This window comes from Dreissena polymorpha, chromosome 8, assembly GCF_020536995.1.
Source record: "Dreissena polymorpha isolate Duluth1 chromosome 8, UMN_Dpol_1.0, whole genome shotgun sequence".
NCBI lineage: Eukaryota > Metazoa > Mollusca > Bivalvia > Myida > Dreissenidae > Dreissena > Dreissena polymorpha.
Genome location: NC_068362.1, coordinates 47460164 through 47748521, shown reverse-complemented (window position 1 = coordinate 47748521; position 288358 = coordinate 47460164). Strand labels below are relative to the sequence as shown.

Sequence of the window (288358 nt, the reverse complement as noted above, 5' to 3'; positions counted from 1 at the left end):
GTTAAACAAACATCAATCAAAATGTAAACTCGCTGGTTTTTAAATGTGTTTCTTTACCACAGCCAATATGCACGTTTTGTACAGTAACATGTACTTACGTTTGATGACAATCCTTTTTTGCGATTTGAGTTACTGTAAAATGACAGTATAATAAATAATATACGTACAATTAATACCGTGCACATACATTAGAAGTATCTTTGAAAAAACAACAACAGAAAACTGAAAAAATGGTCCTCTACTAAATGCATATTTTCTTTATAACCCGCCAGGAGTTGTCTATTTGTTAACATGTTGTCGATTGAGTACATATATTGTAAATGTTTCGTAAAATGGCGTTACGAGCGGTGACGCCATTTGTCAATTTGATGCGAAGTTATAAAAATTATCTTCTGAAGACTCTCTATATTAAACATGCAATTTCTTCAGAATCTCTATTTACCGGCCTCGTTAAATAATGAAGCGTATGACATATCCGAACTGGGAAGCCAAATATTCGCCTTGTGTTACTTTGTTGAGCTTCATTTGAAAAGCGACATTTTATTTCAAGTAAAATAAGTAATCCCTTAAAGTTCCTTATTTGTCCATACGACACTTTTGCACCACATATAATGAGAGGCAAATGGGTTAACTTCCTTTAGGCAATTCATAGCGATTGTCTTCTCATATATACATAATGTGATGTCGATAACGCTAGTCTCTATCATGCCACTTGCATCGATATTAATGGATTTATAACCGACAGTGATACGAATGTGGCGATTACTTGCATTCACGAATTTAGCGATCACACTGATTTTTTAATTGAATTTTAATCACATATGTACATCGGATACAAGGGGACACAGCAATTAATGAAATCGTAGCTTAAAAATGTTAAGAAAAATATATAGGCCGTGCTCTGCGCAAAAGGTGTTTAATGCAAGTGCGTAAAGTGTTACACAGGCTTAGCAGGGACGACACTTTCCGCTTTTAAGATATTTTTCATTTCAAGAAAGACTCGTATTAGCAACAAAATCAAGTTAGAGCGGAAAGTGTCGTCCCTGATAATCCTATGCGGACTGCACAGGCTTATCTTGGACGACACTTAACTCACACGCATTTAACCTCTTTTTCACAGAGCACGGCATATATATATGTGTCGTCTAAAATATATTTAACTGCCAGTAACGCCTCTAGACCGCATTGAATGTTTATATGATTCATGTTGTGAGTCATATATTTGCTTGCACAAACTATGCGGATTCATCGATATACGGTTTTTAGTGGCCGTCTGATCCTTACCTTTTGTTCTGGCAATTAAATATAAATTGTTCCATAGTATTATCGTTGCATTTTGTGACACATCCACAACATACGTCCGACCAAAATAGATTTGCAAAACTTAAATATTACATTCTGATCTACACAGTTTTTTAACTACGGATTTCTATGCAATTTGCATTTAGCTTACTATTAAGAAGGATGAAAATAATTCGCTTATTTAAGAAAAAAAATGAGAACATGTACATAGGAAATCCAAAATAAAGTATGAGCAAGCAAATCAAAACATTATTAAATTTCCACTTTCAAATGGACTATTTGTGCAAGACAGCATAGTTAATTAAACGTCCCAATGATAACCAGTGGTGTTGTTATCATACAAATGGTAATTAACGTTAACAAACTTATATACAATATCTACATGTGTATTGAGTTCGTAGCACGACGATTCATAAATATGAAGCTGACATATTGTTAGTTTCTGAAATAGAGATAGACGCACGCTTTTTCCATATATAATAAAACCATTATTATTTGAATACGGTAATTTATGTATTTAATGCGTAATCGTTACTTTTTATTGAAATCGTTAATTATGAATATTAATTGTGCACTAATGAACTTATTTTCTTTCGATTTACCACTTTTCAAAACTTTTCTTGAACATTGATGTGAATCGCCTGTGGGTACATTAAACGTTCGCTTCTTATTGTTTTTAGTCGATGTAGAACTTAAACAAATAATCCTGAAATTGGCACTGTAATGAAACATACTTTAAAAATAGGCTATATTAAGTTGTGTAACATCATAATAACAACATTAAAATAAACATCATTACCGTTCTCTGCATTTTGCATCACAATACTTATTGCCAACAAGAAGCAAATCGGACGAAACCAAATACGATTTATCAAAATGTGTGCTTTAATTCAGTTATGTATCAATTTATTTTATGTTTTTAGAATAATGGATAATTGTAAATATGTCTCTCTGTTTACAATCCCGGTCAAACAAACGGCTTTAATGTTTTACTTATAATAACGCAATTAAGGCACGCTTTGTCAGCTATGAGGAATTATGGATAACTCTCAAATGTAGCTATTTAAAATTAAAGTATCACACATGGCATACATAGTTTTGTGTTTTTTTCATTCCATACCACAATGATGCAATACACTGTGATTCACGAACGTAAACATTTCCAAAGGGCAGTCCGCATAACATTTTACAAGCCAGCGGTGTAAAAAAAATTGTATTATTTTACGCACTTTGTACTAAACAAAACACGCCCAATCAGAGACATCACAAAAAATCGCATGTGAAGACAAACAAAGTGAGAAGAAAGCCAATTGTTGTACTTTATTTGACCATTATTGCATTTACGTGCATTTCTACAACACTAAATTCGCACACTCCAGCTTTTTGTGTTGTCGACAACTCCTCTTGAGTATTACTATCGGCTTTTTTTGTCACAAGCCAATAAATCATTAATTCAAATAATGCGTTGTAGTTTTTATGAAGTGAAGCAAAATGTGATGAAGCTTGATAACTGCTCCGTTAATTGGTTTTATGAGCGGTAATGATATTAGACAAATGGATTTACAAAACTGGGAATTCTCATTTGAAAACTTTGTACCCAAAGCGATAACATTTTTCTCAATATGAACGGTTTACTCATCTAGGCCCAAGGATGTGTTTTGTTTTCTTTAGCATGGTCAACGATATGAAGCATGCATGTAAACGTAACATGTTTCTTTGTTTTATTATAATATTCGCCGCTTTATTAAGAATATAATATGTCTCGATCTATTTTTGCCCACATTGTATGATACTGGACCCTATGAAATATAGGAAGAGTGTTGCTCGTGCATTCGTGTATTGTGATGAGAAAAAATAGCGTTCGCTAATTGACCAGAAAAAAATTCGTGATTTTATAGCAGACAGCAAATCAATTGTTGATGAATGCGCAGTCTGTTCTCGTGCTTCGCTGGTCCCATGTGTCATGAAACTAATTATCGCACAGCGTATGTCATTAAACAGTATTTTAAAAGTTTTGTTTTTGCTAATTTTTAAGTATTTGTTTTGTAAAATTACATCAGTAATTACCGGTAGATACTTTTTTCAAACTTGTCGAGCTTAAATGTAAGAATGTATACTAGTAAAATAATGAAACCACTAATATTGCTCATTTGCCCATAATTAGTTCTGCACTAAAGGTGATGAGGAAAAAAACTGTTTCGGATAAGATATTATAACGAATAAATGTGAATATTGAATTGTGACAAAACAAAACTATATGTTATCGATTTGCCAGATCTTAAGTCTACAGCTACTTGACATTCTCCTGTTTTCTTACTAATTATTGTCATGTTATCAGATCAAACATTGACATTTACGCATCTAGCCTGAGTTATATGTGTATGACTGCTGTTAGGAATCACGTCTTAGCTTGACAAACAATTAAGGCTTAATGAACTTTTTCTTTCATAAGTACTTGCCGTGTCATCCTTTCCTTATTGTTCGAGCAGTACTATACAAATGTTTCCATATATTTCCGTTGCGAACAAGCGACATATACGCATCATACGTTTGACTATAATAGATATGAAGACAATGTTCAAGTTGTATTGCACCAATGACCACCATAATTGTTATATTTCAGAAACCATTTTGACAAGTTAAAATAGTTCACTCTCAAAAAGTAAATATAAGCAGGTATTTACGGAATCAAACACGTCAAAACAATGTAAAACATAATTAAATTAACAGTTTCATTAAGGGATTTTAGCCGAGCTTTGTGAAAAGGGGATTGGTGCATGCGCGAAAAGTGTCATCCCAAATTAGCCTGTGCATTCCGAACTGGATAATCAGGGAAAACACTTTCCGCCCAAACTAGATTTTTGCTAAGAAGAGACTTTCTTTAAACGAAACATATCATACAGGCGGAAAGTATTTCAATTTCCACAAAGTTTCATTTCGCTTCTGTATACAAATTATATCTTCATTTCTTTTTAATTTGTGAGAAAGAAAATAAATTATAAATATAAGTATCCGTTAACATACCCGTTTAAAGCAGACAAACATTTAACGTGTTTCATATTTTGCTTATAGGCTGGCAAATCACCATTAAATACTACAGCTACGATCAATAAAAGATTGCTTTCAAGACTTAACGCTCTTTCGTACACATCTTGTTTATGACATTGGACTGCAAACTATTAAAATTTGAAAATGTACCTTACATTTATCACATAGTTTTCAGTTGAGTTATCGTTCCATGACGTAATAAGTTTATTATGTACGAGTCACAGAGTCGCACGTCATATTTCTAAAACCGCAGTCCAATAATCATCGTTAATTAAACAGTATTTCTGGTGAAATGTAAACTTTGATGACGCATAATTAAATGCAAATGTATCATATGTTCAGACAATATAAGGTCCACCTGACCTCTTCATTTATTGAAATGATTTAAGACATAAACTGCGCACGTTTCTTCTAGCTTTCAATGCTGTCGTCTATTCTTATTTTAAATTACTGTTAGATATTTTGGACCAGAATCCGAAATGTGACGATGGTTGCAATCATGAGTGCGTCGTATTGAGGCTATGAATGGTGACTTAATAAGACACATTGATGTAAAATACTAGAAATTTAGTTGTGATGACTTTATATTTGCAATCCATGCAACCACTGAATCAATTAAACATGAATACTTATATAATGTTTGCTCATCTAGGCTAAACCATGTTATTTTATATGCTTCACCACTTAAATACGAATATAGAATACCATGCATAAATAACCATGATCTCTATTTTCCCGCAAAGTTATCTTTTGCCATATCCGAACATCACCATATATGCCTCTGAATTCTTATATTCTGATAAGAAGTCATAGTTTCCGCTTGTGAAACTAGAAAATCATGCGTGATGGTATATCTTAACCTCTGGCAGAATGATCGAGTTTTTCTTGAGCTTCTTGCTGTCTATGGTATCATACAATAATCGCACATCGAACTCACTTAACAATCTGTTTTTTCTTCTTTAAGTTACTTTAGCAAAAAGACCATAATTATTAACAGGGTCATGTGTAAAAAGTATGCTAAGGTTAAATGTAAAAAATAGCATAATATTCCAAGTTAAACTATTTAACCGTTGAATGTCCGTATTTTACCTATACATGACTACTACTCTAAACGAAATGAGAACCAATTGATGGATCTTCCTGAAAGCAGTTAATGGCAATTATTATCTAATAAATATCTAATGTGACGTGAGAAAGAAAATAATAGTGTTGTAAATTACATTAACGTTGTAGGATTTAAAATGGACAGCAATAAGATTGTGGTAATTACTTTCATTCGCGAAATAAATTTTAGTCCCGATAGTCAAACATAATCCCCCTAAGCGGATGAATCTTCCTAAAGGCAGTTAATGGCAATTATTATCTAATAAATATCTAATGGGACGTAAGAAAGAAAATAATAGTGTTGTAAATTACATAAACGTTGTAGGATTTAAAATAGACAGCAATAAGATTGTGGTAATTACTTTCATTCGCAAAATAAATTTTAGTCCCGAGAGTCAAACATAATCCCCCTAAGCGGTATTAATAAAATGTGTAGCTTATCCTTAAAATAAGCGGTAAATGACCAATCGTCGACAAAAAGGTACCGGTATTTCGATATAGATAAAAATCACACGGATCATGATAGTTCATTTGTCATCACATATTATACATTTAATTCATTCTACGAAACAGTTATCGAAATCGTATCTTGAAAATGTGTATGATAAAAAAAATAGGAATCATGAAATGCCAAACACAACAACTGTCGAGAAATTAATATCCTATTGTCCGTTATTTAAATAAATTGACTGATTGATTCACTATCGTTTACTTTGAGTATACAGTTTGATGAAATGATTTTTCGTTTCAAACCTAGATAAATGAAATAACTGTTGTACATTCTGGCAATGAGAACAAAGGAAACTTTCTTTATATTAAATCAGCAAATATATATATTATATACAATGCGAGTACTTTCAATACTTCATACTAGTGTAAGTTGGAAAATCTCGCGTTTAGCATTTTTCGATATTCCACTATATTTGTATAATGAGTACAAACTGGCTAATATTCAAAATTCAAACAACTACAATGTAGTGATATAATGCGTATTACCTTTTTTACAAACATGACAAAGCTCATATAACTCGTTTGTAAAGTATATGTGGTTGTTATATAATATATATTTTGTAATAGTAATATACATAAATCGTGTTGATTTAGATATATACACCAAACTTTAAAAGCAAAATTGAGGTTCATAATGTAAATGATTGTCTATGGGTTTTTTTCGTTGTTAAACTTTTCAAATGAGTAGTGTGTTAAAAAAGCATGTTCAATGTTAGCCATAATGAATAAGCAATCAGTTGAAATGATAACATTGTTAATATTGGCGTTAATGTACATTTACATTCAGAATTGCATGGTTTCCAAAAGTGCTTGAAAGATTGTTATACTGTATTTTATTTTTAAGATAAATGATAATATGCTTGGTATTGTCTTACTCTAAAGAACAGACTTATTAAATGCAGATAATACGTGCTGCTTACCTTTAAAAAACGTGTAGTTCAATTACAAACGCGGATGATAGATATACAATCATTATTTCCATTTGCAGCTATAATTGAAATCTTACAGTAGACATGACATACCGTCATATGTGTCTGCATATTCATTTGCACAGTTGACAGTTACAGTAGCTTATGGAAAACTAAACTAAATAATTTATATTTTCCTGATAAAAAATTCATTACATCACATCAACATTCAAAAGACGTAAACATAAATAAAAAAATCGTGACAAACGATCGTGATGTATTATGGCGATAAGTTCACAGTAAACCGATCGTTTATCTAATTTGATGTAGATAAAAGAATTAGACCTTGAAATTGCAGCTGTTTAAGGCTTTTAAGGTTGTAGTTGTAAATGCCCTTAATCCGGTTTAAACTCATATGCTGCTCATTGGCGTTCCAAAGCGGTAACCACAGCTGTAATCATTATTTTGTGAATTGTTATAGTGTGTGAACAATGTCCTCGTGTATTTCGCCTTAATTGAACAGATAATAATACATGTTATGTATCTGAGGGTTTCACTATATTTTGTAGGCGTTGACAATTCTCTTTATATGAGAAATCATTATGCACGTCACACGAAGAGTAAACCATTATGTTATTTATTTGTAGTGTTGCTAGTTGTATTTATATTCTTCTCGCAAGATTATGATGCTATAACTTAATGCAGGAGTTTACATCTCATCTTAAACGTTATGCACAGATAAGATTTGAGGACACAATCATGAATAACACACCATTTGGAAATCCCCAGTTCTTATATAAGTTTCTACTTCAACTTGCACGACCGGTAAAAAGCTTTAATGTGAACATGTTATGGACTGTAAGAAATTAATTTACATAGAAACATTTGTGCTGATTTTGTAGGTAATATTAAACCTTTAGTAAAAACCACATGTAGTTTATTTAATGTAACTATAATAGTAGTACTTTTTTAATACCAATCACATAAATTGTATAAATACCCTATTGTGTGAGCATTGTTCTATATTAAGCAGAACAAAATTGTTACATTTTTAAACAATACTTGAATTGTTACATTTGTTACAGTGGTGATATATCAGTTTGTGATGAGATGTGATGTGATGTTAGTACGGATCTTAACTTTTGTTGTAATCGTTCGGAAGTTGATCCTTCAAATTGTAAACAACCGAGTTCGCGTTGAGTAATATTGTGATTGTCAACTATTCATATAGAGTGTTGGATTTTCTGATAATGTTTTTTCTTTGGCACTAAGTTTATTGAACATGTTAGTTGTCAAACAAATGATATTTGATGCTTAAACTAAACTTATATTGTGGAATTTAATGTCTAAGAAAAAACAAGGCTTGACGCTGTAGTGTGCAATAGATTTACCTTTTGAAGACGTTGTCATTTTGTATTGACGCCGTTTACATATTTTTTAAGAGATTACCATAACATTATTATACGTAGACTGTGTTGAATACCGCTTATTTGTCTTATACATACAATCACCACATCGATAACGGGGTTTGCTTTCTCTGGCTCTTCTGGGAAGCTTCAGCTTGTCGTAAGATTTCAACTGAACTAATGAAACAGATTATGATGTTCTTTTTAATAAGGTGTGTACGCATCGAAACTATTTCTTTCTTTCGTCATAACCAAATTATCTTTTTTTTTTTCAAAATGATATTTCTCATGTTTATGCTGTTATATACAAATGTGAAACAATATAAAGGAGTGAAACGCCAGTGTGTGATACAAACATGTAAAGTAACACTCATAATTAAGATTTATTTTACAGTTATGTTTATGGATAATCGAAACAGAATAAATGTTTAGTCAATTTAGAAATACGAGATTATGGGTATAAACACACAATTAATTTAGAAGATGCTTTCTTGTGCACCAATCATTAAAAATCGGTTGCAACAGTTTTATTTATAAACGTCTGATAAAGTCTTATAAAGACCCAACGTAAATCAAAAGAAATTACTCAAACTTTTAATGAAAGATTTGTTGCGGAAGTAATAAAGCTAAAAATAAAATGAAATAGTGTAGACTTTGCTGCAATAATATTGGCATCATTACACGTTTTTAAGAACAATTTCCTTTAAATTCTATCAAGAATGTTAATTAAAGTTTTAAAGTATAGCCAATTAAATATTATCTTGAAACTCTTACACGTTCATGTTACATGAACGAATTATCTTTCCAACTCAGGGAAATTTTGTTTATTTTTCGATTACAGATACCATTCTGTTTGTTTTGAAATATATGTAAATTAAACGAGACTTTATTAGATTGCAAAATAATAAACACGCTATTACTGAATATTCTTGCAGACTTTCTATAGAATCCTGACATTCATTGATTCGCAATCTCTAATTCCTATCTTTAACTGGAAAGATGTTCCATTGAGTTCACAAATTGCCGGATAATTATGTGTTTTACTAAGTTTCTTTTTTATGCGAACTATCGTTTGAGCTTTTGGTTTTTCAATCTATTTTGCTGATCCGCTTTCGAGATACGTACTTAATGTTATGTGCAAAATTAGAACCTTGCAGAGGGAGTAAATGGCTGTGTTGGAAAATTCATCAACAGGATAATAGGATTTAAAATCGAGTAACATCAACAAGCCCTACATCAATACAATTGTATGCATTGAGTCTAAACAGTTCGTAGTGAAACAATATTTTATTAAAAATAATCTGCAGTTGCATCGGCAGGACAGAAACAAACCTTATAAAATATCAATTTAGTTAATATAAATGAAAACGAGCTTATTGATAACAATATATTTATGAGATTGATGTGATAACTTAAATCAAATAACGGTTAGTACACAATAAGGAACAAGTTTGGACCGTTTAATATTGTTTAAGGCCATACCCGTTATTACTTTATTTCGTAGTTTGTGTCATGTTATAATTTCTGTCGTCTGAAAAAAGCCATTACCAGTATTTATTTATTTGTAAAAGGTCTTAAGTAAAACTATATAACTGTGAACATTCCGAATACTTGCACAGTAAGCCGATAAATCGAGGAATACGCGACAAGAACAGTTCGTACTCGCATTTAATATATACAAAGTCAGGCCTTTAAACGGGAACATTTTCAGGCACAGCGTCGAAATAGAGGGCTTGTGCGCAAGGGGGCGAAACTTTTAGAGGGTCGATTATTTGTATAAATTTTATATATGTACTGTAACAAAATCCACACTACTTTAGAGCTTTTAAACAAAACCACTATCTTTTCTTATGTGTATTTTTCTCTGTTTTGTTTACCATACAGTTCACATACATAGCATCCATTACATCTGCAGTATCGACGGATCAGGACTTACTTGTGTTGTCGCAAAACACTCTAAGTTTTGTTTAATCAGATAGAGCATTATTCCATTTTAAACTTGCAAATGCATATAAAACAATTGTCCATCCGAAACGCAGTGCCGAATTTTCCATTTCAAGTAATATTAAAGAATTATCGCTACAAATAAACAGTTTTATGTATATCGTGTACATCCTTTGTTTTGATTAAAAGCGTGCCAAAATGATATTGCAATATAAATTTCGCAACCTCCAAGTAGGAAGCATATATTTTGAATTAATTATTTATATTGTTTTGCTGAAATCCATTACTATTTATTTTATACTATTTAAAACAAAAAACAACATAATTGGTACAAGGCAATAAGGCCATCATTCTCAAAACTCGCTGTGAATTTCGGAAAAGATTTGTTAAGCCATGTAAAACTAGTATAAACTCATTTTATACAACAAAATCGAAAATGTAAAGCCAAAACCAAATGCTTTTCTTTAAAATGCTCTTTGCTATTGTAAAATGTATTGACTCCGCAAGTGTACGTTATGCTCCTCACGGGTGTGATATAATCACAAATATTGAACGTTTATGTCAAATTATTGCTAGAACATAAGATCAAATGTTGGAGTTGAATCGCTTTTCTAATAAACTTACCGACACAGACACTTTAGGCTAGAGGCGTATATTCTATTTTAATCCATTTTTATACCGACATTGATGGTATAACACCTCATTGAATAAACATGCCTGTATCCCACCTTGTTGAATTTACTGTCGCGTGCATGTACTATTTTTTATTCTACCACTGAATGATTTTTCTTAACACATCTCTACAGTCGAGAAAACCTTAGCTTTAAAATTATACGACCTTTAATCTTTAGATCTAGTCAAGGGACATAATTTATCGCCATCCGTATAATGAATCAGCTGATTGATGGCGTCATAAAATGACATACTTATTGCGTCATTTTCCAAAAATATGTGATGTTATCTTTTGGTGTACACGAAACTAGTATGCGATGTCTGAGAATTAAACATTGAAGCCGCGAATTTTTTCGTGTTGATGTTTCCTGGATGTAATTATGATATAGTTCATATTATATGGACTACTTAACTCGGGTGGAATCGGTGAGACGAAGGATTTATATCTAAATATAGATCTAGCTTATTCGTCTTATTGATGTTCTGAATGTGCGTGCCTATTTGGATGTGAAATTGTGTGTGTAGAACATATTGATGGGTGTGTATTTTGGTTCAGTAGTCTACTCTGTCAACACGGAATTACGAAAATCCGGAATAATCCACTCCATGTTCGCTGAAACGAAACCATTCCAATGATTAGAAAGATTTGATTTTTCGTTTCGACCATTTTCACGTTTAGCAAGCATGCACGACACCGATATTAAAAGATTTTCTCATTTTTACAAAACAATAACAACCAATTTTAAGGACATTCAGACAAGTTGTTAAACACCGTCGCGTTTGAATAGAGATGAATTTTAAAAGGTTAACAAAACGACAGAATGCTGTATAATCAAATTATCCCAATCCCACAGGACGCCACATCCTCAACAATTCCCTCAGTTTCCTCGAATGTAATATGTAATAATACAGAGAACATATTTGACAAAAACAAACTCACTGGATACATACACAGTACATAAACCGTTTGCCTTTTTGATATTCGACATTCTCGTGTATGTCTTATTGTTTTCGCAATGAATTGGGTATTGTAAATAATGTGCGCCTCCTTAAAATTAATTGGCATTGTGTAAATATTTGTTGAATTGAAAAACGGAAACAATAAAATAATACAAATATTAAGTATATAATTACACTTATTCCTTAACAGTTTGCCAATTCAAATAACCTAATAAAAGTACTACAATAAACAATTAATACATCACAATCAACTAGACATATTGTTTTACGATGTATTGAATTAATAAAAGTATGCCGTTACGAAATAAACAGAAATAATATTCAAGTACATCAAAATAATTTTCTTTACCTTTTACTTAAATGACATCAATACGCAACAAATGTCTTTTACACGATTTTAATATTAATATATATTATTTTTCATAGTCAACAACTGAAGCAGTAAATCAGCGTCTACGCATTATGGTCAGGAGCAAACATCAGAGCATGAAACATTGCTTAAGAGCGGAGAGAGTAGCTCATGATAAAACTTAGTTTCGCAAGATGTTGCTCAGTTGATCTTTGCATCAAACAGGTTCAACAGACCGCTTAATCAGTATATATATATATAGGCTGCCGATGATATATACATCTCATATGACTGGTTTGCATCTTTGCAGTCAAACTCAGAGCCCGTAAAACTTCGTATGTGTTTCGTAATTAAGATGCGGATATTTAATATTGAATTGAGACAAAACACAACTCTTTGATGCCAATGTAACAAGTCTTTAGATTCCCCTGTTCCCTGAGGGCATCATTCTTGTTTTCAAAAAAGATGTAACATTTGCATTACCACATTTAGCCAGATGTATCCGTGTATATGATTGCTGTATGGAATTTCTAGTACGCGTTGACTTGCATATGAAATGCGAGTTGGATGATTTATTCTTAATATTTAGTTTTAATCTTATTCTTTCCTCATTGGTCCTTATTTTGACATTGGAGTTACAGTTCTACGAAAGTCAGCAATTATTGTTTCCCGCCCCCCCCCCCCCCAGTAATGATTTGAACAAGCTGATTTAAGACAAAGTAATACTGTTTCCAGCAATCAAGTTTATTACGCTGCAATAACTAACAGTGCCTCAGGAAGAACGTGTCAAGAGCGGAAATCGGAATAGAAAATACGACTCTAACGAACAATATCAGATGGCTTGATTCTTCCCAGCGGAAGTAGGCTGCGAACTCTCTCTGACATGCATTAAGAAATTCTTGGAGTGACCGGGTACGGGAGACAACAATTCAATATAAACCTTTACATGAGAAACAGAGTCAGTCTCATTTTAAATCTTTAGGATCAATAAAAGTTATTCTATATTAACTTGTGCATGTGGAATTTTGGGACAATTTACCTACACCAAACTTTGAATTCAAAAAATATAAGACTTATATATTAATACGACTTTTAGACGAAGAATAAACTATGTATCAATTGTGTATAAACTATGTATCAACTTTGTACAATTAAAATACGACACTAAACGCACATGCATTAAACTCCCTTTTTACAGATCGATGCTAACTTTCATTTTATGGATAAATGATGCACAAGGAATGGTAAAACAAACGACTTTTTTGCAAGTTTGTTTCCCAAATTATTTATACACAATAAATATGCTCATACTTGAATACCTACTGATATTAATTTATTGTAGCCTACGGAATACTCGTTTTTACTGGCGCCGCTAGGTCACATGCTGACTGTATATTTTTCCATATTATTTGAGAAGCTTTTTATATTAGATACATAACTTAAAATGATGTAAATTAACAAGAAAACGTTATTCAAAACAGCGAAGCGAACTTCTCCTACTGTTTACTTGAGGGTAGACAATGAAGGGTACCCAGTGAGACAAGGCTTCTGACTACATGTATTTGGCTCAAGCTTTCTCTCGCCAAATATATCGCTGTATCAAACCGTAATGGGACAGTCACAAGCTGTCTAACTAATAATATTGTCTTGATCAGACAAATCTGCAAACTGACCAAACGAAACACATTTTAACTATAAAACTGTTATGTGTTCCGTTAAACAAACATCAACCAAAATGTAAACACGCTGGTTTGTAAATGTGTTTCTTTACGACAGCCAATATGCACGTATTTGTTTAACCTATCCTTACGTTTGATGACAATCCTGTTTTGCGATTTGAGTTACTGTAAAATGACAACATAATACATAATATACGTACAATAACCGTGCACATACATTAAAATTATCTTTGAAAAAACAACAACAACAGAAAACTGAACAAATTGGTCTTCTACTAATTGCATATTTACTTTATAACCCGTCAGGAGTCGCCTATTTGTTAACATGTTGTTGAATTTAAGTACAGATATTGTAAATATTTCGTAAATTGGTGTTACGAGCGGTAACACCATTTGTCTATTGGATGCTAAGTAATAAAAATTATATTCTGAAAACTCTCTATATTAAACTTGCAATTTCTTCAGAATCTTTATTTACACGCATAGTAAAATAATGGAAAGTATGGCATATGCGAACTGGGAAGCCAAATATATGCCTTGTGTATCTTGGTTGAGCTTCATATAAAAAGCGACATTTTATTTCAATTAAAATAATTAATCCCTTGAAGCTTCTTATTTGTCCAAACGACACTTCTGCACCACATGTAATGAAAGGCAAATGGGTAAACTTCCTTTAGGCAGTTCATCTCGATTGTCTTCTTATATATACATAATGTGATGTCGATACAATTCCACTGGCATCGATAATAATAGATTTATAATCGACAGTGATAAGAATGTGGCGATTACTTGCATTCGCAAATTTTGCATTCACACTGATTTTAAAGCGAATTTTATCACATTGATTCCAGGGGACACAACAATTAATGAAATCGTATCTTAAACATGTTTTGGAAAAAAATATGAGCCGTGCTCTGCACAAAAGGTGTTAAATACAACTGCGTTTTGTTACACACGCTGATAAGGGACGACACTTTCCACTTTTAAGATATTTTTCATTTCAAGAAAGTCTTTTATTATGCCACGACAGCGCATTTACGTTGGAGACGCTGACATGATATTTTAAAGTGTTATCGGATACCCATCCGATAACAGATTTAAGCTCCGCCCATCAATATCCGTTTTAAAACTCCGCCCATATATGGTTTAGTCAATACAATTTTTTAGCGTTCCATGTTTTAGCCCCGCCCATTCTGAGAACTACTTTTTGTAGGCGTGGTATGTCGCTTATTTGGTTTAAATTGAAACACACAGCGATTCATATTTTATTCAGAAGTAAGAACACAATTAAACAAGAAGTAGTTTTTTTAAACAAAACTAACATTTTGTTAAGTATATATCTATAGGGAAATATGAATTAAATGAGCATTAATCAATGGAAAAAAAATAAACAAATACAAATGTGCACCGCTACCATGCATTGGCTGCAGATGAACCCAATTTAAAACAGTAATGATAAACATTTAACGTAACACAAATATACTCAACACGTTTTAAATAAAAAAAATGACAGATTTGATCAATTTAAAGAAGAATTTATGACAAATATTCACTAAACATCTCGTCTAAGATTATATAAAAAAATAACTAATACTTTACAAATGCTTTCCTTTTTTGTGTCGTTCTTATAAAAAGCAAGGCAAACAGGTGAATAGCATACACAGTGAATTAACATTGACAAAGTAAAATAATTGATACTTGATTGAGATGCTTTGCTAATACCTGCCATGCCTTATAATACATGACAATTTTAATTTTTAAGTGTCTGAAATCAAACTTTCACAAAAAAATGGTTCTATCTCCACAACCAAACAGGAAATTCGTGTAGTCAACCTGAAAATAAAATAAAGAATCCTTTAGAAAAAAAAAATCATAAAACACTCATTGCACAACTGCTTTAATAATAAAAATCCAGATATATAATTTCTATTAAAATTTAAACTTTATAAATATAGTGGCATATAGATTTATAACATGTTCAGATAATACAATAACATAAATACTTTCAAAAATAAATTTGTCGACAAAAAAGTATTACCTTTCCGACAAATTAATTAGGTGGGTTGATGTGAAGCTGTGCCGAGATGCAGTTGGGGGCGGATATCTTGAGTTGGTTGAGAGGCAGAGAAAGAGACCAGTGCAACTGACGAGGGTAGAACTGTGCCGCCAAGAATTTTGGTTGATATCATCACCCATGGAATGTGTGGTCGCAACTTTCTGCCATTTAAAGAAAAACATTTCATATTATAATAAAATAAAACAAATCCAACAGTAGATAACATTTCAAAATAGAGTGTATTAATAACATTTGTATGGCACAACTTGAACAAATTACAACTTTAATAGACACAATATTATTAATACAAAATGAAAATGTATAAACTCCACTTTATATAAAAATAATTAAGAATTTCTTTTAACTTAAAATATTTTTATTATGGACTCGGGGCTTTTATTGCTTATTAAGGGAATAGGTGTTTTCCTAATTTGAGAAATTTGCGACTCAAATTTTCACAATTTAAAGAAGTTCGCGACTCAAATTTTCACAACTTAAAAAAAGTTTGCAACTCATTTTTTCACAATGTTGATCTGTGGGCGACACAATTTTGAACAGTTTTCGACACATGTTTTTAAAAAAGTTGCACAGCGCGCAACTCATTTGTTCACAATTTTCAACAGTGAATTTTTTTATAAACAGTGCGGGACACAATTTGTTCACAATTTTGAACAGTGTGCAACTCATTTTTAAAAATTGTGCACAGTGCGCGACTCATTTTTTCCACCATGTTGAATGAACAGTGCGCGACTCATTTTTTACAAATTTTGAACAGTGCGCGACTCATTTTTACAAATTTTGAACAGTGCGCAACTCATGTGTTTTCACAATTTGAAGAGTTTGTAATTTTGAATGAACAGTGCCCCACTTATTTGTCCCCAATTTTTGAACAGTGCGCAAATGATTGTTCCAAATTTTGTACGGCGCGTGACATGATTTTTTCACAATTTTGAACAGTGCGCAATTCATTTTTCCACAATTTTGAATGAACAGTGCATGACTTATTTTTTTTCCAAAAATTTGAACAGTGAGCAACTCATTTTACAAATTGTGTACAGCGCGTGACCCATTTTTTCAAAATTTAATTTATGAAAAGCGTGGCACTCATTTTTCCACAATTTTGAAACAGAATGAACAGTGGGCAACTTATGTTTCCCACAATTTTGAACAGTGCGCGACTCATTTTTTTAAATTTTGGTACAGTGCGTGTCTCATTTTTCACAATTTCGAACAGTGCGCAACTCATTTTTTCACAATTTTGAATAAACAGTTCGCGACAGTAGAACAACTGGCACTGATCATAGGTTCATCAGCATGAGAATGGGTGTAAAAAATGGCACAACTAATGAAACATATGTGTTTAAGCATGTATACATAAGAATGAAACTTACCAACCATTCGGCCAGGAAACATATGGTGCAGAAGCTGCGGGATTCAGCATGCTCTCCCACTGATATTATGCAGATCAGTGGTCAGACTGGTAGTCATCTTATGTTGGGATTTCCCAATTGTGAAGATATTAACCTCACCAATCTCCAATCACAAACATATGTTCATTTATTGTCAGTCAAACAGCAATTAATCCATCATGTAACCCAGACAGTCTCAAAACACGATGCAAAACCAAAGCATTTTCGTTTCGTCTAACACACATCTGGTAACGTCGCTGAATATTGCACAAAAGCAGCTTCATTATGAAGTTCCAGCGACTCGAAATACACAAGTAGTCGCGTTCCCCACCCACTTTGACTTCGCACGTGAAGGCCTGTTTTGGGGGGAAACTGTTAACATCTCACAACTAAACGTATACTACGGAGATGGACATGTTGAAAAATAAATCACTCTTATCACTTCCAAATTACGCACTACGTTAAAATCCCGTTCCGTTTGATTATTGTCTTTATTGTTTGAAATTTTCACTCGACACATTCGCTATGAAAATAACGGTTGGTGTGTACTCTTGGAAGTACATGTCGAATGTGTTATTGTAAAAACTATTGGCATTGTGTTTTTAGTGCAGAAATTGTTCTTGTAAGTATCGATTTCTCGATTCAATTTTTGTAAAAAAAAAAATCAAATTATGTTTTTTGATTACTTGCGAACTATTTTTTTATTTGTAAAATATATGCATAGACGCTAGCGGATGTAATCAGGTTGCTACTAATTTGCATATTTACTACCGTATCTACATCAATGAAATTTAGCGGTTGTTTGTTTTGTTTGTTTTGTAAATATTTTCTTCTTTACTTTAAAATGTGGCATAATAAATAGAATATATGGTTGGTTACTTTTGATATCATGTGATATAAGACTCGTCCGATATGGCGTGTGAAAAGGCTCGGCAAGCCTGCCTTTTCCTACGCCATATCAGACTCGTCGTATATCACATGATATCAAAAGTCACCAACCATATATTCTCTATTTATTAGCAAAAAATCAAGTTAGAGCGGAAAGTGTCGTCCCTGATTAGCCTGCGCGAACTGCACATGCTAATTTGAGACGACACTTTACTCACATGCATTTAACCCCCTTTTCACAGAGCACGGCATATATATATATATATATATATATATATATATATATATACATGTATATATATATGCCGTGCTCTGTGAAAAGGGGGGTAAATGCATGTGAGTAAAGTGTCGTCTCAGATTATATATTCCCAATATTGAAATAAGACTAAACACAATCATTTATTAACAATGTACCAGGTCTTTAGTAGTTAGCTACTTGACATCCTACTGTTTCCTATGTATATCGTGTCGTCTATAAGATATTTAAATACCAGTAACGCCTCTAGACTGGATTGTCTGTTTATATGATTTATGTTGTGAATCATATATTTGTTTGAACAAACAGTACGGGTTTATCGATATGCGGTATTTATTGGCCGTCTGATCCCTAAATTTTGTTCTGGCGATAAAATATCATTTGTTCTATTGTATTATCGTTGCATTTTGTGACACATACACAACATACGTCCGACCAAAATAGATTTGCTTAACTTTAATATTACATTCTGATCAACACAGTTTTTAAACCACGGATTGCTATGCAATTTTGCATGTCGCTCACTATTTAGATTGATTAAAATAATTCACTTTATTAAGAAAAAACATGAGAACATGTACATACGAAATCTAAAAGAAAGTATGACCAAGCAAATGAAAACATAAATAAATTTCCACTTGCAAAGAGATTATTTGTTCAACACAGAATAGTTAAATACACGTCCCCATGTTTACCAGTGTTGTTTTATCGTACAAATGGTAATTAACGTTAACAAGCGTATATACATTATCTACTTGTGTATTGAGTTATAGCACACCGATTCATAAATATAAAGATCTGAAATATAGCTAGAAACACACTTTTTCGATATATAAAACAACCATTATTATTTTAATACGGTAATAACTGTTTTTTAATGCGTAATAGTTACTTTTAATTTTAATCTTGCTCTGTGAAAAGGGGGTTAAATGCATGTGAGTAAAGTGTCGTCTCAGATTAGCAGGTGCAGTTCGCACAGGTTTATCAGGAACGACACTTGATTTTTTGCTTATAAAAGTCTTTCTTGAAATACAAAATATCTTAACAGTGGAAAGTGTCGTCCCTTATCAGCGTGTGTAACAAAACGCAGTTGTATTTAACACCTTTTGTACAGAGCACGGCTCATATTTGTTTCCAAAACATGTTTAAGATACGATTTCATTAATTGTTGTGTCCCCTGGGATCAAATGTACACATGTGATTAAAATTCAATTAAAAATCAGTGGGATGCAAATTTCGCGAATGCAAGTAATCGCCATATTCTTATCGCTGTCGATTATAAATTGCTTTTTTTTCTCAACGTTACTTTAGCAAATCGACTGAAATTATTTTCAGGTTCATGTGTAAAAAGTAGGCTAAGGTTAAGTGTAAAAGATAGCATAACATTTCACGTTAAACCATTTAACCGTTGATTGTCCGTATATTGCCTATACATGACTACTATACTTAACGAAATGAGTAGCAAATGATGAATCTCCCTTATGGCAGTTAATGACAATTGTTATCTAATACATATCTAATATGATGTGAGAAAGAAAATAATAGTTTTGTAAATTTTATTAACTTTGTAGGATTTAAAATGGATAGCAATAAGATTGTTGTAATTACTTTCATTCGCGACATTAATTTTAGTCCTTAGAGTCAATCATAAGCCCCCTATGCGGTATTTATAGAATTGGTACAATATCCTTAAGTTAAACGGTAAATGACAATTGTTCGACAAAACATTACCGGTATTTCTGTATAGACGAATACCACACAGATCATGGTAGTTGATTTTTCATCACATATTATACAGTTCATACAATGTACAAAACAAGTACCGAGATCGTATCTTTAAAATGTGTATGATATGAATATAGGAATCATGAAATTCAAAAAAATATCAACGGTTGAAAGTGTCCGATAGCCTTTTGCTTAGGAAATCGACAGATATTATATATCGTAATAACTCTAAGTTTTTGGACACTTACAAATATTTATTGTGTTCGTGTCCGAAAAATTCGATACATTGCTATTTAATAGTATTCATGTTTTTTACCGAATTATACGAATATGATGGTCCAATGAATCTGCAAGGTTTTATGACCTTAATCCCGTTGTAATAATCCATGATCAAAGTGTCACAAGAAAAGCGTAAATAGGGCCGGAGACGATAAAAAGCGGTGTAAAATATACTGTCCGAAAATTAAGTGACATTAATTATGGACACAAACCCGTATGTCCGAAAATTTTGAGTAACAAATAATATTTTTTTGCTAAAAAAAAGGATGTCCGAAAACTTTAAGTGTCCAAAAAAGTTAAAGTGATTACGGTAATTTTTAGACAAAATACAAACGACAAATACTCCCACATTGTCCTTGAAATACAAAAACCGAAATATTACTGTAAGAGTTAAACAAAACAAAAACTCAGAATAGTTGACTACAAACAATCAAAATACAAAGACATTAAGTGTTAACTTTCTTTTTAAAGACTATTTCAATACAATTGTTGTTTTGTTTAAAACTACTGTTCGATATTTTAATTTGTGAATTTGTATTGTTAGAATATATATACAAAAGTTATACTCAACTGGGCTCGGGTCACATACCCTTGGAGTAAAAGTCTAATAATTAAACCACTCGGCCATCCGTGCTCATACAGTGATTAGTGTATTTTATACTTTATATAAGCAATCCTCGTAATGTAACAAACTACGACAGCAAATAAACTCTCCAAATTATTTAAGCGTTTCACGTTTGCAACTTTTTATAATTTCCAGGTTTTTAAATCGTCAAAAGATGTATGTTATGATTATTTAAGAGCTTGGTAAATGTTCACTATTACTGTTACCTTGCACATATCAAAACTATTTAGTCCTGCTTGTCGGTTGGTAAAATGTTTAGCTATTGTTTTGTTGTTAAAGGTATTATTAATTATTCGGAACAGAAAATGCACGAGACAACAGTTAAGCCCACGCGTAATTACTCCTAGGTCGCACTTAACTTTGATTTGATCTGTGTAGCAATTACGTTTCCTGTCATAATTTTCGAGATATATTTCAGACAAATGTTAAAATTTAAATCAATTTAAATGGCTATAACCCTAACAAACTGGACGCAATAAAAAGTGTATACGCACTTTACATCCCCTAATAATATATGACTGCATATCTAATTTTAAATTGATACCCCTGAAGTTAACGTACACGTTTTGGACAATATTAAAGTATAAGAATTTACAAGGATAAATTACTCCAAACATGGAACCAATAGTGATAAATCATGTGCACTGCATCTGCCCCAAATTAAATCTACCGCAAATTATATTTAAAATAGATAGCTCTTCAATATCCAGAGAATAGACAAAATACAAAGTATAAACAAAACAGAAAAATACAAACAGGCAGGCAGACAGTTACAGACAAACAGACATACCTCTATACGGGTAGACAAATGCACCGACGAAAGCAGCCAAATTCCCAAATTTGTGTAACCATCTTTGTAATTTTGCATTCACAACACATCAAGACGTGTCGTAAGGTCTACCAAACGACCAAATGTAGAGGAAACTTGTACTGTTTTGTAGTGGATATTTGCACTACGCTTTAGGAGGAAAATTTATTTCAAAGTTGTCATCATGCCATCATGGTATAAACGAACTTACATGTATATACGGTAGACAAATTATTACAATATCGGTTTGATATGTGACAACTCCAGCGTATGTACCAATCCTGTTTTGAATAATAAATTGTATTTTGATATAGGGTCCATTATGTATTGCGGGCGTTTTTGCTAATGCTTTAAGGTCACTTTAAACCATTATCTACTTTTGAACGGCTCATGTTTCCAACGGCAATGGCTTTTGTCGCGATTTATTACCGTTACTATTACACAATATAAGCAAGAAATGGAGTTCGATCGCTTGGTTATTTCGTATGTGACCATTCCGTGACTTGCATTAATCAGACGTTAACAATATGAAAATATACAAATGCCCGCATGCCGCTGCTAAACTACAAGTGTTGTATAAGTTACGATGATTTGAGTAATGAATTCCGAGGCTATCCGCAAATAAAGATATATTGGGACAAGATGATCCTATTGTGGTACCCATATGGGACCCATATAGCTCCTATATGAGTCATATGCGGGTTTCATCTTGGTCCTTTTTGGTCAAATAAATGTTGCATGTGGCTTCCACATGGGACACACATAGTGGTTGCCAATCTTCTTTCTTGCTTAACCAATGTGGCAAAAACAATATATACAGCATATGTTACTGAAAATACCAGAAATACCTTTTTGTTTAGATGTACATTTATTGAAAAAAGTTGGCTGCACTTTCACATTAAGATTTGAAACATGAAAAACTGCTTTCATTGAGTGGTAAATAATGCTTGACTTAATGGAAGCTTATATATATTAAGTAATATTGTTCAAAATGGATTAAAAAATGGCAAATTTTGGAAAATATTACTTTTTACACATATCTAGCTTAATTAACTTTCAGCAACAGTGCATGCGGAATAACCAATTTTATACAAGTAAACAATTTATACAGAGCTATCACATCATTCCAGCTTCTAAAGCGATCGAATTTACAAGAATTTGAATGACATTGCTATTTATGGCAACATTATGAAAGGGCCACACGATGGTATAACTATATTGATTTAACGGCAATTGTCGAGGAACAAACAATATGTAAATGCGCCTTACTTGATTATCGTATCAGCTTATGACCATGCTCTAGTTAAAGAAAATTTCAACATTATATGTTTAAGAGACAAAGTTTTGTTGTTTTTCATTCACAAGTAATATCAAGTTGATGTAGTAATTAAATTAATATCAGACAATGTTTACATATGTGTAATGTTAATGCATATATGAATTCGAATAATGTACCTGTGCTTAGTATAAAGTCACCATTAAGCAATACAATAATTCCATACGTTTTGAAAATACCGTTGTCTCATTATTCACGAACATGTCTATAGTTTATGTAATCGTTATACTATACTTTAATCAAATAGCATATTCCTTACGAAATTCTTTGTCTCAGAGAGTCCACATAAATAACTGAACATGATTTATTAATGTAACTGTAAAATAACTGTAAAATAACTGGCAACTATTACACTCTTAACCATATAAAATGTATTTGCTTAACACAATATTAATTGACACTGCATTAATATAAGAGTTGAAAATGTAGGTTCCAAATATATAAGTCAGTACTTCTGTTTGCCGTTAACACTGCTTGACTTGGATAAAATACGCATGACTCTCAAAATGTGTACCAAAGCCCTATTAGTGATGCGAAATGTCATGGAATAAGGAACCTCAAAACACAAATGTGACTTTATTAGTGTAAATATTAGATAATAGATCGCTATGATTTTAATGTTGTCTAGCAATTGTTCTGTCTGAGTCCTGAGTATATATTTGAATGCTTTAACAGTTTGCGTGCTGGTAGTGCCTTAGGATTACTCGTATTATAGTAAGAGAATGCTAACGACTTTTGGACCATAGAGGCAAAGCTTTCAAAAACTGTTTTATCAATATGTGGCGTTATTGTACATCGGGTTGAGGTAAGAACTCATATCAAAGCTATACTCAGGAGATTCAAAAATGGCTTAGACATTTAAGATCGCCCCTAATTTCCATAGGAAATACGTTACATTATACATAATGTATTTGTTGTGTACGTAATAAGTATTCATACATATACGGTGTCAAGAGAAAGAAATCCTAAACCTTTATTTATGCGGTCCAGATTAGGGTTTACGATTAATTACAGAAGCTTGCAAATATTCCGCAAAAGGAGCTATTCTTGGCGAAATGGACACATCTACGATATGGATTTGCATAGGTATTTGAATAAAATATACATTACAATGTATCAAAGAATATTTAACTATTATTGATTTACTAAACATGTTGACATTGATAAAAGGTCATGTAAGGTAAGTGCCAAATGCGGATAAATTTATTTGGTTGGCATGGAAAGATAAAAAATATCGTAAATAATGTCGGTTTTTTCTTGTTAATCTTGCTTAATAAACGTATTGTAGTCACCACTTAGTTTTGGTAGGTTGCTAGATCTATTTAACTACCAAACTTCAAAATCTTTAGATGACATGATCATGAATACAAGTCCGTTGTGCTCGACGGTTTTAAATTTTTAATGGCTCTTTAAATCAAAATCAAATTCTTTTTTGTAACATTACAAATATGCAATACATGACAAAATATGGGCAACAATTGGAGAAATTGTTGAAAATTAAGTCTATCTCTACATACATGTATAACGCTGCTTAACATTTGATTTGATACCATTTAACATATTATGAATATCAACAAGTGATGTGTTGTTTTGGGAAACGTATATATATATATATATATATATATATATATATATATATATATATATATATATATATATATATATATATATATATATATAATTATACAGTTTTTTTGGTCAGAATTTCTTAACTGAATACTCCTTTTATTCAAAGCAGCTGTATTTGCATAGTCGTTTCCGCTCCGCAGATATATTTCATCCATACTTCCCCTTGTGGGTCTCGTGCTATCAACAAACTTATGTTACCAGGTTGTTTGTTCAACTTCATATAGTGGAATACGAAAAGGTATGATCAACAGAAAAACAGGTTACTTCGCTTTCGTTTTGTAACATATCTGGATGTTTCTCGGCAATCCTCTCCGTTCTTGTATTAAAAACATCGCCAGCTACATTACATAAAGATTCGGCATTTACCTGTTATTATCTATAATATATCATAGAGAACCAATAATATATTAGTATGTTGCATTGCGGTGTTTCCTCTTTTCCGAAAACAAGCATTATCAAGTATCAGTATACTAAAAATGTTGCATTTCGTGCCTTACGCAGCTAAAATAGTAATAAAAATAGAGAGGGATCATTTTAAATATATATGGGAATTATAAATAAGATACAAAAGCGAACGGTCGTGTCCTATAATATGATGTGTCTATAATGTGTCTAATACGTGCTTAACGGTCGAAGTTTGAGCGAAACTATAAGTGAAATGCAAGTTCGTAGGATTAAAGCAGACAATGTAGTCGAAGACAATTATATTTCATACGCGGTTTCTACAGTTTCCTTACAAATATTATAATAAGCCATTCTTGGTAACAGTCGTCATTTCGGTTGAAATCATTAATGTGTCCTTTTTAACATCGAGTATAAATTAGATCTATCGTCTATAGCATATATTAAAGAAACCAGTAATGCTTAATAGATTTGTATGTGTTAATATGCGTGGAAACAAAATGGAACCAGTTAAGACTTTCTAAAGAGAACTTTCTTCTGGAAATGCTCATGTACCACAATAAACAATCTATCTCAAATAATATATTATAGTTTGCTTCATTTATTCATTCATTTGTTCCATTTTAACTAATTGATAATCCATTCTTGTCCTACGTTCGTCTATTCAAATGCAGTGTATACTTATTTGTAATGGTGAATAATTTAAATATTTTGCTGATAGCAATATCAGTAAAGAACAAGACACAATTCACGTTTTAAAGATATAAACAATGGGTATCTGATTTTACTCATCTTCAGCATAAAACACGCGGACAGGGTAAATGATTGTATTTGTAAGTGAAAATGAAATTATATAAAGATAATTCAGCAAGATATTAGCAAATAAATTAATAACATAAGCCCATCTCATTTGTACTGTCGAAAACAGTGTGTGTTGTTATCTTAGCGTATAATATTAAAAAAGAGCATGTACGTCGGATATGTTTTGTATGCAATAGCTGTCGAAGCCTCTGCATTAAATCTGTTAACAGTCCGGTTCGATGATTAACATGGAAAAAGGCATGCATTACATTTCGGCATATAAGAATGGTTACTGGAATAAACTTTATTTACCGTAATTATAATTCTCGCCAATGTATGGCGTATACTCTTGATTGGCTTGAAGTAGCATTAACAATAAAAGTCACTGTCGAGCAAGAAATGCTCCCGCTTGTCAATTTTGTGTTGTTTTTTGATATGCCAGAGACAACAATTAAGCACACGCATTACAAAACGGCAATAACTGAAAATATGTAGGAACTTGTCAATACTCTAAGGTTGCATTTATCTTCGATGCGATCTATCTATGAAGTTTTAAGTTATTCTTTTCTAGATATACTCCGAACAAATGTTTAAATTAAAAAATAAACAGATTGCTTAATCAATATATATTGCCTACTGACAGACAGACAGACAGACAGACAGACAGACAGACAGACAGACAGAGAGACAGACAGACAGACAGACAGACAGACAGACAGACAGACAGACAGACAGACAGACAGACAGACAGACAGACTGATATAAGGACAGAAATATATACGGACAGACAGACTCCACCGAAATCCCCAACTGTGTATAACCGTTTGTATAATTGTTAATTCAAAACACACCAGGACGTGTCGTACAGTCTTACATCTGTAGAGCGAGTAGTTGTACTGATTTGTAGTGGGTAATTTTTGTGAACGTATTTTCCCAATCTGCACAATTCTTGAGCAGGAATAGTCATTTCAAATTTGTTCTATAGCCTTTTATGGAATAAACTAATGGTTGACCTAAATCCATTGTTACATATTTATTTAATGTTGATTTATGTGATGACGTTATTAAATGTACCGAGCTTGTATTGAATTATGAATTGTGTTTTGATATAAGGCCGGCTATGTATTGCGGGCGTATTGGCTAATGCTATTGAGTCACCATAAACCATTGTCTGCTTTGTACGGCTCATTTGCTGATATGCGTGGCTTTTCTCGTTATTTATGACCGTAAATATCAAGGTTAACTTACATGAACAGATGCCAAAAATTGTATAAGAACTGATGCTAAAGTGCAAGTGCTATCGAGAATGATGCACAGCGAAATAACACTTCGTCTGTGCATTAAACTATACCTTGCAATTACTTAGTATTTGTCACTGTGTAAATTACTCGAAATAGCTATCATGATTTTATATCTGCACAAAATGTATGTACGTTTTGTAAACAAGGTAAGCAAAATTATAAAGCCGCAAAGATGAAGCATATATTCAAAGTATAATTATTGGCGAAAGAAAATGTGGAAGAAAAGGGGAAAAATGACATAAATACGTTTTAATTAAAAAAAAAACAGAAAATACATGGAACTTTTTCAACAATTAAAACACATGTCTTTTCTTTTTATAAGACGAGATTCCTTTGCAAAAACGCGTACGTATTTATATACAATAAATCTATACTCTTGATAACATGACCGTTCAACATAAATATATTAAAATAAGACTTTGCATTTTTCTTGGACTTGCCAATATATAGCCCGTATGGGGCATAAATAAGTTGCATATGGACAAGTCCATATGGGACCCGTATGCACTTGCTTGATTGGCTGCAGGTTTAGGAACCGGCTGACAGAAGCACGGATTATTCAATAGGTATGATGGCAAGTTGTCGTTTAAATAATATTTGAATTTGTTATAATGATACTTTTAATAATTAGTGTTATAATAATACTAATACTATGTTTTATTTTTATTTTTATTTTTATTTTTATTTTTTATTATTATTATTATCATTAGTAGTAGTAGTAGTAGTAGTAGTAGTAGTAGTAGTAGTAGTAGTAGTAGTAGTAGTAGTAGTAGTAGTAGAAGTAGTAGTAGTAGAACTAGTAGTAGTAGTAGTAGTAGTTGTAGTAGTAGTAGTAGTAGTATGAACAGTATTGATAAAAATGATGTGTTGCGGCAATAGTTGTTATTACAGTTTACAGCACGATATTTGCCGAATGCAGTATATGTCCGCACGGCATTCGTGCATACATTTTTTGAAACTAGAATGGTATTGCGCATTCCATTTTAGTTTTACAATTGTGTAAAATTATCCAAAGGCTACAGTAAATGGCTTGCAATTTCGCAATTGAAATGTTATAAAACGTACATGCAAATGTGAAGGAGCAAACGTTAAAATTCAAAGCAGCTCTAAGCACAACTACATGTATTAGATCAGCCATTCGCTTTAATTGAAACGGATTATCCTACTTCAAACACATCAACAGACAACTCTAATTGGTGATTAACAGGACTTCATACCAAAATAGGATTTTGATGTTGCGTTAGGTGAAACAGACATTCCTTTGATTCATTTAAAATGATAATACATAATAAAGATACAGCAATAAATAACTTTTCCATATAACGCGCATCGTTGGTCCAAATGTGTTGCAAAAGTGACGTGTATATATCAAATCGTCGTTTGTTTCAACACACAATGACAGCTGAAAGCGATGGTACAGCGATGGTTGGTGAAAGTGCCGATACTAATGTATTGTAGAATTGCAGATTTTCACTTGTTTACGTTTTTTGCGTCCGTATAAAGGGCGTTTCCCATTATCCGGTATGTTTATTATAGGTATGCTTAAAATGGCCATCATATCAAACCGGCGTAACAAAAGAAAAAATAAATTAAGTAAGATCATAATTTTTGATAAGATATCTTGAGTTATTCTTTGAATTTCCCACCAACTACAATACTTAAAAGTTTGTGTTACATAGTACCAAGATGCAGAGGAGTAAATAAACTTGTAGATGTGGTGCACCGCGAAATCAAATGCACATACTTAATGGTGGAATACACACTGCTCTAAATGCGACAATTATTTCAAATGTGGATGCAGGAAACGAGCATATAATAGCGAAGAGGAACGAAATTAAAACTCAGTGATAGCGGAAAGCACGCAAATCGTGAGAGTGAAAGACGTACTGAGCTTGTAAATCGTAGACATAACTGAAAAGATTCTTGGAGACACTTTAGTTGACAACAGCTGAATCACACACTACAAAAACTATATAAACTTTGACAGATGGTTAGCCTTTTTGTGTATCCATATCTATCGAAGTTATCAATCAATAGTAGAATTTGTTTCCAATTAACGAGTGTGGTCGAATACCAGTTTCGATACACACAATAACAAAACAGGTACGACATATGTATCGTGTAAAACATTATTATTGATAAATACGAAAAGCACACCGTATGGATGGGATTGTCAGGTCGACCACTTTTCAAAAAGGAGACTTCTCTAATGTAATTGCCGATAGGGTTAAACGAATTGTGTTTTTATATGGCTAATTTGGACCGGGATAATCCATCGCGAATGTATTTAAGGTAGCGCACCTCTAATGGGCACATATCCAAATATAATCTAAGTAATTATTTTCTTAATCAGCATCATTTCACTGAACTATATGCAAATTTGTAGGTAGGCTTTCCATGCTTTTTAAAAAAAATATACCGATTTTTTCAAAAGCACCCCCACGCTCGGCTTTTGTCCAGTTTATTTTCACCCCTGGGGTATATAAAAGTTCCATAATTCATTCAAATTTTCAAATATGGGCATGCAGTTGGTGTGTACAGATGCTGTAAAGGTGTTTAAAGTTTAAACAAGATGAAATAAGTATTCTTTAACAGACATTTATTTTTTGCAAATTTTTATCTATGGAAGAGCGCCATGAAATGTAAGTGATTTCAGCCAAGTAAAAATTGGGTCGGTTAAAAACAAAGTGTTATAAAATTCAAAATAGTATCATTGAAGTCATATTTTAAACTTAGTTTTTATAGAAACACTATATACAGCAAAAATACCAAGAAATATACAGATTTACCGTTTACTTTTTGAAATAAAAATAAAAATGCAACATGCATGGTTCGTATTTTCAACAGTAAATCACCCAATTTCGCCATAACGTTGTTTTAATTTTAATAATTGAAGAATTTGCATAAAAATTGCAACATATTTAACAATAAATATAGCTAATATGCCATATTAAATCAAATTACGTTAGAAAATAAATAAAACGCGTCGCAAAAAAGTATACGTCGTCGGCAGGATTCGAACCTGCGCGGGAATATCCCAAAAGATTTCTAGTCTATCGCCTTAACCACTAGGCTACGGCACCTAATAGTAGGCTCTGCAACCTTCGAATTAATCGCGGGAAATCATTAGAGGTGCGCTACCTTAAATCAAGCGATGAACTGTCAGTACTACCCCGATTAACATTTTATAAACATGCGCCTTTTCATCAGTGCTGAGCCAGTTATGTTAAGTATATGGCTGAACGCAGCTACGGTTAGCATAATACTGATAAAATATAACCAATCGACAAGTTAAAGAAAGACCCTCTCATCCAAACCCCCATCCAGTTTGTATTGCATCTTTGGCATAGTTGTTAATCGCTTGAACAAATGTATAGGTATATACCTTTAGTGTCTAAAATTAAGCTAAACTCCTGGTCTTATTTTATACGAAATAACTATGTTTGATTCAATCAGCAGACGTGTATTGTCGAAATTAACTCCGATGCATAAACAAAGCTTTATTTCAGTATCGCCGGAAGAACACTGTCACGCGTAGATTAATGACGTCGTTTTGTTTAGTTGCATAACGTTATTTGATTATTATCGTGTGTTTTGTTCTTGCGAATTCTGCCAGAATAATTTCGTTTTATGTTTGTCTGTGAGTTTCTTTTCAAGATAAAGCCGTTCGTTTTCCGGATATGATGGGATTATAATACCAGAGAATACTTGGTACGTGCCGACGGCATATGCGTTCATTTGGTCAGAATGAAAATGCGCGGTATGGTGTTGTTTGGTCCTGCTAAGTTAACTTATTTGCAGTCAACAATAACCTAGACTTTTTTTAAAGACACACTATCAGTTTTAATTAATGTTTGATCCGCACAAAATTTGATAATAGTGTTTGGTACTTTGCGAAAGCAAATTATGAATCTTGCTTTAGGCAGTTCATAGCAACTTTTATCTAATACATATATAATATGATGTGGGACAACAATTACAGTCGTGCAAATTTCATCTACTTTATAGGATTTACAGTGGACAGCAATTCGAGTGTGGCAATTACTCAATTACTTTCATTCGCGGACTTTATTTTAGTCCCAGGAGTCAGACAGAATTCACTTAATAAAGTGAATTGATAAAACGGTATTGATAATCACAGAACACACATCTACAAATGCAATTTATCGCACCAAATTATCATTGGCTACATGTTCAGTCTCTTTTTCTCTGAGTGTAAAGATCTTTTAAAACAAAATTCTCACATAAATAAAAACACTTACTATAAGTTATGTAACATATAATCACACATAAACATGCTCTTTATATATGTTTATTTATTTATTTATTTAATGTTTTAAACTAGAATAAGTCGGAAATGATCGCATATAGCATGTGTCGGCATTGCCACAAATGAGTGACATACTGGCAGATAATTAATTTTCCAACAAATATATTGCAGTACATTAAATGAAAGGAAGTTATGATAAGTCAATATATTTTTATGGAATGGAGTCCGGTAGGATTGTACCTTTTGTCAACTGGGTTTTCCATTTACCAAAATGACATGCAAATTTTAAATTATGATACACATACATTTATTAAACGAGGTTATACTAGTTAAGTCGTTTGAAACAAACAAAACGTATTTTTTTGTCGTAAAGACAGCTTACAATATCATGACACTTTATTATTATTTTTGATGCGATAATGTATAATAATAAGACTGGCATGAATAAATTATCTCCTATTAAATTAATCTATGAGCTTTCAACTCTAAACACATTACTAAAACAATGCTTTTTAAGCGTTTTGCAAATAATGCAAAACTCGTATAACATAGTGGAAATATATTTCTTTGTCATATTTATCGTATGTAAGGATCATGAAGGTTAAGATACAGAAACACAATTTTAAAAAGGACATTCGAGGTATTCAATAATTTAAATTATTTCTCATGTTTTCTTGGTGTATCTTTTTAACTTCTAGCGAGTATGGTGTTAAACACTAGCATATTTGCCGAATTGAATAACATTCAGATAAAATGCCCATCAAATTAAAATTCAAAATATTGTCGCAATTGTACAATACATACGTAATATTACGATAGTCAATTGTTCCATGTGTTTGTATCAGAGTAGTGGCTTGTGTGATGATGTATGGCACGAGTGGCGGAGCCTCGAGTGTGAGACGAAATAGCCCAAGCCACGAGACTGATACAAACGCCTGTTACAATTTATTTACTTGCGTAATATTCCTTTTATTATATACAACTTTGAATCATTTAAGTTAAAAAATGAGTTTAAGCATTCATAATTAACTAAGAATGCTCTTATAATATTTTGCATTCAAAGTAGTCCGGCTAGTATGGTAATACGGAATTGGAAAATTAGCGAGTATCACAACACGGGATTTATTCATGTGCAGTTGTATTGTACCGATTGATACAACTTGTTTTCTTGTTTTTTATTTGTGGGGGGGATATAAAGAAGGTATATAATAAAATTTAATATTAATTCTATCCAAAAGTGTTTAAAAAACTAATAAAGTGTATTTAATTTGATAGGAAATTTGTATATTATAGTTTTTATTCATATTCTTAGGCGTGTTATGTTCATTATCTGTTATTATTTATTCATTATAATAAAAGTGGATGATGGCCCAGGTTGAAGTTCGGTGGACAAAGGAAGAGACAAGACAAGCAGCAGGCGTTGGAATGAACAAACAGGCCAGTTGGTTCAAATGTGAAGGGGTTCAACCAAGAAATGTGTTTTGGAGAGTCATGTGAAAATGGACCACCATACAATTGGATTTCTTCTACGCTCTGTTTTCGACGTTTTGCCTAAACCAACCAACCTTCGAACATGGAACTCACTACTGACCCAACCTGCAAGTTATGTGGCAGGCCAGCAAACTTAGAGAGCATCTTATATTCTTGCAGAACAGCACTAACGAGCAGGAGATTCCGATGGCGGCACGACAAAATCTTCAGCGATATTGCAGCAAACCTAGATGTTGCACGAACGAAGAAGCCACTAATGCAGACAATGCAAACCTTCATAAATTACGTTAAAGAGGGAGAACAATCGCAAAGCAACAACAAGTCTACAAATTCTACAAATTCAGGCAGCCTAGCTTCAGCGAGCGACTGGTAACGTATGGTAGATCTGAAAAAGTAGCTGAAATTCCTACCAGACGTCGCCCCAACCTGTCTCCGTCCTGACGCGTTGTTGCTGTCAAGAGCAACGAAAAAGCTAGTGTTTTGGAACTGACAGTGCACTGGGAATAGCAAATGGAGGAAGCAAACGAGCGAAAGAAGGCAAAATACAAGCCGCTACTTGATGAGTGCCGACGACAAGGGTGAAAGGCCTGGAACCTCCCTGTCGATGTTGGCATTCGGAAATTTGTCGGGAAGTCACTCTGGAATTCCTACGATGTACTTTTCAACACTGGAATGGCAAGGAGACGGGCAATAGCAAGCATAATAAGCCTCAAAATGGTTATGGCAGATGAGAGAGCAGCAGGGGACAGCTAATCAGTCTCTGGCCGAGGTTTGATCACCTTCGTCCGCTGCACCTCGTGGATAGGACCAAAACATCTAATGACGGAGGACTTCACCTGAAGAGTAGACTGATGCATTAACATTTCAATTGTTTATAGGTTTATCATATTATAATGCCATTAATGCTTGTATATTTACTATGTAACAAAACGCATTATTAAAATATGAACAAGAACACTCATAATTAAGAATTTGTAAACAGTGTTGTTAAGGAATAATCATAAATCAGAATGAATTAAATTATTTATTATTAATTTATTCGGAGAGATTGTATCGGTCATTTGTAATATACGCTTTGCGCTTTTACATGTAGGTATGTTTTATTTGTATTTACGCTGAAACATTTTTTGAAAACATATGGGAAAATTAGAAGGTTTTGTTCCTAAAAAACATTTAATGATCGATGCAGTCTGTCACACTTTTCATTTAAAATCGGTTACACTAGTTTTAAGTCTAAATCTCTTTCTTCATCGTTTGTTAAATTTCCGTCATATTATGTCTATATATGTTTAATTGTAACGGTTATTCACACACACTAACTAGTAAATGACTAATTCATTCAAGACAATACTCTGAGAGAGGTTCAGTGCATGATTTTATGTGAGATATTTATTAAAAAAAAACATCCATATGATTTTAATTTATTTTCAAACATGTAATAACTTTATTGTCAAACCTTACAAGAGGTAAATGATATTTACCATTGTGTATTATATATTATTTTTAATTGATGTATTGGGTTTGTTAACTGGTTAGTCCATTGCTCTGTGTTTATGTCAATGTATTGTTGTTGTTTTTCTTGAAATATGTTCTTGTAATATCTATGATAATATAGTTGCGCATAACAATGATAAATTTAAATTACTATTATCAGTCATGACTCCTCTTGTACGTGTTTTCGTAAGTTGGGTGCTTTGAAAGCAGCCTGTCGTGAAAACATTGTCCCCGGACGTGTTTTAAGTATGAAATACTGTTTATGACATTACTGCTCAACGACAGAGCAAAGAAGTATTTATATATCCGGAAATAAACCGCAGTGTTCGAGTTAATAACGTCGTCGCAGTAACAGTTTTGGTCGCTGCAATTAAAACAGCTGCGGTTTTGCCCTGTATGTTGTGATGGTGGTGGTTTAGAGACGAAATTCGAGAATGAATACTGGATCATATGTTTTATTATTTAAGAACGGAAAATAAATAAACATAAACACGAGTAACATACTTTATTTTGTCACACGAATGCTAACACATTGAAATGTGTGGGCCTTTATTTTGTAAGTGCCTTTGACGTACGATGATTATCCCTTGACGCCATTTGGAAGGCTCGTCACACACGCTGAAATATCAAGACAAGTAGTGTTGTAATGCAATATTTTTGCGGAAAGCATCGATGAAAAAAGTACCGACCTAAACACAGTTTGTAATGTTATCAAATGCATGGTGATTTTGTGAAAGTCGGAATAGCTTCATAATGTTGTTGCTATTCTCCAACGATATTGTATAATTTTATATGTAATTATAATGTTTTATGTTGAAACCGTACGTATAATTGTAACCATACTTCGCGCCATTTGTTTAATATGCAACAATATACCGAATGTGTGTTTCTATAAATACTACATAATATCGAATCTTCGACATGTCAAGCCTTCAATAATTATAACAAAATAAAGGCACTGACGATTGTTCGTATGTGGGACACGTAGAATGCCGGTCAGTCGCAGACCAAACACGTACATTAGGGACATTTCAATAATGTTCAACACGGCCGGTGGCGGGAACCGGTCACGTATCAGGATATTGATACACGGATCAGCGCACTTATTAGCAATCACCGAGGGCTTTGTGCAGCCCCATACGATGAAGTACGCATTGGAATCGAACCCGGTCATTACAGCCTCTCCAGTCAAAACATCACCCGGTCGCAGAAGTATCGCGTTTTGTTAAGGATGGAAGTATGTATTGGAAATAAATGTATTGCAATATTCTAAATACTCTAGGTTTCAATATTCAATTTATTTTGTATTCGTTAATTGTTTTTATTTGACATTTTGTTTAATGTTTTTTCAACGGTTTAAATTTAAACAATAAATCGTTAAAATACATGTATACGTTTTAGGAAATAACATATTTTCATTTTATTGTCAAAACACACGAACAAGAGCGCATATTAAATACTTTGTTGTTTTGTTTAACACATTTATGCCTAGCGTCTAGAAAAAAGGCCTTGGCAAACAGCGTAGACCCAGATGAGACGCCGCATGATGCCGCGTCTCATCAGGGTCTTCGCTGTTTGCTTAAAGGAATTTCTGTAAGAACTATTATAAATATATAAATAAATATACTATACATCCTTAATTTTGGAAATAAATTGATTCAATTTAGAAGGATGGGAGAGTCCACTAGGCATAAATGGGTTAATCACATTCATCTCACATTTAAATTGAAAACGTGTGCCTTACCAATTGGATCTTTAAGGATGAACGTTCCATGGCCAGTGTTAGAAGAGACCATTGTAAAGGGAACATCTGTACATGTCCCGTACATTCTGTGAATCAGAATAACTTGTAATGCAATTACGTGCACTTCAAACATACTAGCATACGCTTAAATATACTGTCAACTACGAATGACGAAAATATAAGTTCTGAAATACCGTATTTATTTACAATTATTTGTTTATATTGATTAAAATATCACGACTGGTATATTACATTATAGGGATAATACACGTTTTCGAGGGCATGATCATCTGCGGGCGCTCGAAAAATCCGTTCCTGCCCGAGTGCGCAGCATGAGGTTAGGAACGGATTTTGAGATCGCCCGCAGAAGATCATGTCTGAGAAAATGTGTTTTTCCGCTATTATTGCATAAACAAATCACACATACCAAAATGAATTAAAATAACATTGAAAACAATATGTTTTGTTCATTTGACATCGACAAAATAATTCGATTATTTCATATGATGTAATACAGTTCAAGGTTGTGTTTTACATATGCCTCAATCTAACATTATCAGAAATGACGAGGCAGTTTTCGATTTAAAATGTGTTTAAACAGTGGATTAATGCAAATTTAAAATGCAGCCGCGCAAAGTAAGATATGAGGAATTATTTTGACATTTACTGGTCGTGACGGATAAATATTTCGTCAGAATAAGTCATTGTTTTCATAGATGTTTCTTTCGTACAGGTCTATCTTAATTATTCTTATTTCGTTCCAACTAAATTTTGTAGAAATTAATACTGCCAACATATTGTCACTGGAGTATTTCAAGCATACAGCAGGAACGTTGAAGGTACATAAACATTTACATTTACAGCATTGTCTTTTGAAAAAGTTGAGTAAATTAACCGTAACTTCATTGACGTTGACAATAAAATAAAGCTGTTGTAAAGAGAGTGCAGATGGTATAATTTTATAAGTAGATTGAAATGTGCATTGTCTTTTATCCCTGCATGCATGAGGAAACTGGTGCTTATTCAGTTCCACATTTATGCTTGGAAAGTCGTCGAAGTCTGGAGTTATTAACAAAGTTCATAATAACTTCATTGAATTCACTAAGAAGAACTCAAAGAAGACTAAGGGAAGTAACTGCGCTTGGACCAGTTTATAGAAATGAAAAACTCCCTCCTTTTGCCAAGTTTCTGCACCCCGCTAGAGGGCATTATAGAAAGAGTTTATGCAATAATACTTGACAAAAGTTTATATTTTCAGTATATTCGGTAATAAAATTTCGCGATGTGAAATCGAAAGTACATCGCGAAAATAGAAGACATAACGATATACACACTATAAATAACGCAAGTAGATTGATCATTTTATATATAAAATATATATACAATTCACTACGCATGCACAATTTGATTCCCTGGGTTTACCACGTGACGATGATGGTCAATCTACTGGCGTTCACTGGTAGTTACCTGATACCGGTACCCAGTAAAATTTATTACCGAATATATGAAAACTTAACAACTTTTTTTCAAGTAATGTAATATACCAGTCGTGATATTGTAATCCATATAACCTAATAATTGTTAAAAAATACGGTATTTTACAACTTTTTTTTTCTTTGTCGTCGTGGTTGACGGTACCTTTAAAAGCATATGTCATGTTACGAAATGTAAAATTGAGCAATGATTCATAGTCAATTCATTATATGACTTAAAGGGACTGTCCAACAGATTAAAGCGTCGTTCGACGCGAATCAATATTTTGGGAAACTACGAGGATTGCTTATATAGCTAAAAGATACCTCCACATTTGACGTGAGTGTGGATGGTCGAGTGGTAAAGTCGGGAGGCATTTTACTCCAAACCTCCATGACTCTAGGGGTCAGTGGTTCGAGCCCTGTGGAGGTTAACGTTTTTTCTTCTTTTTTTAAATTGTATTCTTATTTTTTACTGGAGATTTTTAGTTCAAATGTTTAAATTTAGCAATATAAAGTATTTAAAGCAGTTAATGACAAGCTTTAATACATGCCAAAATCTGTTGGACGTCCCCTTTAACCACATACGGCAACTGGTGGAAAGGTGCGTTTTTTTGTTTTGTTTTGTATTTGATTGTTTTTAAGTTTATCTTTCAGAATAATTTCTAGAACTCTTACTTAACCAGTATGTTTCAATCAAAAGGCATGAGACTTAGATACCAGGATGCAGGAGCACGTGACTTTGTTGGGTTCCCAATTAAACGTTAATGGATGTAAACACATCGGTGAGGGGTGATTTTTTCACAAATTGTTTTAAAACATTTTGTTTGAATTGTCAACTAGTGCATAAAAAAACAGATAATTATGCTGCTCGTGGCAATGCGAAATACATCAGAAGAACTGTATCTAATAAGAATGTGTTCTTGTTCAAAAATTATATTTTTACTGCTTTCATGTATACGGTTATGCTGCACGCAACGTGAAATTGTGTCATCGATTTCAGATGTATTTCAGGATGTATTCTAATACCTTAAGATATCGGCGCAAACTGCAAGAAAAACCGTCTTTAATGCATTTAAGATTTTTGCAAATGTATTTCAATACATTGAGATGTTTGTAAAAAATAAAGTTCTTAACGGTGTGATTCCATTTTGTCCAGCCCGTGTGTAAGCCCCTGGAAACCCCATTGATTCTGCACCCTGGATTCTGTTCAATAAAGAGACAAATATAATTATATTGTTTGCGATTCCATGCTAGCTTAGATATTTGATGTAAGTATTCAATTATACCTACACAAATGCGTATATGCTACAAATTTGTAAAAGCCCGTCGATAGTTTTTTACGTTGATTATGATTTATTTGATTACCATAAAGTTGTGTAAAAGTACTTGTTGAAGGCTTTAATGGTATGGTCTTATCGCATTAGGAAACATAGCCACGGTTTTTACTTATTATATATGAACTGTTAAAACAAAAATATATTTTAATATAGGTAATAATATTTTTGGCAACGTAATGCTTAAGTTTAAATCTCGAACATACTGATATTTGAAATTCTTGAGTTTTTACAAAAACTCTCTGCAATTAGAGTAACATACACATGTAGCGGACAGGCCACTTTCAATGCTAAATTGTGTAAATCGTAATTACATATGACTCATGTTACCAAACCATAAAACCTTTATTACCATCACGCAGTATTTTATGAAGTTTTAAGTATAGGGATGATTTTAAAAACCACCAAAATAAAACAAAACTTTTCACTTGCATTACCTAAAAATGTTAAATGCAGATTCTTGCACTTTTCTCAGATGTATTCCAATACATGTTAAACATCAATATTTATTTACCAGTGTTAAAATCAATAACCTCATGTCACTATCACACATTTCAACGACGTACATGGTATGTACATGAGACAATACCTACAGCCTACCTCCATTGGTCGTCCGAGATCAAGACAGACAGACAGACAGACAGAGTGCAGGGTTGTGGGCCGGGGTAAATGTTGTGCCGCCAGTCAGTGAACTCTGCGGACCCTTGCCAACTGCAGGGAACCACGTGCGAATGTGTAAACCACACCCCGTGCATCTGAACGCAAGTTAACGTTATTAGTATTTGTTCCGTGGACAACTTCAACTTGTAGCCATACATACTACACAGTTATATAAACTAGCGAATAGTAGAACTAGAGAGTACATATTTATTTAATGCTTCAATTCGTAAAACAATACTCGTATAAATATACTTGTACGATACATAATACAGAAATAATACCTCATTTAAATTTTCAAAAGTATAATCATATTTCGCCATGCTTTATTCGGTCTTTGTTTAAAATTACATTGAATAATAAATTTAGATATTTTGATATGCAAGATAAATTCACATCCTCGCGTGCTATATTAAAACAATAATTAATGGTATTTACCACTGCAGGGTCCACACCGGGAATGGGAAGAGGGCGAACTTTTAAGCGTGATGACGGTGAAGTCGCTTCTACCATCAGCCAACTCAGCATAACGTCAGACTTAATGAACATCTGCATATGACGTTCGGCACTGGTGAATTTATTTTAGCTTGTTTTCAAATGTACTTTATGAGAAATCGCAAAAGGTAAATTTATTTATTAGTTTTCCTTATTTTTAGGTTAAATGTCGTTTTCTAAAAGATATGGTATGCAAAATAATATTTCCAGATAAAGTATTATTTGTTTAATTTGTCAGTGTTTAGTAGACCACTGCTTACAAAAAAACTAAATGCAAAGACGTTTCTAACAACTAAAGGTGTATCGTATATCCATTGCTAGTGCTAGTTCATGGCTAGTGATATGTTGTTAATGGCTGTTGATGATTAAAAGGAGACACTAAGTAACATCAAGTAAAATTACAAACCACCTTTGTCCAAAAATATGTGTACTGCAGTTTGCAAAACGCCAACCACGTAGTCTGCATTTGATGCAAAACCAACATATTTGCTATACAATGGTGGAATGCCAACCTATGTGCTATGCAATTGTTCGAATGCCAACCTATGTGCTCTGAAATTGGTGAAATGCAAACGTACGTTCTCTGCAATGGCTTGAATGCCAAATTTTAGTGCATTATATACTAAATATTTTCCTAATACTATTATAATGTAATGTACAATTAGATTCAACATTTTGCAAATAGAGAGCCCATAACCATATCTTTTCTTAAATGGCATTCTAAGCTGAATATCGATTTTAGCAAGAAGAAGTATATGTCGTCTTCATACTAAGACAGAACTTGAAACAACTCAAAATCCTCTGCTTTTGCACTCTCTTTTTTCCGGCCGTGTTCTATTGGAATGTAACCTTTTTCAGTGCAAATTTTCATTTAAATCTCCAACTGTATCGTATTTCGGGGTTCAAGTAGTGAACCCTTAATTTTACCCGAACAATATCTCCAACAAATTGAACGAGAGTACATCCCTAAATGGCTCGATTGTTATGTATAATTTAACATATAAGAATACGTTTATTGTTAAATTCGCAAATAAAAACACTTCTTTTATAATGACGCCTGATAAGCCATATTGCTTTTGCTGTCGGTGTTTTGATTGATTAGGGGGCGTTTAAGAGTAAACAAATATGCTTGCGTCCGCATGACGCCGATCTTCATTAAAAGTCAAAGCCAAAACTTTGTCATATCGACACACAGCCAACGGAAGGTCAGCATTTATTGGGTAAATTCCGTGTGATAACTCCAATAGCTGACCGTTTGTTTGCTTTAACTATGTCACTTCAGTACATTAACTCTTGTATGTGCGAAAGGAGCCTTATAAGCTGCATACCTACTAATTAGAAATAACGCATACTACGCTAAAATAAATTCTATGTACGTCCTGCTGACACCCACCCTAATTAAATGCCCCATCCGTAATTATGGTGTCGTTAAGTTGCATATCCACTCAATGAAATTAAGACATGCTACCAAATATAGGCTTATGTAGGTCCACTCGACGCATGCCATAATTAAAAGAACTGGCAGGTTAGCTTTCACTAGATCGCTTCAGGACGTCGCTTCTAGCATGTGCGAAAAGGGCCCTTAAAGGTGCTTGCCCACCCAGTGGACACTACGCTAAATAGGGTGTATGTGCGACTTCTTGACGCCAACCCATTTCAAAGTCTCGGCCGAAACTAGGTCAGACCGAAAGGCAGTTGACGGGAGGTCAACATGCACTAGGTCGCATCCGTGAGATAGCTCTTGTTTGTCCGCAAGGGGCTCTAAACGTTGAATAGCGACATGTTGTAAGCAATGCATAATAAGCTAAATGTGTATATTTACGTCCATATGACGACGACCTCAATTGAAAGTCTTGGCTGAAACTAGGTCAGCCTTACAGGCAGCCGAAGGAAGGTCAAAGTGCAATAGGTCGCTTTCAGGGTATAACTCTTGTTAGTCTAGAAAGGAACTTTAAAGGTGCATACACACAGGATTTAACTATACTACGCTATATAGGCTGTACTTCCGTCTGACACTGACCCAATTTTAAAAAAATCGGGCCTCAAATTGGTCAGCCTGAGGGTCAGCGTACACTAAGTCGCATTCGTTTGATAACGATTGTTTGCCCGAAAGGGGTCTTTAAGCGTACATACCCACTCACTGGAAATAAAACAGACTCACCTCCTGCATGTACGCCCCTTCCTTACGCCCACCCAACTTAAAAGACCCGGTCGAAGCTATGTCAGCCTGATATGCATCCGGCGGGAGGAAAGTGTGCATTATGTAACTTCCTGGGTGATAACTTTTGTTTTTCCTAACATGCCCTTAGAGGTGCATAACTACTCACAGTTAATAACACCCACGGCTGGAAAATATACAATTAAAAAGCTCAACAGGCTGATTAAATAGGTTGCAAAAAAGGCAAAACAAAAGATGTTTGTTTAAGCCTATTCAATTTACGTTTTTAAGCCGATGTACTTAACTTGCATACGAGGCTAAATAGACTGTCAAATAAGTAAAATATGATGTATATTGCAGCCTATGTACTCGAATTGCTAAATAGGCTACATTGGTTAAATAGGCTACATATTATAACTTCACGCAGGTCAGATGTGGTTAAAACATGATACCGACGAGTTTATTATCTTTGTTGTTGATCCAAACATTCTGTCGATGCGAAAAATAACCTTACAAAGTGCATTTAAATTTAATATGAATGACGCTTTGAGTGTCCAAAAATGATATGGTTTAGCATAAACTACAATTGTGTCGAAGTTCCGGTAACAGTTCTTCTCGACTGGTATTCGTGTGTGTAATTCATCAACGTTTAAATTGCCTGTAACATTAAAACAGTAATACGTAGTACGTAATGTGTTGGTTTAAATTATAGAACTGTCGCTTAAATAAAAGGGATCTTGAATAATGCTATTTTAGCATTCTCTATTTAAAATGTATTCACAAGGTTCTCAGCAAAACGGAGACATTACATACGGTTTATCCCAACATGTCATTCAAAGGACATAAAAACACTTCAAATGTTCATACGTCTTTAAAGTTTATAAACAATAAATCGGAACGTTCGACCGACAGGTAATCAGTGTTACAAAACGTAAACTTCACACGGAAGTCAGGAAAAGCATAAAAAACACGTTAAAGAACATGCTAAGTAAATCGAAACGACTTACACAAATTTGAGGTTTCAAAACGTGAGCTTAAATTGCTTAAAACTAAATAAAGCCAAGTATTATTCGATCATTAATCTAGCGTTAATATGTAAATAACTATGTTTTCGTTTCGATTTATTCCTATGATGTATCTATGAAGGTGCCCGTAAATTAGCATGTTGCTAATAAAGGTTTGCGATAATGGTTATGTCATCATACACAATTAATGAGTATTGAGTTTTTATGTTTAACATGTTTAGAGCATGCCCGAGTAAGGTTTGATCCTATACACAGATGTTTGCCTCCAAGCAGTTCACTTGTTTAATTGTTATCAGTTACAATGAACTTGCTATATATTTGCCTGTGTCATTTCTAGAGCGCAATCTTGTGAGCTACTATGGAAGCAATAAGGTGTGTTGTATTGCGAATAACGAATAATATAATTTATTTTAATATTTCTTTCAACGTTTACTCTTTTAATTTAATTCATTTATTTCACATTTATGTTAAATGTACGGAAGGATAAAGGCACTATTGTTCGATCATGGTAGATGCATGTAATAGTACTACAACTACTTCTTCTACTACTTCATCTACTACTATTACTTCTACTACTACTACTTCTACTACTACTACTACTACTACTGCTACTGCTGCTGCTACTTCTACTACTACGTATAATACTACTACTGCTACGACTACTACTACTACTTTTACTACAACTACTACTACTACTTCTACTACTACTACTACAACTACTACTACTACTACTATTACTACTACTACTTCTACTACTACTACTACTACTACTGCTACTACTACTACTACTACTACTACTACTACTACTACTACTACTACTACTACTTCTACTACTACTACTACTACTACTACTACTACTACTACTACTACTACTTCTACTACTACTACTACTACTACTACTACTACTACTACTACTACTACTACTACTACTACTACTACTACTACGTCTACTACTTCTGCTACTACTTCTGCTACTGCTTATGTCTATTATTATTATTATTATTATTATTATTATTATTATTATTATTATTATTATTATTATTATTATTATTATTATAATTATTATTATTATTATTATAAAACACTTGAAAACACTAGCTATTTAATTGTATTGAAAAGCATTCATGAATGCTTCGGATACGTTTGGAACTAATAACAATATATAGTATAATAATATCAGAAGCAAATCACCAGTTTCTAGTTGTTATTTTATTTAGGTGTTTTATTTCAGAATAAGACGTCCACAATTCATCATGAAATCAACACTTATATGTTTGGCGGTTATTTCTGTAGGCGTGTCTGTGGCGATAATGGAAGAAGGTAAGTGTGACATTATTTTCTAAATATTTTCTATGATCACGATTGAATTATAATCGATATTCCACCGAATCCAAAAAAAAAAAATTATATATGTTTTTTTCACAGTTTATATACATTTTTAAAGAGTTTAACTGAAGAATTTCGCTAGGATAATGACGTCATTTCGTCAAAAAAATGACGTAATTTCACAGTAAACAGTGACAATTATCGATAATTTTTGCTGATAATTTTCACTGTTTGAAACAGTCAAATTAGCAGTTTTAATTCACTGATAGTTCTCTATAAACCACCGGAAAGCATAAAATAAATGAGCATGTCTCAATTTATTATGAACAACTAAGACATTTATATAAATCGTTATGACATGGTCCGAGTTGCCAAATCTCTGCCTGTGCATATTATGATATGGTGATTGTCACCTTTTGTAATTTAAGGGATAATGTCGTATCAATAAAGCCATATAACGCAATTAATATTACGTTGTTCACAAAAGTTGAGACTGGTAAAGTTAATTATCCATTTAATTATCCACATAAATTAAGGAATCAATAAAGCGTATTACAGAAGAACTTCTAAATTTATCGATTTGTTTCCAGTATACTTTTTAATGAAATGATGTGAAATGTGCACATGTAAAATCAATGATATTCAGCTATCAACGAGAGCAAATGTAAGAATAAGTGTTGCTAATAATAAAGTCGATTATACTGATATTGCGTATGTATACCACGGTTAATTGTGTTCAGGTTCATGTATGGGCAACGGGCAAGAATTAACCAAAACTGCTACGTTCCGTTACGTCGTCTGTAACTGTTGCCACTGGTTTCATTAGTTGCACACGACCGGGGGTGGGGTGAGTGATCGGGGGGGGGGGGGGGGGTCGATTCGATTACTAAGCCAAAAACTCAGGAACAATATTCTTCTGCTTATAGAAGCTTATTAGTTAAATGTATGCTTCGATTTAATAGATACGTTACGCAAAGGCGATCGGTAGATAAAATCTCACATCCTTTTTGAGTGAAAGGCATGACAAAATAAACAATAATGTTTGGAAAAAATACTTTGAAACGCTTTGAAGCGAACAAATGGAGTAGTAGAAAATCATACTACAGCATTCATCAATAACTTCGGGTCGAATCCAAAAGTAAACGGGAACGTCCAACTTAATGCATCTTGTCAACAAAACTAATTCTTAATCAATTATAGCCAATTCACGTTTATTAACGATAAACAATTGTGAACATTCGATGTCTTAGTTGAAATTCTAAGATTTTCGAAAATGTATAATACACAAAAAGAACATAAGCAATACAATCAATCAGCCAACTTTAATCTGCGTGCTGACAACAAGATTGTTTCGCGATAACAAGTTTACATGTGTGTAAGTTGAAAATATAAGTACCACCTACAGTTCCGCTAAAAACTTTTTAAACTGAAGTGCAATAATTTAGATACAATGCTCGTTTTTCAACAATCTATTCCGTAATTCATCGTGGCAATGACATTTTAAGAGTTATACTGCCTTTTTGAAGAGGAACCGAGTTTAAACGTTTGCACTTTCTCGGTTATATTGACAAGTATATGCATTGTACTACCTTTTTTCGCAGGTTTTGACAGAGCTCTATAAAAGAGGCGTTTTTCCAAAGCAAACTTTCTTAATCGTTACCAAAATCCTATGTTGTGACTGCTGCTTAAAATCGTCTGGATTATATGATTTTATGGAGCACTTAAAAATAAGATTTAAGAAACAATGTTCTTGTGAAGACCCTTGTACTCCCCTTATCTTGACCCCTGTTTTGAGTAAAGTCGGTGTAGGTTTAGACTGCGAATTTACTTTTTCTTTGTTTATAACAAGTGTTCGAGCTACGGAATTAATATGTTAATTGTTTCATGGAAAGAGTTTTTGTGAAAACAAGTAAAATTCAAATACAGACTTGTGACACTCAAATTACCTTCTTATTTAAAAAAAAATGATTCTAATATTATCCGTTGTAGTTTCAAGTTTTAGTCTGTTACTCATTATTTGTTCCGATATAATTCGTTTTGGTAAAGCGACGTGGTATATTTTTTGAAGTATTCGAATCGAAATATTTTAGTTATCACATATAGCGTTATGAAATAATATGATAAAAAACTTATCTTAAGTTTTTCAAAATACTTTCGTTGGTTGTAATTGCCTTTAAGCTTGAGTATCGACAAGAAGCGTTTTATTTGCTGTTCAAATGCGTTGTATTTTCATTCGCGTATGTTCTTGGGTTTTAATCGATCACTAGTATGAAACTGCTCAAATAATGCAAAATAGGATCAGTATCATAGAGAAGCACTTGAGGTTCATGATGCGCATGTTGGTAATAATGTGTACACTGCTGTACTCATAATTATGTTTTGTGTTTACGTGGAGTACTGTACTATATAATTCATTTGGTCACACATGTGCTATAAAAGACCGTAGATATTTATACGCTTTGCTTTCAACGTTATGCGTCGAGAATTTTTTTCATTTTCAGTTTGTATTACCAACGATACTCTTCGTATCCTTCGCATGTTTTGTGTTTTTTATTAGTGTAACGAATGTCATATGTTATTGATTTTAAATAAAGGAGTTGCGGGTCGTTTCTTCCGTTTCTATGTCTATATCATGAGACATGTAGCCTTCTGCGTTGTATCAGTAATTTTGGGAGTGTATGCATTTCATAGAATGGATACAAGAGTGATGCTTCATTCGGTTCTCTTGAGATGATGTCATATTGTTCTATTATAACCACTAGCTTATTTGAAACGTTACATATACATGAGTATGGACACTTTAAACAGATTTAATAGAAATACTAGTTACTGCCAGCCAATGTTTATTTTAGGTCAAGAAACACAAATCAGTATTAACATAAACACGTCACGTATTCGCATCAATGCACGTCTTTGAGAAATGAAAAACATATTAAAAGCAATCCAAACAATGAACCAAGCCAAGATTTAATCACTGTTTGCCTGCTTCAGAGTGCGAGATCAAAGGCAAAACCTACTCCGGCCTTAAAGACTTTCGGAGCGGTATATGCGGCTTTTGTGCTTGCCTGGGCGACGAGAGCAACGGCGGAGAGTTTTTAGTTTAAACCTATTTATTTTAGCTCGATTGCATCAAAAGCCTAAGGCTTATATAAACGCTCTCGAGTCCGTTTCCTGGGCCTAGAACCAGTACTTGGTGTCTTTGGGGGAGATCTAAAGAACGCTCCCACGGTGGGGATCGAACCCGTGACCTCCCGGTCGCTAGGCGGACACCATATCCATTACACCACGGCGACCTAGAATAGAGGATTTTTGACATGCATAAGCTCAGACGACCCAATGTGCATATGCTAGCTCCAAATTATAGCCCCAGATGGGAAGGTCGGGACGTGTGCGGCAAGGAACTTGCAACTAAACTTCTTTCAGAAATTCAGGAATAACTATATGACTCTACCATCAATATGTATCGTCTGAAATACACTGAGAAGCAAGATACATGTTGGTTATTTATTGTTTTCTACATATTAACTGAAATATATGGTGTGTGACGACGTATTGTAGTCTTCGAAAATGGCATTGGTCATCTACGTTCTATACGAATATTACGTCGAATTTAAATTAAATTTTAAGAAGTCGAGTTACGAGATTAATTTAAAATACAAAGGACGGAAGAAATGTAGTAGAAAAATAGTTTCAAGATATGATTATACTAGAAAATAACCTTCACATAGAGTGACAAATATAATGCAATTAGTATTTGACAAACAATAAAATAATGCGTGAGCAAGCAAGGTTATAAAAATATAAGTATGTCTCTTTATAAAGTTCCCTCTAAGAATGTGCTCAGTAAAATGATTCAAAGATTTACGAGTGTCTGATATTTCTGTTTTAATTTTGAGTTTAACGACTCGGTTTTCTAAGAAAGGAACTATATGAGCGTAACGATTGGTAATTGTTTCATGAGTGACAATCAGTCGGGTTGCTCCGGTTTGGTTTTATTCCTTGACTGGTGGAGCCGACCAATGCCATACTCATAAGATTGTTAAAGTTGATCTTTTGAACATAAGTATCAGCCGTATACTAATATTGTAAATCTATATTGTTTGTATTATTCTGATGATTCAACGTGGATAAGAAATGGAAACATTCTGCAACGTACTGCATTTGAAATGGAATCACAATAAAAGTAACACAAATAAAACGATGTAAAAGGTACTTAAACAGCAGACGTTGTTCACTTATACGAGTACTTGTCGTCACTTTTTAATAAGATAATTAAGAACAATTAGCACAAACGTTTAATCATATATAAACAAGAGGGTCAATACGAACACAGATCTTTCACCCGTGTAATGTTTGTGAGAATTGTGTTCAAAGTTGTTTTGCGTACAAGCACGTTATTGACCACGTGTTTCGATAGTGTTTTTTACCGGAAAGTAATGACTTTTACACAATGCATACACAAATCTAAGACCTTTGAAACTTAAGCTTTTAAACTTATAAAAAGTTTCTCTCTGACAGGAGTTTCTTGTTGAATTTATTTTTTTGGCAGTCACATAAACATCCAAGCTATGTATTATGGATCTTTGACACCCATCATTGCTGCTTCTTCCTGTATTTGCACGATGATGATCTGAAATATTAAATATATGATGCTATATTCTTAAATCTTTTTCCAAAAGGAAGGGATGTAGTTGACACTTGCTTGTAATTTTATTAAATCGTTCCTCAAAAAATTGTAACTCTGTGGCTCTGGTCGCCTTCCTACCATTGAGTAAGTAAATGGTAATTTAATTGAATGCGTTTTCATTCTCGTTTGTTATTGTTTAATTTGAGTTGCAATGCTATTAGGTTAAAGTGATATTATGGGCATCTTACAGTGTATATGTGTCTATCGCAATCGTTGTTGTTGTTTTTTTTGGTGTTTTCACTTTATATACACTTATATTTGTTAATGCATCATCAAAATACTAAAATAATATCCCGGAAAAAGAAATATAATTCATTTGAATATCAACCGTACTTTTGTTTGACGACTGATCATGCATGTACGATGTGAACCTAAATTTAGTTTTAGTGCAGATTCGTTCATACGACACAAAGACACAATTTTGTTTTACGGATCATTTTGGCTTAGAGGACTGGGTGAGTCACGTAAGATATCGAATATATAAATTTATTTTTATAAACAACTGGTAGCAAGATGAGTTGCAGATAATTGGTCAGTAACAACATTTTGACTTACTCTTTCGACCTGTTAATTGTTTTCAGCTCTAGTCAACAGTGAAAAATGCCCATAATATCACTTTAAATTTTAATTACACTTATATTTATCATGAACATTGCTGTGCCAAAGGTGAGGTTGAGCGCTCTTAAACCAGCTTAAACCCCCAATGCTTTGCATTGACCGTTCCAAGGCGGTGACCCCAGCTTTATTCTTCTATGTGTGTATGTTTGTACGTCTTGCCTTAAATAAAGGACCCTCTAATTGTATATAATTAGAATGCAATACTGCTTGAGCAGCTGCAGTTTCACTCCTTTATATTGAACAATCACAGATAGCATCTTTGCAAAGATATGTTATAATGCACACATCATAAAACTGCTAAGTCTATGTCGTCTGTGTTTATAACACTAGCATAATTTGGTTAATACCAATCAGCTAGGCACTCGGAATTATGTCTTTGCAGCTGTTTGTTTTGTTTTTTCATAAATAATGTAAACAAGTACAATAAATGGGAGGCTAAATTTCAACCAACGCCATAACTTTACCACTTATGGTTCAGGCCCACTATCAGATGTTACTTAATCAATAAGAAATGCTCTGCATATAAATGACGAGTCCAAATGTTGCGATCAATTTGAATAAGGGCACATGTTTTAAATATAAAAAAGTTAAACTCCTGCTTCCCCAGCAGTATTGCTGGCAAGTGACCACTTGCCAAATCAGTACGGCACAAAATGAAACAACATACACGCACAGTAGAATAAAGCTGGTGTAACAGCCTTGAAACGGTAAATGCAAAGCACTGGGGGTTTAACCCGGTTTAAGAGCGCTCAACCTCACACTTGGCCCAGCAATATTCATGATACAAAATAAAAGTTTATATCATAGCATTGCAAAACAATTTAAACAAAAATAACAGGGAAACATAAACTCAAGTTAAACTTTAACCTAAGTTATAGATGGCCACAATACGATATACCAAACCAAGTATTAAACCTCTAAGTTTTGAGGAATCGTAGCAGAAGAGTGTTGAAAATCTCTTTTCTTAAATCTAGTTTAGCTTCGACGACATACACTAGCAATAACGGAATAACGGAATCAACTTTGCAAAGGCTTCTTAAAGGTTCGTTCATGTGATGTTAAATGACAATCTATCAACAGTTTAGAAGGAAATGTCGTTTTTATGAAACAGATACCCAGGACGCATATCGCTCGACTCACGACTCAAGACGCACGACGCAAGACTTTCTACGCACGACTCACGACATACGACTTACGACTCACGATGCACGTCAATCGAAAAGATATTCGAACAGCTCATGTGCAATATGCATGGAATAACTCAACAATTGCAATAAATGTCATCATATGGATTTAAATATGTAGCCATGTCTTATATCTGTTATGTTATATAATAATATATGTACGTTACCCATGATAACCTATTGTCAAATCACCTGAGCAAAATTATAATATTCTGGAGTTTCAAACTTTACGGTATTTGTATAATGAACGTGCGCCGTAAATGATAATAATCAAATTTAATTCACACGCCCAGCATTACAATAACTTCGCAGTAAAGGAGTGTGAAGTTACAGGCCTAACATATTGCATTAATAAACATCGGGCATTGTTATTTAGATTTTATTTGGGATGACAATGACAAGCGATTCGAACCGCCAAGCCGTTTGACTACCATGAACATCTGGTGCAGCATTTCATCAAACTGGAAAAGATTATAACTATTTTAAATACAACATTATACTTTAGTGTTCCTCTTGTAATGCAACCATAACAAGTTTATGTATTTATTGTAAACATTTGCATGATTCAGTTGTTAACTTTCCCAACACATCATCAACAGCGATCACAAAATCATCAGGACGAATCTGACTAGGAAAATTCGAGCGTACGTGAATGCTATTATTGATTTAAATTTAATCATTCATGTGTATTATTGATTTATATTAAATAATTAATGTCTATGTCAATTATTACTTATATATATATATATATATATATATATTAATTGTACCGATTATGTACACGCACTAATTATTTTATGACTTATCCAAAAAAGACTTTGAGAGAGGTTCAGTGCATGCTTTAATGTGAGATATTTTCAAAGTCATCCATATCATTTTAATTTATTACCAAACATGTGATCACTTGTCTGTGAAACCTTAAAAGAGGTGAATGATGTTTTCCATTTTGTATAAAAATATAATATCCTTTATATTTATGGTTTTGTAACTGGTCAGTGAATTGTTCTATGTTAATGTACATGTATTTTATTAAATAATTTCCTTCTTATATGTTCTTGTAATATCTATGATAATATAGTTGTGTATTACAATGAACAAAAGTATAATTAAAAATGTGTTTCCTTATAATATGTTCGTGTAATATCTATGATAATATATTTGTGTATTAGAATGACAAATTAAAATTTTAAGTATCATGGTAAAGTGTTTGTTATAAAATGTTTTTGTTCATGTTTCAGACCGTTATTTATATGTTTGAAATCAATTGTTTTGAGATAACACCAATTGCATTATAAAAACGGAACATACAATAATCATTTTTGCATATGGCTTTGTTTTCTTTATGAGGCATTGTTAAACAGAAACATATGCAAACACGTTGAATATAATGTTCACTATTATAATATAGATTTAATACAAAATACATTAAAGGGATCTTTTCACGCTTTGGTAAATTGACAAAATTGAAAAAAGTTGTTTCAGATTCGCAAATTTTCGTTTTAGTTATGATATTTGTGAGGAAACAGTAATACTGATCATTTACCATGTTCTAATATAGCCATTATATGCATCTTTTGACGATTATAAAACCTAAAAATTATAAAGCGTTGCAACGCGAAACGATTGAATAATTTGGAGAGTTCTGTTTTTGTCGTTAAATTTTGTGAAACTACGAAGATTGCTTATATAGGGTATAAAATACGTCCAGTATGTGTACTCGGCGGAATGGCTCAGTAGGTTAAAGCGTTTTTACTTCAGGACTCTGGCAGGACTCCAGGGGTCACTGGTTCGCAACCTGCTCCGGGCAATGTTCTTTTCCTTTTTTTAATTTTATTCTTGATTTTTTACTGGAGCTTTTACGATCCAATGTTTACATTTATCAATATAAAGCATTTAATGAATAAGTTAAAAAATGCCAGAATCTGTGAAAAGGCCCCTTTAAGGTAATCAGTTGCAAAGTTCATTTTACATTACAGAACATATTTAACTCATTTAAAAGAGTCGCTTACTAATGAATCAAACTCATAAATATTCATTAACGAAGATTATTTGTTTATACAGTGCTATTATTTCGTATTAGTGCTACAAATTCAAAGTGTGTTTCTCCATCCAAATATGTTTTAAGAGATAGTAACATAATCTTATATAATTAAGAGTTCATCTAAAATAAATCGAACATGGAAATTCGATATACCTCAATGAAAAATACGTTTTACAAAATGAAATTGTTCAAAACACTGACGTGAAATAAACTATGAAGTAAATAGCCATTCCCTTGCAGTTTGATTTTTCGTATATTGTATTTCAATTTATCTATATACGATTTCGTCCTGATATTTCTTTATTTAAATATTTATAGCTAGATACACTTTCATAATATTTTGCGAGTAACTGTATTGCAAGACAAATTCATATCGATATCAGATAGGATTCGGACAATTAAATATTCTTTGCATCCGTAAAGGTCAAATGTAAGTACTATACCAAATTGTTAATGACATAATAAATAATGTGGAAAATGTGTGTCTTCTTATTTAAACATTAAGAAAGATCCGATGGCGGAAATCGTAAATCGTCAGTTCGCATTGTTTTCGTGTCAGAACGTTATTCCCAACAATATAGTAGTTCTTCGTTAACGACAATTTTTATTGCGAGAACAGACAAATGTCAAGTGGTTTTGGATTAAAGATCTGTTAAATCAAAAGCAAAGAGTTGTGTTTTATTTCCATTCAATATTCAATATATATGTTTTTCAAAGTTAGTTTTAAGGGTTCTGACAAGCTTGTGATACGCCAGTCTTATCAAACATACGTGTCTTCGTGTAAACGTGTCTAAAAGAACAGAATATCGTCTCTTGCGAAGGTACTTTATTGTCAATTATTCAATTATGTTTTTTAATTTATGGAGCGCCAGATTCCTTGCTATAAAGTTTGAAAACATGGTTTACATGTACACTTGGAGACTTTTCTCACGCATCACTTAATCATATCAATATAGCTCCCTTATTTTTGAACGACTTGTGTTGAAATTTGGACCAAGAATAATTCAATACATATCTGATAATGCCTGAAAATTTAATGAAATTGAAAAACAACAAAATATAAAACTTAAAAAATTAAAAACGTCACTTTAAAAGTCAAATTTGCAAACTGGTACAACGTTAAATAATAACAATGTGAAATTAAAACGCTTTCTTTCTTTAATTAATATTATGTTTTTCTTGTGTAAAAACTTACCTAGAATTAAGAAATTGATATTCCATTGGAATAATATGTATATCGCCTTTTACTACACTTTGCGATTTTTATAACGCAACACTTTAAAAACTTACGTATCTCAGTAATGAGTAAATATTTTTATTTAAAATTGCACATGTGATCATTTGACTAAAATATGTGCAAGCTAACGATAAAATCATTCATCCGTGACGATCGAACGCTTAAGCAAGTGGGAAAGGTAGCCTGTAAAATGCAAAGTGTGCGATTGCGTTCCTGAATATTCATACAAGCTATAATATTTTGTAAATTAATTTTATGTTTTCCTTGTGTAAGAACCCACCTAAAATAATTAAATTGAAATAAAACTAGAATTAAATCGCGTTTCAATATTTCTACGTGCACAAATTTGGAACCACACCTACCCCAAGTGCTCAAGCATCTTATCGTCACGGATGAATGATTCTATCGTGAGCTTGCCTAGAATGTAGTCAAATGATCGTGTGTACAATTTTAAATTAATATCTTTACTCATAACTGAGATATTCAAGTTTGAAAAGTGATGCGTTAGAAAAGTCCCCAAGTGTATATATCGTTTTACTACACTTCTATTATATCGCATGAAAATTGAGAAATACTAACAAGCACCGTTGACGTTTCATTGTTGAACAAATATAAATGCAGTTTAAAGCAGTTAACTGGTATTTCCTTTGGTGCTTTTCTTACTCAAAATTCACAACTTTCATTTGCTTTCAACCATTAAGCATATAGAAAAATACCTGTAATCTAGTGTTTATCCATAGAACAAATTATTACTGAAACTTTGTTTATAATAATCAAGTCAAGTCAAGTCAATTTTATTGGCAAATACATGTGTACATAGCCAAAAAAAACAAGGATGTACATGTAATGACGGTGTAGAAAAAAAGACATAAATACTACATTTGTTGAGATAAAAAGTATGGTATATAATAGTTATGAATTAATACTAGAACGAAAAGACAGGAAACAATCAGATAATAACTTTTTATTTCTTTTCTAACTTTAAACGATGCGTCAAAGAAACCACTGCTAACATGTTTGCATTGAAAATACATGTGGAGAAAAATATAGCAAAAGGCAAAAAGAGAATGTGGGAAAAAAAGAAACAAAAACAACTTTGACGTCTGTTGGTTTCAAATCTATGCATCCTACCGTTAGTGATTATGTGAAAAAAATTACCTTGTATTAATATTTCAAAACGGTCATACCGTGTTGACGATGATTTTTTTGTGGATGTACTTTATTCACGAGATTTGGCTGCACTTTTTTACGAAAGCTCGAAAAATGAAATACTACTTTGCTGACGGGGTCAATTACAATTGACTTTATGAAAGATTATTCTTTGATACATTCGACGAATATTTGTTTCAAAATGGGTTGAACAAAGTCAATTTATGAAAATATAACTTATAACACATGTCTACCTAATATCAATAAAAGTGGATTCTGAATTATACTTTTTAAGTCCAACACACTATTCCACTTCTGACGCAATCGAAGTAACGATCATTCAAATAAGACTGCCATTTCTGTCAGCATATTGAAAGGGCCACATGGTGGTAAAACTAAATCGATTTAATGGAAATTGTCGTTTCTCAAAATATCAACCGAGTTTGTGTAAATGCTCCTTACTTGATTGTCGAATCAGCTTATCAGACTATGTGCTATTAATAGAAAATTAAAACAATGCACGTGATAGAGACATTTTTGTATTCACATGTTATTTACAGTTGATATAAACAATTATAATATCACATAATTTGTGCATTTTTGTAATATTAATGCATGTATTCATTTGAACAATGAACCAGTACATAATACAAACAAAAAATCATTCAAATAACCCCATCTGTTTTCAAAATACATTTGCATCAGCACTCACAAACATGTATTAAACCTTAAAGCAAGTATAGTGTATGTAATCAGTATACAATACTTCAACTAAATGCCTTATTCCCTTAGATTTTCTTTTGTCTCAGAGATAACGGCTACACAGCTTAAAATAAAAACTATCGATGCAATTGTAAATAACTGGTAAATATAACACTCTAAACCATATTCCTTGCTTAACAAATTTACAATAAGTAACACTGCACCAATGGTAGAGTTGAAATGTTTATGTTTTAATATTGGTTCAAAAGATATTTGACAAAACATATGTATTCTGTTAATATTGCTTTACTTGCAAATAATAGACATTACTTCCAAAATGTGTATTAATGCTGTGTTATTGATGCGGAATATCGTAAATTTAGGAACATACCTATACAAATGAGTGCAATTACTAGTTAAGAGATATCTAAGGTTATTTTTTGCCAAGCAATGTTTATATCTGAGAACTTAATGCATCTCAGAATGCGTAAACAGTGTGCTTGCTGGCTATGCCTAAGGATTACTCATATTCAAATGCAAAAATGCTTACGTGTGTTGCCTATTGAGACAAAGCCCTATAATACTGTTTTTATCGCTGTTTTGCATTATTGTTTATCTGTTTACTAAATCCTACACATGCTATACTCTTGCGGCTCGGAACATGGCTTAGACATTCAAGATCGCCCGTCATTCACGTTGGAAATTCATAACATGATACATAATGTATTTGTTGTATACGTTATAAGTATTAAAACATATGGTGTGAAGAGAACAAAATTCTTAACCTTTATTTGTTTGGTCCAGATTTGGGGTATGAAATTCTTCCCAGGAGTTCGCACATAATCCGCAAATACAGCTCTTCGTGGCGAAATGAGCACATCAACGATATGGATTAGCATAGGTATTTAAATCAAAACACATTACATTATCAAAGAATTTTGAAGACTCTGTCAATTGCTTGTTGATTAAACATGTCGCAATTGATAATAGATAATACTAGGTTAATGTCAAATGTGGATTAGTTTATTTGTTCGGCACGAAAATATGAAGGATCGCCAAGAATCGTCTTGTTTTTTTAGTCTTGCCAAAGAAACGTATTTGTTATTAACACTTACCCAATAGTCTTTTTACGGACTTACTAGCAGGTTGTTTTTACACGCATAATATTTAATTAGTAGATCGGTAGTTTTCTATACTTATTTTTTGCTGACATAAAATGGAATATAATTTTATTGTCCTCGATGCTTGTGTTCTAATGGATCTTAAACAACAAAGCTATTTAAATGTTTGGGTAACCAAACAAATATGCCAATAATGACAACATTGAGCAGCAAAAAGTACAAGCTGTTAAAATGTATATCTACATACATTTATAACGACTATTTACATTAAATATCATACCATATAATATATATCATGGATATGAACAATTGATATTTTGTTTTGGGAAATTTTGTGTTTCAATTATAACACATTTGCTCGAAACTTGAAAGCTGCACACCTTCTTGCGAGAATCGTGTTCCCAAGATAATTTACTCACATTAACACTAACATCTGTATCTGTATGTAATTTCCTTATGCTATCACTCTCAGCCATATTTTATCCAACTTCAGAAAAATTTACGAAACTTTAGTTACACAAAAGGCTCTTACAAATGTTATTTTCATATATGAATATCTATTTGAAGTTGAGAGTTCCTCGAATCCCCAAATAATCAATAAACCATTACAAATTATATATCAACCACCTACAGTAAATAGCTAATCGACTCAATCCCATATATTTTGTGGGGTAAATTCATAGACCTTGAAATGATAACTCGATTGTATTATGTTTGACTTTTTTGTGCCTATCATTTACCTATAATCTTCCTATTTAGGTTTTTGACTGTTCTGTCTTTAGCTGACGTGGACGGTTCTGATTTTTTCCTAAATGTTGAGATATAAAATAAATAATTTGCTTTTTTCATATTTACACTAATTGCTTACTATTTCTGGTATATGTGTGCGTGTCAAACAAAAATAACATTTAAATAATTAACATAGTTAATTTTAATAAATTATATTCGTCAAAAGAAATTCTGGAATAGGTAAATGGTCAATTAGCATAACTTACAGTCTATCGGATGTTAAAGGTATTTTTTTTTAATTTAAATTTCATAATAACAAGTGAATAAAAAACGCATTGAAGGCTCATAAAAGGAGACGATCCGTAATTATTACCGATTGTTCAATATTTTTTGCATATTTCATGTATAAAGGTTATCAAAAAAACAATATATATCCTATTTGACATTACCATAAAAGATAAGCAATACAACTTGTTTTAGCTCAAAATACAGTGTCCTCCAAGTCAATTGTGTTTACAAACAATCAGTTTATTTACATAGCTGTTAACTTGTGTGTAGAAATACCGTAATCCCGAAATACCGAAATCCCCGTAATTACCGAAATCCCACGAAATCCACCGAAATCCCCTTTAATATTAAGAACGCTTGTCGAACCTTGGCATCGCTTAAATTTTAATGTGCAAATAATTCTGTAAGTATTAATTATTAAGAACTCTTGACAGTATACGTTGCTTCTTAGCGGGGATTACGGTAATTCTACACAAGAACATAAACGCGCGCCGGTACCGAAATCCCCGCTGTTCAAACCTTCAAGTGTTAAAAATTTCCCCTCATTCATACAATGATTATAATTATATATAAGTGCATTAAACATGTTGACCATTATAGGGTGTGTACATTTATGGAATATGACATTTAAAAGTAAAAAGAGTTAAGTACAATGTGATAACAAGGCTGTGTGTATTGCTTTAAATGCAAGAAAAGCAAAGTGTAAATTTATGTAAACTTTTGAGAGAAATTGTATTTTTTGCAGCTTTAAATGAATTTGAAATTAAGGCAGTACATATATCTGTATGGTGTTGATAACAGGATAGCAGGTCATTTGTCTAGGTTGCATTTAAATTAAAGTCATACAAGGACATATGAAGAAATTAAAAAGAAGTTACTTTGTATAATCGTTTTGTATAAGAAAACGATTTTACATTTATTAATCCTTGGTAGTGTATCATGTTGTTCGAGACAGACAGATGTCTCAACTTGGTGAGGACTTTGGAGCATCGAAGAGACGTGCTTAGGCTGAAGGATTCAGGATAAATTTGAAGATCGAGTTGGAATCTTTTCTTTTGTTTTGCTTTCATTTCGGGTTAGTTTGTCTTCATGCATCAACCCTTACTTTACAATTATATGTACAGTTGCTGAGTAGATCCTGTAAATCAGTTGATCTTATTCTTATTTATGTAGGTGGAGTTCCTACCATGCACCAAATCCTTGGGTTTTAATTTTGATAAAGTAAACCATTAGATATTGAATCTAAGCTTTAAAGGAGTTTCTAGAATGCTTTGTCATTAAGTTAATAAAGCTTTACCAATATGTCCAGAACTTTTGCTAAAAATGTTTCCGGTATTAGATTTTTCTGACAGAAACTCTTCGGTTTTCTGGTGTTTATTTGTGTTAGCTTTTTTTCAATTAGCTAGAAAATCTAATTTGGTTCCAACAACGTAACAAGACTTAAAAGATCCTAAATTCTTATTTAGAGGTGATGTTACGTTTGAACAGCATAAGTTATTGGTGAAAATGAAATGGACGAAAACTATACAATTTGGACAACGTGTATTAAGCAGTCCATTAGTAGTTGTTAAAAATTCACCATTGTGTCCCATGGCAGCGTTTAAGGATATGATAAGTAAATTTCATGCTTGACCTGGTTCTCCACTTATTGTCTTGAAGTCAGGAAAACCAGTCACATATAACATTTACTTAAAAAGCTGCGTAAAATTTTATCCAAATGTGATGTAGATCGAACGTCTTATTCTACTCACACTTTAAGAAGGGTCTTTGCTTCCTTTGCATTCAGATTAAATGTATCAGCTGATAAAATTCAGCTTTTAGGTGACTGGTCTTCAGCAGCTTTAAAGAAATATTTGCAAATGTCTTTTGAAGACAAAGTTGAGATTACTAATTTCATATCAGATCATGTATAATAACATGTTGAATAGTGTATATATGTAAATAATAATTATTATTTTCCCACATATATATGATATAAAGGCAGTAGGTAAGAAAATGCATGTTGTCACTGTGTTTATTTATGATCATTTCTTTATAGTGTCTGTCATTGTTGCTTTAGTTTGCACGCTTTATCTTATTTTAGTAAATTAAAAGACACGCTTGTCATGTAGATATTGCTTGATCTTGATTGTGTTGCTTTTCTTGTATTATTTGTTAGTGTGTGTTTGGTATTATGCTGGCTTTTGCATGAATATTTTGCGAATTATTACATGTGACTTATAATTGTCATAAATAAAATTGTATGTATGATCAAATTATATAATTGATGAACATAACTTCCTGTCTGAATTGAAAATTCAATAATGATATTACAATGACACTTAAACAAATTATGTTGTTATTTAAGGCAGATTTAATGTACGCCTGTATTATGACAGAGCATATATTTAATCACTTTAAGTATAGTTAAATGTTGCACGATAAATATTCCAAGTGGCAACGCAGATGAACAACATTGAGTTCTGATCGACAAAAAATGATGCATACACCTATGTTAAATACACAAGTCACAATATACAACAAAAGCATTAGTAACTAAAAAGGTGACATACACGCTTTAAATAATAGACAGGAAAAAAAACTAAAATTCAAAGACCATGACAGTTAATGTCGTTGTTTTGAGCATCTACGACCATCAATCAACCGGTCTATATACAGGCAACTGCTGCTGTAAAACGTTAAAACTAGCTTATGTAAACTTGTAAATATCCTTATTCTGCTAGATATGTTTTCGAAAGCAATTCGATTTATTTACACAAAATCCAAAGTTTCTGTTGTTAGAAGTGTGAAACGATGTTGGCGTGCGCCGGTTTAAATTTACACATTTGTTGGAAATCTAAATTCTCTGCTTTCATCGAAAATATTTTGTCGCAGATACTCTAGAGATTTTTATATTTATTAAACCGCCTCATTTGTAGTGTATGTATATTTATCTAAATTACACAGTAGGTATTGTCTATGATATGATGTGAAAGCCTTCTTATTGTTTCTGTTCTTTTTGTAGTTTGTCTATAAATTCAAATAAAGCTAGTATACAGCCATACAATGTCAACTGATAAAAGTTTTCGAAACAATTAAACATTGCACACCTATACTGTAAATTGATTAGTAGCGATAAAGCAATTTTCGAGATGAAGATTACACAGTTCGAGTAAAGAGTCGGTAAAGTGAATAGCTTTCTTGCAATTTACATTATATTGGCTTTACAAAATGCTGACAGACCGAAATTAGAATAGGTTCATAATATATATCCACGTAGTTGCTTTACCGTTCATATAAGTACGTGTACAATCACTATGAACGATATGAAAATAAAAAATCACAGTTTTTACCATGACAACGTTTGCATATGCCATGTAAAGCTTCTAGTTGGGTGTAAAAGAATGGCCATAATTGAACCCTCAGTCATCGGGTTTTCTGCTCTTTGCACTTAAAATACGTACTCAACGCGATATATTATGGTTTAACAAGTTCTAAGAACGTTACTAGTTATTGTTTGAAAAATCCGTTTTAACGGGTAAATGGGGATCTCAATAAACATATGTTAAGTATTTTGTATTACAGTGCTATGGTTTTGCGTGTTGTTTAATTCGTACACAAAATCAGATATTTTTTCCGAATTTTAACGTGCGTTATCATTGATTGAAAATATGTCAAAATGAATAATCCAATTAAAATCTCGAAGTTTAAGGAGCTATTTAATGTGACATTTGCGATATAATACAAGATATGTCATTCGCTTAAATATTCACGAATAATTAATGTTTTCGTATAAATCTCGAATGTTTGTGTAAGTTGGCAATGACACTATATGTTTAAAAGTCTTTCTCAAACGGACTCATTTCTGATCAGTATATGCAATAACTTAATCTAGCGTGGCAAATTGTGTATTACTTCAGTTTATCATTATTCAATATTATTGGTATACAGGAAATTAAATAATTGTAAAACATGAAACATTGAATAAACACACGATTTATAAATTGAAGTTTTGTAATATGCTTACAATTAAAAGATTAATATGTTTGTAAAACGTTGCTACAATATCTATCGAATATGTGTAGCACGTTAATCTACAGAATATTTAACCCATTGATGCCTAGTGGACTCTCCCATCCTTCTAAATTGGATCAAGTTATTTCCATTTATTTCTATTTTTAGAATATTTCTTACAGAAACTCCTTCAAGCAAACAGCGCAGACCCAGATGAGACGGCGCATTATGCGGCGTCTCATCTGGGTCTACGCTGTTTGCAATGTCCTTTTTTCAGGACGCTAGGCATAAATGGGTAAATATTCAGACAATAGTCTCAAGCGGACTAATAAATGCAACGATCATGTGTAGGGACTTGTTCATAGATTGTCATGTGTTTCAAATATAAAACCACTGAGTAAAGCAAGCTTTAGTATTTGGTAGTGAAACATATATTATATGTAATTACTCAATTTATTTTCAAAATGATCCCGGAAACGCGCTACAAACGGTTTTGTTTGAAAATAAATAATACTATAGTAACAAATTGTAATTGTTGATCATCCATTAAAGGGGCCTTTTCACGTTTTGGTAAATAAACAGAATTTAAAAAAATTGTTTCAGATTCGCAAATTTTCGTTTTAGTTGTGATATTTGTGAGGAAACAGTAATACTGAACATTTACCATGCTCTTAAATCGCCATTGTATGCATCTATTTACGATTTAAAAACATGAACATTATTAAAGAGTTGCAATGCCAAACGATTGAATAATTTAGAGAATTTATGTTGTTGCCGTTAGGTTATGTAAAACTTCGAGCATTGCTGATATAATTATAAAATACATCGTTCATTGCATGAGCAAGGATGGCCGAGTGGTCTAAATGGTAGACTTTTATTCCAGGACCCCAGGGTCAGTGGTTCAAGCCCTGTTGAGGGTTACTCTTTTTTTCTTTTATTCTTGATTTGTTACTTGAGTTTGTTAGATCCAAGTTTTATATTTATCAACATAAAGCATTTGCTGACAAAATCCAATACATGCCAAAATCTTTGAAAATGCCCCTCTCATGAACCAACAGTTTAAACTTATTTTTCTGAATCATTTTCTTGTGTGAACATAATGTTAACTTTTTTTTTTTATAATATGAACATTTTTTTAACTCGTCAATTCAACAAAGTCCTTGAAAATGTGCGTACGTTTGTTTTTTAATAAACGTGTTTACAAAGTGAGAATCGAAATACAATACGTAATAAGCCACAACGCATAGCGATATATTTTTACGAATATTAACTTCTGAATATTGGCTCTCAAGACAAACGTTAAGCTCAGATTTTATAGGAATTATTACAAATGATTGACAGTCCAATTAATTTTTACAGCGAGTATATCGGAATCGCCTAAACATATATTTCCGACATCACAATTTATAAATGTATAGCATTTTAAGTCTAAAACGTAAATTATGCTGTGAATATTATTCCGAGTTATCAGTAGGGTTAATTATCTTAAACTAGTTCAGGTTTATTTTCCCTCAAGTAGATTTATTCGAAGTGTATATGGGCTCATTTATATATAATGCAATTTACCGTATTATTATTCAGTACAATGGTAATACACTATCTTTCTCAGGCTATTCGTGTCATCAACCAATTTGTTGAAAATATATAAGCAACTTATTTTTGTCTCTAGCGTCTTACAATGCCAAGTATTCTCAAAATAATTAAATACTCTGCGACGAACAAATACATCACACGACACCTTAATATTTATCTTATTCGGGCAAATTTTCAATGACAGGAAGAACATTATTGGCATCTTGCTGACATTTGTTCGTGTCTTTTTATTCGGATAGACAGTTGCAATCAATTTACTATCGCGTGTATTCAATATATGGAGAGATTGAAGACGACATTCACAATGAAGAATAGGATTATCCATGCTATCTTTATATATTGTGTCCAATGTTAAGTTCATTTGTTATTCTCAAACTTTACTTCTTGTTACCGGGCCCTTGTAGTCTTGCCCCAGAGGTTTACATCTTAATTTTCGAGTTGTAAGAGAATGTATGATGAATCTCTATAGACATGATCAGGCGAGAAATTCATGTAAACCTCCGACAGTCTTCAATTTGAGCAGACTTACCAATAAAGAACAAAACATTAACTACAAAATTAAAACAAAGATTAACAGTATGTCTTGCCGCCTTGAAAGGACTTATGCAAAGAAAGCACGTAACACGAACACAGATGTGTGGACATTTACATGCACGGTTTGAGCGAAACTCTATGAGTGAAATACAAGCTCGCAAGATTTAAAAAATAAATGGAGTCGACGACAGTTGCATTACATTTCCAGTTCTAAAGTGTTTTTTACAAAGAGTCAAATCAGCAATTCCTCTTTATATTATCATTTAGGACTAAACCGTTAAAAGCCTTTCTTTTACCGCGAGTAATAAATAACACTACAATGTATAACTATAGTACACAAGCCAGTAGTTCTTAATAGATATGTAAGTGTACATATCCATGGCAACATAATATAATAAAATGAAACTTACATCTGAGTACTTTTTAAAGAAATGCCACTTAACCGAAATGAAGTATGAAATATTTGTGTGATATATTCATTTAATTATTTGTTTGTTATTTCGTTCTTTCTTTGTAAATTGATTATTTAATTGTTTCGAACGTCCGTCTATTCAAGAGCATTGTATACTTATTATAAAATGTTTTATGCTGAATTTACTGAATATTTTACTGATAGCAATAACAGTAAAGAACAAGACAAGGTTTATATATAAAACATAATATTATAAACAATATATGTATCTTATTTAGTCATTTGAAGCATTTTATAAGCACCAACAGTAAAAGGTTGTATTTATAAATTGAATAAAATGAAATGATATCTTGAAATGTATTCCAACATTTATGATTTCGTTATTGTCCGTGTAAGCTCTGGCTTAATAATACGTTAAAAAACACAGTATAGATCGTTCATGGCAACTCACTTATCCACCAAAGCGTTGTTAACAATTATTTGCATTTTTCAGTATTACTGGCTCATTAATGAGGTGTAGTACATTGGACCCGAATCTTCCGATAACTGGGATATAAGTCGTCCGTTAAAACTCGGCGCGGTATAACCACGGCACATTGTCTAATTCCCCTCACTGGTAAGAAAAAACACATTGGCTGAGAAAAGAAAGAGTGTGGTATTCATTTAATACTCAGAAAACAATCCAATGTTTATAGCGGGATTCAAGCCAGCGACCTTCTGATTTTTAGACAAAATACACAACCATTAGAACTTTGTTACCACAAATATCTTCTACCAACTGTAATAATTATAAAACGTTAATCTTCGACGGGTTGTTTACGCAATGAATGCATCTTCGATAGATGGTAAGAAGATGCAACAGTTTTTCGCTTCATCATTCAAACTTGTCTCAAAACGGTTTCAACTGGATGTTCTCGATGCATTCATGCGGTCAATAACACAAAATAAACATTTGAAACAATTTCACAACAAATATGTCAGTACATTTTAAACAAAGACTAGTATTCAGAACCACATTTTGGTAAGTGAGCTGTATGAGTTGTGTACGTGATTATGTAATGATGTTCATTGTAAATTGTATCTGTTTTATGCATTTCTGTGTAGTGTAATTGCATGCTGCATGTTCTGTAATGTTCATATTTATAGAAGATGCATTTTATGTGAAATTGTATTTTTCCATATCTGCTATGTTAATGTAAATATGGCCACTAGATTGAACTAGCATTCATGTTTTATCGTGTATTATTCATTCTATTAAATAATGCATTATCATTATTTTCAGATTGCGTAATCTCTTCATTCAAGATATAATTTAGTATCGGTGTAAAACTAGCATATGCTATTTATGGTGAACTTATTAAATATTAAAAATGTATATAGTTTTAATCTTCCCCCTGAACTCTGGGTTACATTTGGGTGGTGCGGTGGTCGAGTGGTAACACTCTGGTCTACCATTCCAGAGGTCCCCGGTTCAAATCCCGGCCGGGGTACTGGAAATTTCAGGAATGCTTCAAGTGTTTCCCACCCAACTAGAGATGTACTGGTATGAAACCCAGGTAATTCTCGCGTGTATCGGTGCTATACACTGAGCACGTAAAAGAACCAAGGTATCTATTCGCAAAGAGCTAGGGTATCGCACCCGGATTCCTTGTATCCCAATACTGTCTCTTCTGCTTGCTGTCTCATCAGCAAAACCAAACAACCCCATTGGAAATAAGTGCTTGCACTTTTATGGGTTATCCTTGACCGCAAGGTCAAAATAAATGAATACATACCTTTAGTCGCCGACAATGAAAATGCTCAATCATTACTGTTTTTTTTAATCCCTATATATAATTCTTAATGTGATTCGTAATTACTCTGTCTATTCCTTGTTCAATATGCGGAACAGAAGGTCCATCGACTTCTAAAATTGCTTTATATAAACTTAAATTGCGATGTGTCTTTGTGACTTTCCTGTAGAACGTTGAGCCAAAAAACCGACAAATAGCGAGCAAAGCTCGCATTACGGTAATACGTGTATTTGACTGTAGATCTACAGGTTGTTGTTTTGAAAAGTTTGGTATCTGCGCGCGCAATAACCGGATATCCGCAATATCCGAAACCGGAACTGGAAATTTTCGAAGAAAATAACCAGCGTCTCCTGATTGATCATAATGATAAAATAGATAAAAATGATCAATTTTACGGAATTTAAATATTCTAAAATTCTTCTCTGTATTTATTGTTACTAGAGCGCTATATTTCGAATAAAGCAGCAGCATTCTTCGTGTAAAGTATTTGTTTTCATTCAGGGACTTCCCCGTTCGATGACGTCATCACCAAATTTATCCAAGTAACAAATGACGTCACCGTTGTGTGTGTACATATCAGTGTCAACAACGACGGCTACTCGCATTTTTTATTTACAATGATGACAAACCAAGTAAGTGCTATTATGTCTTGGACGATTGCCATTTAGGAACAAACACACGATTGGTTCGGCATGTACTCAGGTACCAATTTTTTCAAAACAACAACCTGCACAGTCATATACTCGATTTCATAATCATTTCATATAGTGTATTTATTTTTCTTTCGTTGTCTAAATCATGCATTACATTTAAATTTGGTGGTAAATCACATTTAAGTATCATTTCAACATGACTAAACTTTATTATCCCATCAAAAATATATATCAGTGGTTATATTCTAGATATCTATTCTCTTCTATTGAAAACAATACAAGAATTTAGCTTAATTTTTATGCCTCATAAAATGGCATGATTCAAACAAATATTGCTTCTATTGACAATATCTCATAGTGAGGGAGATAGTGTCCTTATTGATAACTGAGCTAACCTTTCTGGTAAGAAAATTCTAAATTAATTATTTGATAATTACTACAAATAGTGCAATATTTATAGATAATATACACTGTGATTGATTCAAGCAATTAAAAGGTGTTATCATTTGTGATTAATCGTATTTAAAACATAAATTCAAATATTTAAGGTATAAATGACTTTGAGGTGGGTGACGTGACAGTCGCTACCTTTAGTACGGTGGCTGACTTGACAGTCTCTGCCTTAAGTACGGTGGGTGACGTGATAGTCCCTACCTTGAGTACGGTGGGTGACGTGACAGTCGCTTACCAAAAAGACTTTTAAACAGTAGTTAGGAATATACAAATCAATTTAATCCTAGTATTTTGGTACTTAAAAAATATATACTTACAAGTGTAAAATTATTAAAGTGTTATATCAATGGTATTAAATAACATGTTTTGATGGGTGACATAATTATCGCTGACCTACATTGCATTTATTCCTCAATTATGGTAATTTGAAATTACTTTGACTTTAAATGCTCAAAAAGGAAAATAAAACAAATATGCTGCCTGGCCCTTGTGAAATCTTAGTACAGTATGCAACAAAGAGAAATCATTGCTGATTCCAGTGACGATGATGTGCACCTGAAAATTCTAATTGAGAAGGTAGCAACAGTTGGATGTTCTAAATTTTAAGATTGTATGTTTAAGTTGATTGTTTAGTGCTTTAAGGAGGGAATGTTAATGACATACATACTTGGTGATTATATGTCCTTGGTATATACCAATCTTTGTGTGCTGCACAATTTGTTGATAGTTTCGTGTGTTACGCAACTTTCACCTTCGATCTATCTTCTCTTCAGGCATACATAATTGTTAGTATTTAGGTCGCTTTATGGTTTAGATAATTACTTATAAAAATAGTATAGTTATTTAGTTACAAGGACGTTTCTGTTGCTCTTATCCGCAGATGGTATTCGAACCATATATATTTTACCAGATTTGTGCAAAATAAGGTGATTTTATCTAAACTATACACAGTCGGAAAATAAGCACCATTTTTACAAACAGAAGCTTTTGTGGGCTTTTCAAACATAACCTCATGTAAGCTTTTGAACTGACAACATACTGTTCTAAATCATAACAAAATATCAATAAAATGTTATTCTTTGTAAACATTTCTTAGCAAGGTAATCATGCTATTATACAGCATTGCAGTTTACCTATATATTTTTCAAAAGGTCAGATAGCTTAATTGGTAGAGCAACCCAGGCCAATATCATATTATCATTATCATCAGATGGCTCATGGGTGGATTCGGGTTAGAATCCCGATCTTACCTTCGTAGGTAAACCTGTGTTTGCAAGGCTGGCAACTGATAGTGTGACAATCTCTTTTTGGCGGGGTTTTTGGCTAAAAGTTATGTTCATCAGGTCACATGAAACCCTTTAATATGGTCCGTTTGTTGTTTAATTGCTGATTAACATAATAATTAAAAGTAAATTTTCTTATTTTTTTATACCAGTGCCTATATTATTACCAGTCTTTAAGAACTCCACGTACGTTCTTCTGTTAGGAAGTACCTATAAAAATGTTATTTAAATATCATCTTTATTAAAGTTTTTTGTTATTTTCTTCTATTAAACATTAATCGAGCTCGCCTTGAGGCTTTGTCTAATTTCACAATATTTATAATATCAGTCCATCTGATAGTTACTTTTAAAACAATTTGTAAAAATATTGTATCGTTATTTTAGAGTATAATATTAACAGAGATGCAGTATCATCGGTTCGTTATTACCATTTGTGTTTCATATATGTTGCGTGTAATAACTGCCGAAGCCTCTGGATTAAATATATACACAGAGTCCGTTTCGTATTTGTTTTCGATTATACACATGATAAAAAGCGTACACTAAGTTTTGTCAAATAAGAATGGTTAATGTAATAAACGCCTTTTCCTTTAATTTTAATTCTTGCTCACCTATGGCATATTATGTCTTATTTAAAATAAACAAGAAATGTTAATACCGAGTCAGAACTTTTTACTCTTGACGGGGTTTGAAAAACGTTAAGAAAAAGTTCTGTTTTAGAGCGCCAAATGCTTGCGTGAACCTCAGACAGCAATTAAGTACATGGATTACCAAACGGTAAAAGCTCGGAAAATATGGAGAAAGTATGAAACACTATTAGGCTCTGCACTTATATTCAATGCGATCTATCTAACAATGAATTGTCAAGTTATAGTTTTCGACATGTATTCAGGACAAATGTTAAAATAAAAGAATTACTGAGGGCTATAACTAAAGCAATATGGAAGCAAGTGTTAAAGGGTTTTCTCAGTCATTATACTCTTAATAATATCAGCTCACATATAAAGTTACAAACGTGAACAGTCGTTTAAGCAGATCCGATTATTATTACGAACTTATTGATTGATGGGGATGACATCTTAAGAGCCAATTTTCCGAGAATGATTTTCAAAGAAATCATTTTCTTCGTTAGATCCTGTATGTAAAACAAATAATATCAGACAGGCATACAGAAAAGAAAACAAAATTACTGTCAGCCAGTCAAACAGACAGACAGACACACATCAATATACGGACAGATAGACGAGCTTTAATGATTTATTCAGTACATAAAAACGTGTAGTACGATCTACCCTTTCTAGAGGAAAGTTGTACCGTGTTTAGGGGATGAATGTTGAAAATGCTTGTTGAACATTCTGCATAGTTTTTACTGCGAACTAAATTTCATTTCAAAATAGTGCCATAATATAATCTAAGTGATATTCGGACCTTTAGGCCTAATCCAATGTTATAAATTATGAAAAATATGGATGTATGTGATGCCTTTGTGCAAATCCTGTATTGAAGGTTTTGATATTGGGCCTGTTATGTATTTCGGGCGCTATGGCTTAATGCTTTTGGGACACTAGAAACAATTGTCTGTATTTTGCGGCTAATTAGGTAATGGAAATCGTGTTTATTGTCGCGATATATGACCGTATATTTCATGGTTTAGTACGTCTTACATGTTCAGATGCCGAAAATTATAAACCGACTGATGCTAAATTGCATGTTATCTTTAGAATGGAATGATACTTTGCGGAATAAAGCTATTTCGGTTTAAAAAAAAACAATACTTAGCAATATATAAGTATCTGTCAATGTGTTGATTATTTGGAATAGTTATCATGATTTAAAACAGTTACCATTGTATATGTTATGCAAACAGTGTCAGTAAAATGATAACCCTCCAAGATGAAAGTATATATTGAAAGTATAAGCATAGGCCAAACAAATTGTGTAAGAGAAGGGGTAAAAAATGGCAAAATGATTTTACTCGAAAACAACCAGAAAACTCAAGACACTTTAATGAAGTTGACACACATTTTCTTCATTGTGTTATAAGATGATTTTCCTGTGCAAAACCGCGTCTGCACTTATATTCAATTGATCTTAAATCCATAGAACTAAACTGTTCAACCGACATGCAGATATTGAAATAGAACGTTTCATCTTACATCTAGACAAACCCGAATAGTGTTTGTAGTGCTGTATACATGTAAATCTAAAATTATAAGACTGGATAGTCTAAACAAAGTTTACGTGTCTGATATGCATTACTTATTTGAAAATAATATCCTTTAAATGTAAATTGCGAATCATATGCCAATATTTTCAATTAGTCCACAGAAAAATAATCACACAATAAACGCGAATACTTGTTTTCGATGTATTGGGTGTTTAACGAGAAAATTGTGCGGAAATTGTGTGATACTTATTTATCCGACGATACAAGTCCAGAAATATACACCTGTCCGCATGCAGCTGATAAGCTGAATGTGTTTACTAAATTTCTACGTAGGTCCTATATAAGTCAAATATGGGCTGCATCTTTTTCTTCTGTGGGTTTCGTTTGAAAAACATGTCCGTTTAGACTTGGCTAATTAATTAATTAATTAATGGCGTTATTCATACGTATGTCTGCCCCTCGCCGTCTTGAGATCGTTTGAATAGGGCTTTATTCTTGTCCCTGTCCCTTTTAATTTACCGATACCAGTTGGTATATAATACAACACAACAAGCACGTGGCTTGTATATATAAGCAGTGCGTTACATGTCGACCTCGCCCCGACAGGATAGTTTAACATTGTGTGATAAATTTTGTAATATTTAAATTAACAACAACGTCTTATATATAAAAACATGCAATCTAACACTTATTTTTATGTTTTTAAAGACAGTTTATAGTTGATGGATATTCATTTATCGAAATAAATTATATTATGAAACCATTTGGAACAGTTAAATCGTTAAGTATCTTATTTTCACTCAAACGTTTTTAATAAAAAAATATCATAACTCATTGACGACAAGATTTCTCTTTCTGTCTCAAGTATTGTCTCAAGTCTCATTTACATGTATGCTAAACGCATATTCTTGCTTTCTAAAACTGAGATATATGAATGCAAATGCAGTTCCATATATCATATTTTTTGTTTAAAACGCTCTTGAGTTAAAAAACGAGACTTTCTTGGATTGCAAAATAATAAAAACGTAATTACTAAACATTTCTTGCGGAACCGTCTCGACATGCCTTGCTATCATTGCAATCCTATCGTTTGCAGAAAAGCAATTTCATTGACTTCAAAATTTGCTAGGTAATTAAGATTATTGCTGTGTCTCTTAATAACAAGAACTATAATGTAATGTTTTGGTCTTCCAGTGTTTTATGCAGATCAGCTTTTGTAGATATGTACTTAATGTCGTGTTTGAAACTAGTACGTTGAAGAGAAATAAAAAATTTGCCATGCATATTATCAACATGATATAGAGAATAATAGGTTAGTGTTGATTATAGATCAGGTTTATCATGCGAGGCTTACAAAACGAGAAGCACGAGCCTTGGCGAGTGCTTTTTCGTTTTCGTTGCGAGCATGATAAACCTGATTTATAATCAGCACCAAACTATTATTCTATTGATCCCACTTTTTTATTCAGTAATCCCTTTTATTTTAACAAAATTAGTTTCATGGGTGTTTGTCGTACTTAGATAATGACTGTAGTGTAACCAAGGTCAGTGTATAACTCCGCATTCCAAAAATAACCGCTTATCGAATGATCATTTTTATAAATCAGAATATCGCTCTGTAACAAAGAGTCATGCGTTATTAATTACAATTTTATTCATATTGAATTGCAAATCTAAACGTTTTATAACATAAATATAACATATAGTTGTTATATACAAGAAACTACATTTGTAGCCTAACACCACACACAATTCACTTTCGAAATTCAAACTAATAACTCGATCACGAGGTTCCAATAATTTGCTTCTTTGTTAAAATATGTGATTATTTCGTGACGAAATTACAATGTTAACTTGGATTTAAGATAAGTATATACATTAAAATTTTGAATGTGGAAAGTGGCACCAAAGAATTGTGAGGCAAAGTTGTTCGAACGAGAGAAATACATTTGCTGGTGAAGTGACTGGGTGGGGCGAACATCAATATCAACTTGTTCGAATGTAGACAGTGGTTGTCTAGGCTGTATTTCGACCAAAGTTTCAGTGCATGAAGGCGAACAAGAGGAAGCTGTTATGTTGTTACATTTACTGGACTGAGAAAGAATGTTGGAACACTTTTGCTGCTGTTTAACAGATATGGTGGACTAATTGGTTATGGACTCGACATTTTTGTGCCCTATTATGGCCATGATTTCATTGGGTGGAATGTTTGCATTTCGAAGTTTTTGGACCAGGAATTTACAAACTGAGTGGTTCGTTATTCTCTTGTGCTCGGGAAAGTCGAAGTCTTTTGCCATGGCTTTCAGAATCTGACCTATCTTGTTGACACCCAATTGTTGACGCAAGAACCACTGGGATGCAGTGTCAATTGTGCGTACTGCCAGGTAGAAGGGGTGCTGATCTGAAGAAAAATCAGATGGACGCATATTCGAGCACAGCTTGTAAATTAACACAAGATTTATTCAAGGTCCAGAAGTGCCGAACATCTTGGGAGACACTTTTCTAATGTCAGCGATGTTCTCTCCTGTGCGGGTTTTCGTTTGACGCTCTTTTAACTTGAGATACTCCACACCATTCGAGTCCACAAGTAGGCGAACGTCGACCCACCTAACAAGATACAAGATACACGAATCTTTATTTTATGTCGGATATGAACAACAATAACAGACAGCATTTAAGTTGAAGCGGATGTACTTTGTGAATTGGGGTGCAAAATAATGAGAAAGCTTGATACATATTTTGTGTGTTTGTGTGTTAAAAATGTTTCTTACCGCATATTGTATTGTTCTGTGGTTCTTCGCAAGCCGAAATGAAGGCAGTTGTTCAACCAGATTTTATTTAACAAGGCATTCTGAGACTCGATGCCAATGATTCCCTTCTCCCAGAGCAGATCGATGTCGCTATCACTCAGCGGATGGGCCTACCTAGGACGGTTTCCCTGACCCTAAATTGGTGATGTATATTTCTTATATTGTTTCATTGAACTTTTCGACTATATTTATTAATTCAATTTATTTTTTTTAGTATTCTATCTTTTGTAGGCTTACATTATAACTGTTTAATGTGACTATTCGACTTTTATTTATTAATTGCAAATTTATGTCGCCAGCGTAATTGTTTGGATTTTTTTCCCAATTTTATCATAAATGATACATTTTCTGTTCAATATCTGCTATTGTGACAACTTTTATAGTTATAACCGTTCATCTTAATTTAACCTGTTTCTTAAGACGTTTTTCTTTGCATTGTAGGTGTCCCTTGTGAGTGCAAATTGGGCTCCAGTCCCTGTCATGACTGAATATCCATAACGATGTCGTTTCAGGTACCTGTCAAAACTAGCGATGATGCCACGGAGGGAGCTTGGTTCGAAATCTGTGTCATTTTACTTCTTAAGGGACAACAGGAAAGTAACCAAATACTCATCAAGAAGAATTGGTTCTATGTGGTGGATTTCTTTTGTTTCAGCTTTTGACATTAGAAACCTTTTTAATTTGTTTATATCAGACAAGGTCTTCGCTAAAGTATTTTATTTTCATTTTGGACAATGAAATTACATCAGTGAGGTTAACATCTAAGAATTCTATATTGTCAGGCATATCTGGAATATGATTTAAAGTTGGTGGAATGGTATTGCTACTGGATGGTACATCAGAACCAAAGTTAGTACTGGGGCTGGTTTCATTCTCAGTTGTCAATTCAATCTCCATTGTAAACTTAATAGATGGATCAACCCCATATTGTTCCTGGAACTGGCTTAGTGTTAATTTCATTGTTTCAGTTGCTTGTTGCTCATTTTCGTCATTTAATTCATCCCAATTTATGAGATTGGCTTTGTTAAATTCGTCAGACATTTTGTGGTGTTACAATTTAGAAGACGATTATTGTCTACGGTCAGAGGGAAGCAATTGTTGAATTTACCTAAAACTAGATGTTTAATGACAATTAATGACAACAAACACGTTTTTACTACTTTTATTTGTTTTAAGTTCATTAAAATTGACAAACAGTTGAGATGTTTTTTATTATTAATGCACTTGGCAAATACATATGACAATGGGCGTGGGAAAAAAGTAGTCCCGATTCGGCAGTTGATGGCGTCATTTCGTGCCGTTGATTATAGCCGAAATTTAATAAACAGTGCTTTAATCAACCGAACTCGCTGCAAAAGTGGGATAAAATATGATTGATAATGAACAGTAACGACAAAGCAGTAATTATCTTGATTCCCGTATTAACTTTAAGTCTAGTGAGATAAATGCCCTACATCGGGCGGTATCAATACAATGTGTATCATAACCATAACTTTAAAAAGGCTTAAAGGGGTATTGATAACATTTTGAACTTAACGAACACATGCACCGTTACCCAATAAATCAAGGAATAAACTGACTGAATCAATTCTTTTACGCATTAAATATATGGGGGCGCCCATTTTAGAGTGTCGATTAGACTATAAACTTTATACATGCACTAAATATGAAATCTACACTTCTCGAGAGCTTTGAATCCTCACTACTTTATTTTCTTATATTTATTTTCATTTTCATTTTCTATAATTCAACTACACTACATATCCATGGCAAAATTGGCCGCAGTGCCAAATGATAACGACCTTCCTTCCTTCCTTATTTGTTGTATCAAATGTTATATTCATATCTCTAATATTGTTCTATCTAAGAAGACATTATTTCTTTTTACATTTTGCAAATTCGTGCGATCGTTGTTGTCATCAAAACGCAGTACTGTTCGTGGGATGTTTAGGAATTCTAACTACATATTTGTCAAATGTTGTCATGTGTACAGTGTAAATCGTTTGTTGTGAGTAAGTGCGTAAATTGTATTGTATTAACAATGTCGCATCATTCTCGTGGAAATAGTATGTATATAATGTATTTATTTTTATTTTTTTTAATTAATTAATTTATTTATTTATTTATTTATATATTTATTTGTCTAATATTATTTTTTTTCAACAAATATATATATTTTCTCCACGGAACAAAGTGACAAGAAACATGTTAAAATGTATAATTATACTTTTTTAAGAATAGTAATATATTTTTAAGACGTAATTCAAAAACTCGTTGTGAATTAATGGATAGTTTTTAACGAAATAAAAAAGAAACACTCTTTATCAATCAATCAAAAAAATCATTAATTAAAAACATCGAGGATTTGTTAATATACTGGTTTTAACTTATTTTCATACTAGAAAATGAAAATTCTTAATCCAAAACAAATGCTGGTTCTTACCATACTCCAATCTATTTTAGTATTCATTGAATCCGGAAAGGTCTAATGTAAGTACAAAACAGGATGTTCTGACATTATAAATAATTTGGAAACTGTGCGTCTTATTGTTAGAGCATTAGAAAAGAGCAGATGGCGGAAATCGAAAATCGTCCAGCTCGCATTGTTTTTGCGAGTCACAACCTTATAAGCAACAACTCATATACAATGACGTAACAGGCTTGAGGCTTACATGTTGTTGTTTTTTGTATTTTTTCAAAGACAATATTATATTTATAATAGGGACAGGCGAATGTCGAATAGCTTGAGACTCGTAAATTAACAACACATGGTTGTGTTTTATAACCTCTCAATATTAAACATCCGTTTCTATACACAAAACAAGCAGTTTTTTATGGAATTCTTATAATAACACTTATGTTACAAACCAGTCAAATAAAACGTATATGTTATAAACGAATATGTTTATGTTGTAATTCCGTTGATTTAGAAGACGTATACCATTTAATATGTATAATCCGCTGTAACACAGATTTAAGAAATATATAGCCGTACAATATATATTGACACATCTGTACATAAATTCAAAAAGTTATAAGTTTCAAGTTATTGATAAGCAATTACAAATGTATGTACATATAGCAAATAAGCTTGAGTTATAAGATATAGGTCTGTCTGTCTGTCTGTCTGTCTGTCTGTCTGTCTGTCTGTCTGTCTGTCTGTCTGTCTGTCTGTCTGTCTGTCTGTCTGTCTGTCTGTCTGTCTGTCTGTCTGTCTGTCTGTCTGTCTGTCTGTCTGTCTGTCTGTCTGTCTGTCTGTCTGTCTGTCTGTCTGTCTGTCTGTCTGTCTGTCCGTCCGTCCGTCCGTCCGTCCGTCCGTCCGTCCGTCTATCTGTCTGTCTGTCTGTCTGTCTGTATGTCTGTCTCCCTGTATGTCTGTCTGTTTGTTTGTATGTCTGTATGTCTGTCCTATCTGTACTATAGATTACGCCATAATCCTTTTTATGGATAACATTGGTAAAAGGGGTTTGTGTCATTTATTTATATGCAAATGCAAAAAAACAACTTTATATAGAACATTAGCTATATATAACGGCTATTTCGGAATGTTAAATACGCTATCAAACGGTTGCGCGCTTACCGAAATCTAATTTGTTATTATGTGTAATTTTTTCCACCTGTATTTGAATCGAAATAGCGCTTATTAACTGGGTTTTCGGTTATGTTTTACACGCTTTCTGACGCCGAACGGGTACCGAAATCCCCGATGTACTTACGTATGAAAGTGCTATTAATAATATTAAACATTGCTTATAATACATTTATCAATAATTATAATTGAAAGTGTAACCCAACAAAATCAGATCATTTTCTGATATAAATGAACGTTATATGAAGGGGATTTCGGTCAGACTACTTAATAAAGCTACTAGTATCACGCTCTCGAAAGTACCGACTTGCCCCAAGTTCCCATTGTATTAGGGATAGCAGTACTAAATAAATGTAACTCGTTTACGATGAAGTTTATCGATTCGTTTCTATTAACATAGAATTGTTTTCACTTGTTTCTGACACTAAACAAGCGATTTATAGCGGGGATTTCGTTAAGTTACGTAAAGTGGGTACCAATATTAACTATTATTTTACATATACGCGTGATATACTTTATACTTAATATTGTTAGTATAACATTTTATTTTATTTTTATAATTTGATGTTTTATTGGGGTGATTTCGGTAATTGTACATATTGAAGCTTCCACTTGCACTTTTCTAGACCTCATTTCCGCGTTGGAAATGGTATAAATTTAATTCATCTAACTTATCTCTCTGGATACCAACTGTCCGAGTAGCATTAACCCTATTTACACCGTTTTATTAAATTTATATTTAATTTCCGTTTTCTCTGGAAATTGGCGGACAGGTAACGCAAACGGCGCCCACGATTTATCGATCGCTGATTTGTCAATGGATATTCAGATAAGAATCTGATTGACAGTTGGCGAAATATCAATTTGAGTCATCACGAATGATTGACTTAGGGGAAGATAAATAATTGTCCCAAAACAAATGTAAGAAATTAATAAACGAGGTGCTGTCGTTCCAAAAAATATTTTAAATAAGTACATTTGTGTAATAGAAATATTCAAATGTGTGTTGTTGATAAATTCGATAGCTATATTGAGATCTTAAGATTGCTGTCACTGTGTGGTTCGAACCCGTGACCTCCAGGTCGCTAGGCGGACACCATATCCTCTACGCCTCGGCGTCCTGTTATTAGTTTGGTATTCAACCAATTACCAAACAAGTAATCAAATCTAAATATCGGCTTTAATAAGAGTTGTTACAAATTATTGACAGTCCATTTATATTTTACACAAATCATGTTGGAATCACTAAAGCATAAAACTCTGACAGCACAATTTCTATATTAATAGCAAATCAATTCCTGAACGTAAATCTGCTGTAAATGATACTGCGAATTCTCAGTAGGGTAAATCAACTAAAACGAGTTCAAGGTAATTTTGCTTAAGTAGTTTAAATCGAAGCCTATATGGTCCAATGTATGTAATTCAATTTAATGTATTTTATTTTAGTAAAATGGAAATAACACTTTTTTCTCTGACAAATGGTGCTATCGACAAATTTCCAGGAGATATAAGCCACTACTGTTTGTCTATCGCTAACCAAAATGCCACTAATTAAATATTTTGCGACGAACACATACATCACACGACACCTCAATAATTCTAAATTTCGTGCAAATGTGCGGTGACAAGAATAACGTTATTGGCATCTTGCTGACGTTTGAAAGTGTCTATTTATTTGGAAAGATAGTTGCAATTAATTAACTATTGCGTTTATTCAATTTCATGGTGGAATTGAAGACGGCATTCCCCTTGAAGAATAGGTTCGTCCATGACATCTGCATACGTTGTGTCGCATAGAGTTCATTTATTATGCGCAAACTTTGCTACTGGCTACCGAGTCTTTTTTAGTCTTGCTCCTGATGATTACATCTCAACTTTCACGTTGTTAGAGAATGTATTATTAATCCATAGAGGCATGATCAGGCGAGAAATTATTGTTAACCTCCGGCAGTCGTTGATTTTAGCAGACTCAATAATAAAGGGAAATACATACACCACAAACATAAAACAAAGATAAACATTGTGGCAAGTACATTGAAACGGCTAATGCAAAGAAAGTACATAACAAGAACACAGATTTTTCGACTCTTTACAGACACGGTTTGAACGAAACTCTAAACGGTAACATAAATATATTTATTTATAAAAAAAAAAAGCGTGGGGCTAATTATAACGCTTGAACCAAATGCTAGTCATCAGACATATTTAACACGTGTCCCAGGTCAGGAAATCACGCCATATTCACAACTTACGCTAGAGGGCCATGAACGTCAAGATAACTATTCGAAAGTGACCTTTGATCAATCTGGTGTTGAACAAAAGTTGTCTATGCTTTAACGGTAAGGTAATTAAAGTAAGGACCGCCCCTTGATCAGCTAACCAATGAATACAGTCGTGCGCTTATTATTAAGATTGTATTACGAGCATTGTAAATCGTTGCACTACAGTGGTATGATTTTGTTAAATTTACTGCATTAAGTAGTTGTTATTATCAATATATACGTTGTTACACTGTATAGTTTGCAAACATTCATGTATTACAACACTCATATAAGCAACTTGATTGCTTTCAACATACATTGATAGACCATGGATAATGTCTCAATGTAATTCAATAAGTAAAACATTAACTTATTTTTAGTTTGTTTAATCCTTTCTGAGTAGTGCAAAAACAGGTTTTTTATATATGACTTCTTGCTTTGCAAATACGTTCATTTGTAGTCGTGTCTAGCATTTTTCAGGCGAATCTACTTCAAACGTACAAACTTAATATACAATCACATTTTAACAAAAAATGCAATAAATTTAAAATTAATTCATTTTGACAATGTCTAGACTGGTCCTTTACTTTTTGTAGGTTTCAAAATATAAACTGATATTTTACACCAACAAATTTGTTTTAATATTGTCAAACTTTAAATAAAATAATACACACTAATAAATTCTAATTTAAGTAAAGTAAAAAAAGGTAAAAAAGGTTCCAGGAAGTATGATATTAATTCAAATTGTGTAATGATTGTAATAGTATAGTGAAAACACATAACATATGGTAAATAAAGTGTATGAATGTACATTCCCCTGTAAAATGTGTGCATATACATATATTATGAAGTGAATAACGCCATTTTAATAGGGGGAAAACACTAAATGAATTTGTATTAATTGATATATTCAGCTGACAGAAAATGTATCATCCCAAATCATCATTCCCTAAGACTACATTTCAAGATATTCAATGCTACATAGCCTACTGACTTTGTAGATGACAAAACAGTTACAGAAATTCAATAATAAATAGAGCCAACTAATATGCATTTGACAACTACAGTTCAAAAATTGAAATGCTATTTAGCCGACCAACTTTTTAGTTGACAACTAGAGTACCAGAAATGCAATGATATGTAACCGATTGACTATGTACTTGGCAACTACAGTTCCAGAATGTAATGTTATGTAGCCGACTAACTATGAAGTATGTAGTTGACAATTAAAGTTGCTGAAATTTCAAAGTTATATAACTTACTGACTATGTAGTTGACAACTACAGTTCAAGAAATTCTGTTATATATAACCGACTGACTATGTAATTGACAACTACAGTTCCAGAATGTAATGTTATGTAGCCGACTGACTATATAGTTGAAAAATACAGGTCCTAAAAGTCAATGCTATATAGCCGACAGATTATGTAGTTGATAACTACAGTTCATGAAAGTCAAAGTTATGTAACTGACTGACTATGTAGTTATCAAATACAGTTGCTGAAATTCAATGTTATATAATCGACTGACTATGTAGTTGACAACTGCAGTTGCTGAAATTACAATGCTATATATCTTGCTGACTATGTGGTTGACAAGTACAGTTCCAGAAATTCAATCTGATATAACCGAATGACGATGTTGTCACAACTACAGTTCCAGACAACTACAGTTCCAGAAATCCAATGCTATACAGACGAGCGACGACGTCAGACGCAACACGAATGAAACGTGTGTCTGCAGGGTCAATGCTCGGATTCCGGTACTGTGGCAACGCATCGTCATCTATCTGAATCTGAAATTATGTCATCCCAAATATTGACAGATTTGCTTTTAAGGAAAGGCAAATTTAAGTGACAGATGTAGTTAATAATTTGAATCAACATGTTTGAAGACAAATTTTGAATCAATTACACATGACGATCAAGGGGTGGAATAAATGTATTATATAATATTGCCAAGCGCATCATATCGTTCAATGATGCCAAGATCCTCATAAACTTTAATTTTCTTAAATAGTGGTTTCTCTGATCTTCAAAGTTAAAATACAAAAAGGGAAAATAACCGACGCAAAATCGTCATTTTATCCAAAATAAGAAATCCAAAATAAGTATTCACGAAAAAAGTCAATTGTTTACACCAAGTTTTATGCCAACATATGTAAATGATTGCACAGTATTTAAAGCGGGAATCATTACATCGTAAACTTGGAAAAGGAGGCAAGTCTTTTTCGTTTGTTTTTCTTGTTAATTTAAATGACTAACCCCTTTCTTTATTAGACTGAAGGCCCTTTGACCGTTATATCGGAAGAACGATTATACCCGTCCGGTCCAGCTCTTCCGTATACAAAACATATCATCCATTGTATTCCTTCCTCAAAAATAATGACTGAACTAGCTTTCCGTATTGTTGATTGACTAGATTAGGCATATATAACCTCTGTCGTATGACATATTTTCTATGACTAAACACATACGTTTTTGGGTCAACAATTCGGACGTGGTTGTGTTTCTAACTTTAAAACAATTTTTTAAAGCATTGAACGTATGCAAAACATTTGTTCTAAATAAATTCAGAGTAGCAAGGGAAATAAATGTTTGGTAATTCATGTCGGATTCAAAAGAGACGCTTACACATGCTTATTACATTTCGTTGCTTAAGATTAAAACAAATTTGCGTCACGAGCGGACCGTTATTTGTATCCGGCGGGCAAAATTAAAATATTTGCTCCGGGCCGATTTTTTCATGTTTTAAACAAATCGGATCGCGCGGATTTACATACATGTACAAAAATGATGACCATATTATGTCTTAGCCACCGGTGATTACAACTAAACCACACGTCAACGTAAACAAGCAAAAACAATAATAAATTAAACTAACCACACTATTAAAAAATGTGATCCTCGGTTGCAACAAAAACTGTATATAAGTTATATTACTATTATAGCTTCAGAATGAAATAGCAGGCGAATTCAACGAAAAAAACGCTTATCTCAATTACAAATATAAGCCCAAGCTCATAGCAGTACCAATCAACAATATGAACATATACGTTCTTTTCTTCCGTCCAGTAAGCTAAATTCAATTAAAAAACGAATCTGTTCAAAAACACGATTTAAAAAAAATAGAAAAACTGATCAGAGCAATACAAAAATTTTGATTGACGTGTCAAACATGCCAAACACAATCCGATATTTTTTTGGTTTCTTTGAATGCTTATTTATTTAACTTTTTCATCTTATATTTAACTGATGAAAAATAAACACGTCAAAATCGTTATGCCGAAAATTAGGAGTCTATGTTAAACGGGTACGAAATTTTTTTATTGAACCTTTTTTAAATATATTTATTTTGATCAAGACTAAGCACGTCAAAATCATTATCCCGAACATAAGGAGAGTCTAGGTTAAACGGGTATAATGTCACATTCATAACGTCACACGAGAGTTGCAATATAGTGTGAAATACGTTGAACAAAAATAAAATTAATGACAGTTTGTTTAGTCTTAAGGCTAGTGAAGAGTAAAAACGGGTGATATGAATTATGAAGCAAAATAGTTCCTAGTTGCGCTCGACGAATATGATGGGCCCAAGCCTTTTAACGGCCCTCATATCGGCAGCGAACCTAATGTCGTGTATTATTTTTTGATCAAACAATGAAGGCCTACATGCGTGAAAATAAGTAAACACGTTTTCTCATTATCATTTAGAACTTTATCACGCTCGGCACAAGTTTGAAAAAAAACGCGGTCATGAGCCTAAACGTTAATTATTTCGTAGCTTCATATATTATATTAAAAAGAGTAAGAGCAGTTACCTGTAATACTCTGTATATAATTATGTAATTTGTAAAAATGCGAACTCAAACTCAATTAAATAGACATCTACCTTTATCAGACCGGTGTTATTGATATTTATGCTGACGGTATGGTTCTTTGTCTTGAGACCTTCGAATGTGGTTTTTATTTTATCGCCAGATTCATAACACCAGTTGCCACCGATCATGCAACTTATTGACGCATCATTGGTGTTGAAATTCAAAATAATGATCAGAGGTTTGTTCTTTTGGTTCTTAAACAGAGTTATCGTCAATCTACAAAGACAAACACATCCAAACGTTTACTTGTTTTTACAACCAATTATTAGTCATAGAGTAGAACATGTATATTAAGATAACGTAATCATTATCATGTTGAATTACTTATATGAACAATAATTGTTACATCATTTTTATCAATTATGTATACATGAATGCTTCCTATAGACTTGACCATTTCGTTTACATTCTGTAAGAAATACGTTTAAAACGGTATCGTATAGATCAACGAATTCATTTAGAGGCATGCCATTGAAGAAATAACAAAATTGGTCAACTGCAATTAGCTCTTATTTATACCATAATTACTTACTCGGATAGTCTTGCGATTGGTCCGAATGTCACCGATATTCGCACATTGGCCATATGCATAGGAACGGGTACATCGTAGACCTCTATTGTCGACTGAATATAAATGTTAGAGTATTTTTATATCTCGATTCACACTATTACATTATCAATCACACCCAAATACACTCATTTGATGTAGGAAAAGGAACACAACGCTGCTGTCTAAATAATACATGATAGTAAACGCTTATCTTTTCCAGCTATAAATTGCTGCGTATTTGTAATAATCACCATAAAACGTATCATTCCTATGAATACAAAATGTTATTAAGATAATATAAGATGTAATTACAAACTCAATGTCTTACCGCTGGATTGAACGCGTGTTTCAGTGCCGTTTTCGTGAAATATTGATTTCCAGGTATTGTATTTATTTGAGTTGTGAGCACCCAATCAATTCCTAACTCAGTACACGTGCATGAATTAGATGCTATCCTAACACCCGCTACTTTTATATCCGAATACACGACTGAGCAACGAACCGCACACCCGTCTTGGGCAATGGTAGATGGTACGTATGGTTGTTTGTAATAGAGAACAGACCTCTCGGAACCAAATGACCGCTGTATATTAAATGCGACCATAGTCAGAATTATAGCGGCCCTTTGTGCATCAAATGTAATACGCCTGAAATAAAGCAATGTTACATAGAAAAGTTTCGGACTTCATTGAACCGTTAAACTTGGTGAATTACTGTGATACTTTAAAGGAGCCTTTCACAGATTTTGGCATGTTTTGAAGTTTGTCATTAAAAGCTTTATATTGATAAATGTTAACATTAAATTTTAAAAGCTACAGTAAAAAATCAAAAATAAAATTTAAAAAAGGAAAAAAGTAGCCCTCGGGAGCGCTCGAACCAGTGACCCCCGGAATCCTGAAGTAAAAACGCGTTAGCCAACTGAGCTATCCTGCCAAGCATACATCGCAGACGTAGTGTATACCGTATATAAGAAATCTTCGTAGTTTCACAAATTTAAACGACAACAACAAAACTCTCCAATTATTCAATCGTTTCGCTTTATAAAACGCTTTAAAAATTTTAGGTTTTTAAATCGTCAAAAGATGCATATAATGGCTATATTTAGTCCATGGCAAATGTTCAGTAATACTGTTTCCTCACAAATATCATAACTCAACCGAAAATTTGCGAATCTGAAACAACTTTTTTCAATTTTGTCAATTTACCAAACCGTGAAAAGATCCCTTTAAGTTAAGAGTAGTTCTAACATTATGTTATGTTGTCATGCATTCAATTTCATTTAGATAAACCGTGTACTAATAATTATATTTCATGCTTACATATTCTTTTCCAGCTGAACAATAGTTATACACACAATATTCGAACAATATTTAATGCTAATGTCTTCAGACAGTATAATTATAAACTATACATGCTTGAAAATTAGAATTAGAACGGTAACAAGCCGAAATCAACGTTAAGGTAAATAACTACTTTTACCAAAAAACATTCCATGAAAAAAAGTTCATAAACACTTACATTTTAGTCGTAACGATTGACGTTGTCGTAAAATTCGAGGACGAGATGTGACACCGGGGTCGCTCTGAAACCCAATGATTCTTTGTTAGGAGTTATTCGCAAACGTGTTATCATCACTTGACGACCGAATAGCGGGAAATTAATTTCTACGCCAGATGACAGAAGGATTTATTGTATCAATAATCACTTTACGTATTGCACAAAATGGCCACTCTAGGGACACGTTAATTTATTCATAACATCCTCTTGGCTTGAGTTTAAAGTAAATGACGTTTTTGACCATGCAACCGAGTCAGTTGGCGTAACCAAACACTAACCATGAATAGAAATGGCGCCAACATCATACGTAATATTTATTATAAATTATTTTTATTATCTGTTTCAGATCGGTTCGATGAATTCTGAACCGCGGACTGAGGCAATGCACACTGGTAAACATACAAATTGATGCCACAGCATCACATTAAAAATACAATATACATATTTTTGCAATACTAAATTAATTTGAGCCCTGCTTTGTGAAAAGGGGGGTTAAATGCATGTTCGTAAAGTGTGGTCCCAGATTAGCATGTCCGCACAGGCTAAACAGGAAAAATTCTTTCTGCTTTTAATGTAGTTTTCATTTACAAGAACCCTATTCTTTCCAAAATTTCAGTGTCGGAACAAATGTTTCTCCACAATATTTTCACTATAAATAGAGAAAGTGTAATGCAATTTAGTGTGTATGTAGCCCACATGAATACTTAGCTTGGGAGTGCTTTGGGGGGGGGGCAGTTGAGTAAACGTAAATGTGAATAATAAAAGCAAAATGGATTATGCTCAATAATGTGAGTATGGATAAAGATATTACACTGAACTAGTGTGTCTAAGTAGCTCACATTCAGACCTAGTTTGGGATTTTGGGTCCTGCCTTGTTAAGGTTAAGGTGAGAATTTAAAAAGAGGAAAGCACATGTTTCCGGTGAATAACTTTAGTTCTGGTGCAGATATTGGACTAACGGTTTGCTTGTGTGTTGCTAATATTCAGACGTTAGCTGCTAAAATAAAACAAGTAGTCAAGCCTTTCAAAATGAAAACAATGGAATATAATTGTATGTTTGTGAAAAGCACTTTTGATTAGTAGCTTAATTGGAACATTGGACGAAAATAACATGTATAACAAGAGCTCTTGTCGAGGTGTTCTTAAGAACAATAATGGAAGGTAAATGTGTTTTTTTCAAAAGCACTCCTTATAAGTAACTAAATGGGAACACGGCAGTGTAATAAGATTAATAACAGAAGCTCTAGGCACATTGGACGAAAATTATATGAATAACAGAAGCTATAGTCAATCTCTACAGAATGGCAACAATTGACAAGTATTGTGTTTAAGAAGCACATCTTATTAGTAGCAAAACTAGAAAAATGGGCAATACTTGGATGAATAACAGCAGTAAGAGCCAAGTTCATAAAAATGACAATAATGGAAGCTGATTGTGTTTCTTTGAAAGGCACTTCTTATTTGTAGCAAACCTTGGACCATAATGAGATTAATAACAGGAGCTCTAGTAGATGTCTTAAAATGACAATAATGCAAGGTTATTGTGATTGTTTGCAAATCACCACTAGTTAATATCAAAATAAGGACATTGGACGATAATTAGATTAATGACAGAAGCTCTTGCCAATGCCTTAACAATGACAATAATCGAAGGTAATTGTGTTTCTTTTCAAATCACCACTAATTAATATCAAAGTGTGAGCATTGGACGCTATTTAAATGATTACAATCTAGTCATTGTCTTCAAAATGACAAAAATGTAAGTAAATCGTGTTTTTATAAAAAGCACTCCTTATCATAAAATGGAACATAAAACGATACATAGCTTACTAACAGGAGCTTAGGTCAAGGTCTTCAAAATAACAATTATGGAAGGTATTGTGTTGTTTGTTTTTGCATATTATCACTAATTAATATCTTAATAAGAGCATTGGATGATATTTCAATGAATAACACTTCCTCTAGTCAAAGCCTTCAAAATGACAGTAATTGAAGGTAAACGTGTTTCTTTGAAAAGCAATCCTTATAAGTAGCAAAATGGGACCATTGGACGATAGTAAGATGAATAAAAGGAGCTCTTGTCAATGTCTTTAAATTGACAATAATGGAAAATATTGTGTTTCATTGAAAATCATCACTCATTAATATACGAATAAAAACATTGGACGGTATTGCAATGTATAACACTTACTCTAGTCAATGTCTTCAAAATGACGATAATGGAAGGTATTCGTGTGTCTTTAAAAAGCACGCCTTATTATTAGTAGGAAAATGGGAACATAAGACGATACATATATTAATAACAGGAGCTCTAGTCATGGTCTTCAAAATGACAATAATGGAAGGTAATTTTGTTCCTCTGAAAATCAACACTTATTAATATCAAAATTGGAACATTTGACGATATTCAGATGAATAACCGCAGCTAGTGTCAATGTCTTCAAAATGACAATAATGGGTGGTCATTGAATTTATTTGAATGGTACATCTTATAAGTAGCAAAGTGGGAACATTAGACGATAAATACATTAATAACAGAAGCTCTAGTCAAGGTCTTCAAAATGACAATGATGAAAGGTATTGTGTTTCTTTGCAAATTACAACTAATTAATATCTAAATAAGAACATTGGGCGATATTTAAATGAATAGCACATTCTCTAGTCAAGGTCTTCAAAATGGCAGTATTTTTTTTCTTTCTTTGAAAAACACTTTTTATTAGTAGCAAAATGGGAACATTGGACGATAATTAGATAAATGACAAGAGCTCTTGTCGGTGTTTTTAAAATTACAATAATGTAAGGTAATTGGGTTTCTTTGAACGGCACTTCTTATTAGTTGCACAATAAAAACATTGGACGATAATTATATTAATAACAGGAGATCTAGTCATGGGCTTCAAAATTACAATAATTTAAAGTTTTCCCACATTTTAAGCTTTCGAATCTATAGTCAATGGAATGCCCTTTCTGACAGCGTAAAGAAAGCATTGTCTCAGAGTGTAAAGTTAGAAAGCTCAAAATAAACAATTTTCACAATTGTAGGATAACTGATTAATATTACAGTCTCGACCATGTTCCTTGCTTAACAATGTACCAATCAGTTTAAACCTTTTTATTTTAGCTCGATTGCATTTAAAGTACTTACTTTTTTGAAACGCTCTCGAGGACGTTTACCGGAACTAGAGGTACTTGGTGTCTATGGGGAGATCTAAAGATCGCTCTCACGATGGGGATCAAACACGTGACCTTCCGGTCGCTAGGCGAACACCATATCAACTACTCCACTTTGACCTGTTGCTAGTTAGACATTAAACCAATTACCAAAAAGGTAATCAAATCGAACTGTCGGCTTTAATACAAGCTGCTAATAATTATTGACAGCCCATTCATATTTTACAAACATCATGTTGGGATCGCTGAATAACAAAATAAATTTATGAAAGCACAATTCCTATATAACTAGCAATTTCAGCCAAGACCGTAATTATGCTGTAAATGATACTGCGATTTCTCAGTAGGGTAAATTAAATAAAAGAAGGTAATTTTCTAAAGTAGATTAAATCGAAGCCTATATGGTCCAATGTATGTAATTCAATGTAACGTATTATAATTTAATAAAATGGTAAGAACACTTTCTTACTCAGACAAATGGTGCTATCGACCAAATTTGCTGATCATATAAGCAACTTCTGTTTGTATATCGCTACCCACAATGCCAAATATTTGCAAACTATTTAAATATTTTGCGACGAATGCATGCATCACACGACACCTACAAATTTCTCGCCTTCAAGCAAATGTTCAGTGACAAGAATAACATTATTGGCATGATGCTGACGTTTTAACGTGTCTATTTATTGGAGAAGACAGTTTAAATCTATTTACTTTTGCGTTTATTCAATTTCATGGTGGGATTGAAGACGACATTAACAATGAAGAATAGGTTCATCCATGACATCTGCAAACGTTGTGACACATATAGTTCATATATTATGCACAAACTTTGCTACTTGTTATTGAGTCTTTTTAGTCTTGCTTGTGCAGATTACATCTCCACTTTCAAGTTGTAAGAGAATGTATATTGAATTTTTAAAGACATCAGCCCTTCCTCTTTACATTCTCCTTTTGGTCAAAGCCGTTAATGTGTCAATTTTACCTCGAGTAATAAATAACACTACAGTCTATAACCTGTAGTACATAAGACAATAATGCTTAATAATAGATCTGTCATGTTTCATATGCGTGGTAACATAATGAGACTTATGTGAGAGTACTTTCGTCTGGACACGACTATGGACCAACATTAACTATGTATCTCCGGAAATATATAATATGTTGGTACATTCATTCAAGTGGTGTTTCATCGTATATTGATTAGTCATTTTTTTCGCACGTCCCTCTGTTCAACTTCATTGTATACTTCTTTTTATTTTGTTTATAATGATTGGCTAAATGCGACATTTAAAAACACATTGTGGATCTTTAACTCACTAATCTATTTAAGCGTTGCAAACAATTGTCTGCATTTTACAGTATTACTGGCTTAATAATTAGGTGTAGTAAATTTGAAAGCAATTGAGAGACGCAGGTGACAAGTGCCGACTTTCACAATGTACCCGCTCCCTGATCACTTGGTTAAAGTAGCTCGTTTACACTCGGCACAGTATATTGCCGCGGTAAATTGGCTTATCTCCCTAAATAGTAACATAAATATTTGGGTTGAGAGAAGCATGCAAGCGTGGGACTTATTTTAACGCTTGAACCCAACGCTAGTTATCAGACATATTTAACACTTGTCCCAGGTCAGGAAAACACCCCATATTCACAACTTTTGTTAGAGAGCACTATTCGCAGCTGACTTATCAATCTGGCGTTGAACATCAGTTTGCTATGCTTTAATGGTAAGGTAATTAAAGTAAACCGCCTCTTTATCATCTCACCAAAGAATATAGCCATGTGATCATAATCATTAGCATGGTATAATGAGCATTAAAACTCGTTTCATTCCAGTGGTATGATTTTGTTAAATTTACTGCATAAAGTAGTTGTTATGATCTATATATACGTTGTTACATTGTATATTTTGCAAACATGCATATATGCCAACAATCATATTCAATTTAGCAACCTGACCTGTTTAAACATGCTTTGGTGGACACAGGATAATGTTTTCATGGAATTCAATAAGTTAAACATAAACTTATATTTGTTTGTTTATTTCTTGCTGAGTAATGCCAAAACAGGTTTTTTATATGTGACTTCTTGTTTTAAAAACTCGTTCATTTGTAGTCGTGTCTAGCATTTTTAGGCGAATCTGCTTAAACGAACAACCTTAACATAAAATCACATTTAAACAAAACACGCAATTAATTTCAAATTAATTCATTATGACATGGTCTAGACTGGTCCTTTACTTTTTGTAGGTTTCGAAATATTAACTGATATTCCACACTATTAAACCAATTAGTTTTAATATTGTCAAACTGTTAATAAAATATTACACACTAATAAATACTAATTTAAGTAAAGTAAAAAAGAAAGCATTGTTCAGGGAATCCAAAATGTGTAATGATTCTAATAGTATAGTGAAAACACATAACATATGATAAATTAAGTTTATGAATGTACATTTTTCTGTAAATTGTGTGTATATACATATATAATGAAGTGAATAAAAGCATTTAAACAGGGAAAAACGCTATACGAATTTGCATTAATTAATATATATTCTGTTGATGACAAATGTATCCTCCCATATAATCATTTCCTGAGACCACAGTTCAATATATTCAATGCGATATAGCCGACTGACTACGTAGTTGACAATAACAGTTACATAAAATCAATGATATATAACCGACTGACTATACAGTTGACAACTACAGTTCCAAAAATTAAATGCTATATAGCCAACTACAATGTACTTGACAACTACAGTTCAAAAATTTAAATGTTATATAGCAGACTGACTATTAAGTTGACAACTACAGTTCCGGAAATGCAATTCTATATAAACGACTCGCTATGTAGTTGACAGCTGCAGTTAAAAAATCAATGCTATATCCTTTAGGCACCTGGTCGATTATTGCAGCGAAACGCTGTAACGTACTGAAACGTATACAATTTTTCTCTTCTCAGAACCGGGGCTTTTCTTAAAGGTAACACTTACAACGTTGTTAAACGTGCACGTTTTTCACAATTTTCAATACTGTAACGGATTTTCGCGTTTAAAAAAAAAATTACGGGCGACAACGAAAATTTGGCTAAAAAACGTTTGTACCCCTCACAGTTGTTTATATATAGTTGATGGAGACAAAAGAAGAACCGTAACGTATTTTTACGAACTCTGTCAATAGCAAATAAACCTCTGTAACGTATAAAAACGTATATTTGAAAAAATCAATACAGATCAATAAACAATATTACACATGATCCGTTGTATGATTTGATCTGTTTTGCCAAAACGTTGTCATATAAACATTCGAAATGCAGAACAGAAAATCATTGTTTCCAAAATACCACTCTTTTGCTTTTTGAAGATGAATTTTGGGCTTTTAAATATCTATTGATTTTAACTCTCAAGTATTAACCATAAATGGTCGAAACTTTATTTGACAAGTTTATAGTCAACAGACTGTATATTGAACATTCCAACATCGCAGTCTTATTTTATTTTTTGACTTTGATTACGTTTCCGTTTATTTACAAACTTTGATAATTGTATTCTTTTAAGAAAAATAGTTTCAGGTTTCCTACGCCTAATAAGGGTAAGGTTTTGAAACAACGAAATGTGTATGATTTATATAACGTTGTAGTCGTTCACTGTAAAAATCGCCCCGGTTTTGAGGTGAGAAAAAACGTGTACGTTCTAATACGTTACAGGTGTGCAAAGGATATAGCCGACTGACTATGAAGTTGACAACTACAGTTTCAGCAATTGAATGCCATATAACCAATGACCATGTAATTGACAACTGCAGTTCAATAAATTTAATGTTATGTAGACGACTAACTATGTAGTCGAAAACTACATGTCCTTAAATTCAATGCCATATAGCCAACAGATTATTTAGTTGACAACTACTGTTATAGAAATTAATTGTCATGCAGCAAACTGATTATTTAGTTTACAACGACAGTTGCTGAAATTTAGTGTTATTTAACTTGCTGACTATGTAGTGGACAAGTACAGTTCCAGAAATTCAATCTTATATAACCGACTGACTATGTTGTTGACAACTACAGTTCCAGAAATTCAATGCTATACAGCCGAGCGTCGACGTCAGAGGCAACACGAATGGAACGTGTGTCTGCAGGATCAATGCTCGAATTCCGGTACTGTGGCAACGCATCGTCATCTATCTGAATCTGAAATAATGGCATGCCAAATATTGACTCATTTGCTTTTAAGGAAAAAGCAAATTTAAGTAAAAGATGTCGTTCATTTCGTGAATAAACGTGTTTGAAGACAAATTTAATCATTAACACATGGCTGCCAAGGGGTGATATAAATGTATAATATTACATTTGCCAAGCGCATCCTATCATTTGAGTCGCGCTCTGAGAAAACTGGACATAATGCTAGTGCGTAAAGTGTCGTCCCAGAAGCCTGTGCAGTCCGCACAGGCTTATCAGGGACGACACTTTCCGCTTTTATGAAATTTCTCATTTAAATGAAGTTTCATCTTAGCAAAATCCAATTTAGGCGGAAAGTGTCGTCCCTTATTAGCCTGTGCGGACTGCACAGGCTAATCTGGGACGACACTTTACGCACATGCATTATGCCCAGATTTCTCAGAACACAACTCATTTAATGATGCCGAGGCCTCACACAGTTTCATTTTCTTATATAGTGGATGTACTGATCTTCTAGTTTAAATACAAAAAGGGAAAATTACCGACGCCAAATCGTCATTTTATCCAAAATCAGAAATCCACAATAAGTGTTCACGAACAAAGTCATTTTTTATACTAAGTTTATGCCGACAAAAGTAATTGATTGCACAGTATATTTAAAGTAGGAATCATAACATCGTATACTTGGAAAGAGAGGCTATTCTTTTTCGTTTGTTTTTCCTGATAATTTAAGTGGCTAACCCCTTTCTTTATTAGACTAAACGCCCTTGGACCGTTATATCGGTAGACCGATTCTACCCGTCCGGTCCGGCTCTATCGTATACGAAACATGTCGTTTATCGTGTTCCTTCCCTAAAAAGTATGACGGAACTAGCTTCCCGTATTGTTAAATTAATTCACTAATAAAGGCATATATGACCTTTTTCGTATTTAATTTGTTATTAAATATTTAACTGACGAAAATCAAACACGTCAAAATCGTTTTCCCAAAAATAAGGAGAGTCTATGTTAAACGGGTACAAAATTTATAAATTTAACCCTTTTTAAATATGTGTCTGATTAAGAGCAACCCCGTCAAAATCATTTTCCCGAAAATTAGGAGAGTCTAGATTAAACGGGTATTTTGTCACAAATTTAACGTCACACGAGGGTAGCAATATAGTGTGTAATAAGTTGAATGAAAATAAAAATTAATGACAGCTGGTTTAGTCCAAAGATTAGAGAAGGGTAAAACGGGTGATATGTATTATGAAACTAAATACTTCTTAGCTGGTCTCGACGAATATAATGGGCTCTCAATCCGTTTAGACGCCCTCGGACCGTAATATCGGCACCGAGACTACTGTCGTTAATTATTTTCTAAAAAAACAATGGAGGCCAAGATGTAAGTATATAAGAACACGTTTTTTTCTCATTATAAGTTATTAATTTATCACGCTCGACGCTCATTAAACAAAACGCTGTCACGAGCCTCGTCGTAATTTAAGTCTCAACTTAATATGTTATATTACAAAACAATAGAACAGTTAACTGTTATTCACTGTATACATGTTAATTGTAAAATTTGCAACATCCAACTCAATTAAATAAACATTTACCTTTATCAGACCGTTGTTACTGATATTTATGCCCACGGTGTGGTTCATTGTCTTGAGACCTACGAATGTGGTTTCTATTTTATCGCCAGATTCAAAACACCAGTTGCCACCGATCATGCAACTTATTTTCGCAACATTGGTGTTGAAATCCAAAACAAAGTATAGAGGTCTGTTGTTTTGGTTTTTAAACAGGGATATCTTCAATCTACAAACACAATTACAGCCAATCGTTTGCGTGTTTTACACCTTATTATTAGTCATAGGGTAGAACATGCATGTTAAAGTCTCCGTTCGCGGAATAGATCGTTGTTTTCATTTAAATTGTATAGCGAGAAATAAACTTTACATAAATTTATTGAAATATATTTGTATCGAGGTTGACATCAAAAACCTGGTCAAAATCGGTTTTGAAACGATAAAATAATGCATGTATATAAATGATCATAAATACATGCAATAGGCGAAATTCATTGCAGCGTCGCGAGTTATGTTAATTATATCTATATTTAGCTATCGCTAAACATTGTTAGCATATGGAAGATAAAAACATAGATTAAGCAAAAACGAAGCGTTGCAACTCAGTTACCGTATGTAACAGATGTATTTGCATTTGTTCTTACCTTCTCTCCGCTAAATTCGCCCGTATCCGCAATTGTATTTGTTTAGGTTTGAATTAACGTGTCGAATCATGAATATTAATTAGGTCGTTTTCGTACTTTACCGTTCTCAACCCCAAAATAAAAATCGCTATATTGTTTGTTTTCAGCCGATTTCAACCGTTATTTCAGTGATATCCTCAATAAAGGCACGTTTTCTTACGATTCTCCACACCACACACACATAAATATATATATATATATATATATATATATATATATATATATATATATATATATATATATATATATCCGCGAACGGGGACTTTAAGATAACGTACTCACTACCATGTTGAATTGCTTACAAAAACAATACACGTTACATCATTATTATCAATTATTTAAAAAGGAATACATCCTATATACTTTATTATGACCATTTCGTTTACATATTTTGTTAAGTAATTTAATTTTTATAAACAATAAATATGACACTGTTTAGAGCCCCTAATACCAAGTTAGACATATATTTATATCGGTATCATGCGGTTCAATGATTTCAATTCAAGTCTTGCCTTTGTAGACTACAACATTGGTCAAGTGCAATAAACTCTAATAAATACTTTGAATACTTACGAATTGTTAAATCGTGATAGTTTACTGTCAAACTGGTGGAAATTAAGGATTATACATGACTTTCAGTGCTTTGTGTTATGGGAAATAAAAAGAAGAGAGATAGGGACAGTAACGGCAGTGAAAGTGAAAAGTTAAATAAAAACAAGAATGTGAAAACAAGAGGCCCGTCTGAGGAAAACAAGTTTTCGGTGAGTGAAATTCTCGGCGAAACAAATTCTGTTCTATTTGGTGCTAATAGATTTCAGTTATTAGACAGTGATGTTTTTCTAGACAGTTGTGAGATAGGCTCAATACCTGTAGATAGAAATATGGAATCAGAAGAACGACCGGGTGGTTCGCATACCAGTAACACTGGTAAGGAAATACTTGAGTATCTGAAAAGTATTGATGGACGGTTAATAAATGTTGAAAAGAGGCTTGATTCCTTAATGGTATTAGAGAAAAAGGTTGACAATTTTGATATGGAACTTAAAAGGCTATGGACTGCAATCGAGGATAGGAACCGGAAGTTGGAGGAAAGAATCGCAAAGGTGGAAGAGAAAGGCGATTCCATGGACTTTGGCCTAGGTATGGCAAATAGTAAGATCACTATGCTAGAGAAAAGCAAGGACAGGCTGCAGGAGGAAGTGACCTATCTCCAGTCACACTCGATGCGGAATAATCTCGTGTTCAGTGGTATTCCGGAAGCTACAAACGAAAGCCAAGAAGACGCAGAAACCAAGGTGAGAAGTTTCATACAAGAGAAATTGAAGATTGCAAAAGACACAGTTGACAAAATAAGCTTCGAGAGAGTGCATAGAATGGGGCCTAAGCGTGAAGGTGAGGCTAGACCCAGGAGTATGGTAGCAAAATTCACCCTGTTTAAGGAGAGGGAGCTAGTACGGCGCCAGGGGAGCGCGCTGAAGGGTACTCCGTTCTACGTAAACGAACAGTTTCCAAAGGAAGTTGCCGACAAACGCCGAATGCTGGTGCCACGTATGAAGGAGGCCCGCAGCAAAGGTTAAACAGCTTGGATCGCGTACGACACGTTGTTTGTCGACGGGAAGCCAGTTCGAGACTAGGAATGCGAGGGGGATGAGCTGCGCATACTATCATGGAATGTGCATGGGCTTACTGCTTTTAAACGAGACAGCGTAGATTTTTCTAACATTATAACTAACCATGACATAATTTTTCTGTACGAAACGTGGACTTCTGACTCTAGCGACGTTGATATACCCGGCTACAAATCTTTCAATTTCTTCAGAAAATTCCAAAATCGCAATGCGAAGCGCTCGAGTGGTGGAACTGTCCTTTATATAAAAGATGCAATTTCTCACGGTGTTGAAATTATTAGGAACTTTTTAGACACTGTTATATGGATTAAATTGGATAAGGATGTTTTCCATATTGACAAAGATGCTTATGTATGTGGTGTTTACGCATGGTGTGAAGATGCTCCAGCGTACAATATTTTTAATGTTGATATATTTGATGTTTTAGAATCAGATATTAATTTATACGATCCATTAGGATATGTTTATGTAGTTGGAGATTTTAATAGTCGTGTAGGCTCTAAATATGATTATATTATTCATGATAGAATGACTGATTGTATTGATCATATCGATTATATTCCAGATGAACCACTCTACCGGGCCTCACCCGATAATATTGTAAACAATCATGGTGTGAAAATGATTGACCTATGTCAATCAACCAGTGTACGCATTCTTAACGGTAGATTTCCCGACACAGACAAGTTTACATTTATATCGCAACAAGGCGCGTCGTTAATTGACTATCTGCTCACAAAAGAATGCAATTTTTCGCGAATTAATAGTTTTACGGTTGAAGATCTTAACGTATATAGCGACCATACACCAATTAGTTTTTCGATACATGTGAATTTTGATCATCCGAAAGAGATATATGAAAATTATGTAAACATAAAATGGGATCTATCTAAAAGGGATAAATTCAGAGGTGCTATTATTAGTCGACTTACCGAACTTAATAACTTGACCTTTGGTCATAGTAATAGTCTACAAAACAGGGAGTCTATAAATACACTACTGAACTCTTTTACAGCAATTATGCGTGAAGTAGCCGATCCGTTGTTTTTAAACCATGCTGTACATAAAAATGTTTCTTATAACGACGAAGCGCATGTTAAGAATGCGGACTGGTTCGATTATGAGTGTGCTCAATCAAAAAGTATATATTTACAAGCTCTGAACAATTTTAATAGGTGTAAAACATCAGAGAGTAGACTGTTACTTTGCGCACACAAAGCAAATTATAAATCTGTAATAAATAAAAAGAAACGATTATTTGAAAATAATAAACTTTTAGTATTAGAGAAATTAAAGCACGCCAAACCTAGGGATTTTTGGAAGCATTTTAAACATAATAAGAAATAAAAAGAGTAACACAATTTCAAATGATGATTTTTATAACTATTTCTCGACTCTTAGTAATGATATTTCACAATGTTCAAATGACGAGGCAGAGCAATTTTGTCGCTCAAACAATTTTAATAACTGTGATGTCCCGTTCCCAGAGCTTGATAAACCTATCACCACAGACGAAATTTTCAATGCCGTTAGGTTTTTGAAATCACGCAAAGCATGTGGCTATGATAATTTGCTGAATGAGTATTTCATGGAAAGCGTGGATATTTTAGGATCTCATCTGTGTGATATATTCAATGCTATTTTAAACTCGGGGTATTTTCCTGATAAGTGGACCGAGGGGGTAATTGTGCCAATTCACAAAAAGGGGGATACTGAAAATGCTAGTAACTACCGAGGTGTAACACTTGTAAGCTGTTTGTCTAAGCTATTTACCACTGTAATAAACAAGCGGATTGAATCTTTCTGTAATGAAAACAATATTATTTCGGACGCCCAGTTCGGATTTCGGAAAGGGAGATCAACCGTTGATGCCGTTTTTATACTGTTGTCAGTAATCCAAAATTATCTGAATCATAATAAACGTCTTTATGTTATTTTTGTGGACATGTTTAAATGCTTTGACTCGATTTATCGAAATGCCCTTTGGCTGAAAATGTACAAATCAGGAATACACGGTAAATTGTTAAGAATCATACGTGATATGTATAATAAAGTAAAATAATGTGTAAAATCATGTAACACCTACTCCGACTTTTTTGAATATGCAGTTGGTTTAAGGCAGGGGGGGGTAATCTCGCCGATCTTGTTTTCATTCTTTGTTAATGACCTTGAACTTTATTTGCAAAATGAACCTACTTCGGGATTATTATTTGACGATATTGTGTTAATGCTTTTACTTTTTGCAGACGATATGGCCATTTTTGCGAAATCGCCAGATGAATTGCAAACCAATATTAATCTTTTGCACTCTTATTGTAAAACATGGGGACTTACTGTCAACACTGACAAAACAAAAATTATGGTTTTCAGGAAGAGGGGCAGACTATTGTCAAATGAAAAATGGAATTTTGATGGCAAAGAATTAACTGTTGTAGACGATTTTAATTATCTTGGCACTGTTTTCAACTACACAGGGAGTTTTAAGCTGAATCAAGAATATTTAGCAGGTAAAGCAATTAAGGCACTAAACGTACTATTGCAACATTGTAAAAAGTACGATCTAAAGCCAAAGATACTGTGTCAACTTTTTGATTCATTTGTTGGCTCTATACTTAAATATTCAGCAGAGGTATGGGGATTTACGCAATCAAAAGAACTAGAGAGAATACATCTGAAATTTTGCAAACGTATTTTAAAACTTAAAGCTAATACAACTAATGCGGGTGTATTTGGGGAGTTAGGTCGATACCCTCTGTTCATTACAAGGTATATACAAATAATTAAATACTGGAGTAAAATTATACATACAGATAATATTATTATTAAAAAGGTTTACGAGCAGGCCAAAACAGATTGTAACGCTGGTTTAAAAAATTGGGTATATAATGTTAAGTTATTGCTAAGCAATCATGGTTTCTCTTATATTTTTGAAGACGCTGAAAATGTCGATTTTAAATCATTTATTTGTATTTTTAAACAACGTATCACTGACAATTTTATTCAGGAATGGTCCCAGAGCATGCAAACAAACCATGTTCTTACTACTTATGTACTTTTCAAAAACAATTTGCATTACGAATCATACCTCGATTTACTACCTAGCAGCCTAAGAATGTTTTTCTGTAGGCTAAGACTATCGGTTCACCCACTAAGAATACAAACCGGTAGATATGGTAGAAATAGAATTGCTAGGGATCAGCGTTATTGTTTATTTTGTAATTCACATGATATTGAAGATGAATATCATTTTATGCTTATATGTCCATTTTTAGAGGAGATACGCAAAAAATATATGTACCAAAGTATTATTACCAACGCCCATCAATGTTTAAATTTTTGGAAATGTTGGGCATTGATAACAAAACCAAATTAATTAAAATTTCTCTTTTTATTAAATACGCATTAAATAAAAGAAACTCATTGTTAAATGTAAGTTCATCCTCGTAAAACAAGGACACATACTTTAACATTTTGAATATCACAATAAGTATGTATATCACAATAAAATGTAATAAGTTTTATAATAAAGACCAGGTATACCGTATATACAGGTATACCGTAGTTACTGTAAATATATGATTACCGTGACATGAATGTTCTTAATTATGCTTTGTTTGTTTTGTTATATTGACGATGTACATTGTGCAAGTCATAATAAAACACATGTTCTGTTCTGTTCTGTTCTTACTCGGATAGGCTTGTGATTGGTCCGAACGTTATCGATATTCGCACATTTGCCATTTTAATAGGAACAGGTACATCGTAGTTACCTATTCCAATCTGAATATAAATGCGAACGTATTTTAATACCGATTCACACTATAACATATAAATCACACCCAAATACGCTCATTATATGTAGTAAAACAAAAACAACCCTTTTGTCTTTAATCTATTAAATTTAAGTCAACGCTTATCTTTTCCAGCAATAAATTGCTTGCTAATGTGTAATAATCACCATAAAACGAATCATTCCTATGAATAAAAAATATTATTAAGATAGTATAAAATGTAAATATAAACTCAATGTCTTACCGCTGGATTGAACTCGTGTTTCAGTGCCGTTTTCGTGAAATATTGATTTCCAGGGATGGTATTCATTGGAGCTGTGAGCACCCAACCAATTCCGAACTCAGTACACGTGCATGAATTAGATGCTATCATAACACCCGCTGCTTTGATATCCGAATACTCGACTGAGCAACAAACCGCACACCCGCCTTGGGCAATGGTAGATGGTTCGTTTGGTTGTTTGTAATAGCGAACAGACCTCTTGGAACCATATGACCGCTGTATATTAAATACGACCATAGTCAGAATTATTGCGGCCCTTTGTGCATCAAATGTAATACGCCTGAAATAAAGCAAATGTTACATATAAAAGTTTCGGGCTGCATGGAACCGTGTAAATTGGTGAATTACTGGGAGACTTTAATTTTAGAGTAGTTCTATCATTATGTTAATATATTGTCATATATTCAATTTTATTTAGATAAATGGTGTTCTAATAATCATATTTCATGCTAACATATTTTTACCAGCTGAACATCAGTTATTCATACAATATTCGAACAATAAATAATGCTTATTTGTTCAGACAGTATAGTTATCAACTATACATGCATGAAAAACAATTCTACAACAGTTACAAGCGGTAATCAACGAAAAGGTAAATTACAACTTTTTCACCATACAAATCGCATGAACAAGTTTATAAACACTTACATTTTAGTCGCGATGATTGACGTTGTCGTTAAATTCGAGGACGAGATGTGTTACCGGGGTCGCTCTGAAACCCATTGATTCTTTGTTAGTAGATATTCGTAAACATGTTTATCATCACTTGGCGACCGAATAGCGGGAAATTAATTTCTACACCAGATGACTTTAAGATTAATTATATCAATTAGCTCTGTTAGCTTTTTTTTACAAACTGTCTACTCTTGGGACACGTCAAATAATTGATAACATTCTCTTGGCTTGCGTGAACGGTAAATGACCATTGAGGCTATACAACCGAGTCAATTGGCGTAACCAAACACTAACCATGACTAGAAATGTTGCTACCATCATATTTAATATTTAATTATAAATTATGTTTTATAATCTGTTTCAGATCGGTTCAATAAATTCACAGCCGCGGGCTGAAACCAGTTTTGTCTTAATACACACTGGTAAACATACAAATTGACGCCACGGTATTACCACTCAAGTTTAATATACATATAATTTTCTGCATATATTCAAGATCTACATTGTTCAATGGTATTTAAGGTTCTGAAACACTCTATTTAGAATTACAAGAGTTAGCTTTTAGGGAAAACATACGTTTATCATAAATACTACATGCCGAGAGAGCATGAATCTCATCTTCTACAGCATCACACAAAAATGGAATTATATTTTTGAATGGAATGGAATAAGCAGCTGTCCCGTCCTATCGACCAGTTTTCAGATTAAGTGGCGCTTCTACACATATAATTTTTATGAATGAGGAAAGACGAATTCCTTGTAATAACAGAAGTCACTCTTGCATGAAGCGTTAGCGCGTAGTTTATTTCTACCAACACCGCTAATACCTCTGTCACAAATAGAGACCGATCACCGTCCGATCAGCGGACGACGTATTTTTACGCTCATTTAACTGGCGTCCGGCCGATGATCGCACGGTCACCGGGTCATTTCGTAGCATCGGGCGGCGTCCTGATTAATTTTAAGCCTAATTTTAAAGTTTACCCGACTTCGGGCCCGGGAAGAAATCGAATTGGGATCGAAAACAGATCGGACGATCATTGCACGGTTATCGCCCGGCGATCGCCCGACATCGGATTAATTGTACGTGTATCGACGCAACTCAAGGTATTTCCCAGGGACATACATCGGCCGGCGACCGTCTGTTGGTCGGACGGCCTCCGCATGATGACTGACGGACGCCTGAAGGAGCTCGTCATGATACACGTACAAAGAATCCGATGTCGGGCGATCGCCGGGTGTTGATCGTCCGATCTTCTTTCGATCTCAACTCGATGCTTTACCGGGCCGGACGTCGGGTAAAATTTACGTGAGTCCTACAATTACTCCCGACGCCACCCGATGCTACAAAATGACCCGGTGACCGTGCGATCATTAGCCGGGCGCCAGCCCGATGATCGGAAAAATAAATTGTTCGCTGATCGGACGGTGATCGGTCTCTATTTGTTACTGAGGTATTACATTGTGTCACTCATCGGACGGCGAACGGCTCAGACGTATCCAGTCTTCCCGACGCCTGAAGATCGGACACATCGGCCGTCGACCGGATTATTTGTGACTGAGGTATAAGACCTGGAACTTGGGTCAATGACCGCCCAGTCATTTGCACAGATCTCAATTGATTTGACTAACTTAAGTGTATCAAGCCATTGTTTAGCACAACCGCGTTTAAATTACAGTATTCCTTGCGGACTGCATTGGCTAAGCTGGAAAGACTCTTAACGCTCGTGTATTTAGTCTTTTTTCCAGAACGAAGATAAAATGTATAACATGACTATGATTAAAGGTTCATTGTTTATTTTCTCACATTTGATATAATTTAAGGAAACATTATATGTCGAAAGCAATATAGAGTGCTTAAAACCATAGCGTGCGTAGTTTATTAAACTCATTACATTAATAATCGTCTGTCGAAATATGTATCCAATATCTAGCCTTCCTATACCACCACGTGTTTAAATCATAAACACGTTGCTGGAACATGCAATATAAAATGGGACATTCACAATAATTATGATCAATTTAAAGACAACGCTAAACCAACTGATTATTGGGATAATATGCTTTTTCTGTAGAAACTGTATGAAACTAAACCCAACATGGAAGCGTCGAGTTTAGATACGATAAATAAGTATTGCATTATAACCCGTAACACCGGACCTGCTTCGACACTCCGACCGTAACTATAAGTTTTTGGAACACACCAATAGTCCCAGTAAGAAAGTTACAGCGTCAATTCATGTTGTTGTTGTTGTTGATGTTGTTGTTGTTTTAAATCCAAAATAACGTCTAACATCGCCACGGAGTCCTGCTGTCGTTTCTTAACCTAAGCGCGGAGTCCAAACCACATACTAAGCGTTTATAAGGTGATATTATAGAACGCAAAAACGCCATTTTCTTGAGAAAAACTGATATGTTTGGTGAGTTGATATTATAATGAGTTAACTTAACATAGTGTTGGATAAAGTTAACATTATGTTGGGATTAGTAAAACAGTAATTTTGATCAAATCCATTATGTTTGGTTAAGTTCACATTATGCTGGGTAAAGTTGACATTATGGTGGATTAAGTGGGCATTATGTTAAGTTTACATTATGTTTGGTGAAGAGCACGGTTTGTTCCCATTGTATTCATGTATTCACTTCAATGTGTGAAGACGACAATTGATTGTTTTCATGTCGTGTCATCATTAATGTCTTTAATACTGTGTTACCCGCAGCGAAATATTTTAGAAAACACACAATAATACAACGTCAAAAGAACAATATTAATGTTTGAATGGTGCTTAATTGTGTTGTGTTTTGTGTTTTTACATTTTTCATAGCAATCTTACAGCTTTGCATGCTGTACAGAATAAAGTCATCAAGTATAAATACGTATTAATAATTACATGCGCCTTATAAAGGCATACTTGGATTATTTTGAAAATTGTAATGTACATGTGTATAACAATTTTTTCAAAACGATTAAAGCGCTTTTCTATTTTTTATTTAAAAGTAACCAAACTATTGTTGTTGATGTTTTTGAGATTTTCTATTAGGCTCGATATGCATAACAGCGGATTCTGTGGAAGTACACAGAATGCAAAACAATTCATTGTAGACGAATGCATTTGTCGTTTCAAAGAATAACAGTAAATAGCACCTCAAGCAGCCTCCACTTGATCGTACAGAATCTCTCGTAAGTCACAGACTGGGAGTAAATGAGTCGTGTTCTGAGAAAACTGGGCATAATGCATGTGCGTAAAGTGTTGTCCCAGATTAGCCTGTGCAATCCGCACAGGCTAATCAGGAACGACACTTTCCGCATAAATTGGATTTTTGCTAAGAAGAGACTTCATTTAAACGAAAAATGTCATAAAAGCATTATTGTTATTGCATTATTGTTACTGGTTATTTACTGAATTTTATGCTTGAGCATTTCGAATTTGATTTTTTACTATTTAAGAAACTCATATGCTAAAGTATTGACAATTTTGGTTCTAGATGGCATATTTGACAGAGCTTTTCAACCATTTTCTTTCTTTCAAAATCTAAATTAGACTTTCCAAGACAAGTTTAATAACCAAAAATGAGCCTGTTGTAATTCCTCCGAAGATAGTATTTAACGGTTATATATCATGTTTACCAGGTAGTGTAGAAAACAGTAAATACAGAAACTTTGTAGTTTAATTTAAAAAATTAACACATATTTACATCGTATGTCAAGATTAATATATCAATAAATGTATAAACCATATTGTAGCTTTTCTAACGTTGATGTCATTATTACAGGATAGTTAATGAGCTATTGTGTCTTAAAAGGGAAATGTACAGAAATATATCAAACACTTACAAGAAGATGTAACCAACCGGTGACCACATCATGTTTTGCACAAATATAATATTGTAACGAAAATGCTTCATGACACTTTATATATATATATATATAAAATAATAACAAACAAGCATACATGTTTTATAGATTTTTGTTTCTTAAAGGGAGATCATACGATTTTGTCAAATATTTATGAATTTATATAAAATGTTTAAAAACTTATTATACATATATTTCAAATAACAGTTAAGAACAACATGTGTCGAAAAATGCGAAATAAGCCAGATATTTCATTCTGAAATCGAAAATGTATGTACAGTCGAATTTGCCAGCATGTAAATCATGCATGTACGATGTGAATCTAAATTTAGTTTTACGGATCATTTTAATGTCCTGCAACGACATCTATTCATACGACACACGAACACTAACTCCGATCTTAATAAAAAGACGAATGCTTCGGTTATTGTAGGAAAATATGTACAAAATATCTTCGTCAAAATCGGCTCCGGGCGCTAATTTGTCTTTGCTGCATTTTATGAAATTCGTCTTCAATGTATAATTTATCTTGCCTATTTTGTGTTATTGTAACATGTTTGTATCAATCGTATAATCTTTCTTTAAATAAAATATCCATTGGCACTTTATTTCGATGCTCATTTGCAACAGGAAACGGTGGTTTTGATGAATTAGACATGCAATAGTTATTGTATGGCTGAGTCGATAAACTAAAAGTAGTTTGTTTCCATTTTGCAGATTTCCAAATTTGTGATAACCCTTAACTTATTGGTGTGATTCAGGATGAGTTTTCGATTAGTTATGCTTCTTTCAATTTTATTCGCTCATATATCTTTTACATATAAAAATTAGAAGTTATGGTTGCTGATGTTTACCATTTTGATCAAGCGTGTTGGTGTGATTTGAAGAACGACACATATTCCCAGAATAACAAAAAGCGCGCCAAAACGAATATTATGACATTGACAACTAGAGAGAACGACAACTATAATCGTCAGAACAAAAACAAGGCGCGCCAATCCGACTTTTATGCCATTTGTAGCCACTTTAGGAGTCCTGACTTGGATATGTGTCGTACTGGGGTGTTGTCGTGTTTGTCACTTTTTAACCCGCCTACACGAAGGAACGAAAAATCTCTTCAAACTCGCCAACACGTCAGATCGATTTATTAAAACTTCGATTTAAGTTGAAAATAACTCCTGTATGGTTTCGAAATGTTTACGAAAAAACGTTTAGAAGACCTACCCTGCGTCCGTATACAGGTACTTGGTAGTATACTTAAGAATACCCGGGCTACTATAAAGTAGTACTTGTGCCGATTATGAACAATCGAGCGTTGGTAGCGCTAAACGCGATATACATGACACCGGCTGATGAATCACACGCAGTCAGATCTCAAACGTTGGGTCACTTACAAACGTCTGCACCAGCGATTGATCTGTGCTCGACACAACTCCACTATGGAGTTAAAGTACATGCCATGACAAATGAAATACTTGTATGATCAGACACTGTTCCATTTACATTAGTTGTGAAATAATAATACGGATTAACAAAATATTTAATTTTCTTGAAAATCTTGAATCGAAATCAGAAGACTCATAAGTAGATGAATATTTATTTATTTATTCAAAGTAGATAATATAAATGCAAACTTAACAAACAGAACATATTACAGTCTATATGAAAATTTAAGGTAGTGCACCTCTAATGGGCACATATCCAAATATAATCTAATTAATTATTTTCCTTTTCAGCATCATTTCACTGAACGACATGCAAATTTGTAGGTAGGCTTTCCATGCTTTTTAAAAAAATATACCGATTTTTTCAAAACCACCCCCACGCTCGGCTTTTGTCCAGTTTATTTTCACCCCTGGGGTATATAAAAGTTCCATAATTCATTCAAATTTCCAAATATGGGCATGCAGTTGGTGTGTACAGATGCTGTAAAGGTGTTTGAAGTTTAAACAAGATGAAATAAGTATTCTTTTACAGACATTTATTTTTTACAAATTTTTATCTATGGAAGAGCACCATGAAATGTAAGTGATTTCAGCCAAGTAAAAATTGGGTCGGTTAAAAACAAAGTGTCATAAAATTCAAAATAGTATCATTTAAGTCATATTTTAAACTTAGTTTTTATAGAAACACTATATACAGCAAAAATACCAAGAACTAGACAGATTTACCGTTTACTTTTTGAATAAAAATAAAAATGCAACATGCATGGTTCGTATTTTCAACAGTAAATCACCCAATTTCGCCATAACGTTGTTTTAATTTTAATAATTGAAAAATGTGCATAAAAATTGCAACATATTTAACAATAAATATAGCTTATATGCCATATTAAATCAAATTACGTTAGAAAATAAATAAAACGCGTCGCAAAAAAGTATACGTCGTCGGCAGGATTCGAACCTGCGCGGGAATATCCCAAAAGATTTCTAGTCTATCGCCTTAACCACTAGGCTACGGCACCTAATAGTAGGCTCTTCAACCTTCGAAGAAATCGCGGGAAATCATTAGAGGTGCACTACCTTAATCAAACTAAAATGGTCTCCGCAATGTTTCCTTAATCACGTGACCAATTGTGTCGCCATGTCCAATAGAAACAAGCCTTCAAATATGACGTCACTGTTTTCCATAGATGAGCCACTCATGCTCGAGTATCACGAGTCTGATGAACAATCGCTGCTAGAATACGACGAAATTCTCGAGTTGTTTAGTGCGAAAAGGCTCCCGTGGCAATCTCCTTCAGGAAACGCACTGGTGTATGTGATAGGAGAAAAATCCGGAGTGTGGAGTGTATATGGTGACATTGTGCAGACGTCAATTATTCTCACTGGGGTAGACATCTGATGCCCGCCTGGCTTCTGTTTCGCACACACCTTTGAGGAACAGACTGTGTCGCTTGTAAGTAGTCACTCAGCGCTTTGATAGTTTTCAGATCTGCAGCTTTCTTACAGGTTAGGTACGTCATTATCTGCCTTGCACAAGCTTGGAAACCGGATTTGTATGCGGCCGACTCAATTTCCATGGAAACTGAACGGTGGCGTTGTTGAAGCTGCTGAAGGTGGAGCACTGCGAGATCCAGAGTGTCTGCCTTGTCTAAACGCGTCATCGGGGAAGTCTGTTGATACAACTATAATAACGTTGATTCATGTGCATGTATATACAACATTTATGGATAATTCACTGTAAAGTAATTTACATTGCATATTAATTTCCATTTCGCATATTAACTATATGAATGTCAAACAAGCTTGTCGGCTAAATTTTAAGCCATTTAAACCTGGCCGGTGTTACGTTTATGTGTACAGAGTACATTTTCGTTCAAAAGCTTACTTTGTCGCATCAATACAGCTGCAATTGATGATATAGGTGATGATTACAGTGATAATGGCATACGATTGACAATCACTTTGATGAGGACAATAATGGTGACATTTGATTACATTTTCCATACACAAATAAGAAAAATAGGCCCGTTATGTCTACATTACAAAGGCATCTTGACTAAACCATGTATAACGTATAAGTTTTACCTGTTCTCTGATGGTGTCCGTTATGAGCCGCTTCAGTTGGTCGATGCTGTGGTTCATGCGCTTTGATCGCTGCTTCTCCAACAGCGGCTTACGGATCTGAGAACAGAGGAACACATTGTGTGTGGTATTCTATATGAGTGCCCAATAAAATTTTACGTTTTACCATGTTTGGTCTTTTCTGACTTTGAGCTATTTTTATAATAATGGTTTTACGCAACTGTATGCAGTCGGGAACGAATTGAGTTAGGTCTTTTTCTGATCTCGATTAAGATCAGGACTCCTCTGGAGAATCAACACACTTAACTATACAATAAATTTGGGGCCTGGGAAGAACCAGTTCTTGGTGTCTTTTGGGGGAGATATGAAGAACACTACCATAGTTGTGATAGAACCCTTGATCTCCCAATCGCTAGGCGGGCGGACACCCGATCCACTACGTCATGGTGACCTGTTTCCGTTTCGGACATATTATAATGCGTTCTTTGAATTTGCTGCGCCTTAAATGTTAATATGTTCAATAAATGCAAGACGAAGTTCTGCTATGAAGTTTCAATGCACCCTAAGGCAGCTGTAGACGTTTATTATGCATTTTATAAACGAAGCCTCGGTATAATCCGAAGTTTAAAAAATGTTAATCAATTTAATGCATCGGTACTTACAAAATGTTTTCTGATGAGATGGATATTGTGGATCTTTCGTTTAGTTTACGACATTGCCCGGACAAGTTTTGTCTTTCAATTTATAATATTTTAGATTGCAACTCACCTTTTTCAAACAGCTGGTGTCCTTCTGTCCCGATTGTTTGAATTCAGACATTTTCATTTCGTTCAGAGAATATCAGAGACACTTGAAAACAAAATATGTTTCTACCCTGCTATGATGCTATATTTTAATATTCTAAACTAGTCTTTCTCAGCTGATAGAACTTGCATATTTAGACGAGGTATCTTTATACTTATATATCAAATCTGTTGGTGTCAATTAAAGGCACGAGTTGATCGCCATTAGCACGCCACTTGGATATCCTTAATTAACAGCAAACTTGTAATAAACGCGTGACAAACACTTAACACTTTAGTTAAACGTGTCAACGTGTGTCAACAAAGAGTCTTTATTCAATACCAATTGGTTAAATGATGGAATACAAGTGGCAATCAAAGTCAAGTAATTTGCCAAGACAATAATATTTCACTCAAATTTTGTACGCATGTTTTTGTTATTGCGGTTGAGCAGATGTATGTCTATCAGATTATTATCATTTTTTAATAATAGTTGCATATATTTCAAAATACTTTGTAACAAACGCATCGCTGATCTATTAAATGGCTATGAGCAAAAATATGCCTTGATCAAAGAAAATTAAAATGGTATATGGTATTTTAAAGGATCATTGAATCTTATTTATTGAATAAACTGTCTATTTGGTAAACTAAAAGTTTCAGTATTAATTATATAAAACGCCATATATGTTCGTGCAAATACCAATTTATGCCTGTGCCGCTTTGCGACACCATTCAGAAATCCATCAATGTGGATTAAAAGATCTTAGTACCATTTGATATTTACGTGTATTACATTATTTATGTATTTTTAATATTCTATTTCTGATAGAGCACTTTGACTTGTGTAATTAAATCCGCGTTAATTGTATTAACCGTTTACGATATATTGGTTATGAATTATATTATACGTGTTAAAGCGGGTATATACGATTTTTTATATGTGTTTAATTGTAATATATTGATAAAATATGTTACAATAACACAAAATAGGCAAGAAAAAATATACATTAAAGCCGAATTTCATAAAATGCAGCAAAGACAAATTAGCGCCCCGAGCCGATAGTGACGTACATATTTTCCTATAAATAACCGAAGCATTCGTCTTTGTATTATAAACCGTTAAACTCAATCGGGACTCCTCGGACAATTCCGCCATAACGGCGATCGTCTCTCGGGTGTATTTGGTGGAAGGATATGTCTAACGCCTCTAGGCGGAAGATATAACACCGAAAATATAGTTCGGGTTACACACCAATAAAAGTGCACTAAATCAACCGATAATATAGATATATAAGGACCAATATCTTTAAGGAGTAATATAATAGAATATTTATTAATGTTATTGTTTAAAATTAGGTATTATTGCATGCAAAATATTCAAATTTTAATAAATTTTAAGAAAGCCAATTAGTTGTTTATTGAAGTGAAAACAACAGCATTATTCAAACTTAAAAGAATCAATATTTCTTAAATTATATTCATTGCTGCAGGCTGCAGGCGACAAACTTTGAGATTTAATCAATATGTTTATGTTCTGTACCATAAACAATCGTACAACACTGTACAGTGGTACAGAGAAAACTCTTCAGTGTAATATAAGAAATAGTAAACTCCACGTTGGTCCCAATGGCATTATAGTGACCAGCCAGGCAGTCACAAACTGTATATGGACCATAGCCATACGGCCCTCAGTGGGGCTATTATCAGTATTTAGACACCTGAAAGATTTCATGGAATGGAATGAGTGGGGCTTGATTGAATATGAAAAACGATTCTTTCTTTACATTTGATGATGGCAACCCTACAGTACTTCTGGCAGATATTGTTTATATTTTATCCTAGGCATTTTAATTCCAGATGTTGTTATCCCGGCCAGGCAACTAGCTTTTCAAAGCCTTAAACAATCCAGTGCCATTAAAATTAGGGACAGTGTAACAATGTTCAGTTTGGTAATATTAATATATTAAGGCATAACTTTGCCCTTGGAAATGAACTCAATTCAGAATGGCCTCTCAAAATAAGACATACTGTATTGGAAATGTTAAAACTGAGCAGTGGTGTTGTTAAAATTTATATTATTTATCTTTTAAGAAACTTTAAGATACATATCACAGGCATGCCCATGGTTTTGGGTCGGTGCTCTTTAGATGGGAAACAAAAACACTAAATATGGTTGACAGTGCAGGCAACAATTGTAAAAAGATATTTTCCATCCCTGACTGCCATTACTAACATGAAGTAATTTAACTGTAATATGTCTGGAAACAGTGTCAGTCACACTTTTCTAAATATTGATTTATTCATGCATATGTATATATATGTCATACAAGTACAGATCATACAATTTACAACATTTAACAATTGGAAAACAATTATCACAGGTTTTGGATCACAATGCAGTGATAGATCACATTTTGAATATCACAGTCAAAGTTAATCAGTTAAATTCAGTTACAAGTAACTAGTCAGTGTATTTAGCAGAGATCTGAAATAACAAGTAGTTACAAGATGTTGAAATCAAGACATGATATATATATATACCACAGGATTTCCCATGAAAGTTTTGCAACTTATTTCCAAAAGGGTCCTATAATTATATGGGTGGCAAATGTACAAAAATGGTGGCATTAATACACATAAAAATATCATTCATTTAAACTTGAGACTATAGTCTTGAGATCAAATAGTAATTAGCATATATTATTAGAGAGCACTGGTTATATTATTATCTTTTTATCACATTTAGATGTAGGTTTTCATGTAACATATTCGGGCCTACAGCTAAAAAAATGCTAGCTACGCCCCTGAAGAATCTTATATTTGAGTTCACCTTTTTAATAATATTATTAACAATAGATGTAGCAGAAAGATCAGTGTCGAATATTGAACCAAGGTGTTCAACAGATGATTGAGAAACAATAGTGTGATCATTACATTTTACATTAAAATTATGAAGTTTAGATCATTTCCTTTTGGAACCAAACACTATACATTCAGTTTTTCCAAGGTGTAAAGACAGTTTGTTATCCACTAACCATTTAATATAATTTTCAAGTTCTTTACAAAAAACACTACTGATGATACTAGGATCTTTGTGAAAATAAAGGATGACACTTTCATCAGCATATAGAATAAGTTTACATAAATACAATAATCAAAAATCACTAATATCCTATATCAGTGTTAAGGCATTATGAAATGGAAATGGTCGTGACAAGTAACAAGAACCCTACACATTTACATCACAAAACATCTGATATCTACAATTACTGGATATAATATATATGTTGAAAGTTAATATAAAGAGGGCAATACAAAAGAATGTACAAAAGTAGTAATAAAGACAAAACAACCAGTTTACAATGTTGAGATTTATGCAGTTGTTGGCAATAAGAGAACAATTACCATTCTTAACTTTGAATTTTGCAAGTGTAAATACATGTATGTAAATCAGAACACAAGAATTTGTTTCCCGGTAACTTTGAGCTATATAAGTGCCCAATGTTTACACCAATTTTTAAAACCAACTTATATGTGCTAACTGTCTGTCCGAAAACTTAAAAACATTTCCTATAACTTTTGCAATATTGAAGATAGCAACTTGGTATTTGGCATACATGTGTATCTCGTGGAGCTGCACATTTTGAGTACTGAAAAGTCAAGGTCATCCTTAAAGGTATAAAATATGGCTTCAAAGCGGTGCAATAGGGGGCATTATGTTTCTGACAAACACATCTCTTATTTTTACATGAAAAACCACAGACATTGTTGGAATTTGCCACATATTAGGCATTGTGTATACATTTTTAAACTTAAGTTTCCACACAATGAAACAACTTTTTAAAAAGGCACTAACAAATGTTCCTCCATCCCCTTTGCATGCTAAACAAAGAATCAGTTTTTAGCTCAACTCGCCAAATTTGTTCAAATTATGCCCCTGGGTCAAATTTGACCCTGCCCCGGGGGTCACAAAATTGAAAATTGCTTATTTAAGGCCTATTTTGTGAAAACTTTCAAAATCTTCTCGCACATAACCAATTCTGCATAGGGCTATCAAATTTGGTATGTAGAGACATCTAATAGTCCTCTACCAAATTTGTTCAAATTATGTCCCTGTGGTCAAATTCGACCCTGCCCTGGGGGTCACAAAATTGAAAATTGCTTAATGAAGGCCTATTTTTTGAAAACTTTCAAAACCTCTTCGTCGATAACCATTAGGCCTAGGGCTATCAAATTTGGTATGTAGAGACATCTAATAGTCTTTTACCAAATTTGTTCAAATTATGCCCCTGGGGTCAAATTTGACACTGCCCCGGGGGTCACAAAATTGAACATATGCGTATATAAGGCCTATTTTGTAAAAACTTTAAAAACTTCTTGTCCATTACCATTGGGCCTAGGGCTACCAATTTTGGTATGTAGTGGCATCTGATAGTCCTCTACCAAGTTTGTTCAAACTATGCCCCTGGGGTCAAGTTTGACCCTGCCCCGAGGGTCACAACATTGAACATATGCTAATATAAGGCCTTTTTTGTAAAAACTTTAAAAATTTCTTGTCCATATCCGTTGGGCCTAGGGCTACCAAATTTGGTATGTAGTGGCATATAAAGTCCTCTACCAAGTTTGTTCAAATTATGCCCCTGGGGTCAAGTTTGACCAAACTAGAGATGATTCTGAACTTATTCTTACGTTGCTCATTTGCGATAGGGGTTGAGTACTCATTGATATGAAAACACTGTAAAAGTTTGAAAAAAAAATTGAATAAAAACTGTAAATTGCATAAAGAAGCTGCATTTCACAATACTTTGAAATTCAGAAAAAGATCATAATAGATTTATTGCTCCGATATTCATCATTTTCAATAGGGTTCGAGTAATACTGATATAAAACACTTAACAAGTTTGGAAAGATTCAGACGAAAGTTGTGAAATCTTTTGAACAAGTGGAAATTGTTTATTTTGTCAAATTTAATAGAAAAAAAATTCTGGACTTATTGTCCCGATGTTTCTCATTTTTTAATGAGGTAAAAATGCTCATTGATATGAAGACACAGTAAGTTTGGAAAGAATCTGATGAAAAATGTTGACATAATCACCTTTCCAAGCAGTTTTTCACTTTTATTTTTAAATTCAAAGAGACATAATTCTTGACTTATGGTCCGATATTGCTCATATAGAGAGTTTGGGTTGGGTCCTCATTGATAAAAAAAAAACCTGTGCAAGTTTGGGAACAATCGGATGAAAATTTTGGACTTCGAACAACGATTTCAAAATTTCTCCAATTCCTAGGAAGATAACTATGGACGTAATGGTCGGATAATGCTAAAGGGCCTATACCACCTGGATAGTAATACGTGTCGCGCTTCGCGCTCTATATGTGGTTCTTAAAAAAAAATCCGAGGAGTGCTTGACTCTAGGGAAACGGGTTGCTGGGACACAGCTCCACCTTGATAAGCGGATGCTTCCTTTATCGCAACTCATTGTTACAATCAATAATACATGTCGCGCTTTGCGCTCTGTATGTGGTAGGGATAGTACTTAGGGCCTATGATAGACAACCATAAAAATACATAGATAATAGATGTGTTGTTTGCATTTATTTGTTAATATAAAAACACGTGTATTTTTTTATAAGATATTTAAGTGATGTACGAAATTTTAATTAACGTTGTCACCACGCGGCATCCTTTAATTTTAATAAAAATGTCCAATTGTAGTAAAATGGATTTTAAAATGTCTACATACAATAAAGCTTTATTATATTTATTAACCTGAGTGAAAAAATTGTCAGCCGCTGAACTGTTCCGTTCGTGCCGGAACCCGGGATTGAACCGGGGGCCTGATTGTTGCGTAAACAACTTCAGTCTAACGCTCTCCCAACTGAGCTATTCCGGCTGACGTCATTTATGTACTTCTTTTTGGTGAAGTTGTGTATAGCGATCGTTAGTATATGTCTATTAATAAACTAATACATTGTACGTTTTCGTACCACTACGCCTTCCAATAAACTTGCTTGCGCGATAGGTCGTCAAATATCGTACTACATTGATTCTCCACTAAATAAGCAAATTAGAAAAACAACAAAATAAATCTATTTTGATTATGTTTTGTTTTTATACAAAACCAGAAAGTTTCGCGTATTTGCCCACTCCCTGTGATCATTCCCCTGTGATCAATTGTGGATCAGTTATTAATTAAAACAATTACCTTTGCATTATTGGCAATAAATGTTGTAATAAATGTAATAGGCACAAATGCAGTACTTATTTACACTTATTTACAAAAAAAATCACCACTATGCAAGATATTCTTAAAACAAAAATATATACATTGATCCGTAAAATAACTTCTCCTCCCATAAGCGAAAGAAATTGGATTACATAATAGTCGCCGCTCTCCAGAGCGACGTCAACAAATAAATGACAAGTGCTCCTTAAATGCAATACGCTACAATGCTTTGTTTATTGAAGTACCGGTCAACTGAATACGAGCTGCACTCTGGAAAACGGCGTTTAATGCATGTAAATGCACGTAAAGTGACGTCACAGAATAATCATCGCCTACATTTTCCGCCTTTCCAGGATTTCCGCTTCGATATGAAATCCTTTAAACGAAAAAAATAGAATAAAAGTGGAAAGTGTCGTCCCGGATCCGCAGAGGCTATTCTGGGATGACACTTTACGCACATGCATTAGGCCGGTTTTCCCAGAAGGAGGCTCATACATATTTCCATTCACAACTCACCTTTCTCAAATTGCTTGAATTCTCTTGTCCAGCTTGTTTCAATGGAGCCATTTTCAAAGTTTATTTTGAATAGTAAACGGAAATCTTTTTCAAGAGCAGATTTTATAATATTCTGTTCTACACTGCTATAATTCAATATTTTCTATTTTGTATTCTCTTTCTTGGTTGATAGTATTTTGTTGTTTAGAGGTGGTATATCGAGACTTATATACAAAATGTACACGTGTCAATTAAAGGCACGAGTTGATCGTCATTAACACGTCTTGTGGATATCCGTAATTAGCAGCAAACTTGTAATAAACGCGTGACAAACACGAGACACTAAGTTAAACGAGTCAATGTGTGCCACAAAGCATTCTCAATTACAGACCAACTTATTCATTAACGAATTAAAGTGACAATGTACAGTAATATTTCAAGAAAACTCTTTACTCAGAAAATATTCGACACGTTGACAACGACTCAAGTAATATGAATTTGAAATATATATATTTCCGGTTGTCACAATGTACAGAAGTAACAAAACTTTCTTTTTATCTCAGATTAACAGTATGCAGTAAGTGTAACATTAATTCGTTAAACATCAGTAAAAAGGTGGCTTATGATTAATTAATGTATATTATACATGTAGTGACATAAGTTACTGACATTTATTAACAATCTCTTAAAATGTATTTCATCAAATAAATCTTCAAAGTTTTCGGAGTATATTAAAGTTGGTTAAAAACAAATACATATCGAGATTTCATTGATTAAACATATGTTTGTAGGATTGGGGTGCATGTTAAAATACAGTGAATTTGGGACGAAACTTTACGAACATGCATTGAGCAAAGATTTCCCACAACGAGTCTAATTGTTTACAGGTCATTTAACATTTAAACACAAGGGTGATCTTGAATACTGAAACATGGAATTGACTACAAAACTACATTTATATTACATGAAGTAAAGAACATTTTAAACCTTGCTCCGAAACAAAAACAATTTTAACAAAAACTACCCATACGTGTTATTCCCCACCATTAAAATGAGTGTGGCAATGCAAACAGTCACGTAAAAGCTTTCACGTAACAAGACTTCCAATGATAGTCTTGTGACAATTACACCAAAATACAGGTATTTTAAGGTTGTATGGTAGATAAACATAAAGATATTTGTCAGTGTCCATTGTGTTTTGAAATCTTTATTATTGTCATTGCATATTCTTAAAAATTCTTTTTCATTAGGGATGTGGCAACGTTCTCCTCTCCAATATACTGCGAACTCCGAAACCATGCACGAAAAAAAAGTTTGTCTAACTATATAGTGCAAACATTGCTTTTTGTCAATATTCCAATGACATTCGAGAAACAATCGATTGATTGACTCAACATATAAGTCGGACAGAAATCAATATACATACACGCTGATAATTCTTCAAAGTTTATATTGTTATTTTTTGCTTGCGTTTTTCTTCAGTCAATTTAAGTGTCTCCATTAATCTTTTGGACGGCTTCTTTAAACAAGCCCGTTTCGCCCTTCGCGTTTGTGGTTTTGTGCTTTCCATTTCCATTCAGTTTTGCCTTCATACCTCTTTGAAATTCGTAGTCTGTATCTGAAAGTTCAATTATTGCCACATTTTTATAGCATAGTTTATCCCATTATTCCGGATGTGCATTAGCATTTTGCTGTGCACCACATCTGAACGTGTTTATTTACCCGCTTTTATCTTGTTTATGTTTATTATGTTTTAGGTTTTTCAGTTGGTGGCGAACTGAAAGAATAACTCTGAAAATGAATCTATTACTTCATCGTTTTATTTATATCAGTTTAATTTTTTTTCTTTTAAGCAATCGCTCTCAAACATACCTTTTAATATACCGGACAAAAGGGAAACGTCCTCTGTACCGACGAAAATATTTGTCATATTTGAAAACTCGGCGTTTGTGCCATCAAATAGTACCCCCGTTATATTTCGCTTTTGCCACTTGTGTATTGAAACAACCGTGGTGGCTTATTAAATATATGCATGTAAAATGTTATTTATTGATGTATTTTTACACTGTCTTATATTCGAGCAAGTAATGTTATGTTGTAGCGTAAAATAATCTTAAGCAGATTGCCATGTATCACAGAGCGTAACAATGTCAAAATTCAAGCAAACCTGCGAAAAGAATCTATACTTTAAACATATTTTATTTCCAGATAATGACATTATACAAATATATACATTGGTCCATACATACAAAATGGAAAAAGGGTTAGACCTGAAGTTCTTCAACATTATCGGGGGTCCTTCCCTTGCGATAGTTTTAACATGTTGAAATGGTGACAAATTTACATAAAATATTAATCATGTCATTTACACAGTATATACACTTGGGAACATAAATCTCAATAATTATATTTATTATATGATGACATCAGTACTACTAATAATAACAGTTGTTACCAAAAATAGTAATACAAATAGTAATAATAATAATTAATCAAAAATATAATAATGAGTGTTAAGAAAATATACATATAACTTATACAAAAAAGGATATTAATAATGATAATAATACATATAGTAATAAAGATATTAATAAAGATAGTAATAAGTCCTGTCCAGCAAAATGGAAAAAAGTAGCTAAGCAATGAATCGCTTTGTCGTAATAATATATTTTTTAACTTCGTTAAAAATGATGGTGTTGTTTTCATTATTTAGTGAAGGCTTACCATAGAGGAGCACTTCACAATTAAGCGGATGAAACGATCTTAGCGCAGTGAATAGAGCTATTCGCTGCAAATGGTATGTATGGCAATGAAAGAAGTAATGCTCCGCCATCATATTCGTTGTATATAGGGCGGCGGTCTCCCAACCGTGTTTATTACCATTTAGATGTTAGACGTCTGAATCTAGCAAGTCCCTTTTACACCCTTTTCTTTTGAGTGAATAAAAAATGCCATATATATGAGACTGTCGCGATCAATATTCAAAGCTGAGTTGAATTGCACAATAAACCCCTTCACATTTTTAAGTAAAATTTATAACAATTCATTTGCAAGATGTTAAATCATCCAGCCATTTACATAGTCTTAAACATTATTTGATTGATTGTAATGTGTATTTGATTCAATACCTATGCAAATTCCTATCGTAGCCGCGCCCATTTCGCCACGAACATCTGCATTTGCTGAACATTTTCGAACTCCTGGGAATAATCGGATACCCCTAATCTGGACCGCATAAATATCGGTTAAGAATATCGTTCTCTGGACACCATATGTATTAATACCTATTACGTATAAAACAAATACATTATGTAGCCTTTAATTAATTTCCTATGGAAATAAGGGACAATCTTGAATGTCTAAGTAATACTTTAAGTCACAAGGGTATAGCTGTAAATGATTGCTTACCTCAAACAGATGGACACTAACGCAATATAGTGATACAAACATTATTTCATGGGTTTGCCTATAAAGACGAAAAGTCGTTTGCGTTCTTATATTTTAATATGAGTATTCCCATGGGGACTGTTTACGCATTCAGATATATTCCAAGCACTAAGACAGAAATATTGCCTGCCAAAATAGCAATCTTAATGTTCTATTATGTTGTATTTACACTCAACAGGGGTGTTCATTATTCTTTGACGTTTCTTTAACTAAAGGTCGTATCAATTACTGAGCATTTGGCACATAGTATGAAAGACAAATATATTTAAGCAAGTAATCAAGTACATTACACGGATTATATAAGACATAATTGCTTTGCAAAATATCATGTTTTGCGTAATGGTTCTTGACTTGTACGTTAATGATGAGATACAAACTTTTTTGGACACTTTTTTGAATTTGATAGCGCATGTCCATTAGCGGATACCGAAATTAAGTAAGGAGCACTTACACGTCATCGGTCAACAATCTTGTTGCACGACAATGCCCTGTAAATATTCAGTTATACCCCCGTGTGACACGTGGGTTGTGCTGCCAGAAATAACATTATATTGAATATAAATTCGAAGCTATAGAAGTTAGAATTGTGTTGTTACTGTAAAAGAACTCCAGAAAAATGTTAAAATCAGAAAACTCTCCTGTTGATAATAGCTATAGATCTACACCTTTAATAAGTTGTAATGTTCAAAATTGACTGTTGTTCACTCCATTTTGAATTTTGGTATTTAATTAATCAACAAATTTACGAATATGTTTATGACCCAAATGTGCTTAAAATTTGTTGTTGGACAGCATCAATGCATTACTTTCTTGTTTAATAACTTTTATACAACTAATTATCTGCCAATAAGTCAATCATTCTTGATCACGCCAGCAAAAGCAGTGTTTCATGCTTCAAGTTTAAATACTTGTGTACCCCGATGTGTTTAATAAAAGTACGTCAACGACAAGAAAAACACAACGCATCGTAAACACGGTGTTCCTGGTTATGCCCGTCAAAGTTTCATAAATACATAAGTCTATCAATAAACAAATGGGAAACATAATAGGTACGTTTCTATTCGCTTTATGATTGAATGCACATGAAAGTTGTGCATACTGAGCAATACAAACACCAAAGGCAAAACCAGAGTACTGTTTTCAACTTCATTCAAGTTTGACACACAAACAAACTAGAACGTTTTCCCATGTCTTACTCAACTATGACGTGCTACATATTATTTTTCTATATTCATGTAAAGTAATCGCTCCGCACATTGCAAGATCTTCGCAAAAAAAACAATATTCTGGTACCGTAGATATGTATATAATGAAATATTCATATTTTAAACGACTGGTTTGTTACAAATTGTCATTACCAGAACCAATTAAGCAAGCTTTCAGCATTTGATTGAGAGACGGATTGCGAATATTAAATTGAAATAAAACACGACCTTGTGCTTTGAATGAGTCATGTTCTGAGAAAACTGGGCATAATGCATATGCGTAAAGTGTCGTCCCAGATTAGCCTGTGCCGTTCGCACGGGCTAATCAGGGACGACACTTTCCGCCTAAACTGGATTTTAGCTAAGAAGAGACTTTCTTTTAACGAAAAATATTATAAAAGCGTACAGTGTTGTCCCTAATTAGCTTGTGCGGTCTGTACAGACTAATCTGGGACGACAATTTACGCACATGCTTTAAACCCCATTTTCACAGAGCGAGGCTCAAATCTACGAAGCTTTAGTCCTAAGCTACGTGACATTCGCCTGTTCCGGTTATAAATCGTGTCGTTGAAATATATATATGTACAATAACATCGGCCTCTAGTCGGATGTGTCTTTTACAATGAGTTATTGGGAATAATGTTTGGATTCGCAAAAAAATGTTCGATTTCCGCCGTCTGGTCTGTTCTAATGTGCTAGCAACAAGACACACATTTTCCACATTATTCAGAATGTCAGACCCGTCCGGTACACTACTTACATTAGACCAAACCGTTTTGGATTCAATGAATGTTAAAATGGGTAGGAGCATCTTAAGAACCAGATTTTGGTTTTGGATAAACGGCCTACATTTCGTAGTATAAAAAAAGAGTTGACACCACTATATTAACAAAAATACTGGCGGCAAAAAGAGAATGACTTGAAATACCAGACACACTCCCATTTACATTTGCAGTTGAATAGTTACGTTAAAGTGTTTTAAAAAAACGTAGGCACATGTATTTATTCAGAGTAGTACAAAAATAAGCAAACTTAACAAACAGAACATATAACAGCCTATATACAGATGTATGTCAAATTAAAACGGTCTCCATAATTTTTCCTCAATCACGAGACCAATTGTGTCGCCATGTCCAATAGAAACAATGACTTCAGGTGTGACATCACTGTTTTCCATTGATGAGGCATTCATACTTGAATAGCACGAGTCTGACGAACTGTCGTTGCTAGAATACGAGATTTTCGATTTGCTCTCTGTGAACAGCCTTGCATGGAAATATCCTTCAGGATACACGCTTGCATATGTGATGGGAGAAAAATCCGGAGTGTTGAGCGTATATGGCGACATTTTGCTGACGTCATTTATTTTCACTGGGGTAGACATCTGATGTCCGACGGACATCTGATTTCTTACACACCTTTGAGGAACAGACTGCGTCGCTTGTAGATGATAACTCAGCGCTTTGATCGTCTTGATGTCTGCAGTTTTCTGAGAGGTAAGGTACGTGATTACCTCCCTTGTACAAGTCTGGAACCCGGAATTGTAGGCGGCTGACTCAGTTGCCATGGAAACTGAGCGGTGGCGCTGTTGAAGCTGCTGAAGGTGGGACACTGTGAGGTCCAGAATGTCAGCCTTGTCTACACGCGTCATGGGAGACGTCTGGAGATAAAGAAAATAATAATATGTCTCATTCATTTACATTTATATGTAAGATATGATGATAGTTCGCGGATGATTTATTTACGTTGAAGGCTAATATTCATATCACATATTACATATGTAATGTTTTACAAACTTGTTGTTGTAATTTTACGCCCTAAAAAAACTTGTCTGCGTTACATGTATGTGTACAGAGTAGATTTTCATTCAAAGGCATTCTTTGAAATGTAGCAGAAATTTGCCGATGCAGGTGCTGATACATTATATTGCCAGTCACGTTGATAATGATAATAATGGTGACACTGAGTTATATTTCTACGCACAAATAAGGAAAGTGTGCCTTCCTTTCTTTATCTTGACTAAACAATTTAAAACCATCAAGTGTTACCTGTTCTCTGACGGTGTCCGCTATGAGCCGCTTCAGTTGGTCGATGCTGTGGTTCATGCGCTCCCGTCGCTGCTTCTCCACCAGCGGCTTCCGGATCTTAGAAAAGAGAAACACATGGCGTCATTATTATAGCTATGTTATATTGACTGCTTCGAGTGCTAAAGAAACAAGATAAAGAATCAAAATGCAATATGTTTCTTATGGTCAGTGTGTAGTCAAGGTCAACTTAAAAAGATCCGGATCTGACGTTTAATGCTGTGACATAATCACATGATTTATTAATTATGATACAGTAAAAAAGACTTTTGCTAAAACAGTATAAGCAAAATAAGCATTAATTTCAATGCTATTTCGTACATCTTTAGAATACTACGTCTGTCGATCCACACGCGGATTTTTAACTTATTTGGCAAAAACAAACATGGACATGTAGATTGCATTTCAACTGTCGTATATATGATCTAATATTAAGTGTATGCCAAGAAAATAAGGCTTTATGTCTTGATAGTGTTTTAAAATTACTGTGCGGGCTGCACAGGCTAATCTGGCACAACACTTTACGCACATGCATTATGTCCAGTTTTCTCAGAACACAATTCATATTTCAGATCGAAATTTACCTTTCTCAAATAGCTAGAGTCCTCCTGTCCAGCTTGTTTCTGTTGAGCCATTTTCATCGCGTATGAAGAGAAAACGCAACTATTTCTCAAAATAAGACGATTTTATAATAAGCAGTTCTACAAGGCTCTATTGCAATATTTCCTTTTCTTGATTGCTCTTTCTTAGTTGATAATATTTTGTTGTTTACAATAAGTTAATCGAGACTTATATACGAAATGTACACGTGTCAATTAAAGGCACGAGTTGATCGTAATTAACACGTCACGTGGACATCCTTAATTAGCTGCAAACCCGTAATAAACGCGTGACAAACACGAAACACTTAACTTAAACGAGTCAACGTGTGCCATAATGTGTCCTCAATTGAAGACCAATTAATTTATTAACGAATTGAAGTGACAATTAACAGTAATATTCCAATGAAACAATTTACTCAAAATGTATTCGAGACATTAACAACGGTCCACGTAAAATGCACTTTGGATATATATTACCGGATGTTAAAATGAACAATGGTAACAGAGCAGAACTTTCTTTTCATTTCAGGGCAAACCTTATGTTATAAAGTTGGTTTAATACAAATACGTATCGCGATTTCAAATAAAATTGTATGCCTTTGGTCATTTTTAGACAATTTTGCTGCCAATGTTATTATTATCTAAGGTTTTGTTCTGGTATACCATTCCATCTACCACTTGCAATTTGAATTTGATAGTTACGTGTGTATGACGTGTATTTAATAAAAATTCGGTAAAATACAATCTTTTTTATTGGTTTATTTTCGCAGGACATTAAACGTTTACGCCGATTGGCAAAATCTCTTGGAACCGATATTTTATGCGCAGCATTGTTGGTTAATATACAGGCCCGTACCCAGTAGACATTTTTTTAGGCATTTACTTTGAAACTTTAGAGGAGGTTTCACTTCAGGAAGGTACTGATTTACTGGTTATTTACCATAACTGTACATTACAAACGTTTTCTGAGCATTACAATTCACCTTGAAAAAATGCCAAATTCCCAAAAAATAATTCGGGAGGATATACCCCTCCCCGGCTGGGCCCTCAGTAAAAAATTCATGCGTACGGCCCTGATATATATATTCGATATAATGGCAACATATTTTGTTTAATTTTCGAGATTGTTCTAAGTCTTGCATAATGAGTGAATATTGTAGGCAATTATATTACATGTTTGTAAAAATTGTACTTGCGGCGTTTAATGCAAAATAGACAAGAAACTCGTGATGTAACCATTATACTAGTAGTATATACCCACATGTCGGGACCGCATGTATATATTGGTACAATAGTGTGATCAAATAGATTTAATAATAAAAGTGAATTAATTAATTTTCGCCCAAACCAGAGACGTAGACGTTATCTACGTCTCTGCCCAAACATAATGTAAATGCATGGCATATTGATCTTGCTAGACATTGTTATTACGCCCAATACGAAATTATTCTGATTGCCAGTATGAAGCAAATGATCAGATGTTATTATAGCAAAAATATTGTTCAACTCATTTTCAACTTTTATTAACCATTTTTATGTGGTTGTATAATTTTAAGGAAACTTTAAACAAAACTTTTGTGATAACTTAATGTTATTTATTGTTTAATATATATGACAGCGAACTATTTTGAATTGTGATACACATAACAATCAAAGTACTGACAGTACTGGTGTGACGAAAAATTGGGTACGAAAAATTTTAGGTACGGAAAAAAATTTGGGGAACGGAAAAGTGGTACTTGTGGAGAACTTGACCCACACTCGCACATTTTCGGTCCTTTCCGTCAAACATCAGATAAGTTCCTCGAAGGCAATAGTATGAATACACATTTCGGAAGCGGTAATACGGTCCTACCTACGCGCGTCAAAATGTAATGCCTCGGTCACACTGTCACGAATCAGAGCTACGAATAAGCTACGATTCAATCGGCTACGAATGACTACGAAATTGTCAAAATTCGTAGGACGCTACGATTTCAGTACGGAGCACAACGATGTGAGTACGGATTTCGACGAAATTACCATCAAAATGTTGGAAAACGAACAAGGAAAGGTTCGGACTGCTACTGATCGATTCGATTTAGTACGGAGCGCCACGAATCGGTACAATTAAACTATGAATCCGCTACGGTCTGGTACGATTAAGTACGATGCTACACGAATCAGTACGATCTAACTATGGATCCGCTACGGTCTAGTACGGGTAAGTACGAACTAGAACGGTCCGCTACGAAACAGTGGGGATTGCGACGGACTGGTACGGACAGGTAGGAACGAATTACGATTGAACATTGCGCCCACAATCTCTTGTATTGTCATACACAAAATACCTCCCAAAAAGAGATTATGCAAGCGGCAGCAACAACAGCGCGTAACAGATTCGTGGGCATCGTCTTCTTGGTCGACTCGAATGTTCTAATCACCAGGATATCTTACCCTCATTATATTGTGAAGGCAAACGCATGCGATAACTATCGATGCAACCGTGACTGGTCTTTGTGGCAGAATTGACATTAAAGGGGCCTTTTCACAGATTTTGGCATTTTTTAAACTTATTCATTAAATGCTTTATATTGATAAATGTAAACATTGGATCGTAAAAGCTCCAGTAAAAAATCAAGACAAAAAATAAAAAAAGGAAAAGAACATTGCCCGGAGCAGGTTTCGAACCATTGACCCCTGGAGTCCTGCCAGAGTCCTGAAGTAAAAACGCTTTAGCCTACTGAGCTATTCCGCCGAGTACTCATTCTTGACGTATTTTATACCTTATATAAGCAATCTTCGTAGTTTCACAAAATTTAACGACAAAAACAGAACTCTCCAAATTATTCAATCGTTTCGCGTTGCAACGCTTTATAATTTTTAGGTTTTAAAATCGTCAAAAGATGCATATAATGGCTATATTAGAGCATGGTTAATGTTCAGTATTACTGTTTCCTCACAAATATCATAACTGAAACGAAAACTTACGAATCTGAAACAATTTTTTTCAATTTTGTCAATTTACCAAAGCGTGAAAAGATCCCTTTAAGCATCGGAATCGCTGAGCGATAATACCAAAAGTATTCGCAACAACTCTCTTTGCTCTAGACAGGCGATAGTTAAAAATTCGCTCGACCTTCTCAATGCCTCGTCGTGAGAATGGCTTCATGAGCAATGTCCTCATTGCAAATGCATCATCTGCGATGATATAGTATCCTATTGGTCTGTCATCACCTGGAAGAGGAGTAGCTTCTGGCATGCCAATCAACCCCCTTTCGATTGCCAACTTGAGGTCGCTTTGATTCCAGATTTGTGCGTCGGAACAGTCTCCTTGCAAACCAATATTCACCCATATGAATTGGTAATCGGCGTCCACCAGGGCCATCAGCACAACAGAATGGTAACCTTCATAGTTATGGTATAATGAGCCACCGTTCTTGGGACATCGTATGGCTACATGATTTCCATCTAGAGCTCCAATGGCGTCTGGAAATTGCCTTTTAGCCTCGAACCGATCGGCTATGGCCTCTCACTCCTCAGGCTTAGTAGGAGTCTGGATAACATCCCCAGCATATGCTGAAACTATGGCCTCACAACACGAAACCCATACATCAATGTACGGTAACTGTTCCCTGTGGCCAAGAACCTTAAGGTTATTACAAACTTCAAATCTGGATTGATGGACTGTCTGAACCAGGTGTGGTTCTCCGTGATCATGGGACCAACGACCTGTAATAGCTCAGGGAACATATCAGGCCAGATTCTGGTGAAGTTTCTAAAAGCCGCCGGATCTTCAGCCATCAGTTCGGCCATCAAAGTATCGTATTGGCCGAGAGCGGGTCGTCTTAAAAGTCTGTCTCTTATCCACCACCTCCTTTTTCTTCTCTGACCTGATAAAGTATGTAATTATTGATGTACAGATAAAGATTATGCTTAGGAAAGTATGATTTATTTTGTATTTTATTATGTCGGCTATTAATTTAACAATTATTAAATCACGTAAAAGTAAGAGCAAGATTCAAAAGGCATATGAGGCAGACACTAACCTGCCAAATAAATACTAGTAAGTTCAAATTCTAATATTTTCAAAATACATAACCTTTAGCACAAAGCGATACTAGTTATACGATAGTGATTCATTATTACCTCTGTGCATATCGACAAGCAGCTCGACTACGGCATCTGCATTTTGTTCCATATCAATATCCAAGTGTACTTTTTTTTTATCGCAAACGCAATTTGCTGGCGGTTCATGATTGTGAACTCAACAAATACAAGTACGGTTGCTTTAATTTTAAGGTAGCGCACCTCTAATGGGCACATATCCAAATATAATCTAATTAATTATTTTCTTAATCAGCATCATTTTACTGAACTACATGCAAATTTGTAGGTAGGCTTTCCATGCTTTTAAAAAAAAATATACCGATTTTTTCAAAACCACCCCCACGCTCGGCTTTTGTCCAGTTTATTTTCACCCCTGGGGTATATAAAAGTTCCATAATTCATTCAAATTTCCAAATATGGGCATGCAGTTGGTGTGTACAGATGCTGTAAAGGTGTTTAAAGTTTAAACAAGATGAAATAAGTATTCTTTTACAGACCTTTTATTTTTTACAAATTTTTATCTATGGAAGAGCGCCATGAAATGTAAGTGATTTCAGCCAAGTAAAAATTGGGTCGGTTAAAAACAAAGTGTCATAAAATTCAAAATAGTATCATTTAAGTCATATTTTAAACTTAGTTTTTATAGAAACACTATATACAGCAAAAATACCAAGAAATAGACAGATTTACCGTTTACTTTTTGAAATAAAAATAAAAATGCAACATGCATGGTTCGTATTTTCAACAGTTAATCACCCAGTTTCGCCATAACGTTGTTTTAATTTTAATAATTGAAGAATGTGCATAACAATTGCAACATATTTAACAATAAATATAGCTTATATGCCATATTAAATCAAATTACGTTAGAAAATAAATAAAACGCGTCGCAAAAAAGTATACGTCGTCGGCAGGATTCGAACCTGCGCGGGAATATCCCAAAAGATTTCTAGTCTATCGCCTTAACCACTAGGCTACGGCACCTAATAGTAGGCTCTTCAACCTTCGAAGAAATCGCGGGAAATCATTAGAGGTGCGCTACCTTAATGATGTATTTCAGTAGAAATTTATTGTAGTGGACCGTACATGTCCGTACTGTTTCGTGCTGAAATGTAGTACATCGTACAATATCGTGCACATTCCTGCCTATCCGTAGTACAAGGTACTAGAACCGTGGCTTTCCGTAGTATATCCGTGGAATAATCGTAGCTTATAGGTAGCGTAACCGTACCGCTCCGTAGTTCTTCGTATCAATCCGTAGAAGTCCTTTTTGCCTACGAAAAGGTACGGACGACTACGGTGTCGTTACGAAAAAGTACGGATCAGTACGGTTTAGTACAGACTGTTACGGATACGCTACGGTCGATAAATTCGTAGCAAGAGTCTCTACGGACATCCAAATACTACTACGACTGATCGCGGATCAAGTACGGAGATCCACGGTCCAGTAAGGATAGCTACGAACTGTGCCAAAAAGTATTCGTAGCTCGTTCGTAGCTCTGATTCGTGACAGTGTGACCGAGGCATAAGCGAAATATGTACACAAGTCTGTCAAGAATGATTGAATTAACGAAGAAAATCGTGTATTGATGTAAGTTTTTTTAAGAAATGTGCAGAAAATATATTAAACAAGAGCTATGTTTGTGAAACACAATGCCCCATGCTGCGCAGCTTTGAAGCCATATGTTTTACCTTTGACCTTGAAGGATGACCTTGACCTTTCACCACTCAAAATGTGCAGCTCCATGACATACACATGCATGCCGATTATGGAGTTGCTATCTTCAATATTGCAAAATTTGACCTTTGACTTTGACCTTGAAGGATGACCTTGACCTTTCACCAATCAATATGTGCAGCTATATGAGATACGCGTGCACGCAAATATTGAAAAAGTTATGGCCAATGTTAAAGTTTTTGGAAAGACAGACTGACGCTTTACATTTGACATTATATTTGACATTTGACCTTGAAGGATGACCTTCAACTTTCACAACTGAAAATGTGCAGCTCCATGAGATGCACATGTATGCCAAATATCAAGTTGCTATGTTCAATATTAAAAAAGTTATGGCCATTAAAGTTTTCGGACGGAGGGACAGACTGACACACTGACTGACTGACTGACAGTTCAACTGATATTGGCCAACCGGGGGCATAAAAAGCAATGGCGATATTTTTCTCAGCCACATAATTGTTAATAGTTTGATATCACAAAATGAAAGTGAAAGCAGAACTGTCAAAAATGACAACCTGTCAACGTGTTGTTTTTGCTGGCACGAGAGGGCGATTACACTCAATGTGTTCACATTTTGACCATAGGCTTTGTCAATGACCTTTATAGTATGGGTAGCTTTGATATTATTTATTGCTATCATGTAACTGCATGATTGTGTATATGTTAACAATACACAAAGCATAAATAATGATATAAATATACTGATTGAGCTTATAATAATTTGAGAACTATAGCCAGGTCAATTAAGGACTTAAAATACAATTTTGTGTCCTGACTTCATGAAGAAATGGCCATGCATGTCCTAGATTTCAAATTCAAGGCCCTGGTGTGACACATTGGTAGCATTACCGTTAAACTGTTACCAGGCTTATGAAATTAGTTTTTATTGAACTATCTAAGGAAATCTAAATCAGGTACTGATTTTTCTTGTTTTAATACAGTCATAGATCAGTTGTGGCCTCTGGGTTATGACCAATTTTTGCTTACTTGTCACACCCTTAAAACTTTCCACACGTCTATAATAGCAAATCTGGATTTAGGTGATCTTCAATGGTACATTTAAACTTCAGCTCTGTTACAAGAGTGCTGGTTAAGTCCAGTCACATATTTAAATCTAGGCCATGTCAAAATCAAAGTGTCAAAGACAAATGAAAGATGCGTTCATTAATTATTGTCCAGTTTTTTACTACTGCTGTAAGTTTTTATATAATATGACTGATGAACATCATGTGGGAGAAAATTCACATTATCATTGTATATCAGGTTTAGCAGCCTTTTAGATAACAAAGTATGCTAGTTTTCAATGTCGCTTCTGGGGATCAAACCCGTAGGACTTTTATGAAGATTCTGAAATGTTCGATCCCTCGAGAGCAACCAAACCAAAAATTAAGTCAAATATTGCCGACTCGGTTTTTTGAGTCGGTTCATGACAGATAATGGAGCTCGATTGGTCATTGTCGGCTCTGGTACTACTTACATGTACCCCGGGTACTCTTAAGTATACGTACATGTACTCTGGGTACTCTAAGTATACTTACATGTACCCCAGGTACGGTAAATAAACGTAATTGTACTCGGTCCATATTAGACTGTACCCGAGTTGTATTCGCGCCCAAAATCCGATGTCGTAAAACGCGCAAACGATTATCTTAAACACACTTCTCTTCAAAAAACACTGCATCAACATGCTTTTTGAGTATGTGTTCCGATAATATAGAGGCCATTCTACAGAAAATTGACAAAAATGTGCAGGGCTTAACACTAAGGCACGTCCGAACGACATTCACTGCCTGTACCTTGGTCAGGGCTAGCCAATGTCCCAGGAACATGCCCGACCGGCCGTGTGTATTTTGGGCGGGATAATAGGTTCTATATCAATAAACTGCGTTTTAAATAAGCTTTTCAAAGATGCAAAAAACTTAACACAGTACGATCAGATGACAATTAAATCCCAGAGTGAGTTCGGAGACAACAAACGGATCTAATCTCGAAATAGATTCGGAACCCCCTGATTGCAATCAAAAAGAGGCCGACAATTCAGAAAATCCCCGGCGGTTTTCCTGGTAAAACACGTCAGTACCTATGTTTAAACGGAATGCCGCTAGACACGGTTTTTGATTGGTTTCCTGGAAGTGACGTGTTTTCTCAATGAAAATATGTTTGAAACTAAAAGCCGGGATCGCCCAGGATCGTCCGGAATGATGAAGGTATAAAACTCGACATTAACACAAAGTAACTATAAAATTAATAGTTATTTATCAATTTTAAATAATTTTAATTTGTTGTCATTATGGAAAAGTTATTCCATCCTTTAGACGATTAATACATCCATTTAGAGGAAGATAGAGACTTTATTTAGATTAGAAGTGTTTTGACAATATTTTTTACGCAATTCAATTAGCAAAACTAATATTAATGGTCGATCCCGGCTTTTAGTAGAGAGTTAACCCTGTACAATTGTTACAACTACCGTAACACGTTATTTTGCTAAGATTTACTTACCATTTCTTGTAAGACGGTAACCCGGCAATCTATGTAAAAAAGGTTTTAAGGTTCATGTCGTTGTTTAAGTTTGGCTTTACGGGTGGGGATGGGGGTTCCTCGGATACGAAAAGAAAAGGGAAGGAGGAAAGTAAGAGAAAGTATGAGGAAATAAAAAAAACATGAAAATTTCTCCAGAAATGGCGTGAAGATTACAAATAGATGTCTTAAATAGATGAATATTGAATTCAATAGCATTAGTAAGGCAAGCTTATAAGAATGATTTAATCATAATTGCGCATCTCCAAGCACAAGAAAATACAAGTTGAATGATAAATATAAAGGTTTTTATAATACTTGGGTCAGGGCACATGAAAGATTGGTCAGGGCTAGTAGGTTCTGCATTTACTAGCCCGAACGGGCTAGTTGAAAAAAAAGTTAGTGTTAAGCCCTGTTGTGTATATATAATTATTACAAAAAAAATAGTCGACAACGACTGATTTAGGGTCATAAATTTCCCGGGTACATTTTAGTATATTTACCGTACCCGGGATACATGTAAGTATACTTAAGAGTACCCGGAGTACATGTACGTAGTACCCGAGCCGACAATGAACAATCGAGCGATACTGGAAGGTGCAACATCTCTCACGCCCCCTAGCATCGCCTTTAGCAGTATTCAATTCTCAACAGAAAAGTGCTGGAGTCATTGATCCCGAGGGACAAGAAAAACAATTGATTAATGTTCGAAATAAATAATTTGATTAATGACAATTCTATTATTTGAGCCAGGTCACAGGAAAAGCGCAGTCAAATCAGCATCCAATTAAATTATTTGTTATTGTCAGAAAAACGCTTTTAAGCAAACAGCTTTCAAGCGACTGCAGGCTGATCTAGATCCAAACTGGCCACAATCGCCTTAATGTCTCTTTTATTGTGACACAGTTCATTTAACTTTAAAATGATAAAAAGTACTAACACTAAGAAAGAGTATACAAACCAGTAAAGAGTTTGAAATCAATGTTGAATTTCAGGACAGATTGGTGATCTGCAAATCCCCGATGAAATGTTGATATCGGGTATCATAGTCATTCAATAAGTCGCAAAATGCTCGAATACAATTTATTAAGCACAATGTGACTTATATTGATAACTAAAAATACCAGTATGCCAGTTTTGCCGTGTCAAGCTGTTACGATCCAGAAAGTCCTTCATTCACATCGAGTATATATCCTTCGAATTCCAACTATTGTTGTCAGAAGCGAAGATTTAGTGAATAAATAATTCATATATCCTAAATGACAGCTTCTAAATAGCGAAACAAGCCAATTTATGCAGTAAGAATGTTTTGAATCGAGACTCTCATGGTGGCGGCCATTGTTGAATTTTGAAACACGAACGACAACTCTGCTAGGAGAATGTTATCAATGACGAGCAATCTCCTACGCAGTGGCGAATGCAAAAGGGAAGTAACTGTAAAATCGATCGGACTTGCTCAGTCTTTTACATAGGTCGCCATTGTGAATTTTTTTTAGATGGTTATGATACCATGGACGATGCTGTTCCAGCATCGTCAAAAATTGTCTCAACTTCTAACAAAGTGTTGACTCTGATCTTGACAGCCAACACACAAACATGAAAGTTTTATTATTTATTGTTAGACCATTAGCTCCGGCCAATAATTCCATGAAGTGGTATCTTAGTAACACAAAACATACATGAAAACAAACAAATATTTATTTAACTGCAAATGGATGTGTCTTGTTTAACACTACACTTTAGTCCACTTGCTTAATCCAAACTCACAGCCTGAAATTACATTTGTCACTTTTAACTGCTCATATCAGACAACAATAGAAAACGCTTAAATATCATTTTGAATAATTATTATACTGATATATGAAATTAAATAGATAAAAACCTATATAATATTGAACAACAACAACAACTGTCTAGAAAATTGTCCCCAGCCCTGAGGAAGAGGCAAAAGCCATCAAAGCGAGTGCAGCTTGCTTGGTTTCCAACAGCAACCTGGTCTCCTCTATCCAATCTGCAGCAACTCGTCTGGATTCCCCAGTTAACTGATTCATGAACTTCAGCTCTTGCTCCAGATCGCCCTTCTCAATCCAGTACCTGGCATGACCACACAACTGGAAAACGTCCATCTTTGAAACATCCACCTCGTCTGACTCATGTATGGCATACACGGAAGGTATGACGCAAACAGACTGAAAATAAGACAGCATGAATTTCATCAAAGACCCTCCAGTCTCATCGATAAGTGTAACACGTTTTGCGACCCGGTAAATTTTCGTATAGCGTTGACGCAGGTTGTCCTCCGTGTACACCCCGCGAGTTAGCGCTTGCTGTGGTATGCTCTCCAGAACCCTGTTGACAAAGGGGTTGTTTTTTGCGGCCATGAAAATGGTCTCAACATCTTTCTCGAGGGGTTTCAGTTGTTCCTCCAAGGTTTTCCCGCCCTCATTGCCGTACAAGATGGATCCATTGAGGGCCACGGTGGCCAGCCACAGATCTTGGGCCTCCTTTGCTATTGCCTCTGACTGAGCACGAGCTGCAAAAGAAAGGGGAACAATATAGTATATGTAATTAACAATATTGTATATGTCATCAACAATATAGTATATGTCATGAACAATATAGTATATGTCATTAACAATATAGTATATGTCATTAACAATATAGTATATGTCATTAACAATATAGTTTATGTCATTAACAATATAGTATATGTCATAAACAATATAGTATATGTCATTAACAATATAGTATATGTCATTAACTATGAAACAAAAAGCGATGTCAAATACTTAAAATAAAACCTATTTCAAAACTGCTTTATTCTTTAATGATAACATTTTTTTATCAGGCTTTATAACAAAAATCTTTTTTTTACATAAAAATAGGTAAGTGCCATTCGCTACCATTAAAATCAATTAGGCCATACAAACTAAAGCTTAAATGTAACCAGACTTTTCATGTGTTATAAGTTCAGGAAATGTTTATACCAAGAGCATGTATTTGTGTTGGAAAACAACTTAAGGTTCTTTAAAGATTCTCACAAACTTAGGTTTGCCATTTCGTATGCGACACGTAACGGGCGAAAACCCAGGTATGCCTTGTAATAACTTAGTTGCAATTTCTTTCCTTTGATGTTTGAGATAAAAGCAAGCAAATGAATGGTACAAGCTAGCAACAAAACCTCTAAAAACTGAAGCAACAAGCAAATACCTTGAAATAATATCCACTGCCAAATTATTTTTATTTATGGTTGGGTACAAATCCCTTGATAAGATGGTATAATCCTATAATACATGTAATACAAAAATGTAGAGTAATTGTTTTTATGCATTGCAGTTCTCCTTATTGATATCTATTACACACATGATGCTTCATGTTAAAATCTTGTGGCGTATCTGAGATATAGCCCTGAGGGCAATAACTCTTATTTAAGATAGTGTAGGGTTATAGTTCTTGTGCATGGTAATTCTCCTCATTGATATCTATACACCTATGAAGTTTCATGTTAATATATTACATAGTTTCTGAAATATAGCCCTGAAAAGTTTGGTGACAGACTGATGCACTGACAGACTGACACACAACGCCCTTTGGTGGGGGATAAAAACCTTGTACTACAATACAAGGTGGTGATAAATTCCATCTCAAATAATGGGCATAGTATAAAACAGAAAAATTGCCCCCACTTATTTTTTTCTAATGTCCAGATTTTGGGCCAACCTTTGGCCCATTCCCAAATGTCAACAAGTAAGTATTTTACAAAATGGCAGCCTAAAATTTAATTTATTTTTTTTGGTTTATATAAAACACAAAAATTAAGCATTCTCCAAAATCTCCACATCCAGCTCTTTAAGTTTAATCTAAGATTAATATTTAAAACACTTAATCACAATTTAAATTATGAGTATGCAAAAAACACTAATTTCTCTATTCAAAAATAACAACAACATGATATTCACCAACCAAAATGATTAACAAAACCCTCAGCGCACAGTACCTAAGACTGCTGACTCGATGCCTCTCAGCCGCGCGGTCCATCCAGACAGCTCGCCCTCAAACCTCTGTCGTTCATCGAGCATGCGCACATGGAGCTCGCGCTCAAACTCCCTCACAAGCTTGGTCTCCTGGATACGGAGCACCTGTTGCAGGTGGTCGCTGTGGGCCGCAGTCTGGCGCGAAAGCTCCTTCCTTAGCTCCAGCTCAAACTCCACATTGGCATCTTTTTCCTGCAGAACATATCAAATATTGAAACATTTACCACTGAGATAACCACATTGATGCATGTATAGTCCCTTTTGAAAATAAAATTAGCTTGAAGACCTTTCTTACTAAATAAAAAGTTCATAGACATCATGTTAAGTCCTTTTATTATATACCTGCTTAATGGTTTTTACAAAATACAGGTTGTATCAATCGTTAAAATAAAGGGTCCCGTATTACGCTACTCGCTGTTTCCAATTCCGTATTACCATACTAGCCGGACTTAATGTAAAAATCGGTTACGGATATCGTTCTCTTGGCACCATATGTATTAATACCTATTACGTATACAACAAATACATTATGTAGCCTGTTATGCATTTCCTATGGAAATAAGGGTCAATCTTAAATGTCTTAGCAATACTTTAAGCCACATGAGTATAGCTTTTAAATGCCAGCACCCTGCTTACGCATACAGATGTATTCCAAGCAAAAAAAGCACTCAGAAAGAAATATTGCCTGCCAAAATAATAATCTTAACGTTCGCTTATGTTGTATTTACACTCAACAAAGGTGTACATTATTCTTTGACGGTTCTTTAACTAAAGGTCGTATCAATTACTGAGCATTTGGCACATATTATGAAAGGCAAATATATTTAAGCAAGTAAGCAAGAACATTATACGGATAATATCAAATAGAATTGCTTTGCAAAATATCATGTTTTGCGTAATGGCTCTTGATGTGTACGTAAATGATAAATAAACACTTTTAGGACACTTTTTTGAATTTGAGATCGCATGCCCATTGGCGGATACCTAAAATAAGTAAGACGCACTTACACATAATCAGTCAACATTTGTTGCACGACAATGCCCTGTAAATATTCAGTTATACCCCCATGTGACACTTAAGTTGTTCTGCCAGAAATAACATTATATTGAATATAAATTTGAAGCTAGAGAAGTTAGAATTGTGTTGTTACTGTAAAAGAACTCCAGAAAATGTTAAAATCAGAATACTTTCCGGTTGCTAATAGCTATAGATCTACGCGTTTAATAAGTTTTAGTGTCCAAAATTGACTGTTTTCACTCCATTTTGAATTTTGGAATTTAACTAATAAAGTAAATAAACAAATACACGAATATGTTTATGACCCAAATGTGCTTAAAATTCGCTGTTTGGCAGCATCAATGCATTACTTTCTTGTTAGATCATGTTTAGACAACTAATTATCTGCCAATAATCAATTCTTCTTGATCACGCCAACAAAAGCAGTGCTTCATACTTAAAGTTTAAATTCTTGTGTACCCCGATATTTTAAATAAAAATACGTAAACGACAAGAAAAACACGACGCATCGTAAACACGGTATTCCTGGTTAAGCCCGTCAATGTTTCATAAATACTTATCTATCAATAAACAAATGGGAAACAAATAATAGGTACAAATGTACGTGTGTATTAGCTTTATGATTGAATGCACATGAAAGTTGTGCATACTGAGCAATACAAACACCAAAGGCAAAACCAGAGTACTGTTTTCAACTTCATTTATGTTTGACACACAGACAAACTTGAATGTTTTCCTATATCTTACTCAACCATGACGTGCTACATATTATTTGTCTATATTCATGTAAAGTAATCGCTCCAAAGATTGCAAGATCTTCGCAACAAACAATATTCTGGTCCCGTATACACGTACACAATGAAATATTTATATTTTAAAAGACTGGTTTATCACAAAATTGTCATTACCAGAACCAATTAAGCAAGCTTTTAGCATTTGATTGAGAAACGGATTGCGAGTTATTAAGTTGAAATAAAACACGACCCTGTGCTTTTAATCTACGGTCTTTAATCTCATTATGTGAAATTCGCCTGCTATAAATCGTGTCGTTGAAAAAGATATATGTACAATGACATTAGCCTCTAGCCGGATGTGTCTGTGTCAATGAGTTAATGGAAATAATGTTTTGATTCGCAAAAAAAATGTTTGATTTCCGCCGTCTGATCTATTCTAATGTGCTAGCAACAAGACACACATTTTCCACATTATTTAGAATGTCAGACCCGTCCGGTACACTACTTACATTCGACCATACCGTTTTGGATTCAATGAATGTTAAAATGGGTAAGAGCATCTTAAGAACCAGATTTTGGTTTTGGATTAACGGTCTCCATTTCGTAGTATAAAAATGAGTTAATACCACTATATTAGCAAATCTACTGGCGGCAAAACGAGAATGACTTGTAATATCAGACACTGTCCAATTTACCGGTGCATTTGAAGTTGAATAGTTACTGTCAAGTGTAATAAAAAACGTAGGCACATGGCTATTTATTTATTCATAGTAGTAAATAAATAAGAAAACTTAACAAACATAACATATAACAGTCTATATACAGATGCTTGTCAAATTAAAACGGTCTCCATAAGTTTTCCTTAACCACGTGACCAATTTCGTCGCCATGTCTAATAGAAACAATGACTTCTGGTGTGACATCCATTGATGAGACAGTCATACTTGAATAACATGAGTCTGATGAACTGTCATTGCTAGAATACGAGATTCTCAAATTGTTCTGTGCGGAAAGCCTTCCATGGAAATATCCTTCAGGATACACGCATGCATGTGTGATGGGAGAAAACTCCAGATTGTTGAGCGTATATGGCGACGTTTTGCTGACATCATTTATTTTCACTGGGGTTGACATATGATATCCGCCGGGCATCTGATTTTGGACAGATTTTTGAGGAAAAGGCTGCGTCGCATGTAGATGATCACTCAGTGCTTTGATCGTCTTTATATCTGCAGATTTCTGTGAGGTTAGATACGTCATTACCTCCCTTGCACAAGCTTGGAACCCGGAATTGTAGGCAGCTGACTCAGATGCTATGGAAACTGAACGGTGGCGTTGTTGAAGCTGCTGAAGGTGGAGCACTGTGAGATCAAGAATATCTGCCTTGTCTACACGCGTCATGGGAGACGTCTGGAGATGAAAAACATATGTCTCATTTATTTTACATATATATGTAAGATATTATGAAAGTCCGCCGATAATTTATTAGCGTTGCAGACTAATATTCATTTCACATATTACCAATGTAATGTTTTACAAACTTGTTGTAATTTTACACCCTAAAAAACTTGTCTGCGTTACATGTACGTCTACAGAGTATATTTTCATTCAAAGGCATTCTTTGAAATATAGCAGAAATTTGCCGATGCAGGTGTTTATAAATAATATTGAAAGTCACGTTGATTATGATAATAATGGCGACATTGTGTTTCACGCACAAATAAGGAAATTTTGCCTTTCTGTCTATATCTTGACTAAACAATTTATAACCATAAAGTGTTACCTGTTCTCTAATGGTGTCCGCTATGAGCCGCTTCAGTTGGTCGATGCTGTGGTTCATGCGCTCCCGTCGCTGCTTCTCCACCAGCGGCTTCCGGATCTAAGAAAAGAGAAACACATGGCGTCATTATTATAGCTATAATATATTGACTGCCTCGAGTGTTAAAGAAACAATATAAAAAATCAAAATGCAATATGTTTTTTTGTGGTCAGTGTGTAGTCAAGGTCAACTTGAATAGATCTGGATCTGACGTTTAATGCTGTGACATACCGGTAATCACGATTTATTAATTATGATACATTTAAAAAACTTTTGCTAAAAGAGTACAATTAAAAATAAGCATTAAGATCAATGCTATTTCGTACTTCTATAGAATACTACGTCTGTCGATTAACACACGGACTTTTTAAGTGATTTATAAATAACAAACATTGGGCATGTAGATTGTATTATCGTATATATTATCTAATATTAAGTGTATGTTAAGAAAATACAGGTGCCATGCTTGATAGACGGAGTTTTACAATTACTGTGCGGACTGCATAGGCTAATCGGGGATGACTCTTAACACACGTGTAAGCCCGGTTTTCCCAGAACGAGGCTTATACATACGAGTCGCGTTCTGGGAAAACTGGGCATAATGTATGCGCTTAAAGTGTCGTCCTAGATAAGCCTGTGCAGTCCGCACAGGCTAATTGGGGACGAAACTTTCCGCTTAAATTGGATTTTTGTGAGGACTGCACAGGCTAATCTGGGACAACACTATGCACATGCATTATGCCCAGTTTTCTCAGAACACGATTCATATTTCCGATCTAAACTTACCTTTCTCAAATAGCTAGAGTCACTCTGCCCAGCTTGTTTCTGTGGAGCCATTTTCATCGCGTATGTAGAGAAAACGAAAATATTTCTCAAAATTATATTTTATTATAACCAGTTCAGGGCTATAATGCAATATTTCATTTTCTCGATTGCTCTTTCTTATTTGATAATATTTTGTTGTTTACAAGTAGCTCATCGAGACTTATATACGAAATGTACAAGTGTCAATTAAAGGCACGAGTTGATCGTAATTAACACGTCATGTGGAAATCCGTAATTAGCTGCAAACTCGTAATATACGCGTGACAAACACGAAACACTTAAGCTAAACGAGTCAACGTGTGCCACAATGTGTCCTCAATTGGAGACCAATTAATTTATTAACGAATTAAAGTGACAATTAACAGTAATTTTCCAATAAAACCATTTACTCAAAATGTATTCGAGACATTAACAACGGTTCATGTAAAATGAACTTGTGACATATGTTACCGGATGTTAAAATGTACAATGGTAACAGAGCAGAACTTCCTTTACATTTCAGGGCAGACATTATGTACTAAAGTTGGTTTAATACAAATACGTATCACGATTTCAAATAAAATTGTATGCCTTTGGTAATTTTAAGGCAATTTTGCTGCCATTATTATTATCATTTAAAGATTTGTTCTGGTATACCATTCCATCTACCACTTGCTATTTGAATGTGATAGTATATGTGTGCAAGTAAATATTAAGAATTCGGTAAATACAATCTTTTTTATTTGTTTATTTCCGCAGGACATTGGCCGTAAGCCATTATATTGCTTGTTTGTACAAATTTTACATTCGGCGTGTAATGCAAAATAGCCATTATCATAGAAACTCATGATGTACCCGTTATACTAGTATTATATACCCATACATCGAGACCGCATGTATGTATTGGTACAATAGTGTGATCGAATAGATTTAATAATAAAAGTGAATTATTATTAAAACAAACCAGAGACGTTGACGTTATCTACGTCTCTGCCAAAACATAATGTAAATGCATGGCATTTTGAGCTTGCTCGACATATTTATTACGTGCAACAAGAAATCATTCCGATTGCTAGGGTGAAGTTAAAAATGATGTTATTATAGCACAAATATTTTTTTAACTCGTTTTCAATTTTTATTAACCATCTTTTATGTGGTTGTATAATTTTAAGCAAACTAAACAAAACTTTTGTGATAACTTAATGTTACTTCTTGTTTAATATATTTGACAGCGAACTATTTTGAATTGTGATTCACACAGCAAAAATTGTTTCAACTTCTAACAAAGTGTTGACTCTGATCTTGACAGCCAACACACAAACATGAAAGTTTTATGATTTATTGTTATACCATTTTTTCTGAAATGTCAAGAGTCACTTATTGACACTCTTTAGCTCTGGCCAATAATTCCATGAAGTGCCAACTTAGTAACACAAAACATAAATGAAAACAAAACAAATATTCCTTTAACTGCAAATGGATGTGTCTTGTTTAACACTACACTTTAGTCCACTTGCTTAATCCTAATTCACAGCCTGAAATCACATAATAGGTCACGTTTTATTGCTCATATCAGACAACAAAAGAAAAAGCTTAAATTTCATATTGAATAATTATTATACTGATATATGAAATTAAATAGATAAAAACCTATATAATATTAAACAACAACAACAACTGTCTAGAAAATTGTCCCCAGCCCCGAGGAAGAGGCAAAAGCCATCAAAGCGAGTGCAGCTTGCTTGGTTTCCAACAGCAACCTTGTCTCCTCTATCCAATCTGCAGCAACTCTTCTGGATTCCCCAGTCAACTGATTCATGAACTTCAGCGCTTGCTCCAGATCGCCCTTCTCAATCCAGTACCTGGCATGACCACACAACTGGAAAACGTCCATCTTTGAAACATCCACCTCGTCTGACTCATGTATGGCATACACGGAAGGTATGACGAAAAAAGACTGAAAATAAGACAGCATGAATTTCATCAAAGACCCTCCAGTCTCATCGATAAGTGCAACACGTTTTGCGACCCGGTAAACTTTTGTAAAGCGTTGACGCAGGTTGTCCTCTGTGTACACCCCGCGAGTAAGCGCTCGTTGGGGTATGCTCTCCAGAACCCTGTTGACGAAGGGGTTGTTTTTTGCGGCCATGAAAATGGTTTCAACGTCCTTTTCAAGGGGTTTCAGTTGCTCCTCCCATGTTTTCCCGCCCTCATTGCCGTACAAGATGGATCCGTTGAGAGCAACAGTGGCCAGCCACAGATCTTGGGCCTCCTTTGCTATCGCCTCTGACTCAGCACGAGCTGCAATAGAAAGGGGAACAATGTAGTATATGTCATTAACTATGAAACAGAAAGTGATATCAAATACTTAAAAGGGAACCTATTTTCAAAACTGCTTTATTCTTTTAAAAAAAAAATTCCCATAAAACACAAAATTTAGCTAATCTCCAAAATCTCCCTATCGAGCGCTTGAAGTTATTTAACCCAAGTTTAATATTGAAAAACAAAACTAAAGCACTATTAAAATTAAAAGTATGCAAAAAATCATTCATTTCTCTTTTTTAGAAAAACAACATGATTTTTACCAACCACAATGATAAAAAACCCTCAGCGCACTGTACCTGAGACGGCTGACTCGATGCCTCTCAGCCGCGCAGTCCAACCGGACAGCTCGCCCTCAAACCTCTGTCGTTCATCGAGCATGCGCACATGGAGCTCGCGCTCAAATTCCCTCACAAGCTTGGTCTCCTGGATACGGAGCACCTGTTGCAGGTGGTCGCTGTGGGCCGCAGTCTGGCGCGAAAGCTCCTTCCTTAGCTCCAGCTCAAACTCCACATTGGCATCTTTCTCCTGCAGAACATATCAAATATTGAACCATTTACCACTGAGATAACCACATTGATGCATGTATAGTCCCTTTTGAAAATAAAATTAGCTTTAAGACCTTTCTTACTAAATAAAAAGTTCATTGACATCATGTTAAGTCCTTTTATTATATACCTGCTTAATGGTTTTTACAAAATACAGGTTGTATCAGTCGTTGAAGTAAAAAATCCCGTATTACGCTACTCGCTGTTTCCAATTCGGTATTACAATACTAGCCGGACTACTTCGACCCATTTAATGACGTCACATTACGCGCACCAAAAATAGAAATATTTTATATTACGAAATATATTACGTAGTTTATCGTGTGACGTCATTTTTGTGACGAAACACGATGGTTTTATCTAAACTCTGGAATTTAATGACATGACAGACGTGGTGTTTTTTAACAGTAAACTATTTGTTAAAAACATAGAACGAATTCAAAACGTATTTTGGAGTGTGTGTTTATCATGCATAAATGTATATTACGATAGGAATACAATAAAATAGTATGGTTTAAAACTAAGTTTCGATAAAGACATGGATGAAATAGAAGTGGAAGTGCATATTGTTTCAACGTTTTTGTTATAAACATCTGATTAAAATTTAAAGTTGTCATCTTAAATGTTATCCCAGATTGGCCTGTATAGACCACACAGACTAATCATGGAAGACACATTTCACCTAAACAGCACTTTTGATAAGAAGATACTTCCTTCAAACAAATACCGGTAATTTCATAAAAGCAGAAAGTGTCTTCCCTGATTAGCTTTTGCAGAGTGCACAGGCTAATCTGGGATGACAGTTTACAAACATGCATTAGGCCCTGTTTTCCAACAGTCAGGCTCAATTATGGTGCATTTAAAGCCAGCCTCCACTAGACCCACCCATCTCTCCTTCTGTATGGCAAACTCATCCCTCATTCTTACTTTACCCACCCATCTCTCCTTCTGTATGGCAAACTCGTCCCTCATTCTTACTATACCCACCCATCTCTCCTTCTGTATGGCAAACTCCTCCCTCATTCTTACTATACCCACCCATCTCTCCTTCTGTATGGCAAACTCGTCCCTCATTCTTTCCTGCTCCACCTGTATGCGAGCCTGGGTGATCTTCTCATCTTCATCCCTCTGGTCTGACAACGCCTGCTGTAGCCTCTGAAACACGGAGAATTTTATAGATACTCAATGTCATGTTTTAAAATAAATATGGGCTTACAGTGCTCTGTGAAAAAGGGGGTTTCATGCATGTGCGTAAAGTGCCATTCCAGATTAGCCTGTGCATTCCGCCTAAACTTGATTTTTGCAAAGAAGAGACTTTCTTGAAACAAAAAATATCAAAGCGGACACTTTACACACATGCAGTAAATCCCCTTTTTACAGAGCACAGCCCATATGTTATTGTAACCATAACACAGCACCTGTTGCTGAGGCATAGTGGGTTTTGTGTATGCCTAGCAAACATGTACTTAAATTCTTTGTTTTGGCTGTATTCTTTCAAATTATAACAGTATTTGGGTGCGGTATTCACATTGCTAACCCATTTTCAGGTATCATCCTCTGTCACCACATGTTCTAATGTATAGCATAGACTGACATACATCCTTGATTGATACAGTTTACCTTGGGAACAGGTTCATAATCTTAATTTTCATAATCATCAATTCACATAGTTTAATTAATAGTTCTACATCCAAGACAATGAAACAACAAGATTTGTTTGTGAAACACTATGTCCCCCCCAATATATTAGACCTTTGACCTTGAAGGATGACCTTGACCTTAACGTTTCACCACTCAAAATAGTAGACAGGGCAAAAACAATATGTCACCCAGTATAGACTGGGGGACACAAAAATAGAAGCACAGAACAATTTACACCTAACATTCATCATTGAGAGTTTTTTTCTGCTTGAAAATACGAGGTGACCACTGAGCTGCATGTACATCAGTACCTGGTTCTCCATGGCCAGCTGCAAGGCCATCTGCTTGTTGAGCTGCTCTATACGGCGGTGGGCGTGAGCTATCAGGATGTTCAGGTCCTCCTCTGACATCTTGCGGCCTGAAATAACAATAGATAATTGAGCTTTATGAAAAAAGTGAGTTTAATGCATGAGAAATTGTCGTCACACTGTGCAGTCCCCACAAGCTAATCAGGACTGCCACTTTCGATTTTTATGGAATACTTTGTTTCAAGAAAACTTAACAAAAATCCAGTTTAAAGTTTCATCCCTGATAAGCCTGTACAGAGTGCTAAGGCTAATCTGGGAAGTCACTATAAGCCTGTACAGAGTGCTAAGGCTAATCTGGGAAGTCACTATAAGCCTGTACAGAGTGCTAAGGCTAATCTGGGAAGTCACTATAAGCCTGTACAGAGTGCTAAGGCTAATCTGGGAAGTCACTATAAGCCTGTACAGAGTGCTAAGACTAATCTGGGAAGTCACTATAAGCCTGTACAGAGTGCCAAGGCTAATCTGGGAAGTCACTATAAGCCTGTACAGAGTGCTAAGGCTAATCTAGGAGGTCACTATAAGCCTGTACAGAGTGCTAAGGCTAATCTGGGAAGTCACTATAAGCCTGTGCAGAGTGCTAAGGCTAATCTGGGAAGTCACTATAAGCCTGTACAGAGTGCTAAGGCTAATCTGGGAAGTCACTATAAGCCTGTACAGAGTGCTAAGGCTAATCTGGGAAGTCACTATAAGCCTGTACAGAGTGCCAAGGCTAATCTGGGAAGTCACTATAAGCCTGTACAGAGTGCTAAGGCTAATCTGGGAAGTCACTCTAAGCCTGTACAGAGTGCTAAGGCTAATCTGGGAAGTCACTATAAGCCTGTACAGAGTGCTAAGGCTAATCTGGGAAGTCACTATAAGCCTGTACAGAGTGCTAAGGCTAATCTGGGAAGTCACTATAAGCCTGTACAGAGTGCTAAGACTAATCTGGGAAGTCACTATAAGCCTGTGCAGAGTGCTAAGGCTAATCTGGGAAGTCACTATAAGCCTGTACAGAGTGCTAAGGCTAATCTGGGAAGTCACTATAAGCCTGTACAGAGTGCTAAGACTAATCTGGGAAGTCACTATAAGCCTGTGCAGAGTGCTAAGGCTAATCTGGGAAGTCACTATAAGCCTGTACAGAGTGCTAAGACTAATCTGGGAAGTCACTATAAGCCTGTGCAGAGTGCTAAGGCTAATCTGGGAAGTCACTATAAGCCTGTACAGAGTGCCAAGGCTAATCTGGGAAGTCACTATAAGCCTGTACAGAGTGCTAAGGCTAATCTGGGAAGTCACTATAAGCCTGTACAGAGTGCTAAGGCTAATCAGGGAAGTCACTATAAGCATGTGCATAAAACCATATTATCAACAATGCTCATTAACTAGATAATTCAACTTAAAAGAATTGACAAATCACTATGGGATTTATAAACACCAGGGGTGTAAACTTTGGTTTGTAAAATGTATTCGCCCTGCAAGAACACCAGCTGACAAAATCAGGTTTATTTTGCTTTCTTGGTGGTTGCCCTTAATTATTTAAGTTTCATTAATAAAGTATAGTTCATGTATATTATTATCCTATCCATAAAGACATTTTTTGTTTGTTTTTAAACATTACCCCAAAATGTAATAAGACTGATATAACAGAATAATCAATGCATGAAAAAGTACCAAATAGTGATACAGTCTAACAACCTGAATTTTACACTCCTGAATATGTTTATTTAGGACCAAAATTGACCACTAAGAGGTTGCGATGACGTAATGGACAAGGTATTTACATGTAGCTTGCAACCAGAAGGCCCCAGGTTAGATCGCCACAAAGGGAGCATTCTCTTGATTTGATCTGTCCAGGCAAAAGATTTGAGGGAGTCTATATTTGTCAAAGGCTCTTGATGTAAAAACACTGTGCTCCCTGTGCACATGTGTTCTCAAGACAGGCGTACTAGTCCTAAGTTTCTAAATGCTTAACATTTTGTCCATTAATCTGATAGCCAGTTGGATCAAGCTTCAGAGATTATGTTGAAGAATTAATTCCGTTAAAAATAGTATTATGCACTGCCAACAAAATTTGTATAAAAACAAGGGCTGTTTGTAAAACATGCATGCCCCCCATATGGGCTCTCCGTTGTAGTGACAGCCATTGTGTGAATATTTTTTTTTGTCACTGTAACCTTGACCTTTGACCTAGTGACCTGAAAATCAATAGGGGTCATCTGCCAGTCATGATCAATGTACCTATTAAGTTTCATGATCCTAGCCATAAGCATTCTTGAGTTATCATCCGGAAACCATTCTACTATTTCGGGTCACCATGACCTTGACCTTTGACCTAGTGACCTGATATCAATAGGGGTCATCTGCGAGTCATGATCAATCTACCAATCAAGTTTCATGATCCTAGGAATAAGCGTTCTTCAGTTATGATCCGGAAACCATTTTACTATTTCGGATCACAGTGAACTTGACCTTTGACTTAGTGACCTCAAAATCGATAGGGGTCATCTGGGAGTCATGATCAATGTACCTATGAAGTTTCATGATCCTAGGCATAAGCATTTTTGAGTTATCATCCGGAAACCATTTTACTATTTCGGGTCACCATGACCTTGACCTTTGACCTAGTGACCTCAAAATCAATAGGGGTCATCTGCAAGTCATGATCAATGTACCTATGAAGTTTCATGATCGTAGCCATTAGCGTTCTTGAGTTATCATCCGGAAACCATTTTACTATTTCAGGTCACTGTGACCTTGACCTTTGATATAGTGACCTGAAAATCAATAGGGGTCAACTGCGAGTCATGATCAATCTACCTATCAAGTTTCAGGATCCTAGGCATAAGCGTTCTTGAGTTATCATCTGGACACCATTTTACTATTTCGGGTCACCATGACCTTGACCTTTGACCTAGTGACCTGAAAATCAATAGGGGTCATCTGCGAGTCATGATCAATGTACCTATCAAGTTTAAAGATTCTAGGCATAAGCGTTCTTGAGTTATCAACCGGAAACCATTTTACTATTTCGGTTCATCATGACCTTGACCTTTGACCTAGTGACCTGAAAATTAATAGGGGTCATCTGCCAGCCATTATCAATCTACCTACGAAGTTTCATGATCCTAGGCATAAGCGTTCTTGAGTTATCATCCGGAAACCATTTTACTATTTTGGGTCACTGTGACCTTGACCTTTGACCTAGTGACCTGAAAATCAATAGGGGTCATCTGCGAGTCATGATCAATCTACCTATCAAGTTTCATGATCCAAGGCCTAAGCGTTCTTGAGTTATCATCCGGAAACCATTTTACTATTTCGGGTCACTGTGACCTTGACCTTTGACCTAGTGACCTGAAAATCACTAGGGGTCATCTGCGAGTCATGATCAATCTACCTATCAAGTTTCATGATCTCAGGCCTAAGCGTTCTTAAGTTATCATCCGGAAACCATTTTACTATTTTGGGTCACCGTAACCTTGACCTTTGACTTAGTGACCTCAAAATCAATAGGGGTCATCTGCAAGTCATGATCAATGTACCTATGAAGTTTCATGATCCTAGGCCTAAGCGTTCTTGAGTTATCATCCGGACACCGCCTGGTGGACGGACCGACAGACCGACATGTGCAAAGCAATATACCCCCTCTTCTTCGAAAGGGGGCATAATAAATCAATACTTGTTGGCTCACATGAGATACAAAGAAACTGACCTGTTCTGAGCAGCCCAAGATATCATTAGAACAAATGTTCTGACCAAGTTTCATGAAGATTGAACTATAAATGTAACTTTAAGAGTGTTAACAAGGTTTAACAATAGCCATATAAGGAAAAATAACCCGCCCACTGGTGGCCATTCTTTTATAAAGACCCGAACCATTTTGGAACTAATCCATGATACCATTGCAATAAATGTGACCAAGTTCAATAAGACTGGACTATAAATGTGACTTTTAGAAAGTTAACATGGTTTTACTTTAAGGACAAGGGACAAAATTGTAACAAAACCAGGTTTTCAATTTGAAAAAAAAAAAGTCTGATAAAGGGAGACAATTCAAAATGTGCATTGTTACTGATTGTTCCTTAGTGACCCCCTTGTGTCAAATTCAATCTATTTTAAGTAATGGCGACCTTGATTTCCACAGAATCATAAAATCCCGACAATATGCGCCAGGACACTTGGTGAAAATCATTTTGTGAAAGTTTCATCGAAATCCGTTGAGAAATGAAGGAGGAGTTGCGCTCGGAAGAATTGTTCCGCCGGCCCGCCGACATTCACCAATCTAATAACCAGGACTTTCCTTTGGAAAACCTGGTTAACAAGAAACCGTCGGAGACGGTTGATGCTCCCCAAAGGTTTTTTTTGGCACAATATTGCACTATATATTCAGATAAAAGGAAACGTCTTGAGGGCACAGTAGTTGGGGGGACAAGAATTTTTTTATAGAAAATTTCAAAGGGCCATAACTATATGAAAAATCATCCGACCAGAACCCGCTGATAATATGCACATCTCCTCTTGGTAGTGAAGCTTCCCATAAAGTTTTATTGAATTCCAGTCATTAGTTGCTGAGAAATAGCCCAGACAAAAATTGTGCACGGACGGACAGACAGACAGACGCACACACGGACAGACAAAGCAGGGACTATATGCTCCCCCCAAAATAAATTTTGGGGGAGCATAAAAATTAGTGTGATGATCCGTGTGAACCAAGTCATTTAAAAATCTGACAATGAATGACATTGTTATGACCCAGACAAGATCATTTATGGCCATTTTTTTACTTTTGAACTCCAAGTGTGACCTTGACCTTGGAGATATCGAGGTAATTCTTTCACATGACACACCGTCCAATGGTTGTTAACAAATGTACTGAGCAATTTTAAAATCTCACAATGAATGACATAGTTATGGCCCGGACAAGATCATTTATGGCCATTTTTGAATTTTGAAATCAAAGTGTGACCTTGACCTTGGAGATATTGACGTAATTCTTTCACATGACACACCGTTCAATGATTGTGCACAAATGTACTGAATAATTTTGAAATCTCACAATGAATGACATAGTTATGGCCCGGACAAGATCATTTATGGCCATATTTGACCATTGTACTCAAAGTGTGAACTTGACGTTGCATTTGTATACACTTTAATTTAAAAGTTAAATTGTTTTACATTAAACATTATCACATACCGTCAATTAAGTGAAATACTACAGTAGCTGTGTTAATTATAACAGCCCTTTCCATAGTATTGCACTGTCTTAACTAAATCGATTATAGTCTTCTTTGACAACCCAAACGAAATTGTCTGCTGTTTTCTGCTAAAAATATTTACATGTTGCCTCCCCTGACTTTCTAACCAAATTTTTTATTTTTTTAAACCACATGTCCTTTTAATCTTAAATTCTTTAAATCTTAGTAACCTGCATATCAGAGAATTACTTCCATTTCAGTGTTCCGTAAAAAATAGTGTGTTCATTTTCTTTCACACATGCTTAAAATGTGTATGATCTTTGAAAAAAATAGCAAAACCTGCAATCATGCCCTCTAGAATAGACACTGTTAGGGCTGGAGAGGGAGAATAACTGAATTTTTTTTGTTATATAAAAAATAAATATTTGTTTAAACATCAATTTAAACAAGAGCACCGCATAACGGGTGCCACGCTAGACTGCGAAAGCTTGTCAGATTTTTTTTTTAGAGGTCACAGTGACCTTGACCTTTGACCTAGTGACCCAAAATGGGTGTGGCGTGTAGAACTCATCAAGGTGCATCTACATATGAAGTTTCAAAGTTGTAGGTGGAAGCACTTTGATTTTAGAGGCAATGTTAAGGTTTTAGCACAATGCCGGCGGACGGCGGACGAAGAGCAGGCTATGACAATAGCTTGGGTTTTCTCCAAAAAACAGCCTCGCTAAAAATGAAGAATGTCACCTCATGTTGGGAAAATGTTTACTTTTCGAGATTGGGAAGGGGATCAATTTTGGAACAACAACTAACTAAAAAACTGTTGAGTTTTCTAAGAACTCACTCCTCACCGAGACATTGCCCATATATGCAAGGGCCAGGGCCGCCTACCTGATCTTATTTTGGTTCCCAACTCAGGCATGAGACTCTCGACCTCCTTGCGGAACACTTCCTTGCCCTTGTCCACGAGGTCCTTGTACTTCATCATCACACGGTACTCGGACTCAGCCCGGCTCACCTGGACATGGGGGGAGAAAAGGTGTTGCAACACATTTTTTTATAGCATTCAATAGTATGACTCTATTTCTGTAAATTTAGATGGCAAAAATCACTGGCCTGTACAAAAGCATAATGCTTGTAGTCTGTCACTTCCTATTGTCTGTTTCTTCTTTTCTTTGTTTGGTATTTAACTAATGAGTCAATTGCAACATAAGTGTCATTTTCAATGGTAAAATTATGGGAAATGAACTAACACATTATATGTGATGGTGTAAATAAGTGTAACACTTTGTTCCAGTAAAAGTAGTAACACACATTGTACCAGGCAGCTACCCTGTCCCCAAATGAGAGCCCAGAGCCTTGCATGACTTTATAGAGGGACAGCCTAGCTTGAGTGTGAATGCGCAGGCTGGTCTGAAGATTTGCTGGTGGTACATGGAGTAAGACCCATTTTGGAATGACACAGCTAAACTAAACACCTCTATGTTGTAAGCCTCTCCTGCATAGGCAGCATGCCAGCACACTTCATCCTGTTTCTTGTTTAGTTCACTGGTTTAAGTTCATTCGGGCTTACCTCATTTTGTTTTTTGTTTAGTTCACTGGTCCACTTGTTCAGTTTCTCATTGGCTGTGGTGAGGGCAGCATTTTTTTTGGTCTCTGCCTCCTTACGCCCCTCATCTATAGCATGCTTCAGCCTATCAAGGTTGTCCCTGTTGAAACACAGACTCATGGTAATTTTGCATACCAATATTTAACAACAAAGATATGAATGGCGATCTGGGATAACTGGGCTTAATGAATGTGCATAAAGTCTCATCCCAGATAAGCCTTTGCCGTCAGTACAACAAAAGCAGAAATTGCAGTTTGCAAACACTCATCAAGGACGACACTTGACGCCCATGCATTAAGTCTGATTGCAGTTTGCACACACTCATCAGGGACGACACTTGACGCCATGCATTAAGTCTGATTGCAGTTTGCACACACTCATCAGGGACAACACTTGACGCCCATGCATTAAGTCTGATTGCAGTTTTCACACACTCATCAGGGACAACACTTGACGCCATGCATTAAGTCTGATTGCAGTTTGCACACACTCATCAGGGACAACACTTAACGCCCATGCATTAAGTCTGATTGCAGTTTGCACACACTCATCAGGGACTACACTTGACGCCCATGCATTAAGTCTGATTGCAGTTTGCACACACTCATAAGGGACGACACTTGACGCCCATGCATTAAGTCTGATTGCAGTTTGCACACACTCATCAGGGACTACACTTGACGCCATGCATTAAGTCTGATTGCAGTTTGCACACACTCATCAGGGACAACACTTGACGCCCATGCATTAAATCTGATTGCAGTTTTCACACACTCATCAGGGACAACACTTGACGCCATGCATTAAGTCTGATTGCAGTTTGCACACATTCATTAGGGACAACACTTGACGCCCATGCATTAAGTCTGATTGCAGTTTGCACACACTCATCAGGGACAACACTTGACGCCCATGCATTAAGTCTGATTGCAGTTTGCACACACTCATCAGGGACTACACTTGACGCCCATGCATTAAGTCTGATTGCAGTTTGCACACACTCATCAGGGACTACACTTGATGCCCATGCATTAAGTCTGATTGCAGTTTGCACACACTCATCAGGGACAACACTTGACGCCCATGCATTAAGTCTGATTGCAGTTTGCACACACTCATCAGGGACAACACTTGACGCCCATGCATTAAGTCTGATTGCAGTTTGCACACACTCATCAGGGACGACCCTTGACGCCCATGCATTAAGTCTGATTGCAGTTTGCACACACTCATCAGGGACAACACTTGACGCCCATGCATTAAGTCTGATTGCAGTTTGCACACACTCATCAGGGACTACACTTGACGCCCATGCATTAAGTCTGATTGCAGTTTGCACACACTCATCAGGGACTACACTTGACGCCCATGCATTAAGTCTGATTGCAGTTTGCACACACTCATCAGGGACAACACTTGACGCCCATGCATTAAGTCTGATTGCAGTTTGCACACACTCATCAGGAACAACACTTGACGCCCATGCATTAAGTCTGATTGCAGTTTGCACACACTCATCAGGGACAACACTTGACGCCCATGCATTAAGTCTGATTGCAGTTTGCAAACACTCATCAGGGACAACACTTGACGCCCATGCATTAAGTCTGATTGCAGTTTGCAAACACTCATCAGGGACGACACTTGACGCCCATGCATTAAGTCTGATTGCAGTTTGCACACACTCATCAGGGACGACACTTGATGCCCATGCATTAAGTCTGATTGCAGTTTGCACACACTCATCAGGGACGACACTTGACGCCCATGCATTAAGTCTGATTGCAGTTTGAACACACTCATCAGGGACGACACTTGACGCCCATGCATTAAGTCTGATTGCAGTTTGAACACACTCATCAGGGACTACACTTGACGCCCATGCATTAAGTCTGATTGCAGTTTGCACACACTCATCAGGGACGACACTTGACGCCCATGCATTAAGTCTGATTGCAGTTTGCACACACTCATCAGGGACTACACTTGACGCCCATGCATTAAGTCTGATTGCAGTTTGCACACACTCATCAGGGACGACACTTGACGCCCATGCATTAAGTCTGATTGCAGTTTGCACACACTCATCAGGGACGACACTTGACGCCCATGCATTAAGTCTGATTTTGCCAGAGTGAGGCTCATATTGTAAGATATTTATATCATGTTTAATTTATACATGTTTTAAATCTTACCAAAAATAGGCTTTATCAATAACTGAAATACAAGAAGACAGAAAAAACCAGCATTTGACCTTTCAACTCCATGTGTGACCTTGACCTGGTGATATCGATTTACTTTTCTTCACGCAACACACCGTCTCATGATGGTGAACAAATGTACCAAGTCATTTTAAAATCGAATGATAAATGACAAAGTTTTGGTCCGGAAAAACTTTCGGTTTAAAACACATTAAGTGACCCCGTGACCTAGTTTTTAACCCAGCATAACCCATATTCAAACTTGACCTAGACATCATCTAGATACAACTTGTGACCAAGTTTGGTGAAGATCAGATGAAATTTCAGGACAGAACGACAGACCGACCGCCAAAGTACACCCCACCTGGCATTGGAGAGGTCTATATCCAGCTTTCTGGCAGCGTCCTCACGTTCATCAAACGCCATGGCAACGTTCTGCCACTGTAGATCCTTCTCCTGAACCTGTTATCAAGTACATTTGGCTATTAGGTTAATTCTTGTTCATATCATACAAATAAGTTTTTGCATCTATGTAAGAGTTTAGTTTGCCATAAATATGTTTAAATATGGGTTGCATTATCTATGCAGCATAAAGGTTGTTAAGTCTGCGTTAGCAAATAGGTTGCTATATCTAAGTAAGTATATAAGTAATTATATTTATGTCAGCAAATAGGTTGTTACAATGTATATCTATGATAGCATAAAGGTTGCTACATAATTGTAACAATATGGATTGCTTTATCTATATTAGCAAGCAAACAATGAATGAAAAGATCAATCAACGCGACTTCAAAGACTGTGGATATATGTATAACAATATTGACAAGACTATAAAGTTTAGCCTTACAGAGCTATAAAATAAATAATACTCAAGCTTATAACAAGTCAAGAATAATATTAAGTAAAATGCACAGTTATGAACTTTACAATTGATGAATGATAATGGATATATTCTAAACTCTTAACACTATGTGCTGTTCTATTTATTATGCACTACAGTATACAAAAAATATTTTTTTGTTAATGAATACTTTAATAAGTACAAAATTATGAGAACTGATGATAAATAACTCACAGACTATGAAACAATCTGAATCATTCCGGCTTAACAACTGATCATGAGTCATAGCCCTATGTATTTAAGACAAAACATGTAAATAGGACACGGATGCCCCCACATTCCACTTTTATTTTTAAATGTGATTTTTTGAAAACAATATGTCTTGTTCATTTGACATCGACAAAATAATTTGATTATTTCATATGACGTCATACAGTTCAAGGTTGTGTTTTACATATGCCTCACTTGGTCATCATCAGAAATGACGAGGCAGTTTTTGATTTGTTTTAACAGCGGATTCATGCAAAGTTTAAATGCAGCTGCGCAAGTAAGAAATGAGGAATTATTTTGGAATCTACTGGTCGTGACGGATAAATATATCGTCAGAATAAGTTATTGTTATCATAGATGTTTCTTACGTACAGGTCTATCTTATTTCGTTCCAACTAAATTTTCTAAAAATTATTACTGCCAACATATTATCACTGAAGTATTTCAAGAATACAGCAGGAACATTGAAGGTTCATAAACACATACATTTACAACAATAGTCTTTTGAAAGTGTTGAGTAAAAAATAACCTAAACTTCATTGACGTTGCCAATAAAATAAAGCTGTTGTCAAGAGAATGCAGATGGTATAATTTGAAAAGTGGATTGAAATATTCATTGCCTTTAGCCCTGCATGCATGTGGAAACTGGTGCTTATTCAGTTCCCCATTTATGCTTGGAAAGTCGTCGAAGGCTGGAGTTATTAACAAAGTTAAGGGAAGTAACTGCGGGTGGACCAGTTTATGGATATGAAAAACACATAACAGAGCTTGAACGGCACGTGAATCGCCTTGTTAATACACAATTTCTCCCATTCAAGCCCTTCTTTTGCCAAGTTTCTGCACCCCGCCAGACGGCATTTTAGATAGAGTTCATGCAATATTCTAACACGATGCGCAACTTGTTTTCTATAGACAAAGAAGAAAATCAAGTGTGGGTTATTCTGCAATAATATATGGGCGGAGCTTAATGTTTCGAAAATAGTTCCAAATAAATAAAGAAAATATTGCAGTAAATTGCAAGTGATAAAACCCGCTCTTGAAGAAATGTAATAAATGTAGCAATGTTTATAAATGTAATGAAACAACAAATTGTATATTTGGTGATAAGTGGCATAACCACGCCTACAAAGAATGTTATTTGTTAGGAAACGTAATTAAAAAAATATTTATAGCATTTCAGCTTTTCAGTAGCATCAATAAACATGATGTCATTTAGTTTCTACGATTGTTGCTCTAAATGAAAGTGACGTCATTTGCACAATATTTATGAATGAAAACGACATCATATGTTTGTAAAATTCAATGACGTCATTAAATAGTGAACTTTGTACTAAGAAGTGCGGAGTATTGAAAAATATAGTTCATGTCCAAAAGCTTGAACCAAATGAATCAGAATCGTGTAAAAATCAAAATAATATTTTTCTATGATGGTTTGTTGTCGAATAACCCACAGTAAGGAGTATAGATGCGTGTTATCAAATCACTCGTGCTTCGCAATTGTGATTTAATTCCTACGCATCTATACTCCTTACTGTGGGTTATTCGACAACAAACCATGATAGAACAAGAGATGTGTTTGTCAGAAACACGCCCCCTATTGCTCCGCTTTAAATTTTTTTAAATTATTTTTTTTTACCTTTGACCTTGAAAGATAACCTTGACCTTGAACTTACACCACTCAAAATGTGCAGCTTCATGAGAATGCTGCTTTGAATTTTTTTTTTTTTTTTTTTTTACCTTTGACCTTGAAGGATGACCTTGACCTTGAACTTCCACCACTCAAAATGTGCAGCTTCATGAGAACGCCGCTTTGAAACAATTTTTTATTGACCTTTGACCTTGAAGAATGACCTTGACCTTGAACTTCCACCACTCAAAATGTGCAGCTTCATGAGATACACATGCATGCCAAATATCAAGTTTTTAAATTCAATAATGCAAAAGTTATGGCCAACGTTAAAGTTTTTTCTGACGGACGAACAGACTGACATACACACATACTGAGGGACAGTTCAACTGCTATATGCCACCCTACCCGGGGCATAAAAATATTAGACAAAGTAAAGGAAATGTCAAGCTGTATAATGACCAATTGTGCCTTTGACCTTTAAAGTAGTGAGAACGGTTGCTATATTTGGCAAAGATACTGCTTTGACATACATTTTAGAGGATACATTTGGACTCTTTCACAAACTCCAATATGTAACTTTCTTTAAGGAGGGTATAAAAGCCTTTCCTTGCAGACTAAACTCTTGTTTCAATAATGCTAGTCTGAGCAGTCATAGGTCAAATGTTCCATGTTTAAAATCACACGATTTTGATCTTACATTTTGATAGAAAACAAGGGCTGTTTGTAAAACATGCATGCCCCCCCCATATGGGCTGTCAGTTGTAGTGCCAGCCATTGTGTTAATACGTTTTTTGTCACTGTGACCTTGACCTTTGACCTAGTGACCTGAAAATCAATAGGGGTCATCTGCCAGTCATGATCAATGTACCTATGAAGTTTCAGGATCCTAGGCTTAATTATTCTTGAGTTATCATCAGGAAACCATTTAACTGTATCGAGTCACTGTGACCTTGACCTTTGACCTAGTGACCTGAAAATTAATAGGGGTCATCTGCCAGTCATGATCAATGTACCTATGAAGTTTCATGATCCTAGGCGTAAGCATTCTTGAGTTATCATACGAAAACCATTTTACTGTTTCGAGTCACTGTGACCTTGACCTTTGACCTAGTGACCTGAAAATCAATAGGGGGTCATCTGTCAGTCATTGTCAATGTACCTATGAAGTTTCATGATCCTAGGCGTAACCATTCTTGAGTTATCATCCAGAAACCATTTTACTATTTCGAGTCACTGTGACCTTGACCTTTGATCTAGTGACCTGAAAATCAATAGGGGTAATCTGCCAGTCACTATCAATGTACCTATGAAGTTTCATGATCCTAGGCGTAAGCATTCTTGAGTTAACATCCGGAAACCATTTTACTGTTTCAAGTCACTGTGACCTTGACCTTTGACCTAGTGACCTGAAAATCAATAGGGGTCATCTGCCAGTCATGATCAATGTTCCTATGAAGTTTCATGAACCTAGGCGTAAGCATTATTGAGTTATCATCCGGAAACCGTTTTACTGTTTCAAGTCACTGTGACCTTGACCTTTGACCTTGTGAACTGAAAATCAATAGGGGTCACCTGCCAGTCATGATCAATGTACCTATGAAGTTTCATTATCCTAGGCCTAGGCGTTCTTGAGTTATCAACTGGAAACCATCTGATGGACGGATCGACCAACAGACCGACATTTGCAAAACAATATGCCCCTCTTCTTCAAAGGGGGGCATAAAAATAATCCAAAACCTACATTAGTTGTGTCGTCCATGGCGACCCTCATGAGCTGGGTGTGCCTGCGGGTGGCCTCCAGCGCCCTCTGCTGGGCCTCAGCGGCCCTCTCCCAGGCCTCCCTACAGTCTGTCTCCATGTCAGCCAGACGTTCCTGAAGGTACTGGTTCCTGGCAGCCACGCTGGCCTCCTTCTCTAACACCTGCTGCTGCAGCTCAGCCTTCTCTCGCAGTTTGCGGTCGACTTCGGCATCTTTTTCTTTAGAAGTATAATATATGAGAAAAATAAATCTTGTTTTTTTACTTGTCATACTTAATTGTAGTTTTAGATTGGCAACTAAGCATTTTTGTTTCCTATCACTATACATTAATATTTGCAGTCTACTTCAAGATTTCTGTCTGTAAGAGAATAATATGAGCTTCCCTTTGAAAAAAACATGGCTCAATCCATGTGTGTGATTATCAGGCACAACACTTTCCGCGTACACTGGATTATTTTGCAAAGAAGAGATTTCCTTCAAACGAAAAATTACCTTAAAGGCAGGGACAAACATTGCAAGCAAAATGTAAAAGACTTTCACACAGAAGGTTTTATAAGTAATAAATCCAGGAAAAAAATGTAATTGTGAAACCTTGACAATAAGGGCTGAAGTACTGGCAGATAATTATGCTGTAAGTTGGACAAAATCTCAGGAATTGTGTTGGAGGAACTGTGCAAAAAAGCTTTTATAAATAAAATGTAAAACAAGAAGGCCAAGATGGTCCTAGTTCACTCACCTGAGAGGAGTCGATTCATTTAATCTTTACCAAATGTCAAACTTAACCTAGATATTGTCCAGACAAACATCCTGGTCAAGTTTCATCATTATTGAACCAGAACTCTGGCGTATGGAGTGTTTTTGAGACAAACATTTTGACAAAGTTTCATGGAGATTGGGCATGAAATGTGACTTCTACAGTGTTTACAAGGTTTTTCTTTTCTTGACTTAGTGACCTAGTTTTTGACCGGGCAAAACTCGAAGGAGATATCATTGGGACAAAGCTTTTGACCAAGTTTCATGAAGATCAGACAATATATATGGCCTCTAGAGTGTTTACGAACAAATGTGGACGGACGATAGACAAAGACCGGTCACAAAAGCTCACCTGAGCAATCAGGTGAGCTAAAAAAAAACAATGAACCTTGAATAACAATTAACACATAAATGATACACACAACTACACTGTATTATTATGAAAACATTAATAATCAAAGGGGAGTAACTACTGTAAACTTAAATGCAATATTTAGAAGAGTTGTCTCGCATGTTACATGACCTTAATTCATTATTGTTTACAAGCCTTTTTACTATATGAATATAAGGAAAACTGCCCCGTCCCCCTGGCAACCATGTTTTTCAACGGTCCGGAACCATTTTCAATTTTAACTCACATATCTAGGAAAGAAGAGTTCTGACAAAATTTCATGAAAATTGGGCCAAAAGTGTAAATTCTAGAGTGTTCACATGTATACATATAGAGAAAAAAATGCCCCTGCCACTGGCAGCCATGTTTTTTCACCCATCTGGACCATTTTCGAACTCGTCTGAGAAATCAATAAAACCAATGTTTTGACCAACTTTCATGATGATTGGGCAAAAATTGTGACTTTCAGAGTGTTAACAAGGTTTCTCTATAGCCAAATAAGGAAAACTGCCCCGCCTACTGGCGGCAATGTTTTTCAACAGACCGGAACCACTTTTGAACTCAACCAACATATCATTAAGACAAACATTTTGACAGTGTTACATGAAGATTGGGCATGAAATGTGACTTCTACAGTGTTTACAAGTTTTTTCTTTTTTTTGACCTAGTGACCTAGTTTTTGACGCGGCACGACCCAGTTTCGAACTCGACCGAGATTTCATAGGGACGAACTTCTGACGAAGTTTCATGAAGATCGGACAATAAATGTGGCCTCTAGAGTGTTTTCGAACAAATGACGGACGACGGACAAAGACTGGTCACAAAAGCTCACCTGAGCAATCAGGTGAGCTAAAAAGGCAAATACTCCCTCTTATGAAAAGCCCAATAGAGAAGCCTTAACAATACGCTGTAGCACTTGCAGATAATTTCTGTAACGTTCATGAAAATTGCCTGCTGTGACATAGTCTTTAAAACTCAATAATAAACATACACAAGTCTTTTTCAATGTTCATAATGATTTATTTCAATTTATTTAATTTCAGCGCAATGTTCGTAAAATATTCTAACTTATAAGTCAAATGTAATGGCCTATTGGCCCCATGACAATAACAAATTGTGTGACCGTAATGTCCGGCCTTTTACGTGATTCTCTTTATACCCTCTACTGAAGAACAGTGTATTAATATAGATTGGAACACCCAATGCTGATGTGTCAATTTCCGACGGGATCTCGTGCAAAACCAGTGCCCAAAGGTAGCATCCAATAGACAAATTAGGAAGTGGGCTCTTTACATGAAATCATAAAACATTCAATCTGCCGGCTGCCTACCAAGACATGTTTAATTAGGGAGATAAGCAATGAGTAATTAAGTTGGAGTGTTATTCTGGTCTATTTTGATGTTATTTCTAATTACCATCTGTATTGGCCATCTGATATCGTTCTGAAGCATGTATCAGTTAATTCATTAATTACCTTGGCTCTTTGTTTGTATGATATTGCTTATAGTAGGAATTTTTGCCAATTGAATTTCTGTTGCTTATAATTAGCCAATGTGTATAATATTTTGTATACTGCGTATAATATTTTGTATACTAATATTTAATATAATATTTAACATTTTTTACGTTCCACTGCAAATGTAGAAGTTGCACATGGGATGTGACAGAGAGAAAGATGCTTGTTGCTCTACATCCCAATAACTTTCAGCAGGTGATAATAAGGTAAGAACAATTGAGTCTGCCAGTACCTGCTGCAGGTGCTGTCTCTGGGATGAGCGGTACCGGTGCAGTACGCAGCTTGGGTAGCAGGTTCCCATTCTTGTCCGTCTCTTGGTACGTGCCAGGCTGGTAGGTGGGAATATCCTGCCGTGTCTTGTCACCAGAGCTTTAACAAGAAAAGGAATATTCCAACATTTGTTATTTTGGATTTATTTCGAATAAAAGCCTTTCAAGGCTTATATGACACTCTTGAGTTTTTTGTGTAGAACCAGTATAAAGGTGTCTTCATGAGTATTGAGAACACTTCTACAATAGGTTTGAACAGCAAATGTCACAAAGGTTTAAAACAGTTTCCAATAGAATATCAGATTGTAATTTGAAGCTAATGTTGATGTGGTTTAAACCCTGAACAATCACATAGTATGATAGTTATTATCTAAGCTTTCTTTCAGGATGCAGTGTTTTCACACCATTTTTGGAATGGGGGTGGAGGCATTTGGATTAAGAAATATTGAATTGTTTTGACAAAAAAAGGAACATGTTTCTGTTGCTCACAAATAAATTGAGAATACTTGTTTTCAATAATAAACTTGCAAAGGTTTAACTTAAAAGAGCTGGATAGATAGATGAGGTAAATAATATGATTCGTTCAAAAATATTTATTTTTTTTAATCCTTTACAACGGGATTTTAGGCTGTTATTTGGGAAAACAATATTTAATTGATGACCTTGTAAATGGTGCCAAATATTGGTCCCAAATTTGGACAAAAAAAAGAACACTGGCATGCTTAAGCTCAGATTATAGTAACAAAATATAGCACATTTCTTCTGCAATATTAAAATGAATTTTTTTTTGGATAACAAACTCATAATTATTTTTAACACAATTGTTATGTTCATAAAGGGCATTCTTTTAAACAAGCCACACTCTGCACTAGCAAATACATGCATGACATGTACAGTCTTAGCCACAGTCCTAAATCTAATTTTTTAACTGGCCACAAGTAGTGTTTTTTCCAGGAGGGCAAAGGGGCATGGCGCCTTACTTTCAAAAAGGGCATTTAAGCGCGCAGTTTAGGCAAAAAAGGGCAAAAACGTTCCCTGAATACCTGAATTACGGGGCAACATGTAATCGCATCTAAAAGCAGTTGTGGAAAAAATAACATATAAACAAGCACATTAAATGGTAATTGATTTATTTAACTTACTATGATTTATATTAATATATTTACCTTGCAATGTACATTTAAGTTCCATGCTGTTTCAATAAACTGTACAGCACGACAAACATAATAAAGCAATATATGCATATGAATCTGATTATACACAGATCCACTAACATATAAATGAAACCCTGTTTGTCTTATCCCATTTTCTAACAATAATCTTGCCAGATGTTTAAAATAACATTGCGAGTAAATTGATCGCTAACAATATGCAAACACTTGTTTCCGTGACATACATCCACCAAGTAGATTACAAATAAATAAAAAATGTTGTTGCTTTCTAAAACATTTTTATGCATCGTTGATTATCACAGACATTTCATTAATCCCTTCTTAATGTATAATCTCCATCGTTAATTCGATCGTTTACGACGTTATTTGCCATTTTTGCCAAGTCGCAATTTAATTCAGTATAGTCCGCCATGTTGTTCAAATGTCAAATGATGTAAGCGACAGGTGCGCATGGCAACGTTAAATCGTGTGCGCGATTCGCATTTTGTTAAATTAGTATATGTCTCAGTAATTATTTCAATAATAAGATCTAATTATCTTAAAGACGAAAGCGATAAAGAATAAATTTGTTTGTGTTTTTAAATGTAATTATGCGTAAAAATATATGTTTTGATATAACTGAATAATGCATGCAATGCAAAATTGCCACGAGCATAACATCGAGTTTTTCATCAAAAGTCTCCGAAGTAAGTGCGCTTGGTATAACATAGCCTCTGGCATTATCGATTGATACTGACACAGGGTTATTCACGCATGACTGATTCACAGCTTTGGAGCAGTCTACCTATAAATCGAGCACTGTAATAGATTAAATCTGCTCAAATAAAATAGTCGATTAGACGTTGACGTCTCTCGAGTAAATCAAACACAGTCACAGACAATCAAGGACGCTGATTTTGCGGACCAAGTTAAAACGTAAGGCAATAAAGATGTTATCGATAAGGGCGGTGGTGAAATTTGCCTTTGAAAAGAAGGGCGCGTGGCGAAATTTGTCTTTGAAAAGGGCAGTGTGGCGATCCGGGAGGGCGGCATGGCTTTTCGCCACGCTAAAATGGCCTGGGAAAAACACTAACAAGGTAAGGAAACATCCAGACTATTACTGGCCCGTGGCCCAAATTCCTTTTTTTTAACAACAAAAATCAAATTTTCTTTGATCTGAAATATTAACCTGCCATATGGGCAAGTATTCTAGATTTTTTTCATTTTTTTTTTTATTGGCCTTGTCCAAGACCAGAAAGACCTTCCCTTAGACTGCATATACATGTATAAACAGAAGTCTAACACATTACGATCATTTATCTTTGACTCAAAAGCAGATATTTACATGACAGGTGCAGGTACGCTGGGACTATCCAGGAAGATGTATCCAGCAGTGGTCTTCCAGCCATCCGACAGCTGGTCGTCCAGATAGGACCGAACCTTGCGTGCAAACTTGTCATCATATTTGGAGTACTCTCGCACACCAAACACTACCAGCACTGATCCAACCACTATGCCAAACAAGAACTTTTTACCGAAACTGAAAATAGTGAAATGTTAAACTTGTTTATGAGTGTTGCTAGCATATTGTTATTACAATATGAACACAAAAATCATACTTTATTATTTATACATAAGTTGTGTAATGGAGGGATTTTAATCAGTTTTTTTACGAATAAAGGTTAGACCCTGCTTTTTGGTATAAGCACAATAACTTTCTTAGAGAAAACAGGGGTTTTAATTACACTAGGAGGGAAGGGAGTTTGCCTTTAATGACACGAATAAATAGTATGTAGGGAACCAAATTTGGCGAACATTTTCACAGGATGTTACTGATAGGGGAATGAGGGCTCTAAGGGTTAGTTTCATTTTGGGGGACAACAGGATGACTTTATAGAAATTTTCAGAGAACTGCAGCTTATATTGGCTACCGCTACAGAAGTTAAAATGAACCTGGAAAAAAAACAGGTGGAATTTTTCATGCAAACTTATTATTGTTGCAATAAGTTAATACTCCGAAAGTAACAAAGATTCAAACTGTAAAGGTTTATTTAAAAAAGATGCATTGATGTATAATCTAATTGGCAGTTAATATCTCAGTCCTAAAACTTGTTCCCAATAGAGAAAATAAATATGCATATAGAACTTTAAAAAGGTTTTTATAAATAATACACAAAGCCACCATGAATATTCAAATTGTTTACTGTAATAACCTACCCAGATTTTCTTGGTGGTGGTGGTGGTGGTGGAGGAGAGGGTTTTTCTGCTTTAACAAACTCTGGTGGCACCTTTGTTGTCAAATATCTTGATGTAAGGGCCATTATTCTGTATTGCCTGTAATTTAAATTATTGATATGCATGCATAACAAGGGTTTCGTATATCGTATATCATAGTTTGTTTTACAAAGAAATTAAATTTTTTCACATCTGAAGCACAACAAAATGCATTCCATTATACTTCAATAAGAAACTGTATACACTGAATATAGTGTCGTGTGTTTTTTCACCATTTTGGGAATGGGACCAGGTCCCTTTGGATTTGGAACAAATGTGGCATTTTGACTAAACTTGGGAAATTAGTGTTGTTGTTTTGCTAATAAATGCTTAAAAATTGAGAATTAAACTCTTAAATTTTGGCCCGATTTTATAGCCCAATCCCAAAAAGTATACTTTTTCCCCAAAATGTGGCAAAAAATTCCCAATTTCCAAAAAAAAAAAAAAAAAACAATTTTTTTTTTTAAGAAAGAAGTGTCTTGTGCGTATTTTATCTCAATTTTAATTCAATTACATCTTACAAAGTATAATGTGATTTTGTTCTATTAATTTGAATGATTATAAAGAGCAGGGATCATATTTTCCCGCAACATCAATCGGTCCGGATATAAATGGGGAAAAGTATCCGAAAATGTATATCCTAAATCATCACAAATTACATTAATATATATATATATACCATTGATTTTGCCATTCAATGAAGGTGGTATAATACATGTACATGTTAAATTCCCTGAGGCATTTTTTTTAAACGGAACGAGTTTTCTCAACTGGTTTTATCATTTGGTATTTCATTGTTGTTTCGTGTTCTGTTTTATCAGACTTTTTTCATCGTTGTCAATATTATTAATCTGTGTAAGTCTATACTGATGTTTTAAATTGTTGTCAACTCGATAATAGCTTACAAACATGCACTGAACCAAACAAATGTCTGTGCGTAGGTTGGCTACTGTCAACAACAAACCAAATATTAAAGAAATAATTTGTTGTCAAATAACCCACGGCCGAAAGTTTAGATGCTTAGGGATTTAATCACGAGAGCGAAGCATTTGAAACCACGCATCTAATTTTCCGGTCGTGAGTTATTCAACAACAAAGTATAAAGTACACAAATTATTTTGATTCTAACACGGTTTTACTAAAGATTTATTCAATGTATATTATGTGAAGTTCCGCCCATAAAAATAACTTTCGGCTTTTCTATTGATCAGATCCGCGACTTTCATTCATAATTATATTATCGGATAATTACGCTGGTGGAAAATGTATCGGCATGTTTTGTTTAGTTACAGCGCATGCATTTAGACGCGTCTTTAATCCGCTGTTCACAAGTTTTTGATTCCTGGTCTGACGTGCAATAAACCGGTTCTGACCGGTTTAGAGACTGCAGCGAATGGTTTATCGCACCTAATCGAAATGAGAATGTCATTAGGGTGTGTTAGCATGTACACTGTGTAATCGATTTCATGACATGGGAATTTTAATTACAAACAGATTCGGACCGACTGTTTGGGATTTTCAATCGATCTTTCATGACCCCCGGTCTAGGACCGACAAAACCGAAAAAAATATGATCCCTGATAAAGAGTTATATCAAATTTAGTATTTCCCTAATCAGTGGATTTTTCATGTGGAAAACAAAGGCTAATTAATTTATTTTCCCAATTTCATGAAAATGCTGATTAAATTCCCAATTCCAAAGCCATGGGATATCTTCCCAAAAAGTGGAGAAAAAAAACCTGCTGTGAAATTAACAACTGGCCTGTAAATTATTTCTCCTTGTAGGACAGTCTGGCCTGTAAATTGTGACGGTCTTTCGCCATGTCTGTATTAAAGTGTATTCAATGTTATATTTACTAAGGCTCAACCTAAAGAGCTGTATGGGAGATAAACTAATTGTTGAGATCTAAAAAAAATAAAAATTGGGACTTTAGTCCCAAATTGGGAAAAATATATACTTTGTGTCAATTGAGAATGGGACCGAATATCTGACCCAACTTAGAACAAAAAAACACACTGGAATATTATTGTCTTATAATTGATTTTTTTACATAAAAAATGATAAAATATTGTGTAGTAAATAAGTCATGAGTACATATAAGTATATGACACACACAAAACCATAAGTACCCTAATAAGAAAGCATTTTCAATGTTCAGAGACCCTCTAGCCGCAAAAGTGACTGGTAAATGTTGTTTGGTGGATGATTTTGGTGTACTCAGACATATTGAAGGAGTGGATGATGATCCGAGTCCCTGAAAGCAAATCATAATAAAATTACAAAAAAAATATGATGATGTTATCAGGGCTTGACACTAACTTTTACAGATTGGTGTCCACAGGGAACCCTGCCTATTAAAATTAGAGCAAAATCCTGGGAAAAACTGATGTCCCTCACCAAAATGTGGGGGTCTCGGGTTCCCGGGACACTGTTGGTGTCAAGGCCTGGTTATTTAAAAAGGGAACACTTTTTTATGGAAGCACACATTTTGTGGGCAGTGTTGGTAATGTATACTTCCCAGATTTTAAATTGCTGTATAAAGCCTGTGTAGCACCATCTGCAAAGAACAGCAGCAAGAAAGTACTATGAGGGCTCAGCACTCAAAGGTTTTCCTAGCCATTTTGGGAAAATGAGTCTGGTCAGATTGGGATTTTTTAAATTAATAAAATGGCAAATTTGGGAAACTTTTATTGACAAAATGAACCAAATTGGGATTTATTTTATAAACAAATATTGACACATCAGGCCTTTTCAATAATAATTATAGTTATATAATTTGAAAGATGTTTATTATATGAAATGGAGATATAATCATCATTCAACACTTCTCTCTAATAAAATTTGTGTGTGAGGAAAATTTGATTTTTTTACACTTTGGGTTTGGGGTCAGGCCTGTTTGCTTTTTTAAATAGCAGGCAAACCTCTGGCCCTCATATACACTTTTCCAATCAGAGTGACTTTTACTTCATAAGGGATGACCTTGCAAACCCTTGATGTTATGATGATGATATGGATGCTGCTGCTGATAATGATCATGGTGATGTTGACGACGGCGATGAGGATGATGATGCTGAATATGACTATGATCACTCAACCTGGAAAATCCTTGCTAAATGTAGAAAGGTAAAACCAGTCTCTTGTTTGGCTCTTATGGTTGAGTTCAATGCCATGTGTTCTAAACACTAGTTTGCACCGGGCAGCGGGTATTTTAAAATTTAAGCATTTTGAAAGGAAAATATCATAATCAACTGTGTCCATGTTCTATGTGATTTTTATATCCTTTAAAAAAAAAGACAATCAATGGAGGTCCAATAAACTGTTCACACTTAACCTGTGTATAAACATAGCTAATTGCAGGTTTACCAGTATTTATGTTACCAGGTCTGGCGGTGAAAAGTATGCTGACAGTCTTTGACTCAAACCCGGGACCTGTACCTATCCAAGTGAATTTTATAGTGAGCTAACAGGTACGCTTAAACACTTTATTGCAGATCTCACTTATTTTCGGTCCCATGAAATTCTCCTCCGATAATTTAGAATTCGTCTAGGTACTTCAGATAACAGGGAAAATTGATCCCAACAAACCCACTTCAAGGTCTTATAGAAAAGAGCTTGTGCAAAATCCAGGGCTGGGATTCAAACAAAAAAAGACTAGCTCTGGATTGTCAGTACTCAAGTAGCTCGAACCTAGTGTCCTATTAGGCGTTGCCCACGATCGCCGGATAAAGAATCAACGGTACATGATTCGTAAAACTAAGTCTAAATTAGTGAATGAGTGAACTTTTTTGTCAACAAAATTTTCCGGGTGGGGAAAATACAAAGCGGGGATTTTGTATAAGGCTGATTGCAGATTAACAATAAATGCTTAGACAGAGATAACATGCAAAAACTATCAAATGACAACGAATACGTACACGTAAACGTGCAGAAGAACAAAATGTTCTTGTTTTCCACATCTTCCACTTTTCCAGCCGGTCAGTGTCAATGACAGACTGGTTTGCAACAATTGATGTACGGTTTGGATGAATCGAGTGCAATGTAACCGTAATATACAACCGGTCAATCCCGCCATATTTCACAAATCCGCTCGATTTCATTGAAGCAATGGTAAATGTTTCGTATAAGATAGAGTGGCATTTATTAACTAACACTTTCGGACCGTTCATACAGTTATTATAATGGATATATTACTTACAACTCTTAAGCCCTTTCGCCCTTAAATGCTATTGTGTGATGATTAAGAATTTGATATGTGTTCGGACGTATTAACGTTCGGATACGGATATATCTATTTAGTATTCGCGAAATCTTAAAAAATTCTCAATCATTCGGACGGACTGCCTTAAATATATTTTTCAGTCTGAATCAGTTTCTGTGAGTCCGACTAAAATATAATATCAGCAAATAACAACAAAAAACATTTTAGATGTTGCAAAAATTCAACTCTCAGCTTTATAACCCAAAGGGTTGCTGTGAGTTGCAATGTGCCGTCTATTGTCCAATTGTGCAAAATTGTATCACCACTGCAAAGGCTTAGCAATATTGCACAAACTTATCAACATAAACCTGTCTCAATCTCAAACACATGCAAATGGTACCATTAAGGAAGAAATAATTGATTTTATTAGCTCGGCTGTTTTCATAGAAAACCCGAGGTATTGTCATAGCCAGCCTGCCATCCGGGGTCATGCTAAAACCTTTACATTGGCTCTAAAATCTAAGTGCTTCCTACAACTTTGAAACCTCCCATGTACATGTACATGCACCTTGATGACTTCTACATGCCACACCCATTTTTTGGTCACTAATTGAAAGGTCAAGGTCATTGTGACCTAAAAAAACAAATAAAAACAACAACAAAAATCTTCTGACAAGCTTTCATTTATTCAAAACTGCACCCGCAGCCAAGTGTGGCACCCGTAGCCAAGCGTTGGCACCCGTAGCCAAGCCTTGGCACCCGTAGCCAAGCGTTGGCACCCGTAGCCAAGCGTTGGCACCCGTAGCCAAGCGTTGGCACCCGTAGCCAAGCGTTGGCACCCGTTATGTGGTGCTCTTGCTTACTTTGTTATTCTTTCACACACTGTATTCACCATATTGGAAACTGTTGTAATATTGTCAACAAAAAGTGTCATTATCGGTAAGGTCACAGTACATGAATCTTTTGCACATCGTACTATTTGATGTAACCTAATTTGATAACAGTGTCAAATGTCGTTGAATATTTACACTGTTAAAAAATGTCAGCAAGAATGGTGTTGAAATCAGGGGTGTGATTTTTCCGTGGATCCGCGGATTTCCGCGGATCGGGTTGTCTGTAGTAATTTCTGCGATTCGGCTAAATTCCAAACAAAAAAGGTAAATGTATGACCGAATCCACGGGTGTATTTCATAAGCGGCCCAAAAAATCCGCGGCTTGCGACACCTCTATGCATATTTCACTGGTATTCTGTCTTAGCTTTTTTTTTTTAACGAGTGATGTCATTGGCTGTCGTTTCCCAATCTTCCAATGAAAGCGGTCTTTTAAAATGTGTTTCATATTTCTTTGATGATTAGATTGCAAATGGCGCCTTTGAGAAGCATTAATGAAGACGAACGAACAAATCTCACACAATCTCGAAGATTTAACAATTATTGAAAAACAAATTTAAACGGGAAAGGGAAGAAACAACATTGGATATAAATCAGAAAGCGATACCACTTTCTAAGTGGGTACGGATGATCGCCTGTTTTGGTAAGGCTGAAGTCATATTCTATTAATGTGAAAAAATCTTGAACTACATTAACTGTGGTAAATTATCGTAAGTTGAACACTGTAACATCGTTGACATCATGTAGAATGTAAAGGCATTCGGCTCAAACGAAAGATTGCCATCATGGTTCACAGGTATCGGAACACTCATTGATTTTGATCACAATTAATTCTGGTGACTTTGCATAGCATAAGTGATTATAAAGCGATTTGCATAAAAAATCTTGTTGATAAGTTTAAGATGGTGTTTATTAAAATGTCTGTTTTAAGGTTTGTCATTGCGTAACTTATGCACCGTGCCACGTGATTAGGGTAGTCAAAATCAGTCAACAGAATTTTCCTCCCCTTAGACTTCATCTCAATCACACCCCTGGAAATATCGTCGTGTTTTTAGGTTGCATGCAAAGCATAACGTCTGTAGGCTGCCATTCAGGCACTTTTAGATGTTGTCCATAAAACCCAGGGCTTTTCACATTTATATAACAGGGGCTGAAATTCGGCCCCTTCCCGGAAAAAAATAATGTCATTTTTTCCCAAAATTGATATAGGAATTTCCCAAATTGTAAAAAAAAAGATTTTTTTTTTTTTTTACTAAGACATATTGGGCATCTCCCAAATTGAAAGCAATGAGCTCTAATATGATTAAGAATGCACCACAATGTGTCTTTTAATACTTCTGCACAATGAAAAGACCCTGTTTCAAAAACTTTTAAAAACACGGTCTTCCCAAAATGAGCAGTTACAATGTATCGCGCATGAAATTCCCAATTTGAAAGGCCCCTGGCCTCTTCCCAATTTCCTAATGAAAAGCCCTGGAACAGACTCCCAGAGCCTTCAGGCTTCCTGAAAAGGCCGGACCGCCGGTCATGTCCGGCAAAATTCTTTACGGTCCGGCCAAGTTTCTAATATCGCTGGTCCTTGTGACAGGCCAAAAAAATTATGACTAAATACCGAAAAGTCTATTACTTGTCAAAACAACGAAAACACCTCATTATAATCACTCTTTTCTTGAATTTCGAGCCTTTTCGTCATTAAGAACAGTAACGAGTCACATCGGTAAGGTCACAGTACATGAATCTTTTGCACATCGTACTATTTGATGTAACCTAATTTGATAACAGTGTCAAATGTCGTTGAATATTTACACTGTTAAAAAATGTCAGCAAGAATGGTGTTGAAATCAGGGGTGTGATTTTTCCGTGGATCCGCGGATTTCCGCGGATCGGGTTGTCTGTAGTAATTTCCGCGATTCGGCTAAATTCCAAACAAAAAAGGTAAATGTATGACCGAATCCACAGGTGTATTTCATAAGCAGCCCAAAAAATCCGCGGCTTGCGACACCTCTATGCATATTTTACTGGTATTCTGTCTTAGCTTTTTTTTTTAAACGAGTGATGTCATTGGCTGTCGTTTCCCAATCTTCCAATGAAAGCGGTCTTTTAAAATGTGTTTCATATTTCTTTGATGATTAGATTGCAAATGGCGCCTTTGAGAAGCATTAATGAAGACGAACGAACAAATCTCACACAATCTCGAAGATTTAACAATTATTGAAAAACAAATTTAAACGGGAAAGGGAAGAAACAACATTGGATATAAATCAGAAAGCGATACCACTTTCTAAATGGGTACGGATGATCGCCTGTTTTGGTAAGGCTGAAGTCATATTCTATTAATGTGAAACAATCTTGAACTACATTAACTGTGGTAAATTATCGTAAGTTGAACACTGTAACATCGTTGACATCATGTATAATGTAAAGGCAATCGGCTCAAACGAAAGATTGCCATCATGGTTCACAGGTATCGGAACACTCATTGATTTTGATCACAATTCTGGTGACTTTGCATAGCATAAGTGATTATAAAGCGATTTGCATAAAAAATCTTGTTGATAAGTTTAAGATGGTGTTTATTAAAATGTCTGTTTTAAGGTTTGTCATTGCGTAACTTATGCACCGTGCCACGTGATTAGGGTAGTCAAAATAAGTCAACAGAATTTTCCTCCCCTTAGACTTCATCTCAATCACACCCCTGGAAATATCGTCGTGTTTTTAGGTTGCATGCAAAGCATAACGTCTGTAGGCTGCCATTCAGGCACTTTTAGATGTTGTCCATAAAACCCAGGGCTTTTCACATTTATATAACAGGGGCTGAAATTCGGCCCCTTCCCGGAAAAAAATAATGTCATTTTTTCCCAAAATTGATATAGGAATTTCCCAAATTGTAAAAAAAAAAGATTTTTTTTTTTTTTTACTAAGACATATTGGGCATCTCCCAAATTGAAAGCAATGAGCTCTAATATGATTAAGAATGCACACAATGTGTCTTTTAATACTTCTGCACAATGAAAAGACCCTGTTTCAAAAACTTTTAAAAACACGGTCTTCCCAAAATGAGCAGTTACAATGTATCGCGCATGAAATTCCCAATTTGAAAGGCCCCTGGCCTCTTCCCAATTTCCTAATGAAAAGCCCTGGAACAGACTCCCAGAGCCTTCAGGCTTCCTGAAAAGGCCGGACCGCCGGTCTTGTCGGGCAAAATTCTTTACAGTCCGGCCAAGTTTCTAATATCGCTGGTCCTTGTGACAGGCCAAAAAAATTATGACTAAATACCGAAAAGTCTAATACTTGCCAAAACAACGAAAACACCTCATTATAATCACTCTTTTCTTGAATTTCGAGCCTTTTCGTCATTAAGAACAGTAACGAGTCACATCGGTAAGGTCACAATACATGAATCTTTTGCACATCGTACTATTTGATGTAACCTAATTTGATAACAGTGTCAAATGTCGTTGAATATTTACACTGTTAAAAAATGTCAGCAAGAATGGTGTTGAAATCAGGGGTGTGATTTTCCGCGGATCGGGTTGTCTGTAGTAATTTCCGCGATTCGGCTAAATTCCAAACAAAAAAGGTAAATGTATGACCGAATCCACGGGTGTATTTCATAAGCGGCCCAAAAAATCCGCGGCTTGCGACACCTCTATGCATATTTTACTGGTATTCTGTCTTAGCTTTTTTTTTAAACGAGTGATGTCATTGGCTGTCGTTTCCCAATCTTCCAATGAAAGCGGTCTTTTAAAATGTGTTTCATATTTCTTTGATGATTAGATTGCAAATGGCGCCTTTGAGAAGCATTAATGAAGACGAACGAACAAATCTCACACAATCTCGAAGATTTAACAATTATTGAAAAACAAATTTAAACGGGAAAGGGAAGAAACAACATTGGATATAAATCAGAAAGCGATACCACTTTCTAAATGGGTACGGATGATCGCCTGTTTTGGTAAGGCTGAAGTCATATTCTATTAATGTGAAACAATCTTGAACTACATTAACTGTGGTAAATTATCGTAAGTTGAACACTGTAACATCGTTGACATCATGTATAATGTAAAGGCAATCGGCTCAAACGAAAGATTGCCATCATGGTTCACAGGTATCGGAACACTCATTGATTTTGATCACAATTCTGGTGACTTTGCATAGCATAAGTGATTATAAAGCGATTTGCATAAAAAATCTTGTTGATAAGTTTAAGATGGTGTTTATTAAAATGTCTGTTTTAAGGTTTGTCATTGCGTAACTTATGCACTGTGCCACGTGATTAGGGTAGTCAAAATCAGTCAACAGAATTTTCCTCCCCTTAGACTTCATCTCAATCACACCCCTGGAAATATCGTAGTGTTTTTAGGTTGCATGCAAAGCATAACGTCTGTAGGCTGCCATTCAGGCACTTTTAGATGTTGTCCATAAAACCCAGGGCTTTTCACATTTATATAACAGGGGCTGAAATTCGGCCCCTTCCCGGAAAAAAATAATGTCATTTTTTCCCAAAATTGATATAGGAATTTCCCAAATTGTAAAAAAAAAGATTTTTTTTTTTTTTTACTAAGACATATTGGGCATCTCCCAAATTGAAAGCAATGAGCTCTAATATGATTAAGAATGCACCACAATGTGTCTTTTAATACTTCTGCACAATGAAAAGACCCTGTTTCAAAAACTTTTTAAAACACGGTCTTCCCAAAATGAGCAGTTACAATGTATCGCGCATGAAATTCCCAATTTGAAAGGCCCCTGGCCTCTTCCCAATTTCCTTATGAAAAGCCCTGGAACAGACTCCCAGAGCCTTCAGGCTTCCTGAAAAGGCCGGACCGCCGGTCTTGTCGGGCAAAATTCTTTACGGTCCGTCCAAGTTTCTAATATCGCTGGTCCTTGTGACAGGCCAAAAAAATTATGACTAAATACCGAAAAGTCTAATACTTGCCAAAACAACGAAAACACCTCATTATAATCACTCTTTTCTTGAATTTCGAGCCTTTTCGTCATTAAGAACAGTAACGAGTCACTAGTTCTTAATAGTGCTCTCCCTTTGTTGTTTTTTTCGAAAACGTCAATTTTATTGGTCCGACATATTACTGTGCCATATCAAAACAATCAATATGAAGCGAAATTGTTAACTTTAAAACGGGGTTATGGATACATCACAGTTGACTCCTGAACCAAGAATGCTCATGAGCAGAGACTTGCACTCTGCGAGTTAAACACGATTCTTTTCAATCGTACAGTTTCCTCTGAAAATCTTCGTAAATTAAGCATTTTGATGTGAGGCCTTCTTGTCCCCAGACTTTTTCAACCCTCAATATTGCGAATAAATCTCAGAGCTCCAATAAAGTTTTGTGAAATTCTTAGATTACTACCAGATTTTCAAAAAGAATTCTTAACTCTGAAATTTTATTCTTAACGTTACTACTAAGTTTTGGAAAATAATTCTTATTTTTTCTAAATGACCTAAAAATAAATAATAATGGTTATTTTCATGCAAAAAAAATCAAAATACACATACTAGCAACTTTATTTATACGAGTTCAACAGTGTCTTTTCAGTATTATACAATTTTATTTTTCAAATACCTTCATATGCCCAAACTGTGCTTAGATTGCATGCCTTAGATGAATTTTTACATATTTCACAATTAAAACGGGTCTTCCCTTCAATCTTTTCAACGATTAGCCACGGGACTTGTCCCTTCCACTCGTTCAATGTTTTTTTTGTGTTTACGTTTGGACCCGTCGTGTTGCGTTTTTGATTTTGTTTAGCTTTTCCGACTGTGTCGGCAACTGAACATACAACATCGTTTAAGATCTTTTCTATAATGTCTTTCTAAACATTTAACTTCGGCTCACTTTGCGCACAATATGTTAAAAGTGTGTTTTTGGACGCTTTGCAGTTTTTTAGGACGCTCTCTGGGCGCTGCCATTGTGTTTTGACAGATAGACTGTATACGCCGCTTTTATTGGAAAAAATGCGCTTTGTTAAACAAACCCGATAACCATTCTATATAAGCACCGCAAAGATCTTTAATATGCGAAAAGAACTCAATAAAAATCGATACGAACCGATGTAAAAATAATATTCGTAACTTGATTTTGTAATTCTTAATGGTACGACAAGATTTTAAAATAAATACGTAACGGACTTGAAAATAATTTGTAATTACGAAAATACGACCCTTATCTGGAGCTCTGAATCTTATGAAATAGCCTATTACATGCATTCGATCCCAATAAAAATATATATTTTCCATTGAGTCTGACTAGAATTTAAAGCTGTTGTCTATCATGCACTGTAATCACTAGAACACGCAAGTGTTTTGTTTTACTTAATCAAGTGTACTTTTACACAGGCTGCACATTGCAATAAATATGAGTTAAACTTTACTTAATTATTCAGTTATAAACTCATGCTGTTCGGTCAGGTGAATTTTTGTCCGGACAGGCTAACTTTTCTATCAGCCTGTCCGAGTGACTGGCACTTTTTGGGACTTTTCAGGAAGCCTGAGCCTTTGATAATTTTTGCTTTGACAGCTGTGGGAGTATGCAACCCCGTCATAAACACAATAGCAGTTCTGCGCAGAGATTCAGCGCACCTCACTTAACAGATGTTGTTCATTACCAATAAAGGAAAGCGATGAATAAACTTAAAATACACATTGAATTTACCTGAATGGCAACCTAAGGACGTTATCCTTTGCATGTAACCTTATAATAATATAAACATGACGATGTTTCAACACACTATTGTTGCTGACATTTTTTATGCCCATCTTAGACAGTGCTTCCGTTAGCTTTTAAAAGTTGGAAGTCCTGACTTCCAAGCCTAAAATTTTGGACGGCCCAGACATAAATTTTGTCTATTTTTATTTCAGAATTTTAATATACGTACATGTTCCAACTCTATCCATTACCCAATAATCCAGTATTATAACGATTTCTATTTTTAAAACCAAAATACCACCAATATTTTGATGTCTGGAAACGTCCGCCATTTTACGCAAGTGCATATACAAGTGCATAGAGCACTGTTCATATTTAGTAATTACGACAAATCAACGACTGAATTTAAAATGTTACATGTACCTCTACAAGAAGAATTTGATTGACAGCTGGAATAATCAATAATGGCAACTCGCTGAGAAATTCATTGAAAAACAGTAGCTCTTAGGCGGAGAAAACGGTCTGACTAAGCCGATTAACTGTTGACATTTGTACGTGTTGTGTATTAGAAAATAGCATACATGCAGATTATCGGACGTCCAAGTGACTTCCACCATTTGCATAATGGACGAACAGCTTCCGTTTTCAGGCGTAATTTACGCCCGGACGTCCACTAACGAAAGCGCTGCTTAGAAGAAGGGGTATATTGTTTTGCTGGATGTCGGTAGACCAGTCTGTCTGTCGGCAGACAAGTTCGTCTGATCCATAACTCATCCGATTGGCTTGATACTTCACATGTGCATTGGCCTTGGACAGTAGATAACCCCTATTGACGTTGGGGTCACTAGGTCAAGGTCACTATCATACTAAGTGTGATTATCGTTTCCGATCAATATATCGTCAACCAAATGACCGATTGGCTTGAGACTAACTTCACATGTGCATTGGCCTTGGACAGTAGATGACCTTATTGAAATTGGCGTCACTAGGTAAAAGATCAAGGTCACTATCACACAAACTGTGTATCTTTTCCACAAACTAAAACGGTCCATTTCATATTGGTCTTCTTACCAACGGTTCAAAGAAAATCCAGAAAATCTCTTTGTTCAGCTGAGCTTGTATTTTTTTGTGGTTTATAATTTGTATTATAATTTACTCATATCGATTTTCGACATGATTTATTATGCTCCCCCAAAAAAATTTGGGGGGAGCATATAGTCGCTTCGTCTGTCTGCCCGTTTGCCCGTCCTTCCGAAAACTTTAACATATAACTTTTGGAATATTGAAGATATCAACTTTATATTTGGCATGCATGTGTATCTTATGGAGCTGCACATTTTGAGTGGTGAAAGGTTAAGGTCAAGGTCATCCTTTAAGGTGAAAGGTCAAGGTCAAAGGTCAAATTTTGCAATATTGAAGATAGTACATGTAACTTGATATTTGGCATACATGTGTATCTCATGGAGCTGCACATTTTGAGTGGTGAAAGGTCAAGGTCATCCTTCAAGGTCAAAGGTCAAATTTTGAAATATTGAAGATAGCAACTTGATATTTGGCATTCATGCATATGTCATGGACCTGCACATTTTGAGTGGTGAAAGGTCAAGGTCATCCTTCAAGGTCAAAGGTCAAATTTTGCAATATTGAACATAGCAACTCGATATTTGGCATGCATGTGTATCTCATGGAGCTGCACATTTCGGGTGGTGAAAGGTCAAGGTCATCCTTTAAGGTCAAGGTCAAGGGTCAAATTTTGCAATATTGAAGATATCAACTCGATATTTGGCATGCATGTGTGTCACATGGAGCTGCACATTTTGAGAGGTGAGAGGTGAAAGGTCAAAGTCAAGGTCATCCTTCAAGATCAAGGTCGAAGGTCAAAATTTTGCAATATTAAAGGTAGCAACTTGATATTTGGCATGCATGTGTATCTCATGGAGCTGCACATTTTGAGTGGTGAAAGGTCTAGGTCATCCTTCAAGGTCAAGGGTTAAATTTTGCAATATTAAAGATAGCAACTCGATATTTGGCATGCATGAGTATCTCATGGAGCTGCACATTTTGAGTGGTTAAAGGTCAAGGTCATCCTTCAAGGTCAAAAGTCAAATTTTGCAATATTGAAGATAGCAACTCCATATTTGGCATGCATGCGTATCTCATGGAGCTGCACATTTTGAGTGGTGAAAGGTCAAGGTCATCCTTCAAGGTCAAAGGTAAAATATATGGCTTCAAAGCGATGCAGTAGGGGGCATTGTGTTTCACGAACACAGCTCTTGTTCTAATCTTTTTTTTCTTATTTTAGCAACGTAATATTTGCTGTTGTGAGACGCCTTTTTGATGATTAATGATTACCTGCACAGTGCGCGCAGTATTGAATGATACAAAGCCAGGTTTAAAACAAGCCGGTTTTTCCCAACGTTTAGTTTGCGGATTAACAGTGATTTTTTTATTTTTTTTTTGTTACAGCCTGTGCCATTTGGATTGGTAAAATAAGCGCGATAAACCATGAAAAGTATGTTTGACAGCATTTTTATATTATAAAGTGCTAATTTAATGTCTTAAAATGAAGACATTGTTAAGTTAATATCCTTCCACATGCATATTGAACTTGCAATAATCTATATCGATTCTTAAATATACCATTTAATCATAACCTCTTTAACAGTAAGAATTTAATTCAGTATTTTTTTTAAATTAAATATCATATGGTGAAAACATTAACAAATATTTAAAAAAAACGCTTTAGTGGTCTTGCTATTTCAATGATGTATTAAATGGATTTAAAATAATTTATTTAATTTCTTTACTTTTCAACATCTTGCACTTGACATCCTCCGTTCAATGCTATTTCAGTAAACTGTAAAGCGTGACAAACATAATAAAGCAGAATATGCATATGAATCTGATTATACACAGATCCACTAACATATAAATCATATCATGTTTGTCTCTTTCCATTTTCAAACGATACTCAGCTTAAATGCATTAACTTTGTGAGTACCGGTAGACTAACGCCAATTTCCCAACACTGATTTCCGTGATGCACATTCACTGTGAAGATTTCTAATAAATATTTGTTGTTTTTATCTCAAACTTTGTATTTTGCATTAATGGACACACGCATAAAATTATTCCGTAATAACCATATGATATCCTTTGTTAATTTGAATGTTATTTATCATTTTCGCCGCTCTTCGCAAATTTCTCATCTGCTTGTAGCCATCTTGGACGTGTGTAAAAACAGGCGTTTACAAACGGGATACATCAACTATCGTAGGTATCTATGAGAGAGATGTGGATAGCAACGTACAATCGTATTCGGCTAAATTCGCGAACAATACGTAAGTCAGTTGTCGTTTGGCGACGACTCGACAAGCTTGATCGGCACTTGTTCGAAATTATTGCTAAATTACAATGTAATCTTATTGGCTTTATTGGGAAAATGTTGTCTTTTTTGGGGAAATTTTGATCAAATTTTTGGGAAAAAACGTCATTTTTTGCAATTGGGAAGCAGCCGAATATCGGCTGTAATTTTGGGCAAAAAAAAATCACTGATTAAGGTAACTTTATTTTGTGCATTTTTAGCAGCCAAAAAAATCAACTTTGTAATCGTTTGAAAAAAACAACCAGATTTGTAATAGGAATGGGGCCGTTATTCAGACCCGTGGCATAGGACGGAGGAGGTCTGTTATGATCTAGCTACCCCCAATGCTCTTGGTTTAAGAGCATTTATTTATTTAAATGCTATATAGTCTTTAGCATTATTTGGTGTGCTTGTTATACTATTACCATACAACATTTCAGAAAACCATGCACTGTCTGAGAGCATAATCTACATGGCTGGAAGAAACACCAGAGGAACAGCCAGGAACCATGTGTCATCCAACATGCCTGATGAACACAATGACATGGGGGTAGTTGGAGCTTTTTTTACTCTATCATATGGGTTATAATAATGTGTCACCCCCTCAGCAAAATAACTTAAGCTTAGATGCATGCCCCTTTATGGTATGCCCCTACAGGGCCCTCACACTAATTTGGGGGAAGGGGTCCGCAGCCCTTAGGAGGGGGAATTTTAGCGGCGTTTCCCTTTTTGGGGGATTTTTTTACTTACTCTCTCATTATTACATTTGTACATGTTTGCACTATATTCATTGCATTTTTCATAATTAAGTATGTTTTAAAGATTAAATTGAAATAGAATTGAGATATAATAATCATGAGACACATCTTTCTATAATTTTTTTTTTTTTTTGAGGGGGAATTTTTCCCCCCAAAATGGGACAAACGTATACTTTTCAGGTGAGGGACTGCCACCGAAATTCGGCGGCAGATTTGATAGATTGAGGGCCCTGCCCTATTTAACTAATCCCCATGTTTTTATTCTCATAAGACTATTTTTCATTTGTGAGAATTGTTCCCAAATGATCTGGCCAAAGGTTCTCAAATCATTAAACTAGTAATAGCCTCTGCAATCACAAGAAAAATATCCTTCTTTATCTGGAAGGATTGTCAGTTATAGCTTTCTTATTTGTTTCATGTTCTGAGAAAACTGGGCTTAATTCATGTGCGTAAAGTGTCGTCCCAGATTAGCCTTTGCGGACTGCACAGGCTAATCAGGGACGACACTTAACGCCTAAACTTGATTTTCAGTAAGGAGAGACTTCCTTGAAACTAAAAATACCATTAGCAGAAAGTGTTGTCCCTGATTAGCCTGTGCGAACTGCACAGGCTAATCTGGGACGACACAACGCACATGAATTAAGCCCAGTTTTCTCAGAACAAGACACATTTAATGAAACTAAGTGCTTTTTTTACATGATAAGCATTTAATGTATCATTTGCAATTAACACATGTCTAGAAAATATAAGATAATTACATGCATACATAGGTCTCAGTGGTGTAGTAGATATGCTTTCTACCTTGAAATCTGAGGGCAAGATACTATTACGCATATTCTGTGTATTATACCAACTTACTCCTGAGGCTAAAATACCTTTCAAAACACCAATTGTGTATATGCAACAAATTGAGCCCTTACACATTGATGTTTCACATAAATGTACTTTTTTTTCCAGAGCTCCAGATAACTTTTCTGAGTAATTGGGTAAATACCCACTACTTTTGAGTTCAATTTGGGTATTTTCATTTTCAATTGGGTACCAAAAAAGTTGGTACCCACTACTTTAATTGACAATTGGGTATTTTTGTATTAAAATTGGGTATTTTCATTGTCTTAAATTCTCAAATGCTTACCTGAATAAGCTGGTTGAAGTACCACTCTTAATTGATTAGTTTCAGAGATCTTGTGTAATCATGTAGATGTATCCATAATATACAGTCTTGATTTAAAAAAAAGTTTGACAATGTTTTCCACCAGTTTTCTTACAATGTAAGCACTGTCTGACACAATATTGTCAAAAATTAGTTTCACTATATTTTCCGCTTCTGATTTTGTGTTGCTCGCGGTTAAATAACACAAAATTGAGTTTTTTGTGCCTGGGATACGATACTTCCCTTTTAATGGCCTAGCGGTTTCGACATTTTTACAACAATAACTCATAGTTACAAAGATGCTTTCTTCCGTACATATTATTGTACTGAAGGTTATACTGAAAGCGCTTGGACGAAGGGGAAAGAATCCGGGTATTTCGGACCCTGGTATTTCTGGGACAGATTTACTCATTACGCAGAGGAAAAATACGATATGCGTAATCAGCAATTTCAATTGGGTTTCAGTACGCAGAGTTTTATTTTTCTATGCGTAATTGGCAATTTTACATTGGGTATTTACGCAAATACGCACCTTATCTGTAGCTCCGGTTTTCAACTGATTTTCAGAAACTACTCTGTGTATTTTGCATCAATCTAAATTTAGAGTTTATTGATGATTGGTTGAATAAAAAAAGTGCTTGATGTGCACACATTGCATTACACGATTTACACATGCTCTTGATTGGATGTCATATAGAGGCATGCCCCACGTTTTACTTTATGGAGTTAGCTTCATAGTGCACAAGTGTGTGTACTTCCGGAAAATGGAGAACGTTTGTGTTCACACAATTCTAAAAGTTTATAAACACATTTATTGTCAATATTTGGCCAGAAATTATGAGGTTTTGTAAGTAATATACTGATTACTGACTACATTCAAGGTTGCATGATTGATTGTTATCCCCAAGCTTTTTGAAAAGTATGGGGATATTGTGGTTATCTCCGCCGTCTGTCTGTCCGTCCGATCGTCCTTGCTACTATTTCCTACACTATTAGCACTAGAAACTTGAAGCATACACACATAGTAGCTATGAGCATATGTGCCACCCTCCACTATTAAGAATTTTGATCTGACCCCTGGGTCAAAAGTAATGGGGGTTGGGGTGGGGCCAGGTCAGAGATTTTCACTTTTTTTTATGCCCCCGGTATGGTGCATTGGCCATAACTTTTGCAATATTGAAGATAGCAACTTGATATTTGGCATGCATATGTATCTCATGGAGCTGCACATTTTGAGCGGTGAAAGTCAAGTCATCCTTCAAGTTCAAAGGTCAAAAAAACAAATCCAACGGAAGTAATAAGCTTCAAAGGGAGGTAAGTAATGAACCTGCCAAATGATAATTTTTTTTTAAATAAATCAAAGCGGCGCAGGAGGGGGCATTGTGTTTCTGCCACACACATGATCATCTCTTGTTTTATGTTATTTAACATTAACTTCTTCATTTCTACACCGATTCACTTCCAATTGATACTGAACATCTCTTATGACAATACGGTCAATCTCAACTATGCATGCCCCATAACCAACCCTGGGGTGCCCCCTGGGTCAAACATGCGGCATGGGGATAGGCGTCGGCCTCTGACGCGCCATTTCTTGTTTTAGATGTCCTGATTTTTGGTCAAATCTCCCGACTATTTTATGGAATGTCCCTATTTGTAAATAACAGTGCATCCATTCGTTCTTGTTAGATTGAGATCCTGGATGATCCAGGTCCGAAGCGTCAGAAGAGAGGGAAAACAAAGCAGGCAACAGTTGACTCCGAGCAATCGGAAGATCTCAACAGCATAGATAGAAAACTGGGTATAACAGGACTTGTTTTCACGAGGCTAAATAAGGCTCCATCCTTGATTTTTTAAAACTTTGTTTCTCTTTGCTACCCTTTTAAACTTCCCTTTGAAGTGGATGAGGAAATGTCTGCTCGTCTCTTACATATTTAGCTCATTTGAGCACAAAGTGCTCATGGTTAGCTTTGTTATCGCCTCTTTTGCATCGTACATGGTCAACATTCAACGATTTTCCTTGTCCAATTGGGAAAAGTACCCGTACCGGTCCAATTGGGAAAAATTGAGTCGTGAAAACTTCAAAATTAGGAAAAATTGAGTCGTGAAATCCTTAAATTGGGAAAATGGCGTCGTGAAGTTTGGGTCTTATTGAATACATCATACAGTTTATACTTAATTGAACATACCCATTAAAATAATCATTTGCAGACATGCCTTAATGACCATTAAGTAATAAAGTTGATATAAATAACAAAATATTATAAAGAACACACAAAATCAATTACTAGTTTTGCCTGGTATGACACTGTTTCGGGGGCCTGTTTTTACACGGCCTCATATCCACAGGCCTCGGGGGCTTGGTTTGAAATCTTGAAACCAAACTGCGTCAGTAAACGGTATCCACTTGCCTGATGACTCTTTTTTAGTTTTTTTGCATAATATTTGCTATGATGACTCATTTCAAGCTACGATAAGGTTACAAACCAATGTTAAACAGTACGCTGGCTGCCTGACAAAAGATCCGGAAACAGTAACGACTCTATTGATTGAACGCGCTGAGTAATAAAACCTGAAATTAATCGAGCGCGTGGTTACACACAACTGTACGATTTTCTTTGTTCGCTCGCCGAAAGTTGGGTTTTGTTACGAAACTTTCAATCGGTTTGAGAAAAAATTCAGACGCCGATTGGGATTTTTTCAGATGCCGATTGGGAATTTGGGAATGTTCGCTCGATTGGGAAAGTACCGTTTACCGGTACTTTATAAAGAAGGAGGAAAATCGCTGACATTTACTTTGTTAACACTCTAGAGGCCACATGCATTGTGCAATCTTCTTGAAAGTTTGTCAGAACAGGTGTCCCAATATATGGGAAGAGTTCTAAAATGGTTCAGGTTGGTTCAAAAACATGGCTGCCAGGGGGCCAGGCAGTTTTCCTTATATGACTATAGACCATTTGTTCTAATGATATCTTGGATGTGTTCCAAAATGGTTCCAGTCACTGTCTAATAAAAAACATGGCTGCCAGGGGACAGGGCATTTTTCCTTATATGGCTATATTAAAACCATGTTAACACTATAGAATTCACATTTTAAGTTCAGTCGGAATCAAACATGGTCAGAACATGTATCCCAATGATAAATTGGATGAGTTCATACATTGTTCTGGTTGGTTGAATAACATGGCCGCCAGGGGTGGGGCAGTTTTCCTTACATGGCCATAGTTTAAGCGCTGTATTTGAAGTGGTACGGTTGGAAAACACAAAAACAAAATGGTGGAGAAATTTTTATGCCCCCAGATCGAAAGATCGGGGTTATATTGTTTTTGGCCTGTCTGTCTGTCATTCATTCATTGTGTGTGTCCCAAAACTTTAACCTTGGTTAAAGTTTGATAACTTTTTCATTATTGAAGATAGCAACTTCATTTTTGGCATGCATGTGTATCTCACGAAGCTGCTCATTTTGAGTGGTGAAAAGCCAAGGTCAAGGTCATCCTTCAAGGTCAAAGGTCAAATAATATTGTATTTTTCTTTCCTTAAACTTAAACCTTCGATAAAGTTTGGTCGTAACATTTTTAATATTGAAGATAGCAACTTGATATTTGCATGCATGTGTATCTCATGGAGCTGCACGTTTTGAGTGGTGAAAGGTCAAGGTCATCCTTCAAGGTCAAAGGTCAAATTTATGGTATCAAAGCGGCGCAATAGGGGGCATTGTGTTTCTGACAAACACATCTCTTGTTCTTACATGTACAATGATATAGTAGAACCTTGTAAACATCATGTGACTTGCCCTTTTTACCCAATCATCATTTAACTTGTCAATGCTTCAGAAGCTATTTTTCTTATGTGGCTATATTGAAACCTTGTAACAATACTCTAGCATGTTTTGTCCATATGTCTTAATGTTCTAATTTTATCTTTGCCAAGTTCGAAAATGATTCCAGTAAATCAAAAACATTGCTGTGAAGTCAGAATTTTTGCCTAAAAACAAAGCTTGCACAAAACATTTTACCAATTATATCTTGACTCAAATAAAAAATGGTTCTGTTTTGTTAAAAAAGATCATTTCGGGCTGGGATGGCCGATGGCTTTGTTCCTGATATTATAAAGGACAAACTAACAGATGAGATCATCATATCAAGACAACCATGTAGCTTGCTTAAAGATCAAGGTTACAGTTTAAATAAATGTTTCTGGCATATTCCTGATATTTATAATTGAAAAGGCCATGTTTGTGTCCAACTCATAACTTTGTTGAGCATAATGGGACTTCAAAAAAGTAAGGCACAAATGATCATCCTATCAATGTGGCGTAAGTCGTGCAACAACCATGTCGCTCATTTGAATGTCGAGTTCACAGTAGACATTTGAAGTTTTCACGTAGTCTTATGTGCATGTAGTGAAAGAACATATTTGTGATGAACCCATAACTTTGTCGAGAGTGATCTTTCAAAATAATATGGCTAAAATGATCAACTCAATTTTTTTTTGGAAACCTTCTAATGAGAATTTAAGGCTGTCATTTTGGTAAAATATATACTGGTATATTTATACCCACATTACCATTGGTAATGGGGGCTATATAGGAGTCACTTTGCCTGTCGGTCTGTCCGTCCGTTGGTCGTTCTGTCCGTCTGTCCCGAAATTTTATTCGATCTTCACCAAACTTGGTCACAAGTTGTATCTAGATGATGTATAGGTCAAGTTTGAATATGGGTCATGCCTGGTCAAAAACTAGGTCATGGGGTCACTTAGTGTGTTTTAAACCGAAAGTTTGTCCGGACCATAACTATGTCATTTATCTTAAGATTTTAAAATAACTTGGTACATTTGTTCACCATCATGGGACGGTGTGTCGTGTGAAAAAAATACGTCAATATCTCCAAGGTCATGGTCACACTTGGAGTTCAAAGGTCAAATGCTTGTCCGGGCCATAACTTTATCATTTATTGTGAGATTTTTTAATCATTTGGCACATTTGTTCACCATCATTGGCCCATGTGTCGCACGAAAGAATTAAGTTGAAATCTCCAAGGTCAAGGTCACACTTCGAGTTCAAAGGTCAAAAATGGCCATAAATGAGCTTGTCTGGGCCATAACTATGTCGTTCATTGTGAGATTTTAAAATTATTTGTCACATTTGTTAACCATCATTGGACAGTGTGTCACGCGAAAGAATTACGTTGATATCACCAAGGTCAAGGTCACACTTTAAGTTCAAAGGTCAAAAATGGCCCTACATGAGCTTTTCCGGGCCATAACTATGTTGTTCATTGTGAGATTTAAAATCATTAGGCACATTTGTACACCATCATTGGCCGGTGTGTCACTCAAAAGAATTACATTGATATCTCCATGGTCATGGTCACACTTTGAGTTCAAAGGTCAAAATTGGCCTTAAATGAGCTTGTCCGGGCCATAACTTTGTCATTCATTGTGAGATTTTAAAATCATCAGGCACATTTGTTCACCATCATTGGACGGTGTGTGGCGCGAAAGAGTTACGACGATATCTCCAAGGTCAAGGTCACACTGTGAGTTCTGAGGTAAAAAATGGCCGTAAATGATCTTTTCTGGGCCATTACTTTGTCATTCATTGTGAGATTTTAAAATTACTTGGTACATTTGTTCACAATCATTGGACAATGTGTCATGCGAAATAATGACGTCGATATCTCCAAGGTCAAGGTCACACTTGGAGTTCAAAAGTGAAAAATGGTCATAAATGAGCTTGTCTGGGCCATAACTATGTCATTCATTGTTAGATTTTAAAATGACTCTGTACATTAATTTTGTTCACAGTCATTGGACGGGTGTCATGCGAAAGAATTCAAGAGTTCAAAGGTCAAAATGGCCATAAATAACAATGGCACAATAATTCTTAAAAATCGCCATAAATTAGTTTCTTATGTTTTGTGAAGACAGCATGCAAAATAGTCTGTCAATGCGGCATGTGGGGGTATGCGTCATGTCTGTGACAAAGCTATAGTTTAAGATTTGGAATGGGGCCACAAATATTTCAAAATAAAACTCTAAACTCTTTTAGTTTGTGCATAGTCCTTATTTGGCATCCAGTGTTCATTCTGGGCCAGATTGCTGGTGGGCCAATGGCCCATCAGCAATAAATTTAGTGGGCCATTTAAAGATTTTGTAGGGGCCACCTGATTATTGGATTTATGGTCACTACCAGCTGCATGTCTATTCAGAGTACTTGTCCAAAAATTCGAACCGCAGTTAACAAACATGTTACTTTTACTAATACTATGCTTTTTACAAATGTCACAAAACATTTTTTTTTAATTGTTATCGTACGACAACCACGTAAATTTCTTATCTAACCAACCTTTCTGGAATTTATGATCATCTACATTTTCCGAAGGTTTCCTTGAACCAGCAGACGATGTAGGCCTACTCGCTTCGGCCGAAGCATCTGCTGTTTTTCCAATCCACCTTCCTAATCAGAAGTCCTTTCCCTTGTTTTTGTGTTTTAAAAAAATGTAGGAGAGTTCGTCCCTCGGTGCTCTCCTTTCCTGCTTTACGCTTTGACATGTTTAAACACTTTATTTTTTATTAAAAACGTTTGAAAATCACAACAAAATATGTTGACAAATGTTTTCAACACTTTCTGATGATATATACACAGTTTGCTGACATGTGACATCTATCATACAATGAAAGTGCATGATTCAACACAGTGCTCCCGCGGTAGCCAAGCAACGGTTATTTTCCACCTACATTTCGACTCGGCAGACCAGTGTTTAGAATTCGCAATACAATTCCGTCGCTTTGTTTTTTATAATTAAATCTCCCACTCATATAAATTTTAATGCGCCAATTATCTTATGTATGCACCGAATGGCCCACTGATATTATTTAGATTGCGCCCATTAATATTTTGATGCAGGAATCACGCAATGGCGTTGCCCAGAATGAACACTGGGTATCATGGATTGTAGATGTTCATGTGATATACTATTTCTTTATGTATGTGATGCTGTATGCACCAAGGTTGGTGCTTGCTTTAAGGTTAATGTCACATATGTGAAATAGGCTGTATTTGTATGAACAGTAACAAAGGATTGTTACACACATGCTGTATTAAATGTTCACATAATCGATATCCAGTGAAATACAGCCTTCATCATCCGTGTCGTTCAGACACATTTCTTGTTATACAATAATTATTTGTTGGATACGTATTTTAGAGGATTTTTGTGCTTCTTCTTAATTAAAAAATTGAATGATCAACAAAGATAAGTTTCAAGTCTTACATGGGATATTTTCAAAAATACACAAATTTCAGATTAAAATTTGTCCCATGTTTTTAGTCCACAAATATATTAAGTAAGTAATGAGAAAAATAAGTAAGTATAAACAACTGATAAAAGTCCACTAAAAGCATTACTGATTGTTTCAGTTGAAGCGGGCATACATATTGAAGGATTGTCCGTGGTAGAGAAGAAAATTTTTGTGGTAGGTAATATGTTTTGAGAACAAAAATAATAAAAGGGAAAACAGGATCACATAATAAAAGGGAAAATAGGGTCACATAATAAAAGGGAAAACCGGGTCACATAATCCAAGCTAATAAATGTCCCTAATTAGAAAACTACTGAAAGACTTACTAACTTAATAATTGAGAACTGGGATATAAAGTGTCATTTATCATTAGCTCGGCTGTTTTCGGAGAAAACCCGAGGAATTGTCATAGCCAGCTCGTCGTCCGCCGTGCTAAACATTTTGCTCTAAAATCAAAGTGCTTCCACCTACAACTTTGAAACTTCATATGTAAATGCACCTTGATGAGTTCTACACGCCACACCCATTTTTGGGTCACTAGGTCAAAGGTCAAGGTCACTGTGACCGCTAATTTTTTTTTTATTCTGATACGTTTTCATTTATTCAAAACTGCATCCACAGCCGAGCGTTTGCACCAGTTATTTGGTGCTCTTGTTTTATTATATATATTTGTATTATTTGTACTTACAGGATGTAATCAACCAGTCCAAGGAAGATGTCAATGCAGGCTGCATGCCACTAAATGAGCAGACCGACCACAATAACCAGTCACTCCAGAGCAGAGGTCATGCCACTGGTGGCAGCCAGGCAAAGATTGCAGATGACAGTGACAGCAATGGGGGACAAACATCTGGAAACCGGGAAACCATCAGATCTAGACCTGGTGGAAGGAGCAGAAAGTTGAAAGGAGCAAAAGGGGGTAAAGAAGGAAATCTGTCAACAAAAGGGATTAGAAAATTAGTGACAAAAAAAGAAGAAAGCCGAAATGATATACAAATTTTAACTGATGAGGAATCCTCTGACGGTATGGTACATATTTCTGATGGAGAACATGTTAAAAATGTTAATGAGATTGTTAGCAAACAATGCGGGAAAGAAGATACCATAGACAATCTCAAGAAACATGAAAGTTCAACAGTGGCCAATGACAGTGGACCTGACTGCAAAGAAGATACAGCTAGTCGTGACAGTGACGTGATTCTTATCCCCGGCATCAGCAAGATAGGGGCAGACAGAGCTGTCACTATCTCAGGCATTATGGTGGAGAAGCACAAGTGTGACAAGGTACTCAACTTCTACATTTGTTCACTTTTTATTTGACTCTTGAAAGACACAATTTCAGTGGGTTTTTTTCACTTATAGGGGAATGGTGGCGGGGCCCGTCCAAAGGGGAAAAAATGCGTTGTTTTTTAGGAAAAGGGGAAAATTAAAAATTCACTCTTTTATATGTAATGATATTTATTATATGAATACACATGTTTGTATGAATATAATATTCACAGCAGAATGTCTGTCCATTTTCTGAAATATATATCAATGATTTTTTCAACATTAGTGTCAGACAGTTCAGCCTTCATGCACAGTCTCAGTTTCCTTAGCCATTTTGAGTCGAATTGAGTTTTTTTAAATCGATTAAATGGCAAATTTGAGCATTTTTTATCAATAAAATGGACCAAATTGGCATATTGACACAATATAGATACATCAGGCCTTTTCCTGGCCATTTTGGGAGAAAAATGCAATTCATGTGAAAAGTCCACTGATTTGGAAAAAACTAATCTAATTTAATATAACACTTTATAATAATTAAAAATCATATAAAGTTTAGTTATATACTTTGTTAGTTATTTATGAAATAAATTTGTGATATATTTGTCATGATTATGAAACAGTTCTTTCTAAAAAAAAAAATTAAAAAAAAATATTTTTTTATTATTTTTTTTTTACTTCTGGAGGGGATTTTTTTTACAAAATGGGGGAAAAATATATACTCTTTTTTGAGGGGAATGGGGCCGAATATCGGCCCCGAAATTGCCATAAAAAAACACTGAATTTGGTTGCATCATTAAAATGAAATGCATTAGTCTGTTTCATAATGCAACTTAAATTCTTCACTGTCCGATGTATTTATTATGCCCCCCTTCGAAGAAGAGGGGGTATATTGCTTTGCTCATGTCGGTCGGTCTGTCGGTCGGTCTGTCGGTCCGTCCACCAGGTGGTTGTCAGATGATAACTCAAGAACGCTTAGGCCTAGGATCATGAAACTTCATAGGAACATTGACCATGACTCGCAGATGACCCCTATTGATTTTGAGGTCACTTGGTCAAAGGTCAAGGTCACAGGTGAAGGTCACAGTTACTGGAAATAGGCATTTTAAGGATTAAGCATGCTTCAAACAAAGGAAACAACTACCGTTTATGCATGTTCTTTTTTTTACAGCATTTGCCTCCCTTGTTTACCAGGTTTTCCGAAGGAAAAAACTGGTTATTAGATTGGCGAATGCGGGCGGGCTGGCTGGCTGGCTGGCGGGCGGGCTGGCGGGCGGGCGGAACAAGCTTGTCCGGGCCATAACTTTGTCGTTCATTGTGAGATTTTAAAATCATTGGGCACATTTGTTAACCATCATTAGACGGTGTGTCGCGCGAAAAAATTACGTCAATATCTCCAAGGTCAAGGTCACACTTTGAGTTCAAAGGTAAAAAATAGCCATAAATGAGCTTGTCTGGGCTATAACTATGTCATTCATTATGAGATTTTAAAATCATTTGGCACATTTGTTCACCATCATGGGACGGTGTGTCGCACGAAAGAATCACGTCAATATCTCCAATGTCAAGGTCGCCACGACTAAAAATAGATTTATTTTAAAACAAACTTACAAAGGGGGTTAATTTTGTTTGTTCATTTCAAAAGTTCAGTTTGAGTTGTCTCCCTTTATCAGATTTTTTTTCACAATGAAAACCTGGTTTTGTGACAATTTTGTCCCTTGTAATTTATTTAAATTTTACCAAATGTAAGGCTAACTGCATTTTTGTAATGCATTGTATCAATAAACATCGGGCAAAAATGAAATTAAGGTACCACCACCACCAGCACTGCCGCCGCCACCACCACCGCCACCACCACCACCACCACCACCACCACCACCACCACCACCGTTCACAGTGACAAAATACGTATTCAGATAATGGCTGCTACTACAATTTATAGCCCATATGGGGGGGCATGCATGTTTTACAAACAGCCCTTGTTAAATTAGCTATATGTTGCACAGTGATTTTTTTTATGCAAAAAATGTATATCATTGCCCCTATTATCATCTTAAAATTCCCTTCTCATTGTAAAACATGTTTAAAAAAAAAGAAGAAATTGGGTAAAAAATTTACTAAGTTAGGTGCATTTTTGTAAATAGTTCAAGCAATTTTTAAAACGAATAAAGTTTGTTTTTGAACAAATAATTATAACCAATTATTATTAAATTAGCAAAGCATTTGATGCATGTCATGATGTGGAATATTTACATTTACATGTGCTCATGCTTATAAAATTATGCCCCCTTTGCCATATAAATCTTCATTTGAGTGGACCAGCTGCCTTTTCCCCTATGGGTGAAAAAGCACTGAATATATGATCATATATGAGTTAATTGAAGACTGTTCCTATCTACATTTTAATTTACTAAAGCAGATTATTTAAAGGGACTGTCAACCACGAATGACAAAAGAAGAAAAGTTCTAAAAAAAAATTACAATAACATGTATTAGTTTATATTGATTAAAATATCATGACTGGTATATTACATTACTTGAAAAAAGTTTTCATATTTTCAGTATACTCTGTAATAAATTTTACTGGGTACAAGTACCAGGTAACTACATACATGCCAGAAATTTTCAGGTCCAAATCAGGACATTCCATTGAAAAGTGTTGGGACATTTGATAAAAAAGCTGGACACATAAAACGATCAATCATGCCACCTTTACTGTAGTCATTTATCCGTGTATTACTTACAAAACCTCATTATTTCTGGCTAATATTGACAATAAATGTGTGTAAGAGTTTCATGTACACAGACATTCTCCATTTTCCTGAAGTAAACAGACATGTGCACTATGCGGATGAATCCATGACGTGAAATTGGGGCATGCCTCTATTTGAGTTCAATTGGGACAGAGGCATGTGTAATCGTGCCATGTGCCCACATCGAGCACTGTTTTTATTTAACCAATCATCAATTAACTCTAAATTAAGATTGATGCAATATGTACAAATTATTTTCTAAAAATCGGTCAAAAACAAAAGTAAATTTATGTGAAACATCAATGTGTACCGGTTAGCGCTAATTTTTATATATATACAAAACTGGTGTTTTGAAAGGTTTTTAAGCCTCAGGCTCAGGTGGTATAATACACAGAATACCGCGTAATAGTATAGGATTTTGGCCATGAAATACAAGAGCAGTCTGCTTTTAATTCACTACGATGCATCTCTTGCTAGCAATTAGCGACCCCTATCATAAAAAACACAATGGTGTGAATGCCCGATAAAATCAGTAATTTGCCGAATAATCGCTGATAAGGTGTCGACTAGTAGATATGGTTTGTTAATAGGGGGCAATAAAGTGATTAGCGATGGTACTTTAGCCAGACAGAGCTTGAATAGGAAATTTTAGTGTGATCTTTTAAAACGTATGTCGTTTTTTGGGAATGTCGGGACAAATTGTGTGACATAGGGACACCGGGACAAACACCCCAACAGCAGGACAATCCCGCCAAGATCGGGACGTCTGGCATGTATGGGTAACTACCAGTTAACTATAAATAACGCGTGTAGATTGATCATCATTGTCGCGTGTTAAACCCAGGAATGCAAAGTGTGCATGCATAGTGAATTGTATATATTTTATGTATAAAATTATCAATCTACTTGCGTTATTTATAGTGTGTATATCGTATTGTCACCTATTTTCGCGATGTACTTTCGATTTCACATCGCGAAATGTTATTACCAAATATACTGAAAATATGAACTTTTTTCAAGTAATGTAATATACCAGTCGTGATATTTTAATCAATATAAACTAATAATTGTAAAAAAATATGGTATTTTAAAACTTTTATTTTTTATCATTCCTGGTTGACGGTCCCTTTAAAAACAATGCCAACATGTTTTTACTTACCCGAAGACATTTATCACTTTCCACGTGTAGGAGGAGCTTGCTAGTTCCCATGAAAGGCCTTTCACATCTCCAGTCAGTCAACAACTGACCTCTGACCTTAGTGAGGCAGATGTCACTCTGGTGGACTCAGACCAGGAAACACAGCCACCAGACGAGGTATTTGTACCCAAGGCACAGATTCAACAATGGCAAACCTCTTTTAGACTAAAACAAAAGAACTACATGGTGCTTTTGACGCTGCCCGAAGCAGATCTCCATTTCGAACGTAACTGTTTGGATATTGTCGCGTGAAATTCACTTTGAATATATTGCAACACAAGAAATAAAAACGAGTATTTTGTATCTCGTTAAATCTATTTTACCAGTCCACATTTAGCGTTTAAATTTTGGCTTTTGCCACATGGAACACTGATTTTTTATGTGTTAATTATATTGTTTTAAATATTTTATGAAATTTTTATTGACTTTGAGTTTTAATGGGGCTTTAAATGCAAATAGCTGTTTATACCTGTAGATGTAAATCAGAAAGCAATTTCAGTTTTATATCAAATGGCTAAGGAAGCCCTTAACTGACTGCCCTGGTAGGGCATATTATCTTTGATTAAAAAAAATGTGTGATTCTTTGATGAAGTGTACTGTGGGTAATTGAACAATATAAAAGTGCTGACCATGTTATGGAAGTAAAAACATTGAAACAAATGTCCAGCATCGCTCACATGGAATGAGAAGCAAATGGACAAACATCATTGCATTCACCCCAAATGAAGACTGTTCATCAGTATGTGATTATGAAGTCAAGAAAGGGATTTAGGAAATCCATCTTGTTGTGAAGCTCAACTAGATGTGTATGTATAAGTCACTTTAAAGAAGCTTGTCACTCTGTTATTGACATCAAGTTTTCCAAAATTATTCACCGTTATGTTCCTATTTGTGACTTCTCCTCTATCCTGAGCAAGTTTGAATGGGGACCAAGCCTGAGATTCTGTTTGGGGCTTGTGTGACCAAGGTCACCGTTACAAAAACTAGAAACATGGTTGGGTCAAGGTCACTGTTTCATTTTTCAGAACAACAGCTTCATTAAATAACATGACTTGTGATTTGGGAATTTGGCTGAAGTTGTGCATTGCAAGCCTACATGTAGGATATGCATGAGATTGCATTTTGGGCTCAGTCACTCGGAACTTGAAATGGGCGTATTTTGTGACAAGATGGCACCTTTTTTAAATGTTTGCTTTTGTACATATTTTGTTAACCAATCCTATTTCTACATATAATTGTTGTAAAAATCAAAGAGATAATCAGGACTGACTGCACTAATAAATACAGGAGCCCTCTCTTATTCAGGCTGAGAGTCCCTCTGGTCTGGACCTGAACTCATCAACACTGGCAGCAGACGAGATGGAGGATGGGGATCTGTCAGAAGAAAATCAGGTACTTGATTTTCTTGCTAAATTCACCACCTTGTCTGCTGTCTAACTCAAGTAGTTTAATTGTATGATCTTTAAACTTGGTGACATTTTGTATGGGCAGGTATTATTGACTTAGAGCAATAACCAGCAAAATTGCCATAATCACTTCTGGATCATTGTCCATAAATTATAAATAATAATTATTGTACAAAATAACTTCTTAAAAATTTTCTTGAAGTAAAATAACATTGGAAGACTTTTAACTCAGTATTTGTAAGTCTTGTCCTCATCAAATTTTGTTAGCAGAATGTTGACAGAACATCTCAGCCAACTACATTAAGCATCTAGATTGACTGATGCAATCATGAATTATGGCCCTTGAATAAACTAAAATTTGACAAATTAATGTTGTATTATGTGCTGCAGTTGCTTAAATGTAAAAATCAATTTCACTTCTTGTGTCTAAAGAAAATTCTCCCTATAAAATATGAAGCAAATTGGTGAAGAGTGAAATACTCTGCAAGTAAAATTGCTGACAGAGATTTATGGGGTTGCACAAATCACTGGAGTTAAATAAGCTGAAACAGCGAATGAGTCTGATTTTCCACTGTATATTTTACTGTTAGACCTGAGATATTTCAATTTTCCTATGGAAGTTAATTGTGTTTTAGTGAACTGGTGACAAAATCTGTCAAATTCTATGAGACTTTTCTAATTGGATTCATACGTTTTTTTATTTCAATATGGAAATATTACTAACCAAAACATTCCAAGAGCATTTTAGTTCATGTTATAGTCTTTAAAAAAAACATCTTAGGCACTAACATCCACTGTTATATTTGAAATAAATCACTGCCTCTAATATTAAAAGTGTGTTTTCATTCTAATTCCATTCAGGAAACTGTCATTGAAGGCATTGACATCGCTGATGATGGTGAAAGTCAACAGTCTAATGGAGAGATTGCTCCTGCAGAAATGCCTCTACCAAGGGAGTCAGGAGAAGAGGACAGCCAGTCAGACAGTCAATCAAATGAAGAATGCCTGAAAGACAGTCCTCCTATCTCATCCCAGGTCTGTCCTCATACGTTATTCCAGGTCAGTCCTCCTATGTCATGCCAGGTCAGTCCTCCAAGGTCATCATAGGTCAGTCCTCCTATGTCATACCAGGTCAGTCCTCCTATGTCATCACAGGTCAGTCCTACGTCATCACAGGTCAGTCCTCCTATGTCAGCACAGGTCAGTCCTCCTATGTCATCACAGGTCAGTCCTCCTATGTCATCACAGGTCAGTCCTCCTATATCATCCCAGGTCAGTCCTCCTATGTCATCACAGGTCAGTCCTCCTATGTCATCACAGGTCAGTCCTCCTACGTCATCACAGGTCAGTCCTCCTATGTCATCCCAGGTCAGTCCTCCTATGTCATCACAGGTCAGTCCTCCTATGTCAGCACAGGTCAGTCCTCCTATGTCATCACAGGTCAGTCCTCCTATGTCATCACAGGTCAGTCCTCCTATATCATCACAGGTCAGTCCTCCTATGTCATCACAGGTCAGTCCTCCTATGTCATCACAGGTCAGTCCTCCTACGTCATCACAGGTCAGTCCTCCTATGTCATCCCAGGTCAGTCCTCCTATGTCATCACAGGTCAGTCCTCCTATGTCAGCACAGGTCAGTCCTCCTATGTCATCACAGGTCAGTCCTCCTATGTCATCACAGGTCAGTCCTCCTACGTCATCACAGGTCAGTCCTTCTATGTCATCACAGGTCAGTACTCCTATGTCATCACAGGTCAGTCCTCCTATGTCATCACAGGTCAGTCCTCCTTTGTCATCCCAGGTCAGTCCTCCTATGTCATCCCAGGTCAGTCCCCCAATGCCATCATAGGTCAGTCCTCCTATGTCATCACAGGTCAGTCCTCCTATGTCATCACAGGTCAGTCCTCCTATGTCATCACAGGTCAGTCCTCCTATGTCATCACAGGTCAGTCCTCCTATGTCATCACAGGTCAGTCCTCCTTTGTCATCCCAGGTCAGTCCTCCTATGTCATCCCAGGTCAGTCCCCCAATGCCATCATAGGTCAGTCCTCCTATGTCATTACAGGTCAGTCCTCCTATGTCATCACAGGTCAGTCCCCCAATGCCATCATAGGTCAGTCCTCCTATGTCATTACAGGTCAGTCCTCCTATGTCATTACAGGTCAGTCCTCCTATGTCATTACAGGTCAGTCCTCCTATGTCATCACACGTCATTCCTCCTATGTCATCCCAGGTCAGTCCCCCTATGTCATCACAGGTCAATTCTCCTATGTCATCCCAGGTCAGTCCCCCAATGCCATCATAGGTCAGTCCTCCTATGTCATCCCAGGTCAGTCCCCTTATGTCATCACAGGTCAGTTCTCCTATGTCATCCCAGGTCAGTCCCCCTATGTCATCACAGGTCAGTTCTCCTATGTCATCCCAGGTCAGTCCCCCTATGTCATCACATGTCAGTCCTCCTATGTCATCCCAGGTCAGTCCCCCTATGTCATCAGAGGTCAGTCCTCCAATGTCATCCCAGGTCAGTCCTCCTATGTCATCAGAGGTCAGTCCTCCTATGTCATCACAGGTCAGTCCTCCTACGCGATCCCAGGTCAGTCGTCCTTTGTCATCCCAGGTCAGTCATCCTATGTCATCCCAGGTCAGTCCTCCTATGTCATCCCAGGTCAGTCCTCCTATGTCATCACAGGTCAGTCCTATGTCATCACAGGTCAGTCCTCCTACGCGATCCCAGGTCAGTCCTCCTATGTCATCCCAGGTCAGTCCTCCTATGTCATCACAGGTCATTCCTATGTCATCCCAGGTTAGTCTTCCTATGTCATACCAGGTCAGTCTTCCTATGTAAACACCTGTCAGTCCTATGTCATCCCAAGTCAGTCCTCCTATGTCATCAGAGGTCAGTCCTCCTATGTCATCACAGGTCAGTCCTTCTATGTCATCACAGGCCAGTCCTCCTATGTCATCACAGGTCAGTCTTCCTATGTCATCAGAGATCAGTCCTCCTATGTCATCACAGGTCAGTCCTTCTATGTCATCACAAGCCAGTCCTCCTATGTCTTCACATATCAGTCCTCCTATGGCTCCACAGGTCAGTCCTATGTCATCACAAGTCAATTCTCCAATGTCATCCCCAGGTCAGTCCTCCTATGTCATCACAAGTCAGTCCTCCTACGTCATCACAGGTCAGTCCTCCTATGTCATCACAGGTCAGTCCTATGTCATCCCAGGTCAGTCCTCCTCTGTCATCCCAGGTCAGTCCTCCTACGTCATCACAGGTCAGTCCTCCTATGTCATCACAGATCAGTCCTTCTATTTCATCCCAGGTCAGTCCTCCTATGTCATCACAGGTCAGTCCTTCTATGTCATCACAGGTCAGTCCTTCTATGTCATCACAGGTCAGTCCTCTTATGTCATCACAGGTCAGTCCTCCTATGTCATCACATGTCAGTCCTCCTATGTCATCACAGGTCAGTCCTCCTACGCCATCACAGGTTAACCCCTTTGCACTCTGATACGCATTTAAATGCGCTTGTTCCCATAGAAAATCAAATTAAATTGAAGACTTTTTTACTACATTCAAGTTTAAAAGGCTTTATTTCCAATCCTAAGGTACTGCTGAGCAACAAACTGAATAAAACCTGAGCAGACTGCGGGTTTCTTGCAGGCTGTTTTGGTTTTATGCTGGGTGTATAAAGCCATTTTCACTTTGTATCTGATCTGCAAAGGATTAAAAGACTTATTTTAAAGCCACATAAACACAAGAAAAATTAACGAATATTTTGTAAAATAAAGTTAACCAATACAAAAATCAGTGTTCCTTATAGCAATAGTCAACATTTCAACTCTAGATGTGATATGGTAACAAAGATTCAACAAGATACAAATTGCTTGTTTTCATTTTTTGTGTGTCACACTCACAATATATTCCATTTGAATTTCCCGAAACAATATCTGAAAATTTACCAGCAAATGCAAGATTGGCTTCTGGCAGTGTAGGAAGCATGACGTAGTTCTCACAAGTTGCCCGTAAATATTTGTATGTCGCTGGAAATTCACATGGAGTATACTGTCACACACAAAAATAAGAAAAAGTATTTAGTATCTTGTGAAATCTATGCTACCAGACCACATCAAGCGTTGAAATTTTGGCTATTGCTATAAAGAACATTAATTTATTATGGGATAATTTTCTTTAACAAAATATTTTAGGAAATATTTGCTGATTTTGAGTGTTTATGTGGCTTTAAGATGTCTGAAATCTCCAAGGGTTATTCAGCTATGGAAATTGGTGAACTGTGAAAGTGCCTATCATTATTTGCAATTTTATTTATCAGCCGACTGAGCTGTTAGTGAGTAAAGACTGAACAGTCATGGCGCTGTTTTAATACATGTAGACGTTAACCCGAAAGAGCTAAGATTTGAAAAATAGGCTGATCTTCTGGTACAAAAAAGGTGACCAAATAAACCTTTCAAAATCGCATACCATGATATTTAGCATTAGTAGAATGAATTAATTAGTAGAATGAATACAAGAATGAAACTACAATTCGAAAATTTAATTATCCAGCTTTGTTTAAACAGTGAGATTATTTTGTTTTACAAAAGGTAGTCGCAATGCGTGTTAGGTCAATTACAGTTGAATGTTTTTCGTAGTTATTGACGATCCCAATATTATGATCACTGCAGTATAATGTCATTACACATGTGTAGTGTGTGCCAAATATATTGGATAAAAGTTGTTTACTGGGAACTCATTTTTATTAAAGTCTGCCTCAAAAATTAATCTTAGTAAAAGCATAACTGTTGTTTGTGAAAGTAATAGAGATTTTTTTATCAGACAAAACCATTTGCGATAATTCACAAGTGAGTAATAAACACATAATTTGTGAACTCAATTTACAAAAAAACAAACTTTTAACAAACCTTTGTACAACTTAATCAGATAAAAAACATAATGTGTTAAAAAAATGTTGTGTATTGTCTTAAGTAAAAGTTTAGAATTCATCAATTTAACCATGCAAATGGGTCTTCCAAAAGTGTATTTTATGAGAGAAAATCCTCAACAAAAGTGTCAGCGTATTGCTTATGCTCTGTAGAAATCTGGAGGGTTTAACATTGAACTGCCCAGTGAGTTCAGAGTATCGCAGTCTGCTAGTCAATCCAGCCAGTCTATAAGACACAGTGATTCACAACAGGTCTGTTAAAATTATATGTGCCTCATTTTGGGAAACTTAGTCACAATTGCAGTCATCACAAGCTAATCACGAACGACACTTTCGACTTTATTGGTATTTATGGAAGTCTTTTCATAGCGAAAACCCAGATTAGGTGGAAAGTGTCGTCACTGATTAGCTTGATTGGACTTCAGGGGCTAATCTTGGACGACACTTTATGCATATGCATGGAGCCAAGTGTTCCCAGAATGCATGGAGCCAAGTGTTCCCAGTATGCATGGGGCCAAGTGTTCCCAGAATGCAGCTCATGTTGAAAGTTTTATAGTATCTTAAGGAAAAATATATTTAGGGTGCACATGGATGGTAAAAGCTGAATGGACCAAGAATTAGAGGATATTTGTTCTTGTCAGTGTAAGATAGTTTGTTATTTCACGAGTGATCGTAGAAAATATATTTTCACTCGTGGCACAGCCACGAGTGAAAATATTATTTTTCTATGGTCACGAGTAAAATAACAAAGGATCTTACACTGACAAGAACAAATTTTCTGTTTTTTTTATGCCCCCTTTTCAAGAAAATAATTAACAGCTGTTTCCCTTTCGCCGCAAAGTTACCCTTTCTCGGAGTTTCTCCCGTGGCGTGCCTTAATACATTTTAAAACACAAAATGACGTCATTATATCATCCAATTTCTCCAGTTTAACTCTTTTACAATGTAAATAAACTGTGAAAAAGCATCAAATGAAAAGAAAATTTGTTGGATTCGGTTAAATGTCGATTTTAAGTCACTCGTGATCATAGAAAATATACATAAAATTATTATCTAAAAATAGAAAAAGGAGTTCCGAAAATTTGTTCTTTTCACCGGTGAAAAGAACAATTTGTTTATTTTCACTGTTGTTATTTCACTGCAGAAATGTCATATTTTATCATTAATAGGTATAAAAGAAAAGTATATATTTGTGGTGATTGGTGTTGATATACATCGGAATAACACATTTTCCAAAATCATTTAGGAATGCCTTGCACAAGTTTCTCTTGAATCTCAATTTTATATATTTTTTATGATCTTTCAAATTATTTCATACTGATTAAAAAAAGTATCTTACTACTATGTTTGTGAAAAACATGCTTTACTCTCTGTCTTATGGTGTGATTTCCATTGTAAAACAGGTTGATCAGGGATAGAAAATAACGTTTTAGTGTAGGTTACCCAGACAGGCAACCATATTTAGTACTTTGGTTGCCTTGCAACCATCTTTAGTACTATGGTTTTGGTCTGGGTAACCTACCCTTAAAAGTTAGTTTTTTCCCTGATCTTTTTGGGTCACATATTAATTTGAATGTAATTATCACAACATAGCAGTATTGTTCATTTCAGTATATTGAGAACATTATTTTCAAATAGTTTTTCCTCTTTGGCAATGTACAAATAGCTTGAATTCTATAATTATGTTATTTTTACTATGTAGAAGTGCAAAACATAATTTTAGTTTATGTCATAATATTCTTTTCAGATTTATGTGCCCTTAAACAAACTTTGGATTCTTACATGTACTCTTGAACATAGACAATTAATTCAATAAATAACAGTAAAGCTGTTTGTCTTTGTCTGTGAATAATGTAAGAAAGCAAAAGACAAAATAGAAATGCATTTACCACTGCTCAAGTTTTGCACCTGCCAGGGATATTTGTCACCTTCAAAAAATGTTCTAATTAAGTTATTGTTACACCAGACATTGTCTTTTTTGTTTTAATATACCTTATGTAGTATGTTGATTTTATAGAAAAGGTTTTATTTGAATGTTTTGTACAATGAACATACATTAAAATTGCTGTATATGTATGCAATTTCAGGCTGGTAGAAGTAATGTAGATGGTGAATTAGTCAGACATTACATTGCAGATCAAAACAAGGTATGTATATGTGACACCTCATGATTGTATTAATTCAGGAATATAAAAAAGCAATTTAATATAAGTATAATTTAAATTCTTTGCCATTATTCTGTCATTTTCCCAATGGAAAAATGCATCTTTTGCTCATATCCAGTGTCAAAATTCCAAATTGATGCTTTGAGAATCAGATGTTTGGATAAAAACCTTTTTAGTATAGAAATAAAGAGTTTTAAGTTGCAATATCCATTTAACTTTTTATGCCCCCGGTAGGGTGGCATATAGCAGTTGAACTGCCCGTCAGTCTGTGCGTCCGTGTCTGTCAGTCCGTCAGTCATTGCGTCTGTCCGAAAACTTTAACATTGGCCATAACTTTTGCAATATTGAAGATAGCAACTTGATATTTGGCATGCATGTGTATCTCATGAAGTTGCACATTTTTAGTGGTGAAAGGTCAAGGTCATCCTTCAAGGTCAAAAGTCAATAAATACAATCCAAGGGAAGTAATCATCTTTAAAGGGAGATAATTTATAAACCTGCCAAATGATATATTGAAATTTTATTTCAAAGCGGCGCAATAGGGGGCATTGTTTTTCTGACAAACACATCTCTTGTTTTCCATGTTTTTTATTTTCTGTTTAAAGTAAATATTTATTAGTAATTTTTTTTCTCAACTTCTATCAATCCACAATACTTTTTCCCAATGGAGAGTGCATTAATGCTTAAATTCACAGTTTCACAAATGAAGGTGATATCCTCATGGTGGTGAGATAAGCCCTGTTTCATAATTTTAAATACTAAATTCTGTATGAACACTTCTTAATACATCAAACTACTAAAATAGAAAATGAAGTAAACTTTATTGAGCAACATCAAATAGTTCAAATTAAATTTACCATCTCATTGTAGGAGCCCTGTTCACTCAAATATGCTGTCCTTTTTTTATAAACAAAAAGAGGGTAGGCTAGTAAAATTTTTAAAAATGATAAATTAATGAGACATTAGAGTTTCTGCGTCCAACTCTGCAAGGTATTAAACCAATGAAATCAAGAAAAATTACAATAACAGTTGTATGCAGGTTTTCGCTTTGCATTATTCGCCACTGTTACTTGAATAATGGTTGCTTTCCAGACTTCATTCAAAAAGTTGTTAAAGGGGCCTTTTCACATAGATTTTGGCATATATTGAAGTTTGTCTTTAAATGCTTTATATTGATAAATGTAAACATTTGATCTAAAAAGCTCCAGTAAAAAGTCAAGAATAAAATTTAAAAAAGTAACCCTCAACAGGACTCGAACCACTGACCTCTGGAGTAAAAAGACCCATTCTCATTCAATGAGTGATGTATTTTATAATTTATATAAGCAATCCTTGTAGTTTCACAAAATATAACAACAACAACAGAACTCTCAAAATTATTCAATCGTTTCTTGTTGCAACGCTATATAATTTTCAGGTTTTTAAATCGTCAACAGATGCATATAATGGCTATTTTAGAGCATGGTTAATGTTCAGTATGACTGTTTCCTCACAAATATCATAACTAAAACGAAAATTTTGCGAATCTGAAACAATTTTTTTTTATTTTGTTAATTTACCAAAACGTGAAAAGGCCCCTTTAAATAGATGTGTAATTTAATGGGTCATTAGTTGGCTTATGAATATGTATGAAAAGACAGTTTTCATGGAGTTCTCCTCACTAATATAATGTAATGAATTAATGTAGCCGGAAATATATTCTTAGGGTTTCAAAGATTCTTAGGGTTTCAAAGATTCTTAGGGTTTCAAAGATTCTTAGGGTTTCAAAGAAGATGACACCATCATGCATTTAAAAATAGAAACAGTATTCACCTCTTAACAATAATGCAGACAATTGCCGAATACTTTTACAGTTGTTCTATCATAATAAGACCCCTGATCTTTATTCATTGCAGATAAATTGTTATTGTAGCACGTTAGACGTTGCAAGTTCTACAGAGACCCAAGTGTTGATGGGAACAACCTGACGGAATGCATCAGACGTATCAGGCTGCAGTTTGACAAGTCCCGGGTTGGACTGCGCAAAGCCCAGAGAAAGTTGTCAGAGAAAATACCCTGGGAGGACTGGAATGAGCCTGTAAAACAGGGACAGCACGTGCCGGGCTCACTTGACCTGAAAGGTTGCTATCCGTACTCTTGTTAGTTCAATGACTGTGGTTTTGCTGTTGTGCTGTTTTTATGTCCCCCACTATAGTAGTGGGGGACATATTGTTTTTTCCCTGTCTTTTGGTCTGTTGGTCTGTTTGCGCCAACTTTAACATTTTGCAATAACTTTTGCTATATTGAAGATAGCTACCGTATTTTACCATGTATAGCGCGCTACCATGTATAACGCGCATGCAATTTTTTAAAGCCAAAATGGAGGAAAAAAAGAATTCAAGACATAAAACCTGAAAATTTGGCCGAAAATGGCCGCCATTCTTATATTGCGCAATCATTTAATCTGAGTTTTTCGGGCGCTTAATTTTTTGTTTTAAAGTAGGGAGCGTTTATACGATCAGGAGCATGGGTTGCAAAGCACTATATTTTCGACAATTTTTAAGATTATTCTCTCGAGAACACCGTTATGTCCTTATTGCCGCTGCGCATGTTTGCGTTAAATTCGAACCACTATTACCTATTCCTCACATTTGAACAGTGTAACATTTTCATTACCTGCCACTCACAACATCGTATGACATCTTCTTCTGCAGACCCGCAACATCTCAATGTCCAATTTTACGCAAATCGTCCGTGGATCCCATTTTATTTTTCATCGACTTAAATATTTCCCCATTAAGAGATGCTCCCCAATAAATCCAGTTTGACCCGGTATTTCGCGCCTTCACTGCGTCTAGTTGATAAATTTATAGTAAGACAAACAATACACCCGAACGCTCAATTCCATACAGTTGGCGTTATCCGCGTAAAGCCATTTGACAAATATCATTATTTTGTCTCTATTGAAAGAAAATAAAACGAGTCTATATCTCTATTGTTGGTTTGTAACCTACGTAGTATACTCGCACAGTAGCATATTTATGCAAATGTATTCGTCGTTTCAATGCTTAGGGCCTAGTAATTTCGGCAAATCGGAACTCAACTTACGTAAAACACTTGCTCAATTAACCGTTGAACTCCACCTCCGTTCTTTGCAAAAGGTTCGAAGGTGGAGCTTTGCACGTGCTATTATTTAATTGGACGATTGCCATTGAGGAACAAACACACGATTGGTTCGGCATGTTGATTGCTAGACAAAGGAAGCCAATTTTGTCGGCGAGAAACTTGTCGCTTTATTGCTTCAGACTGGAAGCGTATTTCCTTTGATGACGTCAAACTGTCAATTCACATAGAGTGCAAATTTTCGGAAATGCTAACATTAAACTTTGGATTAAATTATCAAAATAAAGCAAAAGCGAAGTTGAGAAATACTTATTGAAATAATTAGCCTTAGTTTAAATAAGACGTTTTGCGTTGTAAATCAACGAGTTTTCATGACAACGAAAACTTTAACAAACAATACCGCGGCGCACAGGGATCGAAATACCTCGATTTTTTTTAATGAACAATCAATGAAGAAGTGTGAAAACACCAACAAAGACATTTTTTTCATCTTTTAATTTTTGTCAAAACTATTACTACCCCGTTCATTCCTAACCTTTCCCGCTATTTGTTGTTTCGACAACGGCCCCTTCAGTCTATAACATTATAGGGTGTAGTTTTTTTGCAATAACAAAAATGGCGGCAATTGTGAAGATTTACGATTACGAAATGGATTTTTTGCAATTTAGCAACCAGGAAAGCGTTGTGTCAATGTATTACGCGCACTGAATTTTTATTTTGAAATTTGAAGGTAAAAAACTGCGCGCTATGCATGGTAAAATACGGTACTTCATATTTGGCATGCATGTGTATCTCATGAAGCTGCACATTTTGAGTGGTGAAAGGTCAAGGTCATCCTTCAAGGTCAGAGGTCAAATATATGTGGCCAAAATCGCTCATTTTATGAATACTTTTGCAATATTGAAGATCTCATGGAGCTGCACATTTTGAGTGGTGAAAGGTCAAGGTCATCCTTCAAGGTCAGAGGTCAAGTATATGTGACCCAAATCGCTTATTTTATAAATACTTTTGCAATATTGAAGATAGCAACTTGATATTTGGCATGCATGTGCATCTCATGGAGCTGCACATTTTGAGTGGTGAAAGGTCAAGGTCAAGGTCATCCTTCAAGGTCAGAGGTCAAATATATGTGGCCCAAATCGCTTATTTTATGAATACTTTTGCAATATTGAAGATAGCAACTTGATATTTGGCATGCATGTGTATCTTATGGAGCTGCACATTTTGAGTGGTGAAAGGTCACGGTCAAGGTCATCCTTCACAAGGTCAAGGTCATCCTTCAAGGTCAAACATCATATAGGGGGACATTGTGTTTCACAAACACATCTTGTTTTTTAAAGAAATTATCTATTTGTTTAATGCTTGAACATGGGTAAGGTCCTTGAAATGGGGACAATAACCTGAAAGATTTAATTCAGTCCTTAACCCTGTCCCACTCAGAAGCAAAGTGAAAATGGCTATGTGCAAACAGTATAAAACCAGAACAGCTTGCAAGTAACTCACAGTCTGTTCAGGTTTTATGCTGTTTGCTGCTCATCAGTATCTTTGGGTTGAAAAATGAAGCCTTTAAAACTGAATCTATTAAGAAAGGTCTACATGAAATTTAACTTTCTAAGGAACTACAAATGCGTTAAAATACTTCTCTAAGTGGTAAAGGCTTAAATAAAATTCATTTTATAATGTTCTGTATGAACTCTGTAGAGGGCTTGACTTAATGACTAAACAATCTAGATAATAGTGGATAAATAATTACTAAATAATCTAGATAATAGTGAATAAATAATGACTAAATAATCTAGATAATAGTGGATAAATAATGACTAAATAATCTAGATAAAAGTGGATAAATAATGACTAAATAATCTAGATAATAGTGGATAAATAATGACTAAATAATCTAGATAATAGTGAATAAATTATCTAGATAATAGTGGCTAAATAATGACTAAATAATCTAGATAATAGTGGATAAATAAAGATTGGTAGGTGAATGTGGGATAAAGTTCATAAAGTGCATTAGAACGTACCACCCTTTTGTGTGTGTGTGTTGTGATAGGTACACGTTTGGTACAGATGTTAACAGGAATTATCTGGAGGTCTGTTGGTCTGTCAATTATTTTGTTTTTTGTATGATTTCTAAAGAAAAATTTGACCTACAACTCACTCACCACGCACAATATCAAAAATACCATAGTAACCATGATTTTTATGTTCCCCAGTCTATACTGGGGGAAATATTGTTTTTGCCCTGTCTGTTTGTTGGTTTGTGTCAAACTTTAACATGAGCCTTAACTTTTGCAATATTGAAGATAGCAACTTGATATTTGGCATGCATGTGTATCTCATGGAGCTGCACATTTTGTGTGGTGAAAGGTCAAGGTCATCCCTCAAGGTCAAAGGTCAAATGTATGAGGGGGACATAGTGTTTCACAAACACATCTTGTTTGTAAATGGAATGGTAGTGTGATGTTTGCCTACTCTCCCACTTTTTATGTTAAAAATAATAAAACCCAGGAATTGATGGTGTCTTCCACCGAAACATAAATTGATTAAAAAAAAAAAAAAATTTCGTACTCAAAATGTTGTTTTTTTCTTCAGCTCGCGGTCGTGTTTATATGGACATGGATATCTTTAATGAACACTCGCAATCCTCTAATGAAGGACCAAAGGAACGCGTGCAAAGATCATTGAGACACACAAGTTTGCAACAGAAAAACCCCTACGACCGCAGTGCCTTCATCTTTGATGACACTGAGGAGGATGATTTTGAAAGTCTACAAAGTTTACGCAATCAAACCATGAAGAATAGAAAAGCAGGAAATAAGAATTCTGATGAAGATGATGACAATTTGCCAGACTTAATAGTAGAGCCGGATAACATGAAAAAGGCTTCAACAAAGACCTCTCTTCATGCAGAGACACAGGGCTTTGTTGTTGAGGACAAAGAAAATCTGCATACATTTGATGATGAGGTAAAAAGCAATCGTAAAAATGCTCTTGGTAGTGGTTCAAAAGCTGGCATTAGTGTGTGCAAAATGCCAGCGTTGAAATTGGGTGGTGATGTTGGTCAGACGACTAGAGCCACTAGGAACAGCAAGCCCCCTGTGGCAGAGGCTGACAACTTTGAGGCAGATCTAGAGAAAGCCATACAGATGTCCAAGAAAGAGACATTTGGAAATGGAAGTCAGTTTGAAGGTTGCGATAATCAGGAGAATGATTCTGATTATCTTAGTATCCAAAGAGGTACACGTGGTAGCAAGTTTGAAAATCAATTGCAAAAGGCAAAGTTAAAACACTTTTCAATCCCTAAAGTTACGATTACTAGTGTTTCCAATAAAGATGAAGAGAATCTGACTTGTAAAGAGACACAGACTTTGCAGAAAAATGAATGTAAAGATACTCTGCAGAAAAATAAAGTAAGTGATGAATTTTATGTTCCAATAATTGGTAGGACAACCTCAAATGCAAGAGGTGAGAACAAACCTAAAGACGGACCAAAATCAAAGCTAATAGGAAGGAAAAATGCCTCATCTGTTCTAGCTGCTGAAACTCAAGATTTGGACTTGATTTCTCCAAAGAAACACAATAAAATAGAGCGGGAAACATTTAAATTTCAAGATGACTCTGATGATGAAACTATTGCAGAAACACAGAAGATGGACATTTCATCAGAAAAAAGTGACAAGCAGGATTTTTACACTAAGCTTTCTTCATCTTCTGTAGAAATGAAACCAGAAGATAAAGAAGAGAAACGACAGGGATTGATGGGAAGAGCTAAAGGTGCAGTGAACAGTTTCATGAACTTATTTTCCTCCAGTGATACGAATGCTATGGTATCTGAGGGAACAAAAAGGAAAGCGGACAGCAGTGATATTAGTGTGGAAGTGGACGAAGGTTCACAGTCGCCAGTTTTGAAGAAGAAAACAAGGCGACTTATAAATCCTGATGCTCAGAGACTTATTCCAACATGTCCTCTTGTTAGGGAAATGCTGACTTCAAAATCTTCCGTAGGCAAAGAGTCCCAAAGACTGAATTCTCATGGGATTAATGGGGACTTTCAGAAACAGACAATGCCTAAAGGTGCTGGATGGCTGTCAAGTAGGCCGGTGAGTTCAGAGTCGAAACATTCTGACGGGGCATCATTGGCCAGTAGTCAGGGCTCTTGTGGAGTCTTGTTTGACGAAAATGGAGAAATCTATGGCACTCAGAAGTGCGAAATTCAGAGACGTTTGGGTATGGATGTAAAGGGGGGTAAGTTAACTCAAGATCCGTCAGATCTAGAGGAAGATGTGGAGAATATTCTGTCTTTGGATGATGATTCTGACGAAGATCCCTTGGCAGAATTCAAACAGACGGAGAGGACTTATTCCAGAAAGGGGAACACAACTGATTTTTCCTTCAGGCAATATAGCCTAAGTAAAGCTATAAAGCATTCAACCCAAGCAACCGTAACTGTGAACTCTGCTGTTGATACACAAAAGCGCGTTTGTAACGAAATCCCACAAACCACATTTCAATCTTTGCAACCTCAACGGCGACTCCCCAGTACCAGTCACATTGACCTTGACCCTGACCTCAATCGGTCCCGTCAGATGATGCCCAGCATGTCCGAGTGGGTCGCAGAGAACGATTTTACGGAAAGTATGATATGATGCCTATTTTCTGTGTTCTTTTGTCTTTGATAATGGTTTTTACATTCATATTTATTTAACATATTTCAGTGTGTCACTTTTATTTACTTTTATGTATTTTTCATGGATGTCACTTTTATTTACTTTTATGTATTTTTCATGGATGTCACTTTTATTTACTTTTATGTATTTTTCATGGATTGTTTTTACATATTGTGATTGATATGCTTATATTTTAAAGTACCGGTATTCAGTAATTCATTTTATTTGATACATAGGATGAAAATAGTTGAAGGAAATGCCTGCAACAAGTGTTGTGTTATAAACATTTGTTATAATTGTAATTTTATTTTGACATTTTGTTTTAAATTTGAGAATTATAGTTAAAAAATCCGTAAAATTAGTTTAGTGAAGTCACTGGTTAGCTTCTAATGCAGTATTCCTACCTTGATCAACAAATTCGACTGATGGAAGCATTTAGAGTATCAGGATTTTTGACAATTGGAAAAAATCAAAGATTTTTCCTTTGATTTTTGCAATTCTAATACCAATAAATGATAGTAATTAAACAAAGATTTGTCTGTGTTTTAATTTATAGTTTAAAAAGAATAATCGAAAAAGCAATTCAACCAATCAAGCTCTTATATAATAACCTTATACTAAAAATATCTATCAAGCCCATCTATCAATCACAGCTTCATCAATTGAAAATGTACAAGTCTTGTTTTAATTTTGATAACTGCTAAATATGAGTGCTAGACAGATTAATGTTTTGCCATCTTCAACATGGTTTGCTTGTACATGTTTATATGTTTTAAGGCCCTGGTGCAGATGTTGGCCACCGATTCTCCACATCTCCTACATTGGAATATGTGGCCTCTGTTGTGGTCAAAACTCCCTCACAGGTACTGGTAGTGTTAACATGAACTGCATCATGGAAAAATGGCCCTTAAGACATTTTCCAACAGACTAGCCTGAGATATGTCATAATGTCTGCTACTGAGACCAAAAAAACTTCTGTTGCTTATAGTGGCCAGGATAGCTCCTGACCAGCCTGTGCAAATGCTGGCATAGGTGGCATATTTCCTGTTAGTGCATGATGCAGCTTGTACTTTAGGTGTTCATTCACCAAGAAGTTCTGCAAATCCTAATGTTAACTTATATAGAGAAATAAGTATTGACAATAAATCTATGCATTGTATTTAGTTTTCATTTAAACATTAATTTAATAGCAATGATATATTAATGGATTCCAAAATAAAAAATGCATACAATGATAACATGTTTTTATGAGGTATATAGTAGCCAATTTGACTTGGCATTTTAATGCTTATTGTAATTGAATTGAGTTTGTGTGGTTGTGAAAATAATTTATCCAATAAATGTTTCGTCTTACTTGTCCATCCATCTGTCCTTCCATCTGTCAGTCAGTAACATTTTGATTTTGCATGGAATTACGTCAGACAGTAAAGATCCAAAGTAGGTAAAATTACATACCACATTTTTCCTGTAGGGTAGACATGAAAATCTATTTTTAGCTCGACTATTTTATATGAAATATATATAGTGGAGCTATCTTACTTACCCCGGCGTCGGCGTTGGCATTCCCGTTAGCGTGCAAATGTTAAAGTTTGAGTACTACCCCAAATATTTCCTATGTCCTTTGACATATTGCTTTTATATTTTGCATACTTCTTTACCAACATGACCCCAATCTATAAACAAGAGCAGACAACTGTATCAAGCATTTTGACAGAATTATTGCCCCTTTTATACTTAGAATATGCATATTATTGATAAATCTATGTTAAAGATTGCGTACCACCTCAAATATTTTCTATGTCCTTTGACATAATGCTTTCATATTTTGCATACTTCTTTACCAACATGATCCCAATCTATAAACAAGAGCAGACCACTGTATCAAGCATTTTGACAGAATTATGGCCCCTTTTATACTTAGATAATTGAACATTTTGCTTAACTTGCCATAACTTCTTTATTTATGATCACATTTGATTCATACTTTGACAAAACAACACTTACCTGACTTACCACAATGCACTCCACTCAAACCATCCCCCATGCCCCACCCCAGAATCCCCCCCCCCCCCAAAAAAAAATATTTAAAAAAAAAATCCCTTATTTTTGAAAGATCATCTATTAAATGACCACACACCCACATTATACCCCCCCCCTCTCCATGATGGCTTACGTTATACTGTCAAGCACTCGAATAGTCGAGCGCGCTGTCCTCTGACAGCTCTTGTTCAAGTTGTTCCAGTCCAGTGATTCTTTTGGGAGTTATTGCTTTTGATTATTAGTATAGCATTTTCTAATGGAATGTTAAGTTACCAAAAGAGTTCTCATACTCTATGATCCCAAAATCGATGAAACTATGTGCAGCAGCCCTCTAGGTTTGATATTTGCACCTTTCTAGTAGCTGTCCTATTTTTTCAATTGATGTGTTGCTTGTTGGTTATTGCCATTTGCAACTTATTCCTATATTCCTATATTTTGGAGAATTTTCCCATATTTTTCAAAACATTTATTTCCTATATTTTCCTATATTTTTTACTTTTTTCCTCTATTTTCCTATATTTTTTACTTTTCCTTTATTTTGTTCTGAAAATTTCCTCTTTTTTTTTAAATACTTATAAGAAGTAATACCGCCGTTAGATATTTTAATTTACAGTGTGAAAAGCTGTCCCTCCTCTTCCAAAGCATCACCATCTTGCAGGAGTGCTGTTGTACACCATTGTGATATCTATATGGACACCTTTGATGAAGAAAAATACAACCATTTAAAAGGTGAGAACAAATCCTAGCAGATAGTTGTAACAGGTCTTTCCACAGGGATGCTCTTCTGAGGGGATATTTAAATAATGCTCTTCCTGATTATTGAGATGTTTGATTCTCATTTTACCATGTATACCATAGCATCTTATTCTTGTTTTTATGCCCCCGGATCGAATGATCTGGGGTATATTGTTTTTGACCTGTCTGTCTGTGTGTCAGTCTGTTTGGCTGTGTGTCTGTCACTAAACTATAACTTTGGTCATAACCTTTGCAATATTGAAGATAGCAACTTGATATTTGGCATTCATGTGCATCTCATGGAGCTGCACATTTTGAGTGGTGAAAGGTCAATGTCATCCATCAAGGTCAAAGGTCAAATATATGGCTTTAAAGCGGCGCAGTAGGGGGCATTGTGCTTCTGACAAACACATCTCTTGTTAAGATATGCATCTACCATTGTGTGTCTGATACCCATGAGATTAGATTGTTTTACAATTGGTATTAATAACACAGTGCAATTTTGTTCAACTAATTATTTTGATGTTCAATTTCAAATATATTCATATGCAGAAGCTGCCAGAAAAAAATTATATCCTGTATGTACAATTTATCATATAGGATGTTTTGGTGTTCTTTTCATATCCTAAAAATTTTTGATTGAAGAGTGTATAGAAAATAAATGTGCATACAATACAGAATTTGTTTTATATACCATGATATAATACTACATGTCTGTGATTCATGTTTTCGGTTTCAATAATTTCATTATCAATGCTAGGTTGCACTCTTATGTTAGTTTGTAAAACTAAGTTTAATAATGTTTTGTGTTTTGTTGATTGTTAACTATTTTAATAAAAAATTCAGGTGTCCACATTGATGACCACAGTGGGTTGCTGCATCAGCATATCTGCCTTGGTGGGAAGATGAGGGACTGTTTTGTTAAGTAAAACATGAATTTAATGATTATTGACGGAAAACAAGTAAGTGAGAAGTTATCTACATATCTCTAGAACATTACTTTTTACCATAAAATTCCTATATTTTAACCCTAAACAAGCCCAAACCTCCTATATTTTGATGCAAAAATTTCTATATTTTTTCCTATATTTATGCCCCCCTTCGAAGAAGAGTGGGTATATTGCTTTGCTCATGTCGGTCGGTCTGTCGGTCTGTCCGTCCACCAGGTGGTTGTCAGACGATAACTCAAGAACGCTTGGGCCTAGGTTCATGAAACTTCATAGGTACATTGATCATGACTCGCAGATGACCCCTATTGATTTTGAGGTCACTAGGTCAAAGGTCAAGGTCACGGTGACCCGAAATAGTAAAATGGTTTTTGAATGATAACTCAAGAACGCATACGCCTAGGATCATGAAACTTCATGGGTAGATTGATCATGACTTGCAGATGACCCCTATTGATTTTGAGGTCACTAGGTCAAAGGTCAAGGTCACGATGACCCGAAATAAGAAAATGGTTTCCGGATGATAACTAAAGAATGCATACGCCTAGGATCATGAAACTTCATGGTTTGATTGATCATAACTGGCAGATGACCCCTATTGATTTTGAGGTCACTAGGTCAAAGGTCAAGGTCACGGTGACCCGAAATAGTAAAATGGTTTTTGGATGATTACTCGAGAACACATACGCCTAGGATCATGAAACTTCATAGGTAGATTGATTATGACTTGCAGATGACCCCTATTGATTTTGAGGTCACAAGGTCAAAGGTCAAGGTCACGGTGACCCGAAATAGTAAAATGATTTTCGGATGATAACTCAAGAACGCTTTTGCCCAGGATTATGACACTTCATAGGTACATTGATCGTGACTCGCAGATGACCCCTATTGATTTTCAGGTCACTAGGTCAAAGGTCAAGGTTACAGTGACAAAAATTGTATTCACACAATGGCTGCCACTACAACAGACAGCCCATATGGGGGGCATGCATGTTTTACAAACAGCCCTTGTTTCACCTTAAGTCAGTTGACGGCCTGCATTTGATTATTAAAATGTTGCTATCTTATGAATTGTTGTTTTCGCAAAAGATCACTTGTTTTCGCAAAAGATCACTGGCATCAATGATCCAAATTTAATGAAACTTTATTTGCATTTTCTAACAGGGTGGACATTCACATTTTTTCAGTCTTTTCTGGGTCAGTGATTTTTCTAGGCATTATTACCCTTTTAATAATAATTACTTTCTGTGTTTGATCTCAAACTCTAATGATCTGAATTTGATTAAACTTCATATTTAGCATCCCTATGGACAAGAACATTTTTCAGATTTTGGCACTCTAATTATCTTCCTGCGATTTATTTATCTTTGAGTTAGTATGACTTGCATTATATGTTTCTGGCTCAGATCAATGGGACTGATGATCTGGAATTGATAAAATTTTAAAAATATACAATAATATACAAAAATAATAATAATCACTGATGTCTGAGATTTTTTATACCAGCAATTTTTTATCACTTTACTTATTTTTCAGGAGAAGGCAGTAACATGTCCACTGTGCAATAAGGATTTCCCTGTTAACGTTATAGAGATGCATGCGTCCACATGTAGGGGACCAGCATTAGAGGAAGGTGTGTTACAAACATGTATTTGGGTTCTATCAAGAAAAAGCTGTAGTGCAAGAAATTAAAAAAAAATCCCTTTACTTGACTTTCAAAAATATAATATACAGGTGCAAAAGAATTCTATGTTTGTTGCTCCTCTTTAATTGCTTGATGAATTGTTGCTATTTTTTGACATAATCACAGACCTTTATCTGTTTTTATGCTTCCACTTTATGAGGGGCATATAGATTTGCCCTTGTAGGCCTTTCTTTTCATCAATCTGACCCATTTTTTTGTGTGGTGAGTAACTGAAAATGCATTGCTCATGAGAGAAGAAAATTTTTGTCACAATATTATTTTTTAATAATTTGGCATAAAAAGAGTAAATGGCCCTTTATAGAAAAAATTGTAAAACACAGGTCTATTTTAAGTAAAGAAATTTTGCTGCTAGAGGACATACACTACATATTGACCAGCATGTGAACCTGTACATTTCCATGTTTTTTTATTGCAGGCTTTTGACACAACCAGAGTAGTTTTATTAACAAGTTACATATTTTTAACATGTGTCATGCATAACTCATTAAGTTTTGCTACTAGAGAAAATGAAAATGTCAAACATAGCATGTGAATTTGCGCAAATATGTATTTTGTTTCTGATAGTGTAAACAGAACTAGAGGAGAGGCCCATTTTATAGCAAAACATTACATATTTTAACCTGTCATCTGTCACTCAAAAGTAATGCTGCTAGAAGGTTGAAACTTTACATACATATTAAACATTTTGAGACAGTGTGTCATTTGTAACAACTGTCTCCCTTCCTCAAAGATCAAGGTCATATTAAATGTTAAGGTTCAAACATGCTCATGGTTAAGCTCTTCATATAATAACAAGCGTTATCCTTATAAACCTATTTATTTTAGCTATAACACCTAAGGCTTATTAAAACATTCTTGAGTCAGTTTCCTGGGTAGAACCAGTACTTTGTGTCAATGGGGTAGGTCATAAGAATGCTCCCATAGTGGGGATAGACCCCTTGACAACCCAGTCATTAGACAGACCTCCCATAGTGGGGATAGACCCCTTGACAACCCAGTCATTAGACAGACCTCCCATAGTGGGGATAGACCCCTTGACAACCCAGTCATTAGACAGGCAGCATTTCCATTACCCCATGGCAAGCTTAAAGCATTATTGACGATTGGATCAACATGTTTCCAACAATTCACTTTATAAACTACTTTAATTAAATTTAAATTTTTTTTCTTTCTTACATACATCAGTAGTTATTCCTAATCAAATTAAACACCCATAATTGTTGGAACTAACAAAAAACCTTCTTTTTTTTAAACAGCCATGCAAAAGTCATTTGTATATGTGCTGATAGTATGGTTTGATATTTATATTTATTTATTTTTGTTCCCTACCGGTTTCACTGGAGGGAACTTATGGTTTGCGCTCTGTCTGTCAGTCTGTCTGTCTGTCCGTCACACTTTTCTGGATCCTGCGATAACTTTAGAAGTTCTTCATATTTTTTCATGAAACTTGAAACATGGTTAGATGGCAATATGGACATTATGTACATCATTTCATTGTGTTCCTACATCAAAAATTCTGGTTGCTATTGCAACAAATAAAAATTAAAAAATCTAACAATGGTGGAATTTCCGACAATGGTGGAGCCGGTAGGGGACACATATTGCTTGGCAATAGTCTTGTTAAATCTGTTTTAGTCTTTTTGTTTGGAAATGAGTTATGATATGTATTCATTTGAGTAATGTCCTTTCAAAAACATATCATATTTAAAATGCTTCTGTTGTAGAGGAAGAGAATGAGGAGCCAATAGGTCCAAGTTTACCTCCAGGTATTGTTGTGTTTTACATTCCATACCAGTTAAAAGGGACTTGCTCATATATTTTTTAACCTTTTCAGCGCTGGAACCGAATTTTAAAGGCCTTTGCAAACAGTTTGGATCCAGATGAGACGCCACACAACGTGGCGTCTCATCAGGATCCAAACTGTTTGCTATTCTGATAGTATTCTTTGAAAAAAAATCAAAGAAAATGCTAATTTTAGAAATTCAGCAGAGGACATTTTTTCAGACGACAGATTTCCCAGCATGCAAAGGGTTAAGCTTTGCTCTGGGAAAACAGGGCTTAATTGATATGCTTTTAAAGGACTTATTCACAGATTTTGGCATGTTTAAAGTTTGTCATTAAGTGATTTAAGTTGATAAATGCAAAATGGGAAATAATGATCTCCAGTGTAAAACAAGAATACATTAAAGAAAGCAAAAAAAAGTGGGCTCGAACCACTGACCTTTGTAATAAAAGGCTAATGCCAAAACCACTCAGCCATACGGGTTGATAACGAGAAATATGTATGTTATACTTCGTATCAGCACTTGACATATTGTCACAAAATATAACAATAACAACAGAACTCTGTAAATTAATCAATGGTTTCGCCTTTGTAATGCTTGATAATGTTATTAATATCTGATGTTGATAATTCGTAAATTAAAGCATATTTTTAGTATGAGTTTCAGTCATTAGAGTTATTTCGCTCATTTGTGTTATTTCACTCAATTATGTACATTGTTCATTCACTTTTGGAATCTGTGATAAAAAGTTGGAAAATTCACATTTTGACAATCTGTGAACAAGTCGTTTAAGTGTCGTCCAGATTTATCAGGGGACAACACTTTCAGTCACCTCTGGATTATTTCTAAGAAGAACTTTCTTTAAAAAAATAAATACCATAAACGCAGAAAATGCCATTCCTGATTTACCTGTGTGGACTGAGGCAACACTTTCTGAACATGCATCAAACATTGTTTTCCTAGAGACAAGATGGCTCTTTTGTTAAGGCATGGATGTCTGATATTACTTATGGCCTTTATGTTTTTTAATTAAACGTCGGATGTAAAAGTCAGAAATGACATTGCCACAAAATGGATTTATTCATTATGTTTTATGTATGTTAATTGATTTAAAAAACAAACAAACTAGGCATAAATGTAAACAATAATAAGTTGACATGTCACATTCCCCTATCTCAGAGGTCAAAGTCATACCTCGGGGTTAAAAACAGCTTGTCCAGACTGTTTTTATGCCCCCAGTAGGGTGGCATATAGCAGTTGAACTGTCCGTCAGTATGTCAGTATGTGTGTATGTGTGTATGTCAGTCTGTTCGTCCGTCCAAAAAAAAAACTTTAACGTTGGCCATAACTTTTGCATTATTTAAGATGGAAACTTGATATTTGGCATGCATGTGTATCTCATGAAGCTGCACATAATGAGTGGTGGAAGTTCAAGGTCAAGGTCATCCTTCAAGGTCAAAGGTAAAAAAAAACAACAACAAAAATTCAAAGCGGCGCAATAGGGGACATTGTGTTTCTGACGAACACATCTCTTGTTTTTACATATATTTGTCGTGTAATTTTAAAATAACTTACAAAAAATTGATCGTCATCAGTGGACAGCTTTTCACATGTGTTTATTATATCCTTTCTTTAAAGGTCAATGTCACACTTTGAGGTAAAAGTGATACTATGTCATATACAGCTTGTTTATTGCTTAATTAGAGTATTGAGTCAAAAGTGGAATGTGGCAATATCCGTGCCCTATTGACATATGTATTGCTTGAAATTACTATTAAAAGAGAGAAGATTGTGTGTATTCAAGTATAAGTTGAAAAGCTATCTCTTTTCTTATTTATTTAGATTTGGAGGCCATTTTTGAAATTCCACAAGCAGAAAGCAGGTACAAATGATATTATAATTTAAATGACACATTTGATTCATGTACATTTACATATATTTTATAGCATGAAAACGTTAATTTGACAGTGACCTAATGCAAAATTATACTAGTATTTTTATATACAAATATATGTAAATAATGTTAAGTTACTAGTATCTTTCTCTTAACTTATTAATACAGTTATTGAATCATAAAAATCATGAAAATCATACACAATTTCAGGCAAATAATTTATGCATTTAGGATTTCACGAATTTCAGGTAAATTGAAAAAAAGCTAAATGATCTGTAAACTTCATGATTACCGGTATACAACTTGCCTGTAATTGTAATAATTGATTTAATTAATTTGTTAATATTTAGTTCAAATCTAGTTTAACAAAATTTATTTCATTATTTATTGTGTTAATTTGTGTAAATTTGCTTCAAATCGATGCATATGCTATCTATTTTAGTTCGGACGGTACAAGGGAGTGTGCATTATGCACGCGCAAGTTTGGCAGTGAAGACTTTAAGAAGCATTTCACTGACTGCTATAAAGTCACCATGCAGCAGCAGGCAGAAATAGAAACTAAGGGTTTCAATCAGGTATGCCAATTGAAAACTAATGAAGAACATCCCAGCATTTAGATTTTGGTCACCAATATATGTATTGATAATACAATTTGCCAGAGAAATGTTTTATTGCAAATCAAAGTGTTTGACAAGATGTAATTATTATGTGTAAATTATTATTTGTCTGCAAAAGGAGGCATTCTCAGTCTTTGCTTCAGTCCCTAAGTCTCTCCTGCTTTTTGTGTGTATTTCTTACCAAGTATTAAAGGAATTAAAAAGAAACTTCATACAAAGAAACATATAAAGGGCTTTATATTGAAAGGGATAGTACAAAAACCATTACGCTCTTAAGGTCTACACAGTTATTTCCCTTTAGTCAGTTATTTTGTGCATATTATTAATCCGTTAGTATTGAAGGTATTTAAAAAAAAAACTGAGTTTATTGGTGAAAGACATGAAGAGGAAGTTCAAGAACCACACTTACCTTAGCAGTGTTATTTTAAATATTGCCCATTGCTTATTGTATAATATGTGTATTGTGTGGCGCAAGATATTTTAATTGAACCTTTATATAATGAAAGGTGGCTTATTGAGAAAATATAAGTACATGGACTATACCTATTTCTTTTGTTATTTCAAAGTTATTGTCCAAAGCATGAATTATTACCGGATTATGGGATTAAAGGAAGTTATTGCCCTTGGTGTTTGTCATGTATGTCATATATTCGAATGAAACTTCATATAAGGACGGAAAACCTTGAGAGGAAATGTTCAGTTAAGAACCATAACTTTTTCTGTAGTATTCATTAAGTTATATTCATTGTTATTAGTGTTATTATTGTTTAATTGTCTCGTAAAAAAGCATACCTATTCGTTGCATATTGATTGTAATGAAAATCATATATAATAACAGGAAAATAAGATTTTTTTTAAATAAATAAATAAAACTTTTTCTGTTTTTGTCAATTTTGAAGGTCATGATCTCACTTTTAGGTCAAAACAATTATTCCGGGCATTTAGCACTGACAGCGACAGCTCTGTTTGTATTAAAATGTGTATCTTTTAATATGCAATAATGTTATGCTGTTTGTTAAGAATTTACTTTTGTACATGCAATTTGGATGACAATAGTTGAGTTTCAAAAAATATTTTTACAACAAAAAAGTGATTTGCCTTCGAGTTAGGATGCAGTATCTTAACACCGTTCCTTTTTTACCATGCAATGCTACATTTGCAAAAGCAATATGATTATTTTCACCCATCTATGCCGCTGCAATGTAGGGAGTTATACATTCAGGAATCACAACATAGTTTTTACATCAGTCAGTTCAAAGACGCACATTTACCCCTTCACATTTTTCAGCTTCCAATATTTAAACCTGCAAATAAAAATTGCAAAAATTATTCTCGTCTTATCACTTAGAAGTAGAAAATCTTGGTAATTACTTTTGTTGTATGTGCTTATGGCTGGTCAGAGATAGTGTCAAAAACATTGTTTCTGGTCTTTATTAGCTCGGCTGTTTCCGGAGAAAACCCGAGGTATTGTCATAGCCAGCTCGTCGTCCGCGTAGTGCTAAAGCCTTAACATTTTGTTAAGGTTTTGAACATTGGCTCTAAAATCAAAGTGCTTCTACCTACAACTTTGAAACTTCACATGTAGCTTCACCTTGATGAGTTCTACACGCCACACCCATTTTTGGGTCTCTAGGTCAAAGGTCAAGGTCACTGACCTCTAAAAAAAAAAATAAAAAAAATTCTGACAAGCTTTCGCAGCCGAGCGTGGCACCCGTTATGCGATGCTCTTGTTTTATGTTTGCATTTACCTATCTTTGATCAACCTTTTGATATTGCATGCTTGAATTGAGACCCTACTTTGGAAAGCCATTGGTGCCTTCTCTGGTCAAGGTCAATATTACTAAAAGAGCAAATTGTTACTCCGCACAAACTTAATTACTGGTTGAGGTATTGAAATTAAATGGTGTGTGTAGATAGCTTGCATGCCGACCTTGCTTGGGATTGCACAAACCTAGTATTAAAACTAAATAAATATTTTAGTACAACATTGAAAGCCTGGTTTTGTGGCAATGCCATTCTTCTTGTTTTAACTTGACATTTCTTGTATATGATTATACCTACTTACCACACAATACAATATGAAGATCAGTGGCAAACTCTAGTTTGATCAATTGTATGACCAAATATTCCTAAGGCTTAATTTGACTCAATGGGCGTTGAAAAATATTGTATTTGTCATTCAAAGCACAAATATTTTATTCATTTGATTTATTATCATTAATCCACTTGCAGACTCTCCAGCCTGAGACTGTTGAGCCTAGGATAACACGTCTACGAGGCAGTCCATTCCAAGCAGAAAAGCCCCACACTGCTAATAGTTCAGAAAATGACTTACCAGTACAAAGGGTGCTGAAAGGAAAAACATTGGGTTTCTCTCATAATTCAATGAACACCAGCAGACCGCCACATGCTCATAGTCTAGTCAATGATGAAGATGATGATTTGATCATTACTGATGTGCAGCCCCGAAGTGGATTAGAGCTCTCCAGAGGTCAAGGTCACATGGAGAGAGGTGGCGGCAGAGGGATGTCGAGGTCGAGACGGCCAGCAGCATTGGATCAAGGGTACAAATCAGGTTTAAACAGTTGTTTGCATGAATTTTGTTTATTGCATTTCATGTTTGTGTTTTGTTATCATGTCCCTGGATCGTATGATCGGGGGTATATTGTTTTTGGCCTGTCTATCTGTCTGTCTGTCTGTCATTCTGTCCCAAAACTTTAACCTTGGTCATAACTTTTGCAATATTGAAGATAGTAACTTGATATTTGGCATGCATGTGTATCTCATGGAGCTGCACATCTTGAGTGGTGAAAGGTCAAATATATGGCTTCAAAGCGACGCAGTAGGGCGCATTGTGTTTCATAAACACAGCTCTTGTTATTTTGATGGTTCATTATTTTAACTGTTGAACTATTATAAGTGCTGTAATACAAATTTATGAAGATGTAAAGTATATTAAATGCATGTGTTTAAAAGCCTCTGACTCATAAAATTTTAGAAGGATTGTCATTTTGTTGTTCGACATGGAATCTTATGGCTAGCATCAGATGAGACGATTTAAAAAAAAATTAAACATGGGCACCTAAACTAGGTTTTAAACAAAGATAAAGATCCTTGTTATTAGATTGGGACATGGCATGTTGACTGCAGGCGTCAAACAGGTGGATTCCAGTCAATAACTGTAGTTTAAATTGACTGTGATGAAACTTGAATATAGCTAGTGTTCATGGCCAGCTAGCCTAAGACTGAATTTTTATGCCCCCCCCGGATCGAAAGGTGGGGGGTATATTTTTTTGGCCTGTCTGTCTGTTTAACCTTGGTTAAAGTTTTGCAATAACTTTTGCATTATTGAAGATAGCAACTTGATATTTGGCATGCATGTGTATCTCATGGAGCTGCACATTTTTAGTGGTGAAAGGTCATCCATCAAGGTCAAATGTCAAATATATGACTTAAACCGGCGCAATAGGGGGCATTGTGTTTCTGACAAACACATCTCTTGTTGGATACATTCTCTGCTCAATAACTCAAGTTTGGGTGGATATATTGCACTGAAACTGGTCAGTAGATAGTTAACATCAATACATAGCTTGGGATTGGTTGAATGGCCAGTCAGATGATTTTCAAGGTCAATATATAAACATCAAAAAGGTGGCTTCTAGTAAATAAATTAGTTTTCATCCACCAATCATGATGACACTTAGGATATAGCAAGGTTTCATGGAAACCTAGTGTAGAAATGTATAAGGGTATGGCAGTTAAAGGTCAAATTCACTGTTACTAAAAATAGAAATAGGGCATACACCCAGTAACTTCTCGAAAGAAATTTATAATGTTATTGAATGACATTGAATTAATGATTAATAACAAGAACTGCATATTTTTATGTCCCCCACCACTATAGTGGGGAACATATAGTGTTTGCCCTGTCTGTTTGTTTGCATCAAACTTTAACATTTGCCATAACTTTTGAAATATTGAAGATAGCAACTTGATATTTGGCATGCAAGCGTATCTCATGGAGCTGCACATCTTGAGTGGTGAAAGGTCAAGGTCATCCTTCAAGGTCAAAGGTCAAATATATAGCTTCAAAGCGGCGCAGAAGGGGACATAGTGTTTCTGACAAACACATATCTTGTTAAAATTTAAACTTCACCAACTTTGTAAACACTATCCAATAAGTTAAAACAATAATTAGATATAAAAAAATCAATGTATAGTGGTAATTTTATTATATTTTTTGCACTATTTTCTTTCCTTTTTTCAGAGGCAAATAAGGAAAATGAGTCTGAATCTTCCGATGAAAGTGATGGAAGCAGCTTGTAAGTCACAGTGTATAATCATGGAGGGGTTTTGGAAACAATTTTTGTAGAAGTCAAAACATTATAAACATAACTGGTTGTATTAATCATGCATTCATCTATAGTAAGTTACTAGTATACATTTATATCAATATGAGTTTACATGGGCAGTAAAACTAAATTGACGTTTACTTTTCCAAGTTAGCTTTTTCGAGTGCAAAAGATGCATTCATATCAGAATCACTCTGTCTGCATGATACATTTATAAAAAAATGTATGATATGAAACTTAATCCCTTTTTAAAACTATTAACCAATTCAATATGTTGCTACATATTTACATATTTTTATAACCTACTTAAAAATTAATTCAGTTTGTAGAAAGTTGAATAAATGTCATGTCTGTTTTAATTTGTTAAGTTTACATAGTTACTAAGCAAACAACCTACTCTGTTTCAGTTCTGCCAGTGATTCATACTCATCCAGTGATGATGACCAGATCTCCTTGAAAACTGTGATACGGTCTGGTTCAAGTTCCCTTATTACTGGTCCTTGGAACAAAAATATTCAACATGTCAGAACTAGTAACCAGTCTGGGGAAAATATTGGGATACATGAACCTGATTGGTTGAGAAACCCTTCGAACTCACCAATCAAATCATTTGTACCTATTTCAGAACAAGAAGATGCAGAATATTTTAAACTACAGTTTAGATACAATAAGGATAGAACTGAAAACAGATATGACAAAAGAAAACGGGATTCAGGTCATAAACGTGGCAGGCGCAAGCGGAGAAAGGTCAAACGAAAGAAGAGAAAGTAATACATGAATGCAGTCAATAAATTAAAAATATAATATAGTGCTTCAAAGTCATGTCTTGTTCAGATATGGTCAATTACCACAAATGTAAAGATATATTTTATGAGCTTGTTTATGGTTTCATGATGAAAAAAAAAGCATCATAATTCTCTAAACATCATAAACATGTGTTTTGTTATTGTTAAGTTGTATCTGGATTGTTATCTATAGGTACATAAATCTGCAATGTCAGAAAATGTGTGAGAAAATGTTTTATTCTCCATTTAATATTTTGTTATCAATGTATGCTATGCATTTGTTCAATTCTGTTAATATTAAAAATGATAAAGACAACTGGTTTTTGCTGGAAATACATCTTGTCATGTACTTGCTAAGGTATTTTAATACCTTTCAATGCATCAGAATTGTAAAGTTCACACAATCCTGTTTTGGCAAAAAGGTGCTCCTTTTACCATGACTTTTCTCCGAATTGTCCAGAGTATATTCTCGCCCAAATGTAGACATCTGCTAAATGCGCTGTTTAATGTGACCATGCAACAGCTCCATATCACTTTTTAGCTCGCCTGATTGCTCAGGTGAGCTTTTCTGACCGGTCTTTGTCCGTCGTATGTCCGTCCGTCCGTAAACATTTGCTCGTTAACACTCTAGAGGCCACATTTCTTGTCCCATCTTCATGAAACTTGGTCAGAAGCTTTGTTCCAATGAAATCTCGGCCGAATTCGAAACTGGGTTGTGCCGGGTCAAAAACTAGGTCACTAGGTCAATAAAAAGAAAAACCTTGTAAACACTGTAGAAGTCACATTTCATGCCCAATCTTCATGTAACTTTGTCAAAATGTTGGTCTTAATAATATCTTGGTTGAGTTCAAAAGTGGTTCTGATCCTTTGAAAAACATGGCCGCCAGTGGGCGGGGCAGTTTTCCTTCTTTGGCTATAGAGAAACCTTGTAAACACTCTAGAAGTCACAATTTTTGCCCAATCATCATGAAAGTTGGTCAAAACATTGGTTCAATTGATGTCTCGGACGAGTATGAAAATGGTCGAGATCTGTGAAAAAACATGGCTGCCAGTGGACGGGGCATTTTTCTCTAAATGTATATAGTGGCAGTTTTCCCTATTTGGCTATAGAGAAACCTTGTAAACACTCTAGAAATCACAATTTTTGCCCAATCATCATGAAGGTTGGTCAAAACATTGGTTTTATAGATATCTCGGACGAGTTTGAAAATGGTCTGGATCGGTGAAAAAACATGGCCGCCAGTGGGCGGGGCATTTTTCTCTATATGTATATAGTGAAAACATGTGAACACAGTAGAAGTCACATTATTAACCCAATTTTCATGAAATTTGCTCAGAACATTTGTTTCCTTGATACGAGAGTTGAGTTCAAAAATGGTTCCGGTCAGTTGAATAACATGGCTTCTGGGAGGGGGGCAGTTTTCTCATTATGCCTCCCCCCCCCCCCCTTTCAAAGAAGAGGGGGTATATTGTTTTGCTCATGTCGGTCCGTCCGTCCACCTGATGGTTTCCGGATGATAACTCAAGAGCGCTTATGCCAAGGATCATGAAACTCCAAAGGTACATTGATCATGACTCGCAGATGACCCCTATTCATTTTCAGGTCACTAGGTCAAAGGTCAAGGTCACGATGACCCGAAATAGTAAAATGGTTTCTGGATGATAACTCAAGAACGCTTATGCCTAGGATCATGAAACTTCAAAGATACATTGATCATGACTCGCAGATGACCCCTATTGATTTTCAGTTCACTAGGTCAAAGGTCAAGTTCATGGTGACCCAAAGCAGTAAAATGGTTTCCGGATGATAACTAAAGAACGCTTATGCCTAGGATCATGAAACTTCATAGATACATTGATCATGACTCGCAGATGACCCCTATTGATTTTCAGGTCACTAGGTCAAAGGTAAAGGTCACGATGACCCAAAATAGTAAAATGGTTTCCGGATGATAACTCAAGAACGCTTATGCCTAGGATCATGAAACTTCATATGTACATTGATCATGACTCGCAGATGACCCCTATTGATTTTCAGGTCACTAGGTCAAAGGTCAAGGTCACGGTGACCCGAAATAGTAAAATGGTTTCCAGATGATAACTCAAGAACGCTTATGCCTTGGATCATGAAACTTCATAGGTACATTGATCATGACTCGCAGATGAACCCTATTGATTTTCAGGTCACTAGGTCAAAGGTCAAGGTCACAGTGACCCGAAATGGTAAAATGGTTTCCAGATGATAACTCAAGAACGCTTATGCCTAGGATCATGAAACTTGATAGGTACAATGATCATGACTCGCAGATGACCCCTATTGATTTTCGGGTCGCTAGGTCAAAGGTCAAGGTCACGGTGACCTGAAATTGTAAAATGGTTTCTGAATGATAACTCAAGAACGCTTATGCCTAGGATCATGAAACTTGATAGGTACAATGATCATGACTCGCAGATGACCCCTATTGATTTTCGGGTCGCTAGGTCAAAGGTCAAGGTCACGGTGACCTGAAATTGTAAAATGGTTTCTGAATGATAACTCAAGAACGCTTATGCCTAGGATCATGAAACTTCATAGGTATATTGATCATGACTCGCAGATGACCCTTATTGATTATCAGGTCACAGTGCCAAAAAACGTATTCACACAATGGCTGTCAAGGTCACGTTGACTCAACTTAGAAAAATGGTTTCCGGATGATAACTCAAGATTGCTTACGCCTAGGATCATGAAACTTCATAGGTACATTGATCATGACACGCAGATGAAATAATGATGAAACTTGACCAGGATGTTTGTCTGGACAATATCTAGGTCAAGTTTGACATTTGGTAAAGATTGAATGAACCGACTCCTCTCAGGTGAGCGAACTAGGGCCATCTTGGCCCTCCTGTTATACTTCGTTTCCAAATGAAAACTCACAAGTGGATTCAAATGGTGGGACCGTGGTCTAATGGTGTGATGCTGGTCTTGAAATCGGAAGGTTCCTGGTTCGAATCCCGCTAAGACTACGGAATTCCTGAGCAAAAAAAATATTCCACGCTTGCTCCTTTATCCATGAGTATAAATGGGTACCTGTGAGGGAAATAAGCCCATGTGCCGTGGCTGCATACTCTGCCGAATGTAATAATCGGGGTTAAATGTCAACGAGGACTGTAGTAGAATAATCAGACTATAAACCCATGCCGTTGCCTCGCATTGGGGCATTGTTTTAGGTCACTCAACAAATGTATATTACTCTGACCTACAATTTAAGCTTGTGAACACCATCGAGAACACATGTATAATATTTCCAATTGTCATGAATTTCGCTCTGTTCTAATGATTTATCCGCCAAGGCAAATGCGACTCCAGTTCATTCCAAAACATAGCTGCCATAAGGCTGTGCAGTTTTGCGTATATGCATATATTTAAACCATTTGTACGATCTAGATATCACATGTGTAACCCTACTATCAATGAACCTTGTTAAGAATATGTAAAACAAATTGTGTATCATATATGGACTGAGATACAAAAAATGTTGCGGTTTAAACAACATGGCCGCTGACATTTGGGGTAGTTTCATTGTGAAATCAGGTGAACACTACCTGCTCAAAACTTAAGTTCCATGGGGTCTCAGATGAGCGTTTCGGTCCGTATGCCCTCTAGTTGAATTTATATTGACGGCTTTTTACGCGAATTCCGCCTCATTTATCAGGTTCCGGTATTTCCAATTAGCGTGAAAACCAATTAGAACAGGGAGGCGGAAAACTACAACGGGCGAGGCATGGTATGGTATTGCGCAAGGGGGGGTTAGAGGGTTAGGGTTTGGGTTAGTTTTAGGGGTCGGGTTAGGGTTTGGGTTAGCCTAAACCCAACCCTAACCCTAACCCGACCCCTAATCCTTACCCTAACCCTTTTTTGGGGTTATCACCCCTGACCATGCCTCGCCCGTTGTAGTTTTCCGCCTCCCATTAGAACACGGGCATCAATTTTCGAAAAATAAATTAATCAAAAGTGTATTGAGTTTGACATATGCATCACATTGTACTTTTTGGAAGCAGTAACAATGCAATTTAAAGCGCACATTCTTTGGAGCAGTATAATAGGGGTATTCCACTACGACCCGATTCCCCACGATTTGTCCCGATGTCCAATATTTTGAGGTCGGGAACATTCGTAACTCAATCGGCGAAGGTCCTAACTCATTCGTAGCTAGTCGCGGGCGAGTCGTGAGCTCCCAAAAAATCGCGACCAGTTTTTAAACGTGTTTAAAATTTGGCCAATACCTCCAAGACTGAATTTAATCGCAGTTGACTCGTAACAGTGTCGTAGTGCGTTCTTGGGCGTCGTAATGGAATCTTCAGTAATTCGTGACTCAATCGGGGAATCGAGGATCACGTGATCTGTCTACGAATCATTTACGACTTTGTCAAGACTCTCAAGAGTTCAACCCGATTGAGTTGCGAGCCCGCTAAGATTCTCGCGATTTAGTTACGAAACAGTTACGACTTTGTAAAGAATGATAAAGAAATAATATTTTTCCATCATGTTTTGTTGTAGAATATCCCACAGTAAGGAGTAAAGATGCGTTTGATTAAATCACGAATGCGGAGCACGAGTGCTTTGATTACACGAATCTATACTCCTTACTGTGGGTTATTCGACAACAACACGACGGGTATACGGATACTTTGATACCAGATGGCACTTCGATACCAGATCATAACAAAACCCACGCGCGAGAGGTGAGTTCGTCAAGTTTTTTGCATTTATATTCCGTTCCTTTGGTTTTCAGACACGTAACATTGTTTGGTCGATTAATGGTATAGTACTTCGTATTGGGGAACAAGAAATTCGTGGGGAAAAAGTGGATTATAATTAAAAAAAGTGAAAATTCCATCGATAATCATGAATTCGATGATCAGCACGTATTTCAACAAAATTAAAATATTTGGAAATAAAGAACGTGCCAACTAATCGAAATAAAAGATCAATATGTCCATTAATGTTACAACATGTTTAATTTTAGTTAACTAACGTATTTAAGGAAATTCAAATGTTTTAAGAGTCGGATGCCAAATTTTCATGGACACTTCGTTTACCGATCATCTCAAAGACAATGGCACTTTGATTCCAGATGAGTCGACACTTTACCAGATATTACACACTCTATTTAGTGAATCAGAATTTCAGCAGCGATGCAGGTCCTATTGGCTCAATGCCAGTAAATAAAAAAAGCAATAATGGTACAGGAGGTCGATTTAATCACACGATAGTGGTGTCAAAATTGTGCATACCCGTCGTTGTTATTATTATTAACACAACACATTCTGTATACGAACTTGGATAAACGTGTCATTATTATATATTTCAGGATGAGCGAATCGGAGTTAATGAATGCCGCCGACGGCTCGTTGTTAGACATTAGTTTAGAAGAGGAGTTGTCTACTAGCGAGCGGTTCTCGTGTGGAATTTGTGAGGCCAGTTATGCTAGGAAAGCCAACTTGAAGCGCCATTTAAAGACACACAAGGATGGATGCAAAAAGAGTGCTCAGTGTGCACTCTGTTCTTTAAGACTGAGGAAGATAAAAGAAAACACATCGAGGTGAAACATAGCCCTATCATGTGCGAAAGCTGTGGAAAGATTTGTTCATGATGCGATTCTAACGAGCACCAATGACAATTGATTTTATGAAGAACAAATGTGTATTTGCCGCTTTAAGACCCCTTGCTCCCCTTATCTAGAGTCCTGCTATAAGTTCAATTGAACACAGTCGTGTTGATCTACATGATCCGTTGTATTTTCAATTCTCTTAATCTCAATTTATCACTTAATAACAAGTTGATTATTTAGACATTTATTTTCGGTCGTCAATTGAAATATTTTACTTCAGAAATAAGCATTTGAATATTATTTAAAATTTGCACATATAATATTAATTATATGAATTAATAGTTATACGATTTTTGAAAACGAACATATGGTTATATTTTACATGTGTATGTAATTACGCGCTTGACAATGCAAATTTATTCGTACTTCAAAATGTTTGGTTAGAATAGCCATAATATACATAAATGCATTTCAGGTAGAAGATAAAACTCGGTTATCAGAGTGCCCGATTTGTTGAAAGTATCTGTTATCCGAAGTGCCTTATATCAGGAATAAAAGTGTCCGCAACTTCATGCATACCACCTATTAAAACATGCTCTATCTTCGTTTATATTTCATTAAATACTATCAAAATTTCAGTTTTTGAAGCACAGTGATTACTCTACATGCTGGAATATCAAACAATTTATTGAAATATTTCTAATTAGTTTTATTTTGTTGAAATGTTTACTGTTCATCCAGTTTATGCTGTTTTTTGACCGAATTTTCTATTTTTGGGGGAAAAATCTACCATTCTTCCGTGACTTTTTTCTTTCCAATAGAAAAGGATACAACATTTATAAACTCGACCATTCGCCTTGTCTAAAACACTAATCTTTATGATATTACTTAAAAAAAACTGATGAACTTACCTCTCGCGCGTGACTTTTGTTGTGATCTGGTATCGAAGTGCCATCTGGTATCAAAGTATCCGCATACCCAGCGTGAACAAGCCATCATAGAAAAATATTATTTCTATTCTTACACGATTCTGTTTGATTTGCTTCAAGCTTTTGGACGTGAACTATATTTTTCAATACTCCGCCCTTCTTAGTACAAAGTTCACTATTTAGTGACGTCATTGAATTGTACAAACATTTTTGACGTCGTTTTCATTCATAAATATTTTGCAAATTACGTCACTTTCATTGAGAACAACACTCATAGAAACTAAATGACGTCACATGTGTTAATTCTTCTGAAAAGCTGACATGCTATAAATGTTTTCTTAATTACGTTTCTTAACAAACAAATTCTTAGCAGGCGTGGTCATGCCACTTATCACCAAATATACAATTTGTTGTTTCATTAGATTTATATACGTGCTACATTTTTTACATTTCTTTAAGAGCGGGATTTAAGCACGTGCATTTTACTGCAATATTTTATTTATTCGGAAATATTTTCGAAACATTAAGCTCCGCCCATAATTTATTGCAGAATAACCCACACTTTATTTCCTTCTTTGTCTATAGAAAACAAGTCGCGTGCCGTGTTAAAATCAATATCAGTAGCTATTGGCGCCAAATTCATGGGTGCGTTCGGTGAGGTCCTAGCTTAGTCGTGACCGATCTGCATCGTTCGTAGTACAGTCGCAGTAGATTCATACACATCGTAGTGAAGTCACGACCCTATTCGCAAGACTTCAACCGAACCCCACGATTCGTCGTAACTCAATCGTACCACTGTCGTAACTGAATCGCAGACTGTCACGAGTCTTCCCGATTCAATAAATGTTAGAAATCGTAGCGAATCGTGGGCTTGTTTTCGTAGTGGAATAGGGCCATAACACGATCTTGAAATTGTATGCCTTGTTGTTTCAATGACATTACGAAAGTGCGTTGTGCAATTTGAGAAATCCACTTAAAATCAAACTAATGTTACATGTACGTATCAAAATAAAAATGAAATTGTGATTTAAGTCTGCACGAACTCGTTATTACTGCTTCAGATCGGCCAGAACAGGGCTATCAATACGGTTATTATACGCCTTTAGAAAAAAGTTCAATTTTCAGTTATTTATATAGGCATGTGCCTTTATTACAAGTTCATCCACTAAGAACAGCTAAGTAAGCCAAACATAAATCTGAATAACTGTTTTTAAATAACTGTTACAACTGTAAATATGGCGAAATACTCGAACACAAGTATAGATTCAATATTCGCCGTCGTTCGAGTGTAATAAGAAAAGATTAGCGTTTTTCAAATCAATGTTATATGGTTAAACCTAAAAGTTCCGGCTTACCAATAAGTGACGTATGTATACATGTATTTTATAATTAAGTGATAAGTGTTTTCCTAAAGTTTAGAGAGTGATGTAAAACGTTATACATTTAAATCGAAACAGCAAATATTGCCAGCTTCTTTGTTATATTTGTGATATGTAAAGTTGGTGAATTATTCGTTCGTTTTATAAATAAACCATGTTGTTTTCTCTTAATTTTCCAAAGTTAAACATTTTGACGCAGTGTTCTATATATTATTTTTTATGTCGCCGGGGATTTCCACAGTGTTATTAAACAATTAACGTTTTGCATGTCTTCAAATCATAAAATTGATTAATGTTTACATTTATAACGAGACGTAATTGCGATCACGCGAATTCAGCAACTGGAAATTGCTGACGAGGGACTGGATTTTAATTTATTTCCCAAAAAGAATCAAATTTGGGAGGTCGGATACACATAAGGTAGCCTCTGGTATAACGTGGGCGCCATTTTGTTTTCGGACTACTTTTGAAACTCAAAATGGCCGATAAAATGACGGCACCCATGCCCGAATGTGATTTGTGTTTTAAACCGGACAGGGACATGTTTTCTTTTGTATCAAGCAAACATGTAGATTGTGACATTGTTAACATAAATTTTCCGGCGGGAAATACTATTAAACGCTGATAAAATCAGGAAGATGCTCGAAAAAAACACACAGTGGACGACGCGAAAAGTTGAGAAATTGAGTACATTTTTCACTTTTCTAGAGTGGAATAGTGTTGTTTTCAAATGTGTTCGAAGCAATTGAACAGGTGGTGGAATTGCTGGTGAAAATGGAATAAAGAAATATCTAGTATGCATCATCGTGTAGAATTATCATCAGCATCATTTCTGTGGAACAATGTAATATTCAAAATTCTAGTGTTTCATAGTTATGGTGCTTTTGACATAGTTCACTATGACTAACCATCAAGAATGAAGTGATTCCTGCACACAGGTAAAGTAAATAATTGAATTTGTGCAGAATGTTTATTTTTAAAAATAATTATTTTTACCAGTTTATTTTAGATAGATTGCACTGAAAGTCTAAAGCTTAGTAAGACGCTCAAGCCTGATTCCTAGGTAGACACAATACTTGTTAAGGCTCATGCAACCTCGGGTTTATTTGGCCTCGGCCTTTAACCAGGGTCGATGAGATTTCAGGGGTTTTAGCCCTCAAATCAACAAAATGTACTAATTCCTTTTATTTAAAGATTTTGAGAACCCTCACTCACTGCCAGTGGGGATCAAACAGGGACCTTCTTATAGCTAGATGAACACATCCAATATGCCAGCAGCACTTTTTTATATTCAATAAATATAATAATTGATGATTCTGTCCTTCTAACTACATGACTAATTTACTAAAACAATGTGAAACTTATTTTTGGCTCAGCTGATTAAGGAGAAAGCCTAAGGTATTGACATAGCCAGCTCTTTGTCCGCCTTGCTAAAACCTTAACATTGGCTCTAAAATCTAAGTGCTTCCTACTACAACATTGAAACTTCATATGTAGCTGCACCTTGATGAGTTCTACACACCACACCCATTTATGACACCACTCATGATGTGACTATACAATTATACAACTGCATGTACGGGACACGTTATTTATGATAAATTCCAATACATAACCATATCTCAGATTAAAGGAAGACAATCTATTGTTCTTTTAACTGCCATTTTTACTATAACATATTTTTTTATTTTATGTTATGATGCATTGATCTTGTTTCTGAATTCACCAAACAATCATATTAATCTCTTCTTTTGAAGAGCGATGTTATCTGATATTAAAATTATAAAAATATAATAACTACAAAGTGAACAAACTTTAGTTGAATACTGTGACCAACTAAGATTTGCCAAAGAGCAAATCAGGTCTTGAATTAAAATAAATACAAGTAATAGGAAAGACTCTGTCTCTGGGATCCCAGTAAAGACTTATTTGTCAAATCTGCATATTTGCCCTTTGCCATATAGAATTGGGGACTAATTACCATCGAGTCATGTATAAACTCAGGGTGTGGTATGCTGCTATTTATCTCTTGAGCTATCAAATGAATTTTATGGGTAATTTTCATACAACAAAACAGAAGTGGCAGATACTTTTTTTTTCAGCAGAACACATGAATTATACGAATGATATCATACATGTATAGTGTAATGAAAAAGCATATGAGCACAAATTATATCTCATATTATTGGTGCAAATGTCATTTAAGTGTCACATTTGAAAGTAAATTTATATAAAAGAGTATTTATAATTTTTTTAAAGAGCTGTTTTCGTGAAACACAATGCCCCCTACTGCACTGCTTGAAGCCATATATTTGACCTTTGACCTTGAAAGATGACCAAAAAATATAAGGGCGGTCTAGGTTGGCTAATACTTTTGTCGTGTTCTTGAATTGCAGAATTTCTATAAGTTTTTTTTTTATAGCATTTGGTGTTGCTGTCGCTGTAAGTGCCAAGTGAAACAAACATGTCAGGTCTCCAATTGAACTCTTTGCGCAAATCTGAACAGGACACATTACAACAATGATGTTGTTCTGTCGTAATTCCAGCAATCAATATTTACATTATTTTATAACACGATTTTTGAATGAACTGGAAAATGCAATCAGAAAATGCAACTTGTTTCATTCTTTAAACTAGAAATGTGTCCATAGTAACTCAGAAATATGTGAATTATGGACAGTAAGATATATTTATGAATAATCGCTAGGTGTCGAATTAGCAAATTGCTTATTTTCAACACAATGTCAATGATAATCGTGGTAAAGATCGCGAAAACATCTTACTACCTAAAAAATAATGCTTTTTCCTGTGCCAGTTGGAAGAACTGCGACCGTATATTTCAAATAATAAAGACTCATTAGGGCTTTCAATTGGTAGTCGCTAAAACTAAACTCTATCTTCAGCTTGCTCATCGCATATTCTAGATCAGACTTGAAATCCATTTTAACTCTGAAATGTAAACAATACCATGCAATATACCGTTGGCCGTAAGTCAAATTATTATTTATGATGTAATTGTATATAATGCAATTGCTTGTTTTTGCATGACAAAGTAACAAGAAAATAATTTGGAATGATAATAAAGCGTTTACCCTCTGTGTATTGCATCACTATTTTTATGCGTAGTACATTGCCTTATAACGCAGGCGGATCACGCGTTGGGTGTATCAAAGCCAAGATGGCTGGTAGTTAGGTACGAGTCTACTCTTTACGGAGAATCCGGATATGGACGAAGTGTTACGATTGGGTCGGATATTGCTCCGTGTTGGGGTTCGTTTCGAAAACATAGTCCCCGTTCTATGAGTTGTCCGCATACCGCGTCATGTCATTGAAAGATGCGTGCGATAACCAACGGGAAATTGCGTACACTGGACTTTGATGCAATCGCGCCACTATATTAAAACCGTTGTGTTGATGAAATGTTTTATTTACTGCAATAAGAGACGTTCGACACCGTAATCAGCTGATATAGGAGGAATTTGAAATGAACTAATGTAATTAGAAAATTTGGCTGACGACCATATAATGAAAAGCTTGCCCGAAAATACGCCAGTTTAATTGGCATTCTCAATTGAATCTCTCCAGTGAATGGGTTACGAATCCTATGGTAAATCGCTTCTTTCTGCTGAGAATTTGTGGAATGGTTTTGTTCCGAACAAGGCCATCAGATTTATATTAAAAACGATTTATTGGGAAAGAAGTCAATTGCTAATAATTGAAGTATTTTATACTTTATTATAAGCAATCCTCGAAGTGTCACAAAATATAACGACAACAACAGAACTCTACAAATTATTCAATCGTTTCGCGTTTCAACGCTTTATAATATTCAGGTTTTTAATCGTCAAAAGATGCATATAAAATGGATATTTTAGAGCATGGTAAATGATCAGTATTTCCTCACAAATATACAACGAAAATTTGTGAATCTGAAACAATTACTTTTTAACTTTGTCTACTTACCAAAACATCAAAAGGTCCCTTTAAACCCATATATTTAAAAAAAATGGTTTGGATACCATTTCAGTATCATTATAATAATCATATTAAGGTTTCGAAAAATATATAAACAGGCTAATCTTAGTGTTTTTGTGACCTAGTTTGTCTTTTAAAACAAATCTGGACGGACAATAATTATGTTTAAAATTTACCAGAAATAACAGATTAATCATCCCCGCTAAAGAAACTTGCCGAAGTGCAGGGTTTAAATGAAGATATAATTTTGTTCACCAAAATACTGGCCAGCTTCTCACATTTTGTTGTTGACGACATTCAGATAGCTTAAGGCGCCAACAAAACAACAGGCTAAGAGTGATGACTCATTAGTTGTGGAAAACAACACAAACTCGATTTTACGCTCTAGCTTTCAAACAATGTTAACCAGTACAATACCTTTTTGTCATTCAAATACGCCCATAGATCTTAACACATGCACGAACTGAGATATACATGCATAATGGAGTCATTTTGTCTTAGAATTTGTGTAACAATTTTATTCATTCTTAGAATTTGCAAAATCATCATGGATATTTTTGCAAAATTGTATTTGCTTCCATAATGAATGAACTTATACGCCCCGACATAAAATATACGTTTGTTCATCGCCATCCCCTTTGCAATTTCAAAACAGTTGGTGTAAACTGGCAATATTTTGTTGAAAGACATGCTTTTGGTAAAATATTGTAGGATAAAAAAACGAGCAACTTATTCGTCAAATAAATAACCCTTTAAAAAGTCAATTTACTTCGAAAATTTAATTTAATTTAATTTAACACTCTTTTATGACAGTGACATTGTTCTAAATCCGTCAATTCTTCAACAAAACACTTTGTTTAATGTATCGCGTTATTCAGTATATTGTATATTATTACAGAATTAGAAAATGCACTCTCGCCGATTGCATGTGTATTATATATTTCAATACTTTTATTCACATTTTGTATTATTAATCATCCAAAATACACAAATACGTCGCATTTGAATGCGACTGCGTTTCCAAATGTCTAGACACTCGCGACCTTTTATCAGTAAATCATGCAATCAAGTGAGTATTTCATCAGACAGAGATCACACTGAGCCCATTAAAAGAATGTTCATGTGGGTGTCGGATAAACCTTAGTGGCACGAAAGCACAATTTAATCCGACGCCCAATTTTTCTTCTATACAATCATTCATTTGAAGGAAAAAAACTCATCACCGTGCTTTCTCCCGGAAAATGCCATTTCCCAATTTTAAAGCACGGCTTGCACAATAAGGGAGTCTGCATTCCTGTTCACCATAACTATATCGGCATAATGCACGAGTAATATATGATCATGAACTAACACCTTTAAAGGGACGATGACACAACAATTACATCGGCAAAGATACATTTAAGTTCTGTAGGACCGCGGTTTGATAGTTTTCTCAAAAGTTGAAACAATGGATATCACAACATGCAATTTACATTAAAGGCTCACAGATTAAGTGTCGATTTAAACAAATATTAGTTATGCAACCTTACGTATTAATTGCTAAAAATGCCTTGTGATAAAAATGAATCAGATATCGTTAATTATTAAGCAGAGTATCATATGCAAATTAGCGAGCTTTCTTCATTTGCAAGTGCAACCACACGTGTACCAGAGATGTAAAGCAAACGTATCTCGGCTTTTTGACATGTCAAAGAGCTAGTAGTATATACTGCGCGTCGTTATGGGAAACCTAGCTCATTGCACGTGCGTAAAGTGCCGTCAACGATTAACCTTTGGAGTCCGCAAATGCTAATAAGGGACTGTACAGGCTAATAAGGGACGACGCTTCGCGCATAAATTGGATTTTCGTCAATTAAAGACCTCCTTTAATCAAAAACATTCATACAAGTTAAAAAAAAATATAAACATACAATGATGACGTCAACATGTAAGCATAAACAGGTCAAAACACTCTAGACTTAAATACATATATGTTTTTATATTAAATATATCGTTCTAAACCTGTTTAAAACTTCAGTGCACTAATTACAATATATGAGTGCTCAATATTTCTCCACCCTTGGCACTTTTTTGATGACACTGTCCCGTTAAGCTATAATAATGAGTAATTTTTAGATAGTTTTGGTAATTTGTAACACACTTTATATAGTAATCTAATTGAACGATGGGTGCACGAACCTGTAATGTGTTGCATACTGGTATTTTAGGTCTGGTTTGCGTTATTGAATTAAACACAAATTGTTCTTCTAATAAGAGCTGAATTAATTGCACCAAGAAACATCCATCTAGGTTATCAGATTATACTAAAGGATTGTAGTTAAGCTAATGTGACTGCACAGGATTGCGTCCCTCGATTCAAAGTAAATAAGCCAGTTTCATGGGAAATTCTAGATTGCGTTCCTAAAATTGAATAGTTGACAAATCCTACAGTAGATTGGCTCTTTCTGCTGATCAATATTATTTTGGAAAAAATGTAAATTGCTAAATACGTTGACAGTTTTGACATGTGATTATTTGACGTGATGCAAATTTGTGTGCATTCAAGTGTTCAGCCCACAATATTATGATTGTATTTATTCATCAGGATCACTGCAATATTTATTAACGTGTGATTGGTGGTATGCTCAGATTTACGAATGGAGGTAAAATATAAAACAAAAAAGTGGTATTAAACTGTAAAGACAGAAAAAAACTATAAACACTTGTCATTCTGGGGCATCAAGGCAAATGAAATTTCGTTATTTCAAAGCTTTGCATATAAACAATTCAAATATGCAGACCGAATAAATATAATCCTTTGGGCTTTAAACACATACCATAAAGCCTAAATGTAGATCTTCTTTGGGAGATTGATTTGCCAGAGAACCGTTGAAGCATTGTTGGCGTGATAGAAAGATTTCGTACAATTTAAAGAAGAAAAAGAAAAACATCAAGATCGATGTATTTTTAAGTGGTTCATTACAATATACCAGCGATATTAATATAATAATTTAATTTCAAGAAGGAGATACAATAAAAATAAATGCGACATAAACATAATGAATATTCCCATAACATATATTTAAAACACAATGTGTGTTTAAAGAAATAATCATGTTGTACTTCGCTAATATAGCAAACAGAGTAAATTTTGTTAAAATAACACATTTTATTTTCTTGACGACCATGCGCTTTGAGATTTACGCCAGTGTACAATAAATTAATTAATTGTACACGGACTGTTCGCCGCTTATATCAGTTGCTTCAGACATTTTACTGAAATCGCTTAGAACCATTTTAAGTACAATACACACAACAGAAAAGGAGCGTTGTGTTCCTAGAATCTGTACAGTAGTACCATTTTCATTATGTCAGCGATGACAAACACGCTTTCACTGTTGCGTTTAAACAAATTCCTTTCATGTTAAGAATTCAATATATTTGATTACGAAACATCCGTTACACGATGATTTTACGTCGAAGTGAGTCAATATAAATAACTGGCGCTGGACATCGTATAAATAGGTGCCCCGATATAATGTTTTTTTTCTCTCCATTTTTGCAATCTCTGAACCTTTAAGTAGCATGCGCTTTCTGTTGAAAAGAATAGCTTTGGATTAGAATTTATTGAACGATGAAGATCTCTCTGCATGCCTGAATATTGCATTTTAACTGAAAATTTTACGGACGAATGATGCAAGCTTGTGTGCGTTAAATTGGTCTGCGAAATCCATGGATATATGAATTTTAAGTTTCTGGAATAAATAGAAAACGCACGTTTTTAATTAAAGCGGTGTTCAATGTATTTAATGCTATTCTGTAGAAAGTCTAGTGCCAATCAAACAAGACCACATTATTTGTGAGAGTCCAAACATTCGTTTTCACTGCAGTCCGTAAACTGCAAAACTGAAAAGATTGCCACTAGACGAAGTCGTCAATGTAATTTGCGCATTCCTTATTTATAAAAAATATGCAAATTGAATTTTAAATTGTGATTTGCGACTCATAAATGGATGGTTGACAAAAGCCAGTTGCATGAGCAGATTGTTCAACATTCGTACATCAGATATCTAAACCGAATCTTTAAATCACTTATTAATTAAACAACGAGGAAAAAGATTTATTTGAATTTGATTCTTTGTTAAAGTTTGCATTTTATTCAAAATACACTTTATAGCGTACATAAAAGTACTATCTGTAGGAAATGGTTTACTTTAAAGATAGATGAAGAAATTGTATAACCAGTGAGCACGTTTTCTTTAATACAAAGAAGCATATCTTAGATTAAACGAAATGCTGATAATTAAAAAAGCACAGACACTCTATTTTACCAAAAACGCATAAGGATCTTTTGGTCAGCAGTAAGGTGTTATATCGAATGTTTTACCTGCATGAAAACTCAACCACACATAACGATGTATGAATTTTACAAGACATAGCAATTTTAGGTACGTCGTCTATGAAAAGTACAACTGAACTGGGCAACTGATTGGAAATCATTTTCGCACAATTAGATAGCAAGAACTGTTTTTTGTTTTATTTTACAAATAAGGACGTTTTTTTTAAATATCACGACGATATTCGCAATAAAATAAATGAATCTGACATCGCATATATTGCAAACTCTCATACTTTAAACTAGAAAGATGATGTAAACGGAAAGGAACTGAAAAGTTGATACGTTATTTTATTTTCGATCTATTAAATAAAGGAAGTAGATGTGCAAAAAAACATTCAACGAAACTTAATTGTGTCTCCAAGTGCCTATGACCTCTCTTCGTATGAGCTTCTTTCTCGGAAAACTGGACTTAATGCACGTGCATAAAGTTGTATCCTAGTATATTAGACTTTGTGTTCAGCACAGGCTAATCTGATACTAAACTTTATGGAGTTTTTCATTAATGTAGGTCGTTTTTATACGAAAATTAAGTGTAGGCGGACGGCGACGTCCCTGATAAAAGGCTCATATGGGACGACTCTTTACGCACATGCATTAATCCCAGTTTTCCCATAACGCGGTTTTATTATTATTCCGATATGATGTCGCGTTCTGAGAAAACTGGGAATAATGCTTGTGCGTAAAGTGTCGTCCCAGATTAGCCTGTGCAGTCCGCACAGGCTAATCAGGGACGGCACTTTCAACTTTAATGACATTTTTCGTATAAATGAAGTATCTTCTTAACAAAAATCCAATTCAGGCGGAAAGTGTCGACCCTGATTAGCCTGTGCGGATTGCTCAGGCTAATCTGGGAGAACACTTTACGCACATGCATTATTCTCAGTTTTTTTCAGAACGCGATTCATATTTCCAATATGATGTCAAACTAATACGTCTTTCATAATCATTTGGTGATCGATCATTAACATTTCCCTAGTTTCTTCATGTAATCGCAAAAGGCTTTAGTCTTGAATATACACTTCTAAACCGACTCAAATACAACTCTAAACAATTGTTCACTTGCCATAGTCCCATAACACAAGTTAACAACAAGTAAACAAACAATTGTTCAACATTCGAATGAGTCGTTTCTTTCAAAACAGCGTAAATGAATGGCTTTTGTGTAACATCATTTAAATTCAGCAGAGTGAAATATCCCTTCTGACACTAAGATTAGTTTCCTTTCTGCTCGAATGTTCGTTGTTTTGTTTAAATTTTAATAACATTTCGTTTGTAAACACCAATTAACAGTCTTAAAACAAAACATTGTCATAATTGTAATACATTTAAGAGTGCAGTCGTTGACATAAACAGGAAATAAGCTAGTCAACGTATGATTCTCATCAGCATGATTAGTCTTACCTTCCGTCGTAAGTTGTATTTTACTAAGACAAGTAAACAATAATCGAAATGAAATAATCGAAATGAAAAACGCTAACAATCGCCTATACGTGTGAGGCGAAATTGATGCGCAGCATCTGTTAATTTTGGCTCGATCCATCCATCGATGTTTGTAGACGAAAGGCTGGATGTCAAATATCGTAAACACTACCTTTTATTAGCAACTTAACATCATCAACAGCGATCTGTTTTAAAACATAACGATTGAACATTCGTGTTATTGTAATAGGAGATAACATAGTTTCTTACACAGGCCAATACGTTATTCAGACGTACTTAGCGGTTGTTCGACACGATACAAACACCTTCATTGGACGGTTTTTCTGTCTCCGTATTTTTTCTTCCACTTAAAGATATATTGCCTGCTCAAATGGAATAACATGAGGATTTATTTGATTAATACAACCATAAATCATAACTCATTTCAACAAAGTCTTCGGATATTCCTTCAGTTAACTTCATTATGTGTGTAGAGAGAAAACAAAACAGATAGTTTTAAATATTACTTATCTATGCATAAAACCCTCTATCGTATCTCTTCTATCAAGCGTTCTTGATACCATCACTGTAATTACGCAGATGTCCAATCCGATTAATTACTTACTTCAAGTGGAAAACATATCATTGAATCTTTGCCATACAATAATCACATACTTTTTCGGATCACTAAATGTGTTATCATAAACAAGCAATTTTAATTAAACTCAACAAAACTTCAGTGCATCATGATTACTTGAAAAACTATAATTTGGCTTTAATTACAGCCCAAACGGTAAGCTTTTTACTCGTTTAGAACGGTGCTTTATACCTAAAACACGTGGTCACACAGAGTTTTTTTTTAAAGTTTGCATCTTAACAGAATGTGCATCTGATATTTACATCTGTGACCGCTTATTTACTCTTGAATTCGTAGTTTGTTTTTGATTTGTCTATGTTTTTATATCCAGTGCATTCTGTTAAACTAAAATCCAGAAATGCGTCATAAGTAGTAAATACCTTATAGAAATCTCTGCATAATTGCAAAGATATCTCGCAACTCTATGACAGGAGCAAGAAATGATTTCTGAGTATTTAATCATGTTGCAAGTTAATAACAGAATTGGAATTGAATGCAAATTTGCGGTTTTGCCGTTAGTTAATTTTAATGGTATGCTAGTAAACTTCATCTAGGTATTAATAAAATGTTTATTATCAGTCTTGAACAATTTAATCTACTCAATACAACATATTTTTAAACGGAAGACTTTAAAATTATTCATGAAAACAAAATAACTGTTAACTGTGTTTAATTGATTATTTATTTAATAGTGTATGAAAATCTCGAAGAGCATCGTGTTGTGTATGAACCTTGCACGAAGAACTCCTTACAAAGAAATGGTACCTCATTTTAGTTTGTTATTGTACTTATGTCTCATATATACCAGCAGACAATTAAGTAGATTTGGTTTTAGCAAACAAGAGTAGTCTTGGCATATAACATTATCTAAACTGTTCCCTTAGGATTCACTGTATGTCTTCGGCTTTGAAAGTTTCAAACTAAGTATCTTCAATCAAATATAAAAAACACTTCAAGAAAACACCACACCAAAATGTTTTCATCTCTTATGCGAAAAAAGGGACAGAGCTCCTTCGTCTGTGGTCTAACTCATTTAAGTTCCGTACGATACCATGATTACAGTTTGCTTTTAAAATCTTATCAAGTGCTTTCTTGTTAGTATTATATTTTCTGTATTATGACGATGTACAGTTGTATAAGTCTTAATAATCTGTCTGTTCTGTTTTATTCTGTTCTGCTCTGTTCTGTAACGCTGTATTTAAAACAACATTGACGCGTGTGTATGTAAGTGTTTTTTTTTCATATTTGATCCCATCTCAGTTACTTAACTACTAAAAGATATATAGCGATAACGATAATAATACAATTCACTACAACGCGCTATTTACCTTAAACTTTGATCTTTGTTGAGACTGTGGTCCAAACATAATCATTGAATTATATTAAACTTTTTTCATGACGTTTGCCAGAAGGCATGTGTTTCTTGATTGCTATATTATTGTAAATAACTGCTCATGGTCAATACATTCATGTGATGTATTCTAATAGTTTATTAAAACCAAACTTATATCTGGCATGTATATACATGTACCTTACCAATTATTTAAGCCATTTTAAATGTATTTGTTACAGGAAATATGACGATAAAATAACATTAATAGTAAACAGTTTATATCAATTACTACATACTTTTCGCGTGCTTGTGAAATTTACGACATCTCGTTAAACATCATAATCTTGTTCAATACAACCAGACACGCAAGCAGGAAAACGTAAAATATATTATGTTTTCTCATAATGACTGACAAAATATAATTGTAGACATTCAGTCGACGTAATAGGTTTGTGTCATTCGGGTCTGAAATTAAATAATAAAGTCAGGCGAGTATATATAAATCTATCCTGATCGAATACCATATTTCACAGAATCTATGTAATATTTTTAATCGTTAATGTTTTGCAACTCTTAATCCATTTGCAAAACAGATACACAGAATAAAGCATAACAATACAGGTCTCTATTATTTCTGCTGTCCCGTATTTTATTAAGGCCGTATAATTCGCAAAACACAGTAAAGCATATAAGTAATTCTTATGGATAATCGCCGATGATGCTCTTTATCAATGTACGGATTCATTGAAAGCACATAAAACTTGAACAAGAGCAAATAAATCTTTGATGAAAGATCAACTGACAGAATAACTTACTTTGACCTCACATTGGTGTGGAGTGATGTGACAAATACTGGATGTCAAACATATGCTGAAAATAATTTTTTAAATTAAGGTTATTAGTGTCCGAGATCTTAAACGGAAACAAATAGTTATTTGAATGTCAGCCATTGCCTCGGAAACCACCTATGTGGTATTCCTTGACAATACCTTTCAGCTAACTGGGTGGGCATTGAACCATAGACCGCCCGGTCATTAGGCGTAGGTTACCTTATGCTTAATCAGGAAACATACGTGCTTTGGAATTGTTCATCAAAGTAGGATGACCGATTTTGGGGTTTGAACTACATGTTGATCTTAAGTTTAAGCTGATTTATTGTATTATATAATGCTGTCAATGTTGGCTTGATAAGTTTATCTACGTTTGTGTGAACAATGTGGGATTGACACTGTTAGTAAAGTTAACGACGTTCAAACGTATCAATTAAACTTCTAGAAAGTGACCAGTCGTATAGATGTGTTATGAGGTTGGTTTACCAAGAAAACCTTAAATTTGCATCACAAAGTATCATATTAAACGATAGTTGACTGATACGCGATGACAACTTTACTAAGTGTTATCTGTTAGAAACTTAATATTGACCTACTTCCTCTTTCATGTATTGTTCATGTTTTTCAAGCACACGCTTTCATGATATAATCGAATGAACATAACACATCGACGTCAATTTCTAATCCAACTTATACTGCTGAGAGAATATTTCGGTGCGTTAAGTTCAGTTAAAAAAAGAACGTTTGGAAGTTAAATATGCGACGCATACAACAAAAGAAATGATACAGAACTTGCGCTGTGTTAAATACGTACTAGATCGTTTGGCAGAGTATTACGTATTGTCATTATGCTTTCCTTGGTATCCTAAGTGTTTTGTGTAATACTAAACTAATTTCACAACGCCAGAAGCCCCGAATTTTACTTAAAGAATGCTTACAAATTAATTACAGCATGCCAATATAAAATATCCTACTGACCGCTTTAATGAAGAAAGCATCTGTTTTATTATTTTATTGCACGGTATAATTCAATTAGTTTATACATGAAAATGACAAAAATATGTGCGAATCATAGTTAGTGGTGGACAGGCGGGATACATCTTTATTTCAGTGTAAGATCGTATAATAATTTCACGAGTGGTTGTATACAACAAATTCCACGACTGAACATATCTGTTTTTTTTATGACCACCGAATGAATATTAATTCAATCTGTCATTTACAGCAACACATTTACGGGCAAAAGCTTTTTAAGTTTTTTTGATAACCATGTATTTTTAATATATATATGGACATGATTGTGTTCAAAATATTATAATTGTTGCAATAATTAAGTAATGCATCCAAATCAATCTTAAAACAAGTTACATGTTCCTAGCTTAAAGATCTAGCATCTTATATATATTTTTTCTAGCCACAGGAATTTTAAGCTGGTTCGGTGGCTGTGGTATAGTGGGTGGGGTGTCGGCTAACTGGCTTAGTCACTGGGAGGTCTCTGTATTGATCCCTTTAGTGGGTGCATTCTTATGATAATCCAATAGATATACTATGGCGTACCATTTGGGTTGAAAGGCAAGAAGACTTACAAGGTAAAACAAGAAATGTACATCGAAGTACAATAATTGTACGTCGACATACACATATAAAATACACTTCGAAGTATATATTTGTATGTCAAAGTACAATTTGTACTTCGACATACATGTTTGTACTTCGACGTACAAATTTTCTGAACAGCCAATAAAAAAACTCGTATCTTGAGCTGCTTTTCCTTCAGATTTATTCATAATTAATGTTTAAAATCTCTTTTTTAATTGAGGACAAAATGAATAAAAATATCAGAATGGCAAAAAAAACACATAGAAAATTCAAGTAGTTAATGCATTGAAATATATTATATACAAATTTGAAGAAAATTCAGTTGTTACCTTTTTAAAATTGAAATTATTCAGCATATTGTGAGTATTTATTGATCATGCGGGGCGGAGTATCACGACCATCCAGCGCATTACTGTGTAGGAAATTCCCAACGGTAATCAAACAGTTACCAAAAATTTACGGGATAAATAATGTATAATAACCTCCCCGTTGGTCGTATTTTGTGATAAACATAACTTGCATAATTCAGAGGTTAATTCCGCCACGCCAGGTCAATAAATACGCACAATATCTATGAGTTAGCGGTCGATAGTCGCATAATTTGGTATAAATAATAATAATAATAATGTTTAATAAATACGCACAATATCTATGAGTAAGCGGTCGATCGTCGCATAATTTGGTATAAATAATAATAATTATAATAATGTTCAAAGTCAAATATCTCTAAAAGCAACAGATGTAAGGTGTCTTCTGATTGGCTAACACTCAAGGGTCGGTGAAAATTGTACGTCGAAGTACATTACTCGTTCTACCTAGAAGGTCTTGTAGACTTTCGATGTCATGATATGTCATATAGACACTAAGTACTGGTCCTACCCAGGAAACAGTTTGTTTCATCAAATGTCTCAATTCAACTTGACAGCTTGCTAAAGCAGTTGCATTTAGCATACAGTAAACTGATTTATCATAATCAAAATCATGTGATGTGTCAAATCAATTTTGATTGACAAATTTGACAGGATTTTTTTTAATCCAATAAGTTTTAGACTGTCAAATAACCCACACTACGTATTGAAAGCCATACCTGGAACTTTCGTCTGTATATCACTGACTTCATCAGAAGAATGATTTCTACAGTTGGAAAACGTTAACACCACTAATTGTCTTCTTATTTATTATCAATGTATAATTATGTGTAACAGCATAACAACATACTTGTTTCGCAATTAAAATATTTAATAAATACAGGTATCTTGCAGGTTTCTAATTTTCTTTCGCAAACTATTGTTGAATAGTTTAAATTTTGTCGCCACTAAAAAACTAGCCATTTTGTAGCAATTCTAAAATCACAGTCTAAACTGCATACACTTAGCTCTATAGTAACAATTTGAATGCAAATATTAGAATGCATTATGTTATATCATCCATATTTTTTTATTTAAACATTCAAATAACACTTAACACAGTACATATATAAAAAAGTATGTGGTATTGTGTGGAGATACAAAACACTTCATTTATTTGCACATAAAATAATAGTTACAAAATAAGTAAAACTAAAACACTGTCATCAACCTACATTACAAGAATATTTACGTATATGCAATTACAAAGTGGTGTTCTTGTATTACCTTTTACAAAATTAACATTGCTGGTTTTGTACTAGCCATAAAACATTTATCATGGATTAACAAGTAACAACCAATTTGTAAATTACACAATAGAACGGAAACCATATTAATTGCATTATGCATTTACTAAACAAGCTGTTTGCTACTGTTTAGAATTACACTATCTTAAAGAAATGATCACAGGTACTTAGTGCTTTTACATACTTGTGGTAAGTTTTGTATTACTAGTTTGACAATTATCGGCAGACACTTGTCGATATACAGACACAATTTGCATGGGAACTTTCATCTTTTTTCAGCATAATTGCCTTCAAATTGTTAATTTAACAACCCTTTGACATTGTTTGCACATCTGATCTTATTATACCATAGCTGATTTTTGTTTATAGATAAGATATATATAGACTTTTCAAAGTTCTGTAAAAGTTCACACATGTTCCATCCAAGTAAACAAACAGAACCAATAAAGATCACCACAGATAATAACTGTGTGTATAGCTTGGAAATTTTGATAGTTCAAGAATCCCTCCTTTGTTGATTTCTGTAAACCAAAACTGTTAGTTTTGCTGGATAGAATGGCTTGTATGATGCCCAGCTCTTCCCTTGGCAGAACAGCTTCTAAAAACGGAAAACCAACAAATATCTTAAAATTTGATCAATAATGCAGACAATTTATAAATGTCTTGTTTTTTGTTGATTTCGAATCTGGCAGATTTTTTTTACGTAAGATTTTGGTACGAAAATCCAACGGTATCGGATTTTGTGGTTTTAGGCCTAAACTAATTATAGTGATATGTAACCTTTCGGGATATCGGTAAAGTGCGAGCAGACGAGGTGTAAATACGTTAAAAATTAAAGCTAAAAGACTAAAAAGTTAGATCGGAATATCTTTAAATTTTGTGAACAAATGTGTTTCTGGTGGATAACAACGACAACTTATCAGAATATTGCTCATGATCATACGTAAAACTTCTTTCTGAGAGCGAATGGAAAATGCGTCACAAATTCTGACAAATAAACAGTAGGGTGTCGTTATTGAAATACCGCGAGAATACTGGAAGAATAGAGATGCCAACTATAATGTTTAAAACAAATAATTTTTTAACATGCGTTTGTGATTTGTCAGGATAATAATAACAATAAGATATCGAAAAGATCAAAGCAAATAAATTCGACAGAAATCTGAGATTCGGCAATATATTAAAGACGGGTTATGTTTACCTAAATTGTGTTTGGTAAAGACTGTCACTATATGTAGTGAACCAGTCTGCGGCTTATACCCACTGAAGAAGAGCATTAAGGGGAGATAATTGAGTGTTGACTTCATTCTGGAACGGTTGCGAAGAAAAACCAATAATGCGATAATATTTAGTGCGATTCGCTACACAATTATGATGTCATTGATATAACTTTTCCTGAGGTATGTATTTACATGTGAATTAGCATATGTCAAAGTGTTTTTGATTTGTTCAAGGTCATAAATAGCATCGCGAAAATATATGTCGCGTGGCAATTTTTTTTGAGACGTATCCATATGTGGTATTCTTATGTAATTTTATGTCTAAATTCCCATATGTATGAACGGTCAACGCCCGCTTCGCGGGCTTTTGCCCGTATTATTTATGTTCTTTTTACACATCTCCAAAGACGTTTGCATGGAGCGTTATCTGAAGTCAGAGGATTACTGCATAGTGTGGCTTCCTTAAAACAAAGCCTCTTATCGTAATTTAAAAGTGTGTGTGATTGAACAGTAAAATACACGACATTTCAATTATGAGAGATAAACAAAGAAAACAAAATAGTATTTGTATTTTTATTGGCGTTTATTATTTTATTGTAATGATCTAAATCGTTATAAACCATAAATGATATATACTAGCATGAAGAACCAATTAAGAAATTGAATGCGTTTTGACGCTCGGCATCAATAAGATGAATTCGAAAAGTATTTTATTACATGCAATCGTAATTTCGACAAAGGATTGACTTGTCTATTTGAATTTATTCATTACAGTTGCAAATTTGCGATAAAGCGATGCTCGAAATACATCATAGATGGTGCGAACGTGCATAACGTGCAAGTTATGAATACCGATAGCCTTACTTTGGTGATTTGTTTCTCACGTTTGCTGACAAATCGATTGCTTGCGGATATGATTTATGATTTTTAAAACAATGCTTCAAATCATAAAATAATATTTTAAAGATTTGTTTGAAGTGGAGACAACAGGAATCATTACACTCTTAAGGTTTACACAGTTATTTACCTTTAGTCAGTTATTGTGTGCAGATTATTATTATGATATATTAATCCCTTAGCATTGAAGGTATTTAAATACAACGTTGTATATTGATGAAGGACATGGACAGGAAGTACGAGAACCACAATTATCATAGCAGTATTATTTTAAATATTGCCCATTGCTTATTGTATAATATGTGCATTGTGTGGCGCAAGATATTTTCATTGGAACTTTATATAATGTTAGGTGGCTTTTTGAGAAAATATAAGTACATGGACTATACCTATTTCTTTTGTTACTCCAAAGTTATTGTCAAAAGAATGAGTTATTACCTGATTATGGAAGTAAAGGAAGTTATTGCCCTTTGCGTTTGTCATGTATAGCGCCCAATAATACAAGTGTAACTTTATGCAGATCATATCTCATAAGATTTTTTAGGGATTTAAATGAAACTGCATATAATGACGGAAAACCTTGAGAGGAAATTTTCAGTTCAGGAACAATAACTCTCTCTGATACACATTGAGTTTTTGCCATTCTTATTAATATTGTTATTGTGTAATTGTCTTGTGCAAAGCATATTTATTAGTTCCAAATTGAATGTTTTGTAAATTCATATATAATTACAGGGAAAATAAGATTTTTTAAATAAATAAATAAAACTTTTTCTGTTTTGCAAACTTTGAAGGTCAAGATCTCACATTTGAGTCAAATAGATTATTTTGGGCATGAAGCACTGACATTCAACGCACTTTTTGTATAAATATTTGTATCTTTTAATATGCAATCATGTTATGCTGTTTGTTAAGAATTAACTTTTATACATGCAATTTAGGTGACAATATTTGAGTTTCAAAAAATATTTTCTACAACAAAAAAAGTGATTTGCCTTTGAGCTAGGATGCAGTATCTTAACACCATTCCTTTTTTACCATTCCTCTTTTTCCATGCAATGCTACATTTGCAAAAGCAATATGATAGCATTATGTTCACCCATCTATGTCGCTGCAAAGTAGGGGTTTATACACGCAGGAATCAAAACTATCTGTCAGTTCTATGACACACATTTACCACTTCACATTTTTCAACTTCCAATATTCAAACCTGCAAAATTAATATAGATTTCAAATAATGCCCGTCTTATCACTTAGGAGTAAAATATCCTGGTGATTACTTTTGTTATATGGGGGATTGGCTGATCTGAGATAGTATCAAAGACATTGTTTCTTGTCTATATTTTCCGTTTGCATTTACCAATCTTGATCAACCTTTTGTTCTATTCATTTGATTTATTATCATTAGTCCACTTGCAGGCTCTCCAACCAGGGACTGTTGAGCCTAGGATAATACGTCTACGAGGCAGTCCATTCCAAGCAGAAAAGCCTAACACTGCAAATAGCTCAGAAAATGACTTACCAGTACACATGGTGCTGACACGAAAAACGTTGGGTTTGTCTCATCTCAATGAACATTAGCATACCACCACATACTCATACTCTAGTGAATGATGAAGATGATGATTTGATCATAACTAATGTGCAGCTCCGAGATTGATTTGAGCCCTCCAGAGGTCAAGGTCACTCTGAGAGAGGTGGCACCAGAGGGCTGTCGAGGTCGAAAAGGCAAGCAGAATTGGATCAAGGGTAAAAATCAGGTTAAATAGTTGTTTGCATGAATTGTGTTTATTGCAATTCATGTCTGTGTTTTGTTTTTATTTTGATGGTTCATAATTTTAACTGTTGAAATATTATCAGTGCTTTGATACAAATTTATGAAGATATTTAGTATATTAAAGGCATGTGTTAAAAGCCTCTATCATATTCAATTTTAGAAGGATTGTCTTTTGTTTTTTACGTGGCATCTTATGGCTAGCATCATATGAGATAAATTTTTTAAAAATATTTATACATTCTTATACAGGTCACTTATATTAGGTTTTAAAGCCACACATCTTGCATCTGACTTTGAAATGAAATACATGTTAATCAATACATATAGATGCAATTTGAAAGTGTGCAAAATTGTCATTAAATCTGTAGCCTAGTTAGCAAGTAATTTATTATTTTTCAAACAGTGCGGCTTTTAAAACCGAAAGTAGGATTTCTAGACGTATACGTCCATTCATTTCGACAAATGCGATTATTTTTAAGTTTTAAATCGCAAAAAAGACGGACTTCTACCTTGTAACCACCAGATATATTCTAATTGGCATAGATAAAATTAAATCTATAGCCTAGTTAGCAAGTAATTTAATATTTTTCGAACGGTACCGCTTTTCAAACCGAAAGTAGGATTTCTAGCTAGACGTATATGTCCATTTAGATAAACGCGATTTTTTTTATGTTTTAAAGCGCAAAAAAAAACGGATTCTACCTAATAACCACCATATATATTCTAATTGGCATAGACAAACCGTGTTTCTTATTTATACTTGAATTTACTATGCCAAATAAGGTATGTGGCTTTAAACAAAGATAAAGATCCTTGTTATTAGATTGGGACATGGCATGTTGACTGTTTATTAGATTGGGACATGGCATGTTGACTGTAGGCGTCAAACAGGTGGATTCCAGTCAATAACAGAAGTTTGCATTGACCTTTGATGAAACTTAAAATATAGCTAGCTTTCATGGCCAACTAGCCTAAGACTGAATTTGTATATACATTCTCTGCTCAATAACTGTAGTTTGGGTTGATATATTGCACTGAAATTGTGTTAGTGGATAGTTTACATCATTACCTAGCTTGAATGGCTAGTCAGATAAGTGTCAAACCTCAAGGTCAATAAATAAACATCACAAAGTTGGCTTCTAGATAATAAATTAGTTGGCACCGACCAATCTCGATTAAACTTAGGATATATCAAGGTTGCATGGAAACCTAGTATGGAAATGTATAAGGGTATGTCAGTTAAAGGTCAAATTCACTGTTACTAAAAATATAAATATTGCATACACTCAGTAACTTCCCGAAAGCAATTAATAATCCTATTGAATGACATTAAATTAATGAGACACTAACAAGAACTGCATAATGTAAAACTTCACCAACTTTGTAAACACTATCCAAAAAGTTAAAACAATAATTTTGAAAAAAAAACACAAATTAATGTATAGTGTTAATTTTATTATATTTTTTGCACTATTTTCTTTCCTTTTTTCAGAGGCAAATAAGGAAAATGAGTCTGAATCTTCCGATGAAAGTGATGGAAGCAGCTTGTAAGTCACAGTGTATAATCATGGATGGGTTTTGGAAACAATTTTTGTAGAAGTCGAAACATTATAAACATAACTGGTTGTATTAATCATGCATTCATCTATAATAAGTTACTAGTATGCATTTATATCAATATGAGTTTACATGGGTAGTAAAACTAAATTGACGTTTACCTTTTCAAGTAAGCTTTTTCGAGTGACAAAAGGTGCATTAATATCAGAATCACTCTGTCTGCATGATACATTTATACAACTAAATCCCTTATTAAAACTATTAACCAATTCAATATGTTGCTACATATTTACATATTTTTATAACCTACTTAAATATTAATTCAGTTTGTAGAAAGCTGAATAACTGTGATGTCTGCTACATTTTATTAACTTAAAATAGTTACTAAACAAAAAAATTACTTTGTTTCAGTTCTGACAGTGATGCATACTCATCCATTGATGATGACCAGATTTCATTGAAAACTGTGATTGATACGGTCTAATTCAAGTTCCCTTATTACTGGTCCTTGGAACAAAAATATTCAACATGTCAGAACTAGCAACCAGTCTGGGGAAAAAATTGGGCTACACGAACCTGATTGGTTGAGAAACCCTTCGAACTCACCAATCAAATCATTTGCACCAATTTCAGAACAAGAAGACTCGGAAGAAAAAGCATAATAATTCTCTAAAACCTCATAAACAGTTGTTTTGTTATTGTTGAGTTGTATCTGGATTGTTATCTATAGGTACATAAATCTGCAATATGAGAACATGTTTCATTCTCCATTTAGTATTTTGTTATCAATGTATGCTATGCATTTGTTCAATTCTGATAATATTAAAAAATGATGAAAACAACTGGTTTTTGCTGGAAATACATCTTGTCATGTACTTGCTAAGATATGTTAATACCTTTTAATGCATCAGACTCATAAAGGTCATACAATCCTGTTTTTGCATGACTTTTCTCCGAATTGTCGAGGGTATGTTCCTCGTCCAAATGTCAGCGTCTTCTTAATGCACTGTTCAATTTATCCATGCAACAGCTCCATATCTCTGTTTCTACTTCATGTTTACAAATGAAACTTCACAAATGGATTTGAATGGTAGGACCGTGGTCTAGTGGTAGGATGCTGGTCTAGGAATCGGAATGTCACTGGTTCGAATCCCGTTATGACTACGGAATTCATGAGCAAAAAAATAATAATCCCACGCTTGCTTTTCCATCCAAGAGTATAAATGGGTACCTGTTTAGGGAAATAAGCCAATGCGACATGGCTGCATACTCCGCCAAATGTAATGATCGGGGATGATCAACGATGATTCTAGTATAATAATCAGCCTATAAACACATGCCGTTGCCTTTTATTGGGGCATTGTTTTAGGCCACTCAACAAAATGTCTATTACTCTGACCTACAATTCAAGCGTGTATACTGCATCGAGACCACATGTATTGCCATCAATTTTGCTCTGAACATGTACATGTTCTATGATTTTTCCGCCAAGGCAGATGCGACTCCAGTTCATTCCAAAAAATAGCTGCAATTAGGCTGTGAAGTTTAGAGTATCTCCATATATTAAAAGCATTTGAACGATCTGTAAATCACATGTCCAACTCGATTTTCAATGAAACTTGTTAGGAATATGTAAACAAATTGTGTATCATATATGGACTGAGATAAAAAAAAACACATGTTGCGGTTTAAACAACATGACCGCTGAAAGATTGGATAGTTTCATTGTGAAATCTAGTGAACACTACCTGCTCAAAACGTTTAAGTTTTATGGGGTCTCAGATGAGCGTTTCGAGGTGGCATAAAGTAGTTGAACTGTCAGTCCGTCGGTCTGTCTGTCTGTCTGTCTGTCTGTCTGTCTGTCTGTCTGTCTGTCTGTCTGTCTGTCTGTCTGTCTGTCTGTCTGTCTGTCTGTCTGTCTGTCTGTCTGTCTGTCTGTCTGTATGTCTGTCTGGCTGTCTGGCTGTCTGTCTGTGTGTCTGTCTGTGTGTCCGTCCGAAAACTTTAACATGGCCATAACTTTTGCAATATTGAAGATAGCAACTTGATATTTGGCATGCATGTGTATCTCATGAAGCTGCACATTTTTAATGGTGAAAGGTCAAGGTCATCCTTCAAGGTAAAAAAACAAAATCCAAGGGAAGTAACAAGCTTTACAGGGAGATAATTTCTATTTTATATCATTTGGCAGGTACAGATAAATTTCACAAGGGAAGTAATATTTTTTAAAAGGATATAATAAAAAACAAATTTTAAGGTCAAGGTCATCCTTCAATGTCAAAAGTAAAAAAAATACAATCCTAGGGAAGTAATAAGATATAAAAGGGAGATAATTGCTATACCTGACAAATGATATACCGAAATTTTATTTTAAAGCGGCGCAATAGGGGGCATTGTGTTTCTGACGAACACATCTCTTGTTTAGAATTACTGTTTAAAAGGGGCGAAATACTTGAACAAAATTATACATTTAATATTTGCCGTCGTTCGAGTGTAATAAGAACAGATTAGTGTTTTTCAAATCAATGTTATATGGTAAAACCTAAAAGTTCCGGCTTACCAATAAGTGACGTATGTATACATGTATTTCATAATTAAGTGATAAGTGTTTTCCTTAAGTTTAGAGAGTGATGTAAAACGTTATACATTTAAATCGAAACAGCAAATATCGCCAGCTTCCTATTTATATTTGTGATATGTAAAGTTTGTGAATCATACGCTCGTTTAATAAACAAAACCATGTTGTTTTCTGGTATTTTTACAAAAGTGAAACATTTGTACGCAATTGACATATTACATTTTTATGTCGCCGGGAATTTCCACAGTGTAATTAAACGACTAGCGTTTTGCATGTCTTCAAATCATAAAATTGATGAATGTTTAATTTTACAACGAGCCGTAATTGAATGATTGGCGATCACGTGAATTCAGCAAATGGAAATTGCTGAAGAGGGATTGGATTTTATTTTATTTCCCGAAAATAATCTTTTTTTTTTTGGGAGGGGGGGTCGGATATGGCTCCTTGTGGGGGTTCTTTTCGAAAACATAGTCCTCGTACTATGAGTTTTCCGCATACAGCGTCATTTCATTGAAAGATGCGTGCGATAACCTTGGGGAAATTACGTACAATGGACTTTGATGCAATCGCGCCGCTTTATTAAAACCGTTGTGCTGATGAAATTCTTAATGTATTGCAATAAGAGACGTTCGCAACCGTAATCAGCTTATATGGGATGAATAGGAATTGAACTAATGTAATTAGAAAATTTGGCTGACGATCATATAATGCAAAGCTTGTCCGAAATTATGCCAGTTTAATTAGCAATTCCCGATTGAGTCTCTCCATTGAATGGTTAACGAATCCTGTGGTAAATCGGTTCTTACTGCTGATAATTTGTGGAATGGTTTTGTTCTGAACAAAGCCATTGGATTCATATTAAAAACGATATATTGGAAGGAAGTCAATTGCTAATTTCATTGCCAGCTTTCATTCGATCGATTTATTTCAGATTGATAAACCCCCTATTTAATACGTTAACTTAAAGATAGATTTTCACAGATTTTGTCAGATATTGAAGTTTGTCATTAAATGCATTATATTGATAAATGTGAACATTTGATCTGAAAAGCTCCAGTAAACAATCAAGAATAACATTAAAGAAAGTAAAAAAGTAACCCTCAACTGGGCTCGAACTACTGACCCCCGGTGTAACAGTATAACCCTTAGACCATTCTGCCGTACGTGCGCATACAATAAGTGATGCATTTTATACTTTATTATAAGCATTCCTCGTAGTGTCACAAAATATAACAACAACAACAGAACTCTCCAAACCAAATTATTCAATCGTTTCTCGTTTCAACGCTTTATAATTTTCAAGTTTTAAATCGTATGAAAGATGCATATAATGGATGTTTAAGAGCATGGTAAATTTTTATTATTATGGTTTCCTTACACATATCATAAATGCAACGAAATTTTGCGAATCTGAAACATTTTAATATTGTCAATTCACCAAAACGTGAAAAGGTTCCTTTAACCCCCATATATTTCAATAATTGGTTGGATACCACTTTAGTATCATTTATAGGTTTCGAATAATAGATAAACACTCTAATCTAAGAGTGTTTGTGGCCTAGTTTGTCTATTTAAAAAATCTTGACTGCCATTAACTATTTTTAAAATTGACAAGAAATAACAGATTTAGCATCCCCGTTAAAGAAACGTGCCGAAGTGCAGGTTTAAAAAATTAATGAAGATATAATTGTGTACACCAAATTGCTGGCCAGCTTCTTACTTTTTTTGTTGACGGCATTTAAGATATCTTAAGGCGCCAACAATTCGCAATGTTGGACCGAAACACTAGGCTATGAGTGATGACTCCTTGGTTGTGGAAAACCACACAAAATCGACTTTATGCTATATGTTTTAAACAACGTTTACCATTACAAGACATTTTTTTGTCATTCAAATACGCCAATAGATCTTAAAACATGCAACAACTGAGATATATATGCGTAATGGAGTCATTTTGTCTTAGAATTTGTGTAACCATATTATTCATTCTTAGAATTTACAAAATCATCATGAATATGTTTGCAAAGATGTTTTGGCTTTTATAATGAATTAAACTTCTACGCACCCGACATAAAAGCTACGTTTGTTCATCGCCATCCCCCTATTCAATTTAAAAACATTTGATGTAAGCAGCAAATTCTTTGTGAAAAAACATTTATTTGGTAAAGGATAAAAAACGAAGAACTTATTCGTCAAATAAATAAACCTTTAAAAATACGTCAATTTAATTCGAAAAGTAAACGAACATTTCACCAACAATTTAATTCTACACTCCTTTATGACATTGATACTGTTTTAAATCCGTCAACTGTTCAACAATTCTCTTAGTTATCCCGTTATTCAAGTATATTGTATATCATTAAATAATTTGAAAATGCACTATCGCCGATTTGATGTGACCCATATATTTCAACACTTTTATTCACATTTTGCATTGTAAACAATCCAAAATACACAAATACGACGAATTTTAATGCGACTGCGTTTCAAAATGTCTTGAAAACTGACGACCTTTCATGACTTACTCATGCGATCAAGTGAGCATTTCATCAGAAAGAGCGCACACTTAGCCCATTAAAAGAATGTTCGCGTGGGTGTCGGATAAACCTTTCGTGGCACGATTTAATCCGACGACCCAAATTTTATTCTATAAAATCATTTAGTTGAAGGAGAAAAAACTGTTCACGGTGCTTTGTCCAGGAAAATGCCATTTTTCAATTTTAAAACACGACTTGCACAATTAAGGAGTCTGCATTCTTGTTTACTATTACTATATCGGCATAATTCAAGAGTAATATATGATCACGAACGTACCCCTTTACAGAGACGATGACGCAACTATTACAAAGGAAAAGCAACCGTTGTTGTTGTTTTTTTTATATAAATATATACATAATCAGAGGCAAAGCTGCATTTAAGTTCGGTAGGACCGGGCTGTGAACGTTTTCTCAAATATCACAACATGCAATTTACATTAAGTGCTCACGGATTAAGTGTCGAATTAAACAAATATTAGTTATGCAACCTTACGTATTAAACGCGAAAATTGCCTTGTGATAAAAATGAATCAGATATCGTTTATAATTAAGAAGTGTATCATATGCAAATAAGCGAGCTTTCTTCATTTGCAAGTGCAACCACACGTGTACCAGAGATGTAAAGCAAACGTATCTCGGCTTTATGACATGTCATAGAGCTAGTAGTATATATTGCGCGTCGTCATAGGAAACCTAGCTCAATTCACGTGCGTAAAGTGCCGTCAAAAATTAGCCTTTGCAGTCCGCACAGGCTTATAAGGGACGACGCTCCGCCCATAAATTGGATTTTCGTAAATTAAAGACCTACACAAGTAAATTTTGTTTATAAACATACAATGATGACGTCAACATGTAAGCATACACAGGTCAAAACACTCAATACTTAAATACATATATGTATCTCCCTTTTTTATATTAAATATATCGTTCTTAACCTTTTTAAAACTTCAGTGCACTAATTAGACTATATGAGTGCTCGATATTTCTCCACCCTTGGCACTTTTTTGATGACACTGTCACGTTAAGCTATAATATTGAGTAATTTTTAGATAGTTTTGGTAATTTGTAACACACTTTATATAGTAATTTAATTGAACGATGGGTGCACGAACCTGTAATGTATTGCAAACTGGTATTTTAGGTCTGGTTTGCATAATTGAATTAAACACAAATTGTTCTCCTAATACGATCTGGATTTATTGCACCAGGAAACATCCATTTACGTAATCAGATTATACTTAAAGATTGTAGTTAAGCTAATGTTAAGACTGCACAGGATTGCGTCCCTATAATTTAGATTCAAAGTAAATAAGCCAGTTTCATGGGAAATTCTAGATTGCGTTCCAAAAATGAGTAGTTGACAAATCCTACAGTAGTTTGGTTTTTTCTGCTGATCAATATTGTACAAGTGTTGTCTTCCGAGATTTGTCCTTTCGTTCCATGTTTGAAACTATTATTTTGGAAAAAAGATGTAAATTGCTAAATACGGTGACTGTTTTGACATTTGATTGTTTGATGCAAATTTGTGTGCATACAAGCGTTCGTTCAGCCTACAATATTATGATTGTATTTATTCATCAGGATTACTGCAGCATTTATTAACGTGTGAATGGTTGTATGATAAGATGTACGAGTGCATGTAAAATATAAAACAGAATATAAACACTAGTCACTCTTCTGCATCAAGGCAAATTAATTTTTTTTTTCAAAGCTTTGCATATGAAATGTTCAAATATGCGGACGGAATAAATATAATTCTTTGGGCTTTAAACACTAACCATACAGCCTAAATGTAGATCTTCTTTGGGAGAATGCCTTTACGAGAGAACCGTTGAAGCGTTGTTGGCGTGATAGAAAGATTTCGCACAATTTAAAGAAGAAAAAGAAAAAAACATCAAGATCGATGTATTTTAAAGTGGTTCATTACAATATACTAGCAATATTAATATAATAATTTAATTTCAAGAAGAAGATACAATAAAAATAAATGCGACATAAACGTAATGAATATTCCAATAACAGATATTTAAAACACAATGTGTGTTTAAAGAAATAATCATGTTTTACTTCGCTAATAAAGAGCAAACATGAGTAAATTTTGTTAACATAACACATTTTTTTTTCTTGACGACCATGCCCTTTGAGATTTAAGCCATGTGTACAATACATTAAGTAATTGTACACGGACTGTTCGCCGCTTATATCAGTTGCTTCAGACATTTTACTGAAATCGCTCAGACCCATTTTAAGTACAATACACAGTGTTCATAGAATTTGTACAGTAGTACCATTTTCATTATGTTAGCGATGACAAACACGCTTCCACTGTTGCGTTTAAACAAATACCTTTCATGTTAAGAATTCAATATATTTGATTACGAAACATCCGTTACATTATGATTTTACGTCGAAGTGAGTCAATATAAATAACTGGCGCTGGACATGGTATAAATGTGTGCCCTGATACAATGTTTTTTTTCTCTTCTTTTTTGCAATCTCTGAACCTTTTAAGTAGCATGCGCTTTCTGTTGAAAAGAATAGCTTTGGATTAGAATTTATTGAACGAAGAAGATCTCTCTGCATGCCTGAATATTGCAATTTAACTGAAAATATTACGGACGAATGATGCAAGCTTGTGTGTGCGTTAAATTGGTCTGCGAAATCCATCGATATATGAATTTTAAGTTTCTGGAATAAAAAGAAAACGCATGTTTTTAATTAAAGCGTTGTTCAATGTTTTTAATGCTATTCTGTAGAAAGTCTACTGCCAATCAAACAAGACCACATATTTGTGAGAGTCCAAATATTCGTTTTCACTGCAGTCCGTAAACTGCATAACTGAATAGATTGCCACTAGACGAAGTCTTCAATGTTATTTGCGCATTCGTCTTTTATACAAAATAAGCAAATTGTATTTTATATTGTGATTTGCGACTCATAAATGGATGGTTGACAAAAGCCAGTTGCATGAGCAGATTGTTCAACGTTCGTACATCAGATATCTAAACCGAATCTTTGAATCACTTGTTAATTGAACAACGAGGAAAAAGATTTATTTGAATGTGATTGTTTGTTAAAGTTTGCATTTTATTCAAAAATACACTTTATAGCGTACATAAAAGTACTATATGTAGGCAATGGTTTACTTTAAAGATAGATGAAGAAATTGTATAACTTGTGAGCACGTTTTCTTTAAGACAAAGAAGCATACCTTAGATTAAACGAAATGCTGATAATTAAAAAAGCACAGACACTCTTTTTTACCAAAAACGCATAAGGATCTTTTGGTCAGCAGTAAGGTGTAATATCGAATGTTTTACCTGCATGAAAACTCAACCACACATAACGATGTATGAATTTTACAAGACATAGCAATTTTAGGTACGTCGTCTTTGAAAAGTAGAACTGAACTGGGCAACTGATTGGAAATCATTTTCGCACGATTAGATAGCAAGAACTGTTTTTTTTTATTTTACAAATAAGGACGGTTTTTAAAATATCACGACGATATTCGCAATAAAATAAATGAATCTGACATCGCATATATTGCAAACTCTCATACTTTAAACTAGAAAGATGATGTAAACGGAAAGGAACTGAAAAGTTGATACGTTATTTTATTGTCGATCTATTAAATAAAGGAAGTAGATGTGCAAAAAACATTCAACGAGACTTAATTGTGTCTCCAAGTGCCTATGACCTCTCTTCGTATGAGCTTCTTTCTCGGAAAACTGGACTTAATGCACGTGCATAAAGTTGTATCCTAGTATATTAGACTTTGTTGTCAGCACAGGCTAATGTTAGACTAAAGTTTATGAAGTATTTTATTAATGTAGGTCGCTTTTAAACGAAAATTAAGTGAAGGCGGACGGCGACGTCCCTGATAAAAGGCTTATATGGGACGACTCTTTACGCACATGCATTAATCCCAGTTTTCCCATAACGCGGTTTTAAGCCTGTGCAGTCCACACAGGTTAATCAGGGACGGCACTTTCCGCTTTAATGACATTTTTCGTATAAATGAAGTATCTTCTTAGCAAAAATCCAATTAAGGCGGAAAGTGTCGACCCTGATTAGCCTAAGCGGACTGCACAGGCTAATCTGGGAGGACACTTTACGCACATGCATTATTCTCAGTTTTCTCAGAACGCGACTCATATTTCGATATGATGTAAAACTAATATGTCGTTCATAATCATTTGGTGATCGATCATTAACATTTCCCTAGTTTCTTCATGTAGACGCAAAAGGCTTTAGTCTTGAATTTACACTTTTAAACCGACTCAAATACAACTCTAATAATTTGTTCACTTGCCATAGTCCCATTACATTGGTAACCACAAGTAAACAAACAATTGTTCAACATTCAAATGAGTCGTTTCTTTCTAAACAGCGTAAATGCATTGCTTTTTTGTAACATCATTTACATTCAGCAGAATGAAATGCCCCGTCTGACACTAAGATTAGTTTACTTACCTTTCTGCTTTTATGTTCGTTGTTTTGTTTAATATTTGATAGCATTTCGTTTGTAAACACCAATTAACAGTCTTAAAACAATACATTGTCATGATTATAATACATTTAAGGGTGCAGTCGTTGACATAAACAGGAAATAAGCTAGTCAACGTATGATTCTCATCAGCATGATTAGTCTTACCTTCCGTCGTAAGTTGTATTTTACTAAGACAAGTAAACAATAATCGAAATGAAATAATCGAAATGAAAAACACTAACAATCGCCTATACGTGTGAGGCGAAATTGATGCGCAGCATCTGTTAATTGTGGCTTGATCTATCAATCGATGTCTGTAGACGAAAGGGTGGATGTCAAACATCGTAAACAATACCTTTTATTAGCAACATAACATCATCAACAGTGATCTGTCTTTAAACATAACGATTGAACATTCCTGTTATTTACATAGGAGATAACATAGTTTCTTACACAAGCCAATACGTTATCCAGACGTACTTAGTGGTTGATCGACACAAAGATTTTCATTGGACGGTTTTTCGGTCTCCGTATTTTTTCTTCCCCTTAAAGATATATTGCCTGCTCGAATGGAATTACAATGAGACATGTAAATACGATTACAAATCATGTATGAGGATTTATTTGATCTTGATAGTTAAAACAACCATGAATCATTACTCATTTCAACAAAGTCTTCGGATATTCCTTTAGTTCACATTATTATGTGTGTAGAGAGAAAACAAAACAAACATTTTTATATAACACTTACTTGTATTAACTGAAATCTAGTCGGAATATAAAGTATTAATTATCTATGCATTAAACCCTCTATCGTATCGCTTATAAATATCAAGCGTTCGTGATACTATCACTGTAATAACGCGGATGTCAAATCCGATTAATTACTTACTTTAAGTGGAAAACATAAAATTGACTCTTTTTCATAAAAACTTACATGCTTTCTCGGAGCACTACATGTTCTATCACAAGCAAGCAATTTTAACTAAACTCAATGAAACTCAGTGCATCATGATTACTTGAAAAACTATAGCTTGCCTTCAATTACAGCCAAACGGTACGCGTTTTACTCGTTTAGAACGGTGTTTTATACCTAAAACACGTGGTCACACCTATTTTTTTATAGTTTGTATATTAATATAATTCCGCTTATTTACTCTTGAATTTGTAGTTTGTTTGAATGAATCCAACTATGCTTCGATATTCAGTACATTCTTTTAGACTAAAATGCAGATATGTGTGATATATAATAAATACCTGTAAAGAAATCCATGCATCATTGAATACATATCTTGCAATTCAACGACAAGAGCAAATAATGTTTCCCGTGTGTTTAATCATGTTGAAGGATTATAAAAACATTGGGTTTGAATGTAAATTAGCGGTATTGCCGTCAGTTAATTTTAATAGTATGTTTAGAAATTCCATCTTATTATTAATACATTTTTTAATTGCCAGTCTTAAAAAAATAATCAACTCAATAAATAGGATTTTTAACGGAAGACTTTAATATTATTGATGAAAACAATATAACTGTATACTTGTGTTTAACTGGTTATTTATTTAATAATGTATGAACAATTCTCGAAAAGCATTGTGTTGTATATGCACCGAGCTCGACGAAAAAAAACACCAACTGCAACGTCAATCCTAAGATAAAGCGAAGACACCTTATTTTATTTTGTTATTGATATTATGTCTAAGCATATGCCAGCAGATAAATCAGTAGATTTGGTATTAGCAAACAAGAGTTGTCTTGTAATTTAACTTTTTTTAACTGTAAACTTAGGCATCGCTAAATGTCTCCCGCTTTGAGAGTCACAAACTTAGTATATTCAATCAAATATTTTAGAAAATCACTTCAGGAAAACATCACAACATCAAAATGTTTTTAATCTCATAGGAGAAAGAGCTCCTTCGTCTGCGGTACGAATTCATTTGAGTTATGTACCATACTATGATCATAGTTTGATTTTAAAATCATATCAGGTGCTTTCGTGTTAATAAACTGTCAGTTTTGCTATGTTCTGTAACGTTTCTTTGAAAACAACTTTGACGCGTTTGTATTGTAGTTTTGTTCGTATTTGATCCTATCGCAGTTGGCTTATAGGTTATATCTTATTAACGATAATATAACAATATACTACAACGCGCTACTGACCCTTAACTTTGATCTTTGTTGAGGCTGTGGTCCAAACATGGTCGTTACATTAACATAATTTCATTTGCATGACGTTTGCCAGAATTTTTCTTGATTGCTATATTATTGTTAATAACTGTTCATATTCAATACATGCATGTGATGTATTATCGTAGACTATTAAAACCAAACTCATATCTGGCATTTATATACCTTTCCAATTATTCGCGCCTTTTTAAATGTATTTGTTACAGGAAATAAGACGATAAAATAACATTAATAGCACACAGTATATATTAATTACTACATACCTCTCGCGTGCTCGGGAAACGTATTTCAACTCGTTAAACCTCTTAATCATGTTCATTACAACCAGACATGCAAGCAGGAAAACGTAAACTATATTATATTTCCCCATAGTGACTGACAAAATATAATTGTAGACATTCAGTCGACGTAATAGGTTTGTGTTATTCTGATCTGAGATTAAATACACTATAGTCAGGCTAGAATATATCTCTTTCCTGATCGATTGTGTCATTAAGGTCTGAACTCAAACATTATACAGTCAGTCTAGTATATATCTTTTCTGATCAAATACCATATATAACAGATGCACTGATGAATCAGTGTTATATTTTTAATCGTTTATGTTTTGCAACTCTGCATCAACTTGCAAAAACGATTAACAGAATGAAGCATCAAAATAAATGCCTTTATTATTTCTGTTTTCCAGTATTTTATCATGGTCAAATACCTGATGATAATCGCCTATGATAAACGTTTTCAATCTATTGATTCATTGAAAGCACGTGACACTTGAAAAAGAGCCAACAAATCGACGGGAATACTTACTTTGACCTGACATTGGTGTGGAATGATGTGACAATTACTGGATGTCAAGTTTATGCTGAACATCAAAATTAGGTGTTTAGTGTCCGAGATCTTAAACGGAAACATATACTAATGTGAATGTCAGTCTCTGCCTCGGAAACCACTTATGTGGTATTTTATGACAAAACCTTAAAGCTCACACGGGGGGGGGGGGGGGGGGGGGGGGGTGATTGAACCCCAGATCGCCCGGTCATTAGGCGTAGGTTACCTTATGATACAGTTATGAATGAAAAGTCTCAAAATGTAATATAGATGCGTAAAACATACTAAAAAATATCTACACATACTGTATTAATTTCCTTTTGTGCAAAAAGTCGTTGTGGTTGTTACATTCAACGACAATTATTTCAATATCACTATGTCCTTATTTTATATGTGAGCGGATATCTTGCAACAAATGGGATTGGTAAGTCTTCTAATGTAGCCAAAGCCTTTCATTTGTTAGTGAAAAATTACATGACAAATACATTTAAAGAGCAAAATTTATAGTGGGTCAACGATAAAAAAAATTATAGTGCGTTTGTAACAAATGTTATAATAGTTGCTAGATTATTTGCACCAACGGAAAGAACACGGTATTTTTGCATATTGTCTTATAATTGTAAAATTATGTTTAGCGAACCCCTTTTTTAACACAGTGTGCTTATTAATCAGGAAGCAAAAGTGGTTTGGAATATTTGATCAAAGTAGGATGATCGATTTGGAGTTTGAACTACATTTTGATGTTAAGTCATTTTATTATAGAATGCTGTCACTTTTGACTTGATAAGTATATCTATGGTTGTGCGCGTGTGTGTGTGCGCGTGTGTTTGTGTGTGACTTAATATAATTAATTCTAGATGTGTCCCTTATATTAATGACCTATAAAGCCGTTCATAAAAAAGTTCTTCCTTGCGATGAACTTTGAACTGCTGTTATCTGCTTTCTTCCTGCTTTCTCACAATTATCACATAGTATTATATTGAACGATAGTTGACAAAAACGCGATGACAACTACGCCAACTGTTATCTGTTAGAAACTTAGTATTGACCCAGTTCATCATTCATGTGCTATGCAGTAGTGCTCATGTTGATAAAGCACACGCTTTCATGATAATTTCGGATGAACAGAATACTGTAATGTCAATTTATAATCCAACTGATAATTCCTATGCGGAGTGAATATTTTACGTTTAGAAGTTAAATAAGCGACGCATGCAAAACATAAATTGTACAGAACATGCGCTGTATTAAATACGTACTAGGCCGTTTAGCAAAATATTGCGTAATGACATTATGTTTCCCTTAAGTGGAATCCAAAGCTATGCAATTAGTTATGATGTAAATAAAGTCTGATGCGTGATGCTAAACAGAAAACTAATTTTAACGACGCTATGAGAGCCGAATGTTACATACAGAATGTCTACAAATTAATTACCGCATGTCAAAGTAAACTATCATACTGAACGCTTTTACGAAGAAAGCATCTGTTAATGATGTTGCACGGCATAATTTAATAAGTCTACCTATAAAGCTGGCAAACATATGTGCGAATCTGAGTCAGTGGAGGACATGGAGGACATATGTTTATTTCAGGAGCCACGAGTGAACATTCTGTTTTTTTTTTTTTATGAAATAGATGCTAATTCAATCTGACATTGAAATCGACACATTGTCTGTTAATTCCTTTCATATCATATGTTCGTCAAACAATTTCGTGAATTGTGACGACACGAAGAATATGTCTTGTGATTACGCAATCGACTCTTATTGCAGTAGTAGCAAAATAGCGCTTTACTCTTTGTATTCGCAGCTGCTCGTTTACTTATCTTGCAAGTGATCATTTAGTATATATGTCCATAAATGTGCTGAGGTACCGACAAAGTAACAATATTATGCAAACGAACGATGAGATACGAACAAACACGTATGTTTGAAAATCGAACTGTTTATGTAATAATAGTCATTTAACACATCTTACGGCGACGTCAAAAATTGAAATATATATTTGGAATATTACGCTAGTCAATTGTTCCATGTGCTTGTATCAGTCGATTGGCTTGTGTAATGACGTATCTGACGAGAGGCGGAGCCTCGTGTGCGATACGAAATAGCGCAAGCCACGAGACTGATACTAACATTTGTAACAAATGACTTGCGTAATATTCCTTTTATTATATACAACTTTGAATTATTTAAGTTAAAAAATGAGTTGAAGCGTTCATAATTAACAAAGAATGCTCTTATAATTTTCTGCATTAAAAGTGGCGTCATTAAAAGTAATCCGGCTAGTATGGTAATACGGAATTTGAAAACTAGCGAGTAGCATAATACGGGAATTATTTCTGTGCAGTTGTATTTTACCGATCGATACAACTTGTATTTTGGGGGAACATAAAGCAGGTATACAATAAAACGGAGTAATTCACAGTCGATGAAAATATTACGGACATTGACATTAACGAAAAAAATTTATGTCAAGGTATTTTTTTCGTCGGTCGTAGTTCACTCTCTTTCAGATTAAATCTGATTAAAATAATGCATTAATAATTTAAATGATTTCATGATTTCAAATTATTTAAATGAAAATAATGCTTGGAGGTCAGATTTTATCATTGAAATAAATATAATTTTTTTACAAATGCAAGATCATTAATGTGTTGTACACATCGAAGCGAGTAAACCAATTATAAATCACGAAAAAACACATAAAATACAGAACAATAAATCTGTTAAGAATAAGTGACTCATATGATTACACTTGGTAGGACATATAACATTACAACACAATTTTCAGAGGTAACTTTTTAATGCGTATCTCAAGATAATGAATTAAAGTTTTATTCATCGCATACGTGCCTTTCACAAGCTGCTTTTGTTTCATAAAATAAACATATATAAACTACGCACCTATTATGCATGTCATACATGACGTCTTAATCTTATTTATATTCTTTTTACACCTCGCCAAAGACGTTTGCATGGAGCGTTATCTGTAGTAAGAGGATTACTGCATAGTGTGGCTTCCTTAAAGCAAAGCCTCTTATCGTAATTGAAAAGTGTGTATGAATCAACTGTAAATTACATGACATTTCCATCATGAGATATATACAAAGAAAACAAAATATTATTTGTATTTTTGTTGGCGTTTATTTTATTATCGTTATGATCTAAATCGTTATAAATCATAAATTATATCCACCAGCATGGAAAACCATTTTACAAAGTGAATGCGTCTTGACGCTCGGCAAAAATAAAATGCTTCCGAAAAGTTTTATTACATGCAAATATGATTTTGACAAAGGATTGAATTTTCTTATTGAATGCTGTCATAAAAGTTGCAAGTTTGTGATGAAGCGATGCTCGAAATACATCATTGATGGTGTGAACGTTCAAAACGTGCAAGTCATGAATACTCACAGCCTTATTATGGTGATTTTAATGGGTTTGTTTCTCACTTTCGCTGACAAATCGATAATTGTGGATATGATTTATGATTTGTTATAAAATGCTTCAAATCATAAAATAATATTTTACAAATTGAAGTGAAATATAAATATTAAACGTACAACTAATTGGTAGGAGAAAATCTAAACGACTGATACATTAGCTTATTTGCAAGGATTTGTTTGTGCTTTCTCACTCTTATTGTAATTATAATCCTAAACAACGCTCCTAAGCATGTCTGAAGGAAATTTTTGGAATGTCATCTCACAACTTGTAAGTCGTCCAATTAGAGAAATGCGCTAAATGTTGTTTTCGAAATTTTATAATTCGAATTGGAATAACTGGGATAAAGCATACCCGTTAATTGACACTGATGTCATGTACGAGTATGTAATTTGTACTTTTCGTTTTCGGCGTAGCTTAGACAGTTTTGACCTAGATTGTATGCAAAGGCAACTTCAAACAACAAACGAATCGGGCACATATTCTAAATTGAAGGAAATGCAATTATTAATCTTTCTAAACTTTCCGCTTTGACTGGATTTTCGTTTAGCAGAAACTTCCTTTCAACAAAAAGTTCCATACGAGCGAACAGTGTCGTTCCTTATTAGTCTGTTCGAACTGCACTGGCAAACAACAGACGACACCTTACATACATGCATTACGCCCGGATGTTTGGTAAACATTATACCAACGTTAATAACATGGTTCTGGTACATTATCCGCCGTTCGAGAACACATACGCATCAAATTGTTTCATGATGGTTCATGAGTGATACATTACTAGATAATTACCCAATCCGATTGTTTTGCGTTCCAGCTATGTAAGTCGTGCACATGTTAGCCTGTGGATCTCTTAGTGGTAGATGTGTTATATTAAAATCTCCCAGCAGATGCGTAGACTTTGTGAGAACTATATGTTTGCCACAGATGCATTTGCCTGGATAAAACTATATAAAGAAGTCAGTGAATTTGTTGTTTAATTAAATCGTTACAGTGCTTTTTCATACATTAAAATTCTTTGCCATTGCAATTATGAATAACCCGGATAAAACTATAAAAATACGTCAGTGAATTTGTTTTTTTAAGTTATTATTTTTACATAAATTAAAATTCTTCGCATTTTTAAGTTTTTAATGTTGAGCAGTTACACATCTATCATACGTTATATGCGATCGTTTATGTCCCTTTAAATATATGTCCGCCCGAGTACAGCTTACATGTATTTTACGTGCATAGTTCCAAGGCCTTAAAACAAATTTAAGACTCGTGTGTTTGTGGACCTTGTGTTTTTGTCCTATGTCAGCTTGATGGGCAATAACTTCAACATAAGACCTTGTAAGTGTTCTTTCCCTCTGATCAAATATAAGTTTAATTTTGTGATATTTTATTTGTGTTCTTATTGATAATTTATTGTTGTCTTAATAAACAAGAATCTTTTGATAATTTTTTGTTGTTTTAAAAAACAAGATTCAGTAAGCTTTTTATTTGATAGAAAGTGTGACATATCCTCGGTTCGATTCCTATATAAATTACATAATTACATAATTATGATTTTTTGCTGACGTTGCAATGATAGTATATGTCAAAATGATTTTAATACATGATAGAGTATTCAAACAACTCTGCAGTAATATTTAGTGCTTTGATAACAATATATGTCATTAAATGATGTGTTGGTGTTACATGTTTATATTCTCATACCGTGTTAATGTCTGAATTCGAAAGACACATCATTCCTTTTTTTTTCGGAGATGCAGCTGCATGACAGATACACGTCAGGAACAACTACTGACGCTCGCGAGAGGTCATCGATCAAGAAAATTGATAGCTCTGCCTTAAATAACAAACTAAATCGATCTTGGTGTGTTAAGGCTTCCTCGAATCTTTATCTGATAAGATAGATTGATTCTGTTTCACTGCGAGGTTAGCACATCGCGTCATATAGGTCAGCAAGTGCTCTAATATATTAAGGCTGTAATGCATATATTACTAGGTTACATAGGTACCTAGGTTGCAAGGTATAATTTCACACTCAAGAATAACTCGTTTGTCATTTCAACGTTTGCATACTTGCGAAACATCAAATTAAACGGTACACAATATAGATGTCGTTCAATATAGATATCAACTTCTATAACAACTCGATTGTCCTTATTTTGTGCGATGATCTAAGATCATGATAATGTTTCCACAATAAACCTTTTGTGATTGACATCATAAGTAACGTTAATGACGTCTAAGACTGGATATGGAACGTAGAGGAAATTATCTGCGTGATCGTTAGATGGATCTTTACCATACTTTAACTTTAGTAACAGGAAACTTAAATGGATTTGATGCTTAATTATTTTTGAAATATGTGCTTAGTACTGCTGAGAATTCGGTTTTAAGTTGTGACAGCTAGATGTTCAGAAAATCGAGTTTAACGTATGCGTGATGTTTAATACATTAATTTATATATATCTTTAAATTTAAGAATTAGGTGTTAAATATCTTGTGTTTTTATTGTTTTTTTTTAAAATTTATATGTCTGAGGAGAGAACTTATTTGTCGCATGTCAGAAAAGCGGAATTTTACATACAATATTTTTACAACTTAATTAACGCATACGCAAAAATTAAATTGTGTACCACTGGCATGAATAAACCGTCTGTTGTATGAGAATTTGGCAAGGAACAATAAGTTTGTGAATCTATACAGCTTAACATTATGGCGCTAATCGGCATTTCTTACATCTATGTTGTACTTTGAATGTAAATCGTACTTAGCCATCGCATATAACCGTTCGTAGTACGCACTCATCACAGCGTTTTGGAAACATGCACGGCAGATCTTTAACGCTAGAAGTGAAATAAACCATTATCTTCATGATATGTTCGAAACAGAGATAATGCTATTATAATACGAACGTCAATCTTGGAAAGCAAATACGATCAACTCATTAGTCCCCATGTTTATTATAGCAAACCATCTGCCGAATATAAACATATTTAACATATTATGTTTACGTATGGCACGGGATGAAGTGACATCAACAATACAACCACTAAACAATATGTTTATTCATTAAAAATATAATTATGTTCCAAACTGACCGCTTCAGAGTTGTTGACTTGACTCACGTATTTTCTGAAATAAAAAAGCCAAAAAAGATAAAGTCTTCATGGAAAACGGCGATATAAAGAGGTATATGAAATAATAGTTAATGTTTGTTTGTAATGCTTGTTTGGTTATGCTATGTTTGTTTGCTTCACTTTCGCGCCTTGCTTGTGCAAAAGAAAACCAACGTAATACAAAACCGATCATTATCTCACTTTTTACAATGTGCTTTCCAAATGTGAACACATAAATAAGTACCGAACAAGAAATAATTCATTGAACTGACGCAGTTGCATATCTTTTGTTGAACAGTTATTCACCAAACACCTATTCTTACTTTATTTCTTAAGATAGCAAAGTTTGGCTGTTTATGATAGGAACATTTATTCATTTAATGGTTTACATATCCTAATGGCATCTAAACCTTATTGCAAATCCTTGTAGCTTGCCACGTAAAAAAACTCTCGCCAGTTGAAAAGATTGTCTCTCATGATAATCTTTCTGGAGTTCCATTATTTCTAAGTATTGAAATATTATCGCTGAACCATATCCTGAAACAGGGTGCATTTGTAATACATCACTATTGTAATATGTTAATATTGAACTTAAGGTTCACATCAAATTCAGACGCAATAAAACAAAATATGTAAAATTTCGTAGGTCAATTATATGTTGTATATTCTGAAAAAAACAAAACAACAACAAATCAATAGGTTAACATGTATATTTGTTATATACTATTTAATGATGAGCGTAAGCATTCGGCTATAATGTGGGGGGGGGGGAGTTGGTCATGTTTGCAATACATTAAAATTTTCCCTCCTCATCATGGAATTGTTACTTATTGTATATCTGAAGTAATTATAGCATCCTATCAGTAATCATTTGTTCTATGAATTGGATAAGCCTACCACTTGTTTATGTCTAGAACATTTCGTTGTTAGACTAGGGAAGCCGTAAGGAGAAACCAATCGACTCTTAACTTTTTATGGCAACAATTAAACAAAGTAATGGTCTTCAAGTTATGAAACATACCAAATATACGTCGGCATTTGATAATTTATTTTCACTCAGAAATGAAACAAGTTAACATCATCATCATAACACTATGAATGTATATGATTAACACTGAATGCAGGTTTTCTAACGCAATTTTTGTATTTTGAGCATGTTTTTCACATAACCATTAACGTAAGATAAATGCATCCACAGTTTAGATTTGTCGACATAACATTGTCGACATCACTTTAAAAATACATATCGATGTAACATCTTTTAAATATTACAATTATCAAGACATGTAAGCGTTAAAACGTATGTTTTTGTATTTTTGGTGTGCGACATATACAACAACTCAGAACGAGAGAAATCAAAAGAAAGCAATCTCACACCCTTTCGTTTCAATATAATTTGAAGAATGTTAGTATTGTTTCCCCTCTTGTGTTCACAAAACATCAGAATTCAATATTATTTGAAATGGAAACGCACTGTACGTCGCAAGGGAAACGCAAGTAGCGAAACGTTTAAAGATTAACTCAAGTTGACGGATTATTAAAACTTATATGAACTGCATGATATAACAATTCGCAAATGGTGTGTGAACTGTTTTGTCTTACCGACGGGCATTTATAACCCCCGTAAATTGGGGATTGTACAAAAACAGGAATCAGCTTATTTTAGCTGATCACACATCATAAAGAGGTTCACACAGCTAAAAGATGTATATATTTGGTACCATAAATAACATTCAATATCTTCAGAAGCGCGCTCAATTACACGAGCTGTTAACGCTGTGGTCATTTATGAAATCCCACCTCCATAAAGTTCAACGAGGCGGAAGTTTTCTTGATGAATGTTTGGTAACGACTCTTAACATGATAATGGACGATGAGAGCAATCACGTTTTTTAATTATTGCATAATTGTTTCTGTTTTTTCATTTGAACAGTTGGTATGATGGATTGGAATGTGAAGCTAGTAACGGCCGGACAATCGACAATGTCGAGAAATCGTCGCGTTATTGTTCACTTAATAAACCATTTAAAATCATTAAAGTACTATTAAATTTAATGCAAATTAATTTCCTAGAAAAAATGAAGCTTAAAGTGTCAGACTTGAAAAAATGCATGTTTTTGCTTAATTAATGTACATAATCATGGATGACTGTTATAAGTTTGTGTATGCTGACTTAACGGAATTCATCGCAGAGCAACAAAAGTCCCTTTTAGGGCCTTTTCAATAGAGTATATAATTAATTCTGCAATTACACAATTTTGCTAAAATAGAGATACTCTTTGGAATAGTGAACAATAATAATACAAACAAAAAAACGTTTAATACAAATAACTGCATTCAACAGGGTTCGAACACGAGACTTCTTTAACCGAAAGATAACGCGCTACATATACCACACTGAGGCTGTAAAGGTTAAAATACCTATGACAAGCGTTACATACACTAGATTTGTTTACCTATTTCGATTGATGATATCAATAATGATTTTGCATGTGTTTAATTCAGGAGTTATTAGTTTAAGTATCATTTTCCTAAACTGTAAACACGTTCCGTTTATTATTCGTTGGATGCAATGACATTACGTGTACCTATACGGATATGTCGTATAGGCCTTTAGTTTTAACACTCGGAAACAAATTATGCGCATAGAAATTTATAAATGTATCCATGACGTAAGGCAAAAACATGAATCCCGAACTAATTTATTGAACAATAGCATGTTAGCCGACACGTGTACACCAATGCGCGTTTTACATGAGTGGTATATGTTAAAGTATTCTTTTTTAGACGTAGTGTTTACTTACGCAGCTTTAGTGTCACGTTGGTCGCAGTTCGGAACTAAGGAATATTCAATACATTACTGTTATAAACAAACAAAACGATTATATTACAAAAACAACAAATGTCATACACTTGAGTAAACTAAAAGACGATGGAAGAATACTACGAATGTATATCATAATGCTGTATTTGAAGTTTCATTATTTAGAATATGACTCATTTTCTAAAAAAATACACCTCAAATTTGCAAATCATAATGATGTATTCTGTAAGTACTAAGCGATCTTTTACCGTCATATGGCTAAACCTGATATGATCGTAAATTAAACTGCGGGCGTGCCTTCAAAACAATTTTAAGAGGTTTTTAAAAACATATAATATAATAATGCGTGTGTTGTGTTTACTATGAACAGACAATCTGCCTTAGTATATTTGATGCCATTAGATACAAATACACTCATATTGTACAAATCAATTTTCTACATTTCCAGATAACTTCTTTATATGATAGTTGAATCGTCTGAGATGCTATGTTTATAATGTATAATATGGATATAAAATGCATATATACACGGTGCACTCAAAATCCAGATTGACAAAGCAATACTGTAGTTATAATTATCGAAATGATTAAACACTGATAATTTTTATGTAAAGTAAACGACTTTGAACGAGCATTGTAAATGCACAATCTAAACTATTTGTAAGTATCAACTTAATTAAAACTAACGACGTCGGTTCATGTGAGGCACACAATCCACAAAAATATCTATTCAGTGACAGTACATCGTTGCTTGTTAACGAATGGATGAACGACAAGCATTATAACCATTACTTCTCATTAGCAAATGAACAGTTTGTAAAAAGATACGTCTTAAAATATAGTCAAAAGTGTAACTCGTTCCATATAAGCATCAGATAAATGAGATGCATTACATAACGATACGTCTTTCAGACGTACCAAGCTACTGCATGGCACAAAAACTTCATTGGACGTTGTTTCTTTCTTCGTTCATCCTAACCAATAATATCCTCCTAGGAAGAAATAACCATAAGACATGTGCAACTTAATTGCATACGATTAATGCAACTGTACGTAGATTTATATGACCTAGATGATTTACGCAACAATGTTTCTTATTATTTACTGTAGTGAATACATTACTTATGGTTGTTTATTTATAGCTTCCACAAATAAATCTTGTTTTAACCACTATTCTTTGCAATGACCGTTTCTAGACGGCGATCATATTTTTCATGTATGTATGGTCATTGTGTTTGTATTGTGTAATTAATGTAATGAAAATAACATAAATGTCTGTCCAAAGATAGTTTCTGGTGTTTATTGTTAACGTTTGGGATATTGCATATATACAATACTAAGGATAATTGTTATGGACAAATTAGATTAAAGTGTCTGATACGGACTGGTATTGATAATTTATGCCTTAAATAAGTCGAAACTACGAAAATACGAATGAGCGCTAAAATTGCATGTTTCTCAGTATTTGTTCTAATCAGTTGCTCTGTAGTTAAGGCATAGAGGATATTTGTTCATGTCAGTGTAAGATCGTTTGTAATTTCACGAGTGATCATAGAAATGATATTTTCGCCACGTGTGAAAATAATATGTTTTCTATGATCACGAGAAAATTTACAAAGTATTTTAAACTGTGCATCTTGATTAACCTTTTAAGAACGACTTCAACGTTAAGTACATCGACATTGTTTGATCTGGTAAGGAAGGGCTACACATATTTTATACACTTCGTTGACCATCGTGTTGTTTTAAAAAGTGTTTGCCTTAACGTAATACATGCAAAATATGGATCATGATAATATGTATGATGCGTATTTAACGTAAAGTATTCATCTTTATAAATAATAATTGACTTCAAAAATAGTCTAAACGTTAAAAATTGTGTGTTATGTGATCATGCGATAGAATTATCTATATACAATAATAAAAATAAAAGAAAAACTTTATTCCTAACAATACGGATAAGCTCATAAATGAGTATCCGTATAATAATAATGAAAAAGTATATACAAAAACCAAAACCTTCTATATGGTTTCACACAACGAGCGGTAATATAATTGAGGTTTGCACATTCTTGTCAGATAAAAAATAATTGGGATAAAATAAAGATACAATATTAAAGTAGAGCACACTTACAGGTTTTTTATTTAAAAGATTCACTTTCGATTTGATAATCTTTTTAAAAAAAGTATACAGGTTTTACTAAAAACAACAGTTATTATGCTATTTATCACGCCAGTGTTATCATGTTTTTCATAGTTTGTAAGGACACGTGTGAGAAAGTTCTTCTCCAAATAAGGGTTGAAAAAGCATACAATAAGGCGTTATTGTTCCCGTGCCTAAGCAAGGAGATAAGAACGATGTCAATAACTACAGGGGAATAACTCTTACTAGTATTTTTTCTAATATATGTTCCATATTGCTAGACAGAAGAGTACGTAAATGGCTTGAAAACAATGATAAACTTAGTGATTTTCAATTTGGTTTTAAAAAAAAAACAATAAGAGTAATATATATTGCATTTTTGTGTTAAATGCAGTGATAAATAAAGTAGTTTATCGAGAAAACCGGCTGTATTGTGCCTTTGTTGATTTTAAAAAGCTTTCGATCTCGTTTACAGGAACGGAATTTTGTACAAACTGCCGCAGCATAACATATCATCTAAATTTGTTAAAATGATTAAATCGATATATGGTTGTGTTAAATTATGCGTTAAGACATGTAATGTAAGTAGTGGTTCGTGTACACTGTGTAGTAGCACACGTATAGAAAATCAGTGTAATCACACATTTAAAACTGGCTATTCTCTTTCAGAATTCTTTGATAGTCATTGTGGTGTAAAACAGGGTGAGCCTTTATCACCATTCTTATTTATATTGTTCGTAAATGATATATATGACTATTTGTTTAATGATTCTACTGAATATGTAAATGTCGACAACATAAAATTATTTTCGGTGCTATATGCTGACGATACCGCTTTATTTTCTTACTCAGCAACTGGACTCCAGCGTCTTTTAGATAGGTTGCATGACTATTGCAGCGAATAGGGAATATCTGTGAACACAAGCAAGACTGTTGTTATGGTTTTTAATAAAGGCAATAGAATTAAAAATATTGATGTTAAATATAATGATATTAAGCTCGAGGTAGTAAATAAGTTTACTTATCTCAGTGTGACATTGTCCTCAAACGGCAATTTTTTAAAAGCGCAGGAAGCCTAATCGAAACAAGCGTCTAGAGCAATGTTTTTCCTAAATAAACTTTTTTCTAAAATTTCATTCAGTATTGCTGACAAAATATGTCTTTTTGATGCTATGATATTGCCAAAATTGACCTACGGTACTGAGATTTGGGGATTTCATCCCAGCCCGGACATAGAGAAAGTCCATCTAAAATTCCTTAAACAGACATTGTCTATTTGACCACAAACTACGTCAGCGGCAGTGTATGGCGAGCTGGGTCGTTTTCCTTTCGAGTGTATAAAAAAAGATGCGTATCATTTAATTTTGGATCAAAATAAAGCAGAAACCAGATTCCTTACTTATCAAATTGTTGCTAGATTTCGATGATGTTAATTCGCATATTTCTAACTGGGGTATTTAACTCAAGATATTGCTCCAGGATTTAGGATTGCCTTTTTTGTATTATAAATCTGATTTAACCACTAGTGATGTTAATTGTATTTGTCAGCGTATAAAGGATATCGGTTTACAAACATGGGTTAGCGATATTGATAACTTGCCTAAACTTGATACGTGTCGTTTATTCAAATCAAATTTTGATTCCGAAAACTATTTAGATATTTTGGTAAATGATAGGGATAGAATTTGTTTGACTAGACTTCGCTGTTCTGCACATTCACTATTCATTGAAGAAGGTAGATATAGAAATATTCCAAGAAATGAACGAGTATGTACAAGATGTAATATGGGTGTAAATGAGAATGAATACCCATTTTTGTTAATTTGTCCATTGTATAGAGATTTAAGAAAACTATTGTTACCTAAATATTATATACGCTGGTCTTCTATTATAACATTTAAGCAACTGGTGTCTACTTCGAATAGAAAAACATTAATTAACATGGCTAAATTTACTATAATGGCATTTAATTAAAGATCTAGTCACAATAAGTATTATGTATATATATGTATATTGTTTATTGTTGTTTTGTTTTTTGTCAACATTCGCACAACCATTACTCTTTATTTCATGTCCATCATATACACCATACTCTTCATCACAATTGTTGTATATGCATTTATTCACACCGTCATTACATGTATTATGTATATTGTTTGGATATGTACAAATGTATTTGTCAATAAAATTGACTTGACTTGACTTGAATAAAAAAATCAACGATAACCGTAGAACATGCAGTTCAAATACATTTTGCAACTCTATGACGTTATCATTCATAATAGACACGCGCGTTTATTATCATATTGATGATCTATTTAGTTCATGTTGTCACTTATATTATGAAAAGCACCTTTTTAAATAATTTGAAATGCGGTGACTTTATTAATACAAGTGCCGTCAAGAACAAATAGAAATGACATTTTTCAAACGACTGTGTGCTTATTAAAATGAAATTTCTATAGGTGGTATGTTAAATAGAATACAACTAAAACGAATTATCACAAAATTCCTAAAAACTAGTTAAACAATTAAAGTATGATTTAATTAATCGAGAAAAAATTATGATGCGTTACGATGAAGTATCACACATTTGTAATTTGATATTTTGTACTACTGGTCAATTAAACTGCTTAAAGAACACAGGGCCACATTTAAGTTTATTGTCTCATTCGTAATAAATTATATTAAGCTAACACTTTGTAAAACGCAACATGCTTACAAAGCATTAAGCAGGCGTTTTTGTTGGAGTTGTGTATGAATAAATAACTGGTTGAGTTTGGGAATTGAACTGTATTTCGCGCTTAAGCGAAGTAGCTTTCTTTAGAATGAGAAATGATATACCATTTGTTTTATGACTGTTAACAGTTCTCTGAAAGCAAATTCCCATTACTGATATTGTTGATTAAGGTGCGATTCCTTCTCGTTGTTTATGGTATATTACCATTTAGAGTGCTCAATTAGGTTGATTCTCGTTAATACGCCTTCGTGGGGAAAGTAATGTTGGCGTCTTGAAATAAAATTCAATGTAATGGCACTTCACAAATATCAAACACATAAAAATAATTAAAACATATTTTATATTGACACATTCTCGAGTGGCATGAATTCGTTACGTTCATAATAAATCTTCCATAATGCAAACATCATCATTTTTTGACTTTAACGAAAATACTTGTACAGACTTATAGTGTATCTTTTATATTTTTTTTAGATCTTTTAAATGTTCGTTTTTGCACACATGTGGTTCAATACAGTTATAAGCTTTGTACTTGGTAAAATAAGCATTGACAAAATTTAATTAGGAAATTAGTTTTATCAAAATTGCTCATTAACAACGCGTCGTTAAATAAAGATATATTACGAAGCATCTGAATAGTTGACAAGAGTAAAGCGGTCGTTGGTGATCTACATGAATACATTAATTGACGAGCCTTTATGTATCTTATACGATTACTTAATCAATGCATATACTGTGTCACAGTGTGAACCAAAATTATATTTCAATAAGGAGTGGATGTTGTATCATAACTTATAAGGGAAATAATATTGGAATCCTACGATTTAAAAAATAGCAAAAGCAAAGTCCAGACATTGATACATTAATGACATTCATATATGTGTCTTTGTAGTATGTTTTTATCAACTGTCTTGGTTTAGTCCTAGTCATAAACACAACTTATCAATATTATAACTTGTTAATACATTAATACATAAAATATAGAAAGTAATTTCATGTAAATTCAATACGTATGCCTTTGTAATACTTTCAATAAAACATTACCTTTTATGTCAACTTTGATGTACTGCGATAGACTTAGAATGTTCTCAATTGGAGGAATGAACATGTGCGGACAATTTCAGTAAAATATGTAATATTTAACAAGCTGTTGTACACAATTCACCTGCTTATAAAATATAGTTCACATATACTTTTAACAAACAAAAATCAAATCGAAAGATAATGATAAATATTGAGCAAATTAAAATGAACGAGCGCTGTAATATTTATAAGTACTAGATCGTCAAGGACAGAATTACTCACTGATGTATAGTTTCCTCGAATAAATCTATGTGATTACATTTGAATGAATAGTAAGGAAAGGTGCATGTCTTAGGGAAAACATGTATTTATTTATACATTATAAATAAACCAACAATATAGCCCTTCAACAAATTGGTAATCTTATGAAGTATATACGCAAAGCATATCCATCACAGATTGCCATGTTATCGATATGAGCAATCGCGTATACAAGACGACAGCAATTTATCATACTATTTCAAGGCAAGTGAAATTTCGTCATTGAAGAGCAATGTAAAATATTCGAATATGCATACCAATCTAATATAATCCTTCTGGTATAATGAGCGAACATGAATTTATGGGGAGGAACTTCAATGTCTTGAACGTACAACATTTGAATGTGTGTTGGCACAACTAATGGAAGACTGGCAAATCTGAGATGGCAAAACGCGCCTGAGGTAAGTATGACTAAAATTATTCCCAAATAAACTATGATCTTCGTCTATTTTTACCGGTATAAAATGTTGTCGTCTTCTATAAGACCGGTTTCGACCCATAAAATAAATCAATATATTCGAAAGTGTGAAGACTGCTAGTGTTAAGCATGTACAAATGATGCCAGTGACGCTAACAACAATTATATAATCAATGCGACGTAATCCTCATTGCTATAACAATAACTTAATGAAAAAAGGAACACCATATGCAAGGATAAATATTAAATTACAACATATAGGATAATATATATAAATGTTTACTTTCAAATAATACACATATCAGACAATTGACACGAATTTCGTTAAATTAAAACACACTTTTACATTTTTAAATAATTTTCTTTAGAGTTTTACATCACATACTTTTAATAAAATTTACAGTTTCTAATAAGGAGTACTTTTTTAGTGGAAAATAAAATAATGTGTATAGAAGGAAAAACAATAATTAATCTTCTAAAATTGAAGTCAACAAAAGTTAGAAATACAAAAGTGAATAATTGGAAGTAGACATTTGATCGTAATGTCCTCTAATTGAGCTCTGCTGAAGATATCAAATTATTGTAGGCGTAATATTTGATATTTACCTTTGTATATGATAAAGTATGGTCGCAAGAAATCTTTTTTAGAAAATTTAAGAAGAATTTTGAAAATGTCAATAGAAAAAAAAAGAAAACACTCGTAGCTTTAAAAAAGTGTATATTTTACTAACAATACATTTATTGATATGTATTTATTTACCTTTTGGCTTTTGTTATAATTGACACTTTAAAGAACGCATGTATACGACACCGAGATCATTTAACATATTCACTATCTTAATTTTAGTATCTTTGTAGCGGAAACATATATTGAATATCATGACGTGTTATCGTTAATCGCGACTAACTTCCAGTGATAACAATATACATACAATATATAAACATAATCCTGCAACGCGTCGACGTTATTTGCAAAAAATGATGAAATCATGTGCGTTGAAAATTCGAGAGGTTTTAAGAAAATAATAATGTATGAAATAAAAATGTTCACCTACAATATAGCAAACACATATATTAATTGTGACCATATGTCACGTTGCATCATATTTACGGAATTTTGAGGGATTTTAAACAGTGTGCATATGTAATTCACAAAAAGTATTATTTATTTGAATACGAAATCAAAAAAGCTATTGATACTTTCCTTTAGCAATTCGAAAGCTAACTCGACGGTATCAATGTAAATAAATAACATTTGCAAGACGTATTTTGTTGCAATCATCAAGTTTGAATTACAAATCAGCATAAAATCTAATATGACAACATCCAAACACTTATGAAAATTAAATTACTCGACAGTATTGCGCCTTTAACAGAAGAAACACCACATTGTACGTTATCGGAAGCCGTTAGATTTTTGTCGTAAATTACTTTTTTGAGCAGTCCCACAAGTTTTTTTTTATTGTACGTCAGCGCATAAAAAATGAAATACTACTGACATCAATGCATTAAAAACAAAGCTACAATTATATACCGGATGAATATATTTTATGTCCATAAACAATGTTATATTTAATGATCGCAATGCACGAAAAATGCTAGTTTTGTTCCGATATTAGACGCCACATCTAACTCGGTTCAAATCTAGTACAGGACTGTTAATCCGGGTTTTTATCCTTGGTCCGACCAAATACAATATGACTAGTGTGTAATACTTAAACATTATTTATGATATGGTTGTCTCAATGTCTTTATTCAAATTAATCATGTGATAGTTATTAACATAAATACGTGACATTGATACTTAAAAATGTTTTTTACAGTTCAATGAGGAAAACTGCTTTAATGAAATGGCACATTGGTGTCCAATCAGGTGATTTTCATTTCAAACACTCAAATGCATACATTGGAGGCAGCAATGAAGGAATTGTTAACGTTTTTTAACTAGTTTCTTTTCATATGAAGAAACTTAAATGTACAAATTGTGAGTCTATTCCTTAATCAATTCCTTCAAAACAATCAAAAGATTGACAGCTTCTTTTATAGCCTTTAGGTTATATTTACTTGTATCGTCTTCCAAGATATCTTCGTAATGAATTCGTAATGCAATGCGGCGACCTAGTGAACTACATATTTCTCCTTCAAGTCGCCAGGGAATCGTACGCATGTCTTCAAGTCATATTATAATTACGAAAGTGGTAAAAAGAAATAAACGAGTATTATCGGTTTGCACAGACATTTTTATCGGTATTACATGTAATTATGTTATAGAACGTTTTACGATAAACCATTGGAACTTGCAGATGATGTCTTTATTATTGTGAAGTGATATTTTGCTGTTGCAGTAATTTTTTGTATCCATAATGTTATACTGTTTGGTATTGTTTGTTTCTACCATTCAATATGGTTTTATTGTTGATTCCTAGTTATAAATACTATATGCTTTTTCGCTGATAGTTCAAGATCTTTATGATATTGTGAGACATGTTTTCCAATAATACAGGTATAAGCTTTGTTGCATGTTTTAATGTAAAACTACGTTAATACACATACGGATACAATATCAACGCGTAAAGCGATGCCGTTATACCTGTAATATTATTAATTAGTGTTTTAGATCTAAGTGTATCGCATTAGAAGCAAAAAACTCGCAAGAAAATGCGCACATTCTCTTTCTAGAATAGATATGCAATTTTCTGTCATGTCACTCGTAAAGCATACACACTTTGATATGAAATATCATTTACCCAAACGTAACTCATAACGTCCGAAAATAATGATTCAGATATTTGTTATTTATTAAGCATTTAATGCGAATTCTGCTGACTTGACATTTTTAGCTCATGTTATATAATATGCACAGATAGCAATACCAATGTATCGTATTTGCTTTGGGGGATTTTATTTAGTTATCGCGTTTTATTTTGAAACACATGTGTATGCTGCTTAACATCGAAATGCCAGTAACTTAAAAACCTGGTCAGTTGCAGTGCAATCCGTACAACCGCATAATTTAAATTGATTGACACTAACAACAACCATATTTATCATCATATTATCAGTGTTTTAAACAATTTAAAATTGTAGATTGCGACTATACAACTAATGCTTGTCAAAGCCAATATTTCGTTGGTCGGCTTAATTCAAACATGCTCTAATCCGGAGTTTGCATTTTAAAACGCTGTACAACGCTTGTCATTCGGAGCATATCAATTTGGACTTAAATATATTACGTTACGCAATAATTTTCAGTTTCAAACACATTCGCTCTGTTTAAAGGATTTGCATACGCGTAGATTTTGACAGTTTACATGCATGATAAGGCCTGTCCATGTAAATATATTTTTTTAAGAAATGTTGTCGTTGTTTAAGGAGAATGATACCCCGAAAATCTAAAATATTGTCTTCCTTTAAATATTCCTTATAGCAATTCATTTTCGATTACATATTCACGTAGGCAAACTTGTCGTCTTTCACAGTTGGATTAGTTGATATATACGATAAGGCTTTTCTGTTAATAACATTTGGAACGTATTGTAACATAAATGTATCCACGCACGTACCCAATCAATATTGGAAGGATTTGATATAAGCTAATGTAATTTGACATTGTCGTTTGTATCGCAATAATATATAATTTACAAGAAAATAAGCCAGCAGCATTGGCCATTCTGGATTGCGTTCCTAAAATGAACGGCTGACGAATCCGTTAGCAAATTGGTTCTTTCTGCTATTTGATTTAGAAATGTTTTCTCCTGAACATTCCGTCTTTCCTTGTTTAAAAATAATATATGGTGCGAAACCAAATCGCTAGATCCATTTACGGTCTTGATCAATGACTGTTTTGCTTGACATACATTTATGGTCAAACAACTCCAAATTAGTGTATAGTTTGCCCCACATTTTACTATTCAAATGATTTGTGCAGCGATCCTGATCTTGTTGGTGTATAAAAGGTATAGAGAATAGACCCACTTGGGCAAGAA

At 34.6% G+C, this 288358-nt stretch overlaps 4 protein-coding genes across 11 annotated transcripts; 1 reads left to right on the top strand and 3 right to left on the bottom strand.

Annotated features, from left to right (window-relative positions):
• Positions 1 to 108963: 108963 nt before the first annotated feature.
• LOC127840504 (transcription factor HES-1-A-like) lies at positions 108964 to 124404 on the bottom strand. Its single transcript, XM_052368921.1, has 5 exons — positions 124354 to 124404; positions 123734 to 123829; positions 123199 to 123345; positions 109530 to 109625; positions 108964 to 109092 (listed from the first exon to the last, which is right to left on the bottom strand). The coding sequence occupies exons 1-5, from the start codon at positions 124402 to 124404 to the stop codon at positions 108964 to 108966; spliced, it is 519 nt and encodes a 172-aa protein (XP_052224881.1).
• A 9913-nt stretch (positions 124405 to 134317) lies between these two features.
• Positions 134318 to 144966, bottom strand: LOC127841540 (MICOS complex subunit Mic60-like). Its single transcript, XM_052370430.1, has 3 exons — positions 144934 to 144966; positions 136716 to 136944; positions 134318 to 135251 (listed from the first exon to the last, which is right to left on the bottom strand). The coding sequence occupies exons 2-3, from the start codon at positions 136795 to 136797 to the stop codon at positions 134632 to 134634; spliced, it is 702 nt and encodes a 233-aa protein (XP_052226390.1). The 5' UTR covers positions 136798 to 136944; positions 144934 to 144966; the 3' UTR covers positions 134318 to 134631.
• On the bottom strand, positions 142453 to 169849 carry LOC127841539 (MICOS complex subunit MIC60-1-like). 2 transcript variants are annotated; one of them, XM_052370428.1, is made up of 13 exons: positions 169754 to 169849; positions 167969 to 168093; positions 165782 to 165898; positions 164910 to 165104; positions 162377 to 162513; positions 159467 to 159702; positions 155349 to 155446; positions 152748 to 152883; positions 152066 to 152192; positions 145950 to 146056; positions 144985 to 145152; positions 143749 to 143977; positions 142453 to 143428 (listed from the first exon to the last, which is right to left on the bottom strand). In XM_052370428.1, the coding sequence occupies exons 1-13, from the start codon at positions 169793 to 169795 to the stop codon at positions 142809 to 142811; spliced, it is 2337 nt and encodes a 778-aa protein (XP_052226388.1). In that variant the 5' UTR covers positions 169796 to 169849; the 3' UTR covers positions 142453 to 142808. The 2 variants fall into 2 exon arrangements, with proteins under 2 accessions (XP_052226388.1, XP_052226389.1); XM_052370429.1 differs by having other exon boundaries at positions 145036 to 145152.
• A 38-nt stretch (positions 169850 to 169887) lies between these two features.
• LOC127841556 (uncharacterized) lies at positions 169888 to 256549 on the top strand. Of its 7 annotated transcripts, XR_008031106.1 has the most exons (23): positions 180086 to 180107; positions 180815 to 180868; positions 181400 to 181509; positions 184560 to 184671; positions 190291 to 190346; positions 190863 to 191456; positions 195384 to 195509; positions 196698 to 196784; positions 197660 to 197833; positions 201894 to 201992; positions 203828 to 203887; positions 205818 to 206025; positions 209606 to 211648; positions 212458 to 212543; positions 216567 to 216599; positions 216939 to 217035; positions 218832 to 218873; positions 220734 to 220773; positions 221228 to 221360; positions 223635 to 223977; positions 225670 to 225724; positions 226162 to 226732; positions 256451 to 256549. XR_008031106.1 is itself a non-coding variant. In XM_052370467.1 (22 exons), exons 1-22 carry the CDS (start codon positions 180101 to 180103, stop codon positions 226523 to 226525), a joined length of 4923 nt encoding a protein of 1640 aa, XP_052226427.1. In that variant the 5' UTR covers positions 180086 to 180100; the 3' UTR covers positions 226526 to 226855. The 7 variants fall into 7 exon arrangements, 6 of the variants coding, with proteins under 6 accessions (XP_052226430.1, XP_052226427.1, XP_052226432.1 ...); XM_052370467.1 differs by lacking the exon at positions 256451 to 256549 and having other exon boundaries at positions 226162 to 226855; XM_052370472.1 differs by lacking the exon at positions 256451 to 256549 and having other exon boundaries at positions 223635 to 223966; positions 226162 to 226255.
• The last annotated feature ends 31809 nt before the right edge of the window (positions 256550 to 288358 follow it).

Bases quoted from the DNA above. Each gene is read 5' to 3' on its own strand.
- LOC127840504 (XM_052368921.1), bottom strand. From the start codon at position 124,404: ATGGCTCAACAGAAACAAGCTGGACAGGAGGACTCTAGCTATTTGAGA. The intron at 123,346-123,733 runs GTAACACTTGAT...CTTTATCTCCAG, and splicing joins CGGACACCGTCAGAGAACAG to ACGTCTCCCATGACGCGTGT. The intron at 109,626-123,198 runs GTAATCACGTAC...CTCTGTTCTCAG, and splicing joins TCCAGACTTGTACAAGGGAG to ATCCGTAAGCCGCTGTTGGA.
- LOC127841540 (XM_052370430.1), bottom strand. From the start codon at position 136,797: ATGCTCGATGAACGACAGAGGTTTGAGGGCGAGCTGTCTGGATGGACC. The intron at 135,252-136,715 runs GTACTGTGCGCT...TTTCTTTTGCAG, and splicing joins CATCGAGTCAGCAGTCTTAG to CTCGTGCTCAGTCAGAGGCA.
- LOC127841539 (XM_052370428.1), bottom strand. From the start codon at position 169,795: ATGTGGAAAACAAGAACATTTTGTTCTTCTGCACGTTTACGT. The intron at 165,899-167,968 runs GTACTTATGGTT...TTTAAATTACAG, and splicing joins GAAAATGCTTTCTTATTAGG to GCAATACAGAATAATGGCCC. The intron at 162,514-164,909 runs GTAAATATCTGC...TTCTTGTTAAAG, and splicing joins AGCGTACCTGCACCTGTCAT to CTCTGGTGACAAGACACGGC.
- LOC127841556 (XM_052370467.1), top strand. The intron at 211,649-212,457 runs GTATGATATGAT...ATATGTTTTAAG, and splicing joins AGAGAACGATTTTACGGAAA to GCCCTGGTGCAGATGTTGGC. The intron at 217,036-218,831 runs GTGTGTTACAAA...CTTCTGTTGTAG, and splicing joins GGGACCAGCATTAGAGGAAG to AGGAAGAGAATGAGGAGCCA.